The sequence below is a fragment of the Perissodus microlepis genome, chromosome 6 (assembly GCF_051167445.1).
Source record: "Perissodus microlepis isolate ML-2025 ecotype Zambia chromosome 6, ASM5116744v1, whole genome shotgun sequence".
In the NCBI taxonomy this organism is placed as follows: Eukaryota; Metazoa; Chordata; class Actinopteri; order Cichliformes; family Cichlidae; genus Perissodus; species Perissodus microlepis.
In genome coordinates, this window is record NC_140466.1 from 27727506 (window position 1) to 28012985 (window position 285480).

Here is a 285480-nt window from a genome sequence, read left to right on the forward strand (position 1 = left end):
CTGTAAAGCTGTCAAAACCTTATACACAAATGGCAATAGTTCTATTAAAATGATTAACGGCTCCACCCCGAGATTTGACCTGAAACGTGGTATTCGCCAAGGATGTCCTATTTCACCATATTTATTTTTACTTTGTACACAAATTCTTGCAACTAATATTTCAAACAGTGTTGTACAAGGAATCACCATAGCTGATAAGGAGCTCGTCATCAGCCAGTTAGCCGATGACACCACACTCTTCTTGAAGAATGCAAACCAAATCCCACCAGCCCTTACTGTGATTAGTGATTTCTCTGAGGCCTCTGGTTTATGCCTAAATCTAAAAAAGTGTGAGTTACTAGCAATTAAAGACTGCCCTGCAAATACTATCTGTAATATCTCTGTTAAACAAGAAGTCACATACTTGGGACTGTTAATATCCAAAGACCAAAAATCAAGATGCTCTTCAAACTTCACTCCAATTATACAGAAAACCCTAAAAAAGTTCAACCAGTGGCTGCAAAGGGACTTGTCTTTGAAAGGTAGAGTGTTAATTACTAAAGCTGAAGGGATATCCCGATTAACATATGCTGCTCTCTCCTTACATCTGGATAAGAAAATTAGTAAAGATATTGACCGTATGCTCTTTAATTTTATATGGAAAAACCGTACGCATTATATTAGAAAAACTGTTGTGATGAATAAGTACGAATCAGGTGGGCTTAACGTCCTAGACTTTTCTACTTTAAATAACACTTTCAAAATTAATTGGGCTAAACATTTTCTTAAAAACCCTACCTCTATCTGGAACTTTATACCATATTATATTTTCTCTCGTTTTGGTGGCTTTAATTTTATTTTAAATTGTAATTACAATGTTGAGAAACTCCCTGTAAAGCTTTCATCCTTCCATAAGCAGGTCCTCTTAGCGTGGACCCTCATTTATAAACACAACTTCTCACCTCACAAATACCTTATCTGGAACAACAGAGATATTTTATATAAAAATAAATCACTTTTCCTGGAAACTTGGATCCAAAATGGGATCCTATTGGTGGCTCAGCTGGTTAGTAAAGAGGGACAACTACTTACTTACGACGACTTTATTGCACTATATAATTTTCCAATCAGTGTTCAGGAATTCTCAATGGTGCTTGGTGCCATACCCTCAGGGACTTTAATGTTATATAAAAACACTGACAGCTCAATATCTACCTCAGTCACTCTCCCTGATCCAGCTGAGTCACCAATAGGAAAAATCTGCTTTTCACAGGAACTTGGTAACAGCAATAAGAGAATACGTAGTTTATTCCAAGAAGATATCGTCTCTCTCCCATATATAATATCTTATTGGAACCGATTTGTTCCAGATATCAAGTGGAAGACAGTCTGGATGGTCCCCCATAAATATTTGATTGTAAATAAGGTGAAAGAAGTCTCATTTAAAATTCTACATAAATGTTATCCAGCCAGTCACTACATGGTAAAATTTAAAAGGGACATAAATACTAATTGTACTTTCTGTGGGGATCATCCAGAAACTGTGTCACATCTTTTTTGGTACTGTTCTTTTACACAGAGATTCTGGAAGGAATTTAGCAGGTTTGTTATTGTCCATATTTTAAGGGAGTTTTCTTTACGATGGGAAAATGTTTTATTCTGTTTCTTTAAGTTCCCCAAGAAGTATGATAAATGTTTTTTTATGATAAATTTGTTAATACTTTTAGCTAAATTTTTTATCCATAAATGTAAGTTTACTAACAAAACACCATATTTCTGTCATTATTTTAAGGATGTGGAAATGTACATACAATCAATATCAGACTCCACTAACAAAAAGGCTCTCAAAACAATATATGTATGTGAATTTTTGCGTGTATTCTTATAATTGTTACCTTTTTCTTTTACCCTTGGCTTTTTGTGTTCATGTTCTGTTGTTTTGTATACTTCATCTGTTCGTATGTTGTATACTCACTGTTTGTTAAATAAAGTTTAAAAAAAAAAAGAAAAAAAAGTTAGGAGTGAGGGGAGGAAGACGGGACAATAAAGATGGCTGGATGCTGGGCACCTGGTATTTGTAGATGGATGGATTTTGTGTTTTAAATTGTAACTTTAACTGATTGTTAGTTGATGGCAATTATACATTAGTTCACTAAAGTTTTATTGATAATTAATATACATTTTGGTTATATTACATGTATTTCAATTAATTTTAAAGCAATGTCATTTAAAACAAAATAACCATTTCATATGTCTATGGAAACCTGTTTCAGTCACTAAAAAAAGTCACATTCTTACACTGTACAATTAATTTGTTAGAAATAATATTAAATAATGTAATATGGACTTGAAACTCTTTACCACTTTACCATCCATCCTCTTGAGAATCAGTTGTTTTTGTCTTTATTGTATAAAACTGTAAAGTATTGTTTTATACAATATATTCTATGCAGCAAGGAGATGTTTCAGAGATTTCTTTTACATTTTGTACCTCTAATTTTAAGATACCTAGCTTGACATTTTGCAAAAATAACCTTTTAATTTAGATTTACCTTTGCCTGGGAATTTTTTTTCAATTTATTCATTGTATTTGTTTCTGCAGTGGTGGAAAAATATCAGATCCTGATGACTTTAAGCAGTACCTTTATTTTGCTGATTCATCCCATTTCCTGTAAAACACAGTAGAGATGTTTTTGTGCTTCAGGTCTTCATAAATAACCAATGATGTCCTGCTACGAATGCTAGTGTTAAAGAGGAAAGGCAAGTGGTGACATTTTTGGGATGTTGTTGTAAAGTCTGAAGGAAACTGAAACATATTACACATACCTCACAGCAAGTTGTGATCTTAATATAGTAGTGACTGGAAGTTCCCATTTCAATGAGAGAAAAGCAGCGGCTTCACAAAGCTTGCTGCTCTATTTATAACCCATTCTTTAATTAAGAGCCTCGAGTGCACCTCCTCAGAGAAAAGTAGTAGGAAAAAAGAAAGTTGGTTCGTTAGTTCTTTTGATATGCCAAACATTTTAGTGACTTTTAGCGCACTCCTTTGGTTTTACAGATTGTGATCAAACTTGTTGTTTCGTTTAATTTAATCAGTAGACAAAACCAACCAATCCAGCTATAATGTTAAGCCTATTCGGCTCTCGCTTCCACAGTTATATATAAAAATTGGTCTGCTGAAATTTTCAATAGATTCTTGTCCATTCTTGACTCTTGACTTTTTTACCATGTGCAAAAGTTTTCTGTAGAGTATTGCCCAAGAGATGTAAATCTTGATGTCAGCTGGCCTGATGTTATCAGTCTCTTTGGCTTCTCCTTTCACACACAGCAGGCTGGTCTCTGCTGGTAATTTATTCATTAACTTAACTTTTGTTTGCTTAGTAACTAAATCATATTGAAGCTTTCTGATTAGAGGCTCCAGTCTGTTTGAGGCATTAGTTTGAATCCTTTGTTTGCAAATATTTTTTTTTTTAACTTTTAGTAAAAATATTTGAAATACTACTTAAATACTTCCATGTGGATCCTTGGACAGTAGACTCATTGAGGGCTAGCAGGAGGGGCTATGCGCTTACCTGCTGCTCTCTGGCAGGTAGCTCCATGCCCTCCTGGGTTTTAAATGCACCTTAGAACACACATGCATCAACACTACAATGAGCGGGTGGAGGGAGGTTTGGAGTCTTCTCTCACCCCCGTTCTCTGCGGCCTGCTGGAGCGGGGGGCTAGGAGGAGGAGTTGGCCGTCCGACTGGGGTCTGGAATGTGGGGCCTCCCTGCTGCTGCGGAGTCGGGGCGGTCTGCTTCTCCCCACCGCAGGGAAAAGGGTAACACCACCTGGGTCTGGGTGCAGTTCTCCCCGCCAGGGGCAAGGGTACCAAGACCCGGTTCGTAGAGTACGCTTGGGGAGTGTGATTGTGTGTACAGCGTCTCTTTATGTCTGTCTCCACGTTGGTTGAGTGTGGAGTAAGTGCATATGAGAGCATGAGGGTGGGAATGGATGTTTGTATCTGTGTGTGCCTGTTTGTCTGTGTCTATATGTCAGGTTGGGTATCAGACGCCACCTCTCTGGCGACATCTCAGGCCCTCCAAGGTTTGGAGGCCTATCTCCCCCCACCACTTCCCCTGCCGGTGGCGGGCTCCCTCAGACATCGGTGCGTTGGTGGTTCTTTGTGTCCGGGGATGGGCGTCCAGGTACACACCGGCTCACTCCTTGGCGGCTGCTTATCGGGGCCTGGAGCCTGGGGCTCGCTCGGGCCACTTCGGAGGTGGGGTGCCCCCGGCCTCTCGGCCTGGGGCTCGGTCACTCAGGCACAGCTAGCTGCCAGCGGAGCTCACGGGCGCGTCACTGCAACCCCCCCTGCCTTCTGCTCCGCGGCTGCTGAGTGACCCCTCATCTGGGACTCTCCTCAGCTCTTTCTGGGACAGTGGCGCGGCTGCCCCTCTGTTGGTCTTCCTTGGTCTCTTGTGTTCTGGGGGCCTCTGGATGTCTGGAGTTTTGATCTCCTCCATACCTGCTTCATGCCCTGGAGGACGGGGCAGTGGCCCCCCACACCCTCTAGCAGATCATTACATGAAGGAACCTTTTAAAAAAACAAGCGCGTCCATGCTCACAGGTGTACACACGGGTGATCACACACACAAACTACACCCTTTTTGGCTCCTACCTCAAAGCACACTGTGTGCTGTCGATATTACGTGCTGCACAATAATGTTTAATATTTAGTATTTACTGTCATATTCCCATATATCATTGTGATGTTGTTTATTCTATTACTCTTGTTTTCTTCTGCTTGTTTTCTTTTTTCTTTCTCAACAGGTGATCCAGGTGATCGATATATGCATTTTTTTTTTCTCTGCTTATTCTGTTGGTTTTTGTTTTTTGCCCTTCTCCCCCGTCCCTCTTCTCAGCTGTTTTTCTTTCCCTCTTTCTTTCTCCCCTTCTTTCCCCCAGTCAAGTCTGTCCTGTATTCAGAAAGTGAAAATAAAATAAACAATAAAAGGTGAATCAAATGGACCATTACGGCAAGGCTGGGATGTTCAATTTGGTAAAGTAAATCCGTTGGGCATCTTTCTTCGCCTTTAGACAATAATTCTGATGGCAAAAGAGCCAAACGGGACAGGCAAAAAAAAAAAAAAAAAAGACAGTAGACTCTGTGCACTGTAGTAGCGATAAATAGCTTGTGGAGCTGAAACAGTAGCCGAAGTAGTCAGTTGTGCTTTCAGGTAATTTCTTGTGTGAGCGTATTCATAACCTACCTTGAATTCTAGCCTGAATCCCGTTGCTGCCATGGTAACACCTGAGGTTTCTCAGATGTGTGTCTGTTTGTGCTGCCCTGCCATCAGATGTAACGGAGCTAATTCATGCATGTTCAGGCACAATAAGGCCCTGATATTACTCAGCACAGGAGAGGTCACTTCTTTTTGATAAACTGTTTTTGTTTATCAGTATTGTTCAAACCTTTGCTTCTGTGCTGGGTTGTGTTTGAATATTCTCTTAGTTTCTCTTGCAAATACAGATGCCAGAAACTCATTCATTCATTCATTCTCAGTTGCTTTCACGTGTTTTGTATTTTCTGTAAATGTTTCTATTTCCTCACGGACACCTCTCCCTTTCTGTCTCTCTCTCTGACTGACTATTACTACACACACACTCACAAAAACTGAGACAAATCTATTTTTTAAAAGTTCAGTTTTTGTTTGCTTTAATTTTTTCCTCCGAGTGTCAAATATACAGATTAGCTGGTTGCTTGAACTGAAACGACAAGTGAATTAACTGCACAACATTCTGCAACTATTTAAATAATCGATGGACCATTTTTAAAATTGTTCCAGTAAAAAACGACAAGGTCTCTCTGATTTCAACATCTCAAACAGCTTTATTTTCTTGCTTTGTTTCATCAGGAGATGCAATCATTAAGTTCTGCGGTGCCAGCTTGTGATCCATAACCTGATTTAAATGTGACACATCTTCCCTATTAGGGCATGTCTTTGGGCAGTGCTGCCAGCCTACAGCTCCTATTTTAAACCCTTCCCTGCATGCCCTGTTCTGACCACTTCAACTTTTCTTTCAACAGTGCATGTTGGAAATCCTCCACCATGTCAAAATGCTGACCCCTTAGCTTATATATAATTATGTGAAAGATGAAAAAGTTGCAGCTAGTTGCAGATTGAAGACTGGAAGCAACCAGTTTAGGTTGATTCCACCAGATATACTCTATTGGACGCTTCAGGTTTTACAGTAGAGCTTCGCACTGAAGTTCTCATCCCGGATTTCATTCTGAATTAGTGCAAGCCCCTGCAAATATCTTAAGAAATAACTATCATCCTAATCTGATGCACTGCCTTCATGCTTGGACACCGTGGGGAACTTTCACTCCAAACAGCAGTTTGGAGTGAAAGTTCCTTGCACTGGTGGAGCCTATTCAGCTTGTCATGGGGCAAGAGTTTGAGGAGACCATGAACAGGTTGCTAATCTGCCACAGGGGTAACACAGAGAGACTGACAAATCAGAATTTAACATGCACATCTTTGGACTGTTGGAGGAAACCTGAGCACTCAGAGTCACAGGGACAACATGCAAACTCCGCAGAGAAAGGCCCCAGCCAGTGGATTCAAACCCAGGACCTTTTTCTGTGCAAACCACTGAACCACATAATGCACCGCCCATTTAATTCCAGAGCTGCAGAAGGAGCAGACTTGAAGGGGAGATTGGCTAAATTTAAACCAGACATGGTTTCTGGTTTTAATGGTTGGAGTAACTGGACTTTCTGATTGCACCCCAAGTTATATCCTGGTGTTGGACTGTTGGACTGACTCTGGGAGATTGTAATGGCAGTTTTTCCACTATTTCTTGACATATGACTGACTGAAGAGTTCATAAAAAAAATATTTGGCAGGCTAAGCCCTGCACTTGTCTACAATGTCTTTCTTCTGCAAGCAAGAACATGAGAAAGCTTATTCTCCTCCCGCTAACGTTCAGCCTTACAGGGACTCTCTTCTTAGACAGGTGTGGTCCTCCTGTTGGAAGCGCAGTTTCCAGGCAGCATCTCTGTGTTGTTGTGAGCAGCTGCAGCTGTTAAATGATCCACAGCCATGTCTATCTTACTGTTTTTGAGAGGCGAGGTTAAAGCGTAGAGCATGAACTCTGAGCCCACTGACACTGGTTTTGGCAAACCTGCCATGGTGGTGACTTTAGATTCAGCGGAGATGGACGGCTCCCGGTCACGGCTGAGTGATGCTCGGAAGGAGTGCGGGTCCCCTGCACTGTGGTTGCTCCTGTAACTGTACCGGCGGCTGCGGTTCTGATAGTAACGGTTGCGGTAATACGATGAGCTTCGAGAGATGGGCGGCTTCATGAGCGAAGGCCGGCCTTTAGTGCGCAGCTGTCTGTGTTTTTCTATGAACACATGCACTGCCAGGACGCCCACCATCTCAGCCAGCACAAAGGACAGAGCTCCGAAATAAAAGGACCAGCCGTAGGAGTAGCTCTTCTTGTTGTCGCTCTGGCTGGGGTCACCTGAGTTGGCTGATATGTACACAATGATGCCAATGATGTTACTGAGACCTGCAGTAGTGTTCATAGAGATGAAGAGGGTCAGTCAGATGTTTATTTGTGGAGGAATTTTTGCAGTTGACTGACATGCTACACTCTATGGAGGACTAAAAGTGCAAAAATGTAAATTTAATTAGTTAAATAAAAAAAAATTAAAGACACCAGTTAAATGCACCAGAAATAACAATAATGGTTAACAAATGCTGAATGAATACAATAATTAATTAAATATGATACCAATTCTTGTTTCTATTTGATTTTCTTTTTTTTTTTGTATTTTTGTTACCTTTAAATGAATTTCCATTTATTTCCATTATTTTATTTTATTGTGTTTTTTTTTTTTTTAATTTGTTTTATTTCCTTTTGCTGTTAATATTACTTTTGATGAATTTAATGATAGAGAATTATTGAGTCGTTCAATCATTATTTATTTTTGGCCCTTTTGATCCTCCATACAAACAAGACAGTACAACCATTAAAACACCTGGAGAAAATAATTTTTTTTAAAAAAGATAAAATACCAGAAAGACTAACGTAGAAAAACATAATTAATAACAGTAAAAAAAAAAAAAAACAAGGGTATACATAAAATCTAACATCACTGACCAAAGCTTTTAATTCTGTGTTTCAGAATTATTAAGGGACTGAATGAAGAGTCACAATAATAATCATGCTGCTGAAACAACTCTGTGTGTCTGACCTGCAGAGACAAAGAGTATACCCGCAGTGAGAATGACATTATAGCGTGACTTGTAGAACTCGCTGGCAGCTACGCAGACACCCCCAAGAAATAATAACCCCACACTGAGGATGGGGAAGAGGCTGGAGGCTCGTACCGCTCCTGTGCAGAGGACAGGAGAACGAGGGTATTAAGACACCACGCAAATACCTCACACTGTCATCACAGCTGTTAAAAGTTCATGCAATTATTTGATACCCACGCAGTAAGTATTCAGCAGCGTCCTGCTCGTAGTCTGCATCGTCAGGAAAGTGATCGATGTCCTTGCAAACACCCCGAAATGTCCCTGAAAACAGAAAATCAGACAATTACTTCATTTTGTAACAAAAGTGGCTCAGCTTTGTCATTTTCCCCTGTCTCCCTCTTCTACTGTACTTGATGCAAATGTAAAATAAGCACAGGTATCTTCTCAGGTCGGTTTTTACTCATCCCGTCCACCTTCTAACCGTTTAACATGAATCAGTGCCCTCTTGTGGCCCTTTACTGTGTTTATATTGTGGTTGTGAGTTATGAGCATGCCCAAAGAGTCACTTTATGGCTTCACTTGTTCAGCCTATCAGATTTTAAACCTGGAAGACACAGTGTTGCAGTGGCTGTCCACACTCACTCATGTCATGTGATCACTTTTAGTTTTAGCTTGTCTCATTATGTATCATTACTGTGTGTTTTTCTGCTTTTGTGTTTCTTATTACCTGCAGATGGATCACAGATGTAAAGTCTTGCATTTCAGCATTGTTATATAACATTTTTAGACTGATGTACAGTAGATTTTTGTGTTAATGTCATCTTAATTTTAACAAATATTATTTTGCACAAAACCGTCTCCACAGAAAAAAAGAAGCGGGTATTTTTAATGACACTGCTGCCTCAGGAAAAGCACAAAGCTTAAAATGACCTGGGGTCTGAATTAGCTGCTGGTCCAAGCCTCTTCAGTGCTGTTCCTGAACACTGAGCGCCTCAAGTTGTGCTCATATTTATATCAAATCTTCTCTCTTATATTTCTACACTGGCTGTTTTCCCTGGATGTGGGTGTCATACGCTCAAGTGAAAAGACAAATATTCCACTATCGCTCAACGCTACTGTATATGGCCAAAGGAGCTTGCAAAGAAAAGCGTCTGGACTTCTTTAAGTTACTTGAAGACGTTTCACCTCTCATCCGAGAAGCTTCTTCAGTTCTAAGGTCAAATGGTGGAGAGTCCCAGATATAAACCTAGTGGGAGTATCCCCCCACAGAGGGACAAAAGGACCCCCTGATGATCCTCTAATCGCCTGAGCCAAGGTGTGAAACTGGGTGTGGGTCCCAATCAGCCAGAGTTTCGGGTGTGTTCATTGTGAAACCTGGCCCCACCTTATCATGCGAATTCCTGAGGTCAGATGGCCCAGGATGTGAGTGGGCGTTAAGGCGTCTGGGAAGGGATCTCAAAACTGGATTATAGATGGCAGAGAGTTGGTGTCGTAAACCCCCGCCTCTGTTCAAAGATGGTCGCTCACAGTGGACATAGATGGCTTCTTTCACTCCTCTTTCAAACCATCTGTCCTCTCTGTCCAAAATGTGAACATTGGCATCCTCGAAAGAGTGTCCTTTATCCTTAAGATGCAGATGGACTGCTGAGTCTTGTCCTGTGGAGGTGGCTCTTCTGTGTTGTGCCATGCGCTTGTGAAGTGGCTGTTTGGTCTCTCCAATGTAGAGGTCTGGGCATTCCTCGCTGCACTGTACAGCATACACCACATTGTTAAGTCTGTGTTTTGGCGTTTTGTCTTTCGGGTGAACCAGTTTTTGTCTGAGCGTGTTGCTGGGTCTGAAATGCACCGGGATGTCATGCTTGGAGAAAACTCTCCTGAGTTTTTCTGATACACCGGCTACATAGGGGATGACAATGTTGTTGCGTCTGTCCTTCTTATCCTCCCTCGCTGGTGTCTGGTCTTCTTTTCTGTGCCTCTTTGCTGACTTTAAGAACGCCCATTTAGGATAGCCGCACGTTTTGAGTGCTTCCTTTACATGTGTGTGTTCCTTCTTTTTTCCTTCAGGCTTAGAGGGAACATGTTCTGCCCGGTGGTGTAGGGTCCTAATTACTCCAAGTTTGTGTTCCAAAGGGTGATGGGAGTCAAAGAGGAGGTACTGGTCCGTGTGTGTGGGCTTCCGGTAAACTTCGATGTTGAGTTTGCCGTTCTCTTCAATGTGCACAGCGCAGTCCAGGAAAGGCAAACAGTTGTCCTTTGTGTCTTCCCTGGTGAACTTGATGTTTTTATCCACAGCGTTAATGTGCGCAGTGAAGGATTCCACTTCTTGTGTCTTGATTTTGACCCAGGTGTCGTCCACATATCTGTACCAGTGGCTGGGTACTCTTCCTTTGAAAGAGCCAAGAGCCTTCCTTTCCACTTCCTCCATGTAAAGGTTGGCTACAATAGGTGACACGGGGGAGCCCATGGCACAGCCATGTTTTTGTCTGTAAAAGCCTTCGTTGTATTTGAAATATGTAGTGGTGAGGCAGAGGTCTAACAGTGTGCAAATCTGATCGGGTGTGAAGTTGGTCCTGTCCTCCAAGGAGCTGTCTTCTTGTAGTCGTTTTCTGACAGTCTCCACTGCCTCCGTGGTGGGTATGCAAGTGAAGAGAGAGACTACATCAAAGGACACCATGGTTTCATCTGGGTCCAGGGTAAGTTTCTGGACCTTGTCAGTGAAGTCGGTGGAGTTCTTGATGTGGTGTGGGGTGTTCCCCACAAGGGGAGCAAGGATGGTAGCAAGGTGTTTAGCAATGTTATAAGTGGCTGAGTTTATGCTACTGACTATGGGTCTGAGTGGGACAGCTTCCTTGTGGATTTTAGGAAGTCCGTAGATGCAGGGTATGGCATCCCCTGGGTAAAGGCGGTGATATGTAAGGCGGTCAATAATTTTGTCCTTTTCAAAGTCTTGAAGGCAAGCTATAACTTTCTTTTTGTAGCTGCTTGTGGGGTCTCGCTTTAAGGCTTCGTAGGTATTATTGTCACTGAGGAGAGTAGTGATCTTTGTATGGTAATCTGTAGTGTTTAGGACCACGGTGCATCTTCCCTTATCAGCTGGTAAAACAGTGCTCCTTTGACTACGATGACCTGGATGACTGAGAACCTTCACAGACATACTGTATATGGCACAGAAAGATAATAACCCTCGTAAGTCGTGAAGGCTCTGATGCATCATAATGATGTCTGGAAATACAAACATCAGCCTTTGTAACCTTTGGCCGCGAGATGCCTTTTAGTATTTGCGCACACAGGATCATATTGACAAATGTGTCCCTGTGAGCCCGCCCTGATTGATCAGTATCGATGATGTGGCTCGGCCCCCATGGTTACCAAAACAAAACTCATTCATTAACAACAGATAAGCTGCGGCGAATAGGGCTGAGAGAAAAGATGTGAGGTGTAAAGTTATTCAAATTATTGTCACATTAGAAACAAGAGATCAGATCATCTGTCCCCATCTGGCTCAACAACAAATTTGTCTCTGAGCGCTTTTTTCGTGCATCACGATTATCTTCATCTATCTGCCTGTTTATGGCTTTTTTTACAATGCAGGCTAACTGACCAACACGCAGTCACACCAGACTGTTAAAGCACTGATGACCTCTGCATGCTCTGTTTCCTCTCCATTAAACCTTTTTTTTTTAGGTTGCCTTGGTTTTACGGGCGGCAGGGGCAGCAGCAGAGGGAGGGGATGCAAGGGAAGTGAGGAGGAAATCGAAAAGCCAAGCATTTTCTCTTCATTCAGAAACTTAGCAAAGCAAAACAGAACCAAGGATATAGGGTGAGAGAAGTATTGGTAGTGCTATTAAAGAGAAATGAATAATTAAAAATGTCATTTCTATCCATCATATAGCCAGGGCTAAACCTTCTCTATAGTCTTCTTTAAGGTGTGTCCTCATGACTCCAGCAAACAATCAAAATCTAATCACAGAAGCATCGAAGTGCAAATATGAGATGTCTGTAACAACAAGCCTTTTTCCTCTGAATGATTTCTGTGTTTAAGAGTTTAATGAAGCTATAAAAAGGAGAGATGGCCTCAGGTGTATTTTAAATGGCGTTTGTCTGCAAAGAGTCTTTAATGAAATCTTGGTGAAGTCTAGTCAAGATCAAATATTTAAAAAAGCCTGAAACAATATTTATCACGTATGAGGAAATCTAACATTTTTACTTTATTATTTACCAACTACCTACAAATTAAAATTTATGTACCAAACATTTGTTATATGTATAGTGGTATCATCTGCACAGTGCAAGTAAAAAATAGTTTTCACATATTAGTCACATATTTATAGTTACAATCACTATAACAGGGTATTTTTATGTCGGATTTCTACTTTTCGTGATACAGAATATAAATACTCCACTGAACTGTTGAGTGCAGAACATTTTCAGGTCTGTAATACTATTACTATGTTGTAATACTTTGTAATACTATTACTATGTAGCTGCTTTTGTATGATTTATCGATGTAGCAATTATCACCCAATAGAGAAACATGATGCACATCTTTGTTTATAAAATAACCCCTTTAGAGGCCTGCTTGTAAGAACCGACAGTGTTATTGCTATTTAATATTGAGTTGCCCATTTATATCCTATTTAATTGATTAGATTAACAAGTCATAGTCACATAAACACACCATAGTGCATATTTACTATGCTTAGATTGACCATTTTTGTTGTGTTTCACTCTGGGCTGTTTTATAAGCTTCTAATGTGAAACCACATGCAGGTGTAGTGTGACTCCCACCCTCCGTGCAGCAGGTCCTCCACAGACCGGAGTGGGTCAGGACCTCTTCGTTCTTGCGGACCGTCTCGTTGTCGCTCAGGGTCTTAGAGCGGCACACCCCTCGGGAGTACAGCCAATAGTCCGTTCCCACGGCGATGGTCATGAGGCTGAAGGCACAGAAAGCCCCTGCTGTGGTCAGAAGCATCATCACACCCCGGTTAAACACCCTCATGTCTCCTCCTCCCTCTGAGGACCGAGTCTGGCAGAGTTTAGAGGTTGTTCAAAACTTTCCCTCTGTGTCTGATCTTTGAGTTGATCCAGGAAGGAAACTCCGAGCACATCTTCTGCCGCCCCATTTTCCTCTAAACTATAAAACTTTGTTCACAAAGATGTTTCCATGTTAAAGGCACAGAAGCTTGATGTCATCTTGTTGGCTGTGCAGAACAAGTAAAGAAACGGCACTGAAAGTTGGAGGAAATGATAGAGGAAAGTAGTCTGGAGAAAATGGCATCAGCGGCACGTTTCTCGACTCGTTCTAGTTTGCTGTAGCCCAACTCTGCACGGCTCAGTCTGCAGAATGACCCCGCCTGTCTGATTGTATGTGTGTGTGCGTTTGTCCGTGTGTGTGTGTGTCCCTGTCACTAAGAATAGCACAGGCCTCATGCAAACCAGTTCATAGTCCACCAGGTCAGCACCATGGAGAGCAGCAAGAGAGCAGAAAGTAGTGCGCATTATTTTCTGGCAAAGACACAATAAAACCTTTAGCTCAGCCTAAAAACACTTCAATATAGAGCTGCAAAAAGGCAGCTTTACATTTTAAATTCAGTCTTAAAGTGGAGATAAGTGCCCGTGAACACTACAGCAGAGCTTCCATGTTTTGAAAAAATATAAAAAATAATCTGTAAATTTTGATTAATCTGACCAGAGACCGGTTTTCCACTTTGCCTCAGTGCATTTTAAGTGAGTGTCGGTTCAGAAAAGATGGAGACGTTTCTGGATCATGCTCACATGTGGCTTCTTCTTTGTATGATTGAGCTTTAAGCAGCATTAGTGGATTATAAAATGAACTGTGTTCACAGATGTCGCTTTCAGGAAGTGTTCCTGAGCCCATGCAGTGATTTTAATGTCATTCCTGTTTTGATTTCAGTGCTGCTTGAGGGCTCAAAGATCACAGGCATCCAATATCGATTTTCTGCCTTGTCTCCTGCACACAGCAAGATTTCCTCCAGATTCTCAGACTCTTTTGACGATATTATGCAATATAGATGATGAAATAAGTCTAAGTCTTCACAACCGTTCACTGAGGAACGTTCTGAAACTCTTTGCAGATTGAACCTCTACCCATCTTTAGATCTGAGAAACTCTTCCTCTCTACGATTTCCTTTTTATACCCAATTGTCTTACTGACCTGTTTCCAGTTAACCTAATTAACTGCAAAATATTTCCTTTTAGAACCATTTAGTTTTCCAGCCTTTTCTTCCCCAACTCCTCTGAGACATGTTGTTGCAATCAAAATTTTAACAGCAAATTTTCTCAATTCAAACATTTGATGTGTTTTCCATTTTATATTGTGACTAAAATATGAGATTTACGCAATGACGGGAGTCACCGCCTCCTTTCAAATTTAGGATCTAAATTCACCTCTTATATAAAGTCTTGGTCATTGTTACAGTCATGGTAAAAAGAAGAGCACAAACTGTCAGTTTTTAGATTTTACATATAAGGATATGAGAAGGAAAATAATTTAAATTTTTTTTTAATACAACCTCAAACAAACAAGAACACATGACATATTACACTGTGTAGTTATTTAACTAAAATTAAGCCATAATTTTAGAAGCACTCTGTGGGAAGAAAACTTATCAGCGTAAGGAGCGGCCAGGTGCTGCTATTCAAATGCACTTGATTAAACGATCATCAACAAGTGCGAACACTTCTACCAAAGCAGACGTTTGGCAGTCTGCTGCTCTGGAGCATCAGCAATGATGTTAGGGAAGCATCTGTGCCTGTCTAGCAATCTGGGAAGGGTCATAAGGAAGAGGTCAGCAAAGAAAAAGTTGGATAATTAGGGAGATGAAGAAGGAGTTCTGGGAGGCTAGGTGTACAGCAAAGAGAGAGGTGACAAAGGCAAAGGAAAAGGCTTGTAGTGAGTTGTGAGGCTGGACACTAAGAAAGGGAGAGGCAGAGAAAGGATGTGATAGAGATGGAAATGTACTAAGAAGTGAAGAGAGTGTGTTGAGAAGGTGGAAGGTGTGCATTGAGGGTTTCATGAATAAAGTAAAAGAGGAGGATAAATGTAGGATAGTGAAAAGTGCAGACAGAATGGAGAGTGTCAGGGGTGTATTCTGACAGAAGGATAAAGAGTAAAAGGGAAGTTCAGGTTGAGCTGTTTGGAGACAAAGTTAAAGAGGGAAGTTTGGACCCGTGAAGAGGTGGGATGGTCGATGTTTAAGAATCAGAGGAGGGTCATGATGTAATGAAGGAGGACGGACAGAGGATTGGTGTGACAGAGGACCCCTAAAGGGAACAACTGAAAGATGAAGCAGCCACATTTGGTGAAAACCAATCAGCACAAACATCTCATATCACCCGTCAAGCACGGTGGTGGAGGAATGAGGATTTGCAGCATCAGGACTCAGACACCTTTCTAGTTATTGAATCAACCGTGAACTCCTCTGCGTACTAAAGTATTCTAGACTCAAATGCGAGGCCATCTGTCTGATAGCTAAAGCTCGACTGAAATCAAAATCTGCAACAGGACAATGATCCAATGAAAATGAAAAAGTATACTTTCTTTGTGCCATGACTGTATGTATGCTGTATGTATAACCAATAATGCATAATCAGGTAGAACAGAACTCTCATGGGGCTTTTTCTTTGGCCAGGTTTACTCATTACATGTCCTTTAATATTAATATTGTCATCAGTATTCACTCCACAAGCATATCATACAAGCGATTAAAAGAATAAATGAGGATGTGACTATTTAAGGCTTTGCAAAGTGAGTGGCCATGTGTGTGAAGAAGCAAAAGCAATCAACCCCAACCAACGAGCTTCCTCGCTGTAAAATGTTTTGTTATGATCAATAACCGTTTCAGCTTCTCGACTAAACTGCACATTATTATATATATATGTCATTGGTGAACTTGCACAGGAGGCCTTTGAACACAGTGTTTCTGTTGAGAAGTTAAATGTGCACATTTAATAAGCGTTAATAATAGTTTCCAAGGAGCTGTAAGCAGAATCGGGCTGTAATCCTCTGCAGATTCATCAGTCCAAGCGACTTATTTCATGTTCTCACAGAGCCACTTGATACTTATTATCACTACAACTATAGAACTGCTCATTATAGCTGCTTTAATTTCAAGAATACAATACAGATTTAAAAATCTGTATCGCTTTCGAGAACAATCCCTCCTCTCCATCGCAGACATAATATGCATCTCGGTAAGAAATGAAGCACGATCACAAGATTGTCTTTGATATTTTTTGTGTAAAATGGAGTTAAAAGAGGCAAAAAAAAAGGAGAAAAACACAAGAGAGCCAGAGTTTCTGGAATGTTTTATGATAATTCATTTTAATGCATCTTTCTGCAGGTGTCTCTCACGCGCAGGTAAAGACAGCGCATGCAACACATGTACACTGTCCATTTACACAATCCCTTGGTTGCTTAATAAAAGTTGCCCACTTCCTCCTCCTCCTGCCTTTTTGCATAGTTAACACTTTACTCCCCCATCTTTTGCCCTCCCTCTGTCTTTCTCGTCTTATCACATTTCCTTAAAATGATATGAACGTTAACCAGGGGGGAGGGGGGGACGGAGATCAAAAGAAGATTTAAGGGAAGGAGGAGGAGGAGGAGGGGGGAAGAGAGAACGGGGGGGGGGGAGGAATAGTAGAGAAGTGCACGATAACATGAAAAACACTTCTAGCTCTACATCCCATTCCTATTCACACATACACACAAACACAGGTCATACAGCACCGTTACATCGATACGCTCATTTACAGACAGCCAGACAGTCTTTGCTCCGTGCTTTGTAAAGCAAACTGTGTAGCCACGCATATTCAAAACACTATTAAGAGATACAGCATTCAGAGTGGGAACTAAAACTTTGATTTTGGATATTTCAGAACTGACTCTGGACACCTGACGAGGTCCCCCCCCGTCGTCCGAGAGGTCGAAAGCAAGTCTTTAAACTACTGGACCAACAAACATGGCATGCATAGAGGAGCGGCACCACAAAGACTGTATAGGCCTACAGCACTAACCCACCGCATACGTACACAGTGCCATAGAGAAAGAGATTAAGCTAGAGAAAGACGTTTTTAAATATCTCTGCCGAAACAGGCATTTGGGGTGGGGGGTCTTTTTTTTTTCCTTTTTTAATTTTTCTTTTTGCATCAATTTGGAAGACGAAACGTGCTTAAGACTAAGTTCAGGACTAACTTAGACATGAGGTTATAAATCAGAGCTTTTTGAATTCAAAACCAACCTTCATCCAAACCGCAGCCTGCACAGACACACGTGTGTGTGAGCGAGCGTGCATGTACATATTGATCATTGTAGGCTCATGATGCAACTTCCACAGGCTGAAGAGAAGAAAATCAAGTAAACAGACACTCTTGTTGGTGATCAATAGAGCACGTACACACTATTAGCACATTCACTGTGACTCTTGATCACCGCTCTTCGTACTGACCGGCTCACTGTGAGGTACTGGGAATGCTAACCACCTGGAGTTTTCTGGAAACTGGCCACCAGCGGGCTTTGTTTCACACTGCTGTCTGTGTGTTTGTGGAGCTAATGTGACGGTTTATGATTTGCCCAGTTTAGATGCTGGTGTGGGTCGAGACTGAAGACGGCGCGGCTCTGAGTCCTGATCTGATGCTGGATGGGTCTTTAATGAAATGTGGCTGGGCTGTACAAGCTGGAGTAAAGTCCGGCCTCTAACCAGCCGGAAGTCATCAGACTTGTATGATGAATTCTGGGTTGGTGTAGGAGAAGCCTTGAAACTCGTTCTGGTCAAGGTTCATGATGAAGAGCTTGTCTGTTGGCGTCAGCTCCACCACCATCTTTGTAAACTCCTTGTCGAAGTTGCAGACATCTCTGCGTGTTTTCTGACACACACACGCACAAAAAAAAAACCAAACAAACAAAGAAGGAAGAAAGAGAATAAAGTTAGAGCGTATTTGTAAAAGAGGTTTTTTTAAAAAGGCGGTTCAGACAGAGGGTTGACAACAAGGAATTAGAACATCTATGTTAGAAAAAGCACAAAGATGAAGCGAGGAGGCAAATACTTGTGACACAAGCAAAGACACAGTTTGATCATTTGCAGAGGTGGGACAAAGTCAGTGTCTAGTGCCTGAAGTCTAGAAAGTCAAATTCAACGTCCAAAATCATGTGATGAATTCAAAATCAGTCCATAAAACACTAAAATATCCTGAAAACCTGCTTCAGTGAGCTGCAGTCTTGTGTTTTTGGCTTAAGGTTTATAGGCCTCAGCTCCACTTGCTACTCTTTTTCTGCAGTGTAAATGACCAATGATGGACTGATTATACACGTCCACAGTCATGACACTTTAACTGATTGATGCTCAATCATCCAGGTAAGTAAATCCTAAAGATTGATTCTGTTCATCTGGATGAGGATGTACACATCCTGGACAGGGAGGAATGCTGGTTTGAGCGCAGAGTCAAGAAAGCCATTTACACGGAAAGGGAAAGACCATCTCTGAATCGAGGGGGGGGGGGGCTAAGGGTACATCTTTTGCCATCTTAAAATGCTGAGATTGCAGCCATTCCACTCGCCTCTGTCAGTGGGCCCCAGGGTGGCTTGCCATCACCAGTGTGTGAATGGGTGGATGACTGAATGTGTAGAGCGCTTTGGGGTCCTTAGGGACTAGTAAAGCGCTATACAAATACAGGCCATTTACCATTCCCCAACTCTCTGTAAATGGTACTCATGGTCTTTGATCAATGGTCATGACAATTTGTGCATTAATGATCAAGGAACTGACCTCACAGCCCATTGTTCATTTATTGGGCTGGTTTCAGTTATTGTGCAAATGTACTGTTTATAAGGTTGGGGAAACCTGCAGTCAGCTGAGACTGAAGAAGTCACCTGGATGAGTGACTCCTGCTGAAAACGCTGCGTCCAGATGAACAGAATCAACCTTTTGGGATTTAACTGATTCAGTTTTTCATGCTTTCAAGTTTGACGTCAGCAGCATGTAAGAGCAAAGCTTTTAAATCCAAACTGATGATCTGAAGTCTGCAAAAACGCTTCGTAGAGCTGAGGGCAAATGAAGACTCTCGACCCCTTGAGTTTGTCTTAATAGGGAAACTCTGTGAAATGGTCATAATGTGATTATATTGTTCAGGTCAGCTTTAGTCTTTGGGTTGAGGTGATTATAAAGTCATTTCAGGTCAAAGGACTTAAAGTTAAAACAATAATCTAACATTCATATGAACACTCAAACTGATTTGGTATCCTGATATCCTCACTTTTTCTTACTGGTCTTTTAAGGTTTCCTGTCATCATCTGTTTCAGTGTCCATATGAGCATCTGGATATTTTTTTATGAATCAGTCGTGTGGGCTGCGTGTGCGGTTTTGATGTCAGAGTCCAGTGTAGTCCACACCTCTGATCACTAGTAAAAGGTGGCACCACCAAAACTGTTAGACTGAGCACGACAGATCAGATTCCAAATAGACTGAGAAAGCAAGTGGATACCAAACAAAACACACCCTGCGGACGAACCCAGAACAACTTCTGACAACTTCAACAGCACAGATGCAGAAAGACCCAAGACAAACTTCCAGAGCCAGAGAGAGACAGAGGAAATGTTCCAGTACAGAGCAGACGAGGATCGATAAAAGAGACCTGCTGAGGACCAAACCACAACCGAAAGGATTTCACACAGGGAGGTGAAGCAGTGAGCCCAAGACACACGAGTCACTCACACACACACACACACACACACACACACACACACACACAGAGTTTTAGTTTCCTACCTCCTCGTTTCATCACAGGGCTTCCAGCTGAAATGACTTTCCCCATCTCTACCACTGGTCCACGTGTACACCATTAGTGCACGAAGCAAGTGTATGTTTGTGGCTTCAGAGTGTTTCATTGATTCATTGATTAAAACTTGGTGTAAGGAGACTGAGTAACAATAATCACACAGTATATTTGGATTTATGTTTTTGATAACCCTAAGCTCTTCAAATTATAAATCAGACTGATGGTTTATGTGTCACAAGCTTTAAAGATGCTAATAAATCAGTTTAAACCTGTGACTGATTAAATTTTGTAGGTGCCACAGTTAAACCATTCAAGTTTTATACATTTTTATTAAATTTTTCATACGTCTACATGACAGCATTAGAATTATTTTGGCCGTGCGGTGGGTTCAATCTTCATAAAGCTGGTGCAGGTGTTTTCACAAAATAGTCGAGCATCCAGATGTAAGAAGACTCCATTCAAATACAGGAGTAGTAATTTCACTATTGACCAAGTATCACAGCAGAGTCATTTTAAATGATTTGATGCGTCAACAAATATAAAATGTGCAACTGCCCGGCAGTCCAACCTCAACTCAGACAACAGTAACAGCGATGTGACGCAAACGAAATACAGATACAGAAATTTCCTACACTGACCTTTTAAAGGGCTCACTAGTGTCCTGCTATGTCTCGACCACAGACAGCGTAAAACAAGGACGTAGCTTAAAACTGTGCCGTAAACCTGCGCTCTTTTTAACAGCCAGCAGGGGGCGATAGCTGGAATTTTAAAAAATGACTTCCGGTCCTCTATAAATTTAAGGGCAAAGCGCCGCCCGACTTTACCTCAGTAAACATTTTCCTGCTCCAGTTTATCTGCTCAGTCACTCCTTTCATGTCATACTGAATTAAAAAGATGATAATTTTTAAAAATCTTGGTACACAGTTCATTGTGATTGATTAGTCGTTAGCCAATGAGCATGAGCATAGTCTTTTTATTACAAAAATGCAGTTTCAATCATTATTTAGGCATCCAAATTCTTTTAGTTTTTGTCGACTAAATAAAAGATTATCACAGACTAAACCCAAAGTTGATTCATTCGACTAAATTATAAAGTGTAAATGTGTTTTTACCGGTGAGAGCTGCTCCACATGGTTTACAAAGCGTCTTATTTCCCTTAACATCAACTGTGAAATGTTTCCATATGTTTGCTCTTTCCTTCATCTCAAGCATTAAAATCTTTTCACGTTTTCATGAGAAACCAGAAGCATGGGAGATTACTTCTGATTGGATCACTTCCAAACTCATCCTGCCTTTCTACACAGCCCAATCAGTTTGGATCGGAACATTTTCATCTCGTTTTTATTCACTAACAAAAGTGTCAAAGGGGCATTTTGATCATAGCTTTTATTTAGTTATCTCGTTTGTCAGAAAAAAAGGTGTTTTATTGTTGTTGGTGGCAGAAGCTTTAAACTGGGGGCTTCATTAACTAGTGCGTATTATCACTGTAGCTACATCCATCCGTCTCTGGTCTTTGGGAAATCTTTAAAAATTGTGCTAAAGCTTTCATAACTATTGTGAATGAGGGCAGCCTAGCAGATATTAGCTGTTGCTATTCTGCACTGTATGTGTGTTAAATGACACTTTTCCCAAACCAAGTCTGAATTTATGTGATGAGTTAGGGGACTTTTCACAGACCACTGAGAATTTGTGGTCCCTCTGCTTGGATGGGGGTATCTGATGCACTGTGTTTGGGTGCAACAACATTAACAAAGCAGACACAGCAGAAGTAGTCTGGTAGGCATCAGTGAGTATATTATCAGTTTCCAGTCATACAGGACAATTACACAATCCACTGAAGCATCTCTCTCATCCAGAAACAATGTATCCAAATACAGTATCTCTCTGATATATAGAACTCAATATATATATATAATTTTCTCTGCACTCTCTCTTGTTATTTCAACATGTATTCCTCACCATTGCCATCATCACAATAAGTGCTTTTTCATCTGGAAGAATAGTTTTTCAAGAAGCATTTTTGTAAAACAAACCCTTTGATATCGCCTTCCTGTCTCTTTTTTTTTTCTTTTCTTTTTGATACGAGCTCAAAGAACATCATTTGACACACTGTTACTACCCTGCATCGTTACACAGTTACAAAAGTTTAATACAACTCAGACAGTTCTTTTGATATATGAAAATTATGGGATATTGTATTACTTGTGAACAGAAACTATAATGCATATAATTATACATGTACTGCAAAATGGCACAAAATGGCTGCCTTCATCACAGTTGTTGAGTTGTTTCACAGCCTTGTGAATTCTGGACTTTATTTTGGCACTTTTGGACATCCTGTTTCTGTAAGCTAACAGACTACCAACTTCATAAAACTCTAAACACCTTCATCATATGTGAAATTCTCCAAAGATGGTTGTGCACAAGCAAAGAGATATGATCTCTGTCATTAAAAACAGTGTAACTGTGGAGATTGTTTTCGGAAATTGATCATGAGAAGAGCTTTAAAAAAAAGAAAGAAAAAAAAAACCAAACAAACAATGAAATTAAAAAAAAAAAAAAAAAATCACTAAGTTGACGCAGATTTTAGACAAAAGTAAACATTCGGAAAAATGATTAGTAGTCAAACAATCATAGCAAAGCAATTGGTCAATTTTCACTTACACTGCATGAATTACCAACATGTGATCATAGTACACTCATCAATATCACCGATAGGTTGTCATAGTCAATATGCAATTACAAAGGAGGGCAACATAGAGACGGAGCAGGCTAAAGTCGGCCCTGAGGTCTGACTCCGACATCAGCCTGCCGGTGTGAGCAGCCGTGTGGCATTTAGGAGCGAGCAACATGTCTGTACTAAAGATAAAAATACAGCCAGTAGAGCTGCTACAAGAGCAGCAGTGTAACGTGACGCGCTAAACTACAATAAACTCAGAACAGTGTCGCTGCTGCAAACAAGATTAGCCGCCTACTGGCACCTTGACACTTGATTATTTTAGTCGCATTTCAGTGGAGCACCTGTCTGCATTTCATGTGTGAACATTATTTAGGAAATACAAGAAATACATCCGATTCAATTTTTTTCTGAAAGTCAGATGAGACGATAAATATCACCCATGTTTATGCAGAGGTGTTAGCCTGGTTTACTGTGAAAAATGGAAGCTGGGGGGGACGAGCTAGCCTGGTTCTCCTCACTAATGTGGCAACAATAACTACCATTAACTACACAAAAATCTTTATTTAATGTTTTAATCTTTGAAGCAAATGTAGCAACCTGCAAGGCAAAGGTTATTCAACTGAGAGGGTTAGCAGAGCTAGATTAATGAGCTAGTGGCTAACTGCTAACCAAGTCTTTCATTTTTTTTTCTTTGCGCAATGTGTATAAAAAAAACTGGCAGCTAGACTAATGTTTTACTGTTTGTAGCTAACAATCTTCAAAATATAAATTGTTACTCAATGTTTAGCACTGTTAACCGTTTGTGCTCGCTAGCAGTTTAACTGTGCAAATTCATGCTAATTTGCACAAAAAGTATGACAGACTGGAATATTTATTTTTAATATTAACATATTTACTAAAAAGATACCACCCTGCTTTGTAATATTTAAAAGTTGGTAATCAAGTTGTTTAGGAGTTATACTTTTAATGGGTCGCTGTTTGTGTGCTACCTATCAAACTTTACAGCAGTGCCAGAAGGTAAACCAACCAGTTTGCTCAAGGACAGCTAAATGCTACCTTTCAGTGTCATCATCTGTCATGTGGCTCTTTCCTTACATGCCACTGATGTCCTTTAAGCAACTTAGGGAGGTTTTATATCATGTAACACTATTTTACCAACCAGGATATCTGTGCTAGTGTGCTTGCTAGCTTCCCCATAAAGCGAGACAGTTGTACTGCTTTGTTTAAGAGTTTAAGCCACAACTCGCAGCTTTGTTGTGTTGCATATCTGTAAAACCACAGAGACATGTTAATCTGCTTTACTTCTGGTTACCTTATTGTTGAGATTAGAAAGAGCCAGGCTAGCTATTTCTAGGTGCTTCCAAACTTAATGCTAACTGCTGGTCAGCAACCCCTGGTAACCACCTGATGCTAAGGAAAAGCGTGTATTTTGTGACCAGCTGGTAAGAGGTTGCTGGCTGTTGCTAGGTGAAATTGGTCACAAAGAGGGCTGTGGGCTGAAAACCTCCATGCAGTTAGCTTATATGGAACACGCAGATTTGTCTGAAAAGACTCACAGTACTTGCAAAATGTTCGCCTTTAAAGTAAAAGTTGTGTCTTACTGCTGCAACCAAAATATTTTAAAAAGCACAACTTTTACTTTGAAAGCAAACGGTCTTTTTTTAAGTTTCACTAAAATTTGGAGAGTAACTATAGAAAATATTTGGCATCTTCCACGTAGAAATAGCATGCAGGTTTTGGGTGCAGCAACCTCTGTGCAACACTTTTTACCTAGCAACAGCCAGCAACCAGTCTCCAACCAGTCAGAGAACACACATTTTACGTTGCCAGGGGGTTGGGAAGTGTGTGACTGAGGCTTAATCCCTACCTAGCTACAACGCCACGTACATTAACACTAGAGTGATATTATTAGCTATCAAATTGTGATGAGTTAAAAGGAAAAGACACATTTCCCAAAATGTTGAGTGATTTCTTTCACCCTTCCAAATACAATATGAAATATGAAATTGTGATTTATTTATTTTTTTGTACAGTATGTGTGGTGCAAGAGATACTAATGCAGACCAGTAATATGCGGCATGGTCAGTGATCTGTGTAGGAGTACTCAGGGTTAACAAATGAGAAGCCTTGGAATTCTTGCTGGTCCAGGTTGACTATAACGTCCTGATCTGGGGGGGTCAGCTCTGGGGGATGGCGTGTGAAAAAGCGGTCAAAGTTCTCCGCATCACGCCCACACTGCCATGGAGAGGAGAGGAGAGAGATGGGGGGGATGCAGTGAGTTTGATGAAGGATGACAGGAAAAAAAGGACAACAAACAACAAAGAGAAAAAAGAGAAATACAACTAAAATATGGCATCAACCAATCAAATCATTCACAGCCGAAACTGTGGATTTCCATTGGTCCATACGTGAGCCAGGTGACATCTGCCTTCATCATTGGTGACTACACTCACAAAAAATAAATAAATCAGCTCTGCATTGGTGAGTGTAGTGACCAACGGCAGGTGATGGTTGGGTTTGAAAGATGAGCAAACTAATCCTGATAACTTACCTTAAAGGTTTGAGCAAACTGTGGCATTTTCTTCACTACTGTGCAAAGATTTCTAAGGCATTTAGTGAAGGCTGATAAAGTGAACAGCTGAAGTGAGTCAGCGTGTCATATACTCACAGCTTTCGGTTTGAAAGGCGGCTGGACTTCCTTATTCTCCAGTTTTTCCCAGTCTATGTAGCGGAAGAAGGCGTGCTCCTTGATGTCTCTCTCACCTTCTGGGCCGCAGCCCAGACGCTTAGCCGGGTGTTTGGTCATCAGCTAGAGATTACACACAGACATACAATGCAAGATGAGTCATATTCGTTTAGTCTTTTTAAAACGGACCCATAATCAATCTGTAACATGTATGCATTACATAAAGGCAGCATTTTTAAATTAAAACACAGCAATGCAGAGTCATTATGTCATGCAAAATATTATTAATGAGATGAAAAACAGTGATCTTTATTAATGTGTACTGTAACTATTTAACGCATTAGTAAACAAATAAAAAGATATCACAGATGAGGAGGTGTGGAGGGCAAATAAACAAGTACAATCATCGTTTGCTGCCACGAGCTGTTAAGAGGCAGTTCAGCCTCACTGCTGGAGGGTGCGCACTAACACGCAGCAGCCTTTATAATATGACGAACCCTCCAGTGCTCAGAGTGAAAAACAAGCAGAGGTTTCAGGGGCCACATTAGGAGTTACCCTGCATGTATGCGCATACAAGCATGTTTTCTTACCCCCTTGCAGATAGCAACTGCTTCTTTGGACATGGATTTAGGGTATGAGACGTGATGCTCCATGATGGACTGGAAAAGCTCATCTTCATCTTCACCATCGAAAGGCGGCTAGAGAGGCACAAATGCGGACCCTTTTTTTTAGTTGTTGTTTTGGTAAAAAAAATAATAATAACAATAATAATTTAAGAGGGTAAGCAGTAGATGAATACAAACCTGTCCAGCAAGCATTTCATAAAGCAGGACTCCAAAAGCCCACCAGTCCACAGACTTCCCATAAGGCTGATAGGCTATGATCTGCAAGAGAAAGAATAGGGTTGCAATCAATGTCTGAAAGATTAAAATAAACCAATCGACAACTAGACAGTGGCTAACCCGTAAAACACACCTCTGGAGCGATGTAGTCTGGCGTCCCACAAAAAGTCTTTGTGGTAACGCCATCAAGCATGTTTTCTTTACACATTCCAAAATCTGCAATCTTTATATGGCCCTCAGAGTCCAGCATCACATTGTCCAGCTTCAGATCCCTGCAAAAACATCCAAACGCACAGATGTTACTCACATCTGTAAACTAAAAGGGACCGGAAACTACACGCGAGTAGCCGAGCTGATTCAAAAACCATCTCACCGATACACAATGCCCTTGGAGTGAAGGAAGAACAGGCCGATGGCAATCTCAGCAGCATAGAACCTAAAACAGAGGCAAACATCCGTCTTTAACTGTAAGGTGCGTTTGGTGATGCTCTGATCTCTCCTATTGAAGCCCTTCAGAGAGGTTAAAGTGTGCCTCATGCATTTTCATTTTTTTAAGCACCACGAATGACAAAAACATCAACATTTGTAAGTATAACGCACAAAATGCATAAAAAGTTAATTTTATAACAGTTTTGGCTGCCACTTTAAGTAATGTATAACCTTTCTGAGCTGCAGAGCTTTTACTGCAAAGGAACTCGTCTCTCCTCATACACGGATCTGCGCAAGTGTTAAAACAGGAAGTACCTGTTAACCTGTCATCTGGTAAAGGTTTATCTTGACCTTAAGTTTGCACAGTCTTCAACAAAGATGCCAGCATTATGTGAAGACCAGCTGCTGAGTGCATGAATGTAAATACAGACAGTTAAGGATTATGTGACAACAGTGGCAGAAAAAGGTAGGTGCTGCTTCATCCCTGTAGCTACACCGGAGCTATGTTAGCAAAGCTTTGAGGTGGAATACACAGTTTAACTCGCCATCTGTTTAAACATTTCCTATTAAGGGCATGTTTTGATTGTGCTTGTGTAAACACCATGTGTGTAGATACAGGCTGAGAAATAGCTCTGTTAACTTGCATTATGTAATGTCATGCTAATTAGCCACGTGCACATGTTGCTTACGTTAATGAGCCAAGTGGAGCGGCGGTAGTTAGTCCCTAAGATTCCCTGAGCTGTTATGTTTATTGGGCACATATTACACTTTTCATTTTTTTTCCTCTTTCATGCAGTACGGGAAATAAAATGAAACTACCATAAAAATAAAGACTGTTCATTTCTTTTATAAGTGAACAAGGGGGGTCAAATTTCTTTTTTCTCCAGCTATATATGAAGATAAAATGGCAATTTTTTATCTCACTCAATGTAAGTCAAAAGCTCTTTTTTCAGACTAAACACTGAGTCAATGAGAACAGATATGTTTAATGAGGTCATCACAGGAACACAGCTGTTCAAACCTTCTGTTTGCAAGATGGAGCCAATCAAAGCGTGGCCGACTTAATGGAAGGAAGAGGAGAGCCAAAACTGCTCGTTTGAGACAGTGAATTAATTCAATTCAATTCAATTTTATTTATATAGCGCCAAATCACAACAAAAGTCGCCTCAAGGCGCTTCATAGATACAGAGAAAAACCCAACAATCATATGACCCCCTATGAGCAAGCACTTTGGCGACAGTGGGAAGGAAAAACTCCCTTTTAACAGGAAGAAACCTCCGGCAGAACCAGGCAATTAACTGACGAGCTGCACCGAGATCCAGTAATGTATAAAAAAGGATTATTTGGAATTGTGAATATGCAAAGTTATCTTAGTCCTGAAGTGCGATTTGGAGATCTGGAGTATTGTTGCATCACTTATAAGTAAGAAAGCAAGAACAGACGAGGAGAAGCAAAAACAAGATAATAATGGTGGCACATCAACTTTGATGTGAAACTAAACTTATTAGTTAAGGAAAGGCAATGTCTGGATGCCAAATTCTGTTTTGTTAATCACCACTGAGTTTCTTAAGTGGGAGATTGTTTAAGAGCATCGAAATGCTTGATTCTCTTCTAGACTCACTGTCTGTGTGTGTGTGTGTGTGTGTGTGTGTGTGTGTGTGTGTGTGTGTGTGTGTGTGTGTGTGTGTGTGTGCGCGCGCATGCATGCACTCACACAGCATGAGGCTCCTTAAACTTGCCGACCTGTTGGATATGGTACATAAGGTCTCCTCCATTAATATACTCCATTACAAAATACAATCGGTCCTAGGAGCAATAAAGAAGAAGCAGGAGACCAGAAGAGAGGAATAAATTATTCAGAATCACAGTTTACCGACAGGCTGATAATTACACAGTTCAAATTTACACAGTAAACAGACCAAAGCAAACAAGCCATTGAAAGCACTCTGATAACATTATAAAAGATAAGAAAGAAGCTGGTCTCGCTTCAAGCTGTCTCACCATGGTTTGGAAGCATGAGTGCAGCTGAGTGAGGAAAGGTGGTTTTCCTGACAGGGCGAGGACTCTCTTCTCCACCATGGTGCACTCCACGTCATCGTCTTGGATCACCACGTCTTTTTTCAGGATTTTGATGGCGTACAACTCATCTGTGCCTTTCCTCTCAGCCAGCATCACCTTTGAGGGAGTCAACCAAAGGAAATCAGTGAGTTTTAAAGAGATTTAATTCTGCCCACCGGCTGCCATGTTTACATCAGAAACATGACATTTCTACTGACGCGTGCCCCACCTTGCCGAAGCTGCCCTTGCCCAGAACCATGATGAAGTTGAAATCTGAGAGCTTGACGCGGTCCTGATTGCCGTTGCTGTCGTACTTGCACACCGAGGAGGAAGAAGAGGAGTCAGTGGGCTTCCCTGGACCCACTCTCGCTCTCTAGAGAGAGAATTAAAATGGAGAAGGGGGAAGAAGTAGTTTATTAGAGAACAAGAAATAGGCAAGAGCACAAATTAAACCAGTCGTCATTCTCGTCGATTTCTGTGAGTCTTACCTCAAGCCTTTGCCGTAGCTCCTCATTACCGTCCTCTCCATCTGGCTGGACGGGAACATTAAAGTATTCTCCTTCCTCCTGGGACAGCAGCTTAAACCTAAACCCCAGAATGAAAGCAGAGCATTGCCAGACAAAATCCAGGATTATCACCAGACTATGACAACAAAGCCTCCTAAACATTCACACCCCTGCACGTCCTGCCTGTACCATTTCTAGTTACACCTGTGTAATTTTCTCACCATCCATCTATCCCTTGTTTCTGTAGCTCTGAGATCCCAAAGGACAGTGATCCCATGAAGTCATTCCTGCTGGTCAAATCCCAGTCCCAGACCTCTACTGACAGACGGCGGTCCTTGTCAGTTTCTTTGAGGTTGCTAAAAGGAAAAAAATGGAGGACAGTCAAACGGGAGATAAAGCGTGTTCCTAATATAGCTAAAAATGAAAACCTGAGATCACAGTCCTCTCATCTCTCTCTGTACAAACTTAAAAACAATGCAGCAAATCACAGTTTTTCATACCTTTCCTACCCGAGAATAGCTCGAAAAACAACGAGCACAAACAGGAGGAGGAGAGAGGACTGGGTCACTTGCACGAGCTCCAGTTAGCTTTGCGCATATGCAACTCAAAACGAGGCCAAGTGAGTAACTTTAATCAAAAGGCAAGTTATGTTCAACAAAAAGGTGTCTCACAAAGTGAATGTCTCGTTCCACGTGGGGTTGAGGGAGCATTTGATGGTCTTTGTCTTCTGCTTGCTCTCACTCTTGGGATCGGGAATCAGCTTGAGCTTGACGTAGGGGTCTGACAGGCCATTGGGATCCATGGGCACCAGGTTCTTAGCCTCTTTGACTGTGGGGGGGGGGGGAGGTTGAGGACATAAATACAAATAAGTGCCAGAAGAAGATCCCAAGATAAAACACACTTTTAGACTGTCCGCAATTTGTCCTTTCCCAAAGTGTTAGCGCAACCCACCATGTCTAAAGCTTCAGCCTGCCCTAAATAACTCTGGCCACATTAGACAACACTTAACAACAGTTTAGTTTCTGTTCCATAATCAATCCACAGCCGTCTGAAAGGGAGCGCTGGCACGTGGCTGCATGTCCCAGTGGCAATGTGGGTCAATCGTTGGATCATTGATCAACTAATGGACTTTCCGGTTTTAGTCTTAGGCTGGCAGAGAGCTTTGAGAGGCACTCGTGTGTGTGGGAGCACTCACTGGTGACGGTGAGAGTGTCGTCAGTGATCTGCGCAGAGATGTGGATGCGTCCTCGCCTTTCCGTGTGATCCGTCCCGCACAGGCTCGGGACGTTGGCGACACATCGCTTGTGGATGTTCATCATACAGTCTAAACAGAGAGAGAGAGAGAGAGAGAGAGAGAGAGAGAGAGAGAGAGAGAGAGAGAGAGAGAGAGAGAGAGAGAGAGAGAGAGAGAGGAAAATTGTGCAGGTTGGTTATGAATCACAATCATCACAGTCTGTCTAACATGTGACAGTTTGTGCCCTAAACCCCCCCAAAGTAATTACCGGAAGGCTTTCAGTGCCTTATTGCCAGATTAAAAGAGATTTAGGGCTGCACCCTAACAGACACGGGGGGCTTAAAAAATTAATCAAAAAAACAAAGAGGTAAATTTGGAGACAGTTAGATAATAAGTAAAAACATGCTGGGTACTTAAAGTAATGAAAACTATTGAACTCTCAGATCCCGAACACCAGACCAAATATCACCCATACTCGTTAGGTTAGAGCAACCAGAGATGTGACCTCACCCACCCCCAAAGCCATCCTATAGTCCCTGACTTATGTAAATAAAAACAGATCAATCCATCAAATCCATAAACCCATACTTTATTCATAGTAGAACACAGAAAAGACATCAAACGTACCATTTTAAGAAAAATATACTGGCTCATCATGAATTTGACAGGAGCAACACTTCTCAATACAGGGGCATGTCTACCACTGCAGCAACAGCAAGTCTGCAAACATCTGAGATCTGAGGATGCTCCAAATCCTTTCAGTTGGTGAACTGGACTGCAGGGAGGCAAGTTCAGCACCTGGGCTCCTCTGCTATGGAGCCAATGATGTTGTAATAGCTGTAATATGAGGTTTAGCATTGTCTTGGTGAAATATGCAGGGCCTCACCTGTAGAAGATGTCATCTGATGTTGCCTTTCTAGTTGTGCAAGTTGCCAAATTCCATAAACAGTAATGCACTCCAATACAATTAGAGATGCAGGCTTTTTGAACTGAGCACTGATGACAAGCCGGATGGTCTACAGGATGTGGCGTCCATGTTTTCCAAAATAAATTTCAGACTTCGATTCGTCTGACCACACAACAGGTTTCCACTTTGCCTCAGTCCATTTTAAATGAACCTTGGCCCAGAGAAAATGCCTGAGGGCCGAAGAGCACCAACACTAAAGCCATGTGTTGTATATACAGGTTGGTCAGAACAGTTTAAAAATTTGTCTTCAGTAATAAAAGGCACAGCTAAACATTAAATCTGGACAGTGCGAGTAGAACACAGTTTAAGCAAAACTCATTATTTTACAGACTAGTAAGTGGGAAACAATTTGATCAACGCAAGAACACAGACAAGTCTAATAACCCTTGGTCATTTCTCGGTACGTCCACTAGATGGCAGACATTTCTGATGTACCACATTTTGCTCCACTCTGTTGAATCAGTGGGTGGTGTTGAGGTTCTGAAGGTGGAGAGTGAGAAGTTAATCTCTTGCTCTCTGTAGGTTTTCTTTTCCAGTAACAATAATGTTTCTGTGACCGTGGATTTCAATGTATTATCTCCAACAGGCACTAAACACACCCATGAGAACCATTAATCCATTAAAGACTGTAAACCTTGAAGACTACTTGTGCTTGTCTGCCAACACTTACAGAAATAAGTCTCATCTTCTGTATGATAATTATACATTTACAATTAATGAACAACTCGAGTGTTTCTATGGTTTAATAAATAACCAAACCCGCTTGTAAATTATGTCAAATAAGGTACTCTAGTATTTTCATGATGCAAAGTCAAAGCACAATGAGGAAACATCTGCCCACTAAATAATGCTGGCCTGAGTATAGCATTGAAGAGAGGTAACCTACTTCCTCTTCGTGCCAACACAAACGGTTTGTGACACAACTAAAGAAATCGAGGGGGGAAAATATTATGAGCAGCTTGATTATTGTGAAGTATGCATGCAAACTGCAGTCAGTGTTCTTTCAACTTTACTTTAGCTGGAGCTGGAGCAATATGTGTGTCATTAATGCTGTAAAGCATTAACGACAGAGTGAAGCTTCTGTAGTAGAAAAACTGATCAGGACAGGAAAAGAACTGATAAATGGGCTGATTTGGCTAAATCTGATATCAGATCAGATATAATCTAACAAACGTCAGTTTCAGCATAAACTTTTACTGTCAAATGAAAAGCTTCTAGGTGACAGAAATGTTGATCTTTGCCCGAGTATCCTGTGCTGCACTCTATGCTGCAACAGGATTAGTTTTTTTGCCCGTGCTCGTCTACATTGTGAAAACTGAACACACTGAATTTGCCATTTGCCATTTTTTTACCACAGAAGTGAAGAAATCTTAAAAACCTGAAACTTGTGGCCAATTCCTCAAGTCTTCCTCTTTCTTTCTTTTTTTTTTTTTTTTTACACCATCTCGTAAATGTGAGAAACAACCAGATTTCATTTTCTAAACGTAGTCTACTTCCATACAAGTATCTAATCACCCAATCACATGGCAGCAACTCAGTGCTTTTAGGCATGCAGACATGGTCTACACAGTCTGCTTAAGTTCAAGCCAAGAATGAGGAAGAAACAAAATTTAAATGTTTCTCAATGAGGCAAGGTTGTTGGTGCAAAACTGACTGGTGTGAGTATTTTAGAAACTGCTGATATGCTGGGATTTTCCCACATAGTCAAAAAAAAATGAGAAAAAATATCCAGTAAGCAGAAGTTGTCTGGGTGAAAATGCCTTGTTGAACTCAGAGAATGGCCAGACTGCTTTGAGCTGAGAGGAAGGAAACAGTTACTCAAATCCCCACTTGTTACATTCAAGGTATACAGAAGAGCATCTCTGCAGAAGAGCCTCACATTGAAGCAGATTGGCTGCAGCAGCAGAAGACCACACCAGTTAAGTACAGAAAACCACGGCTATAGCTAACACGGGTTCACCAAAATAAAACAGGAGAAAATCAGAAAATAAATGTTGCCTGGTCGGATGAGTCCTGATTTCTGCTGCGTTATTCAGATGCTTGGTAGATGAGCATCAATACTCTCATGTCATTATTGACCAGTATCTCTGAGAAATGTTTCCAGCACCTGTGCCACAAAGAATTAAGGCACCTATAAAGGGAAATGGGGGTCCATCTCAGTACTAGCAAGGTTTAAACCTGGTGAGCGTAAAATGCAAGCTTCTAAAGCACAAGGCTTCCTTTCTGAAACACAGGCAGATATTCGTGTACTTACGGTCACATTTCATTCCCTGGTGTATCAGCCCGTACAGGAGGGAGCCACAGTGGTCACAGAAGGTGGGGCTTGAGTAAGTGTGGACCCTAAACTTGTGTTTACTACGAGGATCCTGTAAAGAGGAGACAGAAGATGCTTGAGTACAATTATATTCAAGTAACTCAGACTGTTTCGGGTTGTTAAAACATTTAAAGCTGCAAGGTTAGGTGTTCTCAGTTGTCCTGTTAGTCGGCATTTAAAGCCTGGACTCAGCTAAATTACAAGAAAAGGGGTTCTCAATTTCCTCTAACAGGTTCTTAATCATAATGTGTTTAATTTGCAAACCAACATGGATGCAAAAATAAAGTATATGGACAGCAGAACATTTCAGTCAGTGACTGATGATGAATCATTTTAAACCATGCGATATATCACGGCGCAAAAAAAATCATATGATCTCCACTCCCCATGGCAGGGATTAGCCATAAGTAGATGACTTACAGTACTGATTTTCTCCAGAGTAAAGCCTTTAAATGTTTAAATATTTTACAGAAAAACAAAAAAACTAATGTGAGCATGAGAGACCAAGAGATAGAGATGGAAAACTGAGTGAATTTGGAGGATGCACAAAAATAGGTAACAACAGCACTGGTGATATAACAAAAACAAAGAGCGGAGTTTGAGATTAATAAACATCAGTGACATGAATTTAAAATTAATTCAAACCCACAAATGGTGTGTGCGTGCGTGCGTGCGTGAGTGAGTGAAAGAGAGTGAGATATTGGGTCATTAACCTGATGCAGCCAGCCAGCACATTCTCCTATACTGACGTGTCTGAATGTGATTTGTGGCTGACATGTCAGCAGGAGTAAGGCTAGGAGGTTAGGGCTGTGTGTGTGTGTGTGTGTGTGTGTGTGTGTGTGTGTGTGTGTGTGTGTGTGTTCAGGTTAAATATTTTTTAATGCATGAAGCTGTTCTGCTGTTGAATAATGGTTATTAATAAAATGAGCATGGTCAGCATTGGGTTTTGTTTTGCTATTGTGCTGTTTATTGAACACACACACACACACGCACGCACGCACGCACGCACGCACGCACGCACGCACGCACAAACACACACCTGTGCACGAACAGAGGTGTGTGTGTCTGACCTTTGCTTTCAGGTCTGACGAAAAATAAGGAGTAAAGGATCGAATAATCAAGCTGTGTAGATGTTTTATGCGTGCACAAGTGTGGGTGTTTACTTTCTTTATACTTACATCAGAGGCAGGTCCTTTGTCGGCCCCCGGACAGGAGAAGGTGACAAATTCATGACAGCGCTTATGGACCACAAAACAGCACACTGGGGAGAGGGAAAAAAGTGAAAATCAGCTCGGGCTTCTTTGCGGTGCCAAATAGGGCGACACAATAACAATACTGAGATAAATCAATATGTCAATTATGTGGCATTAGTCACTGCAAAAAAAGCTCCTCGTATTTCAGCAGTTCACATGCATTTCTTTCTTGCTTCCAACATCTATATTTAGTCTTTGCTTCAGTTTAGATGATTTTAAATTTAACCACAGCATGGTGGGAAGTCTAATAATCACGCCCAGTAACATTAAAGCTGCCACAGGAAACTTCCCATGTTAGAAGCTTCAAATGGCAGCAGGCAGTATAGCTGGTGATTTGACTGCTTGTTCCTGCTTGCTGCTTGAAATTATTCAGTGTAGCGACTGAAATAAACGGTTCATACTTGCATCCTTATATAGCACATGGCAGCTAGTAGGAAATAAATCCTGTTAGAGGGAAACTAGAAAGACAAAAAGTGCTTAAGATCTTCTGATCTTCACTCATTGCCGGGTAACGCAATAAAATAATTTGTGTCTTATTTAAAAATAATCATAGAACAAAATGTGATTTTTTGTAACAAAGCTGGTTATTTTCTCAGTCATTAAAATATCAGAAAGTACCCATCACAAACTTATAGTCAAACAAACAGTCCAACCCGACGACGTTTAGTTCACCATCTGAATCTTGTTGGCGGGAAAAGCAGAACTACTTTGTTACTGTACAGCATGCTTATTTAAATGAACACCCCAACATTATACTATTTAAGACTGTGGCTCAGTTGAACACCCTATTAGTCTTATATAGACCAAAAAAAGAGAGCTATCAATTAACATCCAGAAGCTGGTTGAGTTGGGAGCAAATGACGAGGAACACAGACAAAAATGTAATTTTAAACATCGGTTTACAAGAACAAATCTCTCCTTCAGTTTATGTTATAAAGTTATGGATAGGGATGTCACCAGAACTGGGACTGATGGTACCTTTAGATTTCAAAACACTGAAAGCATTTTAAAATTAAAGCTGGTGTAAGCACGGAGTAGGATTGTCCACAAAATCTGCACTAACTTATAATAGAAATTACCATCAGATTAAATATTCACTTGCAGCAGAATTGGTACCAACAGTACTGTCATCACCTCAGCCAGCTGACACACAAACGTCACACAGCCCCTCCCCTCACTAGCAGCTGAACTGCTGTTGAAGCATCTTCAGACATCCCGATCTGTGAGGTCAAGAAAGCTAAAGTATTAAACAGCTATTAATATTAACTGCTAGTATTAATAGCTGCATTAGCCGTCTGCTATCATTTTGTTACGGATAACACAATTATTTGTGTCCAAAGTGAGTTACATTTCTCTTAAAGTACCAGACTGAAGCAACAAAAAGTCTACCAGCAGCTAGACAGAAACGGTGGCAGCCTACCTTAATAAATCTATCTGATCAACAACGAAATATGGTGTCAAGTTACCAGAAGCACAGGAAATAAACAGGGCTGAAAGTCAATACATTTAATCCAACCAATATTGTTTTATCTTTATTTATCCTTTGTCATTCTTTCCATGTGTTATTGTATCCGTAAAATGGTATTGAGTTTGAAATTCTAGCATTGTGACGACCTTCTTGCTCCTCTTGGGGGTTGGAGTGGGATGGGAATTTTTGTTGGGTAGATTTGGAAGTGGAAGTGAGCAATTTTGAGGTATCTGCAGTTTATCTGAATATTTACTTTTCTGACCGCTTTTGACTTTAACACAAACATCTCTGCTTTCTACTACTTGGATTTTCAAAATAAGATCCTTCATTTATAACGTGTTTGTGGGAAGTTGTTTCATCCCACTGCACATCTTCCCTAAAGCAGGCCAATTTGAACCTAAAGGTAAGGAATAATAGCACAATGTGCTTATTGCTGATGTAAAAGAAGTCAAGTTGAGGAGGCAAAAAAAAAAACCAGAGTAAAGAAGCTAAAGTTAAAGGACGAGCTAGAAAAAAATATCCCTGAAAGAGCTGCTTTTCATTTTTATACTTTAAGTTCGTTTCAGCACCTGTGCTTTTTCACTTTTATTCAGTTAAAGAAGTTCAGTCAGTACTTAAAACTCTATCAATATCTTTTAAAATAACTATTAGTGTATCTACTCTAGAGAAAAATGTCTGCCAATTTACCAACTCTGCAGTGCTGGGAATATCTACATTCGCTCTTGACCTAGCTGCTCAAATTTGTTTCGTTTTGTTTTTTCAGTTTGAATTTAGTTTTTTGCTTATTAAAAAAACTATTCTCAAGTTAATTTTTGTGTTCTATATTTGGTATCCCTGTTGGTACAATATCGTCACAAATATGAGTGACAGCGAGTCAACACACGCTCATATCCATTCAGCTCAGCTCTATGTTGTTTTGTTGACTTCGTCATTTGCCAGCAGAAGCTAGCAGCAGTGCAAATGAAACAGAGGAGGCTAACAGCAGAGGGAGGTATTGCACGTTGCCACATCAGTAGCTATTGTTAGTGTACTAGTGCTCAAAGTCATTCTTAAGATTTCTCTCTGTTTTTGACGCTCACTCTCAAAATGTTCAGGGAGAGAAACACTACTAAAGAGAGAAGCTAGAAGGACGCTGGTTAGGTTAAACGCTTGTTGTTGGGAAGCTTTTATTATACTTATTTTAACATAACATGTCATCCTCCGCTCGATTCAATTTCATTTTATACGTCAACTTTACATACACGACGTGTTTTAGGAGGAAAAAGGAGAAAGAAAAACTTCTGTATCTGTATTTGAACGCAGCTATGACTTGAAATAAGCTAGTCCAAATAAAATGAAGAGTAACACTAGAATGCTTCAATTGCACACTAATACCAACAACTGGGTGTTCATATTTATCCATTCATCTCTAACATTTTTTTCATTTACAAAGAAAAGTTGTTTACATAAATCCTGATGTTGCCTTATGTATAAAAGAAAGATTCCCAGTCTCTTCCTCACAGTGGAGATTGCAGTTTGTTAATTATATATACTGTGGCAGATACCCACAGTTAAGGTATAGGTACTGGATTGCAACAGGGGAAAAAAAAACTATATTGGTGCATCCCTAACAGAAACCCGACACTGTAAGTCTCCCTGGGTCTCACAAATTTCCATCTCCATGAACCAACACTGGGTAAGCTAGCTGCATGTTGCCTCTTTTTCAACATTATGTGCAAATTTAGAACACAGTGTTTGTTTAAAAGCACAACAAACGTGCTGATAATTTGACTAAAAAAATAAAAGCAGATTCTACATTGTTATTTATAGTAATGATGAACACAAACCAATCGCCATCAACCAAAACTGAGGAGCAAGGCTTGGGGAGCAGATCGCTAATTCAAGTCCACTTTGAAGAAAGAAAAAAAAGAGAAGTCTTATCTTACATTTATCTAATTTACTTGATAGTTTCTGGGTTTTTAAGTTGTGCTAGGACAGAAATAGCAATTAACAGGTGTCAAGTGGCAAACCACACACACACACACACACACACACACAGGTACTGGGTGTAGGCCTGTGTGGACCAGAAGGTTTTCAATCTGTTTTTGAATGCCAGCACAGATCTAATTAATCTCAGGTCAGTAGGTTTTTTTAATCAACCACTGATTCAAAAAAGATTTAAGAAAAAAAAATTCAGTAGAGCCAAACTAAAGCTCACAAAAAGAAACATCCACGTTTTTGTCTCATTCTCAGACGCAAGTAAAGAGCAATCACTTTCCACGGATGAAATAAACAACCGACAGAGAGAGTGGAACAGTTTAGTCTCATCATCAGCACGGTATTTTAAACAAAAACAAAAAATCTTGCACCACTTCCACTTTGAAATGGCTCACAGTGTTATCTAAAAACTGAAATCGGGCATGACAATGGCTCTAACGATCATGAATATGAAAATATTACCTCACTGCAACAAGAGCCAGTTCCTAAAACAGACACACACACAGACACACAAATGCAGGGTGACATTACGCTGTGCTTTAATCTTAATTATTCACCTTCTCATTACATTTGAATGAGGCACAGCGGCAACTGGAGGCACTTTCCACAGGTTTCTAGCAGTTAAGCAACAGAGTGCTCAAGGCCGTGCGTCCGTTTCATTAGAGCAGGAGTGAGGCTGGGCCACATCAGTCCGATTTTAAATCAAACAGACACCACAGACACAACAGTAATAGGGATGGGATGAAGACGGCCCTTCTGTTGCCCTGCACAATGCAAATGAGACCACGAGAGGGGAAAAAATAGAAGGCGGCGAGACAGGATAGACAAAAAAAAAAAAGAAAAACGAGTGAAGAAGCGGAAGATGTGGGGCTGTACGTCTGTGTGGACCAATTTGAGTTTTAGATCTCTGGAGTGAGGACACTTTTTCGGAAACCTAGCCCACTCTGATCGAACAGCTGTTTGACAGTTTAGAGGTCGTTTCAGGGTCCATGTTAAAATTAGGTTTACCTCTGGGGTTTGATAGCCGGGGTTAGGCATTCGGCTGTGACAGTTGGGGTTAGAGTAAAGGGGTCGGGGAATGTGTTATGCCAACGAGGGTCCTCGCAACGATAGGAGCACAAATGTGTGCGTGTGGGCAGGAAGGGATGGGGGCACAGCTGGGTTTGAGGCAATGTGAGGGGGTGGAAATTCATTTGTGTGTTTGCAGCATGTCAGAAAGACAGAAACAGAGAACTGGAGCGGCAGAAAACAGCGAAGAATGCAGCTGCACTTTAGAGCCTTTTGTTCATAAATCTGCACTGTCACTCACACACATCTGTACGCACACACACACAAAGGTACACACTACTGAAAGACAGGCTTAGTGACCTGGCGAAGGGGTCTTTGCTCTGTTGCTTAGCAACCAGGCTGAGCCCTAGAGTCGAGTCTACACACGCCGCCCAATTTTATCTGACTGGCGGCATCGGCAGCGAACCAGAGCCGATCCAAAAAAGATTCCTGCGAAGGACTGCCAGTTTCTCATCAACAGGAGGAGCGCCGGGAAATTCCTCCATCTTGGATGATTACCAGTACACAAAGCACAGACGGGGACACTCATAATCATCCTTCAGGCCTTAACTTGCATGAATAAAATGAAGCATAAAGATAATGCTGTGCTCCTCGATGGCTCTCTAAAGACTCTGGCTGAAGCTGCGTCCAGAAATAAAGTTATGATCTACTTAATTTGTGGTTGGGAGTTGGAAATATTTGGATTTTTTGTTTGTGTGTGGGGCCATGACTTAACACCATTTCACCTGTTCCACTAATATCCGTCTACACATACTTCATTGATTAGAGTAGGATAAAATCATTCACCGGTGTATGTGAATGAGATTAACTGTGCTCCACCTGTTCCATTAGCACCACACAATTTTCATTATTGTGGGTTTAAGGCACCAACTTTTATGGAGTTTAATCCATGTATGAGACTGATGACGCCGATGACCTGTCCAGGGTGTATCCAGCCTAGGACTGGGCGATATGACCCAAAATTCATATCTCGATATTCTTTAGCTGGATGGCGATAAACGATATATATCTCGATATTTTTTAAAGCCATAAAGTAAGAACAAAAAGAGTTCTTAGTCAAAGCTGTGTCCCAAATCTCACACAGGCACTTTTATTAACATACAGCGTAGAAGTACAAGAAAAAATTACTCAGAAATAAATTATCAGCATTTATTAAATAATAATGATCCATAAATAAAATAAAACAATGTTGTTTTTGTGCATAACAAAAAGCTCACAATTGTGCAGTCAAAATGTAAACTAACAGACAAAAGACAGATTTCGCAGTTGCTCTGTTCCCAAGTCCTACTGCGTGACTGACAGCCTGGAGTTTGAAATCTGCTTCGTAACAGGTGCCATTTATGATCCTTATACACACACAGTACGGTAATATTACGTTGAGGCAGAGTACGTATTACTCCGCGAGGCTCCTTGGTAGCCATAATGCTCCAACAATCCATCAAGCAGTGCAGCTCCGTAGCTTACCAAAGTCGTACCAAAACATTTTTTGAAAGCGCTGAGCGCTGTGTACCACATAAAATCGGTTCGCGGTCAGTAAGCACAACCAGAATTCATACATAAGGCACACTGTCGATTTTTGGGAAAATGAAAGGATTTTAGGCATCAACGCAGTTAGCTCGTTAACGCATTGACGCCGTCCAGCCCCACGCACGGGGCGATCCGCGGTAACAGAGATTTGCCCCGTTAATGCAGTTATGGCATTAAAGTCACACTGACAGCACTAAAATAGTAATCTCCAAATGTTTTCTTTTTACCGACCAGCTCCTCTTTGATAGCTGCCGTGTCTATCTTGTCGTTGCCTAAGGTGAAGCGATGGGGGAGGGGGAGTTGTGTTCAGTGAAGGAGAGAGGCGAGGCAGAGTAACGCAGCGTAGAGACAAAAGTGGACGAAAGAGGCAAACTTGCGGCTCCACAAGTATAGTTATAAGGTAACGTAGACTAGAGCAGGGCGATATGACAAAAAATATTTATCACGATATAATTTGCGAAAATTTGCGATAATGATCTAACTGACGATATAATTGACACCAGACAAAATACTTTACAACTCCACAACTTTATTAGTGCAAAAAAAAAAAAAAAAATCAATGTATTTTCACTTAAACAAGTGAACAACAACAAAAGGCATTTCTAGCGGAAATTGGCCGACATATCCTCAGCATAACCATGTATAATATCCACAAAACTTGAAAAGAGGTTATACACACAATACGGTAATATTATGTTGAAGCACAGTACGTATCACTCCGCGAGGCTCCTCGGTAGCCGTAAAGCTCCAACAATCCATCAAACGGTGCGGCTTCGTAGCTTAGCAAAGTCGTACTAAAACATTTGACAGATTTTCGAGCGCCGTGTACCACATAAAATCGTGGTCAGTAAACACAACCAGAATTCAAACATAAGGCACACGGGATTATAAGGGTCACTGTCGATTTTCAGAAAAATCAAAGGATTGATTTTAAGTGTGCCGTATTTTCCAAAAAAACGGTAATAACGACGGCCCGCTAGCATGCGCTACCAAAAATAGTGCTTTGTTGTGTATCTGACGGACGAAAGCTAAACCAGTTCCACACCACTGAAGTTGCAGCATTTTTACAAACCAATTCTGGTTCATCAGTTTCATTTAACGATCCGCTTTCGCCCTTCTCATTCTTCGCCATGCTTTTTCTGCTTTTTTCCAAAACAAAAGGCACTGCACATGCGTGTTTTACCCATATTCTATCGCGATATTTCATTTTCTTATCGTTGCCCAACATTATACCGGTATTACCGTGAACGGTATGATATAGCCCAGCCCTAACGTGGACTATATCGATATAAACGATATTGTCACATCTCATATCTCATATAAAAATATATCGATATATTTAAAAACTCGATCTATCGCCCAGTCCTAATCCAGCCTCTTGATCACCATCAGCTGGGATAGGCTACACTCCTCCCCATCGCCCTGAAATGGATAAGCAGCTAAGAGCATGGGAGGATGGATGATTACATCACATGCCATCTTTCTGTTTCAGTTCAGTGTTATACATCACATTGTACCCCCGACTCTCGCACCATCTGTCCTGTCTACATAGGTGACCTTGCAGTAAAGGTCAAAATGCCAGTATGATTTGCATGTGTTGTTCTTTTCTAGCAGATAGTAGCAGTCATCAAAGTCACAGGTCCACTGGGTTCTAAGAAACTGAGAGCGACCCTGCACAGAGACACTCTGGTCCAAAAACTTCTTGGTTTAATCAGGTCGAGCAGTGTCTTGTTTTACAGCCGCAGCACTAAGGTCATCTCAGACATCGCAGGAACTGCAGGAGATAATGGCATATTTTGAGGTGAGAACGGAAAGGAAGAAAAACAATGAGGCGTTTCTTTTGTGGACAAGTTGAAGAAGTAAGAGGAAACTCAGTGCAAGCTGTTACGATGCTCTCCGTTAGGCCCTGCTCAGGTCGGACATATTTTGCATGAGAGTAAATACTCTGGTTTATTTGGGTCATTACCGAGTCTGTTTGCATCACCTTGGGATCAGCACAGGACTGTTTGTTTTCACAGCCACAGTATCACTAATGCAGCTTTCAATCAGCGGCTTAAGACTAGCAGGGCTGTGTCGTTTGTCCACAATAATACCGGTACACATTTTCACATTATAAAAATAAATACATAAGCTGTCATCTTTATAGTTCAAGTGTCATTTAATATTATGATATCACTGCTATAGCAACATTTATATTGTGTACAACAACAAGACAAGCCCAGACACTTCTGACAGCCAGACCCGCACCCGCCTCCGATGATCACTTTCCAGTAAAAGTGGCAACGAGTAACTTGTTTCACTACTTAAAGCAGGAAACAAAAAAGCACAATGAAGTACAACCAGGATACAGTGGAGGAGACACTAGCAGCTGGAGACATACAGCCCAAAAGTAAACAAATGGTTCAAATGAACTCGTTAAGACAACGCATGATGGGAAGAGCAAACAGTGGATGGAAATGCTTCAGGAAAAGGCTTCAGGAACAAGAGGGGAGGAGTGGGGGCAGAATGAGACAAGTTAGTTAAGGAAACTATGGTGCAGCTACAGAAGACTTGCAAGGTTAAGTTGGCTTAGTTCTTGCCAAACTGCTTTTACCTGCTTTGCTTTCACTAGTTTTCCCTGATTATGTAACACTTTTACTTAGAATTTCCACTACCTACCACTACCTGTGCTATCTTTGTGCTTTATGCTGTGTCACTGCTACTGCACTGTGCTGCTGCCGGCACCTTGTTTTAATAGATTTATACTCTGAATCAGGGAGTCTGTTATCAATTAATTAGTATTTTTTTGTGAATATAAGTCTTTCATTTTGAACGATTAAGACAATGGAGGATGTCGGTGAAGTTCAGAGGACCTCCTCACCTTCAACATTACTTTAAGCAGTTTAAAATAAATTTAAAACTGTTTAATAATTAGTAAAACAATTGTCTAGACTTAAATAAAACCCTTTACACTTAAATTTATTCCCAACTCAAATTTCAAAGGCAGAAAACATCACATATTCCTCATTAGTTTCTTTACATCCTAAACTCATCGCCTACCACTAAACACTGAACAATAATAATCTTCAAAGTGAAGTAAACTCTGTGAACTTTCTTTAGTCAAGCCATTTATAGAAATCAACTCTTCAATCAGTTTCAAAAGTTAACTGTGTTCCAGTCGCTGGCAGTGATTCAGCTACAGCCACGTACAGCAGCCCAAAACAAGGCGATGCCCATCAAACTCTGATAAGGAGACCAGTACCCGATATAATCTCCTTTTCAAAGTGCAGAGGTCAGCGGCGCGTGAAGTGACCAGATCAGTGAAAATCTTAAATGTTTTGCTCCAGTTACTTTTTGGTGGAGCAAACATCACTAACGCTGCATCTGCACACGGACCATACAAACACCCCACACAGTGCAGTTCATGGTGTGCATGTTTGAACGTGAATTGGGATTTAAGAGGAATTAAGAGACGTACTTCCGTGTCAGCCACATCATCACTTACATGCAGATTTGTTTACCTAAGCTACAAACAAATCAGGTCCTCCCGGAGTCTAGGAGGAGGTGATAATCGTGCTGAAGATGTTTTTCACGAGGAAAATAACTGCAGCACTTTCCTCTGTTTAGATATGCACACACAACAAGATGCATTTGTGCCAGCATATTGCAGCAGGGTTCAGCTCGAAACGGGTAACAGGGAGTAACCTGCAGCCTTCTGATGCACTGCATATAGTTTTTGTAAACGATGTACATCAGAAATGCCTGACCAAAAGCGTTTGGAAATTGGACATACTGTAACATAAATACAGAATAAATATACATTTTTAAATTACAGAAATAAATATTCATAGAAAATAATAGCGCAGGATATGTGCAAATTTAAGGTGCAGCAGGCAAATGCAATAAAAAAAAAAAAGAAGAATATATCTAAAAGCCTTCTGCAGTTCTTCCCTGCCATCAGAGGAGAACAAGCATGTGTACGTGCTTCAAATGCCTAAAAATATCAGTGTCAGCGCTGACATGTGGCTTCAAATCCTGCTCTCCCAGGAGGAAGTCCTCCACTGAGCCCATTGCGCCACTGTGTCTTACTTCCTACATTCACTTTTTCACAGTATACTGTTCACTTCATCTGGCCTGAGGGAACCTGCGACAGCCGCCAATCACTGACTAGATTCTCTTAAGCCTGAATATAGAGCCTGGAGGAAGTATGAAGGCTAGTCCTTTCACATCAGTTGTGTCACAATATGCTGAATGGATTACACTTGATATGACTTGTTTGGTTTATTTTCTTTTTTGGCAACAACCTTATTAGTTCCTGGGACCGACAAGATACAAGAACCTACTGATGTTCATGTCATTATTATTTCACAGACAAGTTTGAATGTATTAAATCAGAACGAGGACAGGCATCAACAACACTGCAGCCCTGTTGTCGGCACATACGTTACTGCATTCTTCAAAATCAGTCATGCAGACAAATACAAAAAATTTAAAGTGTGATTACTATAGCATTAACTTTGGTAGGGTTTTCCGGACGAGACCTCAAGGCTGACTTCCATGACAAAAGGGCATCACTTTAATGGGGAAGCTACCAGTAGACCTCACAGCAGGCCTGCTTTCATTAAGAGTTCAGTCACACAGCACTAGACTGCCTCGTAACCACAGGTCGGTATTCTACTACTTCCTGTAAACATGTCTGCCATGAGATTAATCTGAAAGTGGACTAATGTCACTGTCTACAGAGGATAAAGTATTAAAAATATTAATTTAAAAAGTATAAGTGTATAATTGGTTATTTATGACAAATTTCAAATTCAGCAAGTTGTGTTTATTTGAATTGGGGACAATTTTCCTCTGCTACATATACAGTTGTTAAGTGATGACATTTGAACCCTGCTTTTCGGGTCTAAACTGTTTTGTGTTTATTAAGGCCTTTGTGTTTTTAACATGTTTTAATGCTTTGTACCTTGTTCATTTTACTCTGAAAAAGCCCCTAAAGTCAGTGATAACTGTCAGCCTCTCTTGGTTGTTATTACCACTGTTCATTTTACAGCTACGTTTTAAAACCTTACATGTAACTACAGCCCAGCCCATGCAGCAGTATATGAATGACTAACCTCGTATTGGGGATGGATCATCTCAGCTGTTCTCCTGACTGATGTTTCGTCCATTTACAGCATCCTGCAATATGATTGCATTTGTCCCTAACCATTGGGAACCCTCATGTTAACTTTTATCGAGTGGAAAAAAGTTAGCATTCATCCTCCAGCTTCACTGTGTTTATACTGTGCTAACCATATATTATGCTAGCTCTGTCGCTAGCCACCATGTAGCACATCATTACATACCAGCTAGGCCAACTTTAGTAACCCTACAAACGTCACTACTGTTTAGTTTTCTGTCTTCATGTTGGAAGTGATAGCAGAGCTGTACGTTTTAATTTTTCAGCAATCACTCAGTCAGAACATGTGATATCATCTGGATGTTAAACTTAACTGTTACACCTGTAGAGGAGTCACACTGATCATTTTATTAAAGATGAAAGAATTTAGACAGTTTTTAACTCTCAGTGTGTTTGTTTGACTTTGGGACCTGCAGCGGAGTTTGGACCCGGAAACGGCCAATGACCTATGACTTAAAGACCGGATACTGTATCTACATGAGGAGTGCAACATGGTAGCCAGGCTGACTCATTGTTGTGATGAACAGCAACAGTTCAGCTAGCGTAAGTTAATGGCTTTGTTGTCTTTGTTCACACATAGATGCAGGAATTTTTTTGTAAATTTTCACCCTGCATTGGTGTTTTTAAGAGTCCTTTCCTCAATGGCCTAAAATGCTGTTTACATGTCAGCGAGGCCAAAACAAATAGACAGGCCCTTACTGTAAAGCCAGTCTTAACTACAGTTTCAGAAATAATCAGATTAAAGAAGACTTTCAACCAGAATGTCCCCAGCTTAGACGTCTTATATCAAGTCACTTAAACTAGAAGTTCAACGCAAACTACCAACACTTGATATTTGCTGTTTCCAGAGTCATACAAAAAAATGGCCAACTCAACATTTGAACAAAAGGCTACAAATAAAATGTCCTCAAATTGTTGTCAGGCATTCTTTTTATTTATTGATTTATTTACAAATCTCTCCACAAACTCTGAAATTATGTGGAATAACTCACAAGATTTTGGACCAATGACCTTTGGGTGTTATGCAGATGCTGTTTAAACAGAATTTGAATATTTTTTCCCTATTTATTCTACAAACTGTCAAAATGCACTTTGTTAAGTACACCTGTTCAACTGCTTATTAATGCCAACATCAGTTCCCAATCTTGTCAGAACAGGAAACTGAGGCTGCAACATGCCAAGACTCATTAAACTGTGTAATACATTGGAAAATAGCTGCCTGGTCTGATGAGGCTCAACTTTTGCTGCAACATTTAGATGGCAGGGTCAGAAGTTGGCATAAACATCACAAAGCAACAGATCCATGCTGCTCTGTAGCAACGGATAAGGCTGCTGAAGGAGGTGTAATTGTGGGGGGTGGGTACTTTTTGGCACACTTTGCCACATCATTTAAAATGCCACAGCCCACCCAAATATTGTTGCTGACCATGTCAATACCTTTATGAGCACAGTGTATCTTCTTATGGCTGCGTCCAGCAAGATAACACGTCATGTCACAAAGCTCTAATCATCTCAAACTGGTTTCTTGAACATGACAGTGAGCTCATGACGGCCTTCACAGTCAGCATGTAGCTGAATCAATAAGGAGAAGAATTAACACAGTTCTGAAGGAAAAAGCTGGGTCCAAGCTGGCACTCGGAAGGTGTACGTAATGAGGTGGCCATTGAGTGCAAGCCTGATTGTTTCTGGTAATGATTAGATTATTGGCTTAGCACTCAAACATCAACATGCAGGAAGGAAAGTTGCAAGTCTAAATAAATACCTTACATGGAAATTGCTTCAGGGCTGCATTTCAGAAGTAAAAGCACTTAAAGGGAACCAGCCTGTCACTTGAGAAAATTTGACTTGTCACAGCAGAAAAGAATAGGTATAAATAATGACACGAGTAATCATGTCATAGATCGTACCACTATCTGGCCCACCATCTCCTGCCAGGGCTTGCTGGGAATGCTTCGACAGAGCTGCAATTTTGCACACCACTGCCTGTGCTTTAAATACTGGGAGCCATTAAAATTGCGATTTAAAAGAGGCCTTTTATCATTAAACCAACTACTTCTTCTCCCTTCCCATCTCAGCAACTCATAAATCCCAGCCATAATTTATAACCACTTTGCGGCATTTTAAATTTGTCTAATGTGGTTTTCACTTGTGAAACGTTCCCTCAAATCATGGTACGTTAGCTGAACTGAAAACTGTCCTTAACACAGCCAGTCCAACCTCAGTTCAGACACCTGCATCTGACTGCAGCAGGAAACAACAACAGTAACTTCCTCTTTTTTTGCCCGCGGTGCACTCAGGTGTGCACACATATACAAACGAGGACCAGTAAAAGAAAAATGAAAAGCTGGGAAAAGAAAGAAAGAATAGAGATCTTTGAATACCTGCAGAACAGGAATCCAACACACCCACAACGGACATAAGATACCTATATCACATGTACGAAACATGCTGGACACCCCCCTCCGCCCACACTCACGTGCACATACAATCCACCCTGCACGTCAGAACAAGTCCTTACTACACGTATGAAATTCCTTCAAACCAAAACGACAACAGTGTGGTTGACTTGCTGTGTGTGTGTGTGTGTGTGTGTGTGTGTGTGTGTGTGTGTGTGTGTGTGTGTGTGTGTGTTTGTGCACCTCCCATTCGTAATAACCTAATCTACACCCTTCTTCTTTCTCTCTCAGGACTCTTAAAGCACCAGCATTCACTCTTAGCATCTAAACACTTTTCTCTCACCTCAGGTAAAACACAGCAGAGGAAAAAGCCCCTTTCTTTTACGCAACTTATATGTAGATTATCTGACTTAATGCCATAACATTCAAATATGATTAAAATGCCTATTTTTACTTTAAAGTGGGCCCCTTTTAAAGTTCCTTTATTCTCAACACTTTTATATATTTTAAGTTATTTAACCTATAAATTCAACGCAGCTACTAAAGGACGTAACAGTGGAAACAGCCACTGACAAAATGGTTACAAAGTCATGAATAAAAGTTCAGCCGATTATTTACAGAAGTTATAGGACCAATCCTCACAAAAAGCAGAAGCTTGTGGTGAGAAATCTTTACAAAAGTTTATTTAGAAATTTCTCCACCGGCTCTCACATCTGGTTAAATTCACAGAAAAAACTTGCAAACTTTTTTCCTTCTTTATGGAAGGAAATGATTTTAGCACCTTTAAATGTTTTCCTTTGCCCTCCATTCATTTTCTGAAGCCCCATTCACACATACCTTGACACCTGTGGATGATCCCACTTACCCACAACAATCAAAGGTTGCTAGGTAAAAATTGTGCATTCCGCAACGGGTTGGCAAGTGTTTCCTAGCAGCTGCTAGGTTTAACTGGCTGCAAAGAGGTCTACAGTACAGTGCACTTGCAATTACTTTGGTTGTTAGCAGGTTGCTATGGTCACCTTCAGTTAGCGTGGATAAAAGCGGTTTGTCGGGAAACACTCGACAACCGCTTGCCCAGAGGCAGTGGAACTGTGAAAAGTGCAACGCAAACTACAAACAGATAGTCACCTTCAAATGTAAAAGCTGCAGCTTTTACTTTGAAGGTGAATGGTCTCCAAACAACAAGAGGCCACGGCAATCTGCTGACGACCAAAGCAATCACGGGGAGGTTTTTAATGCAAATAATTTTATAGTCGGCCAGCAACTAGTCACCAACCAGTCGAGTAACACACATTTTCACCAGTGCCGGAGGTTCCTAAGAGATTTCCAGGCATGTTTAACTAAGCCCATAACAGCTTATCCAACTAAGAGTGGTGACAGTTTGCCAGTCTATCACAGGGCTAACACAGAGCAAAGGATAACCACACACTCTCACATCCACATCTACACGTATCAGTTACACCTCACAGCAGGTAGGTTCCTGGGTTCAAACCTCTGGGTCTGCTGTGATATTCTCAAAGTTTCCTTGTGCCTACAGGGGTTTCCTCCCACAGCCCAAAGACACGCACTTTAGATTAGGTTGTTCAGCGCAGTTACTTAAATATGAAGAAGGGTTGCAACTGATTACTGTATCAGTTATTTTACCCATGAATCATTCAGTTGGAAAAGATGAATTTGTTCAGTGAAATATCAAAGCATGACTGAGTGACTGACTGAGGGACTGGTGCGTCACAAAAACCAAACCATCAAAACACAGCGTAAAAACTTAATCACAACATTATTAATGGATAAACAACTTCAAGTAGCATTTCAGTTTCTAACAACCTGTGCACTGAAAATCTGAAGGACGACTCTCTCTTTTTGTCTTTATATGTGAACTGCAAACAAAGCTTTAGCTGCTGAACTCTACATCTGATTAATATAAAAGCAATACAAAGCTGTAGTACTGCACAGTTTCCAACAACGAAGCATCAACTGTGATTGCATCTGCACATCTTTCAGGCTATCGCATTAAAATCTAAACTTGTGCTCACTTCTCAAACTAATTTAACAACGGTAAGATATCATTTAACCAGTAAATAAGCAACACAGCACTTCCTGAGAATTCAAGATAATCGTTTGCTTGTTTCTAAAGCTGTCGAACTCTAGAAAGCATCAGCAAAGTGTATATGCAGGCCTACACATCTGAAACAAGAACAGGATGCCAACTAGGCGTTCAGTGTTCACTGGATACTCGAGGTGAATATTTGTTTGATCCACATTTAATTTACATACTCCATATTTATAGAAGTTTCAATGTGCGATACAAGCACAGGTCAACTTTTGACCGTACCTGTTCTTCTGCGTTGTAATTCATACCAACATTTCGATCTGTTCAGGTGATCACTTTTACCAAGAACCACCCTGAACAGGAAGAACAGGGTCCCCAAAGACCACACGGCGGGGCTGAAGATGTGCTGTGCTGCTGCTCTGCATGGCAGCGGACTTTCTGAGCACGAGTAAAATTAAAGGTGGGAGGGGCTGATACACAAGCTGCTCTTCAGCCTTTTTGAATGGCAGCAGTTGATTTGCCTAGATAAGGATCACGTGATTTTGACAGGATGTGTTTTTTCTGTGGTGTTTGAGCTTACTTTAACCTTTTCGGTTACCTTTAAGATCACTGTCATATCACACGGGCTAATTCATTCAGAAGCACTGTCTCATACTGCTGTGCTCCTCAGACACGTGCAGCATTATTTTTATTAGATTACAGCTGATTATACGCTGCACAGACACATTTGTCATGTTTGTGCACCGCAAGACACCTCAGGCATTTGAAAGCTGTCCTTCCTTCCCGTCATCTTTATCAAACAGCTCTTATGCTTGAGACGAATTCCTGAGACTAACGGTGCTCTGACATGATGTTTTTTCATCTCAATTATGCAGTGGTTACATCAAATTTAAAATTACTTTTTTTATAAATTAAGCTGGACTTGATTTTAGGTTCATGAATACCCTTCAGCTTTCATCCGAGACCCTTTTTCGATTCTGAAGGCCAGAACAAATCTAAAAAGAAGTCCAGCTGGCTTCAACTCAAGCGCTTAAAACTACTCTGACCTGGATCAATGAGAACCTGCAAAGTCAAATTTATTAAATGACTTATTTTTCTTTCACTCATAAATAAAGACGTCTCTGTATGTGTGTGTGTGTGTTTGTGTTAATGTGTCTGTTAGGGCTGGGCCATATCATACCGTTCACGGTAATACCGGTATAATGTTGGGCAACGACAAGAAAATGAAATATCGCAATAGAATATGGGTACAGAGCCTACGGAGCATTACGGCTACCGTAGGCAGGAGCCTCGTGGAGTAATACGTACGGTGCTTCAACATAATATTACCGTATTGCGTGTGTGTGTAACCTCTTTCTAAGTTTTGTGGATATTATACATGGTTATGCTGAGGATATGTCGGCCAATTTCCACTGGAAATGCCTTTTGGTTAAACTGTCAGCAAGGAATTTGCATTTGCACTGTTACATTTTTATATAACTTTAATGCAAAAAACAGCTGCTTGTTTAAGTGAAAATACATTGATGGGTTTTTTTTTGCACTAATAAAATTGTTGTAAAGTATTTTGTCTAGTGTCAATTATATCGTCAGTTATATCGTTATCGCAAATTTTCAAATCTGTATCGTGATAAATATTTTTGGTCATATCGCCCTGCTCTTCACCTCCCTCTAGAAATGGACTGGCTTTTTAAACCATCATGCACACACTCACACTCCAATGGATGCATCAGATGAAACTTTGGGGGTTCAGTACCTTAAATAGCATCCACAGAACCACCGACCTTTTAATTAGTGGATGCTCTACCTTCTGAGGCACAGCTACATCCAAACTTACAACACCTAGTCCTGTCCAAATATCAACCGAGCTCAAACCCCACTTAGCTTCCAAGATCAGACAGGAACCATTTGGTACTCATTGGTTGTATTTCTGAGGTCAGCGCATTGTCAAATTTGAGCTCATCTCAGTGAGAACGCGTCACGTTTTGGCTAAAATCTGATGAGCTGGGATGACCACATGAATGTTTACATTGTCATTTCTGTGAGTAGATTTATTGACGTAATGCATTCCCATTACCGGCCTAAACCTTATTCTAACCTCACCGCTAAACCAATCCTCTGACGAGGAGTTAGAAGGTGTAAACACACCTCTAAAACCTCCTCACTAGAATAGTCTAAATTAAATTCAAACAAAATAGTAATGCAATACTTGGCTATGGTTTATGTTTATTGTGCTCTTTCGGTTTCTTGGAGGGCGCCGGGTTAAGCGACGACAAATTCAGTCACTCTCTTGTTGTGTGGCAACCCACAAATGACACGCTCAGCGAGCGCATTCTTACATCTGTGCTCGTTTCAAAGAGCATCACTCTGTGCACGTCTTCATGTGAGGACATCTGACAGCTGCAGTTAGAGAAATAACCCGGACCTCATTCTTTGTAACCCAGCGGGGGTTTTCTCCTTTTATTTTTGAACACCAGTAAAAGCAGTTTGGTTTGACATTAGAGAAGCTGGACAGATGAACTGTGCTGATTTTTTGTTTACTTTTTTTAAGTGGTTTAAGTACATTTTATTTTACAGCCCAAGTAACAGCTGAGGAAAAAATAAATAACACTTACTCGAGTTATTGCTGTTAAATTTGGCATTAACTTACAGAGCACAGCTCTGGTCTGCATGCACACGAGTGCTGACTGGATAGTTTGTCTGACTGGTTAGCTACTTTTCATATCTTTGATGTTTACTTTCCTCTCAGTCAGAGGCATAAAAGGCTTTCTATATGATTAAGAGTGCTCTGTTTTCACTAAGCTGGTTGAAACTTGCAATAAAACCTTATCTGACAGCAGCTCTACCTGAGAAAGGCCGCAGACAGTCTGTGCTCTCCACATTTTGTGTGTCATCAACTCAAGCTAATTAACCGCACACCAGTCCGTAGTCCAGGCGCCCGTGTGCGCTCACTCACCCACATAAAGCGTTAATTTTTTTCTACCTCCAGTGCATTTCCTGTATCAGCAGCAGAGCAGTTGAGGAGGGGACTTCAACTTTTTCACTAGTAATGCTATTACACAAGAGCCTAATGTGGAAACTCTGGCTGCCTCGTCCTGAGCCGCACATGGATGATCATGACCGAGGCTAAATGACTTGAGGTGGATGTCTGAGAAGGATGGTGAAGAAGAGGAAGTGATACAGAGCGACAACAATCACCACAGCTGAGCAGCATGCATGTGATTGAGGGGTGTCACCGTGCTGCTGCAAGGGCCTGTTTGTGAAACTGCTTTGTGCAGAGGTCCATGTCTAGACACCCACCCACCCACCAGCACCTTGAGTAGCCACCCACCCGCAGCCACACATCACCATCCACCCCCACATGCACAGACACACGCCCACCACCATTTTACAGCTCCAATCAGATGTAAACAGCATGATAAATCTAACTTCCTGGTCTGTCTCCCTGCCATCTCTCCTCGGTCAAAACCAGACATCTCAGCTTTCAGTGCTCCGCCGACTCTTCTACTCTTACATCTCACACTGTCTCCTCAGCTCGAGCCTCTTCGGGGAGCTTTCCCACTCTCATTTATCACTGCTGGCAAGCACCTGCTTTGAGTTTGACACCTGCCTGCCAACACCAACCCGCCATCAGCAAAAGAGTCAACAGGTCACCGTTAACAGTGTGCAGACCTGAGGCCCCCGAATATAAGAAACAAACACACACACAGCAACACTCCTTCAGACAGTGAACATCCGTCCACACACCCACAGCCATATGCAGCAGAGGGATTTGTGAATGAGCCGCTGCTCTTACCTTGGCACTGGAATCCCTGCTTCCCAAAGCCCCTGTGGACAGAAAGACAGGGCTGTGAGATTTGGGGAATTCACAGGATATGCATTGGCAGTGACGCGCACGCGCACACACATATCCAATCACACATGATCTCGCGCGCGCGCGCACACACACATCAACGGGGCCCTGTGTCTTCAGCAGCATTCCTCCAGTGTCAGAGATGGGTGTCCGGGACGATGCGGTAAAAACACCGAGCAGCAGCAACTGCTCTGCGGCTGCCGACACGCCATCTCTCCCCGACAGGCCCGCGGTGTTGTCGCATTGTGGAGAATTGTGGAGGGGGGTGGGGGGTGTATGGCGCACCGCGGTGTTTTTCATGACAATGACAATGAAAGAAACACTGCGGTGTCAGTGTGGACGAAGGCCGATTGAGCCGCAGCAGCAAGTGAATCACCTGTGTCCTTTCCCCTCACACACACACACGCCCGCGCGCACACTCACCAGATGAAGTCCGTGCAGTGGCTGCAGAAGGTTGGCTGCTTGAAGAAGCGCGCGATGAACTTGTGGTTCTTCACCTCGTGCACATTCTTCTGACGGAGGGCTCCCTGACGGGCAAAGCCGCGCGCGCTCTCCGGCACCTCTCCTTCGCTGTTGGGGTCAGCCATCTTAACGAGGAAGCGGCGGCGGTCCGAGAGGAGGAACGAGGGGTGAGGAGAGGGGAGAGAGAGACGCGACGGAGGCGGCGGGGGAGGACGAGTCGCGGTACAGGTGCCGCCTCCTTCTCCTCTTCGCCCCGCTGGCCGCCGCGGTGTCGCTCGTGCTGCCGGTGTTTTTGTCGGTCTGCGTCCAGCTCGCGCTCAAGCTGTTGCAGCTGCTTCTTCCGGCGGGTCCCCGTGCCGCGCGCCTGCTTCCCTCTTCTCACCGATGTGCCGCTGCTTACAACTCTCTCTCCCTCTCTCTCTCTCTGTATTTGTGCGTTGACGTGTTGTTTGTGTGGCACACCTCTGAAGCGATCTCTCTCCGTCTATGGGACCACGAGCCCTGCGTTCTTTCACTGTGATGTGACTTCTGGAGACACACGCATCCAAACCAGTCTGAGACGCCAGTTAACGGAAACCAGTGATTGCCCACGAGCCCGTGAGTCAGAGGCCCCTGAAGCTCCGATTTCAGAGTGTCCCTCATTATTAGCCAATCTGGTGACCCCGTTTTCTAAAAAAAAAATCTACCTTTAGTGCTAGACTCTTATTTCAGTATAAACATATAGAGAGCATTAGCATTTCAAGTTGAACTCGTGCCTCTGTGTCTGAATGAAAACTTACATTTTAAAATATTTTATTGATTATATACCTCTGACTTATTCTGTAAAGCGTAATTAGATGTGTCTATTGTCATCAGTGTTTTCAGCATTATTAATGTAGCTTTTCAGAGTCAGTGTAGACTTTGATAATCAGCACCTATTTGTCAATATATATGTAGACCGAGAGTATGGATTCTGGAAGTGAAAAATGTGCTGTTCCTCTAATCATGTAAAGACTCCTACAGTGCAAAGTGGAAACCAGGCGGAGGTACAGTGCAGACAGGTAAGCCATACTGTTGTCTCTACAGACAGGCCCACAGTTTGCTTTCTTTTCCTTTTAGTCTTATCAGATACAGTAAAACGACTACATAGTCAGAAGCATGAACATTACAAATTGAGTACACAGGACTTTGTGCATTTCTGTGGACAAACTAAATCAGTAGCTTGTAGAACCACCCTTAGCCTTTACCGTGTTGCTTCAGATCACTGAGGATGTGCAGGAATTTGTTTATGCACAGCTCTATTTCAATCAGGTTGAGGTGTGGACTTTGACTGGACCGTTGCAACACCTTCATTCTTTTCTTTTTCAGCCATTCTGGCATAGATTTTGCTGTTCTGTTTTGGGTCATTGCCCTGTTCAGTGATCCAGTGTGGACCAAGCTTTAGCTGATAAACAGAGCTGTTGGTCTCACATTTGACTCTAGAGGAGTTCAAGGCCACCTTAATGACTTCAAGCTGCCCAGGTCCTGTGATTGCAAAACAAACCCAAATCATCACCACTCCTCCACCGTGCTCGACAGTTGGTATGATATCAGCCTGTGCTGATATGCCGTGTTTTGCTTTTATCAAACATGGCTTCATGCATTATGGTCAAGATCTCCACTTTAGTCTCATATGCTCAAAGGACATTGTTCCACAAGTGTTGTAGTTTGCTCAAGTACAAATTTCCAATCGTAAACCACGCTCCATGTTCTTTTTAGAGAGAAGAGGCTGTCTCCTGGCAACCCTTCCAAACAAGTCATACCTGTTTAGTGTAAATTTAAATGTGCTGTCATGAACTTCACCATTTAACACACTAACTGAGGCCTGAGTTTGAGATGTAGCTCTTCGTGCAACATTCAGTGAAACTGCAAAAAATCAATGTGAACTCTGAGATTGTTGCTTCTTGATAACACACACCCAAATGCTCTGGACCAGCAAACTTCCCAAATGTGTGCCTGTAGAGATGCTCACACTTCCAAATCAGATTTTTTTTTTTTCATAACTGTATTTTAGGTTATATGTATCTGGCAATCTTCTTTTAGAGGAAGCCAGTCAAAATTTATTTTTTAGACATTTTTAGTTTGTGTTTGTTTATTAACAAAACTGCTTTTATTGTCAATTTACATTTTTTTATATGGCTCTACTAATAATAACAATAATAACGATGTTATTAGAATTGCTATTGTTGTTAATTATAATTATTATTAATTACAATTCTTTTGATTATCAGGGAGGAAACATTGCAAACCATCGCATTTGTAAAACTACTGTTGATTGTTTCAGTATTTTTACATTCAAAATAGCTTAAAAGAATTAATCAGTTGTTATAATTGTCACATATTAGTTTTCTGTCAAGTGACTCACTGATTAATCAAATAATCATTTCAGTGTTAGAGTGCTCATTGGTTCCTCGAGAAATAAACACACTGACAAGTACAAAGCAGGTCAAGTATGTACAGTATGCATTTAATCTGATGTTTCAGCAGGTTGAACCAGCCGAGGCAAACACAGCCTGTTGCTCCAGGCATCTTTTTTTAAAACTGACAGGCTGTGGTAAAGTCTTGCTTAAGCTTCCTGTGCAGGCTACTGATATGAGGTTGGGATCACGAAGGAAGATAAATGTATTAATACACCCAAATCTCACAAGACTGCATTTTTTTTCTGTCCCTGGGAGTTTGCAAGTCAGTTATTTTTGTTAGAGAATTGTAATTGCTTGAATTGAACATCAGTTAAGACATGTCAGCTTAGCTCTACAATAATGTTGTCCTGTTATATTTTTAAAATGGCAGTAGGGAGGCGAGGTTTTTTCAGTGTAAAACCAGGAGAATTCAGAGCTGTATCGGGAGGATTGACCAAAAATGTTTTGTTTTTCCTCATTGTCTTGTTAAACACTAATTAAACCTTTTCAAACCTTTATTGGATCGGGCTTTCCGGTTATCTGACCAAATACAGAAGTGTCGCCTTCGTGTCCGAATGAGCACCTTAAACACGTTTACGGTAAAGCTACCACGGGTGGGGCCTTTGCAATATTTGAATATAACTTTCCACTTACAACACGTCAGGATGCATTCCATCAGATTAATAAAAACTAACACATGAAATTACAGCATGCAGACCTGCCTCTCGTAAATCTTGAGTCTCTAAAAGACTGTTAGGGAGAACAGCCTCACTGGGGTTAATCAAAAACTGACTGTTACACTGTGATCTCTGACACAGTTATGTATGTTAAACAGGCTTTTTTCTGCACACACAACGACCTGAATATGACAAAACATCATAGGAATAGTTGGTTGCTGGAGGTGCACACAGCAGTCTCCACCATTCATATTTTCCTTATAATATAATAATAATAATATAATAATAATAATGATAATAATAATAATAATAATTTTATCTATAGGCACCTTTCAGACCCTCAAGGTCACCTTACAATAACACAAGAACAATAGCAGCAATAAAATATAATAAACATGGCAAAATAAAATTTAGACATGAGGTAAAAAAAAATCAAAAACAAACTTTGACTTCTAATTTTACTTCTATTCAAGACATGAAATGTTACTAGAATACAATGTTTTGTGTTGAAGACAGAGCCTTTAATAAATCAGATTAATAACGCTCATCAGTAATGCTCATAATATTAGTAGTGATAACTGCATGCTAAAATGACCCAAAGTTATTTAGTTGCTTCCAGCTGATCATAGAAGTCTTTCTTCTGGGATTATTACATATCTACAGCACCAGAATCCATACACTAACATTTCCAAAGGGAGAGAGATGATCTTGCTTCAAATGTGGCTACTGCAACATAAATATTTAAAAATAACTAAAAAGAAACTAAGAAGAAACTGTCCTCAACACAAAAACAGGATCAATCAGGCTCTAACAGCCAGATAATGTTCTATACTTCACTCTGTGCAGCTGTTAGAGTGACAAAGGTTATCTGATCGGTTGATTAAAATGTACTAAAATGTGTATGGGTGTTCGTCTATATAACTACAAATGGCCGCTTCATTAGGTACATCTGTTCATCTGCTCATTAACACAAATATCTAGTCAGCCAATCACGTGGTAGCAAATGTGCTTTTAAGTATGTATACAAAGCAAAGATTACCTGCTTGAAGTACAAACTGAGCATCTGATTGGGGAACAAAGGGGATTTAAGTGACTTTGAATGTGGCGTGGTTGTTGGTGCCAGACAGGCTGGTCTGAATATTTCAGAAAGTGCTGATCTACTGAGTTTTTCAGCCCATAACCATCTCTAGGGTTTACAGATAATGGTCTGGAAAAGAGAAAATATCTTGTGAGCTGCAGCTCTCTGGGTGAAAATGCCTTGTGGCAGTCAGAGGTTCCAGACTGCTGAAAGGTGAGAGGAAGGCAACAGTAACTCTACCACTGTTACAGCCAAGGTATGCAATAGAGCACCTCTGAATGCACAACATGCCCATCCCTGAAGCAGATGGGCTATAGCAGCAGAAGGCCACACTGGGTCCCACTTTGCCCTCATCAGTCTTGATTTCTGCTGCAACACTGAGATGATATAAACAACACGAAAGCATGGATGCATCCTGCCTTGCATCAGTGTTTCAGGTGGTGTGAGGGATACTTAATTGGTACACTCAGTACCAGCTGAGCATTATTTAACACCACAGCCCATCTGAGTGTTGTTACTGACCATGTTGATGCCTTGATCATAGCATATCCTTTTTATACACCATGTCACAAAACTCATATCATCTCAAGGGAATTCAAGGGAATCTTCTTGAACATGACAATGAGTTCATTGTACTCCAAAGTCAGCCAACTGAGCATCTGAGGAGTGTTTCCAGCAACCGCTGAGGTAGGGGGGCCAACCCAGTGCTAGCATGTGTACCCAATAAAGTGGTGAATGAGTGTACATCTAAAAGACAGAAAGCTATTGCCGCAATGAGAAAATCAGCAATGTTGTATTGCTGAAAAGTGTTTTTATAGTGATTAAAGTAACACACTGAATTAATATTCTGTTATTTGCTACTCATTTGCACAATCCACATGTGATCCATAAAACAAGGTATACAAGTCTATTTAAAGTGTAGGCGGTGGGGTGTTTCCTTTGATTCCTGTTTATATTAAACACTGTTCCTTCAGTCTCTCTGGAATGGCAGCGTTATGTGTAGGAGGTTATGTGTGAATGACGGAAACCTCTGCCTTTTCTGAATATTTGAACCTGTCATGTTACAGGTTTCATGTGAGAAAATGGGCTAAAAGGTGTCAGTCTGTCACCTTCCCACAACTCAGAGCAGCCATTCCAGCAATCAGTTTTAGCTGCACTGATGGCTTTAATGATTGAATGAAAACAAGAGTCTCAGTTGGCATGACTAAGATGACTGTGCAAAACATTTTTAGCACACTAAAAAAACATCAAAAGATCAAGTCACACTTATCAGTGGCAGATAACCTCACTGGTTGCTTTTCACCTATATTTTCCCCGTCTGCATGTGATGCGTCTCGCTGTTAAAGAAAACTGAAAAACAGTAAAATGCTTTTTATTTCCCATGCCTTTTTTAAGGTCAACATAATCTAGAGATCTAATTTTAATTACATTTCACTTAAAAAAAATTTTTTTTTAAATGTTTGTGTATGGAAAATATGTGAGCGTTATGTTTCTAGAGAGAAGGCTGATGGGAAAAAAATCATAAAAGTAGGCAAGAACAAAGCTCGCTGACAAGTTACAGCAGTGTTTACCTTTAACTGCATCGTACACAAAAGATCACGCTAACCACTGATAAACAGTGAATTTAACAAGAATATGCTTGTGTAATAGTCAGAATATCTGGAAAAACAGGTAAACAGGTGTTGCTGGAGCTTGTGGACACTCTGAGGCAAATTTCTGTGTAGTTTAGATACTGGTGTTTATAATGAGTAAGTAAGTAAGTAAAATTTTATTTATATAGCACATTTCTAGATAAAATATCACAAAGTGCTTTACAAGGTATAAAACAAAAACAGTCAAAAGTTGACAAAATGCAATCCCATAATGAGTGTTTATGGGATTAAGCTTTCCACCATTAGTCTGTGGTGCAAATGTTCAATAAATTGCTTGAAAAAAAATCTAAGGGCTCATTTTTTCTAGGAAATACACAGGCAGTGTTGGAACTGCTGTCCTGTGCAAACTTGTTCAAGCTCTGAACTTGATCCAAATTTCACTCCCATTTTTCCTTTGAACACCACTTCTGCCAAAACAGAGGTAACAGAGCAGTCAGCAGTCCAGCACTGAACATGGTCGACGGTAGCAGAAGTACAAACAGAAACTGAGATGGACCTGGCGCGTTGCCTGTTTTCATGCCCGTGCACAAATAATTGAACTCTTTGGTGGGTGTGAGAGTCTGGGAAACTCAGCCAGGTACTAAAGTACTTTCACACCATTGTAAACTGAACAACTTGGCAGAAGTTCCTCTGCTTTTAAATGATTTTTAGTTTAAAGAACTCCGTAGTGCTGTTTATCTTCACTGATTTTGCTTTTGTGTTTGTTTTGATCATCCCTAAATCAATAAATTGTGTCAAATTAAAGCCTTGCTCTGTTTCAAAGGTTGATTCATTTCCTGCCAACTCTAGAAATGTTCCAGGACGTTTGTTCACTCTCTACGGAGTGCGAGGCAGATCTCACTGCACACTTTCACCATATCCACCTGTTCAAGTGCCCATTAATACAAATATCTAATCAGTCAATCACATGGGAGCAACTCTGTGCATTTAGAGATGTAGAGATAGTCAAGACAAACTGAGTATCGAGGTATGCAAAAGAGCACGTCAATGCACTCACTAGTTGAACTCAACTGATTTGATGGGCTACAGCAGCAGAGGACATTACTGGATGCTACAGCTTTCAGCTAAGAGCAGGAAACTGAGATTAAAGCCAGCATGAGGTCAGATTTAGGCATAAACACCATGAAAGCAATTATCCATCCGGTCTTGTATCAACACTTCATCCTGCTGGTGTTGGTGTAAGGATGTTGGTACACTTTGGGCCTCTTACCACCAACTGAGCATCATTTCAGCACCGCAGCATTGCTGTTAACGATGTCCACACCATGACCACACTGGACCAATCAGAGTTTACAGTAAGATAATGCACCATGTAACAAGGTCCAGATCATCTTAATCTGGTTTCTTGAAAGTGACAATGGGTTCACTGTACTCAAATGAGCTCCAGAGTTTCTCAGTTCAACAGAGCCCCTTTGGGGTGTGATGGAACAGGAGATTCACATCATAAAAGTGTAGTTTGACGCTGTCGTGTCTGTATATACCAAAATAAGTAAAGCCCACTTGTTTTGCCTGATATTCTCTGTTTTTTTTATCAGAATACGATTATTTGATCTCGGGTAAACTGCAGATTATAGTCTGTAACATATTAGTAAATAGAGAGATTTTACAGGAAAATAATAGGGTGGCATTCCCAGCATAAAGGTTCATTTAAAAATAAATAAAAATAATATTTTATAGCTTCATTGGCTGGGCATGTCTGCAGGACCACATAAATTGTAGTCTCCCGCCTTCTAGTGGCTCAGTCAAAGAAAAGCAAATTCCACCGTTTTTTGTTTGCGTAACTGTGGGCGAGCTCCTCCCACCAGGCCACAGGCTATTGGTTAATACTCTAAGCAAAACCACGTGGTTGGTCAGTGGGTGCTGTCAGTTAAACCTGTACGGAACAGTTTCCACACGCTCGATCATTGTGTAAGCGTCTCTCCCACCCTTGAACCTGCGGTAAGTATCACCTAGACGAAGCTCAGGCTGTAGTGAATGTGTGAAGAGGGAAAATAACTTTGTGTTTTCCTCAGTCATGCCGACGTCACCTGTTAAAACGAGGATCCCCCTCACCAGCTTTGGACACTTGGTAACAGAGGTGAAGGTAGGAAGGGGGCTTGATCCGGGGATTTCCAGGTGAAATGAAACGGTGCATGCGGTGGAGGGGGATTTAGCTGCTACAGAATGGATATGAAGGGGTTTAAAAGACAAACGGGAGGGGGGGGGGGGGGGGGGGTCTATAATAAACATTAAGGGAGGTCTTAATGTTTAGGTTATCATTTATGTGTTATAGTGTCAACAATAAGCAGCAATACCAGTTACCTTTGTCCTGCTTTGTCTTCTCTGATGGATCTGCCCAGTGAATGAAGCACATTTCCACAAGCATCACAACGTCTTTATTACCTTTGACTTTATTATGTAAGATTGTATTCAGCTGCTATTCTGTACAAGTGAAATTCAACTGAAAGAGGCAGGAAACAGACCAGCTATTAAAAGAATATACGGAGGGCAACAAAAAAGACGGATCCTTAAAACTTGGGCTAAAAACAGTCCGTGGAAACTAAAATCATCCAAAAATCCCAGTAAGACTTACATCATACATGCCTGTAACTGTACTACAGACAGATTAAACAATGAATGGGGTTGTGGGGAATTTCCTTAAAGATCAGAATCTGCACCAGGAGGACCCGGGGCCCCACTGCACAAGTGTTAGGTCTGAAATTCGTGTCTGAGGATTTCATCCTGGAACCTAAAAGCAGTCAGGGCACCGCCGGCTAACACGTGGAGGTCTTCTCAGACGCACTGCTAAAAAACGGTCATGCAGGAAGATGTTGCATAATTCAGCTGCATCTGCAGGCTCTTTCACATCTGTCGTATGTGCTCAGTGAGTAAAGAGAATGCGGCACCAGAGGTGCACCTGCCAGCTGTAAAACAAGTGCTAGGTGAGCTGCACAGAGCAGGTCCCACCGAGTCACAATGGCTTTTGCTTCCTGACTGGACTGATCGATATGCCTGAAGTGTTACTGTGTTGATGGGTCAGACTAGAGAGTTTGGGGTTTTTTTAGATTATAAAATAAAGACCTGTTTATTAGCCTCTTAAATGTCAATGTAAATTGTTTATTTATTTGTTTGGCGGCATTTATAATTTCTTAGTACCTTCTAGGTGCCAGCTCCTCTGATTAATATATTTTAAAAGACTTCTCCTTTAAGTAACAAGGTGCCATTTCCGGCATAGATGTTTATCTAAAAATAAAATATAAATAGACTAAAACATTAAAAATGCTTGCTTTTTTTGGCTCAGCATGTATGCAGGACGGGATATAAATGATAAACATATTATTTAGATGCTAAATAATCACTGTAAACTTATTTATTCCTTCATTCATTTGATCAATATTTGCAATCCTTTTGTTTGACCACTTGGGGGCAGCAGTCAATTTTATCTGAACACTTGTGGATCTGCTTTTTAGTCCTACACATATGCATGAAGTACTCTTTGTTACAAGGGAGCAGCCACCCGTATATTTTTATTATATACATGAAGTATACAAGTAAGAATAATATATGCCTTTAACTGTTGGTTTGTGCTGGTGAAAAGTGTCAGTGAGCTTGGGTTAAGGCAGGGATGTCCAACTCCAGGCCTCAAGGGCCGGTGTCCTGCAGGTTTTAGATATCATCCTGGGCCAGCACACCTGAATCAAATGATAAGTTCATTACCAGGCCTCTAGAGGACTTCAAGACATGTTGGCTGTATCCCAATTCAGGGTCTGCAGCCTTAAAGTACGCAGCCTCAACGATCCTCAAGGGCCGCGTACTTAAAGACCGCTAAGGCCGGAAGTGCGAGGCTTGTGAAATGGGACGGTCTAGCCTCCGTTGCGCTGCCCAGGTTGCCTAGCAACCATGATACTAAATCATACAGCTTTGTTTGACAGAAATGAAGGAGAAAAGCTTTTGTTCATTTGTTTCTTTGTTTCTCTGTAAGATTAAGCTCAACTATTGAACGGCGTATATTTTAAAGTAAAGGCTGTAAAACCAAGTTAGTACAAACGTCACTAATGTCACATAACTTTGCCGACATGTGGCCAACAGTAATGTTTTAATGTTCTTCGTTATTAAACATTTGCACATAAATAAGTGACATAATATTCAGTACTTACTTAAAGTTTACTCTTTGGGCGCCCCTCATCCGCCGTTTATTTCGGCAAAATTATCCACACCCACCGCTGCGCTATGCATTCTGGGATATATTGGGCCACGAAGTCTACACCGCCACGTCCTTAAAATTCAGGGAAATGAAGGACGCATTTGAGGGCCGCATTTCGAGCAGCCTTCGAATTGGGACAGCCTTCGTCGCGTCGCGGTGACGTAATCGGCCTTAAAATGCGGCCTTTAAGGCTGCAGACCCTGAATTGGGATACAGCCGTTGAGGAGGTAATTTAGCAATTTAAATCAGCTGTGTTGGATCAAGGACACATCTAAAACCTGCAGGACACCAGCCCTTGAAGCCTGGAGTTGGACACCCCGGGGTTAAGGCTTGCTTCTGCACTGGAGCTGTAATGTGCTCAGTGCTGCCCCCTGCGCTGGCAGTGCAGAAGACACCACTGTGAGGTGGCCGGGCTACTTTTAAACTGTGTAAAAGGGAACCACAGATTCCCGTTGTCATATGATGCGTTATTATTAGTAGTAGTAAAACATAAAATGCTGACTGTAAGCAGTTTCAAAGTTACTAAGCGATTGATTCAAGAGAAAATAAACAGAAGACAGGATGTTTTTCATTTCAGTCTCAGTGATATTGTAGTTCATTCCTTAATGAAAGCTACAATTTAAAAACTATATAGACAAAGTGTTTGAGTTAGTTTTTTGTTTTTTTTTAACTTGTTTGTATATAGATCTAGCTTTATATTCTTTCTTATTGTGTGCCATCTGTAATGTTTGACTCAAATACCCCACAGAACTGGACAGCATAGCGAGCTCCCATCCTCTGTCAAGCTGTCACCCTTAACCCACGAGGTTCAGGAACTGTCGGATATGATGTTTGTTTAATTGTCATGTAAATGTTAGGCAAGACTGTTACATTTTTTATTTTTCATTAATAGTAGTATTATACTTGTACATATCAACAGGAGTTTGACTTCAGTTTTCATACACGGCTCCTTCCAGCTGTAGAGCTGCTGCTGGTTTCAGCTGTTGTTGTTTCAGGCTCCGTTTGTCTGTTTGAAGGGGAAGGTGGATATAAGACTGCTGTTGTAACCACAAGAAGAAGAAAAACAAAACAAGCTCACCACTGATTTTCAAAAATTATTTCAGTTGCACTTTTTCAACTTTTATTGACGTGGTTTTACGTATAAGGTTTCAGGAGGAACAAGAGTTTCCTCTCTGCTACGTTAATAATATGAACCATAGCGGCAGGAGAAATCAGCAAGATGAAGAGGAGCATTGTGTCCCTCCTCGACCCTGGCTCACTTTATCTAATGTTCGTAATGGGAAGCTATTTCCCCCTTCACAAGAATTCTTTCATTTCCTCGTAGTTTACTGTAAACCTGATGTTCTAGATGAATGGTTCCCTTCATGGAAATCAGTGCATGTGACAAACGCGTAATTGTTGTCCCAAGTCTGGGTAATCAGACAGACAACAATAACCGTCCTGACATTTATCGACCACAGGATTAGTTTGGATGTAAACGACAATCACATAAAGCTCACAGGCTTAAAGTGCTAGTAAAGTATATCTATGTTTTTTGTTTTGTTTTTTTCCTCTCATGCTAGCTGAGTATGAAACACAAACCATGTGATAAAGTAAGCTTTGTTTTGTTTTGTGTGTGTATGTATATATATATACATACATACATACATACATACATACATACATACATACATACATACATACACACAACCACCTGAACCTGGCCCAACCTGAACATCATTTCCAAACCTGTAGGGCCTGAACAGTTCTATTTCGTTACACCAATTCAATGCAAAAACATTAAAAGCAGTAGTTATTAAATATCAAACCTTTGGAGTCAACAGACTCCAAAAAAGTGAAAGAATATAAGCAGCATATTTTATCGATCACTTTTATTCCTAAAATGATAAATTAGAATCCATATAAACAACTCTAAACAGCGAATGCTACGCTACAGTCAGACCGCTGTTAGCTATCCTAGCACAAAAAGAGGGAAACTGCTAGCTTGGCTCTGTAAAAAGCTAACAAATGTGAGAACCCGCATTTGTAAAACTCGCAAACTGCCATACCACATCTCATTTGCATTATGCATACGAAAAACCAAGGTGTGAAACCGACTAAGCTGTGGTTTTACAGCCGGTGGTGAGTGGACTTCAGCCAGGCAGCATTTTGTGCTAAAATATATATATATATATATATATATACACACACACACACACACACACACACACACACACACACACACACACACACACACACATCCAGGGGCATGTCTAAAACAGAGGCATGGGGTTGCACCAGCCCCACTGAAATATGAATAGTTTGCACTTTTGCTGTTAAATCTTAAAATCCCCAACACCACTGGATGGGGCCAGTAGGAGTACGTTTACTGAAGTACTTGTAAAAACACTTGTACTAGTACTATGCTGCTTTCCTTTTTTTCTTTTTTGTCTCTATTCTGAATGTGATTGTTGCACTTTGTACCAAACTATTTTAAAGCTTTCTTTACTTAATATTTTTGCAGATTACTTAAATTACAATTGATCAAAGTACAATATTTAAGCAATTAAAGTCTTCGACGGCTTTAACAATAAAGAGATATACACATCAAAAAATCAATAATTATATTCCAGTAACATCATGTATATTACTCAAGTGTCATTACATATGTGAATGATTATAACTTTTACTTAAGTAAAACGTCTAATTACTTTTTTACCCTCAAAAGTCAACAAAATTATGTTCAAATTGTTATTCAGGTCCGCTTTTCACATAATAACTCTGCATTAGGACTCAGGGCTGCATATGAGCTTGAACTTGCTCCCCTCCCCCATTTGCCATCCAATTTTTAAAATTCATTTAAACACCCCTGATATCCTCTTTGCTTCCTCTGCAAATGTCCAAACCATCTCAACCTTGCCTCTATAGTTATGTCTCCAAACCGCTCGACCTGAGCTGTCCCTCTGATATGCTCATTTATAAGGTCCAATGTCCATATAATGTCTATATAATGTTCATTCTTGTTGATCCCAGTGAAAATCTTATCTTTAGCTTGGCTTCCTGTTTTTTTGTGGGTGTTACCATCTCCAAACCATAGTTCACAGTAGATCTCACATCCCGTCTTGTAAACCTTCCTTTCCCTTTCTTGCTTTCCCTTTCACTCTTGCCATTGTTTTCAACCTGGTGTGTGAAACGAATGTTTTAACTTGACCCCACTTCTGCATCTATCTCGTCTTTATCAGCATGCCTCTTTCACCCTCTCCTTTTCATTTCTTATTTAGTGAACCTGAGCTCCTGTGTATTTGTGCCCACTAGCATACACCAACACGATTGGTCAAAAAAACTCAATAGGGAAAAAAAGGCATGTGACACATGCAGCAATCAAATATATTAACAATATAAACCATTTTAATAAAAGGAATCATCACAATACATTTCAAAAATCGGTTCAAAGGGTGTCCCACTTTAACTGAAATGAATGACCCATTTTATCTAATACATTACGGTAAACTGGGCCAGGAGGTAAAGAGATTTCTCTTCATTTTACAAAATTTTATCTTAGAGAGATCCTCATAACAAGGGTTGTGAATTTAGAGATGTCTCTTTGCTTGTTATTGATTTATTAACCTTATTAACAAGTGAGATTTCATATGTTCGTTCGCTTGTCATCTGACAGATTCAAAACGAGGTGTTCCCCTTAGCAACCTCAGACCAAATAAGATCAAATGCTAAATATCAGGTAGTGTTTTAGCACCAGTTTAAAATGCCTTGCAGTCAGTCACCAGCTGTTAACCTTTAAAGAGATGAGATGCTAAGATCCTAAAATAACCCACTTTACCTACAGGCCCAATTTTCACCCAGAGCAACCACCTTTTTTTCCCACTGCTCAGCAAACAAAAAAATAGCAGTTAAAAAAATGTAAAATTTGTAGACTTGACAAATGTTATTAGCTTGTTTATTAAGGGAAAACGCTTAGGATGTTGCTACAGAGTTTAATGCTAATGGCTGTGGAAGCTGAGCTAATGGCTGTGGAAGCTGAGCTTCATCAAATTCAGACGGTATGCTGGGTGTGATCTCAATTACTAGTAACAAGTGTGCAATCCCACTGTTGCTTTATCACGCTACTCACAGAAAAACGTGCCTCTACATGCAAAGGTATGCACGTTCCACGTCATCTATTTATAAAATAAATTGCTTAATTTCTTCATAAAGTTTTCATATCCTCCTGACCACCAGAAAAAAAAAAGTTGTCCAATCAAATTTTTTTTTTAAATCCCCCAATGTTTGTAAGGTAATTAGAAGACTGAAATCATTTTTTGGGAAAAAAAAGTTTAAATTTTTTAGATATCACATGTCCACTGCAGAGGACATTGGGAGGTCAAACATGTGAAAATGAACTTTGATGGCAAATATTTGCTTCAACTGTTCACCAAGGAGAAGTTTGAACTCAAGGAACTGTAGTGGTTTCTTCCCCCAAAACTGCAAGTCATTGCTATACTGAAGCCACGAGTTGGTGATTGCCAGATCAGAAAGTAGAGAACTGCACATACTGTCAATTTCTGAGTGCGAGAGACCATCCTGTAGAAACTCAACATTCGGCAACAAGGTCCACGTCACCTATATTGGTAGTGTACTCAGCAATGCCAGTGGCCTTGGCACATGGATAAACCTTTTGTTTTTCTTAGACCATCTTGTGCGTCTGTCCTGAGGTTGATTGCCATAGGCAGAGGATGCCATGACAACTGGCTTGTTGTCCAACCACTTAATGACAGCAAGTTCAGGTCTGAGTACCATCCCTGATGCTCCTCCTTCTTTCTTCTTCAAGAGCTTATTCCCTATGATCTTCTTCATCAGACAACTCAAGATCTGGGTTTCCCTCATCAAACTGCAATAAATTTCTTTCTGCTTCTAAAAAGGACTCCTTTTCCGGTCATTTAAAAAAACAGAACAAAATGGAGGAAATGACTACAAATGTCCACTACGGAGGACATTTTTTAAACACTTCAATACTATACTAAAGTGAAGTTAGAATTAAGCATACTATGTTTTAATGTGTTATTAAGAGACTTATTTAAAATGTGTTAACAACATTTATGGCTAAAAATTGCTCAATAAGAAGTTTTATGCACTTACTTTTCTTCTTCCCATAAAATGTGCTTGCAGCGATGGCCGCCATGTTCCTTAATGAAAAAACTAAAGTTCCCAAAGCTCCACCCCTTCACATTTGATATCATTGGAAAGCCCTAAATGTCCTCTGTAGATACCAAAAGGAGGCAATTCTGTAGTATGCAGTGCATTGGAGATATTCAGGTTTAGAAAGGTGCTCTACAGAGGACAAATTTGCATTGCTGGTAGTCAGGAGGATATTGCAGCATTTATTAGATTCCATGAAAAAACACAATAATAATTCCTTAATTAAAAAACGCAGAGTGCGCTTACTCAAGCTTTGTTATTGGTTTTTCCTTTTGTTTATTTTCCATAAGTCTGTTCATTATTTAATCTGGTGCTTTCACATTCGTTCTGACTGGGTTTGCATAATTCTGAGGGCATTCATCATGTGCTTCTATTGTATGTGTTTGTTTGCTAGCTTTTATTTTCTGTTTTCTTCATCTTTTATTTTATATCTTTCAATGCACGTTTTTTTTAAAACGTCTTGGAAATGTGTCAAAAAATATCACAGATCTGATCTCAGCGCTTCCTCTTACTGTTTCTGTGTGCTCTGTGTTTTAGAGACAGCTGTTTGGCATTGAGGCCCCTTCTTCTGTGGAACTGACGGGTTGGAGGAAATACTTTAATAGCTACACTCTGCAGGGTCGCAGAAATGTACTTAGCCAGCACACACTTTTATACACACGCACACATCTTTATAGAGATATTACACACAGGCGCGCCGCCGACTCAGAATCCCAAATGTTTCCTTCTCTTCTCTGCAGTGTGTCTTGGCTACTTATGGGATCTTTGCAGTAACGGCAGCTGCCTACTTGATGCTTAGACAGAAGAAAAAAGAAAACCAGACATCCACCTCCACGGCCTGAGAGGCTAACGTCTTGCAGTCATGCGTTTTCTCTGTGATGTGAGGGGTACTGCACCTTCAAGTCAGCTGCAAGTTACAGAGTGTTAATAAATGCTTTGTCCGTGCTTGTCTGATCATTATTCATTGATACAGGGCTCTAGAGTGCGACCAATTTGGTCGCAAATGCGACCAAATTTTTCAGTGGTGCGACAAAAAAAAATATTTGGTTGCACCTGTGCGACCAACTGTTCGGGTAGCGAAAAAAAATAAAATAAATCTGCAACCTTCCCTGTGGTCAACAACAGACACACATTTTGCCCCTATCGTGGACTAAACCAATCAGAGATAGTAAGGGGCGGGACCTCTCTGATTGGCCGTGGTCCAGTTGAAAGTGCAGGTGGAAGTGGGAGGTGAGTAGCTTGAATAAAGCGATATCAATTCATTAAATCCTGAATCGACTTTTAAATATAACTGTGTTTTGCCAGAAACGCCAGATTCTCAGATCAAAGCTCACAAAACCATTTCAACAACAACCAAACAGTAAATGAGAGCAGGTACACGGATTCCACACAAAGACGTAAACACGGAGCGGAACCGACGCATCAGAATCAACGTTGTCTTTCTCCGCTTTCTCACCCGACGGCCCGTAGACGGACACGCTGTCGGAGCTTAGCGATTCTGATGAGTCCGGTCCGCGCTGTGATTACGTCTTTTTGCGCTGATTCTGAGCTGCAGGTTTTGTCTCTCTCCAACCAAAATTCACCGAGCCAGCAGCAAAAGAAGCAGCAAACTGCGCTTCACATGTGATCAATGTCGTCATGAATTTTGCTGTTTTGCTTCCACAACAATTAAAATCACACTCCATGCACAGCTAGCTCTCTCTCTATCTCTCTCTGTACTTCAAGAACAGTTTCCCGTCTCCAATCTCTGTTTTCTGTATTATTCATTCGCTTATTACCCACCAGTCTACCGTTGTTTACAGCGCTGTCGGCTGCTGTCTTTTTCTTTTCTTTTTCTTTTTTTCACTTAAATGACCTCGGACAAGAAAGCCTATTTTTTCTGTTGTTCAATACTGAAGAAATTTAAACTTTATATGCAGAACATTGTAGAATATTTTTAAGGTTATCTGCTATAAAAAGCCAGACCAGGAAAATCTCCTTCATGTTTTTCTGTGTTTTATTCTCAGTTACTTTCACACAAAGGCATCTGCTGTGATGTTTACAATTCTGATGAAGTCAGTACTGATAAATGATCAGAATTATAATATTTCTGACTGTCTGAGGCTAAGTTGAATCGAATCGGGACTTTGAAAACCGGAATCGAATGGATTATAGAAATCAGTGATGATACCCAGCCCTAGTGAGCAGCCTAGGCACGACAGAAGTGGATGTAGCTGTAATAGGAAAAGAACTATTGCTAACTTTTCTGTTAAGTTAAGGCCTGATCCTTCTGAAATTCATAGCCAGTGCTCTGACACGGTGTCATCAATCTTTGAATGCTGAAAAAGCACAGTGTATCCAGAAAAACACATTATATTATATAAATTATTATAAAATTTGTGTGCGCCTAACTTTTGTGCCGGTACGCCTAACTTTAAAAAGTTAGGCGTACCGGTACGCCCATGGCAAAAAGTTAGTCTAGAGCCCTGTTGATATAATGAACAATCTGTCTGCTGCTGCAGAAACTGCAACAAAATCCGTAATTTTCTTATCCGTTTATTACCCTTAAAGCAGCATGTTTTTCTCTATAAGAAATATAAAATAAGAAGAATGGCTGCACATTTTTTACAGTTTGATTCATGAATGCATTCACGTTCATGACTTTGCTTGTAATCCTTTTTGAATTCTTGGCTGCAGGTTGATTGACGAGGTAGTCGGTTAACCTGCAGTCTATTGACATGCTTGACATGACATGGAAATAATTGCAGCCCTTTGACTATGCGATTAAGCATAGTTAAGCATTGTTATGCTAAGCTGACAGAACAAAAAGGAAACAAGATTCTTACCTGAGATCTTACACGCAGGCACCTGTGCTGCTTCTGCTGCTCCTGCTGCTGCATCACTGAGGTTTACACTTACTTTACACCACCGGGATTTGTAAAGCATGATGTCCACAGGTATGTGGGAGCCTTTCTTTCATTTTGTTATAAATATAAACTAAACTTGTATATAAACTGAAATATATCCACAAAAAACAATTTTTAAAGCAAACAGCGCTGTAGTAGTAAAACCATCAACCCATCCGTGATGCGGCTGTTTGTTTTATAATCGGTATTTGTGTATTTTTCATGCAGCTGTAACATTTTTAAATAAATATAGTTATTTGCATTCAAACCAATCTCAAATTCAGTGTGCGTACTCGCTACACACGCACGCACACACACACACACACAGGCTCTGCTGTGAGATCACATGATTTCAAGGAATCTGCGAGCTGAAGTGAAAGCGAAAGTGCGGTCGCGAACACCTGAATCAACGGTTTGAAGCGCGCATGCGCGTTTGAGCGAAAGAAGGAGCGCGTACGTTCTCTGAAAACGAAATCATCTTTTTTATCAAACGAGTTGCGACTTTCTGGGGGGCGAGAAGCCGACTGTAGCTCACTGCTGCAACACGTAAGTAGCCTTAATTATTCCTTTAGCTCACATTGTCGCTGAAGCTTGAGGCGGACCGCTGTTGAAGGAATCCAAGAAAGCTGAAAAAGAAAAGTGTCATTTTCTCATCAAGTGTGGGAACTTGTGACAAGCTTTTCCAATTTCTTTAAAACACATCAGCGTCACGGAGGTAGCTGAACTCCACCTTCAAAAATCCCCCCACCTTAAGTAAATCTGTTGTATAGCACAGAATTTTGCAGCTGAATCTGTGGAGGATGTTTGGCCACATTTGAACTTTTTCTAAACACTTTTGTAGCTCTTTGCAGTTTTAACTCGTCCTGCTGGTTTTACTGTTATTTCCGAGCTCCAGCACTCTCTGTGTGAAATGCCACAGTGTCTCTGATTTAAGGTGTGGGTCACAAATGCTCTCCTCTTGGGCTAAAGTAACGCTGTGTCATTGCCCTGCTCCACTGCTTAATATCTGTGGGTGTGTGAACCTATTAATTAAAACCTTAAAATCGTTGTCACTGGTTCTTTTAAATATATATATATATATATATATATATATATATAGACAAAACTGTTATGTTAGCTGATAAAATGCAGCTGTAAGCTCACTGCAAACACTGACATTAGAAAAAATGAAGTTATTATAACTCAGTGTAATATTTATAAACATTGACAATAAAAAAGGGAAAATAAAATTAATTTGAACTGTTAAAATATATACATTCTCTACTCACTGCTTGGTACACACTGTACTCCTTATAAAGTATTGATCAGCATCAAGTATTTGCATTTTATTCTTTATTGTAATGTAATTTTTTATTTGCTTATCTTAAATTTGAAACACAAAAATCTGTACAGGACAGTTAAAATGTTTTCATTGCTTTTGTTTTAAATGAAAAGCAGAAAATGTCCCCACTAATCTGCTTACCTCACACTTCAGAGGAAATTAAGTCTTTTTATACACCTTTTTAGTCTCGCTTGATTGAGAAAGTGAAAGCGTTCTTCTGTCATCAGTTGTGTTGTAGCCGCCCTTACTGGTGGTTTGTAACACACAAACATGTGGTTTACTGTCAGCCGCACACCCTTTAAGTCTGGATTGGGCGCCCATGCTGGGAGCGTGTGCCATGACAGTGTGCGTTACGCTATATAAAGCCAGGGACGTGTTTCAAACATCAGCTGTGCGCTCATCAGGAGGCATAAAACATGTACACCAGAAATGACAATGTGATTAATGCGATGTTAAGTGTTTGTGAAAAGCTGAGGATTAAAGTTACAATATAAACTCTCTGCAGCATGGCGTCTCAAAGTGGACTGAGCAACAGATGACCAGCCGGGAAGGAGTGAATGATGGAGGATCTGCCAGTGAAAAACGGAGTAACTGGTGCAACAGGTGGTCAAGAGGAGGATTGTTCTTTGTAGGATGGTCAGAGACAATTGCAATAAAGTGGTAGTACAAAGCCCAAAACAGAGCCACGCAGCCGAACCACAGAGCCCGAGTGAGCCCTCTGAAGAACACCGGGAACAGAGCCCAAACAGAGCGGAGTCGAGAGAGCGGCAGCTGGATTTACTGTACTGGGTCAAAAACAACTATGAGGAAGACGCTGAGCTCTGGGTTAGTGTTCGCGATCACTCACTGCTGATTTTACTCATGTTGTTTTTGGTGATAGATTGTTTAAATCTTAAAAGCACTCAGCAGGCAGAATACCACATTTTATGTCTTTATTGATTATTCGATCATTAACATGTGTGCACTAATGCATGGGCACAACTTTAATGTTGCAGCTTTTTAACTACTTTACACACTGCTGGGAACTGTCCTTAAATGTCCATCACAGCTCATTTGTCAATTATAGGTTTATATAGATCAAAACTAGTAGCTACTGTTATCAAACAGATACAGTGGAGGAAACAGCAGTTTCCCTCAAGGTGAGTAAAATTGAATGCATTTATAAAGATTTTCAGATGTACAGAACAAGTACTTGAGCGTGTACTTTCAGGCAATGTCGTGCAAAAGTATATTTTTAAATCAGTTTCTTTTTCATTTAAGTTTGGCTAAAAGCGAAACTAAATAATAATGCGATTGAAAAATTCAACGGTGTTTGTTTTACATTATCAAACAGTGTGATGGATACTAATATAATATGACAACATTTGTAAAAGTGAAACTACAAGTGACCCACAAACGTTTTTTTGTTTTTTTTTTAAACTGCTGTCAAAATAAAACCTGATAAATTTATTGAGGAAAATAAACCATATGGCTGGAGCGTGGCGGCAATAAACTCGGACACTCAGACCAGGTCGGTAAACAAAATGACACTCCCAGACAGAAAATCGTTGTTGTTACAAGGAAAGCGTTTGGAAGCCTGCCTGGCTTTATCATTGGACTTTGAACCTGAGCATGCCTCCCCCTCATGTGCCAAGGATTTACAGCACCATTATGGCGTTGGTAGTGGTCTTACAATGTTATCGCCCACAGAGTGCATCTTGTGTCAGAGCAAAACGTTACAAGTGGTGCTTATGGAAATTAACACGTGAAGTGAACTGATAAAGTTTCTAGTAAATGACCCAAGTATTGAGTTCACGCTGAGAAAATGAAAGAACCCTTTGTGGTATGGCGGTTTCAGCCATTTGGAAAGTTTCCTGCAACATTCCTTGCTGTACATTTTTTGTTTATTACATAAGACGCAGAGTCACAAGTTCACATGATGAGCAAGATTTTAAAATTCTTTGAAATGTTTTTTTTTCTCTAAGTGGCTGTATAGTTGCACCACAAACCTTACAAATCAGATTTTTGTAAGTTTCAGTTTCTTTCTGATACCTCATTTGTGACCGATGTGCAATAATTTGTTCTAAAAATACTTGACAGCCGTCATTTCAGTTTCATTTAAAGTAAACTATTATGCTTATTTTAACTTTCAATGGTTTATTTTATTAATGGACCATAGTGTTTTTTGCTTTATTCACAGTTAAGCCTTTCAGTTCATCACTGATCTGAAACAAGCTGCTGTAGCTCCTCCCCCTTTAAGGCCACCCCCTCTTTAAGCCAGCTTTCTTCTAATTGGCTGCTCCTCAAAAACAAAAGAGCAGTGGGTGGGTGGGGCTTGATGTCATCATGCAAAAGCAAGAATCAAACAAACTGTGGGAGCGAGTGTTTGTAGCGGCGTAAAGCCTGATCTTCTGGCTGGCGGGGAGCGCTTGTGCATACACTGACCTCATCGCTTAAAACTTTGCCTCACGTTTTTAAAGAAAAGCAACACAGGCAACAAAGCCGAGGACAAGAAAAAGCACAGCCTTCATTTGTGTTTAATCAGATTAGGAGCTGTTCGCTGTAGGCAGTGAAATCTCTGGTGTACCATCAGCAATAAAGAGCCTGCAGCCACCAGAGAACACTTTGATTTATGTGCGTTTTTCATCATATTGACTGGACACGTCTGATCTTCTCCGCTGTAGGAAGTGACTGGAGCTGATTCCGATGGCTTGCCCACACACCTCCGTCCGTTCACCAGCGAAGCAGAGTATAAACTAGTAAAAAGTACTTACCAGCAGCTTCTGCAGAGTGATTACTACTGGGGATCCCTGACCATGGAAGAAGCCCACGGAAAACTCAAAAATGCTCCTGCTGGAACTTTCCTCATCAGGTAGTCGGCGCTGTTTTGCTTTATTTCTCTCTTTAACTGTTGTGTTTTTTTTCCTGCTTTTTTTCCCTTCATCCCATTAAAGCTAAACCAATGCAGTCCATCTCATTTACCAAGCTCATGTGTAGTGACTGTACACCGCTGTGCTGTTGCAGGGACAGCGGGCAGCCGGATGTTTTCTTCACTCTGAGTTACCAAAGCGACGATGGCCCGACGAGTATTCGCATCCAGCTGAACAAGCTCCACTTCAATCTGTTTGGCAGCCAGAGGACTTTTCCTTCACTCTTTGCTCTGCTGACTTACTACACCAGCTCCTGCTGTAAACTGACGGTGCCCTTTCGCATTCACCGCCCAGAGGGCCTGAAACAGATGTGCAGGAGGGCCTTTGTAGGCGTGTTTGGAGCAGATAGGATAAGCACATTACCTGGTCTCAACAAGCAAGTGAGAAGCTACCTTTGGGCATACCCTCACCCTATATAGACCCATGTGCTCCAAGTTTCTGTGTCAGGATGTTGTGCTATCACAAGGATAAAGAATATTATTTCTTACTTTTTAAAGAAGTTATCCTTTGTATTATAAATGAGAGATAATAGAAGATCACTGCAGGTGACTGCTATGAATGATATTATTGGAGAGACAAGCGAGTAGAAGGACGTAACCATCAGAGGTAGAAATGGCTACATGAGGTAATTCAGGCGACCTGCGGCACAGATGGACAACCTGAAGGTTTCTGGTTGTTGAGAGGTTATTTGCACACCTTCTGAAAATGTATTGTTTTACAGATTTGACAAAGCACATGTTATCGTTGTTTTGGGGGGGGGATTTATATGCACTGTCAGAAGTCAACAATTATTTATATAACTAAAGTTTCTAGCAATTTTCCCTGTAAAGGCTGTACCACTGCCTGTATGGTGACATTTCAGTTTGTCATGCCTATGAAAATGTCATAACTGCTGCTGTTTAAAGCTGCACTAGCTGATATCTGAACTTATGAACGCATGAGCAAGCAGCCATGTCAAGAGCTCATGAACGTGAGGGTAAATCAACTGTAAAAATCCACTTGGAGTGATGGTTTCTGGCTCGTTCCTTCTCTTTCTTTTTTTGCGTTGCTTGTTTGGTAACATTAGGTTAATTATCTCAATATCTTGGTACAAGGGTTGATTTGCTCTGGATGATGGGGGGAAACAGAGGAACGGATTCCAACCGCTAAATTGATGTTTATAATTCACAGAATTTGCAGTTAATACGATTCAGATATCGGTTAACTTCGCCGCGGTTCTTTATGAGGTTGCAGATGTAATCTTCCCATTACAGAAGGAATCCTTTTTTTCTGTTATCTCACAAAAAGAGGATTCCTCCAGCTGTAGCTGACCTTAGATTCTGTAGTTTTGCTCTCACCTGTATTTAAAAAAAGCATCGACTTTGTGTTTTTTGTCTTTCTGTTGGGGTTTTGTGTTGGCCTTCTCCTGCCTGGCTGTCAAGGAGGTCGGCTACAGCAGCTAAACTAAGCAGCAGAGTTAACTGAATGTTTGTTTTCGTCACTTATAGGCCGTCTATGTAGATTCCACCATAATTCTTTTTTTTTTATGTAAAAGTATTGATTAATGCAGCTGATCAACACTTGAAATGATTCTAGTTACTGTCTTTGGTCTTCTGGTACAATATGCATGTAATATTGTCTTGTTCATATTGAATAAATATTTTTTTATACTAGATAAAATATATGTAAACCTAAGACTTGATTACTGCCCACTCAAAGACAGGAAGAGGAATACAAATCACTTCCTTTCTAGTAAGTATGTAAGCTTTGAAGATAAACATGACAAAAACCTAGAGAATTTTTCCAAAAAAGAGTAAACAAACACAAGTGTAAATATATTAGTTTTTAGCTGTTTTTTGGCTTTTATTTTGGGGGGATTTTAGCCATTGATGGTTTTGGTCCTGTCAGTTCACCAACAGCTACACTGTGCAGAGCATTACGAGACAGTAGTGTAAAAAAAATATATATTACACTTTGCTTGCTGTGCTCTGCTTAACTTTATGACAGTGGGACATGAGTCTGTTTTTAGTAGTTGTTAATAACAGGATACACATGTACTTCTCAAGATGCGATCACAAAATGCGATTGAGGTGCAGGTTTTGTGCACTTTTTATGCATTTTCAGAGGCTCATTATTAATCGGACAGCTGACCGACGAGCACTTTCTTTATGGCACATCAAACAGCTATGACCTTTAAAATATTTTAAAGTCAGGTGACTTTTGTCTTTTTATCTAAACAATAGATCAAAACAAACATAATTAGCAAGTGAAAGCAAAACTTAAAAAAAACAAGTAAAAAGAAAGCCTTACACGCCACTCTCCAGGCAAAAGTCTCGCCCCTACCTTACTTTATCTGTAAACTTGACCTTCTTTTTGCAGTTTTATTTATTTATTTTGCAGTTTTAAAGTGACACATATTTCAGAAACAATAGTTTCAGATTGTTAAAGGACCAATGCGTTGGTTTCAGTGGAAGCCTTGTTTGCATTCCTTTTCTGAAGTGTTTAGTATGAATCAGTCACAAAGATCACCTCTGTGAACATGACTAACTACATGTCTGTGTGATTTCATTTTAACCAAACTGACCCTGTGTGGGTGGGTGAATTAAGGCCCACGGTTTATTTGGGCTCTGTGCTGCGTTTAGCGGTGTTACTCCGGCCTGGTATAAAGCTGACGCTCAGCTGAAAAGCTTTTTGATCATTCGTTCAGATAAGCGGTGTGCACACAATGCAGTGCAAAAGTGTGCACATACGCACATTATAGATTTTTTGTGGCTTTCCGTCATCTGTTCCACTTCCTGTCCTAAATCTGACTGGCAGTGTCCCCTTTAGTCTAAATTAGCCCTGCACAAGGGACACACACACACACACACACATACACATATCCACACTTTCCTGATCCTCAAATTATCTTTGTCTCATTAACCTTAAACAGGCTGATGTGAAAAAAAAACACCACTGCTGTGACACACATAAACGCAAGGAGAGCTTATTTGTTGAACCCCTTCCAACAACAATGCAAAGGTAAAGAGCTTTTTATAAAAGGCTTGTTAAGCATTAACAGCTCATATCAGTAGCATTAAAATGGACATGCTCAAAGGCCTGTATAGATTTTAAAAGTGCTGTGAGTTACACCAGTGAGAAAATAGCCCCATCTGTCTTTATTGCTTATATATAGATACTGTATTGGAGATATGCCCATGTCTGTGGGCAGGCACATCATCAGCCTGGGCTTTCACAGCTGGAGCCTCGGGATCTTATTAATGAATAATATTAATCAATAATATGGTAAATACATAATCATCACATCAAAAATGTGATATTTGGATCATTGAATTGGCATGTGATGATTGCATTGCTTTTACAACCAGTACAGAAGAGGGAACAGGAGGAGTGGGCAGAGGAGATGAAGAGTGCAGCAGGTTGATGACACAGTAAAAGAGCAGGAAAGGTGATGAAGAGGTGAGCACAGAAAAGACCAGACAGAGGCAGCACGGTTTGGAAGGGCTCAATATGACACAACAGAAGCAGAAACAATGAGAAAAACTGAACTAACATTATCAATGTGTCAACATGCAGCCTTATACACAAGTGCTTTATCAGCATTGTGGTTTTACTACTGACGCTCAAAGTCAGCCTAAAGCAGGGATTACACTTTCTGATAGGGGTTAGATGGCTAGCGCGGGGCTCCACATGCCTTCCTGATTTACATTACAGTACAGCAGCCGTGAATCATAATGTGGTGTTCTTAAAGCAGATGTCAAAGAAGTATAGTGTCAATGAGTCCATGTCAGTGTCCACAAAGAAGTATAATCTAGGCTTAGCACCTCTGACTTTAACCATTAGCTCTGATATTTGATAATAATTTTACTTTATAATCTAACTTCAAAAATGTGTTACTGAGCGAAAATCCAAGAAGATTTCAGGGATGGGTCGAGGCACCACTGTTGTAAGGTCTTGGCAACACTCCTGTTTGTGACCCATAATGCTGGAAGAGACCACATCCCTCTTCTTGGTGTCCTACTTCCCCTGTCCTCAGTATTCAGGGGTGGGCTCATGTTTGAGCAGGACCTTCAGTTTGATCCCAGCTGCACACATGAAATCTCTGTATAAGGAAGACATTCTAAATATCTTAGTCATAGTTTCTGCTATTAGGTGTTTCCCAGGTCACATTTTACTGTGATCTCACACACACACACACACACACACACACACACACACACACACACACACACGCACACACACACACACACACACACACACACTAGAGTTGTAAATAGAGTCAAATAATGAAAGGAATTGTGTTAATGAATGAATGAAACCGTTTCCAAACTCCAGCACAGCTCGAGTGTGACTAGTTATTATTATTAAAAAACTGCTGGGTCTGGGTTAATCTATAGTGTCCCGTGTGGTCGCGCGATCCCGGTCATAGCTATGAGCACGCCTCTTGCACGCGACTGCGTGTTTATATGACCTTTCTGACCGGTGACCCTCAGGAGGGGACCTTATCGCTCAGGGGTTACAACAACTGGAGTGGCACGCGTGCGTGTGTAGTACTTGTTTATGTAATGCCATATGTAATTGTGACCGCTCGCGTGTGCGCGCGCGCGCTGGATCTGGCGCGAGCTGGTCCAGCACCGCGGCGGCGACAGCGGTCGCACGTTAAACATCAGCCACCCGTGCGTGTTATTCTGCGGACTGGGGACTCGTGAGATTTGAGCTGTGCGGGCTTGACCCGACAGACGGGAGGGCGCTCGAGCTCCACCGTTTTCACGCACGGCACGCACGTCGACCCGGTGAAATCGTCACGCTGATAGAATCTGTGGAATCTGTCGCGAGTGTTCCTGCGCGCGCGGTCGGAGAGCATCCCGACAGAGAGCGAGGTCCGGTCGGTCGGTCTGTAGTCGGTGTGGGTCCGCGGAAGGCTTTAGCGTGCAGGGGAGCTGCAGAGGGACTTGCGCTGGACTCCTTGGCCGAATCGGAGCATCCCATTCCCGGCAGCATCCATCCCTCCGCGCCTCAGCTCCAGCGGGAGGCCGGGAGCGGCGGCAGGATGTAGCAGCGGATTAACGGAGGAGAGAGGGGCGCTCAGAGGAAGAGAGCGGGACCGAGGCGGGACGGAGGGGACATGGGGAAGGACCAGGAGCTGCTCCAGGCCGTGAAGACCGAAGACCTGCTGACAGCTCAGCGGCTTCTACAGAGACCACGGCCAGGGAAAGCCAGTCAGTATCCATCCATCCTCCTGTCTCTGTGTCACACACACACTGCCCGTCATTATCAGGTCAGGACAGTGCAGGCTAAATCTGATGTGATGCCATTTAGCCTAAATGGTGCACTGTGCGTGTTTGTGTGATGGCGTGCGTTTCTCCTGCACGCATGTGTGTGTGTGTGTGTGTGTGTGTGTGTGTGCTATGACGTTGAGTTTGTGATAGTGATGACGTTGCACATGTGTGAGAACAGTCATCAGGATGTAATCTGAAATTAGGAGCGCTTGTCATCCCATTCCCCACAACTGATCTTTTCTGTGTGTATGTGTGTGCGTGTGCGCGTGTCTACGTGCGTGCGCGTGTCAGACAGAAAGGTGGAAAGTGGGTACGCACATAGGCCGTGCACCGCTCGCGGGACAGGGGGATTATTGGTGTGTGAAGACGCCAGATGTTAGTGGTAATAATGTGACGATCGTACACGTGCAGACATTTGCGTGCGCGCGCACAAATGTGACGCGCGGGTGCCTAACATGGAGTCAGCTGGGACTTGAGGTGATAATTAGATTTCAATTACAGCGCTGAAACATCTCTCCTCCTCTGCAGTTTCACCATAAGACCCCTCTAAGCGCCTCTGCTTCTCTTCCTTCTCTCACCTCATTTCCTCTGCTCTGGCTTCTTCTCGCCTCTCCTCTCCCCGTGTTTCATCTTGTCTTCTCTCATATCATCTCTTGCCTTCTACTCCTGCGCTTTCCCTGTCTCTACCCGACCCCTTCTCATCTACCGTCCCGTGTCATTTTCTTCCTTCACTCATATCCTTTCACGTCCTGTCTCCTTCCTGCTTATTCACCTCTTTTCCCCTTTTTTCATTTCCTCCTTCCTCCCTCACTCGTACCTCCTTTCCACTTCTTCTAACCGTGCCGCTCATGTTTCTGCCTCTGTCATCTCTCTCCTCTTCTGCCCCCCACCACACACACACACACAAGCAGCCACACACAGCCGGTGTTTCCTCCATGTTCCTCTCCTGCCCCGTCCTTTTCCTCTCTTCTCGTGCGTTGTTTGTCTCTGAACATTCCAGCAGTGCTGTGGAAAAGAAGAAAAAAATGCTTCTCCTCAAATACCAGAACAGATCAGGCCTGAGTGCTCAGTCCACTGCACACTGACAAAGAGAGAGAGGGGGGTTGTGGGTGAGGGAAATGAGGGTGAGGAGGAGGAGGGTTAGCATGTAAGCAAGTGAAATGTTGAGATATGTATGCAGAGAGGTCAAGAGACAGGACGTGTTGGAGGGAGGTTAAAGAGTGTGTGTGTGTGTGTGTGTGTGTGTGTGTGCAAATCCAGGTTTATGTTTGAATAATTAAACAGGATGCCAGGTTTCTCTGCTGGAGAATTGTTTCTTTCTCAAACACACACACTGACACACCCCAGACACACAGTTACAGGCAGGTACATACGCGCACACACACACACAAACACACACAGGGACACACTTGACACATCGGGTGTTAGTCATGTGCCTGACTGTGTTTGTATTATTAATAGTATGCTAATGAGGTTCAGAGCAGCACTGTGGCGGGTTAAAGGGAGGTTTTGCTGTGTTGGTTATTTGCTGTGTTGAAATGTCACACATTGACGCTGTGGATGAAAGGAACAGAAGCTTTCCTGGCATGCCCTCCTTCAGAGGCCAGAAAAACACAAATTTCTATCAGTCGTTATCAGTAGCTGTTTACACGCATGCACCGCAGCCCTGAACTTTTCCAGACTTTACCCAACTGAGGTGGCAGTGAGAGCTCCTATCTCCAGATCAGCTAGATCGAACTTTACAGCAGTCGCTGACCTGGCATGTGATGCCTCATTGTGCCAGGGCGAGCGCCGAACATTTTCTGCTGTGTGATACATGTGAGAAACTCTGGAAAATACCCAGAGGTGATATGAACAGGTAAAAAAGTGGTGTGACTAAAAAAAAGCCTTCCTTGGTCACGGTGGTCACTGTCTAACTTTTAGATTTCCAGTCATTAGTCAACATTTTGGGAGTTATCCGCTCTTCCGTGATGCCCCTGGAGTGCGTGGAGACGCTTGTGTTTGCTCCTTCAGCCAGCAGCAGAACATTTGGTGTGCTTTGCTGAGACACTTCAGAGTTAGAGGTAACAGAAGCAGCTCTAGTGAGTAAATAGAAATGAGGGACTGCGAGGCAGCTGCTTATTCTCTATTTGAGGGCGTGCCAAACGAAAGGCTAGGCGAGCTCTGTGCCAGTGTGTTACATACAGTAGTGACATAGATAAGAAACGGGACAAACAGCCGGACTGCTAACAAGTGTTTCTGTAGGAGACAGTAACTCCCACTGAAGACGGCTTTGTTACTTTTTAAACCTTTTATTTTCACAAAAAGCTCCGTAACTAACGGAACAAAAGGACACCCCAAAAAAGAGCATATTACGAACTTTGACTGGAAGAAGACCCAGAAAAAAAGCACCACTGTAAACATAAATGATTTAAAGTGATGTAGCAGAGACCTACCACCCTGTTGGACATTGTGCATTAGTTTTGCAACAGAGGATGAGAGAACTGCGACACAAGGCCGTAGAGATTCCTTTCATAAATTTCGTCTCAGTGTCAGAGCTCAACTGGAAATCACTTTCGCCACCTTTGGGGTGAATATTGGAAAATATTTTCACATAGAAGGGACACACAACGATAGACATGTAATACATGTACTTTATATAACATGCCTCATTCATCCATTCACACTCAAATGGATGCATCAGAGAGCAACGTGGGGTATCTTCCCTAAGAGACTGAAGGAGCCAGGGATCAAACCAACAACCTTCTGATTGATAGGTGACCTGCTCTGCCTCCTGAGCTACGGCTACCCCAATACAAGACCAACACATAGTGATGCAGTTAAAGTCAATTGGCATCACTGACATGCTGGTGACAGTCCATTTTTTTTAAATGGTAACGTCACACTTTGCTAATAGACTGTTAATAGGCTGCTGAGTAGCCTACAAACGTTACTACGAGGTATAAAGCAAGCTACGTTGCTACATGGGTTTCATTCTCCCTGGCATTTATATAACTGTCTCAAACCCAAACACATTTTGGTGTATGGAAACGTAACCGCTACCTCAAAAGACAGATGTTTATTTCAAGATAAAAACGCAAGATTTCTTATCAGGTAGTCGGGGCGGAGCCTTCGCGGCAGCTGCGCTAGTCCACGTGTAGCTTCTGCTGTGCTTGTGGGCTACTTTCTGCTTCTGCAGCACATTAGGATAGATAACACAGGAAGAGAGAACCACAACAGCAAACCATGGAGGTTCATATCGCAGTTCTGGTTTCAGTTCAGAGCTGTTAGACTGCTACCTGACACAGATACAGGACCCGTTAGACCTGCCAGTTTATTGGCTAATAAACCCACATTTAACCCATATTTAAGCTAAATGTGTGTCTGTATTGTAAAAAAAAAAATCAACTCGATCTTGCTGGGTTAAAGCTTTTTTTTTCATATAGCGTGTACTGATGACTAAGATTACTGTATTAAATTGAATAAACGATAACATTGGTGTGATTCTCATAAAAATTCTGTGAGGAAACCCAAAGTTTGTCTGCCCGTTTTTCCCCCTCTGAAGACACACATCTGTGAAAAACTGCTCATCAACTCGGACGAGTGGAAATGATGTATCTGTCGGTGAATATCCGCTGAGATTAATAAACATTTGGTCTCCCAGTCAGCATTTTCAGGTAAAACAGAGATGTATGTGGCGTCAACGCCAGTAAACTATAAGGTAAGATGTCATCTAATGGAGCGGTGTGCTGGGCTGATGGGTTTTCAATCATTCTGAGGCAAAGCTGGAGTTGTGTGGCACACAGGAATACCGAGCTGCAGCTGCACAGAGAATAGCAGACTCATTGTTGGTGGTTGTTGTAGCTGTAGATAATGAGAAAACTCGACAACACCACCTTGTCTTTTAAGCTTGTAGCCTTGCTGCAGTCACGGCACTCTCGGTTTTCTTGTTACAGATCAATCAAAAGTTTGTTCTGAATCTTTCGAGTCTGAATGAATCACTTCAGATGAAAGAGACGTTCAGTCTCACTTTAAAGGAGACGACATTAAAACTACTGCCTGCTCACACAAAGTGAGGCACAGTCCTAAACGATTTGGTAATGGTTTTATTATCTCTGGCTCAGCTGAAGTAAAGCTCTTTATCTTAGAGATATGAGAGCATTCTTATCATAACTGCATCTCTTTTATGTTGTAGCGATCCACTGAAATGGACTTTACTGATGATCAGGGAACACTGACCCTTTTTTCTCTCGTCTTTTTTGGCGTAGCTTATAGCACTTTGTAAGATCTGGCATTCCCAATTCATCAAGTGAACACCTGTAACAGATCTGCACTGAGAGCGCTTCTTTTTGTTTGCTTGTTGACTCGAGAATAACAGGTGTGATTACACATGAAACACCGTCTCCTCATCCTAGCTCTTAGCAAATGTGTGGACTGAAAAAAATGTCAAATATTGTAATCTCTGTCGGGCTATGTTCTTGGTACTCAGATCAAGCAGCCTTAGTTTGGCAGACTCTGGGAACTGTGATTGTTCAGTATTATACCATCAACAGGATTAATCCATTAAGTAATTATACTATCAGCAGTGGAAATTATCAACAGTCACAGCACATGTTCAGAGTCCGAATCATCTTTATTCGGCCAAGTTTGTGCACACGCATAAGGAATTTGATTCCGGTGCTCTCTGCATACAGAAAACAAAAAAAATTGAATTGGCTATTAAATAGGTAATATATAATTAGATGTATATACACAAGGAGAACATTGGGATTGGGATCATTTTGCTGGGATGGTTTGGATCCCAGTTCATGGGATGGTCACCGCAAACCTTGAGTAGTCATGAGGGGGACCAGTAAATATGAAAATTGTGTGAACTATGTTGTATAGTGAAACTAGAAGCTGAATGCTTTCAGAATGATGGCATTTTTTTTTTTACAATTTTTTTAAAATAAGTTTACAACACTACTATACATAATGTTCACCGTTATGTATAGTAGAACATTGTTCCAGAAGTCTTGTGGTTTGTTCAGATGCAACTTGGTAAACTTAAGCTGTGCAACCTTTCCAAAGAAGCCATACTTGTTCAGTCGTGAACTTTAACATTTAACACACTAACTGAGACCTGTAGAGTCTAAGCTACAGCTCTTATGTTTTTTACAGTTTCTCTGAGCATTGCAAGAATTTGCTGGGACGTCCAATCCTTGAAAGATTGTGGCATTGTGTTAACACACAACTCCAGACCAGCAAACCTCTGCTTTTATAGAGGTTCTCATACTTACTTTATGCATTTGATTAGCCGATACTGGCTGCTACTTACCCTCTTAATTCCAATGCAAAGGGAAAACTTATTAGAGGACTGCACAGAGTCTTTTTCGGATGACTGCATGTTCTGTGATAGGCTGGTGACCCATCCTAGGATGGGCTCGAGCCCTGTCCCATCCCTGAATTACAAAGGTGGAAGAGAATCGATGGATGGACGTATATATGCTTGTTGAAGTGTTCACTATCTTCCATCAGTATATACTTTTTTTTGTTAGCTTATTTAATACATTTTATTTAATTAAAGCACTTGTGTAGACTTTTCACTGCCACTTACCATGGGCCAGTTTATGACAGCATGATGCGTCATAATCCAGCACTAGAATGCTTGTTGTCTGTGTCTGTCATTTAGATGTTTTGAGGATAATTTTATACATTTTGAGGCTGGTAGCATATTGTGACCCTGACTCGAGTCACTTTTAACATATGTGTGCAACTGTCTGAAATCTGTGCTGGCATTTGTTTTAGGCTACGTGTTACGCTGAAAGTCTAAATGCATGATGACAGGAAAGGTCGGAGGTGATGGAAACAGGACTTCAGAACATCTCTGATAATGAGAACCCCTGAGAAACCCCTCCGTTTCACCTCTCCTGAGGTTTGTGAGTCTGCTGTGTTACATTCAAGGTTGCTTTTCAGTCCTGCTTGGTTATTTTGGCTCTCAGTTAACAATAAAGACTTTCAAAGTGAAAATGAATGAGCCACAGTTACAATTTTCAGGGAGATGTTTCACAATAATATCATAGTCTTGTCATTGTAATCCCTCCCAGATGACTGACAGTCTCTGAGAATGGCACGTTGAGGAGTTACCATGGTAACCCAGCGCTCAGTTGCGATGTTATGACAAAATAAATGATCGGAAAAATATGAACCCTGGTCCAAGGACTGTATCAGAGAAAGATTATGGCAGCACTCTCAAACAAGCAGTTCATGCGAGGGCAGGAAAAGCCTTTCGTTCAAAATTTAATTTAACAAATCAAGTCACTGATACAGTCAGGCAGCGGGTTAGCGCTGACATAAGTGAGTTTGAAGATGAAAGTCTGTTTTGAGAGCAGTTCTTAAAACAAAAGAGAGGCTTTTATATGTGCAGAGTGATACTCTGTCTCTGTCAGCTGAATTAGATTAAATACAAATCCTGGTTCTGAGTTTGAGAGGGAAGCGCCTCATGTGGGTGTTTCTGTGTTGTGAGATTCTGGTCTGTATCGGGGTTCATGTGGCTTTGTGGTAGTCTGATGGTGACACAGTTATCTGCACTCATTGATTCATCAGCTGGGGGGAAGGGATGCTTCTTATTTTTAATCCAAGAGAGATATGGAGGAACCAGCACTTCCATAAATACACACATAAACACACACACACATATGCATGCAGGAAAATGATGTCAGCTGCACTGTAAACAGAAATAACAGAACTACCAATCAGCACGCGCTCTTTAGCAAATTACAGGGAAAATTAGAGTGTGAGAGCAGGATGAAGGGATGAAGTGCAGATAGAGCTGCAGAGCGAAGGAAGAGCTTTTCCCCAGATTACAGCACAGCTACAGATTATGGCCCATGGATTATGAGGGTTTGACCAAACCAAAAAAAAAAAAAAGTGGAGGCAGAAAGACAAACAAGTTGTTTTTTCCTGTGTCCTTTCAGGCTGTTTGGTAGTGGGTTTGTGAACGGTTTCTTCCTGCTATCCGGTGCCTGCATCTCTCTAATGCTCACGTGTGTGTCACATTTACACAATGAAGCACATGCTCTACACCCAAACATGCTATAAATATACGCAGACACACTCATGTATGTATGACAGCCATAGTGTCACTCAAAAGATGCAAAGACTGATCCATTAATTAATAAGTCAGTGTAGAAAAAATGAATCAAGGTTCTTTTGGTGTTGTTTTTTTTCTAAGCACCTAATTAAATTTTATTTTATTGGGGGGTGGGGGGCTTTTAAACCATTAAAATGGAGGTCACCTTGTATTCTGATGAATTATGATGGGATATTTGAAACTACTAGTGCAGAGACTAATCAGAGTTTTTTTATAGACACAATTTATGGATGTCACCTAAACATGTCACATGCAGAGAATTATTAAGTTGCAGTTTAAAAACGGGACATCTATAAGGACACACTGAGTGTGTGTGTGAGTGGGTGGGTGATTGTGGCAGTTGAAAACATAGCTGTGCAGAGCCAACAGATTGTGGATTGCAGCTTTCCTGAGAACTGCTCATTCAAACTACCACAACGACTGAAGTAATGACAGAAAACACACACATATTTAAATATATATATATATATAAATTTGTAGAAGTTAGAAATTTTGGGCCATTATTCCTTTTGTTCAGACCACTTAATAATAAAAATGACGCTTTTAAAAGAGTAAATGAACAAAAAATACTTCGTCCCAGGAAGGTTTTATAAGTTATGGCCACATTGAGGCCTTGCCCTATTTTATTATTAGCCATAGCCGCTAGCTGCTACCGAAATGATAGCTTAACAGACGGCTAGTGTGGCTATCAGCTAATTGCTAATATTTAAACCGCTAACATTAACGTAGGGGCGTAATTTCCAGGGGGGTTAGGGGGGTTATGACCCCCCCCCCCCCTCCCCAATAATCAGACCCAAGTAATATACCACCCCCCCCCTCACCCCCAATAGAATTATGAATTATCTTGCATAAATAGGCTGTTGATTTTCTTTATTCATTTCAGGTATTACTAGCAAAATAGTTGCATGTTTACTCATCTGGGAATTTACCCAGAGTCATTTATTTATTTATTTAGACTGTTCAGCACAAAGTTACGCCGATGCTGCCAGGCTAACATTTATGATAACTGTTTATTATCAAAGTGCTGTTGAGAGCTTTACTGACCACGCAAAAGTCCTCACAAAGTGTTGTTCAGTGCCGTGTGCCTATCTGGCTGCAGCGCTGCTGTGTGAAGTGGTCTATGGTATAGAAACTGTTAGATAGAGACAGACTATCTAATATGAGCTTAATTTTTAGTAGTGTTATTACTGTTTTAGTGTTTGAGCATTTAGTTTTTTGCAACCCTAGCAGGTTATGCACTTTACTAGTTATCAGCTAGGCACCCGCTTATCTCCACTTCAGGTTCTTATGACAAACCATCATAAGGTCCTTTTGTTTTCACCTGCTCTGCTAAATATACTCATATATTTTTGCATATAGATCAAGTTTATGTGAGAGAACACATTAAAATCTGAGCTTTTGTTTTTTTTATGAGAGTCCTATAATTTCTTTACCTTCATTACATGGTCGATTCTCTTTAACACACTGAAGTTATACAGTAGGAGGATGTCTGGAAACTCACAGATGTGAACATGTTGCTTCAACTTTACCGGCTCTCAATTAATTATTGAATGAACAGGACAGAAGAATATATTTGTCCCTGGATTAAAGTTTAAATTTGAACTTTTTTTGAAATGCTTTTCTTACTCTTTGTTACCCTTTCAGAGCTTCTCGGAGCAGCAAAGCGGGTGAACGTCAACATCCAGGATGCAGATGGGTGAGGGATCACAGATGTTTCACATCACCTCCTGTTCCAGCTGTTTACGCTATCATTACACCTCTTTCTTTATCACTCCATTTTCATTCCACCTTTTATAATAACCTATTTCTTTCTTCATGGCCCTGAAAACACTCACAACACTATCAACACAACTGAATCCTGAGATCTTTTCTTGTTTTCTCAGATTTTGAGGTAGTTGTTACTCAGCCATCGAGCCGCTCATTAAAATTCAAAGATCTAATACATCTAAATTTGCTCTTTAGTTGTATGGGCCTCACATGTAAAGATCCTGCATAATAACATGTAAAAAAACACCTTCAGATTTTCCCCACTTGTTTTTACCATCCTGATTGTAGCATATGTGCCCCGTCTCCCTAACAGTTGGGTTAATCTGAAGGAAACTTAAAAGAAAAGACTTTTATTATAGATCCGCGTTTAGCAAAGACTGAAAATCTCCACAGGCTTGGCTGAAAATGAATTGAACGTGTACATGAACATTCATATACATAAAAAATGAGGAAAACCCAGAGATGCTCATCTTTTCCACACTCAGTCATAAATTGAAGACTGCTCTGATTCATTCGGGCTCCTTCATAAACCCCCATTTTGTCCGTGCTTAAACACAAGGCTTCCTGGTGACAGTCCATGATTATTTCCTCCTTTTCTATTTTTATACCTTACAATAGCTTCCAGTGGGTCAGTCTGGATCATGTGGTGGGCGACCTCTGGCCAGGAGATCTGTGCTGTAATTGAAATAATCATATGAATTAAATGAAACTGAAAAGCACTTTCTGTAAACTGATTTTGACTCACATCCAAACTAATGCAGAACCTGTGAGCTGGGGTCACAAATAGATCATTTTAAGAGCTCTGTTATAAAATGTCTCATATCTATATTAAACATGAGACAGTTATCATGAGAAAAATAAACACCAAAGCCCGATGCTTGTGGGCTGTAGCTGATCCATGTTGTGAACATCTAATTAACTGTGGCAAACAAATAGGAAGAAAAATCTTCAAATAATCAATAGGCTAGCAAGCCGTTATTACTGTTCACATTATCTCCTGTTTAAATCTGTCTTTAGCTCATAGGAGTGTAGCCAGCTGAAGACCTCAGATCTGAAGACTGTAATTATCACCTTAAAGCAAAGCCAACATTTCCCAGCTCCTAATTTGCTCAGAAATATTCCCTTATCAGCTCTGAATGTTCAACTATGGATTTTGGCTATATTTAGCTTCATGATTGGTTAAGCTTTTTGTGTGCACATGCTTGGTTTACGGCTGTGTTCCGTTTGACTCCATCAGATAACAAAGATCTTTTTATGATGTTGATTGGATTCAGATAATTGGACTCAGCTTCTTGTGTAATGACTGATGAGTCGTTGATTTGACTCCAGGGCCCGGCTCTTATGTTCACCACAGATCCATTAGACCCACACACAGATGCCCTGCGCGTACGCTCGACTCCGGGGGAGAGAGATTGCTTATTAATGGAAGTAGGTCATTTCCACCCGCCCTCCCCGCACACGCTCCCATCGTCACACAGAGCTGTGGGGCGGAGCAGCTGTACGCCGAAGATTACTTTAGCAAAGTTGTGCTCAGGTTTTACACTATGCATTTGAATGTGTGTATTTTTATACATAATCTGTGTCTGTGTGAAGGCTGTCGCCGCTGCATCATGCTGCTCTGAGTGGCAACAAGGAGATGATCTCTCTGCTGTTGGAGGCCCAGGCAGCAGTGGATATCAAAGACCATAAAGGTAAAAAAAAATGCACACAGGCTTTCACAGTGTCACTGGGATACGCTGTGCTGCTACAAAATAAGGCACAAAACACACACACAAGAACACACACGACTGTGCAGAAAAAGCCCAAAAACAAATACTTTCCGGCTTTCCCTGTGTGACAAATAATACCGGCTTATGTAATAAAAGGTGAGCTTGTTGGTTATGCAATTTTTTTCTGTGGCGTGCATTTATGAGGAGCGACAGATTTGTTTGCACAGTCAACAATAGAAAACAGAAGAAGGAAAGCTCCATGGCTGCAGGAGTGAGAGCCAAGTGGGAAGCAGAGCAGAGAATATCTCGATCCCACGTTGGCAGATTCAAGAAGAAGGAGGAGAAGAAGAAATCTCAGGGCAGATGGGAGTTATAATCCCTCCAGGATGTAGGCCTACTGTGTCTGCACTTTCAGTCATGCCCAGTGTGCCTCTAAATAGACTTGCCAGGCCTCTTTTGGTGAACCTACTGCTTTAATGGGTGTGATTTTGCAGAGGCACCAGGAAACAGCACATCTTCACCTTCTACGAGTAGGTGTTTGACTGTGTGCTTTATTAACAGAACATAGGAGGTGATTGTAGTCAGGGTAGTGGCCCAAAAAAATACTAATAATGTTTCTGAGATTTAAGATTTGTCCAACCAGATGGAACCAGCCAACTTTGTCTTAAAGAGAACTGTTTCCGGTGTTAGGAAAACATACTTCTGCAAGATGCCAGTTTAAGTTGCCTGACCTCAACATCCTGAGGGCCTTCGCTTTGGAGCTGTATATCCTCCAGACAAACATCACAAAAAGGAAATGTGGAAAGTGGCTATGTGTTCAGCCAGAATAATCACAGGAATGGTAGGGTATTTCCAAAGACAGAAAGTTGGAACATGTCCATCCCTTCATGCATCCATCCCTTTTCTTAAGTGCTTATCCGATTCAGGGTCACAGAGAGTGCTGGAGCGTATATACTATAGCTATTGGGCAAGAGGTGAGGTAAACTGTCTATCTGATATCGTGTTGATGTTGTTCCTGGAGCAACATAATAATGTTTGTCTGCGATCAACATTGCATTTGAATAATCACTTTATGATATCATAGCTTTGCGGCTTGGAAGACCCCTCACCAATGTCTGCTCTAGAGATGGACCGATCCGATATTACGTATCGGTGTCCGATACTGACGTAAATTCCTGGATCGGATATCGGAGAGAAATAAAAAATGTAATCCGATCCATTAAATATCAAAAAAGCACCTCACAAAACTTGCGACACGGCGTAACTCGGCTCATAACCGTAGCATGTCGGAGCAGCATGCTCACGTGATAGAGCGGCTGTGTGTATTTGTAGCCTCGCTACCAAACCGGCATTTCATCTCCGAGGAAGTGATCCCAGAGAGAAGTAAAGCAAGTGTGTAAGTTTATCTCTGAATGTTTGTAAAGCATTCCCGTGTTAAGCTTAACAACCGATATATGGAGGGACTGCCTCTCTCTCTCTCTCTCTTTCTCCTGCTGCTACTTCAATCATGAAACTGCTTAATGATCAGCCGATCGGCTTTTCTGTCGCGAGTCCGTCTCTCTTCTTTGTTTATCGCCCACTTTGCGCCAGAAAGAGGAAACCAGCGGCTGAACAACAGCAGCGCGTTTAAGCTTGATAATCTTTTGTTAGAATTTATTTAATATTACTTTCTAGACCAGGATCTTTTTCTACATAGCTGACAGCTGGTAACTGTGCAGGGGCGGATCTAGCAAAGTTTAGCGAGGGGGGCCGATAGGGCATGAACAGGGAAAAGGGGGCACAAAGACATACTTTTCTTTCTTATTCTCATTTAAAATGTCTAGCTTTTAATCAATAATTATCTGAATCTTACACCCAAAGTTTTAATCTGATGTAAAATGTATAGAAGTCCATTACTGTATATAGTAACTATTAAGTCTAATATACCCTAGTAAGCTATAGTACTTCATCATCTGTGCAGTCTGCAATTCTGTTGAAGAAAGATGTTGAATCTATTTAATTATTCTTGAAAAATAATTTATTTCTGTGCAATTTTTGTTGATTACGTCGATTAAGCATCATGAGGTGGAGGGTGGGAGTTTTAGAACCCTATTAGTTAGGTTGCTTACTCTTTAAAATACCCGAATAGGGAGGATGGAGTAGGTTTAACACTAGAATTACTGAGCCTTTTTTCCCTGGTGCAAGTCCCTACTACTAGATTTACTAGCCCTGCGCAAATTTGCGTAAATTCCCCTGACCCTAACACCTCTTGGCACCCCGCTGAGATTTTCACAGGCCTTCAGCTCCATTGTTCTCCTGCTTTTGTTGTACAAACACACCCTCCCCCAACCCCCAACCATGAGAGATTCAGGTCTTTCCTTACCTGCAAGGCTACTTTCCTTCCTTACCTGCACCGTACAATACACCATGGTAGTTTCTATGTGCAATATTTCTCATATGCAATATTAGTTCTTGTCAATCCTTGTCACTACATTGCATTCCTGTCCATAAACATATATATATATATATATATATATATATATATATATGTATATATATATATATATATATATATATATATATATATATATATATACATATAGATAGATATAGATATATAGATACGTTTGTTAGATTGATCAGTATTGAGGAACTATGAAATATTTTGGGTGCAGTGTATTTTTTGCATACAGGTATAACGGAATAGCTTTAGTGTTTTTTTGTTTTTTTTAACTTGAGTATGAACTTATACAAAAAGCAGCTAGATATTAAAAAAACAGTTTTATTGATTAAAAAACACACTATATCGGATTCATATCGGTATCGGCAGATATCCAAATTTATGATATCGGTATCGGTATCGGACATAAAAAAGTGGTATTGTGCCATCTCTAGTCTGCTCAGGAAAAAATCCAAATCCAGAAGGGTTGGTGGAAGTTAGAGTTACAGTTTGCTATGTGGTGTGATGGTTTATTCTGCAAAACTATGACATCACTGCAATATGATTGATCATTTCCAATGTTGAACCTGGACCAACATTAGTTTTGTTGGCATGAACAACACCAACACAACAATATCAGATCGTCCTGTTGATGAATTAAGGACTTTCCAACTGTGCTGCTCTCCAAGAGTAACTGCCTCCCATGGTTTTGAGACTGCACTGGAAGACACGGCAAACCTTCCGGCACAACTACTGATGTGCCATCTTGGAGGAGTTGAACTACCTGTGCCATCTGTGTAGGGTCCAGGTATCGCCTCGTGTTACCAGTAGATACACTGACACTAACAAATGCAAAACTAGTGAACAAAACAGTCAGAAAAGATGAGGATATCAGTGACCTCCACCTGTTAATCCATTCGTGTTTTGGGGGGATTGTCACATTGTTGCCCTTCGAGTGCACCTGTTGTTAATTTAATTAACACCAAAGCAGCTGAAACTGATTAGCAACCCCCTCTCTACTTAACTGACCACATCAATATACCAGATGCTTTATTGATGTGATGCTACAGTATACGCTGACTGAAAAATGTTATTTTAATTATCTTAAACAGTGTGTGATGTTTTCAGTGGGTGACATGTCTGGACTGCAGACCAGCCAGCTAAGAACCCAGAATCTGTTACTTTGGAGGTGCTCTGTTCCTGAAATAAGCAAGGCGTTTCCTGAGTAGTTTCATACCTTTTCCAAAACGTGCATATATTGTTCAGCAGTGGTGGTTCTCTCAGAAATTAAGACTTTAAAGAACATAACTAGTGCTGGCTTTTAAGCTGCGTGCATGGTCGCTCTTCTGTTTAGCGCAGAGGACACAGCGTCCATGATTTACAAAAAAATGTAACCTTTGGATTTGTTGAAGACCACACAGCGACAGAAGCATTTAAGAATCGTTCATTTTTTTCCCTTGAATACTCAGATTTTACCTTAACCGTGTGTTTCTGAGCCCATGCAGTCACAATCAGAATCTGTTATTAATGCATTGCTGCATGAGGCCCAAAGATCACAGCCATTTAAGATTGGCTTTTCAACCTTACCCCCTGAGTAAAGACATTCTTTAATATCGTTTAATGGTATTGTGTGCTGTGACCGATTCACTTCTTTTTTGGTGCATGTGATTAACCTAAAAAAATAAATAAATATGAGCCACATCCCTCCTACTTAATGTTTTTAGGTTAGTCTTATCAAAACATTATTAACGGTTAAAATGAGAAAACACTGCCGCCTTCCAAATACAACGCTATTAATAAAATACACACGATGCTCCACGTCAGTCACAGTTTCTCAACAAGACAGGATTCTACTCATTTCTTTTAGGACTTTTGAAAAAATAGCCTCTGAACTGATTCGTGTATTCGAGCATTTCCTCTGATTTCTCAGTGTTGCTCTTATTCCTGCGCAGTCCGCTCTTCTCGTGCCCAATCACACTTTCGAGAAGATCTTTGAGACCGTGTGATAGTAATTTGGCCTGAAATCTCTTCAGATAGCCAAGCTTTAGATTCTGTAACTCCTGCAGCTGCTGTGCCTCTTTATCCTGCCAGCACCTATCCTCTGACTCAGGCGTCTCCCATGCCAGCTGAGGCTGGAGGGGCCTTTTTATTCAGCTCAATGGTGTGGCTCATCTCTAGTGTCAAGACTGGAGGTCTTGGTTTGCTGCCATGAGAAACACGCTCACTGCTTCTCGAAGCCACTGCTGCAAAGTGGTATTTGATGTCTTCTGGTTAAAGGCAGCGATAATGAGTCCGAACTGATGTTTTGTACGGCAAAACTTGGCATCACCTTGTATGCTGTGCATGGCTCCGGGAGTCGCTGTGCAGTTCCCTCCGAGGGTTTCTTGGGGCCATAGAAAGAAAGGGGTTGGACTTCTCTTGCCCTTTGTGTTCAAAGTGTTTGTCTCAAACATCCCATGATGCCCTATTCGGGCTGTTACCTTGTGACTTTGTCCACCAATAGGTTTTTCAATTGCTTTGCTGGTTGTTTAGTGAATACACTCTCTGTCGAGTCTCATAGCATGCAGGCCCAACACGTTTTGTTAAAGAGAAACTGGAACCAATGTATTTTCCTTTAAATATAACATTTGTTTTAATTAGCTTCAATTAATTACTGTTGTAGTACATCTGGTTAATTTTCTTTCAATGCAATAATTGTTTAAGCTCTCCTAATATCTCAGACTAACAGGCCACACAGAGGGAATTAACCATGAGAACATTTGTTAACAAGTAAATTTAGTGATTTCTCTGTAAAATCAGCACCAGATAGATTTCTGTCTGCTTGGTATCTAATGCCAAACTAACCTAAACTAACAAAAAAATTGTATTTGCTTGCACTCATGTGTCTTTACATTCTCATTTTTTTGTACGTGCCTGTGTGCATGTGGTTGTGGGTTGTGTTGTGTGTCTGTTTTATTGTGCCGTCATGTTGGCTGTGTATGTTTGTGTCCTTGTTTGTGTGTGTTTTGTGTAGGAATGCGTCCCCTGCATTATGCTGCATGGCAGGGGAAGACTGAGCCTATGAAAATGCTGCTGAAGGCAGGCTCGTCAGTCAACGGACAGTCAGATGAAGGACAGATCCCGCTCCACCTGTCAGCTCAGCATGGACACTATGATGGGGTAACTGTTTGTGTGTGTGTGTGTGGTGTGTGTGTGTGTGTGCACTGTAGGTGCTTTACTGTGCACAGAGCCAGTGTTTGTGTTTTGTGAGATCTGTGTAGTTGTTATGTGGGCTTGATGCTGTGTGCCTGATACGTGGTTGTTGCAAGCTCAGCTTTAAATGTGTTGGTAACATTTGTTTGTTTGTGTGTGTCTGTGTGTTACAGTCGGAGATGTTGCTGCAGCACCAGTCCAACCCGTGCATCTCAGACACAGCTGGGAAAACTCCACTGGACCTCGCTTGCGAATTTGGACGTGTTGGAGTGAGTACAACAATACCCTATCAACAATATGTTTTACCTAAAAATGATAACTGATGAAGATGGATGTAACATCACCATCACCCATTGGTTTTGGACTCCACATTTTAAAGCTTCACATTAAATTTTTGCTGCCACCATCTTGTTTTTTCTTTAAGCCAGAAGTTATCTTGGCCACTAACCAGGTGACGTTAACTTGCCTGTTATTTTGGATGTGTGAAACCAACTGAAAACCAGTGATTGTGAGGGAAGAATGAGTATTGCCCAACTGGGTTTGACTGGGTTCGAGGTTGATAGCAGCTGCTGGGAAAATGATTTCTAAAGCCGCAGTTACTCAGGCCTAAAGACAATTTAGTGAGCCCCAATAGCTACCTCCTGTTGGTAGGAAAAAAGCATGTCTTCCCCAACTGGTGTACAAAAACCTATTTGTGATTGCTTTGGTTGCTAAAATGTTGTTGCGTTGGTAATTTGTGACGAATAAGTGACGAACTTGTCTATAAACACCAGCCAGCCGCTCTCCGAGCTGTAAAGAATCTGTGAAAATTGTCACACAGACCAAAAGCAGACACCTTTTAAAATGTTGGTTGTATTCCTCAGGCACAACTTTTACTGTTAAGGCAAGTCTTCCTCATTTACAGTTTGCGTTGCTTGTAGCTAGCAAGTATTTTCATACAAAAATGAAGAACTACAGGCAACTGTGGCAATCTGCTAGCAACCAAAGTAATCACAAAGAGGTATTTAGTTAATTCGCTATCAACCAGTGGATGTATCATGTCCAGTTTGGCGGACAATTCTTGAACAATGTCCTTTTGATGTCACATGAAAAACCAAAGTAAATGATTGCAACTGTTAGCATGCTAACATGCTAAACTGAGATCACATTAACTCACTTGCATGTTAAGATTTGCTTAGTAATATTAAATACTTAAGTACAGCTAAAGATAATGGGAATGCCATTAGCTTAGCTTGTAGCTTGTTAGCATTAGCATTAGTTTTTAGACATTAATCAAAGTATGAGACAAACTCAAATTTTGATCCAATGATGGGGTAAGAAGAAAAGTTAGGAATTATCAAAAGTACCTAATTTGCCATGTTTTGACTGAGAGACTCTATACCTAAATGTTTATTTTAGAGTTTCCTGGTAAAGATAAGCAATGGTGACAGCCATTTAATTTTAAAATTATAGGCAAAATGTTCACCTAAAAGGTTAATTATTCCAGAAACAGATTAATTATACAACAACACAGCCTAAAAATGTCTAAAATCCTTAAAATGAACAAGAACAATGGTCTTACTGAGACAGCCACATGTGGACACAAAGGTAATTCAAGGCACTAGCAGCCAAAGTGTGCACCTGTGTTGCAGCTAGTCCACAGAGAAACCAGATTTTAGTTTTAAATTCACTTTTACACAGAAGGAATTATAGAGTTAATATAAATTATGAAATGGCTTTACAAGTTACACTGTGTGTCTTTGTGTTTAGGTGGTCCAGCTCCTGCTCAGCAGTAACATGTGTGCAGCCATGCTGGAACCAAAACCCTCCGACCCCAACGGAGTGTCACCTTTGCATCTGGCTGCCAAGAACGGACACATCGAAGTGATACGGTCCAAATAACTACTCCTTTCTGTCTGCTCTGTGTTTGTTATACCTCCTTCATTAGACACTTAGTCATTCTGTCTCTCCACCGACTGATCTAATTTAACGTTAAAGGATAATGCCAGTTCATTTCAACCTGGCATATTTCCCATTAACAAGGCTAATGTGTTTCTATGGGTCATGCAGGGTTTCCACTATCCACCTTGATTGTAGAGATTTGTAGAATTGAGGTGTGAACAACATATATTAGAGAAACTGGGCCAAGTCCTCTGAAGCATCCCAACAACAATGAATTACATTAAACAGTTCTTTCAAGTCTTTATTTCTATTCATTATTTTTTCTATTTATTATTTTTTTAACAGGCAAAAACATTACATGCATAGGCCCTGTTCACATCACATAAAACTATTATTACTATACAAGTGAAAGATTACAGATATACAGCAAAACACAAGTTTAAAAAAAGAAAAGAAAAATATGGTGAATTCATGAATTGGGGTCTTTACTATAAAGTCAATTAAACATACCCAGGTTTCTTCTTCTATGTGGCTTCACTTACCCATGTATTGGCAATCAGGCTAGGCAGTCACCAAAGATCATTTTCAACTCGATAATTGAACCCAGGATTTACAAATCTAGCACATTCACATAAAGGATACAGTTTAGGCAGCATATGACACATCACAAACTTCAGCATCTTTTAAAAATGAAGAAAAATTACAGTATTTGAAAAATAAAAAGTGGTTTTATATATACAGCACAGAGATAACAGTGAGCCTTTACATGACACAAAAGCCTACCACTAAAGAATGGCCCACTTGAGCTTTCTTGCCAAAGTCCACTTCCTGTTTAACTTACATATATAGTCACATATTTTTCTATGCCTTAATAAATGACCAACTAGTCAAACAGTTACAGGAAAAAGTGATGCCTATGTCCAATAACTATGTAGTAGCAAAGGGTTGTACAAAAGGTGTGGCTGTTTTCCTACATGAGTGGATGCAGGCCTATGGTTTGAAGGGTAGGGGTAAAAATGGGTCAGAATGTTTTTTTTATGAGGTCAACAAGTACGAAGCTTAGGTGACGTGTATTAGGATATTATAGTATCACTACATCAAGGCTTCTTTTGATGTAGATTCTGCCTGCAAGACGTGAACCTTCAAAACTGAAAACAAAAACAGGTTTAAACCTGAAGTTGCCTAGAAAGGCCCCAGTCTTCCTTTGTAGCACAGGCCACTGTAACAGCCATTTCTCAAACCGTAATCTTCTGGCATTTCCCCTGATCCTTATCTGGGGCAAATAGCCCTAGCTGGGTTTTGAAAGACATTATTGGTCCCAGGTAAGAGAGTGTAAAGGTCTGATGCTATGTGGATTGGGCAGCAGTCTGGAACAGAGATCCGATCCAATTCCTGGTTGCTAAAACTGGTTCTTGGGTAATAGGACTACTGTCAGGCTCACCTACATGTATGACTCCGGTTCTGCAGCCAGTCTCCTGGGCAGGAGTTGGATGTTGTTCCCCTCTGGAGATGCTCTCAGTGAGAGACCCTGCATGTTTGGTGGATGACAGGATATCTGACTGTTGTTTGGACTTATACGTCAAATATTAGGCCCAGGTGCCTTTTAGTCTTTGAGTCTTCATTCTCTTACTGAGAAATTTTAACATTCACTGGGACATAAGCATATTAATAAGTGGGCTTTGCACCAAAACACCCTAGCCCACATGTCAACGGCCAATGTGACTTGGACATCTGACAAAGTCCCAGTACACCCAGGAAAGGACTTTACCAAACACTAGAACTTGGTGAAGGATCGTCAAATCCTACCTATGGCAGAATTTGGACACCATTCAGAAGGAGGCAGAGGACACCGAGTCTGACTTAATCATGCTCTGCACCTACACGGAGCTGCAGACGTAAGGTGGCTGCTGCCTGTCATTGGGGCCGTGTAGGAGATTTTCATTCAGACTCATGTCATCTGCAGTATTGGGGACATTGTAGCGCTCTGTTCTGATAAAGAGAGCTGGCTGGTTGGAGCGAGGTCTGGACATCTCTGTCTAGAATGCTGCTCCTGTGACCTGGACATATATAAACAGCAGAAAATAGACAGATGGATCAATAGATGGTTCTGGTGAACTGTGTTAGTGACAAGTTGCTGGCTGACCTAATCGTGAGCATTTTTGAACGTTTTCCTCCTCAATTGGCAGTATAGGACAGAACATGGCAACACCATCAGTTTCCTGAGCCCAACGCTATAGCAGGCCAGTGATTTTTTTCTCTCTATGCCTTTGCTTCAATCTTCAGTTTCTTGCCTTCACTACTACACAGTGAGCGTGTGTTTATGGCACAAAAGATTAACACATATTAGCTTTCTTGCCAAAGTCCACTTCCTCTTTAACCCCCTATAAACAAATCTTTTCCTGCAATTTGTTGAATAACCAACCAAACAAACACTTACAGGGTAAAATTCAACTGCCTATGTCAGTAACCGCGCAAAGGGTTGGCCTGTGCCAAAGGTGCTTTCCTTTTACATTGTGGGTTTTAGTTACACTATAAACATATTTTCTTTGTTTCATTCTTCCTGTGGAAGCCTGGCAACAGCTGTCAGTCAAACACAGAGACCCCATTCAGACTGGCAGCTCTTAACAAAAACACTATGAAAAATACATCTGAGGAAAAGACTGAAAAACTGGTTAATCCAAATGTCATTTTGGGGAATTTATTTCCACTTTTATTGAGTTGCATGAATGTAGATGCTTTTCTTTCATTTCTTACTTTAGAGCAGTCATAAAAAGTTATCTTGAAATATTTATTATTTTTCGCTGCAGGTTGCTGATTCAGGCTGGAATAGATATCAACAGACAGTCTGAGTCTGGCACAGCACTACATCAGGCTGCCCTCTGTGGGAAGACGGAGGTAGTACGCCTGCTGCTGGATGTAAGTCTAACTATCCGTTTAATGTGTTTACATAAGAAGCTGTTGTTAATGCTGACCTCCCTCCTATGAGCTGTGCAAATTCACACCCCAGCAATTGTCATTCATCTGACTGTGAGGAAACTGTGGGATATGTTATATTGTTATTGTTTATTACATAAAACAGTAGCAGGCTGACCAGCCTCCTGCCTGTCATCCAATATTCAAACCTGTTGTTCGGTTTTTAACCTTTTTTTTTGACCTTCAGATGAACATGGATGTAAATGCCTAACCCTGCCTTTGTAAAGGGCCCACTTTAAGCGTCCCCTCTCGTCCTGCTGCGCTTCACTTTTGATGTTAATGCTGAGGCAGCGCACACAACAAACATCCCTACTGTGGAATGTTCTTTGTGACACACAATTAGATTTTGCAGCTTTAATCATTTTCCTCCTCCGCGTCACTCCAGAGCGGCATCAGTGCAGGAGTGAGAAACACTCTGAGTCAGACTGCCCTGGATATCGTTAACCAGTTCACTACCACGCAGGCCAGCCGGGAGATCAAACAGTTACTGAGAGGTGAGGCCGCGAGTGCACGAGCTCGCACACCAACTCACAAATCCTTGTGTGACACATTTTTTAAACTCTCCCAGCTGGTGGCAACACCAAAAATCTGCTTTTGAAGCCATGCCCACTTTGTGAGTGCTAAAACTATTAGGAACCTGGTTTTTGTTATTAAATAACAACATACTGGAAAAATACATTTTTTAAATTAATTTATTGCTATTGACATTTAAAATAATGGCATAATGTCCATTCTTATTTTGGGATTTTCTTGTATTGATTAGACTGGCGATATTTATTTTGCTAATGATACTACCCACCAATATCACCTTCCCCTCCGTTCTCTTCTGTCTGCACTTTATACTCTTGTGTTGTAGATGCCTCAGCTGCAATGCAGGTGCGAGCACTAAAGGATTACTGCAACAACTATGACCTTACCAGCCTCAACATCAAAGCTGGCGACATCATCACGGTATAGCTTTATAATTAAGGTTACGCAATAAAAATATGTTTCAGCCTTTGCTGCATGTTTGCCAGTCATAATAATCTGTGTCGGTAATATAAATCTGTCTACACAATTTAATAGTTGGGTGTTACAATGTAAGCATCACTGAGCTGAAAAGAGGTTGTGCCACACAAACTGTTATTAAAAACAAATTATTATTTTTGCCAGAGCTATGGCGCTTCTTCGCTTCACTCATATAAGAAAACACAGACATGTATGTCAATTTATTATGTTATTACTTTATTCTTCTATATTTATTGATCTTTTTTGCAAGCTACGTTGTATATATGAAAAAGTAATCACTTACAGGCGCTGTTAGCGAACACTTATTTGCAGATGTGCATGAAAATACATTACGTAAAGCAGATGCAATGTTGGCTTTTGTTTTGAGGTCATCTACTACAGCGGTCCCCAACCTCTTTTGTGCCACGGACCGGTTTATGCCCGACATTATTTTCACGGACCGGCCTTTAAGGCGTCGCGGATAAATACAACAAAATAAAACTAGCACCGGTACCGAAAAAAAGAAGCTTTATTCATAACACACGTGAAAAGACCCAGGAAAACCGAGTTAACGATTAAAACGATAACAAAATAACGCTGAAAACCGATAAAAACCCTGAAAACCATACATTTCACACCTGAGCCTCAACTCTCGCGGCCCGGTACCAAACGACTCACGGATCGGTACCGGTCCGAGGCCCGGGGGTTGGGGACCGCTGATCTACTATATATAATATCTATAATTTAAAATTTTGAATTTTTTGAATTTTATAAAAAATAATTCACAAAAACTATATACATGTTAAGGCAGTTTATATAGTATGTTTTGTGTTTTTAACCAGTTTTGTAGCCAACTGGCTAAAAATGGCAACGCTAAAGCCAGCCTGCTAATGTAAAAAGAGTTGTGTAATGTATTATGATTGAGGAATTCAGGGTTTAGTAAGGTGGACACTTATTCCACTTTATCAAGGTGGACACTTGATAAAACACAGTTTATCTATGATATACATGGACATTTTTAAATTATATTTTGCAAAAATGCCTCAAACAACTAACTATGCTAATGCTAGCTAATGATAGCTAAATGACTAAATAGCATAGTGTGTTATTTCCCGCTCATTTTTTTAATTACTGTCTTTTTTAAATGGAAATTTAAACAGATATTTTCTGCTCATTTCAGCTGCTAAGTCTGAAAAAGTATAAGCAAAACAATGATAGAAGTATTTTTTATAAAGAATTAACAGCTAAATTTGCTACACTGCCATCTGAGCAGTAGCCACTATTGCCATAACTAGTTTGAAGTTAGCTGGTAGTGTGAGCTTCAGAGCTAAAGATTTAAACTTGATATAGGTATGGTTTTAGTTTGGCTTTGCAGTCTTTGTTATGGAAATGAAAAGTGGCTGTAATCTTTGTACGTGCACAGGTTTTAGAGCAGCACTCTGATGGCCGATGGAAAGGCTGTATTCATGACAACCGGACAGGAAATGACCGTGTGGGCTACTTCCCCTCCAACATGGTGGAAGTCATCAAGAGGGCAGGTGACCACCCACATCACAGCTGTGTGTGTGCATGGGTGGGTGGGTGGATGTGCGTGTGAGCTTAGCAGCTGTTTCGCAGCTATAGCTGGTCATTAGTTGTAGCTAGCCGTGGCATCATGGGCCTGTTTGGGGCAGCCCATCTGTTTTCCCCACCCTGCCAGTCTCATTGATTGCATCAATCAAACATAGTCCTCTATCCGCAGTCGGCCCTGAATCACCCCTCTATATTTCTGCTCCTTCTGTCACCCTCCCTAATTAATAAACAAGTCCGACCCTGCTAGATTGTAATGTTTTTGTTCATATTGTTTGTTTGCCTTATTGCTGTAGTGATATTATATTTTGTTTTATAATGATATATTCCCTGTGGATATATGGATGTATTATTTTCTCATGTTTTAAGTTTAATCAACTATTATTTTGTGCATTTTCTGATTTTTTCTGATTAGACTTTTGTTTTGTTTCAAGTTGACTGATCAGTTGTTGTTGTGTTGTTGTTGTTGTTGTTTTGCCCCTCCCTCCTCCTGGATTGTTGCCAGGTCACTCCCCCTCCCAGCAGTGCCACACCCTCCTCCTCCGCAGGCCCAACCCTTGCCCCATTGCCTCGGTCAACGGAAACTCATACCCCCCCTCCAAAGTCCTTCCCCTGCATCTGCCTCCCCCTCCTCCCCTTAACCCCAACACACAGTCCCTTCCTCGGTTCTCCTCATTTGGGTACGTTCCTGTCCCTATCTCTCCTCCTTCTCTGTGTACTCCTCCTCTGTCCACTGCTCCTCCTCCTCCTCCTCCTCCTCCTCTCTCCACTTCTCAGGAGCAGCAAAGTCAGACAGGTACATACTGTAGTGTCACTTTAAGTCACAGATAAGAATCCTTTCTCTGCTTTTTGTCAAGAACACATAAAAAGCCTGTTGTCTATCTGCTTGTGGCAACGCTTCATCAAAGAATCAGTTCAGCCAAATAAAAAAAATACTCAAAAAGGCCTAAAAAAACTGAAGCAGTCCTGTGAAAAACTAAGTACACCTCATGACTCACTTGCGTGCAGAACCATGTTTAGCAGCGATAACTTTAATAATTGTTTTCTGTGTCACTCTAGCGGCCTCGCAATCAAGGAAGAATCATTCATACCAACGGTACAGCACCATGTTTTTCTCCAAACATGGTGCTGTGCATTTTGACAAACATCTCCACCTTGATCTCGCCTTTTCAGAGGACATTTTTCCAGAAGTGTTCTGGTTTGTTCATATGAACCACGCTGAAAATACTTAGCAATTTGTGCATTTATGACTGGCTGTAATACTGGTAGCTTAGCTGTAGCATTTGTAGCTGAGGGCTTCAGCTTCCCGGTAACAAGGAAATGACGTCATTTATGTAGATTACTGATTGGCAGCGCTAACTTGAAATTTCGAGTTACTTTTCTCAAAATTTTGAGTTAATAAGTCAAAATTTAGAGAAAGATAACTCGACATTTCAAGTTATAGATACTTTTTTTTTTTTTTAGTATCAGAAACGGGCTTTCATAGCTGTGCTCGCTTCAGAAAGTAGAGACAAGCTTTCCAAAGAAGCCTTGTTCAGACTTTGTTTAGCTGTACTGTGATGAACTTTATATTTAACATGCTAACTGAGGCCTGTAGAGTCTGAGCTGTTGCTCTTCAGTTTCTCTGAACATTGCACAGTCTGACCTTGGGATGAATTTGCTGGGCACACCCAAGTGCTCCAGACCAGCAAACTGCTCTTTCGTGTTTGTGTGTTATTGATTTCATGCGAATGGACTGATTCTATATAGCAAGGAGTACTCAAAGCACTCTATACAACATGCCACATTCACTTTCATTCTAAGCTTTTTAGTGCTTCCTAATGAACATTCATAAACATTCATACTCCGACGGATGCATCGGAGAGCCACTTGGGGTTAGTATCTTGGTTAGTACTTGGCATGCAAACTGGAGGAGCCAGGGATCGAACCACTAACATTCCCATCAGTAGGTGACCTGCTCTACCTCCTGAGCTACAGTCACCTGTGGAAGCAGTAATGGTGTACTTACTTTTAAACAAGACTGCATATTGTCCCTTGAAGACTTTCTTTTTTACATAGCCATATGTGCTTGAGGCAGTTCTTCATTAAAGGATCAGTTCAATCAAATAATTATTTACAAAATACGGCTAACAAAATTAGTAATTCATCCACATATACATTTATCTAGCCCATGTGGGTCCTAACTGACTAAACCTTTGTTTTGTTTCTTTAAATTTGTTTTTTTTTTGACGACTACGGCCATGAAAGTAATGCCTCCTTTGTAGATTCCTTACAATTCGAGTGAAATGACCCTTTCATTTATCTTACTCGACATGCTGTGTGTGTTATAAATAACTTGAGAGGCCGTATTCGGCATTTTTAATTAGCATTACAGTGATTAAGTAGAAACACCACACGTCACTGGATGTGTCATTCACAACAGCTTCATGGTGTTTTGACCAAAAGGGTCTGTGGGTTTCTACAAGCCTCAGGACTCCCACTATGAGTAGCATGTTTATGCACGTGAGCTGAGTGAGTGTATCTCTGCGTGTGAGTCTGTGCCTTTTACGGTGTTTAATCACAAGCTCAACACATTTAATGTATGTAGGGAACAGCAGTACACATTATTATCACTCAGATATTGTTTCTGTTTCTGCATTTTTGCTAATACAACGTTTTAAGTTTAAAATACTAAGACCAAAGGAGTAACAGATGTGGGGTTCTGTGTGTGTCTCTGTGTGTGTGAGACAGGTTCACGAACTGCAGAGCTGAGTCCTCAGGGCTCTCCCACTTTGGGACAGCAGAGCAGCACCAGTGAGGACATCTGGGTGCTGCGCAAACCGCTGGCAGGTAAACTGAAAGCGTGCTTTTGTGGGGAAAAAAAGGAAATGATGTGTGTCAGACACGTTGCGTGTGTGTAATGCTGCGCTCTACAACGTGTGTTTATGTGTGGAGGTGGCGAGCGCAGCGGCAGCGTAGGCAGCCTCGGCAGTGTTCGGTCATCGAGCAGCTTGCAGGGCTCTGGAAACACGCATGTTTTGACCACTCCTGCACCCAGTCCCCACCCTGCGCCCACGCCAGGGGTCAACACCCACGGCCTTAATGCTCCCGGCCTGCATGCACAAGCAGAAGGAGTCAAGGTAAAAGACTCCTTGCATTCAGTTGTGTTTGCACACATTTCATGACGTTGCTGCTGTTTCCTCACAAAACAACACACACACACCGTTTCTGGGAAACAGCAAAACATTTCTAGGAAACAAACACAACTGTAGTTCATGTGATAACCACAGTTCTGTTTCCTGCTCAGTTTGTTCTTCCGTTGGCGACAGGTTGTTTTTTCCTAGCAGCACACGAGGTGCATTGTGTTTGTTTGGATACAGTGTAGCAGCTAAATTCAAGTTAAGCAACTCAACTTTGTCTTATTTATCGTGTTTTTGCACCTCACCTCCACAGTGAGCTGTTGTCATAGGTGTACCGCTGAAACACCTCCACAGTTTGTTTGTTTTCTGCAAGTGAGGGAGTAGAATATTTGTAGTTTGCATAATGTGATTCTATTAAATAGATCTTCTTAAGCATCCGAACATCCAGTCATCACTAAAGCATATGGCATGTAGCCATAACAAATACAATTAACTGCTATATTTAAGGTCCGCTGACTGAGTCACAATACAAACTGAACTAATATTCAAGAAAATATTCCACCTTAAAAGGTGGCTGATAAGCGTGTTAAGATCAAAGGCGGCAAAAACTTCCTTTCCTTTTGCTGATGAAACACCTGTGATGATGGACGTTAACCAAAACAATTGAAAACACAATTTTTGGTCTTTGTGAACCAGAGTTATTATAGTTTTGTGTTTTCAGTTAATTTTTATTTCTATTTCATTATGACTTTTTGTTTTTTTATTCGGTTTTACTTTCAGTTATTTTCCAGAGTAGATTTTCTTATTATAGTTTCGTTTTTAACTCCCTGCCAGGCAGGCGGGCGACGTGGACACCGAGGTTTGTGAATGCGATAACTCGAGAACGAAGCAACGTAGGAGCTTCAAATTGATACCATAGGAGTATCTACTAAAAATCTTAGACAGGTTTGATCTCAGTGACTTTGACCTCAAGTCAAGTTTTCCGAAAATCTCCTAAATGTTATAGCATATAAGTACAGCAAGGACTTAACGAGTATGAATTGTTTGGACGGGGTTGCCTGTTCTCTCTAAGAAGAACATGGCAGCACAGGTTAGGATTGCAAAGTTCGTCATCTGAACAAAGCACAAGACTTTTGGAACAATGCATTTTGGACAGATGAGACTAAAAATGACCAAACAGCCACTGAGTAATCATGAACTCCTCTTTATACCAAAGTCTTCTAGAATCAAATGTGAGACCATCTGTCTGACAGCTAATGCTGGGCTGATAGTGGGTCATTCAACGGGACAGTGATCCCAGGCACACAGGATACCTTAAAAAGAAAAAACACAAGGTGCAGTGGTCCAGTCAAAGTCTAGACTTCAGCCTCATTGAAATGCTGAGGTGGGACCTTAAGAGAGCTTTGCATAAATAAATGCTCACAAACCTCAAAGAAATGAAGCAACGCTATAAGAAGAGTGGGACATAATTCCTCCACAATGAAACGAGGGAGCGATAAAGTCCCACCGAAAGCGATTACTTCAAATTAATGCTGCTAAATGTGGTTGTGCAAGCCACTGAGTCATTGGGTGTTCTTGTTTTTCTACGGGACTGTATGACATTCACCCTTTGACAGCTCATTATTAATTCATGTGTTATTTTACCACACTGGAGAGTAAGTGAAGGGGAGAGAGAGAAAGGGACAAATCCAGGGAGCATGATGTGAGGGACAGGCAGATGGAGACGAAGCTCCAGGCACAGATGAACTATTAACATAGCGTCAGTCTAATATTTGATTGTAAATGCTAAATGCACTGGTTCTTGCCTCATTCACTCATTAGTACAAGAATTTTTTTAAGAAAGTGCTTTCTATCTAACTTGCACCCACATTCATACTGATGAACACATCAGAGAACGTGACACCAACTACCACCTGAGCTACAGCTAATCAGGATGCTCAGCTATAGAGTGCTACTTGCATGTCAGCCTGCCACTATAGCAGCAGCTTTAGCAAGCAGCACTGCACCACTATTTTTTAACTGCACAGTTAAAGGTAACCGGCCATGATTTTGAGTCTGATTTCAAGCTAGTTTCCCTTAAAGCTGCACTTAAATGTGTCGCCCACTGTATTAAATTACATCAACCGCATGTGGACAAGATCTAGGAAACTAATTCTTAGCATAAACATCTGTTGTGCTTTTCCTTTCTGTACATCCTGCTGTTCAGCACATACTAAATGATATTTTAACAGTCGGTATAAAATGTGTATTTCCTGTGTTTTTTAGTGTCTTGCATTTAAGAAATGTCTTGCTGGTATTTCTGCTGTACCAGAAAATTGTAGGACATACAGGAGGCAGAGTGCTGAGTACTGAGCTGAGTCACCAACCACCTCTGGGATTTGAACGATTATGCTTGAGTAAATGTTTCTCAATGTGAGCGTGTGTGTGTGCATATGAGCATATCTGTGTGTGTTTTTGTGTTTCAGCTCCTGGCCACTGTGCTGTCTCAGTCGGTAAAAGCCAAGGAGCATCTCTTGGAGCAGTCGCAGTCTGTGGAGCAGTCAGCAAGTAAGCACACACACTCATGCAAACACAGCGTAGCGCGATATCGGCGTCTGTATTCGAAGCATTCATTCGTGTCAGCTTTAATTTAAGTGTGCTGCTGAAGTGATTTAAGCACAGCTGACAAAGTTTGTCTCTGCCTGCTTGAAAGGAAACGCGTGCGATCAGTTAATTTGGAAAAAAAAAATGCTTTTGTCTGTAAGTGATGACAATTAAAAATGATCAAGGCAGTGTTCACAAGTACAACAAGCGCCTCGGGGCTTGTTTGGATTGCTTATGTGAATCACTTTTTATTCTTCAGCCTGGCCCTCTAAAGACCACATGTCTGTTCATATCAGACACAAGCAGCATTTCCAGTCTCGGTCCTTTTAGAAGAGTATTTCAAGTTATTCTTCATTTCTAAAAAGCTGCTATAAGCAGCCGGGGACATGGCTTCTTGGGATGTCATGGATTCTTTCTTGTTCTCCTGAGTCAGAGCTCTAGCTGTAGCCGCAGAGGTTTTCTTGCAATAAGCAGAATAAAAAAACTGCTCAAAGAAATTCAACAGATTACGTTAAACTACCAGCTTAAAACTATTAATTTACATATCTAACGTTTCTGTGAGCGTGAAATACATTTATTTTGCAGAGGAACCACTTAGTTTGTCAGTTTTGATCGATTAGTATTGCAAGAGTGTGAAGCTAAAATGTTACGCTCTTTATGTCTCATAGTGTAGTTATTTTGCGATACCGACACCGATACTGATGCTGATATTTGGTGATTTAAAAATGCAATGTCTTCTTTTCTTTTAGACACACAATCATAAACAGACGTCCCTGACATTTGTTATATTTATTTGTTTACACATTCTCGCTCTGCTTGGATCAGCTGCAGAGCGCCCTCTGGTGGACAAACTATAACTTTCGCTTTTAATTTTAATTTCTCAGCCGTGATTACTGCTGGTTAATGCCAGTAAATGGCCAGTATCGATCAATAATATTGATCCTTGTGTTTGAGTAAGTAGTTTTGGCTACCCAGTGATCATCTCTCTGATCAAAACTAGCTTCGATACAGCACTAAAAACTGAACCATAGACAGATGTTGATGTTGTCATGCAGATTAGAGATCTCATCAGACCATCTCTTACAAAGTGAGTAATACAGATTTTAAAGAAGGAATTAAATTCACTTGGCCATGGGGTTTTTTTAATCAGTAACGTCTGTCTTTTTATTGGAGCCTCATATTTTTACATAAAAGAATCAACATGCATAAAAAATGAGTTCTGCAAACTCCATGAAGCATGAAATAGTTGCCAGAAATGTGAAATTTGGGGGATTTTTTGCACATATGAAATTCGATTTGTATGCTTTTCACTTCTGCTACATCAGTATTTTTGTGGACTTCATTCCTCACAGTAGCACTGCATGTGTCGGATTCAATGCATTCAAATAACACTGATGATGTAGCGGACTTGTATGAAAGAAGATGGACTTACAGGCGTTACAGGGTTGATGTATTTGGGAAGTTTTAACTTCAGACTCGTTAATTTTACAGTCAAAACTTTAATGGTTGTTGTGGATTTGAACCAGCTTATAAACCTTATTTGTTACAAGCTGTTTGCAGGTCTGCATTACAGCAGGTGAGTGTTCACTTGGGGCTACGAAGACTAGCGTAGCATTGAAGCAAATGTTCTGTATTAATGTGCACGTACAGTTCGTGGTGTAGACGCTTTCACAGTGTCTCAAGACTCCCACTTAAATTTGGGCACTTTGTAGCTGTAGCTGTTTTACTAATCTCACTTTAAAAGAAGCCCATAAATTAGCATGTTTAATCCGCTGTCATTCTACTGGTTTAAGTGTTATGTGGGAAGTGTAGTGCTAAAACAGCGCTGCCGAGCCAGCCAAGTATGAAAGCTGTTAAGAAGGGCTCCATAGGCAGTGGGAATCTGGCATGGTTTCCTTTCTCCTGCGCTTCTCCCACATAAGAATCCTTTAGATCACCACATAATACCATTTCTTGGCTTTGCAACGTTTTGAAAAGCAAAAAATTAGGAGACAAGTTACTGTTTCAGATTTTTTTTAGGTTTCTTTGAAGTACAGTTAATTTCCTAGAACAGCTGTTTAGTGATGGTAGATTTCAAAGGACCACGATTTCACATGAAGCCGTTAATTTCTTAAACAACTCAATAGAAATAATAAATAGGCGGGTGTTTTGTAAACAGCTAGCTTTAAGGTGTAATTAACAGAAAAATGAAAATTGTTGAGAGTAATGTGATTTATTCTTTGTCCTTTCTCTTTGCCTTTCTTTATCACTTAAACCTTAAGGCTCTTCCAGCAGCACGGTTCACGAGCAGCGCTCGTTTGAACGGAAGGCCGAAGAGGATGATGGGAAAGTGAGTTGTATCTTTTTTTTCTTTTCTTTTTTTTTCGGTGGATTGATTCATTCCGGTGCTTCCATTTTTCCGTTTGCTTCTGGTTCTTCTCAAGTAGCAGAAAGAACGTCTGCAATGGTGGGGTTTCAGTGGGAAACACGGTGGTTGTGTTGCACCTGAAAAGATAGCACGCTGAGGCTGGGCATGCGAGTGTGTCACCATGGAGACAGGCAGAGTGACAGACACATCGAGGAGTCAGTTGCTGTCTTGCCTTCTGTCCCTCCCCCCTTTCCCTCTCCCCTTTCCCTCCCTCCCCTGCCCTCACACCGCACTGAGACACCCACATGCTGCTGGCAATGCTGCGTGTTCTGTGGAGCTCAGGGCTGATCTGCGTGCTGCGTCCTAGCGTTTCCTCACTGACTGACCTCACGCAGCGCTCTATAACATGTACACCGCTGAAAATATAACACATATTTACCAGTGATTTAAAGAAGATTATTTTGTTAGACCCCTAAAGGTTTATTTAACCCCAAATCCCCTGGAAGGGTGTAGTGTCACAACATCAGGTGCTTAGAGTTTTGAGATCTCTACCACGAAGACTTCCGTCATCGCTAAATACAAGGAAGGGGAATGAAGATATATTTATGTTGTGAACAGTTTGCCCAGCTCTAATTAACCAGCAGCAGAGCACGTAGTAATCCTTGTGGAGCTTTCTTTTTAGGGCCAGTCGATCTGTTTTGTTGTGTTTGTGAGTTTGTATAAATGCCCGAGGGCTAGAATCAGCAGGCAAAGACTCCAATCTGGCACACTGGAAAATGGAAATAGGTTATGAAAAGATTTATGTTATATAAACATATTATCGCCTTGAAACCAGTAATGTTGTATATAGTTTTCTGAAACTGAGGGCCCATTATTATAACTGGCTCATTGGTCTAGGGGTATGATTCTCGCTTCGGGTGCGAGAGGTCCCGGGTTCAACTCCCGGATGAGCCCTCATTTAATCCACCCACAAACCAGGTACTGGTGCCTAAGTCCAGATCAATAGGGAGGGCTATGTTAAACATTCAATTTTCATACTAGATGCAGGTCTGGTTTAACGATGGTCACTGAAGATGAAAAAAATGAAGGAAATCTCATAAAGATGCTTTTGGCAAAAGGCTAGAAGGGTGAGTAAAATTGAAGGCTTACAGGGAAGTAGTGAGACCCGCTGTGACGTATAATGTGGATAACAAAAAGACAGGTGCCAGACTTCAAGGTTTTTGACCAGAATGGAGGGGGTCAGCTCAGGTTGATCATCTTGGAGACAAAGATAGAGAGACAAGGCTGAGATAGTGGGTATGTTGGATGTCGAAGATGGAGCTGCCAGGCAGGAGGAAAGGAGAAGGAACACGGAGTAAGTTCATGGATGTAATGAAGAAGGACACAGAATGCTAAGGACAGGGTGAGATGATTCAGTGTGGCGACCCCTAAAGGGAACCACATATTTGTATGAGTATAATTTGCTTACTGAAGATATGCTTTTATGTATTTCTATTTGTTAATTGACCTGCCCAGGGACAGTGTTTTGCCCTGTAGTGCTCTGCAACAGTCATGTGACTGAAAAGTATGAATTGAGATGATGGTGGGATGTAGCTCAGTGGCAGAGATCTCAAAACGTAAGAGGCTAATTAACACTAGGAGCAAGCAGGCATCTTATATTTGCACTTACTTTGTAATCTGTTATCCAGAATGTGTCTTACTGTTTGTACAAACCCTAGAGGATAACCAAGAGCACTGTGTGGGAGTGGAAAAACTATTATTATTATTCCTGACAATCTTGAAGTCATTTCAGGCAGAGTTTGAATAATTGGAGGGATTATTCTTCTTATGTTTTATTCCCTTTTTAGTTAGAACAGCTCCCCTTCATGTGTTCCAGAGTAGGTTCCCTTTCCTTGCTGGCTAGGGCTCCATTTGGGAATTTCCTTAGATGTTTCTGTGCTGTCTTCTAGAACAGTCCTCTCTCCTGTGTTGTAGAGCGGGCTCTAGAAGAGGCCTGTGGACTCTTCTAGAAGCAGGCAGTAGCGCTCTGTGTTCTCTGTTCTAGAAGCAGGCAGTAGTGGCGTGGCTGGGTGAGTTTCAGCTGCAGTTCTACACCACCCACTTCCTCACCGCGGGATATGATCTAGACACCATTAGCCGCATGACCCCTGAGGTAAGGTCATGACCCCTGACCCCCTCACGTCCCGCCCCTTGTCTGTCAAGGCTCCGCCCAGCACAGCTATCAAAAATCAGCTCCCCACTGACCTGGATGATGTCATCATGACCCTCCTGTCTCTGTCACCTGACCCCCCCGGTGTGAGTCCTGAGCCTCAACCAGTCACTTCTCATGCTCCGTCTGCTTCATTTACATACCTGTGTTCACACATGGCCGCGTGTTCCAGTCTGTGCTGTAAACACTACTCTGTGTTTGTCCTTGAATGTGGTTTTTAATGTGATTGTGTGTGTGTATGTGTGTGCTGAAGCAAACACAGTGCTATGATGTAAACGTCCCCAAAGGACAGGCGACACTCATCAGAGATTATCCAAAGCCAAAATATTCCCGAAGGCATATCACGTGTGCAAATGTCCGAGTTGCCTGTAAAAACTGCTCACATTTGAATAGAAATGAAAATAAAAACACCTCCAGTAGAGGTGGTGAGTTCATGATGTGACTGAGTGTGCTTTGCGTTGAAGGATCTGACGGCAATTGGGGTCATGAAGCCCGGACATCGAAAGAAGTTAATATCAGAGATCAGCAAGCTGCCCTCCACAGACTGGCTGCCCGACCACAAGCCTGTAAGGATGTTAGCTGCTGCATACAATCTAGAATAAGGAGGTCGGACGAACACAAGAGCACAGACGCATCCAGCTCACGCAGCATCATAACTGTGCCTGTGTCTGTCTGTCTTTGTGTTTAATCAAGGCTAATCTGGCAGACTGGCTGTCTCACCTGGGCCTTAGTCAGTACTACCAGGTACTCGTGCAGAATGGTTATGAGAACATTGACTTTGTCTCGGACATCAGCCTTGAAGATCTGCGAGAAATTGGCATCACTAAGCTCGGTAAGATAAAACGTCATTATTAAGATTATAGGCAATATATTATAACTTAGCAACACAAGTTCTATAGAAAAGTGTGACCGTTCATTAGGAAGCCGGGTTCCTGTTAGTCGCTCTTAGTGTCTTTGTTCTGTGTTTGTTGTTTAGAAATTGCGTAGATATGAACAGACAGATGGATCAGTTGCTTTAAATTGGCTAAAATGTGTCGAAGCGCATTTCAAGCTGTTCTCTATAATCACGTGTAACCATTTGTGTGTGAGAGATACAAGAATTTAATGTGAACAAACGTATAAATGCATCACAGAGGGAACGTTGAGATTCAAATGAACCGATAAAGCGATAACAGACGATTATGCGCCCCATCATCTTCAGCCTGTTAAGTGTCTATTGTTTGCACCTGGTGAAGACGCTCTGTGTGACTCATTGTAACCAGCTGTCAAAACAAATGTAAAAATCGTCTCGGCACTGCTCTCGCTTAGAAAGCCAATCTGTAAATCGTATCTACCTCCTTTAAAAAATGTGACAGTCCCAAGAAGTAGCTCCACAAAATTTGTGTTTTTAGTGTGAAAAATGTGGTCAGTGAAGAAAGATAAAAACAGAGGTTGCTTCTGCTTGTCTCCAAAAATCCTTTATCAAATTATAATGGAAGTCTATTGAACAGTTAAATGCCACTCCTCTCACTCAAATGCCTACAGATCAAAAAGTCTATATCTGCTGGCTTTCAGGAAGACACTGTTGGAAAGAAGATGGATTTTCCTGTTTGAGCGCGCAGGCAGGTTGAAGAGAAATCCTACCAGATAGAATTTTTTTGCATCTTCCACTCTGTCGGTTAATTAGTCCAGTCTAGCCCCCCCCCCCCAATCACTCAAAGGGGGCATTTTTTTGATAGATTATTAAATAAATGGCACAATTGAGCCAGTTGATTTGGGGTTGTTGAATGCCATTTGTTTGATATCTCTAGAGTTTTCTTGACTGATTCAAATTTCCAGTTATTTTCTATAATTTTATGCCAGTAGAGATTTTTGCCAGTTTTCTTGCTGTAATCTATAACTTTCAGCATATACAAGCAAAAAAACAACTTTTCTACAATGCAAGATATTATTTTAATAATAAAATAAATTATTAAACAAAAGTTTGAGGGGTGGCTTGAGACTTTTACATATGACAAAACAAGATAACAGGACAACCTCTTCTCTGTAATTTGCCTCTTAACTGCAGTGATCCTTTGCTCATACCGAGGCTGCTGGCTTGTGGCTGGCTCTGAGCTCTGTGTGAGGTTGATTTAAATGTCTGAGCAAGTTGGATGTTACAAATGTTTTTGTGGTTTAGTTTGTCAAAAACCGTGAAGAGCTTCCGCACTAACGCCATGTTTGCGTGTGGCTGCCAGCGTGCACATGAGCCAGTCGTTTTAATGTTTAGACGTTTCAAACGGTGCAGGGCAGGATATGAACCAGAATTATACTACTGGAAGAATTTGGACATAACATAGAGTGGGAGCGCTGCTTAGCAACGGTCCCACCAATAACACAATAACTTTTGCAAGCCAAGCGATTAATTCATTTATGAAATTCCAATGCTGCAAGGACAATATGTATAATGCTTACCATGTATTAAAGAACAGTATCCTGAAATGCAGCGAATTCAAATTGCTGGATTGGCGGACAGAGGCGGTTTCTTGCAAGTTAAGTAGATTTTTTTTAAGGCGCAAAAGTATGACATCACAACAATGTCATTGGTCACTTGCAATGTTGAACCTGCAACAACATTTATTATGATGATGTGGGAACAACACGAGGATATCATATCGTACTTGGATAATACTGTTAAAAAACAAAACAAACCTATACATAGATGTAATTATTATTCAACTTTTTGGTGGGGAGAATTGTTCCAAAACCTATGGGTTCGTTTTAATCTGCATGACTAGCGCAGAATGAGGTTGCCATTAAAGATTTGCAGTTTTCAAGAAAACGTAAATTTGTATTTCATGGTGGCTTTTATGCAGAAATGCCACTCTCTCCTAGCTTTGCAGTGTAAATATAGCTTATTCTCTTCTCACAATCCTCTGTTTTGCCCCGCACTCCTGCCCCCCCTCAGGTCATCAGAAGAAGATAATGTTGGGAGTGAAGCGGCTGAAGGAGCTTCAGAGAGGAGAAAGTGGCTCCGAGCCTCCTCAGAGCCCCTCTACACCTCCATCCAGCCCAGGCGGCAGCACTACATCAGAGCTGCGGAAAGAGGCGAGGAAGCAGAGGGACGGGGTGCCCAGCCCTCGGGCCAAACCTCGCCCAGGTCTCGCACACACACAGACCCCTCCCCACACACCGACTCAAACCCCACCGCAAACGCCCCCGCACACTCGGACCCAGCAGGCTTCCCCCAGGGCTCGGCCGCGGCCATCCACCCAGCAGTCGACAGCAGACTCGGCAGTACCTCTGCTGAGGCTGCCCAACGTGGAGGAAGAGCGACGGAGAACTCACAGTCTAATTGGCTCGGAATCAGACTCTAGATATGCCACCGTGTGCCGCAGCAGCTCTTCACATACTGCTGCCGCTAATGATGTCACTGTTAACCGCAGCCAATCATCTGTTACCCTTCGCCCCCGTAGGAAAGGTCGGCCCCCAACACCTCCTAAACGGTCCTGTTCTTCCATTACCGGGGGTGACGGGGAGGGCGAGGGGCAGGTGGAGGGACTGCTCGGGCTGCCAACCTATCGAGAGCGGCGAGCTAGTGACTGCGGCAGCCTGGGAGCTGCTTTAAGGGCTCAGGAGTCAGCAGGCTTGGAGAGGTCAGACGGGGCTTCTGGGAGTGTTCGCAGCCTCGCGGCCATGCTGGAAACATCCATCGTGAGTGGAACCAAAACGCTGCCGAAGAATCTGGGAAGCAGCACCAACTACCTGCAGGTGGGTGACAGTGACTGTGAGAGTCAAATGTATGAGTTTTTTGGGCAACATGTCTAACAGTGATGTGATCTGCAGGTGAGTCCGCCGCTTCTTCGTCGCCAGGTAGGCGCAGGAGGTCTCGGATCTGAAGAAGATGATGTTTTAAATCGCCGCAGGACCATCAGTGGATCCGAAGGCCTCCCTGGAGATCAGTCTGACCAATTACCTCAGCAACCGGTCCCGCGACGCCCCGAGCCTCGGCCCCGCTCCACCGTGCTCACCTCAGCATCAGAGATCACAGACGGTACAGCGACGCTCCGGAGGAAGCCGCGTCCTGTGGCCGCGGACTCTGAAGCTCCTGCATCTGTGTCTACCACGGTTGTTACCACGACTACTGGCTCTGACACCATACGCAGGAGGCCACGCACGACTGAGCACACGGAGCATTTCATTCAAAGCAATAACCAATCAGATTCTCCTATCAGTCAAATAGATAGCTGCCGTAAAATTGAAAGCGAGCCGCAGCAGAACGGCGGCGTGATCCTGAGGCGGAGGCCGGTGTCTGAGGTCTCCGAGAGGACGGAGACCAACAAGGAGAGCTGTGAGTGGATGGAAGCTAGGAAGTCTCTGAAGCCACCAGTTTCACCCAAACCATCCACTGTCACCCTGAAGAAGCCTCAAGCTGACCCCCCGACTCCGACTCGTAGGGTCCCCATACCCGGGCCTGACACTGCTGAGCTGGCCCAGAGTCCCGGTGAGACACACACACAACACACGGTCACTGAATTTAACTTCTGTGTCAGAAAATCAAAATCCTATACTCAGGGCGTTTAAATATTTATTAATTTCTACATATTTATTAATTTCTGCCTTTATTTGATGGAGAAAGTGGAAACAGAGACAGAAAAGAAGAACACACAACTCCCCCCATAAAACCTTTGATGTTTTATGATGTTTTATTACAACATGCTGACATCAGCCTGTTATGGCGTCATCTTATGTTGATGACGTACGGTGTCGTATTGAAAAAACAAAAAGTGCATTGTATAGCTCCCTCAATGGCCTTTCATATTATATAATACTGGATATGGTTTCGTGAAACCTTTTGACCTTGGGCACTAACAATGAAAGTCAAGGTCAAATCACAAAAACAATCGCCTCAAGGAGCTTTATATTATATGTTAAAGACTCTACAATCCAACAGAAAAATCCCAACAATCAGACGACCCCCTATGAGCAAACATTTGGTGAGAGTAGGGAAGAAAAACGGATGGGACCATTTTTCTTCTCTTCTAAACTCAGACACATACAGCTCACTACCCACATGTTTAATAAAATATAGTTAATATTAATTAACTTGGCTTATAACACACATTGCATAGTTGAGTACAGCAAATATAAAAGGTCCTCTAATATTTTCTGTGTTACCTTAATTTAAATATCATTAACATCTGTTCATATTCATGACAAACATTGTTTTTAAATTAATGTCATTTAATCCAAAGACATGCTGCTTTATGTGTAACCTTGTACTCTGCATGAAATCAGTGATTAGTAAAAGAGTTAGAATTCATCACATGCGGTGGCTCCATAAGCGTTTACAGTTGTTATCCCTCGCTGTGTTCAGAAGTGCTCTTTTACACTCGAGTGGTTATTTGAGTTACTGTTGACTTCCTGTCAACTCAGAGCACTCTGGCCATTCTCCTTCCACCTGTGACATCAACAAAGCTTTTTCTCCTAGAGAACTGCAGCTGGCTAGATATTTCCCCTTAAACCATAGAGATGGTTGTGTGGGGAAAATCCCAGCAGCTTCTGAAGTCATCAGACCTGCCCGACAAGCACCAACAAACAAACATCCCACATCAAAAGCCACTTAAATCTTCTTTCTTTCTCTTTTCTGCTCAGTTTGAAGTTGAGCAGGTCGTGCTGAGCATTTCAGGACATGATTTGCTGCCACGGGTCAAAACCTCATTAAGTCATTCAGTATTAAAAACTGAAATGTTTCTGTTGCTCTGTAAATTCAAAACCAGGCAAGTAAACTATGCCAGGAAACAAAGGTGCTCAAAGACTAAAACATTTTTAAAAAATCAATAATCGATAACAGCAGTCTCTTTGTTTTGATTCTTCAGAGAAATAGATATCATCTATACGTGAGAAAAATGACCTCGTTCTTTGTGATTCTCTCTGAGCAGAGTCGAAGCGTGTCCCTCCCCCCGTGTCCCCGAAGCCGCGTGGGCCTCCGACAGCACCTAAACCTGGCAAAGCAATAGTAGCTTCAGCAACCATGAGCCCGAGCCCCGCCGCTACCAGCCCAGCTGCAGCCAGCCCCACCCCGGCCCCCAAACCCTCCTCTCCGCTCTCTGCCGCCCCTCTTCCAGCCCCCGACACCCCCTCCGCTCCCTGCCTCTCACCCGGGCTCCCTCTCACTTCCCCTTCTCCAGCCCAGAGTCCGTCCACTCCCTCACCGCACCCCGTCAAACCTCCACGCTCCTCGATCACCGGTCTCTCCATCGACCTGTTGGGCTTGCGGGAAGTGGAGGAGGAAGAGGATAGGAGGCGAGATGAAGAGGAAAGGAGGAGAGAGCGAGAGCACAGGAGGCACAAAGAACAGGAAGAGGAGAGAAGCAGAGCCGAGGACGGGGCTTTGAAGGAGCTGGAGAGGAAGTCCTCAAAGAGCGACAGGGTGGAGAGTCGAGCAGGGGAAGAAGAGCAGGAGGGAGAGGTTCAGCATCGGCTGGAGGAGACCAGCGCCTCTTTGGCTGCAGCTCTGGAGGCTGTGGAGCATCAGATCAAAGAGGAGGACACACAAAATGAGTGAGTACTAGAAGCAAATCTCATTTTCCCACTGAAAGGAGATTTATATTCATCGGGACTGCATGTTGGCACCCAACCTGATGACAAAGGGATTAGATCATAAATAACTTGACGCGGTGTAGAGCTGCAAATTGAGACAGCTTATTACAGGCTTCAGTGTAATGGAAGCGCTAGTGCTGTACAGAAAGGACTCCCGAGGCTTGTGTTGACATCAAGCTCAAGATTGTGAGAAATATACACACACTCCTGGTTTGAGTATAGACAGTACAAAACATGGATGTAGCCATTGATCTTAAGTGGGCCCAACCAGTGAAACTCCCTTTTCTGCCAGGTTAAAGATATTTAATCCCTGACATATCTTGATACAGGAAAAAGAAGTGAAACTTCAGCAGCTTTTTACATGATAAATGTGTAAAAAAACAGAAAATCTTCTGGTAAGTCATTGCTCAGATTGTCAAACCTTACATTTGACAGCCCTGATCTATGGGTTTGAAGTTTTGTTTGATCTCCTGTGAAAACCAAAACAGGAAGGGGATATATATTTTCCCCATTAGCTATCAGCAGCAGGGCTCTAGACTAACTTTTTGCCATGGGCGTACCGGTACGCCTAACTTTTTAAAGTTAGGCGTACCGGCACAAAAGTTAGGCACACACAAATTTTATAATAATTTATATAATATAATGTGTTTTTCTGGATACACTGTGCTTTTTCAGCATTCAAAGATTGATGACACCGTGTCAGAGCACTGGCTATGAATTTCAGAAGGATCAGGCCTTAACTTAACAGAAAAGTTAGCAATAGTTCTTTTCCTATTACAGCTACATCCACTTCTGTCGTGCCTGAGCTGCTCACTAGGGCTGGGTATCATCACTGATTTCTATAATCCATTCGATTCCGGTTTTCAAAGTCCCGATTCGATTCAACTTAGCCTCAGACAGTCAGAAATATTATAATTCTGATCATTTATCAGTACTGACTTCATCAGAATTGTAAACATCACAGCAGATGCCTTTGTGTGAAAGTAACTGAGAATAAAACACAGAAAAACATGAAGGAGATTTTCCTGGTCTGGCCTTTTATAGCAGATAACCTTAAAAATATTCTACAATGTTCTGCATATAAAGTTTAAATTTCTTCAGTATTGAACAACAGAAAAAATAGGCTTTCTTGTCCGAGGTCATTTAAGTGAAAAAAAGAAAAAGAAAAGAAAAAGAGCAGCCGACAGCGCTGTAAACAACGGTAGACTGGTGGGTAATAAGCGAATGAATAATACAGAAAACAGAGATTGGAGACGGGAAACTGTTCTTGAAGTACAGAGAGAGATAGAGAGAGAGCTAGCTGTGCATGAAGTGTGATTTTAATTGTCGTGGAAGCAAAACAGCAAAATTCATGACGACATTGATCACATGTGAAGCGCAGTTTGCTGCTTCTTTTGCTGCTGGCTCGGTGAATTTTGGTTGGAGAGAGACAAAACCTGCAGCTCAGAATCAGCGCAAAAAGACGTAAACACAGCGCGGACCGGACGCATCAGAATCGCTAAGCTCCGACAGCGTGTCCGTCTACGGGCCGTCGGGTGAGAAAGCGGAGAAAGACAAAGCTGATTCTGATGCGTCGGTTCCGCTCCGTGTTTACGTCTTTGTGTGGAATCCGTGTACCTGCTCTCATTTGCTGTTTGGTTGTTGTTGAAATGGTTTTGTGAGCTTTGATCTGAGAATCTGGCGTTTCTGGCAAAACACAGTTATATTTAAAAGTCGATTCAGGATTTAATGAATTGATATCGCTTTATTCAAGCTACTCACCTCCCACTTCCACCTGCACTTTCAACTGGACCACGGCCAATCAGAGAGGTCCCGCCCCTTACTATCTCTGATTGGTTTAGTCCACGATAGGGGCAAAATGTGTGTCTGTTGTTGACCACAGGGAAGGTTGCAGATTTATTTTTTTTTTGCTACCCGAACAGTTGGTCGCACAGGTGCAACCAAATATTTTTTTTTAGTCGCACCACTGAAAAATTTGGTCGCATTTCCGACCAAATTGGTCGCACTCTAGAGCCCTGAGCAGTTATTCCAGTGCAGCTGAAAAGGCAAAGAAGGAGAAGGATATAAAGCAGCACTTTTATTCTAATCCAATGAGTTGCTTTAAAACAGCGATCCAATTTTGTTTTTGTTTAATATCATCAAATTCCCCCTCAGTTGATCAACTCAGTGGAGTGGAGGAATTCAAAAATCTGGACCCAGCCAGGGTTTGCTTGTGCGTTTGGGTATGTTTGTCGCGCACGCAAACGGACAGTGAAATTGCATTTCCTGCGGCTGCTTCACAAACAAAGCCGTGCCGCGTTTTGATCGCAATGATTTAAATGCGAAGCAGCGGCCATGGTAAACATTCCCTTTGTTTTAAAAACAGCTCTGTGATTCACTGTAAGGAAAGTGAACAGCAAAGCAGTGAGGCTGTCAGGAAGAAGACCAAAAACAGTGCAGGGGATTACACGCTGCGAGTCCACTCAGGGAGGCGTCGTGAATCCAAGAACTGCCGACTGCACCACTATCAATAATGACAGGACAACAAAGCTAGAAGGTTGCTGTTAGATATAACCGGGCATCGAATAGCTAAGTAGCCAAATGGGTTTTGGAATTCATGGAGACAAACAATTAAAAGGAAAACAAACTTGCTAGGTGGAAAAAAATCAGATATTACCAGCTGAAACTATCCAAATGACTCCGCTGGCATCTTTAGCTGCTTCAACTAGAGGTGGGCGTAGTAGTATCGATCTGACACTGGTATTGGTATTGGATCAATACTATCAGGGTAAGATACTTTGCTTCTATCCTCTAAGTTAAGTATGTAGCTCAGTGAACTGTGTTAAATAAATTATTTTGGGGGAAATGAAAAATATTCCTCAGACATGCACTTTGAAAAATGTCTCAACCTTTTTGTGTTGACTGTCACGTCTGTTTTATTTATAGCCTATAGCTTATTTAAATCATTAAATTAGTGGTCAGCAAAGTGTGTTCAGAATTTGCAAACTGATGATGACTCACCTCATGAATCATGACACACTACTCTAAGTTAAAAGTATTATGTATAATTGAAAGCATTAGTGTTGACGCTGGTATCGGTAATACTGGCCCTGTATTCACAAGTGAATAAGCACAACACAGAACAAGCTTAAACACATGAACTTTGGACAGTTTTGGGAGAATTAGGTCAGGACTGTCTGACATGCAGCATGCAACAGGAAGTAATCTGCTTCACACACATTCACACCTCTGGATATATCTCCACGTGGTTTTATGTGAGGGCGCGTGCAAGAAGCAGCACTGGTAAATGCTGCAGACAGTTTGCACAACCACTTAATCCAACATCGCACGGAATTTATACTCAGGAGCTGGAATGTTAGCTGGTCTAAGTCCTTATATGTGGAAATGAGACCTTAACCCTGTATTTTGAAAGAAATGTGAAAAACTTTTGCTATGATTAATTTCTTTGTTCCCTGACTGCCAAAACTTTATCTTGAACTTAAAATTTGAACAAAACCAAACAAACAAAATTCACATATTCTTATTGCCTGGGGTTAGAGGTCATCACCGGTGACAACTTAGGTCACAGAAGGTCATTCAAAGTAGCTAATGTGCGATCAGTGTTAGATATTTGCATCCTCTCAAATCCCTCCACTTTCCATCTCTGATTCTTTGCTGTATGCCTCAGCACTAACCGAACCCTTCTTTTATTCTCGCCCAACTTCCAGCTCTCTCTCCGGAAAAAAAGCAACAGTCTCCATCTTGGACGACATTGGCAGCATGTTTGACGACTTGGCAGACCAACTGGATGCGATGCTGGACTGATCTGCTGCACGCATCTCATTTTCCTACAAGCCCTTTCCCTCGCCTCCCCCCTCATCATGCGTAGGTGTAAGAAAACTCTCCCAAGGCTCAGTGCCGGCGCGGAGAGTGTGTGTTCGAGCGTGCGCCCCCTCGTGCGTGCGTGAGCGCTTTCTCATGTAGCCTTGTACAGTACTGACGAGGGGAGGGGGGGGGGGGTCCTCTTTGTCTGGTGCAGTAGCTCTAGTACGCCTCCTGGTGCAAGGAGGCCGCTCCCACACAACCTCTGACCTCTGCAGCTCAGCATGTCGCCGCCGCCGCCTCCGCTGCCACCCGGCCTCAGATGGCTGTGTGAACCATGAGAAGCACAATCATTTTCCTCATCCTTTGATCTCTACAGACTTGGACCGACATGCTGACTCAGTCAGACAGGGAGACAGCAGATAAGCATATTGCTTGCGAAATAAGCACACTATCCGTCTGACAGGGAGATAGATAGATAGCTAGATACATAGATAGACGAGGTAGATACTGATGAGACGTCCGAGAAGATTTATAAAAGCACACGGGGAGAGAGGCGGGCCGCTTTCTGAGCCCGATTCGCTCCTGCAGCGTCAAAAGGATGCATTTTTCCAGTCAACTCGTAGCCTCTATTTCTCTTCTGTTCCAGTGGAGGATTATGGTTAGCCGGACTTCCTGACTCCCTGTGTGTCGTCTCTGTTCATGTTGTTGTTGTTGTTGCTGCCGTTGCCGTTGTCGTCGTCGTGTGTAGTCCCTGCTGATGCTCACGTCAGTGTCCTCCCTCTCGTACAGTAGTTGTTGTAATGATCAGAAAGATGATATAGATGTGTGTCCATGAGTTTTGAGACACTCGCACGCACACACACATGCACACACTTATTACATCTTGCTAGTCTTCAGCTTTGTTGGCGGTTAACTCCAGCTGCGGAGGTTTGCTTGAAAATAAATCTGCACACACACACACATACACACACCACACACATGAACATATATTATATATATATATAAATATTTACAAGCACACTCATGCGGTATATCCCTTTGTCCTGCTGCAGTGAACAGTGTTTATAAAAGATAAACCTATATTTCAATGCTTTATATAGTACATCCAGTATACATACATAGAGTTTATAGTATACCTGGGTATTTGAGCTGTTATGGCTCCCTCTAGTGTTGGTTAGTGAAACTGCCTCTAATTGGCCCACCTTGAATCTCGTCTCCCCCACTTTTTGTTTTTTTACAATCTCCCTCTGTGTCTGGTTTGTTAACTCTACATCTCTCTGTGCCTTCGTAGTGTTCTTCATATATTCAGTTTTTTGGTTTGTTTGGTTTTTGTTCCATACTTTGACATATTTATTGGGGGTTTTTTGGGTTCCTTACAAGCCCTTTTGTGTCTGTGGTGACTGAATAGCTTCTATATACGACCTCTAAAATTAGTCAGCTTGTCTACCCCATTTAAAACCAGCCCATGTAAGCCCCCCATAAGCTGTAATAAGTTGGCTCCGCTCCTCCTTGAATCCCTGGTTTTTAGTGGCCCACTCAGAGCCCCCCCCCACCCCTCAAACCCCCCCAGTGTTAGCCAGACAGTGGATCAACCAGTGTTCATCCCCCAATGAAGAGTCCACTTGTATTTTTATGCTCTTTGAAAACAAAGATGATATATTTGAGAGACAGATGGATCTATGTGAATACTATTAATAATAACAATAACGATAATGGCTGTAGGCATTGAGGTGAGCTTCTGGTCGAGTTCTGGATGTGTTGTGACGGCTGTTGTGCCATGTTGGTTGGGTTTAGGTTGTGTTTCTGCTGTGACGATGCATTCCTGTACAGCTGTGATGAGAATAAATGTAAAAAAAAAATTAAACCGGATGCTACTCTTTCGCAGTTGTTCTTTTGCATCTCGCCTTCCACAGCAGGCCTGATTACGCCCGAGTCACTTCACCTGCACACAATGGTAGAACATGTCAGTGGAAAATCCTCTGGTAATAATTTTGCTGCTTTTGGAATGCTCTCCAAAAGAATCAGAAACCTAAGTGAATCTATCTCCATTTTTAAGACCGAATGCATTGAATTTTCAGGAAAAATACTGTTATAAATTGCAGAACAAGATTTATTACCTACCCAAACCCGAGCGTACAGCGATAAAATATAACTGAACAGGTAATGTGTATTTTGGCTATTTCTACTCACTGACGTGTGACACAGAAATTTAAGCAATGTGGAAAAAAGAAAATGCCTTTGCCATATGTGGGGATTTCAGTGGGGACACAGGGGTTGATTACCCCCATTAGAAATGTTGGTGATTGTTTGCCAGCTAATATTAAGGAAATGTTGCCCTGGCCTTTGTTTTTCAATCAGACTCTATAACTTAAATGAGCTGTACAGTGCTTGAAATTACCGGAGATGTGTGTGACAGGTTTCGAATATGCAGAAACTGCAAAAAAAACAAAACAAAACAAAAAAAACCCACAACCTGCAGCAGAAGAAAACACCAGGATGAAGGAAATGAAGTGTCTAATGGAGGACTCATGGACCCATCCTGCATAATGTTCCTGACCAGTTTTGGTGAATTGCAGCCTCAGTTTCCTTTCCTTAGCTGATAGGAGTGACAACCGGTGAGGTCTTCTGCTGCTGCTGTCCATCTGCTTCCACGTTTGAGGTGTTGTGCATTCAGAGATGCTCTTCTGCATAGCATTCATTACACACTCTGACCTCTGACATCAAAAAGGTATTTTTACACAGAGATCTGCTGCTCACTGAATATTTTTTCTTTTTCAGAACATTTTCTGTAACCTCTAGAAATGGCTGTATGGGAAAATCCCAGTAGATGAGCAGTTACTGAAATATCTGCTGTCTGTCTGGCACCAACAGCCATGCTTTGTCACTTTAATCAGCTTTTTTCTCTGTTCCAATGCTCAGTTTGAACTTCAGCAGGTCATCTTAACCGTGTCTAAATGCCTAATGCACTGAGTTGCTGCACTGTGATTGATTAGATATCAGCATTAATAAGCAGTTAAACAGGTGCACCTAACAAAGTGAGTCTGCAGTCAACATTATATTATATACCCAGTCTTATTACTATATTGTTTCTATATTCTGCAGATCTAGCTATGCCAGTTAACTACAATTACATATGGTATATTGCAGATATTGCTGTTGACAGGTAAAACTACAAATAAGGTGACAGGCCAGTTTTTATAACCTTCAAATCGTGTAAAAACAAATTCCAGGCACATTCCTGTGCAGCACTGATTTTTCACTGCACCAAAGGAGGAGCCACACCTTTTGTTCACCCAATAAAAAGTCCAGTACATGATTAATAGTATTATTCTTAGTGAGATTTTACACTTTCAGACAGGTGTTTGTTGTTAACATGGCTTTCTACATGTGATATGTGCACACAGGTACAGGGGCCCAACTGATTAAAAGATGCTGATATGCAGGCTGGGTTTATCTGTGGTTGCACTTTTTGAGTTTATCCACATTGTCCTGTTATGTCATCATGCCTGCTGGGAGTTAAAGGTCTAAATATATATATATATATATATATATATATATATATATATATATATATATATATATATATTTTTTTTTTTTTTTTTTTTTTTTTTTTTTTTTACAAACTGTTAACTAGTGATACTTGAATTTTCTTAATTTCCTGCCTGAAATTCCTAATAAATTACCAAAAAAAGAAAAATGCCAGATGTAGCAAATGATTATAAAAAGTCAGAAGTTTCAATAAACACTCAATTTAAAAAAAAAAAAGAAAGAAAGAAAGAGAAAAAGAAAAAGAAAGACAGAAAAGGATTTTATGGCATAATGGTTCAGGCTTGAAAGGGTTCGTTGACCACGAGGAACTACAAGTCCCATGATGCCTTGGACCTTGCGCATCTGAAATATGCTGACAGCGTTAACTTTGTCTCTAATTACAGTTTACAATAACTCGTTGTTCTTATGCCCGCATATCAATGAAGACACAGTAAACAAAAACAGGGACAAAAAAATGACCCCCCCTAAGCAGAAACAATGAAACTAGCTCTGCAGCTAACAGTTAGCCCGGAAATGATAGGACACGGGGGGAGGGGCTTTAACCCTGAGAGGGTATGTGAGGGACTTCAGGCGGGCATGCAGGTCTTTTCCCTCTCAGCCCGAGCAGACGATGGACCTTTGAAGGCTTTATACTATAAACACACAACATGGAAGCAAAAAAGGCCGAAACGATCTGGTCTGCTTTGCTAAATACTTCAAAGGACGGCGGTTAAGAGTGAACGAGGTGAGTACTGGGTCTGCACGTGGAGGGAGTGCACAGCGACTTACATCGCAAGCACGTGCAACCATGTGGCGATAAAGTAGAACTTGTGCTCCGATTTTTAAAGTGCATTCACTGGATTAAGCAACACTTTAGTTAAATGTAGGACACATTTAGCTATTCTTTAAAATTACTTTAAGGGTCACGGTTTTCACGTTTTTGTGGAACTAGTTGTTGCTCAATTCTGCAACAAATATTGTAAGCAATTCTGCGCAAAGTAAAAGATTCTCTGATTCACTCATTAAACATTTAATTAATGCATTTTTTCTGATTATGAATGCTCAGCTGTGTGTTAGCCTGATACATGTCAGAGTGTATATAGAAGATGGACATAACATTGGCGCCTGAAAGTTATTAAATGCCTTAGAGCTGCACTTTTGCCTAATTGTCAGCAGGGGGTAAACGGCTTTCTAGACATCTATGCAAAAATGACATTACTGAGGTCAGAGGAAAGAGGCAAACATTTTCCTGAAGAGTTTGTTTCATTGCTAATAAACCTGATGAAGGAGGAAATGCTTTACAGTGGACCTGCTTAGGCCCCTTTATACTTGCTGCATTGGTTATGTGGTGCTCAAATGGTGATGTCGCCACAGCTCTGTAGCATTTATACCAACACCAAGGGTATGAGTACACACTGCAATGTTGCCACTGCTACACCATGGGTGTAGACATCAACACTGGAAGCAGAGAAGGGTTTTATTTCATTCTTAACAGTGACACGATCATACACTCAGATTTTCTACACAGCGGCGGTAGCTCTCATGTGAGGCTTAAAAAAAATTGAGATGTGCCAACCAGCTGATGCCAAAGTGTGGCATGTGACGACACTTTAGCAAATGAGGGCGAGTATAATGGGCCCGTGAGTCTCAGTCAGATGTGCTATTTACAAAGAATAGAATAGAATAATCCTTTAATTGTCCCACAAGGGGAAATTTGGGAGTGTCTGGTTTAAAAATAAATTATTATTATTAATATTATTAATAATAATGGTAATGCCAGAAATCTTTTGCTTGAGGTGTCATAAAGGCAAAGTGTCACTGACTGTGTCCTTTTATATACAGTTTATGCTACATGTTGCAGACAGTGAGTACCCTCAAAGTCTGAGCAACACTGCTGGACAAACTCATGACACAATTTCTGAATTACTACACAAATCGTCTCGGTTGTACACACTCGTAGCGGTTGGTTAAAGGGTTTTGGGGGGCGTTTGGATTTGTCTCTGTTAAAATAAAAAGCTCCTTCTGCCATGCGGCCTTCACAAATGTGCCTTTCAGCCTGTTTTACTACAACAAAGCCAGATTTGCACGTCATTTGAGGCTCCAGTAATCAATTTCCAAAGCGCATGAAGTGCCTTTTGCTCATGATTAAGATCATTGTGTTTGTGTCTTAATTGCTTTTCAGCCTTCACGGTGGGATTGGATGACAGTGCAGAGGCTGGAGAATGCACAGGGCTGTTTAGCTGGCTGAATGCAGTCGGAGAACAATGTGATCACCTGGAGATGAAAGCAGAGCAAGAAGAAAACAGCTGGTGAGCCTTTTTTCTTCTTCTCTTAACAAACGAACCGGTTCCAGCCTGTGACGACAAACTAAATAAAACTTTTCTGACACCTACTATGAGAGCTGAACTCCAGCTCCTGATTCTAGCTTTTCTCTGAGGCTCACTTATTTATGATAAATGTTTGTATGATGAATTGTCACGTTGCCTCCATCTTTAAAAACAACTACTGTGTTTTCCAGGTGAGAGGAAGGTGACTGGAATTTGCCACATGGTCCTGAGAAATAGGCTTTCATGCTGGTCTGAGATCAGGTGAGTCTGTATAAGATGCTGGTACTCGAACATTTTCAGCCTGTGATGACAAACTAAACAATCTTTTCTGACACCTACTATGAGAGCTGAGCTTCAGCTCCTGATTCGAGCTTTTCTCTGAGGCGCCTGGAGTAATCCTGTAATGCCATGTGCTGCTACGAATGTCTTTATGTGAATAATAACTGAGCTTCTCTTGTTTACAGCCCGACTCAGGATGGCAGATGGTGATCTAGTTTCTTTACGGTAAGTCTGTTTATATGCGATGCATGTGGGAGAGCCAGTGACGAGAAAAACTCAACACCTCGTGTATGAGAACTTCCAGCTCATGGCTTGTTTTGCTTTTCTCCTCCTGTCACTCACATGAATGTGTATTTGTCTTTCAGGTGTCGTATTCAGATGTCGTCACCAGATGGGGAAGCTGCTCACAGGACAAACCCAACAAAGATGATTTTATGGGACAGGAGGATGTTGTTTTATGAAGTTATTTAAAAATACTTTTTCAAATTTGCCAAATAAAAGTTAAACTCTCGTTTTCTGAATGGTCTGTGTGGTGGTGTCATTCTATTGAAATTCTGATGCCTGATTAAAGCCAAAAATGAAGATTTATGCCAAATTCATCCACCATGGGTGGAGTTTGTGAATTCAAGAATGAGATAAGAGATAAGATGAAACTTCATTAGGTGACGCAGGATTTAGAAATTGATACCACAGGTGCACCACCCTAAGAGTAAAGAACAAAGTGTGTACAGCTGCAGTCTAGTCATACTAACTAGACAGTCTTTGGATGTTTAAAATCACAGCTGTGCACTGCGAGGTACAGCAGGGTGACTGATTAAGAATCTGCTGTTCAATCCATGCAGATGTCAGTGTCCTGGGAAAAGATGAAGCATCCATCCGCATGATGAAGGTTAAAATAAGTTTAGTGGTCAAAACAATGGAAGCATAGAGAGGAGAACGTGTTTAGATTAGAGGTCAGGTGTTTTTTGATGGTCTGTACCAGAGCTGAGTAAAGAAAAAAATCAAAGTACTGTTCTGGTACTTTCTGTGGGGGCCTCGGAGGAGAAACAGACATAGCCTCCGGTCACATGAATAGAAAATGACCTCCCTGCGTGTTTTCCCTTCGGAGCGACTCATTTGCGTTTTCCCTGCCTGCGCTGAGGCTCATTGCGCGCTCGGATTTCCATACAGGTGCGTCTGCTCCGGCTCTCGTTTGACTGTCAAAGCAGGCGCTGGTGCTTTTTTTTTTTTTTTTTCTCTCCGCCCCCGCAAGCATCCAGCTTTACCGGGGAGGAGCGCAGAGGAGTGCCTTTACGCCGCGGAGAGCCGACACACACACGCATATACTCACACAGCCTCCTCCCCCCACCGACTCCGTACTCATCTACCGGTGAAACGCCACCGACTCCCGGCCCTGAACGGTCCTCGCCGCCGCTGAAGCCCGGTCTGCACCCGGCAGCGCACGCACTCGAACAGCGGTCCTCTCCCCGGTAGGCCTGACGGTAAGAGCGGCTTTGTCATTCACTCGCTGTCACCACACGTTCACGACGAGGTAAATTTATGTCCTTCCTTTATGAGAGGGAGGACAGAAGCTGCTGTAAAATGGGAGGAAGACCGTGATGGGGCTGTAGCATTGCCTGTAATTAAATGATAAAGGCCTTTTCATGGGCCAGTTGGCTGGTGGAGAAGCGCAGCAGGATGGATGCTGGTGGAGGAAACTGGCACCGGCAGCCGACCTACTTAGATCCATTAAAAAGATGAAGAGCAGGAGGAGGGAGACAGCTTCCAGTAGAAAGGGCTTAACCGATCCATGATTGAACTCTCTGGCTGTGTCTTGCTGCTGTAATGTGGCCTGGGGCAGGGTGGGGCAGGGCACAAGTAATACAAATAAGATAAGAACACGAGACCTGTTTTCTAACATTAAATATATTAAAATATCCCGAGGTGTCTTAAGAAAGAGACAAAACGCGTTTTACCCTGATTATTTACATTTAAATGGTGTAACTCGATCCTTTTTCTGGGAACAAGAGACAGAAAAATGGAAAACAGTTCATGACCTGCTCTTCTTTTAAGAAATTCGCTCTGTAACTGTTTTTCTTTGTGCTTTCCGTCTCCACTAAACGAATCAGTTTATTCCTGCTCAAGTATAAACATTTTACATGTCAATAGGATTCAAATACAATGGATAAACCTAACAAAATGAGGAAAGCACAATTTTAATGTGGCGTCATATTTTCCCACTAGCGCTGTCCCATACTGCAAATTTTGGTATGATCCAATACCAAGTAAATACAGGGCCAGCCGATACCATTACCGATACTTTTAACCAATAAAGGCAGCTCATGTAGGGGAGAGCAGTGTGGCATAATTTAAGAGTTGAATCATAGATTTGCCAAATTCTCGACAGGTTATAATGATCACCAAATCACTGATTTTAAACTTTCCACAATAATGTGTTAACACAACAATAACACAACTTTAAGCTTTTTATGTATTTTGAAGACCTGGAATGTAAACGTGCCCGTCTCTAAAGCAGTCACTGTTGCTGAAAGTTGCTCTAGGCTATAAATAAAATAGATGCGACAGTCAACACAAAGGTTGAGACATTTTTCATAGCGCATGTTTGAAGCATATATTTTCTTTAAAAAAAAAGAGAGAATAGAAACAAAATATCAAATCCTGTTGCGCTAGTATCAGTCTGATACCAATATCAGTGTTGGTATTGATACTATCAATATTTGGATCAATCCTCCCACCTCATTAATTAAGTCAAGCCCTTTTACTTATTTTACTTCTGATCATTTTACTGCGCAGTCTCTCTGAAACCTGCTTCTCCATTATGTACATGGACACTGCAGTATGCCTAATCCCACACAAACCATCCTTCTGGAGTCAGAGGTCAACAGCCAATAAAATTGTATTCATCCACAGCTGAAAATAGTCCACAACACGAGCGCAATTTACACCTGTTAGAGTAATGTTTGCAAAAAGTTGTTTATTTGTTTTTTTAAACGTGAGTTTTATTTTGAAAAATTAGAAAATAACACAACACTGGTTCTCTCTGTGCAGAGCTTATCCACGCAGTGAATTATGACTCAGAGCAGAAGTTACGTGAGGTGTGGTGAGGCGACAACAAAAATACTCCCGCTTCAAAAAGGAGCTGGAGCAGGATCAGTCGGCTGCTTTTACTTCTTTTAGCACTCTAAAATTGGCGCAGTTGCAAAACAAAAACAAGCTTTAATCATCTGTGTAGTAGAGCTGTGTTTTTTCAGTCTCTGATCGGTGTGTGTGTTTGTGTGTATACACAACAGTAGCATCATGGAGGAGTGGGACATCCCACAGATGAAGCGCGAAGTGGAAAGCCTTCAGTATCAGCTGGCAATCAACAGAGAGAAATCTTCCATCACTGTCACTGAGTGAGTCCACCTGCTGCACACACACACACACACATACACTCGTTCCCTCTCTGTTCAGTACAGCGTGCGACCCGTTGCTGACCGTACGACTCTCTCTTTCTTTTATCTTTTTTTGTAGGCTGGTGAAATGGATCGAGGGATGTGTTTGTGAAGATCCATTTTTGAATCCGGAGCTCATGAGAGCCAATCCCTGGGTGGAGAAGGGCAAGTGTGTGATCCTCTAGCGGTCACACACACACATACACACTCATATATATATAAATATATACGCACACGCACACGCACACACAATCACGGATGCATACAAACTGAAGGATGATGCACTGCACTAACTCACATGCTCGCTCACACACACGATCAGCGCTATCACCGCTTTTCTCTGAATGCTTTCTGTGGAGACGAGCGTATGTGTGAGTGTGCAGCACCGAGTAGCTTTCTAGAGGTTTGTTTTGATGAACAGCACCTTTTTATTGGCTCTTTACACTGTCAATCCAAATAAAGACTGTTTTGAATTTAACACGCATTGATTAAGATTCTTTCATATGATACAACAACAAGTACAGCTGAAAATGAGACAGTAGCGTGTGTGTGTGTGTGTGTGTGTGTGTGTGTGCATGCTACAGCAGATCTCTGATGTAAACATTTCGTCTGACAGCGTTGGACATGCCCTCATTAAACCGGAACCACACGTCACTGTTGCCCACTGCTGTCCCCATAGATAGATCTGCTCTCTTCTCACCTGCGGAGACACAAACAGGCTTTGAATGCACTCATTCGGGTCCAAGTATTTTCAGATTTGATTAAGCTGGTGGCTTTTTTCACAATGAATTAAAAAGTTCATACTTCAATTAATATAAATTTTCCAGTCCAAATTTCTTAAACCAAAGAGTTTTCTGTCATTTCAGCTCAAACCAATGACTTTTACATCAATAAATCCTACAACAGAGCTGATGCTGATCTGTTTAACTAGTTTAGCTCCAGTTTCACACTATGGGTGAATTCTTTTTTTTTTTTTGGATGGAGGACTTGAGGAGGTGGAAATAAGTTATGAACATCATCAGCCTTCAACTTCCAGTGGAAAATTTGCAGTTAGGCAGCAACACTGCGACACTGTTCATTTACAGTTTATTTTTAACTTGTTCTGTTAGCTCTACTTTTGGTCTCCTCCTTCTCCTGAGGAGCTAAATGCTAACTACTTGCTAACAGTGGTGTCTTCCAGTGAAAACAGCCGCCTGCTGCAGTGTAAAACCGACACGATGAGAGCAGTGAAGCTGAAGCCGCAAGTACAATAAAAATCTGATCCATCGGCGTAAATATCTGTGTATCTGTGGCTCAACATAAAGCTCTGTAAAGACGATGAAAGCTGCAGACTGATAATCATTTAATCCATACCATCCTTTCACTCTGACACTGTTGTCACATTATTGCATAATTCAACTATGCACCCATCTAAAGTACTGATGCATACCGTTGACGCCGCCAGATCCAAATTAGTGCTTCTCAGTCCTCTCCACAAACCGATCCAATCAAAATAAAAGTCTGGGAAGCATTACAGAGGATGTGGAGCTGTGCCCGTTTTAGTAAATAAATCCTGCTTTGACCTACAAATGGCCACAGGTCTGCGTTTCCACCCTGATTACACTGCTCATCAATGCCCCTGATGGTGTGGTTTCAGGAGGGTTAGTGCTTTTAATGGGACTTTTTGGTCATACGGTAAATAAGACATGCACAGAGACATGTTACGGGTCCTGAGCTAACGATGATGCACTTTTCCAGAACTGCAGGAGGTGTGGAGATTTAATGTATTCAAACAGCAGTCACAGTTGCCTCCACTGACTCAAAAGCACCAGTAGGCTCAGAAATTACCCTGAAGAGTTTTATTAGCATCCAAGGACTACAACTGGTCTCAGGAAAATGTAGTAAACTGATTTTAACGAATACTGGACATTATTATTAATGTACATTTTAGGAAATAAATATTAAGTATGTTTGTTCTATTGGCTGATGCATAAATATAAAGATCGCACAGTGCAAAGTAGTTTATTTGGCTAACAGAGATCTGATAATAAATGCAAGTGGTAACAGTGCTGGCAGTCCAGCAGCTCTGCCTGCAGACTGCAACAAAAACGCTTAATTACCAAAGTTACATAACACACATTAGTTGTTACCTCTGGTGCGCGTGGACCTGATGTGCTTGGAGGCATTAAGTATTAAAAAAATCAGAGCAGCCTGTGTTTTCCACATTTGAGATAAATGAAGTCAGGTACCTGTGGCTGAGGACGGCTGTGGTCTCTGTGGTTTAGGGGCAACAGCTCGACCAAAGAAATCCACCTCAGGCTGCAGGACGCAAACACAACAACAAAGTGATGAGAAGGATGAAGTTAAACAGGAAGTTTCAAACGCTTTGTCCTCAATAACGAGGTCAATATCAGTGAACAATCACACACACACTCTCTCTCTCATTAGCCTAATTTCCCAGTTGTCTCCATCGGGGACTGTGACCCAGTGGCTTCTTATTAGCCTCATTCCTGCCCTCTAGAGGGAACTATTATAACTCATCTAGGCTCAGTGCAGACAGGCTGCTCCACTCTGGCTCCACCAGCAGGCACCAGCTAACACCCACATGTGTGAGGAGCACAGTGACCACACCCTGAACACACAGTAGAGTCTATAACAGTAAACATGTTACCGGCAGTGGAAACTTGAGCTCTGTGTTTTTTTTCTTTTGTGCAGTGCTGCGAAAAACTAAGTATGACTCAGTGACTACAAGGTGCCCATTTCCTGTGGTTGTAAAACTGCCCCAAACCATCACCCCTCCACCACCGTGCTTAACAGCTGGTATGAGGTATTTGTGCCAATATATTGCGTTTGGTTTCAGCCAGAAATACGTTGTTCTTCTTAATAGACAACGTTTCACCATGAAAGTGTGCCAAATGTTAATCTGAGGAATTAAAGAATAATCCCAGCGGATTATTTCAGATTTTTTTTTTTATGACAACATCACCAAAACAATAGGCAAACATGTTGTGCACCTAATGTGGGGCAATCAGAAATTAGAGAAAATTTAAGATCAGTTTTGAACAAATAAACAAAGCCTGTATGTGGTTTACAAAGCTTTCTCCTACGGTAGTGCTTCTCCTCCCCCCCGGTGTCAGCTGGTATACACTCCCACCCACATGAACTGTATCAAAGGTTAACAGGGGGCACTTTCAAGTTAAAAAATAACAAATAAATTATTTAAATAAAAGAAAAAAATAAGTGTTTTTTCTGTTTTCAGGCCAAAAATAACAACTACAAATCAGACCATATTATCAAGCAGTGTTGGTCCAGAGCAGCAGTGATTTTCCAGCAGCTAACAGCGTGTCAAAGTGTTTGTGCGCCTCACCCTGCTCTCCACTGTGGTCTGCTTGACGATGTTCTCCAGCCTCTGCTGGTGGTTCCTGCTTGCTTTAGGACCGGCGCTCTTTTTGTCCTCCTCTTTCTGCGTCACACAGACACGGCGCATTACAAACATCACGTTAATTAGCACGCGCGGGGCCAGGTGCTACGTGTGCCCGAGTCTCACCGGTGCTGGGTTTCGCAGCAGCATCAGTTGCTCGGCCCTCCTCATCTTCTCCTGCTCCATCTCTCTGCTGATGGTTTGTTTGGCCTGGTACGTCAGCTGGCGGCGCGGAGGCAGGCCTGGAAACCTCACCACCTCCTCGACGCGCCTGGAAACCCGCAGTAAACACAAACAAACGAGACGCTCGTTGTTTACACGCAGTAAACACAAATGCACTTGTGATGCAACTGACACTCGGCTGAACCCTGTTAGATGACGAACAATAACAAAAAGCTTCCACTTCTGGTGCCGTGGTTGTTGTTTTGGTTTCCCCCCCCCCCAGAATAAAACCCAGAATCTCTCATTCTCTAAAACTTTAATCCTCTTACTGCTGATCTCTAACTCAATCCACACACAAACACTCTCACTCACAGCCCTGTGGACCAATAAATACAATAAAAGCAGTCACACGGTTCAGTTGGCTATTTATTGTGGAACAGCGTTATGTCAACCGTGTTATCATTAGCATCTACATCTGCAGATATCATCTTTAACATCTGAATCCACACAATTCAACAGCAGTTCTGTAACGAACAATAAAAATGAACAACACTGGTTAAACTTCATATTACTAAAATCTAGTCGCAGGTTACTTTTAAATTCATATTTAACCGTATTAGGACATATTAGGGATTTATAAGGACACACAGTCTTCTGCATGAAAGCAGACATCAGTTCTAGGGTTTATTTTAAATGACCTCTCCTCATCTTTCCCACTCGTCTTCCCTGCACATCTCCTCCTGCTCACAGCGTCCGACATGACCAATCACCAACTGCGGCCAAAAAGAGAGCAGTCCAATCAAATAATCTTGTCCTGCCTGAGCGCATCCGCTGTTTGTAATGTTAAACGTTTAGATCCACGGCTGTACTCTGTGCCTTTTATGCGTGAGGTATCAGAGAGTGGAGTTGTGGTGCGCTTGAGAGGGCAGGTACAGAAAGGTGTAGATCAGCAGCAGCAGCAGCAGAGCCAGCACTAGAGGCAGGCCCCAGTCGTTGGTGACCAGCACTTTGTCACAGCGAGCCTGTAGAAAGGAGCCGTCCTGGGCGTCCCGCTGCTCCTCCACACGGGCCGGCATGGCTGAGGTAACAAGCTGGTTATCCCATTCTAACTGCAGCAGGTGCCGGCATCCTCAGAATCACAAAAATGAGGGTGAACATTAAGTAAAAGTCTCTCAAGTTAAAAATGCTCTTTTTCTTCTTTTATCCTTTCATTCCTCGACCTTTCAAAAGGCCACCTCGTCACTTACTGCCTACTAACCTATCTAACTTAAACCCGCCCCTCCTTCCATCCTCTCCTCCATTCACCTGCATCCAACGGTGAGGCTTTACTGCTTGCTACCCTGCTTCAACCACGACCATCACACACACACACGCCCACCAGGTGTTAAGGGGATTAATCTCTTAAGCCTCCATGCAGAGAACCACAGTGTGGACAAGAGCAGTGACCTTCAACACCCCTCAAACACACATCAGCTCTGCATGAGTCCAGTGTACAGTGGAGTCCAGCCAAGTGTGCGTACGTGTGCGTGTACTCACGGCTCCAGCACGTAGGTGTACTGTCCCTCTGGAGTGCGGTCCTGCCTGTAAGAGAGATTGTATGCCAGCATGGTGTTGATCAGCTCACGCATCTGCTCCTTCTCTCTGCTGCTGAACAGCTGTGGATTCACCTGAAAGAAGAATAAGAAACTTTGATATCATGACCCACCCACATCTATCTAAGCAGACACAGAGGCTAAAACCTGGCATTTCAGGTCCTACATTTACAGTGCTTTTTGTCAAATTTAATGTTTGATGTGCAAAATTTAGGTTTATAAGATCTGCATCATAAAACCATAGATTTGTTAAAAAAAAAGGCACCATCATCATTGCATTCTGCACATTTTCCACAGTTTTGGAGTTTGGGCTGAACATACAGGCATGTACCAAGGTTACAATGTAAGCTTTTACATACGGGCCGTAGTTTGGGACAGATGATGTCGAGAAGCAAGGTGAGGATATCAAGGGTCAGGCTGAGCTGACTGATCCTCGCTCTGATGCTTGCTGGGGTGTCGGCCAACATGGTGGACAGAGCGTTCTTGCAGCTGAGGAGCCGGGAGGAGGCCTGGACGGGACACAATAGTGACTGATCAGCAATGATGCCTTAAAAAAACAAAACAAAAACGTGTTCTTCTCCTTTTATCACTTTTCCTTCGCACTGCTGCACAGGTGTGTGTAGGAGAGTCGTACCTCGTGCTGGCTGTGGGGATAGCTGATGCGGGGCACGTTTGTGTGGGCAAACAGGAAGTGAAATGTGATGGAAAGGAAGGGCAGGTATTTCATCAGAGAGAAGTTCTGCCCGTGCAGAATCACGTGGCTCAGCTTGTCTGAGAAGGCCAGCCAATCCAGCGCCTCGCACGCGCTCTGGAGGTTTGGGTCCCTCACACGCATGGACAGATAATTATCATACAGACCCTGAGGAAAAGAGATGTAACGCAACATTACACAGTGAACCATGAACTACTTTATATTCTGGAAACTTCCACACGAGTCAGTGCTCCTCCTCAGCTTTTCTGTACTGCTCATATTAAGCACGGTTAAAGTTTCAAACATTGAGGTCAGCGTGAGTTAAGAAATCCCTGTGAGCCAAAAACTCAGAAGCCCCACCCACCTGCTTTTCAAACCTTCTGTTTATGACAAGCAACCAATCAGAAGAGAGTCGGCTTAAAGGTGCAAGAGTTAAAGAAGCTCGTTTCAGACAATCGATGAGCTGAGGAGCGGCGTGAGGGCCCGATATAAGATAACAAGCAACTTGAAATGAGCAGAGCAGGTCCCATAGAGTTTCCTGTATTACCTGAGAAACCTTTTCATATTCTCCACTAGACGAAGCCAGATGCAAGATGTGCTGGAACCTGTGAGCTCCACTTCCCGAACCCGGTCCGTCCTCAAACCCCTCACCGACACGTTTCCTGAAAATAATGAATAGGTCGGAAGAAGTCCGGTTTTAGATCATTTATCAGTAATTTGCAACATATTGTCCTCTACACACCTCATACACCTGCTGTACCTTTTATTTGTGCCAAAGATTTAACATTATCTTATGACTGTTTACGATGGTCTGGCGGTCGCTTGTTTTTTAGGCAATTCAGTTTTATTTATATAACACCAGCCACCTCAAGGTGCTTTATATTGTAAGGTAGAGACCCTGCAATCAAATGACCGCCTGTGAATAAGCACTTGGCAAGAGTGGGAAGGAAAAACTCCCTTTTAGGAGGAAGAAACCTCTGGCAGAATCAGGCTCAGGGAGGGAAAAGAAAAGACACAGCGACTCGTTTCAAGGCTTCCTACGACTTTCACCTGCTTCAACTGAAGACTTTAAAGACATTTTAATACTAAGCTCAGTTCATATGCGCTATGATTATCTTCAAGGTTTATCTATTTATTTAGTGATATTTGCATAATTTTCACACCCATAGGTGTGAATTGTCGTCTCTCTCTCTGTGTTAGCCCTGTGACAGACTGCTGACCTGTCTCGGGGAACTCGCCGTACCGTTTTGTACGTGGTAACTGGAAGATTTCCTGCCACAGATGGAACAAGCCTTTGTTCTGGTCCTTCTGCCCCACAGAGACGCTCTGAATTGTCTTGCTGTCCAGCTGCTTGACGCCACGACTATGAAGGAACTGGACAGAAGCACAAACACATGTTTACACCAAATTCTTCACACTGGCTGTGCATCTGGTGGGCTTTCCTTCTCAGCCGCGCCACCCACCTGCAGCGTGTTGATGCAGGACCGGATGTCGTTGTCGGTCTTCTCGCACAGTGACATCAGGGTGCCCGTGTCTGCCTTCAGCCCCTGGCGGAGTGAAATCTGCAAACAGCGATTTCGTTTAAACAAGGATCAGCAGCGCGTGTCGAGATGTGTGCGTGCATCTGTGACTATGCTGACCTCTGCCAGTCTCTGTGCCAGGCGGGAAGGCTGAGTCTGTGGGAAAGCCAGGAGGAAAGCCTGCTGCCTGAGAGGCCGGAGAGCTGGGACATAACTTAAAAAGAAACAGACGACTTTAAAATGATAAAGAAGTAAAAATAAAGTAAAAACAAATAACAGGTATTCACAGTTCCCACTCTGCTGTTAATGCCACAGTTTCTCTTACAGGTCGTTACAGATGCAGATGATTGGTCGCAGTAGGATGGACTCCCTCTTCTTCTTCTTCTTCGCCGTCTCCGCGCCAGCCTCACCCCCGTGTCCGTCTTTCCTGTTCAGAACTGCCAGCAGTATGTTGATGGCAGCCTGCAGAGCACATAAGAGGGCAAAGCATTAAGAACGGCTGCGGTCATTTAGCTGCTCTTTACCAATTTAAAGCAGGAGTGTACCGCAGGTGCTCCGTCAATCTCATCGATAATGAGGCAGTTCGGCCTCTCATTGGCTCCCAAAACGGACTTCATCTGTGTCGCTGTGTCGATGCGTTTCTGGAACACCTCGGCGCTGCGATCGTCACTGCACAAACATCAACAACGCCAAGTGAGGTTGTGAAGGAGGATGACAGTAAACCTGCCATGAGCAATCCTATTTATCCACATTGTATATTCTGTATCTATATATGTGTATATGTGTATATATGGTGTATTTATGCTTATATCCTTACTCTCATTCCCCTTAATGTATCTGTAACATGCAACTTCTTTCGGTGCTTTGCTACTGGAAACTGAATTTCCCGGAGGAACCCACCCGAGGGATTAATAAAGTTTCATCTAATCTCTAATCTCCATGATTTACTGCCACTATCTGCTCACTTATTATTATTGTGCCTAACCTGGCATTGATTTCAACCACGTTGTACCCAGCATGCTTTGCAATGACATGAGCCAGGGTGGTCTTCCCCAAACCTGGAGGACCGGATAGCAATGCCACCTGGAGAGAGGCCAAAATAAATCACACCGTGTGTAAAAGCCAGGTAATCAAATGCAAACAGATGTGACAGATGTGCAGCTTTTAGACCTTAAATTTGGGTCGTTTGTACTGGTCCAGTTCGGCCTCCAGCAGCTCCTCGGTCACCTCAATCTTGCTCTTGAAGCGATTTTGATTCTGATTTCCTTGATTGGGTTTAAATGCGTTCTGATTGGCAGCCTGTCTGTTGGATCGGGCAGGGCGGGACTTCCTCTCTCTTCCAAACACCACGGTGTCCCACAGCTTCAGCCACTTGAGCAGACAGCGGTTGGTGAACTGAACGACACAAGACGCGCCACATCAACAAGCCGCCTCCACAAAGACTTTAGAATAAGCCTTCCTCCTTAAAGTCACACAGAAACACTGCACATCACTTACATCGTCGCTGAGCAGCTCTGTGTAGTGACGCGGTGAAAATCTGTCCACCCACAGCCGAGATGCTCGGCCCTCTGTGTCCTCTGGATCCTCGTTTTCTTCATCTTCTGGGTTTTCAGACTCAACTAACGCGTCGTTTACACTGCTGGAATGTGACATAAACACAAAAACGCAGTTAAAACTCCTGCTCGTGTATGTAAACTCAATCTTGATGTGTCTCACTGTGTCATAGTCTCCAGTGTCCTGAGCTTTTCCTAGTTTCAGTTTGTGTTTTGTACCTTTTTCCAGTTTCCTGAAAAAAAACATGTGCTTTACTTTTTCCCCTGCTTTTCTGAATTTTCTGTTTTGATGGTCCCTGCCCTCTGAAAATGACGTGGTTCTCTTGGCCTCATCAGGTGGTGACCTCCAGCTTGCATTAGGGTGGTTTGAAAATGAGTGTGAAGCGGCCGGGGCGAAAATCAGCACCTCCACGTCAGAAAGCTGGTGATTTAGTGCTGCCCTCACCTACAGACTTTGGGTAGTGACCAAAGGAATGAGATTGTGGATTTTAAAGGGGGAAATGAGCTTCTTCCAACAGGTGGCTAGATGCTCCCTTAGAGATGGGGTGAGGAGTTCAGTTGTACAGGTCAAAGCAGAGTGGTTACTCCTCCGCATCAAAAGGAGCCTGTTGATGTGGTTTGGGTATATCAGACTGTGAGAAGACCTCGGGCCAGAGCCAGGACAGGCTGGAGAAATTATGTCTCTTGGTTTCCCCCCAGGCGAGCTGGAAGAGGTGGCTGGGGAGACTGATACTCCCGTGCCCCGGATAAGCGGCAGATAATGGCTGGATGGATCACACAGCACTTATTCTGTGCACTTCAACCACTCCATCTACCTCATATCCCACGACCCATATAGAATCACAAACTACATAACGTGCTTGTGTTTGGACTGTGGGAGAAAGGCTGAGGAAACCCACTCAGGGACATCAGCTGGGATGTAAACCAAGAACTTGCTGTGAGGCGACACCGCTAACCACTCCACCACTCACGCCATCTTATCAGTCTCAGCTGTTGTGATGTTTTCTGTTTTTGTTGTTTTACAACCAGCCCAGTCTGTGTCCTCTTTTGAGCCCCACATGAGTGTGTTGATGTCTGTGAGTGAAACAGGAAGTGAGTTACCTGGCTAACAGCTCTGTAAGACGCTGCGATTCCTCCACAACCTGTTGGTGGCGCTGCAAGATTTCAAAGGAACACGAGACATTGATGTGACTTTACAATAATTGTATGTTCTGCTATTAATGTAAGGGCTACAGCGCCTACATTATATCACACATTTTCAAATGAATTGTATTTATAGGCTTTTGTCACACTGGAAATCTAAACGCTCTTATTCTTAGATCTTTCAAAATGAGACGAGCAGATGAAAAGTCCTTCTATTACGTGCTGTAGCTATGAGAGCTGTACATGTAGAAAAACTGCTAAGTAAGCTACTCTTCTATATCTCCCAGTCCTTCAACTTAGCCCCTGTTGTGCAGAATAAAAAAGTTAACGATGACAAAGTGAAGCAGAGCGTTAAAAAGCATGAAAGCTGTCCTCTGAAGCTGCGCTTTGTGTTCTTCATTCATGCTTCTTTGAGCTTTGAGGAAAACTGATGCTGCGACAACTGAATATGTGAAGATTATTTCTTGAGTTTCTTCATCTTCTTATTAGCATTTAGCCATTAGATTAACACAGAACACTAGCCAATCAGAGTTAGGGTCGGGACTTCGTGGTCTCTGTAAGTAGCGTGATGATGAGATTTCTTAATTTGCTTTTAAGTTTATACTTTAAGCACATCTAAGGTCATCTTTGAGGTCAATATTAATTCTATTAATAGATTTCAATATAAATCCACTTTTTTTTTTAAATGAACACAATTTTAGTGGATAAAAAATATTCTTGGTAGATGCACTTTTTAACACTGGGTGCAGGGAAGGAAATGAGTCACTCACCCTGTCTGCTTCTTGCTCTCTCAGCAGTCCTATCGGCACTGCCAGCAGCCCCAGTCCACCCTGGGAGTTTGGTACTATTCTGGAGTCTGCTGCCTGAAGAGACACATGGAAATGTAGAGAGAAATAGAAATATTAACCAAACTCTGGAAGCTGCAGCTGCTGCACATGCTGCCTGTGCGACATTTAGCCTCACGGATAAATAACCGGGGGGCGTTTAACCTTTGTCTCTGCGTTCTCTTTCTGTCGGAGGTAGACCCGATTCCCAGACGAGTCCGTCACGCTGATGTAGTCTCCCTCTAAAGGAGGTCGCTTCAGCACACGCAGGGATGCCGGCGCCGCTGTGGGAGGTCGCTGTGGAGTCAGTGGAATCTCAGCAAAGCCGCTGATATCCAGCACAGCAGGGGTAGAGCTGGAACACAAAACATGTTCAGAAGTCTCTTAGATTTACATTAAAGGCTGAAATCACATTTTTGTACAATTATGATTTTAAAATAACTGTATCGTGCAGGTTATTGTTATGCCCATCTCCACGTACAACAATCCCATCAAGGACAAAAACAGAAACTGCTTAAATATGATGGAAAAAAGACGACTGCATTCAGCACCAGCTACATCTGCTCCTCAGGCACCGCCGCTGTGCCCCCAGCAATACTCGCCACTTTGCTTCAAATGACTGTCATGTATTGTTTTTAAGTGCATCTTACTTGTGTGTGAGTTTCTGCATTAAAATTTATTTCCGCTAGAAATGTTTGGGATCTTTTTGCTCCGGTATCAATTGAAAGAGATGCAGATGAATGTTAATATAATACATGTCCAATATTGATCTCAATACAATAGTTCAATAAAATTGCCACAATATAACAAAGCAAATGAGCTCAATAAGTAAAAATCAAGGTAAAAATAAAACATAAATAAATAAAACACATTGAAGGTGTCTCTGAGTAAAACAGGTCAATAAATTTAATGATGCTAAACAAATCATTAAAAAAAAAACCTACCTGATGGCGTGAGAGGGCTCATAGTGCTCTGGAGAGGATGGCGGTGTGATGTCATCACTCAGTGAAGGGACTTTGCTCTCTTGAACTTGTGGTGCGTTGAACAGTCGCTTGACCACACCGACGTCCTGCTTCTGTCGCTTTGCCTTTGGAGCTGAAAGAGGCAGGCTTAGATTAAAGCTGCAAATTAGACAGGTGTAAAATACAGGTGCACCCCGAGGGTGAACTCACTGATGGGCTGATCGTCCAGCAGGTGCTCTATATCCGAGATGTCGTCTCCTGGACCCTGACTGTGGCGTTTCCCCGGCTTGCAAGTTTCCTCTACGATGTTAAAACACACATAAAATCATACATTAATTACTTCCTGGAGACTTAACCCTAACTTTATCTATCTTAACTTTATCACCACCATCCTCCTGAGCCTGACCAATTTGCTATCAGACCAGTATGGCTGTTTGCTGATCAGCTGACAAATGAAGAGGATGAAGAAGTGGGAGAAACACCCTTCAACCATGTTATAGGTGCTGAAGTTGCAAAGTCTGTCCTCAGAGGGCGCTCTGCAACTTCCCTGTTCCCAGCACGTTTATATAGCCACAACCAGCCAGCTGAGCAGTCCGTCTTTATTGGGTCACGGTGGTTGGAGACAGAGAGCACTCACATGTACAATTTAAAATGAACCAAACTGCATGTCTTTGGACTTTGTCAACCAGTTCTCGTGTTATCGCATTTCAGAATTTATTTTATATTCTACTCTGGTTTATAAACGTAACAATACATACAAATAATACAGTTTGACAAAGGGTTAGGTATTGTATATAGCTATAAATAAGTATGAATTAATGATATCAGAATCACAAACAACTGTACCACTGTGTGGTAAATGATTACTTTAAACTCTTCTCATTAATATGAGGAATTATTAGGGATAATAATGGAGCAGATTACATACAATTTCTGATGTGTGGAGCCTGTTTCATCAGAATAGACAAGGGACTAAACAAAGAATTTAGTTATAAGTCTTATTCAAATACCACATAGTATGTATAATCATGGAGTTCACACACCCTTTGAGGGAATAATAAACCAAATAGAGACAAAAGTCAGCATTTGCTTGGATGTATAGTCCTGAACAGAACAGCACCATCAGTGAGGTGTCAGAGGGGTCCGAATTAATTTTGCTGGATGATGATAACGTTAACTTCACTTGATTTATCTGGTGTTGCTAGTCCGGTTTCCTTTGCAGTTATCTACTGGTGTAGGAGCATCTGAAACTGTGACACCAAGAAACTGAATAGGCTGACTGGGAAGCCCAAGGCTGTGCTGGGGAGTCACTGGTCTGGTTGAAATGACCAAAATGCATAAGAAAAAGAGCATTCAGACCCCTTTTTTCCTTCATTTTTCATAGCAAAGCTTCAACAAGGTGATGGAAACATTCCTTAGAGATTTTGGTCCATATTGACATGAAAGCATCGCAGTTGCTGCAGATTTGTCAGCTGTAGATCGATGATGAGAATCTCGTGTTCCACCACAAGCTATTGGATTGCAGAGAGGCCATTCGAATGCAGAGAACTCGCTGTCGTGTTCAAGAAACCGGTTTGAGAGCATCTGTGCTTTTGTGGTAAGTTGTGTTATCTTGCCAGGAGCAGACATCAGATGATGTGCATACCATAGTCATAAAGGGATGGACATGGTCAGCAACAACACTCAGATTCGCTGTGGTGTTTAAATTATACTCAGAAGTATGCCAAGAAAATATACCACACTACATTTCACATTCACCAGCCTTAATCATGGATGGATCTATGTTTGTCTATGTTTATGAGTAAATTCTGGCCCTATAATTTGAACACAGCAACTGAAGTCACAGCAGAGAACATTTTTCCAGTCTTCTACTCTCCAGTTATGGTGAGCCCGTGTGAAGTGCAGTCTCATTTTCCCGTTATTAGTTCACAGAAGTGAAGTCTGCTGTAGCATATCTGCATCGAGGTTTGATGCAGATCTGCAGAGATTCTCTTCTGCATACCTTGTTGTAATAAGTTGTTATTTGTATTATTGTTATCTCCCTATCAGCTCAGTCTGCCACTTCTCCTCTGACCTCTGGCATCAAAAAGGCACAGAGAAAACTGCCACTGGGTATTTTGTCTTTTTTGGGCCATTCTCTGTAAACCCTAAATATGGCTGTGCAGGAAATCCCCAGTAGATCAGCAGTTTCTGGAATACATGACTGTGTTTACATGCCTAAATGCATTCAATTGATACGACGTGACTAGCTGGTTAGATATGTGTGTTCACATATCTACACATATACTGTATATTAATAACCTATTTTTTACTTTTATAAAGTCACAGCTACACATATCTAGATGTGTGCGTTCACATATCTACATATACGGGTGAGTGTATAATCACTGCCTCTAAATCTTATTTGCAAACTCTACTTTTTATTGCACCTGTACAGCTATCTCAAACTCTATTTTCATTATATTTATTATTTTTCTTTATCTTGTGCTATTATGTCGTAGCTTGAATGTATGCACTTCTATTTATTTTTATTCTACCCGGAGTCTGTTTTTGTTGCGTTTTGCTCTATCCGAACACACTGACACAGCTTTCAGAAAGATCCTGAAAGCCATTTAAACGCACCTCAAGAGCCGCACTGTTCAAAAGCAAAGCAGCCCTAAATTAAGTCTACTCCTAAACAAAAAGTCCACTTTTCTACGACGGTTTCCGAGAAGCAGCTCGGCGATTTAACAGTTGAATCACAAGCCAGCTACCCTTTTGGTGACTTGCGTGTTTTGGACTCACCCTCCATATCAGCCAGCACCTCCAGCTCGTCGGCAAACTGCTCCTCGAAGTCGTCGTGTACCTCGAACAGTTCATCGTATTCGTCCATTTTGCCTGGTCCGATAAAACCCGAGACACGGCGGCTAAATAATCAGGAAAAATATATTTCCCCCGATAGCTTCTTTCTCAGCTTCGACAGTAGCTTCGGCACAGTCGAGTTCCCGGCAAATTTTTTGTTGTGAATTATTACATCCGGGTAACTCCGTTGCCCTCACTCCTGATTGGCTATCGCAGTTCTTTCCTATTTCCTGTCATGCACTACTTGGCTAAATGATCTGAATAACTGAAAAAATGCAGACATTTCCCTGTAACAGTGCGACTAAATGTGTGCCAAGCTGCCTCCCTTAAAGCAGAATCGTTTCAATTTCTAATAGATAAACTGTGTTTCTGCTTGTTTGACCAGAGGGTGGCGCTGTCACTTCTCTTTAGTGACATAGCTCGGATGTGTTCATTTCCTGCCGGATTCAAATAATATTTTTTTGCGCATATACCTTTGAAGTTGCTTCTTTGACATTTTAATTTGGATTAATTTGGAAAGTTTTCTCTTGAGATAACATCAACTAACTCTGCACATATTTAGTTAAAATGCCGTCAAACTTGCAAGTATTCCAATAAAATCCACTAGTGCTGTCATCAAAGCCTATCTCCCAGCCCTAGAGAAGATTTTCTTTATTCATTACTATATTACTAATGTTGTTGACACAGACCTCTATGCACACCAGTTATTCTTATCGCTTTTACCAATACCACATATGATGTTGCATATGGTAATATTGTATATTAATAAGTTATTTTTTAATTTTATAAGGTCATATTTCCACTGTAAACAATGCACTGTACTGTTAAAACTCATGAAACACAAGTTCTAACATCCACATATGTGAATATTACAAATAATAGACCTTCTGATATCTTCTTATATATTTTTTTTCTATACGTTTTCTCAGTTTGCTGCTTTTTACCACCAAAAGCTTGAAACAAACTGCAAACAAATTTACATCAAGTGGAAACTTAATTAAGTGATATTTTCTTAAAACGTGACTGGTGGGCTTTCTGTTACCTGTTGCTGTGTGTTTTGCGAGTGTGAGAGTGGGGTTTTGTGTGGCTCTGTGTGAGAGAGAGATTAATGATGATGGTGTGCGTGACGTCAGGCCGTCTCCATCATCGCCATCTGCTCCTTATAGCGGACAAACACCGGCCAGCGGCTTGTGTGTGACACTGAGTTAATTTCACATCAGGGAGCACAAAAGCAAGACCGATAAACTCTCCCTGACACCCACTCTTGGACTTCTCCATCCTTTCATGCTGTCACCGATGAAAAATGTACAGGTGTGCTCAGAGGAAAGGCTTTTTCACTGTGAGGCCAGCAAAAGCAAACATGTCAGAAAGCATAGCTACAAACAAGTGTGTGAAACAGTAAAGGTCAGAACTCTTCATACAGCGCTGGCTGATGAAAGAAAGGTAGAGAAAAATAAACACTAAAATTGAAAAATACATGTATTTGAGAAAAAATAGAGCTTTTAAAAACTGCAGTCAGGTCCGTATGATTTTTGAAAATTAAACATATTTTCTCTAAACCACTTCAGTAGAGTTTATGTAGTTAATCAAAGATGTACAGACTAACACAATTTGACTGATAATTTGATTGTTTTTCTTTCTTGGATGAAGTCTCACCATAAACTGTTTCCTTCACTGAAATGCTCTGCAGTCCTTTACTGCAGCCGCCTTAAGCTGCTGCTCATTTGTGGTTTTCTCAGCATTCAGTTTTTGGTTTAATAACTGAGAAGTATTCTCTGTTTATATGACTCATAATTTATGGCCACTTATCATACCTCCAGATCTATTTTATTTCACACGCTCTTTGTCTTTCCACATCATTCATCATAATTTAGTTGTCTTCTGTGGTCTTTCGGGCGTTCTTGGTGCTGCAGAGCTGACCGCTGCATTCCTTCTTTTTGAAAATGAACCAGATAGTTGATTTGGTGACTTGTAAAGTTTTTGTCATCTATTTTTCTTTTGGTTCATTTTGGATTTTAAACCTAACGATGGCCTGCTTCACTTGCATCAACGTCTCTCTGCACCTCACATCAAGAATTCCAGTAAACAGCTACCAAATGCAAGTTCTGCTTTTTGTATCAACTCTTTCTATATACTTAATGTATCATGAATTAGCAAAAGAGCAGATTTCACCTGGCCATTAAGCTGTTTCTCAGTCAATTGTCCCATTAAGTTTCAGCCTCTGAAAATGGGGAGTGTGAATTAAAAACACCTGTAATTCCTAAACTTCAGGCACATCTCGATCGACTAATCTAAAATCCACTGTGGTGTACAGGGGCAAGATTATAAAATATGTGCTACTGTTCAGATATGAATGGCAAATGATTCTCATATAGTGCTTTTATACTCTACCTGAAAAGTCTACCTGAGCAATCAAAGCACTTTATACAACTTTCCTGGTTCGTACAAGCACTTTGTTGTCTACCTAAGGGTTTTCTCACACATTCATATTCTCATGTGCGATGACCTATTTCAGCATCTTGCTTTCGGATATTTGACGTGCAGACTCGACCTGCTCTACCTCCTGAGCTATAACCACCCGATGTCTGCATTTATGTACCCAGTATAAATAAATAAATGACAGCACAGTGGAGAGCAGACAGGAAGAGACAGAATGGCGAGGACATACAGCAGAGGGCTGCAGGTCAAAGTCAAATCCGGGCCGCTGCATTCAGCCTTTAGTGACATATGGTTTCCTGCTCACACTGTTAGCTAAACTGGTGCCACTTAAAATTTAAGCCTAAATACATTTTTACAATCTCATGACCTGCACAATGCGGCAAATCCTTTTTCCTTCATTTTATCCATTTGTTAAGATCTCATACTCAAAATAATTTATGTAAAAAGGAAAATACAAATTTTACACACATTAAAAAAATGTTTGTGTGAATGAGTTTTTACAGACTGTAGCACAGGCAGATTTTACAGCAGCAATTCTGCCATGAAGTAACAGGTAAGCATTAATTACTAATGGTCTGCCTAGAACTCTTGTATTTACTGTTCTAGGCAGACCAGCACACTGAGGGAAAAGACTATCACTCCCCCATCAATTTGTATTGATGAGAGGGGGGTAGCTAATCTTTTTAGACACACCAAAAGCAAGAGTCCTGGACCTGACAACATCTGTGGACAGGTACTGAGAACTTGTGCTGATCAGCTGAGTGGGATTTTTCACTATATCTTCTCACTTTCTTTAGAGCTACAGACAGTACCTAAGATTTGGAAACATGCTATTATTGTTCCTGTTGCTAAGGGCAGTTCTCCTAAGGTGCTGAATGATTTTAGGCCTGTGGCTCTGACTTCTTTAGTGATGAAGACATTTGAGAAGATAATTAAGAAGGAGATTTTAATGCAGGTTGAACACCACCTTGACCCCTTCCAGTTCGCCTATAGAGCAGGGAGAGGTGTGGAGGACGCTGTTGTCACACTCCTGCATCTCTTGTATAAGCATCTTGAGGCCCCTCACACCCATGCAAGATTATTATTTGCTGACTTTTCATCTGCATTTAATACAATTCAACCCCTCTTACTTGCTGACAGGCTTTACAATCATTTTAAGCTTGACACTAGTCTGGTCGGCTGGGTGACAGACTTTCTGATCAATAGGTCACAATGTGTGAGGGTGAATCATGTATTTTCTGATGTGCTCTCCTCCTCTACTGGATCACCCCAGGGTTGTTGCCTCTCTCCCCTTCTGTTCATTCTGTACACAAATGAGTGTCGCAGCAATTTCACGAACAGACACGTCCTGAAGTTTGCTGACGACACAGTGATCGTCAGTCTTCTAGTGGGGGATGAGTCAGGCCATGGACAGGGTGTAGATGATTTTGTGAATTGGTGTGATGAGTCCTTCCTTTCACTTAATGTGTCAAAAACTAAAGACATGATTATTGATTTTAGGAAGTCCTCTTATAGCTCATCACCCACTATCATTAAAACTGCCGATATTGGGATTGTTGAGAGTTCTAAATATCTAGGTGTGGTACTTGACCATAAACTGTGTTTTGAATCTCATGCTGATGCCACTACTAAAAAAGTTCAACAAAGACTGTTCTTTTTAAGGAAAATGAGATCTTTTAATGTCTCATCTGAGATGTTGTCCTTGTTTTATAGAAGTTTTATCGAATCTGTGATGTCTTTTTGTATTGCTGCGTGGTTTGGTAACCTGACGGTGAAGAATAAGAATCGGTTGGGACTTCTGGTAAAAACTGCTAGCAAAATTTCAGGGTGCTGGCAAGATGGACTTTTGGCCATTTAAAATAGAAATGTGCTTAGAAAGGCTCATTCTATTATTAATTGTGTGAACCATCCACTTCACAGTGAGTTTGAGTTGTTGCCTTCCGGCCGCCGTTTTAGAGTACCTCCAAGGAGGACTAAAAGACTCCAGGTCTCTTTTATCCCTACTGCGTCTTGTCTCCTTAATGGCAAATAATTGTCCTTGAACTTTCTATCATTATTATTGTTATTATTATTTTATTGTTCTGTTTATTTTTATCCTGCTGCTAAACTAATTTCCCCTTGTGGGACAATAAAGAAATTGAATTGAATTGAATTAATTAGGGGTCTGATATGAAAGCATCCAGGTGTGTGAACTATACTATAGACAGAATAAACTAAACTACTACTATTTCATCAGAATAGCTGCTGTAAGAAGGATACTCTATATTTATTATCCATTTGTGGCACTTTTCCAGCATTTCCAGCATCTTCTTTTGTAAAGAAAGGCCTCTATGGTGTATTATTTACTGTATCACCTCCTAAAGATATCAGGATGAAACCATAAACAGCTCAGACACGTTCTCACACACTTCCACTGACCCTGCTTAGCACTTCCCAGAACAGATTTTTGTGTGTTTAGACGCTAATGATTATAAACTTGTCATCGACAATGATTGACCATCTGTGTGTGTGTGTGTCACCGTGGACTCTGATTTACATCAGTACTTCCCTGCTCGCACACACTGTGCACTCCATTATCCCCTAGCAGAGTGTGTGTGTCAGCACTTCAGGTGCCACATTAAGGTGATGTGTTTAATCATCAGTTCAGCCACTGGTCTGCCCTCTTCACACGCAGATGTAACAGTGTGTCTCGAGATGTTTTGGTAGCAGACCAGTGAGCTCGCAGGCGAGGGCCAGGTGTGTGTGTTTGACGGCGTGAGTGCGTTGGATGGGAAGTGAGCATTTAAAGGCAAGGGTTTGCAGATTTTTAGGGTGGGTATCATCTTCTTCTCGAGTTTATGGTGTTTGCAAAGTTCCAGCGTCAGATGAGAATCTAAGTGCAGAGGCGGACAGGTGTGTGTGGCCGCAGGGAACCTTTCGACAGTGCAGCGAACGCTCAGGATGTCTAACTCCACCATCAGCTTCTACGCCCTGTCGCAGTCTTTCAGCTTCTCAGACATCATTGTCATTGCGACCTACTTTCTTCTCAACCTCGCTGTTGGCATCTGGGTAAGAATCGAGAGGGGTGAATGAATTTGTGCCGTTCTACTAATTCAGCTCGTTTTGGATGTTTGTGCAAACCAGTTTGTGTGTCAGTCCTCATGCAGGGTGAGCAGAAACACACTGAGTGGATATTTCTTGGCTGGGAGGGACATGGCCTGGTGGCCGGTGAGTCCATCTGACATTAACTGTGGAAATAAAGGGTGATCTAACAGTGAAGGCTCTGTGACCCTGCAATAAGTTGATAGTTTTCACAGATGGTAAAAGTGATAGATGTAGGCTACACTGACTTTCTGGGTAAATTTGTTCTGTGAATCAAGCATCAGTAAACAATTGTATGGTTCTTACAGGCACTTAAAAGGGTGGATTTTTTGTGTTGGGGGGTGGGGGGATAGAAAAATGTAGAAATCAATTCTCCTTGTTTTACTAAAATTCAGCCACCCCTTACAGCTAAAACTGTAAGGCCAAGCTGGGTTCTGAACTTAAGAGAGACTTGGTAGACTTATGCTCAACGGAAACTGTTTCCCATTAAGTAAATAACAATGTGATGATAAACACTGACGTTAACGAGGCTACATGAGAAATGAAAGAAGACAAATGCTACAGTTGCAGGTTTAAAAAAAGAAAAGTTTTGAACCCTCTGAGAAGATTTTCCATCATTTTGAGCAAAAGCATCAAGTCCACAAACTCTGCATGTAGGTCAGGTGTTTGCAGCACAGTATTTCTGCAGTATTTCAGTAAAACCTCCAGACCTTTTCTTCTGTCTTGCACAGATTGGATCGTCTCTCTTTGCCAGTTCAGAGGGCTCGGGTCTGTTCATCGGTCTGGCGGGGACGGGAGCTGCCGGAGGCATCGCTGTCACCGGCTTTGAATGGAATGTGAGAAACACAAAACCGCAGTCAGAGAAACATGCGTGCTCATCAAAACAATATGAGATGCTGTTTTGTTGTATCTGTTAATGGTGATTAAATGCATTGTGGCATGGAATGAAGCAGAACAAGCCTGCTAATCCTTCGACAACTTGTCTCTTTTGTGGTGTGCTGACTAGACAAAAGGAGGGGGGGCATATGACATTTGCAGCTAAATAAAAATAACATCACTTGCAATTACCTGCTTTACAACAGAAAGTTTACCTAATATGAATATGGCTTCTAGACCACAAAAGTTTGCCATTTCAATGTCTTCCTTTCTTCAGCTGTAACAGGCAGCTTACAGCAGGGGGCAGCAGCAGCATAGCTGTGCTATGTGGACGCAGAGCATGCGTCTTAAATAAAGAGACCTGTGAGCTGACTCTAGCGGATTTCTCATTAAACCCCTCTGTTTTCTATCTGACCCCTTCTCCCCAGGCCACCTATGTGTTGCTGGCTCTAGCCTGGGTATTTGTGCCTGTCTACATCTCCTCAGGGGTTGGTCGGCACACACAAACACACACATGCACACACACTCACACAGGTATCCATCTGCTTGTTGAGGCTGGTTCTGCAGGTACATTTTGGTGCCAGGAGGCTTTTCCCCAACAAGGATTCCCCCGCCTTGTAAATTCCCCAGCAGGGTGTTACTGCACAGCACTCACACACACACACATCTTAGTACTCATTTTATTGTTTGTTGGCACATATATTTAAAAAATAAAGTCATAAATACAGTTGTGAACATACTAAACTTCTTCATAGTCGGTATCTTGAATCCATCCAGAGTTTTCTTAAGGAAATAGGTCACTGGACATAACTCGCATTTTTTCCTCCCCTTTGGGCTATTTATCCAGCCACATCAGGGGTGTCAAACATAAGGTACAGGGACCAGAACTGGTCGAGAAAGATGGCCCACTGGACAGCTTTGGAAAATGTTATGGCGTGCATAGATTTTGACCTGTGAGCTGTGTTCTCATAAGTTTTACAGCTTTTCCTACTGATCCCACAACCTTCCACAGAAATGTCTGTTTCTGCAGTAGTTAAAAAAGACAGTAAAATAGACATTTTTATAATTACAGGGCAGTCTGGCCAATGAACTACCAGCACCTTTTCTGTAATTTGCACACTTATCACATAGTTTCACTGGTCAGACCCACTGCAGATCAAAGTGAGCTGTGTATGGTCAGTGGTATAAATAGACTTTGACCTTATTGATCTACCCGTCCTTCTTTTGTACAAGTCATTCAGGTCCCCCCCCCCCCCCCCGCACATCTTGTGATGCAATTTCACAGAAAAGGGAAGCTCGCAGCTGAGAGCAAACATCAGTAGTGTTTACTTTCTGTCACATGCACAAATGTTTTCTCCCAGACAGCTCACACTTTCTTCTACCGACTGATATTGCATTATCACTGAAAAATAATCAAAATGGCAATATGAGACTATCAGGCCACGAAGAAAAATATATACATTTTGTAGCTTTTGGGATAAATTGTCTCTTTAAGTATGCCTCCTCTGTGTAGCTGTGGCACGTTGAAGATGTTGAAATGTCTTGTGTCCAGATCGTGACCATGCCAGAGTATCTGGGACGTCGTTTTGGAGGAGAGAGGATCAGAACCTACCTGGCTGTCCTCTCGCTGATGTTGTCCGTCTTCACAAAGATTTCAGTACGACTATGTGGCACAAACACACCTACATACAACCCCATCTGATTGCACAAGTGTCTCAGATGTGAGATCATTTGTTTGCCAACGTCGCTGACTGGCATGTTTCTCTCACCAGACTGACCTGTACTCTGGAGCCTTGTTTGTTCAGGTGTGTCTCGGATGGAACCTGTACCTGTCTACCGTCCTCATGCTTGTGGTCACTGCGCTCTACACCATTGCAGGTAGATGTGAAAGTGCATTACAGTTCACGTTTTTTGCTCTTTTAAAGAATTTCAACAATTCTGATGAACGTTAATTCTAATATTTTATTATGCAAACAGAAATCCCAGAGACAAACATATTGCATATTTTGGAACGTAAGACTCGGCACATGTTTGTTTCTTTGCGCAAATAAAAAGCCATCTCTGCTTTTCAGGTGGTCTTGCTGCTGTCATTTACACAGACACCCTCCAGACGTTTATCATGCTCGTTGGTGCAATTATCCTAACAGTTACTGGTATGTGCTGTTTCATAAACACAAAGTATTGCAGGGCCAATTTGCAGAATCAATATCAATCAATAATCGTTCAACAGCAGCAATAAATGTGCATCCACAGCTTTCAATGAGATTGGTGGCTACAGCCAGCTGGCCGAGCGGTACAGCAGAGCGATACCCAGTAAAATTATTCCCAACAGTACCTGCCACCTGCCACGGCAGGACGCCATGCACCTGTTCAGAGACGCCGTCACCGGAGACCTTCCCTGGCCCGGGATGACTCTGGGGCTCACCATACTGGCCACATGGTACTGGTGTACCGACCAGGTAAGTCTGGAAGGACGAAATTCAAATACTCGAGGTGTGAGGATCGATCTATATACTGGTATCAGATTGATACTTTATTTGTATCTTCTGAGTACAGAATTTTTTTTTTTTTTTAAGAATTTTTTTTTTCACCTCAAACACGCATGAAAAATGTCCGAGCCTTTTTGTGTTGACTGACATTATTCAGGCAGGTGTTTTTGTTCCTCATAGATCCCTTGTGAGTTCCACAAAGAAGCATTTGTGAAATGCCATTGTCGTGTTTGCTGAGGAATTTTTTTTGTTGTCTTTTTAGTCTTGGCGGGGCTGTCAAAGACTTGTCATGAAGTCACTTCATGCTGTTTCCCAGTTGTGCTCAAAGATCTGCATTCTGAAGCACATTTCTTTTACAAACCTCAGTGTGTTTGGCTCTATTTATCCTTTCTAGCACGCTGACTATTCTCAAGATTGAGGCACTGAAAAGCATGTCTATACTAGGATGCTGCTGTCATGCTTCACTGTTCCTGCACTTCACCATAAGAAAAGCATTAGACAGGCGCTGAGCAGTGGAGACTGCAAGTTTTGTTTCAACACACTGCCATGACCTCCACGTTTTCGTTGAGTAACTAAATTATCAAGGTCTACACACATTGCAAAGGATGTTTTTGATGACAGTTTGTCTGCCATAGCACAGGGTCTGAATACTTATAATACTAAATAGTTTTTTAAAGAAATCTGAGAACGTGTTTATCTGGGTTATGGAGGACTTTGAAGCTGGACTATGTTTGGAGAGCCGCTCCAAGAAGCTGAACTCCATTCTGGTCAATATTAATTTGATCTCTTTATGAGCCACAACAGTCCCAGTTTCTTATGCGGCACTTTGGAAAAAAGTTAGGCAAACTAGACTCTGTTCCGCTAGTGTCACTGCATCCTCAAACATCTGCAAAAAGAATAAAGGATGGGCTCTGCCGTGTTGCCCAGATGCTGATTGCGAGCCAAACCTCAGCTCCAGGCTACAAAAATCCCTTCAGAAAGCAAGAAGCTACAATTATATTTTTCTGCAAACCAGGAAGCAAAAGCAAACATACCTAAAAATACCTCGGAGTGTTCATTCACAGTCATTTACCGTGGAATATTTCCTGATCAGCTGTCTGGGTTGTCAGGCACTGTATGCTTGAGATAATATCTTTAATTTTTAGTAATGATATGCTTCCTTCAAATATTAAGATGTTTGTACAATACAGTGGCATTTTTAAATGAACTAATGCTTTATGTGAGCTGGTTGAAACAAAACAATGGGACAAATTTAACTGTCTTTTTATTTACAACATTACAACTCCTGGTCCCATGTTTTTCACACATGTTCATACATCTGCAAAGGTAATCAGGGAAGTCTGCCAGTGATTTCAAAGCAACACCCTCTCACCATCAGCAACCAGTCCCCATGATGTCAACACTAGAGCCTAGAGCCTGCATGTCACAGATACACTGCACGGTGCGTGACATGGGTAGGCTGAAGAGAATCACAGCTGACCAAACACAGTACCATATCTTAAAAAAAACCCCAGATCACTCATAAATCAGTTGCAAGAGTGCATGCTATCTTGTTTTGCATGTTGTAAACACAAACACCTGATGTGTTATTATCAGAGTTTATTTCCGCACAAACACGTCAGCAAACTTTCTTTTTGGTCAGGCACTCATTTGAAACCACCCAGAGATATCTGAGTAAAGCAGATCTTGTAAGTTTTGCGTCGCAGTTTCCAAACAAAAAGAAAAAAAAACAAAAAAACAACACATCCCACAATGAAGCATTAATGTCCTCACGTTCCCCGACCGGCCCACAGATCTACCTGACAGGCTTATTATTCTGAGGTGCTTTCTTCTGCGGTGCTCCTCCTCGTGCTCTTAAGTGTTTAAAAGTGTTAATTTTTGAGAAAGAAACTCCAAGTAATCCCGTCTGGTTGGCTGGTGGCTGTGGTGACGTGTGGGCTGCCTTCTTGTAGCCAGGACTGTGTCGTCTCGGTGACCGCCCGGAGCGGGTCTCTACGCGCAGCTGGGCCGAGTCAGGCTGGAGCATTTGGCCCTGCCAGTAGCGGTAACCTCCTATCACTGGGCCAGCTGCTCGGGTGGGCCGATGATAACTTCCTGGTTTGGCGATAACTACTGTTGGTCCTCTCGCTCTTGCATCATGACCCGGAGATCTAGAGGTCTGAAACAACTAAGCAGAAAGAGCACAGAGAGGGGATTAAAACTCTAAATCCTCCATTATTCTCTAAGGAGTACCTCAGGGGTCAATTCTGGAGCCACTGCTATTCATTATCCATGTTTTTCTCTACTGTTAACAGGAAATGTTACTATTTATCATATTCATTTATATCTTATTACACCATATGTTACCTGATTATGTCTTTTGGAAATATTTTTAAGCGCCTTTCTGTGTGTGTAGGTTATCGTACAAAGGTCCCTATCTGCTAAGAACATGAGTCATGTGAAAGGAGCCTCCATCTTTGCCGCCTATCTAAAGATGTTGCCTTTTATCTTCATCGTCCTCCCTGGCATGATCAGTCGAGCTCTCTACCCCGGTGAGTGTACACGAGCGTGGGTGCTCAGTCGCTCATGCGCACAGACACGCAAATACCTTTTAAATTGGAGGGGAAAATATGTCATGTAAGCATGTACCGCAAGCAGGTAGGGACTTGCTTTTGGTACCACTGATGAGACACACCTATTTTGACGTGGGTTACATAAATGTGTGCTTTTCCAGTAAGTGCTGCATACTTTTGGACAGCAATCACAATTTGTGGGAATTTCAGCAGTGGTTTTGTCAGTGATGACTCATTACGCATTAAAAACATTTAAAAGATTAAGCATTGTGTCATCTAGGGCAGAAACTTCCCTAATGGATTAAGCTGTTTTGTCTTTTCTTTTTCTTTTTTTTTTTTAAATTGAATGATTACGCAACTCATCAATATAGCCTGACACTGACATCTTTGTAAAAGAAGATATTCAATATAGATTATGCAGTAAAACAGTGTGTTCTTGTTTTTAAAAAGCTTAAAGATGTCACTTAAACTCTTGGCAACACTTTATAGAAACACAAATACATTTACTTACTGTTAAAAAATGAAAAGATAATAATTCATGTTTATTGTAAAGTGGTAAATTATGTTTATAAGGCTTCATTTTAAATGGTAATAAATATTGAGAAGTGAAGCTATAAACATTATATGGATATCTGTCACAAAGCAGTTTGTATTGCTTGCTTTAAACCGTGCCTAAACAGGCGTGCGGGTTGGCAACAGTGTAAATCACAAGACCGGAGAGGAGAGAAGTGCACGTCCTGTTTCACTCACGGCTTAGTTTTGTTTTCATTGGCTGTTTGGTTTTCTTTTGGCACTAAGATCTACTTAAAAAATGAGATTTAAAAAAAATAAAAGTTTGAGTCAAAATACACTCCTCTCTGAAAGACTACACCACAGGGTAACTGAGGTTTTAAACTGTGACTTTGAGAGGTTCTTCCTGAGCTTTCATATGTGACGAATGTGAAGTGAGTCCAGCAACAACACCTTGTGTGTACATCTGACAAAATGTGACTTGACACTATGAAAATGAGTAATGAACCTTCTATTACAAACTCACTAAAGCTTCATACTACTTGGTAATCATGAACAAATAGAACTTTTTTTTATATACTGATGCATGGTTCGGGTGAAAGAGAGGGTCAAAAGGTCAGCGACTCGATCCCTGACTCCTCATGCTTGTATGCATTCTTGAGCAAGATAGTGAACCCCAAATGACCTCTAATGCATCCTTCTGTGTGTGTGTGTATGCATTGATAAAGTGCTGTATGGATGTGTGTGTATGATTTCCCATTTTTTGATTATTTTAGCACCACTCGAGCAGTAATACCGAGTGCTCACCTGTCCTATGTGCCTGTGTGGGGAGAGGTGCTCCTGTCTGCGCAGCTGCTGTGATTGGCGGATGAGAGCAGCACTGTCCTCTGATTGCTTGGGCTCTCGCAAGTCCAGCATGCTCTGTGAGAAGCGGGCCATCATGTTGAAACCGTCTCCTTGGCGTTGTCCTCGGCCGGACCCTGTTGTCACTCCATTGGTTAGCTGGTTATTGGGCTCTGGCTGCGTGCAATCGTAAAACTCCTCATCCGATGCTGTGGAGTTACTTGAGGGTTCGTCATTGACCACTTGGTCACAGTTGACCTTGGTGCTGTCTTGGCTGTCATTATCGTTGCTCCCAGAGTCCTGGTCATTGTCCTTTGACGTTAAGCGGCCACGTATCAGGGTCACCTCTTTCTGGGATCTCTTTTTCTTAAATGAGCCTTCTAGACTCTCCAGCTGGTCCATTTTTACCAGAGTGACCTGCGCTTCACCAGGTTTCTCTGAGGAGGCAGGTTCTATGAGCAGCTGCAGGGTGCGGCGTTTAGGAACAGGAGGTGCTACAGGTTGTGTCTGTGGAGGTTCTGCAGCATTTTCTGTTGGCTGTGAATCAGCAGTAACACTAGATGGTGAAGTGGAAGTCTGTGCAGCTGGTGTGTGTGCATCCTGTGCTGGGGGTGTGTTGGGCTGTTTAGGGGAATCAGTTTGGTCTGTGTTGGGAGCTGCGGGGGATGGGAGCTGTTTGTTAGTTGGACTCACAGGAGTCGAAGGCTTCAGGCTTGTATTTGCAGAGGGAGTGTCAGCTGATCCTGCAGCTTTTGCAGGATGTGAAGCAGGCTGCTCAGTCTGTGCTGGCTGTGAAAGTGGTGAGCTGAAGCGTATAGCCTGACTAACCTCAAACCTCTCCGACCTCTGCAAGTGAACCTGATTGGCCCGCTTATCATCCCTGATGTTGATGAAGCCAATCACGTCACTTGGTGGGTCTGGCTCAGGCCAGGTGGGCAGGTACGGAATCAGGTATGCTTTCTCCAGATTGGCTAATCCTGGATGTATGGGTGGCTCTTCAATAACGTCCTTCAGCCGTGCTTTCATCATCTTTAGCCCAGTGGGATTCTGGGAGTTTGAGTTCTTGTTGCTGGAGTTCTGGTCAGATGAAGTGGGACTTATGTGGGTCCCCGTGGTGACAAGAGCGTATTTGGGGTTGATGAGCTTCCTGGCAACAGAAGCCGGCACAGGTGCAGGAGCCGCCTGAGGGAGAGGGTCAGGTACCGGCTCGTCTGTCATAGGAACCTTGTTGAGTGACACGCCTCTGGACGTGAGGTAAAGCTCCCGAAACTGGAGGTCAAAGGTCTCCACTGCCTGTCCTGTGATCACAGTGATGAGGTTACGGTCCAAACGAGACGAGGACCAGGTAAAACTGGAAAAACACAGAAATGGAGAGAAGTCTCAGAAGGGACTTCAATGTTTTCTTTGCACATTTTTTTCCTACCAGTTCTATTCCGGTCCTGTTTATCACATCTAAACTCCTCCTTCCAAGTCACGGCTCCCACTGAGAAAACAGAAATCTGAGATTCTAATAGTTTAATCATTATAACCCGCTTTTGTACTCTGATGTAATGCACCACATTTTGGTCTTTGATCACATTGCATAAGTACTCCTCCTCAAATTCCTTCTCACAGATCCAGTCTCACCTTACACCGACATTTCAGTAAATAAGCAACTATAAATCACAGTAAACGTAAGGATAACACACCTAATTTTCAAAATTTGCTTTGGCCGCTAACAAAACCGTATTGTGACTGTTATGACATGTAACTGCTGGCTCCAAAGCAAAACAAGCAGAGCAATGGACGTTAATATACTTCCCTTACACTCCGTCAACATCTTTAGCCTGACACTGAGTCTGCATTTACTCTGTAATTTCAGCTGGGGAGGGGAATCAATTTTCCCCAACAAATCAGTCTGAATGAAACTATTTTAAGCCAACACTGATCCGCTTGTTTCTCAAAACACAATTCACTAGCCATGCCTCACAATGCATAACAACAAGCTGACAATAAAAAAACCATTCGATTCGTGTCACACTTCCGGAGGAATCAGGCACCTGGATCGAGTGGATTCAGAGGTCAGGACCCTGACAGGTGAGAAACCACGATAACCATCAATAATGAGAAAAGCTGGGGTACAGTGGCTTTAAGCAGTTTTCCACATTGATGCTACGCTTTTTGTGTTATGTTAGCAAACACAGAACAGCAATCACTCTCCGTGTAGCTCTGTTTAGCTCTTCACCTCAAATGGTGGTCAAAGGCTCCAGCATGTTCACCAGTTAGTTACTAGCTCCGTGTGTCTTGTATGGAATGCATGTGTATGACTGATTTATTAAGGCCATTTCCTGCAAGCAGCTGCATGCTGCAGCAGGAAGGACTGGGTAAGACTAAACCAGACCAGTAAACCTGCAGGTCAGAAAACCAAAACAGCGAGCTGAAAGGCTCTAAAGCCCTCCACAGAGGTCCACAGGAAATGCACGGATGCCTGTTTATTTTTGAGTGGAAAAAGTCATGCAATTAACGGCTAATTTAAAATATTTAATTGTGCAGATTTAGAGACACAAATGAACGCTGCTCACCTGTAGGAGCCAGAGATGGCTCTGTCTCCATCTACCAGAAGAAACTTCTGGCTCAGAGATCCACGCACCTTCTGTGCCGATCGCGTAAAGAACTCCACGCCTCCGCAACAGCGTACGCGCAGGTTCTGCACATGCACACATACATAAAGGGTTAGTGCTTGGTAACCAAAGCCTCTAGAGGGTTTAGTGCTGATGGATGGAAGGGTTTCAGTGAACAAAGGGCAAAATAGAGGAAACAAGAGAATGGAGAGGCAGAAAAGAATGGGTTTCCTTGTTACTCAAGAGCCGGTGCTCAGCTTTAATACCTCCATAGTCTCCCACTGGGTGCCTCTACAGGTTAGAGCATGGACTTTCTATCTACGTACGTGCATGCCTGTTTGACACACCCTGTGGTGTTTGTGTTCGGCTCTGTGATAAGGGTGTGGTTGACAGGCTGAGCGTTACCTCGTAAGTAAACGCTGTGTGTGAAATCTCACAGGGGACATTAACAACGGGAGTGATGGCGCTCACAATAACGGAAGAGATGTCAGATAAAAAAGAGACTGGCAATGCGGTAAATGCCGTGAGGAAGGAATAAGGAGAAGTGAAAGAAAAACATGTTACAGAAAGTAAAAAGTCTGTGTGGTTTTATTGCCTGCAGCATAGACAGGAATTTAACTGCCGTCGTTCTGGCCTCCAGTCCAAAAAAATCCCCCGTGAAACTCTTAAGTATTTTCTGTTACTGCCTAGACCAGTTCAACTCAACTTAAGAGAGCCAGAGAATAACAAAGAAAACCAAGCTATTGCAAACTAGCTGCAGCATGCACCTCACAAATACCCGCAGGCACAAACCTGGCAACCTACATCAATCATGGGCCGCCCAAAAATTTTCCTTTGTATAGTGACAATATAATTTCAAAAAGGTGTCTTTAATAACAGATGTTATTTCCAATCCTCCCCCTCCCCATTACTGTATACTTATTGGGCGTACCCTTCTTTATAACTAGCCCAGCAAAACAACATCCATCCGTGCATGCATGTGACTGGCAATACAAACCTTTAGGTGTCCACGGTGCATATCAGCTCTGCCACACATGGAAAGAAAGCAGGGCACCGCAGCCATGTCGATGATTATGTACACAGGAATCTTGCGTTTGTAGGCCGCATCCATCAGGTCTCGAAAGATATCCACATCTGTAAACACATCCATCACCACAGCTATCACCTAAAAAAAAAAAACAGCACACATACACATAGAGGAAAACCACAAATGTTAGTGTCAGTGCTTCCTGGTCTCTGAGGGTGGGTTCTATTTCAGCTGCTTTTATCAGCGATATTCAAACACCAAAGGAAGCTGGGAACACAAGAAATTTGAGCATAATATTCCTGTAGTTTAGAGCCTGTTAGGAACAGAGACTGTTTTTTGGCAGAGAGGTGATAAAATGTGGGTGGACAGTATGTGCTGCGCAACGCTGCAACAGTAGAGACAGACAGGCGGCTCTCTTTATGTGATCCACCTTAAAGATTACGTTTAAAACAGCAGCATTAGGTAGACTTTGGAAAATGATGATAAGTCTTGAAATTTTTCATGTTTTTTTGTATTACGTTTATTGTGAAAATACATGTGCACTGAAAACCAGCCTTTCACTTTGGCACGAAGTCTGATTCATTTAAGCCTCAATGTTTCTTTTGTCGCTCAGGTGCAAAGCTGGACTACTGCATGAACATGTTCCAGCATTTATGGATATGAGAGGAAGACTGCTGGCATGTGACAAATTCAGTGATGTCAGGGCATTTTTTCCCCACTCTTTTCTGTTCTCGTGTCAAGACAGGACTTGTTTTATTTAAACTATAATGAAGGGAAGCGGGTTTCTGAGACAGGTCTGTGGCAAATTATGAAATGAGGACAGAAAGGTGAACTGAACTTGGAACATGTCCAAAAAAGTCAGGCTAACATAGTGTGCTCTGCATCATAGGTGGCAACAGACAAATATTAATAACAAGATAAAACGATCATGCAAACAGCAACAGCCAACAAATAAATAGATTGATAGAACAGTTATTGTCATTAACAATTAATCTTAATTGCCAAAGTGTTTTTCAGATGAGTCACAACAGTAATTTCCTGTCAGACCACTAACTGATTACTTGCCTAATCATTTTAACGCCAAGCAAAATCATATTTATTAAGTGCACAAAGTGATTTTTCTTCTTTGCTTTAATGTGATGGTGAAGCATTGTTTTGAAACTTGCGGGTTTGTGGCAGTGAACTTCTTTATACATTCACTGACTGGAGAAATATTGAAAAAAATTATTCACTGTGGTGCATTCACTGACAACACAGAAAAAGCACTCCAGTTTTTGATGAGTTGTTAATGCGGTTTCCTGTTGCTGCGTTGACTCAGTGCTGTGGTGCGTTTCAGGTCCCTGTATTATGCTGTTCGTCATGAATTTGTACTCAGCTAAGATGTGTTTTGTCCCCCACATTTTGGCTACATGAATGGAGGAGCCAAATAAAAACACCTTGCGATAAAATCCAAGCATCAAATCGCGAATATTAACATAATTCAACATAAAGAGGTGAAAAGACAATAAGCTAACTGGTTAATTCTCGTCAGTGTGAAGCGTTTCTGTTTTGGTGGAGAACCTCTAAACTCCATCTTCTTCTCTGCCTACCTTCTGGGCTGACGCAATGCTCTTCCGCACCACTTCCTTGATGTGCGTGTGCCCCTCGGTTGGAGGCTGTGTGTGCACGGTCACGCGCGTGACCCCTCGGTATGAGATGGCCTCGGGCCAGCCTAGGTCCAGCTCTGCCACGGAGCCCTCAGACCGATCCGGCCAGTACTCGAGAGACACCTCACCGTCTCCGGTCTCTTCCCAGGGCCCCGGAGTTGTGTTTCCTGGCCCTGGCGTCCCGGGTTTCTGGAGATGCTCGTACCCGGGCCTGTATGCTTCCGCCGTGTGTACAATCCGCTCCAACTCCGGTTCCGAGAGGAACTCCCGGACGCCATGCTTGCTGATGTATTCCGTGAACGCGTCGCGGCCCTCGACGATGAGTGCCTCGAGGGCCAGCCGTTGGTCCTCGCTGTAGAAAAACTCTGGTTTGCTCTCGCTCACGCGCCAGTTGACGTGGTGATCGTCTAGACACTGGACCTGAGATAGCGCCATGACCCCCAGTAAACCCGCCGGTCAGTAAATAGTTAAACACTGAAACCACTCTGACCCACTTTCCACTCGTCCGTCCGGGGGTTCAAACATGGAATTAGTGCGATCTGTCATTACGGTCCATTCCGGGTCCGCGTGACCGGGGACAAACCAGACCAGTGGCAGATATTTTCATCTGAGGCAAATAAACCGCTATCAGTTCCTCAACCCGGGCAGGCTCCAGCTCAGCCCTGCTCTCGGGTTACAGCTATCTCTCTCTCAGGTGTGGTTGGAACAAAGCCCCCCTCCTCCACGCCCAGCGCCACGCCTTACACCTGACAGGAGCCGCAAAACTGAGCTCGGCTGCTCCTCTAGCCTCGGGGCCCGGCAGACACGGAGAGAGACGAGCAGCTGTCTGGGTGGATGAGTGCGTGTCTGACAGTGAGTCAGTCTAAAGCGGAACACTCACTCGACACAAAGAAAGAAGTCATTAGTCCTCCGGTAAAACTTTTAAACTGCGTGTGACTCAGTCTGACTGAGGCGCTGACGGCTCACTTTTTCTTTCTTTCTTTTTTTTTTGTTGTGTCGGAGCGCGAGCCTGAAGCCAGAGATGTACAGATGTTCAAAGAAAGGAAACTTCCCGGAAAGAACACAAAGCAGTCTTCGCTAACGTGGCGCTACCGAGCCTCTTCACTTTAAAGTGTCGCTGCAGTCACACGAAGTTCGTCCAGGTCCAGCAGACTGTGTGGCGGAGCCGCCGGCGAGTGTCTGACCCTGGAATTCGGCAACGGAAGCTCGGTGTCCGGGGGCAGAGAGGCGGAGTGTCCGGTAGTTGGTTAGGAAAGAGAGGCATTAAACTCCACCCTCCTGCCAGCACACAGGGGGAAATCTTGTTCTTCACCCCAAATTAGAACCCTTACGAAAGCCCGTGGAGCTAACCCAAGAGGCTATAACAAGTTATACAATATGTGATTTTATTATATATATATATATATATATATATATATATATATATAATAACGTGACTACTCTGTTTAAGCTTATACTTTCACTATTCATTCATTTAAATGAACCTAAAAGTGAATAGTTATTCTACAGTTATATCAGTGCAGGCTTTTTTCCCCGTTTCCTGTGATTGCTGCTTATTCACGGGTCTCTGAAAGGTAACGCTGAAAAACAATAGCTTTATCAGGGTTAATATATAATATTAGCCAGATAGAGAATCAAATAGGTCACCCTTTTTGCGCTTTTTAACATGTAGCAGACTTGTGAAAATGAAATGTGTCTCAGGTCTCCTGGATGTTTCAGCTGAGCTGTGGGTGGTGATTTGGGAAAAATTATTGAGTAGCTTTGATGAAAGACCAAGGAAGTTGGAGCGTGTGTAGCTATGTAGTGTGTGATTATGCATATACATGTTAAAGTTTGTGGCTTTAATATATTCCTTTCCTCATTCTCGTCTCACAAGGCTACACAACAAGTATCCAACATTTGGTCATGACGCCTCTGAGCCAACTCAGCTGTTTGTGCAAACACTTTTCCCACAGATAGTGTTTCCTAGTTCCTAGCTGCACAATGGATGGTAACTCAAAAAGGATTTTTTTTTTTTACTGAACAGGCAATACATTTGAACCCATCTAGCTCAGACTGACCCTTTGAAGTACCTGGAAAGAGTCATTCCAGGAAAACTCAATCAATGCCGTCCACCTGACCCAGAATCAGTTGTTTGTTAGATTTCTTTTAACAATAACAAATTGTCCATATTTAATAAAGCCATGCCAAGTGTAACCTTCTGTTTAACTTTGTAAGCGGCTCATAAATACAGGAGCTAGACACATGAAACTTTCACGGCTGAAAACTACGTTTAAATTCTGTTTTTAAAAATCTATTTTACATTGACCTCAAATGCCACAGTCTGAAGCCATGATCTAATTTTTCTATAAACAGGTTTGAGCGTGAACATCATGGGACGCAGTTTCAATAGAGAAACTCCACCAGTTTAACATCAGTGACATAAGTTGACAGAAACCTTATTTGTGCATGGATGTTGTATCTTTTTTCTGATAGTTCACTGGAGAAAACTTTTAAAAAGTCCAAGGGTCATATCAACACATGGAACAGAGTATTGGTTTTATTTACAGTTTGACCCCAGCCACATCTTCTACTCATGATTTCTCCTAAATAACTTTGTCATTTATTAAGTTAAATTGGTTTATGGCTATGAAATGAAGAAACAACATTCACATGCTCCATGTACAGGAGCTTGGACACATTACACTGATCAAACAGCTTTAGACCCAGATTTTGACAGTGCCCTGGATCACAGAGGGTCTCAGGATCGGTGCATGCCCTGAGTATGAGACAGCTGGATGGGCAATGCATCAACCACAAGAGTCACAGCAATTAGATGTGTCCGCTCTAAACTTCGGTAAGGTGAGTAAAGGGACATGCCATCTTATGTCACAAAGAAATTTGTCATCAGCTAAACAGGTAACAAAGCAGCAAATTGCAAAGCAAACCAGTGGTGTTCAGGGTGGTTAAAGAGGTAGAACAGTGGATATTAGCTGGCTACTCCAGTGTGACTGTGAATGATGGTTGAAGGTAGTTGGAACAGACACATTTGAATGCTTTCACATGGAACGACCCTGAATCTGCTCTTTAGTACCTTTCGTGGGACTTAAAGGGAACAAACTTGAATTCTGGATGAGAGGAAAAGTCAACTTCACCTTCCACTCCTGCATGCAAACAACTTTTGACTGCGCCTCCATGTTTCAGACTCTGTAGGCTGTGTGGATCCAGAGGAGTGTGTGCGAGTGTGTGGAGCTGAGGTTGGATGCTCCAACATTGCTTTCCCCAAACTGGTCATTGAACTCATGCCAAGCGGTGAGAATATGTTTTTTTTTCCAAGCAGCCACACAACACTTTTCAGGTGTTTTCACCTGCATCTGAGTGTCTGCGTATGCATTTTTGCAGGCCTTCGGGGACTTATGATAGCTGTGATGATGGCCGCTCTGATGTCTTCGCTGACGTCCATCTTCAACAGCAGCTCCACGCTCTTTACCATGGACATCTGGAAGAAGCACCGGCCACGAGCCTCTGAGAGGGAGCTGCTGCTGGTTGGCAGGTGTGGCACTCATGTGTGAATGAGCTGGAGGTTGATTCATAAAGAAAAGAGACGCGCTGACACAGTTTGCCTTTGCCCCAGGATTGTGACCGTGATTTTGGTGGTGGTGAGCGTGGTCTGGATCCCCATCCTCCAGTCAGCCAACAGCGGGCAGCTGTACGTTTACATCCAGTCGGTGACGAGCTACCTCGCTCCACCCGTCACTGCTGTTTTCACTCTGGCCATCTTCTGGAAGAGGACCAATGAGCAGGTAGCACACTGACAATCAATATAATAAAGTTACAGCTGCAACTCGAAATTACTATTTTTTCTTTCATTCGTGATTTTTCTGTGACATGATGAAAATAGCAAAAATCACAGAGGTTCAATTACATCATGATGTAGTTAAAAAAAAAAAAAGCTATTTTATTCCAAACACACTTACAACACAGAAAGAAAACACATCTGTAAGTTGTTGTTACACACTGAAGGAAGCTTAACCCTCCATCCTGGATACCTGCCCTCAGAACATTCTGGACTTTTGAGGTTTTCCCCTGTTTGTTCTGTTTGTCCTTTCACTTACACCGTAACGGCTACATAGTTTTATTAGCCTCAAATGGGATCAAGCTGTGTGCAGCTCACACACACACACACACACATGCGCACAGAGTGCTTGGTGTGGTGTCCCTTGTGTGTGAGCTCAAAGCTGTGTGTATCAGTAATTCACTTCATGAAGTGTATTGTTTATTGCTTCCTCTATAGGAGCCGGAGTTCTCACTTTAAACAATAAAAGTCATTGCTGATCTTTGATAACAGACTGTGAGCGACAGAGGCCTGCTGTGACTGTCACAATTAAAACCTGCAGAATGAAGTGCAGAGGAGATGAGAAGGAAAGCGATATTGGGTTAAATCTGATATCACACGTGTTCAAGCGTCGATCGCCAGCGAGTAAAGACCAGTCCTCTGGATATTCACGATCCCTGTTTTAATAGAGCACGTCCTGGGTGTGTCTGCTCTCGCTGCTGGCACGTTGTCCACAGACTGAAAGAAAGAAAGAGCATTTTCTCAGGTTTTTCTGAATGAACAGGATTTCCCTTCCCTCTTACTGTGAATACTACTTCCCCTCCAGCTCGGTTAAGCTGCACAGAATCTACTTTAGAGGATTTTTATTATTTTGTGTTTGCAGTGAAATCGCCTGGGGTTACAACATGAGCTGGCAATCACCAAGCAAACACACATTTGGTGATTTGCAGGTCAAAAGACATCTCTGTTACATAAAAGAAAATCTTATCCACGTCGGCTCACTTCGTTGGCCAAGGCTGAAATATCTCAATAGCTTCTTTAAGTTTTCCTCTGGCATCATAATCAGGCAAAACATGGATTAGAAGAGCACTTTAGGTTAGTCGCCAGCATTGATTTAGGCTCTTCAGTTTTGTTTGCTACTAACATTACACTACAGTGATAATAAATACTGTTGGCCATCAGTGCTACCCCTCAAACTAATAGCAGGTGCGCCAATTTGAAAATCCTAGGTGAAAATCCTTCTTGAAATATCCCATACGCCACCTTGTTCTCAAGTTATTGCATACACGAACTTGTGTGTCCACACCACCTGCCTGCCCACCCAACACTCCCAGCAGGGTGATGACCATTACAGATTGGCCTTTTTTTAGCCAAAGGGTAAAAATGTGGCAGAAAAAGTTTGTTAAATGACCTCAGTCTCTGAAACATTTAATCTGAAAAATGAGCCTATTAATAAACTGTAGAGATAAAAGTACTTGGCCACCTGAAGGAGCTGCTCAGACATGGAAACATGTCAGAGAAGGTTTGGTGCAGTTATTGAGCCAGCAGAGAGTTGGAGATCTTTTACACACTATGTTACTGCGGTTACTGCAGTTACTAAATGCTTCCACTTTGCCATAATACCACTTAAGATTGTGGAATATCTAGGAATTTCACAAAGTCATGAGTTGCAGTGTTGGCAACTATTACAGCACCATACATGAATCCTTAGACCAAACCAGTGTTTGTAAAGGCAGACTGCATGGCAAGGTGCTTGGTTTTATACATCTGTGGCAATGGGACTCAAAACACCTGAATTCAAGGATTAAGAGGCGTGTCCCAATACTTCTGTCCATATAATGTCTCACATGGTGTCTCTGTTTCTTTTATATGTTACCATTTCACTTTAGACCAGCGGTCCCCAACCCCCGGGCCTCGGACCGGTACCGGTCCGTGAGTCGTTTGGTACCGGGCCGCGAGAGTTGAGGCTCAGGTGTGAAATGTATAGTTTTCAGGGTTTTTATCGGTTTTCAGCGTTATTTTGTTATCGTTTTTATCGTTTACTCGGTTTTCCTGGGTCTTTTCACGTGTGTTATGAATAAATCGTCTTTTTTCGGTACCGGTACTAGTTTTATTTTGTTGTATTTATCCGCGACACCTTAAAGGCCGGTCCATGAAAATATTGTCGGGCATAAACCGGTCCGTGGCGCAAAAAAGGTTGGGGACCGCTGCTTTAGACCTATTAAAAAGTTGTTATGAAAGATGAACTGCATGGTTACACAAAAGCTGTGAGCTTTGTATGTTTGGATAAACACAATAAAAATATAAATGATATTGAATCACGGGGTCAAAGGACACACATTACAGCACGGGATGAGTCACACGCTGAGCAGCATGACACTGTAGATTGCAAACAATTGAAAGTGTTTGCACAGGAACACAATGTGTGTCGTGTTCAAAGCTGGGCAGTGAATTAAGCTCATTAAAATGTCAGCTAACCTTGTAATTACTAACATAATATCTGGATCCTAGTTAGTATCTGTGCATGTTACATTATAGGAACTGTACATGTGAGGTATGTCTAAAAAATAAGAACGGGTGGAATGAAAATAAAGGAAAAATAAGATCAGATATGTACTCTGTGTGTGGCTACAAGGCAGTTATTTTCAAACTGCACAGATCACATTCTTCACTGAAGGCTGAAGGAGTCGGAGAGTGATCTGTGCCTCTCTGCGTGTTTGTGTGTATTAACAGTAAGTGAGAAGTGAGTGATGTGACGATGACAAATTATATCTCTGGGAAAGTGATGACATTAGCTGAACGCACCCATGTGTGGTTCAAAGTTGCCTCAGGAATGAGACACATGCTTCCTGTCCAATTAAATTCAGCTACTCGGTTCAGAAAGGCATGTAATCCAATCTAGGTGTATTTGTGTGATTTTTAGGGCGCCTTCTGGGGTCTGATGGTGGGTTTGGTGGTCGGCGTGTGCAGGATGGTGCTGGAGTTTGCCTTCCCTCCTTCCAGATGTGGCATTGAGGATTCTGCACCTGCGGTGCTACGTGGTGTCCACTACCTCCACTTCGCCATTCTGCTCTGTGGGCTCACAGCAATTGTAGTTGCCGTTGTATCGCTGCTTACACCACCGCCCACTCACGAACAGGTGTGCACACATGGATACAATAAATAACACGACTATGGGGGAAGTAAGCTTATGCAAGTATGGTCTGTGTCTGGTGAGGAAAACACTCTGTCACTACAGAGAATTAGACAGACTCGCACTCATCTATAACATAGAGTCTGCACTGGGGTTGCTTTAGGAAGGGCGTCCGCTGTTATACTCAGCCAAAACAAACAGGCAGAGCATGCTGTGATGATCTCTCGTGAAAAGGGGGGAACTGAAAGCAGCTTTTTATCTCTAGCATCAGATAATCACGCTTATCTGCATGGTCCCTTGTTTACAGCTTGTGATAGCACGTTATACGCACTATAAATGCACATGCAATAAAGATCTTATACATTTTTGCAAAAAATAGCAAGTGGGGGTAACTTTTGAAATGTTAAAGTCAGGGTGTTGTCAGGGTCACCTCATGTCAAAATGGCAGTAGAGTTTTACCTGTTTGATAGTGAATAAATGAAACTTTCTTGGTTTTGCTTCTTCGATTTTTCCCAGGTGTGTAACCTGACCTGGTGGACAATAACTGAAGAGCCAAAAAGAGACATTCCTCTGCAAAAAGTGTCCTCCATCAGCCACCGTAGCTCCCAGGGTAAGTTTGTCAGCAGTCATGGGGAATAAAAACCAGCTATCATGTGAAAAACAGTCATTCTCAGACACACACACTGCTCTTGTTTTTGAGTAACTTACTGTGTCCGCTCTGTGTGTGTGTGTGTGTGTGTGTGTGTGTGTGTGTTGCAGACTCTGAACCAACACGGCGGGTGACGACATGTGGTCAGAGGGCAGGATTGTGTATCTCAGCAGTACGGCGATCAGAGGAGACTCCAGCTCCCAGAGTCCCCAGCATTCGAGAGAGCGTGTTGTGGTCGAGGTTCTGCTGTTTCAACGCTCTCCTGCTGGTCAGCATTAACATTTTTCTCTATGCATACTTTGCCTGAGGTGAGGTCAGATTTAACATCTGGCCTCAGCTGAACTGTAGTCCCTCCAACACGAGCTGGAAAGTGATCCCTCTAGATCCAAGAATGTGAAGAAACAAACAGGTTTTTGCTCAGATTTCACTCGAATCATTAAGACATCGACTCACAGTGTAAAGCCGGTAGATGCCGGTGGACAGCACAGCACACATATCTATTAAAACAGTTAAATTTAGATAATAATCATTATAACAATAATGGGCAAATGCCATGGAAATAAAACGTTGAAGTGTGTGGATTATAACAAACCAACATAAATAAAAGGACATCAAATATCACCTTTAATTTAAAGCTTCACAATATGCAGTGAGAGCACATCAGTGTGGTTCAGGCTCTGCCTGTGACATAATATTGTTGCCTAGAAACAACATGCTCAGTGTTGATTATTTAGTTATGTTTAGAGCTTTGTGTGAATGTTTGCACTAAATGTTCTTTTGATTTAAAATTTTATTTACATGATTTATGAATTTTAATCAGAACTTCTCACACATGACCTAAAGTTGTTATATTGAAGTCTTTACCAATGGAAGCGATGGAACAGTGAGTGTAGCTCCAAATGCATCCCAATGAGAAATAATGAGAAATTTCATGTTCATTTTATCAGTAGTAATATTTCCATGTGGTCCTGTAATCTTTTTTTCCAGGTGATATCAAAACTGAACTGAATGATGTGTGCATAAAAAGATAAAAAAACAGATGTTTGTGTCCAGACTCTTTATTCGGCTTCTGTGTAGTTTATGTACAATAAGCACTGGTGTGGTGGTGGGGGGTACAAGCAAAGATAAGATGGCTATACAAAGCAAACATGGAGTTAAATTTCACTTCATATTTTCAGTATAAGCCGTTCAGAATGACTCAGATTAAACGGCACAATTCAGCTTATGATGAAATTATCTGTAAGTTGTTATTAGTTTTAGTGATAAGTCTGTAAAATTACCCCACAAATATGAAGCACAGCCAAGCTTTGCTATGTAAATAACTTCCAGAGTTATTTAGGAAATAAGGATAATGGTGTCAGACACAGAAAGCGGCAAATCCTCAGATCTGTGAAGAGGGAACCAGAAGCATTGTTTGATATTTGTCTTTATTACTTAAAATGGCATACATAATTTTTTTAAAAAAGCAACAAAAACCTGAAAAGTGCTACACTGATTTTGCACTGAAGTCCTCCAGCCTGCCTACAAAAGGCCGTTGGTTCATTTCTTTATAACTAAATAGACGTGAATCCACTTACACTCGCAGGTATTAGGTAGAGTTTAACAGTCAAAGGGTAATCCGGAGCGTAAGGGTGTGTTTTTGTTGTGATTTTGTGTAAGTGTGTGTGTGACATCTCTTCCTATCCAACTGTATTAAGCCACAGACTGTATATAAAAGATTGAAACAGCCTTGGGGTGTGAAAAATGAAGCAGCCGGTGAGATGCATTAAACCTGGATTCTTTCTAATGGTCAGCAGCATTGCCGGGCAGCAGGCCTGTATGAGAAAATGACTGCAGTGCTCGTGGATGTATGACCTCAGGATCTGAACTGGTTCATGGTCTCAGTTGCCGTTTTCAGATCTTGCTGTCTACAGCGTGGTGTTCATTTGATAAATGATGGTCCCGTTTGTAGTAAAATAGGCGATATGATTTAGGGCGGGCAAACCTTGAGATTGACAAGTCGCTATCGTAGAGACAGGACCTATCATTTAAAGGTCATAGTGAAAAGATGACAGGAAATAGGTCTTTAATCAGTAATGAAATCTGCTCAGTCAGTCTCATTTGACTAATCGTTTCAGCGATTGGTCACTGGATAAGAAAGGTGAGTCACTGCAGGCTGACTGATAAGTGTCAGCAACGCAGCCCCGGTCCTGATATGGCGTCAGTGGTACAGCGGCTGCACGTATTCCGGTGGAAAGACCCCCACCCGGCCTCGGCAGCGACCCCTCCAGCTCAAGGAGCTCGAGCAGTCCAGCAGGTCGATGATGTCACCGCGTAGGAAGTGGAGGTGGGCGGTGTGAGGGGGGGTGTAGTCGCAGAGGGCGTGAGCCAGCCGAGGCTTCTGCACAAAGACGGAGCCAAAACGGGGAAGTCAGACAGACAGGTGCGTGTTTAACAGAAGCACGAGTCGTTTATGAGAAACAGAGACGCGTCGAGGTGGTGTGTCATACCTCCACAACTGGTTTCGGCAGGCGCGATGATGTATTTCCCTCCGGGTGAGAGGGGTTAGAGTAGAGGCGGCCTGAGGGGATGGACTCCTGAGAGGTGCTTTTGTAAGGGTTAGGATAGGGGTTACGTGCCAAGTACGACAACAGCTGAGGGGATGAGGGAGGATCTTTGAGGCAGACCACTTTCTCCACAGCAATGCTGTGAGTTCTGTAGAAATCCACCAACTGGTTGAGGGAACAGAACGACTCCTCCCAGATGCAGTACTGACCGCCGCCCTCCAGAACGCGGAAATGCTCCACCCTGTCGCCATAGCTGCAAGATAAGAGTGGTGAACAAGGAGAACGAGAGAGCTGATGAGAAGGAAGACAAGCATGTGCGTCCTCATTCTTTGTTCGGGAACTCCCTCAGTCACACCACCAACTAAAATCACATTCCATCATTTTCAAATGTCTTTGTGTGAGCAGACACATTAACCTGCACAGAGGGCACAGAAGCAACCGTGAAAGATGAGGCCATGAAATGACTAGGCAAGCTGTTATTAACACTATTTCACTATTTCATCAGGAAGATTCAAACATAGTCCCCATAATTTAGTCAAAAACAATTATTTTTCAAATGTTATTATTTGTATTTGTTTTATAACGTGTCCCGTCACAGTCACTGGGGTACTTTTATCTAGACTTAAAAGACGCACAACACTCGGATCTATTTCCTGCTGACTGCCCAATAAGAGTTTTGATGGACGTCATGCACTGGGTTAAACTTCAAGTGTGATTCAAACAGCACAGCAATGCAACCATGGCAACTTTCAAACCCAGGAAACCCTCGATTAAAATCATGGCTCAGCATAATTCCTACCATGTATAAACATATGACCTTTACACTTATAAATCTCCACATAAATGACAATAAAGATGATGATGAGTTTGTGTTGAAAGCATTAGTGATGATGATCACGATGATGATGAACATGAGGAGAAAGATAATGATTAATATTCCTGATACTGTTTCATAATGGTTCTTATCATGACTGTTGTTCATTAACTTGGATTTCTTTCTTCCCGCTTTCTCTTTCTCTCGAACTCTGTTTAAGAAAACTGGCGTACACACATGTAGCACCTCTTGTCACACACTACACGTCATAGTCATTCACCTTTCCCAGTATCTACCTGTCCTGATATCTTAACCAACCTCTCCCTCTCTTTCTATTTTTCTTTGGTCTGTGCTGCTTGGCTGTTTTTTCCTAATGTGTCCTGTTCTATTCTTAGTTTAGTATTAACAACAGAACTCGTTAAAGGAAAAGATGGATTAATCAAACAACAAAGACTTGTGTAAAATGGTTTTTAGCTGCTTATTTTTGCAGCTGGACATTAATATATAATGAAAAAAAATATAATACATATTTCAACCCTCCTTCTCTATCTTGCTGGGAAACACACTGTGTTTGCTCAGGTCGACTTCACGGATTACATAGAAGGGTAAGTACTTTATTTAGGGAATACATTTCCATCTCCACTATGAAACCTTATTACATTTGAACTGTACCTTTGACCAACACACTCTCACTTCACATAATCTCTTTTGTTGTGTTATCTGTTTTGTGGGGAGTAACTGCCTTTGTGACGTTTTAGATGTGTAATCATTGACAGACTGAGATATTTTTCAGTTTCAACCATGCACCTTATACTACGTATACTACTGCATTTCTGTTGTGTGTAACTTATTAGATGTCAGAAACCCCCCCCCCAACCCTAACCCTTACCCTAAACCTAACCATAACCTAATTGTAACCCTAACACTAAAACCACATTCTGAGCCTCAAAAATGCCTTTAAATGCCTTCACATTTGTGGTTGTGTGTCTTCACAAGTGACTGTTGGTTCTCACAAGTATAGTAGAATGCAGCTTTTGGTCCTCACAAAGATAGCTAGACAGGAACACACACACACACACACATGCAGATAACTAAGTCTTAATTAGGCCGAGACTATGCAATGGAAAACAATGGATTTACTGTTGATATGATCTTACACAGGCATAACTGATAAATTTAGGGACCTTTCAGCAAAATGTTTTGCTAAATGAAAAAAAAAGGTCATCTATTGTTTTTAGTTTTATGAGATGTTCCTGGAACTGTTTAATCAACAACAACAAATAGTTTCAAAAGTTTTTGCTATGAGGAGTTTTTCACTGACAAGAGCAAGAGGCCCATTTTGACATGATGTTGCACAGGTGTGATTTATATAATATTGATTATGGCACTTTTGTACATGGATAGTACAGTACCAAGATCCTGGTACAAAACACGATGGGACCGTCCATTCTCTTCCACTTAGCCAATTCAGGGTCGCAGTCGTGGCTGGAGCCTATCCCAGCGTTCGTGGGGCGAGAGGAAGGGTACGGCCTGGACAGGTTGCTAACACATATTGAGACAGGCAACCATTCACACATACAGCTGATTTAGAATCACCGATTAACCCGACGACTGTGGGAGGAAGCCACACCTGCAGAGAACCCACTCAGACACTGAGCATGCAAAATCCACACAGAAGGCCCTGGACTAGAGTTAAACCCAGGACCTGCTTGCTGTGAGGAAATGGTGCTAACCACCACACCGCTGTCCCACTCCCAAATATTATTATCATATTTATGAATAGTGTTTATGAGAAACATGCCCAAGCTGAAATGTTTTTGAACATGTGTCTCTGCAGTGCAGATAACGGATTTCCCCGTTAACAGCTCCATCTGCTGGGAATCCGAACTCTCACTCAGTGCGTGTTACAGAATGATAACAAGCCTACAGACAGTTCTGTAAGGGTCAGAGGTCAGGGGTGTCAAACATGCGGCAAAAGTTTTGGAAAATGTGGACATTTCAAAGTTAATAAATTCTGAACGTTCAACTGTATTTTTGTTTGTTTTAGCTTCTTTACTGTCAAAGACACAACCAATGGGCTGTTATCCACCAGACAGAGAAGTAACAGATAAACCATTAACTGCAAGAAAACTTCCTTTTTTTATTGTTAATATTAAGTTTAAAAACAGGAAAAATCCCTTCATAATCCCTGTTTACAAAATAAGTTTCTTTTTACAAATTAATAATGCTACACTCAATTCACAGATGATTTCTGTCACAGCAAATAAACGAAGTCCTTCGTTTCTTTATTTCCTTTACAGTCTGAGCCCAATGACCCTGCTGACAGTTTTTTTTTTTAATTTACTACAGCAGTATTTCTTTGTAATGATAAAAAGCAGAAGTATTGCAGAAGTATTGTTTCTGAAGACATTTCTGGCAATCAAACTGTAGTTTACCTTCTTTACATTGAAAATCTTTTAAATGAGTTACTGTGCGTTAGCTTTACCGCTCCAACCCGCTTAAGATGAAACTGAGCGTATGTGGCCCGTGATGTAAAACTCCTGGTTTGTTCTGGAATGTATTGTAATGTGTTTTCCATGATAATAAAAACAAGACTGGGCACAGACTACACAGCCATTCCTCCTGAATCTTTATCGCCCTCTGCTGATCGACTGTAGCATCACATTGTTTTGTTTCTGTACACCTCTCATCTCTCGTAAACCTCGCAGGTAGACAGATGTTACGCCTTAAAATGTTAACATGAGCACATTGTGTACGTGCCCGTCTGTGTCATGTGTCCATTACATAATGTACCTGTGTTTAATTAAAGACTGTCTGTTGTTACGCAATGGCCCGATTATTGAACACATTCAATTTACCCTTAGTGATTAAATGTGTCCCACGTCACTTTGGTGACCCAGATTGCACCGCCCCCTCCTCCTCCTCTCTGTACTCTGTCTGTGCTGCTGTGATATTTTTAGTTCAACCGGTTCTCATAAAGCAATTTAAATAGTCTGGCTCTCCTATGTGCCGACCCTGACACACGCTCAGAGACACGTGGACGCTTTAATGTGCTCATTTAGTCAGTGGGATGGAAAACAAACATCCAACAGCACACTTAATACCGCAGGGACACGCTGCAGGGATGTGTGCGTGGGGGACTGTGTGTGTTTCACGCGGCATGTGTGGTTTGAGTTCAGCCCCAGCTTTGAACAGTCGTTGATCATAAAGATGGAGTTTGATATAACAGGTGGATGAATGGGTTATTTTAGCAGGACAGCAGAGTGAGCCCATGAAAAATGAACATGGAAACAGACCATGCTTGAGTCAGATTTAAGCACATTCTTTCATCCCGACTGAAGCTGACATTCTTGTTTTTGTGTTTGTGTGTGTTTGTGGTGCATTCACTGACCTAACAGAGAGGGAAAACTCTCCCGGAGCTGATTCACTTTCCCTCACCAGGAACACTCCAGTGTCCTGCCAACGCAGACGCTGTTCAGCCTCAAGTCTTGACACCGGTCCTGCAAACCACCTACCAGAGCACACAACAGCACACACTTCTCTTGGCATTTAAAAGACAATTAAAGCAGTATTCAAATCAGTTATGTAAGTCAGTGTTTCCCCCATTTTAGGTCACAAAAGGAATAAAGCACAAATGATGACATCCTAAATTGTTGCTTTTTTATCTTTAGGCCTCTAAAACTCCTTAAAATGATACAATCCAATCACAAGAAAAGTCTGACTACACACTGAAGCCTGATAAGGGTTACTCATGCAGCACAAGTGGACAAAATAGTTCTTTTTACGGGTGTGGAAGGAGGGAAATGTAGTTCCCGGGCACGTAGCCACGCTTCCCCTGGATCTCTGCTGTCACCCAGCAAGAATCCTCCTCCATTTCTGTCACCTATAACACACATGCACACGCACAATTACTCTGCGTCGACATACAAAACAAAACATTTCTCAACGCATTAAAAGACCTACTTACCTTGATGATATCACCTTTGTGAAAACTGATCTCGTCTGCTTCTGACGCTGCGAAAGAGAAAAGAGCCACAGCCTCCATCCCAGACAGGAAGAATGCAGCGGAGGAGCCTCGACAACAGTTTCACTTCATGAATGGAGAGATACTACAGCTGAGTAGAGGACAGCACGGGGTGATGACATAATCACTGTGTGTGTGTGTCTGTGTGTGTGCGTAGTGGCTGATATTCTGCTCTTAAGTTAATGAGCAGAGTTTTTCTGCGTCCCTTTCTGCATACATGTGACAGAGATAGAGCGCGAACACGTGGAGATGGCGACCGCCTCTTTCCATTCCCAGCTTCTCTGCCTACACGCTTTAAACTCTGGGGCTTTATTAAAGCACGTCCACCAGGGAAACCAGCGACAGTGGGAGGCTCACACTTTGAAGCAATGGAAAAGGACCTGAAGTAGACTGCAATGCTAAAAGATCAGGACAGGAGGTAACAAAGTGGCTCAAGCTGATTTGGTTACACGTGCTTTTGACAGGGAAATGTGTGTTTTGAAACCTGAGCTTAAAGATTGCCTGTGTGCGTTTAAGCACAACAAAATAACATCTACACAGTCAGAGGATGCAGCGGAGGACGCCTTCACAGATTCCCTTAGTGACTGATAAAAAAACGTAATAAAATAACACGCTTTTTCACAAAATATGCATTTATTTAGAGGATTTTGATGTAAATAAACTTCAGTTGAGCTTTTACATCCCACTTATGTGAGTGGTCACTGTGACATCATTCAGTGGCAGGTTGGACATGGCAAAGAAAGTGTTTGGCAACTCTTTTGCTTCACATCAACTCTGGGATTGTCTATATTTAGCTCATATTCTCATTTAAAATGCTGCACTAACAGCAAACAAATGCTGACAATTTACTGCGACACATTGCTATAGCTATATGTTTTAAATGTGGCTGGGGTCCTTATAGGATGATGGGTCTTTCTTTTTTTTTAAATTAATTACATGAAATATGATCAAAAAGGTTTGTAAGTACAGGTGTAAAAATGCTGTCACTGTGCCTTTATGGTTCTCTCCTCCTGAGGGCTGGATCTCCTCCACTGCGAGCCTTCAACTTGAATTTTGTTGCGGAAGAGAGGACAAAGTCGCAGGGAGCCAAATCTGCCTTTTCAGTGAGCTGTGTGTAATTTGGAGTGAACGTTCTCCCTTTGACGCTTCAGGGTGCTACGGGAGAACTTGGCACTGAGGGGGTGATCCCCCGGGACAAATTCAGAAGTAGGTCAGAAAAATCAACAACCACTCTCCTGGTCTCACCCACAGCGCCACCTTTGGGACTTTAGACTACACTGAGTCTGAGTCATAGCTGAGATCCAGGGATGATCCTGGGCATCCAAGCTGGGAGCGATGCATTGCAGCGGCACTGTGAGTGGTGTAAAGGTGCAGGTGACAGTGGGCACATTTAAATCAGTGGAGTGGAGTCACAAAACTTTTTGATTACAACTCAACTGCTGCATTACAATTACCCAGGTGAAAGAAGTAAACAAGCAAACAAATAAAAAACCACAATTAGCGTGCTCCTCTTGGATTCAACGAATTTGAATATTGCAACAACATGAAGAGAAATGTAACTTGATTTAACGCACACACGCGTGTGTGTGCGTTAGTAGCAGTCCACTATGACCTCTTGCCCTGGTTGTGTGTTTGAATGAGAGTGAGAGGTGCTCGCAGTTAGTATGTCCTGCAGTAGTGAGAGGGGCGAGTTATGCACGTGGTCACTGCTTCTACTGAGGATCTCCAGCCTGTCGTCCAAACCCAGAGAGCCCAACGCTTCACACACGCTTACGTGCTCGCAGTGACTCACAGCGCTCGCTCCTTCCTCGCTGTGGTCTTCAGAGCTGGTGGCATTGAGTGCATTTAAATCTCTCTCAGCATTAGCCTCAGCCCTTACACCCAGTATCTTTCTGATCTCTTGTGCCCAACCTGCTCTGGGCAGCTCACAGGACACTCTGGCAACTGTCGCCGTGGCATCAGATACATCTGGGTCCCCTTGCGATGCTGGACAAACTGTCACTCTGAGTGTTATCAGCAGTCTACAGGCCTTTAAAGCTACAGGCCTATCGCAGTCAACCAGACCGCTCAGCAATGCAGAGATGACTCCCTGCTCAACCAGACTATTCAACACGTCGACTAAATCTGACTCCGCGTCCTGTGCGCGCATGTCTCCGTGTGTGTGAAGTGTGTAGGCTCGGTCAGGCATCACAGCGTACGCGTGTGGTTGGGCCGGACGTGCTTCCGAGCCCTTCGTGTAACTCCCGTGCCCCAAAAAGGCTTTGTCCAGCAGCAACTCCGCCAGCTCCAGCGTGTGAACTTTGACTTCCCAGTCCAGATCGGCACAGCCTCGTGAGAGGACGGAGCGTACAGACTGCATGAGGAGAGAGCAGGAGGGGGAGGCAGGCGACGATGGGGGCGTGTGTGACGTATGTGAAGAGAACCAGGCGATGAAGAACTTTACAACAGCCCTCCTGGCAAACCCTTCTGTGTCCTGGGAGAGAATCTCAAGCAGCCGGGTCACGATTTCAGTCTGGAGACAGACGGGACATCGAGTTAGCAAAACCGGACAAGTTCAAATCAAACTACAGATTAACTATTATCATTTAAATCTGATATCTGTTCTGAGGCCCACTATCTCTATCTTGAGTGTTCCTGTTATTCCACAGAACAAAACAAAAAGTGGAAAAATTCTTCCCTAATGCAATTGATGCTTTGAACAGAAGCTGGAGGCGTTTTCGGCTCAGGCTGTCTACTATTAGGAAGGTCCACAGTTCGACGCCCAGCTCATCTAATGTCACAGTGTCTTGAGGCACAATAATAAACGCCAAATCCCACTGCATCTCTGCTCTGTTGCCCTCTCAGAATAAGCCTTTTACTTCTACTAAACACAGCGTGTTATTGCCTTTGCCACAAAAATACCTCCTTCCAGCTGAACAGTTGACTCAAACAAGTGCAGGTTCACACAGAGCACATGTGGCAGGTGTGAAAGAGTCTGGACAGACCACGGCAAAAATTATATAATTATTGTGGATGCAAGATCATCTGTGAAAACAACGGGGCACCACTGGTGAACCTGCCAGTTCAGGTGTTTTCTTACTAATGCCTGTGCCAATCTGTGACCACAGGCTCCACTGAAGGATGCTGGGTCTTCTTCTGACAGCTTGGTGATAAAGCCTGCTGGAGGACATTTTGCAGGGCTCTTACTAAAAGGAACAGATACTGACAATGCCCTTGGGTGTTATCAGTATCTGTTCCAGTGGTGACAAGAACACCAACCAAGAAGCAAAACTAGAAAAAAAATCAGTTGGAGGGATGAGGAGAGAAGAATGATCTGTGGCCACACTGTGTGATCTGTGAGCGACGTCTTCTTGTTGCCTCTTCAGTGCACATGTTGTCACTTTTATTTGCACCAAAGCAGGTGAAATAAACCAGTTTGTTATACGAATACATGATACATATATAATATCGGTGTTAAGTTTCTAATATTTACTGTTCTTGAGTATTCACATGTGTCTTTATCCTCCTGTCACGCATGCACGTTCATGTACACATTCCTCGGTCCTATTTCGACAGGTTTGCCTTTACTTCTTCTCACCTGCTCCTGTGTGGGTGCTGCCCCCTCCTGCCAGCTGTGCATCACTGTCTGTGCCAGTGCTTTGATCGCGCTGGCTCTCACATAACTCTCTGGATCCTGCAGAGCCTCCCTGAGGAGAGGAGTGGTACAGCAGCAGCCACCCAGCAGGGCCTCAGAGGCATCGCACGCCTGCTCAGCTGGCGCCTGGCAGACACGCATCGCTCCCAGGTGCCCCAGAAACTCCATCGTTGAGTCTCTTACCTCCCAGCGCATGTCACACGCACGCTTCTTCACCACCTGGACGAGATCTAACAGACACAAACAATGTGATTTGTTGTGCAGATCTACTGCACAGGCTTTATGAGCTACAGGGAAGATGCTAACGCTGTGATTTACCGTGTCTGAGCTGGTCTGTTATAAAGGAGAAGTCTGTGCAAACACTCATCCACTTTACCAAGGCTTGGTAGGACTTATGTAGCACCTGAAAAACAAAGACACAGTGATCTTATCACGATGTTCAGTCCAAAAAACATTTTTGTTCCCCTCAACCTGCCTTTTAAAATCTTGAACCTTTCTCTATCTCATTAGTTTTTGTCCATTCACAAATAAAAAGCAGAAACTTGTGATATTTACATGACTCTATGACAATTACAGAAAATTGTGTAAAGAAGATTTTTGATGCTTGAAAGTGAGCAAAAGAAATTTAACTTTGACCTGTGTAAAAACAGGTTGAGATACTCAGGTTACTGACGCCATCTGGTGGATGGTTTGGGACTCTTAGTTCCAAATAATGAAAGAAGTGACAGTCCTTCAACATACAGTGATACTTTCAGACAACAGTGTGTTACGACCACAGTCTGGGGATAGTTATTCCCTGCTATAGCAGGCGACAGGACCTGGCTTCGTGCGCTATGGAAAAACTTGACTAACTCCAACTTTAACCACATCCATCACCTTTACAACGAACTAGAAATGAAACTCTAAGATAGATCTTACACAGGTCAGGATATTGACCCAACCCAGTGTAATGGGATGAGAGCCAGGGTGCATCCATATTAGAGCAAACACAGAGAAACAGACTCACGTTTTAATTCACACCTGCAGCCAGTTTAGGTGTGAATCAAAGCAGCTGTACAAATCTCTGATAGTTGTGATGATCTTACATCTGTGAACAAAATCACGCACAAACTTACAGTGGGATCAGAATCAGGATTGTCCAGATACTGTATCAGAAGTGTGAGCACGTCAGTCAGCTTGCCATTTGCTCCTGAAACACAAACAGACACATAAACATTCCTTTAACATTTGTTTTTCCCACATATGCCATATACTACTTTTGTTTTATAGAAGTTATCTTACAGAATTTTTAAAAACTCATCACTTTACTTTTAATACATGCACTGAAGGTCTTTATATCCTCCATAAGGAGAATGGTTGTTTTCAGTATTCGCTTTTAGTTCCATTCATGTAATATGGATTCTAACTCTAACGACAGCTTCACCTGGGCTGTTACTGACAGCTGTCAGAGCCTCTAGAGCACATTTCTGAACTTTCCCACTGCCAATGACATTCCTGAAAACTTCACTACAGCCAGCGGACGAGGAGGACGAGTCGCCGCTGCAGATCCTCAGTAACGACAGAATTCCAGACACGATTAAATCCGGAGCGCAGGGGAGGCAGTCAGGATCCTGAGGGAGAGAGGCAGATTATAAGCCTTTCCACGCGTTAGAAAAAAAACTAACACCTTATAACATGGCCTGCGACTAAGGGCGTGTTACTTCTATCATTCAGATTTTATCAGAAGTTGCAATGTAATTATGTTTACATACATCTACTTAATGGTAGGTACACAAGTGTACAGTACAGGAAAGAATTATTATTATACATGTTATCCCCTCATTCTAGTGTGCCTGCCTTTAATTGTGTGTATGTAAATATAATTACATTGTAATTACAAATAAAATACCCTAAAAAGTCTGTTTTATTACAGAGGAATTAAAAATTATAGTGTTAACCGAAAAAGATCCAATATTTACTTAGCCACTCTCTCCTGTCCTTACACTCACCATGTGTGCGATCTGAGGTGCGTTTGTTAGACACACACTGATCATGGAGATGCAGGAGGTTTTGCTCTTCAGCTGCTCAGTCATGGCAAACCGATGCATGTCTCCTACAGGCCCAGATCTCATGTTACTCCATAACATAAATGCAAGATAACACAGATTTTTCTCAAGAGTGTACGTCTTTGTGGGTCACCTGCAGTGTTTGTGCCTAGTCGGTTCTGGCCAGATATGATGTCGAGGGGTAGCAGCAGTAATCTCACAGACTGAGCTGTGTGGACACGGTCACTGCACATAAAACCAGAAGAAGAAGAAGAAGAAGAAAAGTTTGCAGACAGATACTAGACTGACAAATCCTCATGGCTTTTTAACAGAAAACCCAACCTCTACAGACTTTTGTGTACAGAGTTTGTGTTGGCTGAACAAGCTGTGCTTACTGATGGCCGCCGCGGAGAAAAGCAGCTGCAGCATGGACGAGGTCAGCAGGTTTCCTGACGTTCAACATGAAAGTTAAAAGACGGGTGATGCGTTGGTCTGGGACGCGGCTGCAGGAGCAAGCACAGCAAGAGTCTATAAACTAAACCAGAAAGAGGCTGAACAGCAGCACAGTCACTAATGTATACTTAAAAACAACCACTAAGTAAATGCTGTGAATGATGGCTGACCATTACACTGTCCTGTTGTATTGCATAGATCAACAGAACAAAGCCATTGATGCTATATCTATTAGCAGATTTGCATATTCAGCCAGGAAGCTCCACTGTCCTCACCATCCTCTTAAAGTCACTACTTAAAATCTAAATAATCTCTAGTAGAGACAAAAAAGGACAGACAACTCTACAAAGCTACACTCTACTGTGTTTTATGAGGGGTTTACCTGCATGCAGCTACAATGACATCCATCAGAGGCAGTGTGAGTTCACTACAGTCTGCTGCCACCATTTCCTCCAGAGAAGCTGTGACTGTCTGCAGCAGCTTGTCACGCAGAGGAGGCTTGGTCTGGCCCAGGAGCAGAGCCAGCAATCTGAGGGTCTGCTGACACTGATGAAGCTGTGTGCTTCCCTTGGGAACCCCCAGCGCCCTCTTGAGGTACTCTGAGATTGCATCGACAACAGCGGCGCAATCTTGGTTTATTTCCATGGGCTCGGCTGGGTTTTCTACAACTGCCTTGGACACGCTTGTGTTCTGCTCATCTTCCTTCTTATTGGTGCCATTACATCCTATAGATGAGACAGGCTGACAGAACAGCAGGACGTGGGCGAGCATTTGATTGGCAGCTGAGGCAACAAATAGGCTTGTGTCTGTCTGGAGTTGCAGAAGCGGCTCAATGAAATCTAAAAAAACCAAACAAAGATAATACATATATATGAGGATGCGTCAGAATTACAACAATATAATACCTATAGCACAGTGCCTCTCGCCCTATGGCAGCTGGGAAAGATCCAGCCCCCAGTGACCCTGAATTTAATATGCAGGAGCAAACAAATAAAAGGATGAACAGAAATAGCATATTATCCTTAACACTAATGATCCCCCTCTCATGAATTGATGCACAAAACTCACCTGCTTGTATAAAGAAGCTAAGACCATTTGGATGCTGCAGTGTGGTCCTTAAGCCCTGGATCCAGCCAATCCGTATGCAGGGATCCTCCCAGAGCCCTAACTCCTGCCAGTGCTGACAGCTAAAGACAAGATCCAGAACTAAGGACTCCTGCAAGAGAGAGAGGGAGGCACAATAATAGGGCAGATAAGCACTGGAATATTTTGTAACAGTTTACTAAATGCACCAGGTGTCAGAAGCTCTACCTTAAGAACTATGAAGTCATCCTCAGCAGCAGCCAATAAGCCGATGAGTCTGAGAGTGAAGGAGAGGACACCTGGGGCTGAAGCCGTGTCATGAATCACAGCAGATATGAACTCAAGCAGACACGGACAGGCCTCCAGCAGAGACTCCCCTTCAAAGAGTGAAAGAAAAGAAAAACAATGATACAGATTTACACAGGATCACTTTTTTATGTGCACCATAAAGAGAAATGATAAAGGTATAAAAGACATGAAAAAGGAACATTTTGAATTTAAATCTATCTTTATTAATGCAATATAACATATATATATAAGTATCTTTGAGTTTTGGGATCTTTTACTAAGTGTAAATGTTATCTGCAAACATCGGTGATATAATCTGAGTAATAATCACCTACAAATACAGTGATTTGCTCCATGGTATTAAGTTTAGATCAGTTCTCTGGAGAATGAGGGCTCTTTAAAACACACGTTTCAGCTTTTCATGTATTTTGAAGCTGTTTTTTTTCTCGGAGAACTGGAATGTAAATATGCTTGTCTCTGTCTCAGCTTGTGTCGTTTAAATATGCTATAAGCCATAAATCAAGCAGAAGTGACAGTCAACACAAAAAAGACAGTCATCGCATGTTTGTTTCATTTTCAAAATATCTGTTATTCAACCAAGGTCAGAGGGTTACATACTGAACTTAAAGAATAGAAATAAAGTATCGATTAGATGGTATCGATACTTTTAATAATATAATATTTGAATCGATCCTCCTATTAGAAAGATAGTGGGAGAGGAGGAAGAATGAAGACACTATCCTGTTAGGGTCAGTACTACTAACCAGCCTCGGTGAGCGCTGTGAACCAGTCCAGCAGTTTCTCCAGAATGGTGTCATCGGGCAGCGAGCTCCCTGAGGCCGCCAGCACCTCACAGACCCGGGGCAGCAGTGACACACACTCTCTGTCCATGGTGCTAAGGTGTGCGTGTTAATAACCGCAGTTGCTAGCTTAGGTCTTTACAACTAGGAGTTATATAAAGTCCACACATTCTCTAACCACTCATGTCAATGTAAATGTGACCTCTAGCTAAATTATGCAGTACAGACCACACTGAAGCAGCAACTTTAAACACACAAAGTCGTTGGTTTTTGTACTTTACTAAACGAACGTCTCGCGGGAAACAGTTTCGGATCTACCGGTGTGTCGTTTCCTTTTCCGTGCTTCTGGGCGGGTCTCACGCCGCTGCGCTCTTCGCTGATCTCTAAACATCACTGTGGGGGAAAATTACCACCAGAAGCTGTTGTACTTCCGGCCCCTATGCTTTACAGCTTTACTGCTTCTGCGCAGCCTTTCCACGCGCCTTTGAGGAGGTTCCGGTGTCGCGTTTCCGTCACGTCGTCCATTTTCACGGATCCGCACATGGTGCTTCACCGGCTGAGGATCGCCAGCCTTTTCGTTTTCGGGATTTTTGCTCCGCTGTAGACAAAAGTCCGTGTCGTAGTTCTGTTAAATGAAAGAAACGGTGGATATGGTGGACGACCCAGAGTATGAAGAGGAGGAGCCTTCCTTCAGCGACCCGGAGGACTACGTGGACGATGTCGACGACGACGGTAAGCAGTCACAGGAAAAACGCCGGCTTTCCGGCCTGCTGTTAGCAGTTAGCCAAGAGCTCAATGGTGGGGATGTTTTAGATGCTACAAAGTTAGCTAGCTAGCTTGCCTCTCTGCTCACCGGCACGTAGTAATAGTGAATAGTTAACAGTGAACATGAGCTGGATGCATAAGCGTAATTACCAGGAATACAACAGCGACACCACCCTTTTCTCCAAAAAACTCCAACATAACGTTATCACAGTGTACTTAACGCCCGTTACAGCCTCACCCAGACCCCACACTGGGGCCTGTGCGATGCGATCTGAAAAACCGAAACAGGATTTTAGCTAGTAAAGCCGTTAGGGCACATTATTTTCTCTGTGCTGTTTGCTTATATAAAGTAGTTTGAATGGGGCAGCTGGTTGTAGCTCAGTGGTAATCCTAACCCAGGTCTGAGGGGCGTTTGCTCAGTAGAGCTTTTCAATTGTGCAAGTTTTGCAGTTGTGGTAAAATGACTCATCAGATACACGTGTTTTGTCTGTAGTAGTCACAATATAATTATTTATGTATATAGAAACTTTGGGGTAAATTTACAACAAAATTAGTACCATTTGATATTAATATGCAAGCTTAAGTTAAACAAAGACACAAATGAAATAGCTTCTGTGAAGCTAAACACGCCAGCATAGCGGTTCTTTATCCTCATCAAAATGATGTATATTAAGCAGTGAGTGTAAAGGAGATGTACTATTGAATCAACTTTATTATGATGTGATTATATGTTGTCTACTTATAAATCATGAAGCTTAAACCTACACATCTCTAATGGAAATTTAAACAAAAGAATTGTGTCTGTTTCAACGATGCAGTCTTCCCTACCAGTAACTGAAGTGGTGGCTATAAAGTTTAGATTGGTTCTTGTATATGAAAAGAAGGTCGTCATTAAAATGAGATAAGAACCCCGACCCTCCTCCTTCACTTTTCAGAGCTTCTTGATGACATCCTGAGGGAAAAACCCCAGGAGGCAGACGGCATAGACTCGGTGGTGGTGGTGGACAACGTCCCTCAGGTGGGCCCGGAGCGTTTGGAAAAACTCAAGAACGTCATACACAAGATCTTCTCCAAGTTTGGCAAGATCACGACCGAGTTTTACCCAGATGCAGATGGCATGACCAAAGGGTAAGACCACAGATGTTTTCTTCTGTGTTCTTTTGTGCATCTGTTTTGATTCAAGGTGGATTTCCGGATTTGAAGCAGAGGGTTTTTGTTTTGTTTTTTAGTAATTGTTTTTTTCTCCTCGTTACAGTTACATCTTCCTGGAGTATGCTTCTCCTACTCAAGCCCTCGAAGCAGTCAAGAACGCAGATGGATACAAACTCGACAAGCAACACACGTTTAGGGTCAACCTCTTCACTGACTTTGACAAGTGAGTATGCAGTACCACCCAGTAAATGCATTGTCCAGGTATTGCTTGCCAGACTTGGAATACAAGTAAATAATCGCCCCTTTGTTTTTCTCAGATACATGAACATCAGCGATGAATGGGAAGCTCCAGCAAAGCAGCCTTTCAAAGACTTTGTAAGTGTTACCTTAACTTTTCAGTCATAATATAATGAATCTGTTTATAAGACTTAGAATTTGTTTGACAAAAATAGCTTCATGTCAGCACTTTCATTATTAAGTTGACCTTCATAAATCAACAGGACAGTCTCTATCCTGAAACCCTGCAAGCGACAATTACTTTGTCTGTGTTTTCAGGGGAATATGCGCCATTGGATCGAGGACCCAGATTGCCGTGACCAGTACAGTGTGATCTATGAAGCTGGAGAGAGGACTGCCATTTTCTCCAACGACGCTAAAGAGCCAATCACAGTTGAAGAGAGAGCGGTGAGTTTTTAATTACTCACACAGAGTTGGTGGGAAATGCAGGGCTTGTATCGAACATGATTGGTCAGTAGTCACTGGTTTGGAGAGTTCTGATGTTTTTCCTGCTTTGATGCAGCGCTGGACAGAGACGTACGTCCGATGGTCTCCTAAAGGTACCTACCTGGCTACGTTCCACCAGCGGGGAATCGCACTGTGGGGCGGCGAGAAGTTCAAACAGATTCAGAGGTTCAGTCATCAGGGTGTGTCCCTCATTGACTTCTCACCATGTGAAAGGTAATAAAAAGTCGATTTTTTTTTTAATCCAAAGAAGCACATTATAGTGCACAGAGTATCCCGTTCTAGTATTTATTTATTTCCTATAAATAAGGCAACGTCACCTAAATCCTGTGGGTTGTTGCACCATGACCTGGGGACAGCAAAGGATGATTAATGTGCAGATAAAGCACTCTAAAGAGGTGCTGAGTTGGCCTGTGAGCCACTGTCTGATTTTAATGTGTGGTTGTGTTGGCTTCCAGGTATGTGGTGACCTTCAGTCCACTGATGGACACCAAGGAAGACCCACAGGCCATCATCATCTGGGACATTCTGACCGGACAGAAGAAGAGAGGCTTCCACTGCGAGAGTTCTGCACATTGGCCTATTTTTAAGTCCGTATTATGCTTTCTCTCTTTTAAATCTAATTTAAGTCAAATTTGCTGCTCCTTGCAGAGTTTGGATGCGTCTTCTAATTTTACATGTTTGTTGTCAGATGGAGTCATGATGGGAAGTTCTTTGCAAGGATGACACCAGACACACTGAGTATCTATGAAACTCCGGTAAGTAGGCCTGGAAACAGTCTAGATGCGTTTAAATGAAATGTGCAAATGATATTAAAGGTTTGTTTTGTTTTCTTCTTGTAGTCTATGGGCTTACTGGACAAGAAGAGTCTCAAGATTACTGGGATAAAGTAAGAGTCCTTCATACTCTCATGCTTTAAAAAGCAACGGCATTTCGTATAGAGATATTAATGTTTGTGCATCTTCAGGGACTTCTCGTGGTCTCCTGGTGACAACATCATAGCATTCTGGGTACCCGAGGACAAAGACATCCCAGCCAGGGTGACTCTGATGCAGATGCCCTCCCGTCAGGAGATCCGCGTTCGCAATCTCTTCAATGTCGTCGACTGCAAACTGCACTGGCAGAGAAACGGGGATTATCTGTGTGTGAAAGTTGACAGGACTCCCAAAGGAACACAGGTACTCATAGAAAGAGGACAAACAGCTTATATGTCACAGATTTCTTTAAAAAAAAAAACAAGAAATGATAAGTTGACTTTTTTTGCCTTCTCAGGGTGTCGTTACCAACTTTGAAATCTTCCGCATGAGAGAGAAGCAGGTTCCTGTCGATGTGGTGGAGATGAAGGGTAAGACATGTATTTGTACAAACACAGAAATGAGCTGCAAGTAATTTTAATTTCCACAGAAAGGAAGTTAATCTGTTTCCCTTCGTGTTGTTTTCCTTCTAGAAAGCATCATAGCGTTTGCATGGGAGCCCAATGGCAGTAAGTTTGCTGTCCTCCACGGCGAGTCGCCAAGAATCAACGCCTCCTTCTATCATGTCAAAAACAACGGCAAGATCGAGCTCATAAGTGAGTAGAAGGACAGGCATGCAATGTTATAGCAGAGCGTTGTTGCTGCTAATGTGTCCACTAAACTGAATGTGACACTTTTCCTTTCACAGAGATGTTTGACAAGCAGCAGGCCAACAGTATCTTCTGGAGCCCCCAGGGACAGTTTATGGTGCTGGCTGGGCTCAGGAGGTAGGTTTTATCTGAGTGTGTGTGTGTGTGTGAGAGATGAATATAAGAAGCCACTGATGACAAACTAAACATTTTTTCTGACACCTCGTATGAGAGCTAAGCTCCTGATTCTAACGCTAATCTGAGGCTTGTTTCATTGGTATCTGTAGAGATGAGTGTCTTTGTACATGGATGTAACCGCTTTGCCTCTCCTTTGCAGTATGAACGGAGCTCTCGCCTTTGTAGACACGTCAGACTGCACCATGATGAACATAGCAGAGCATTACATGGCCTCTGACGTGGAGTGGGATCCAACGGGTCGCTACGTCGTCACCTCCGTCTCGTGGTGGAGCCACAAGGTGCGTAGCGCTCCACAGGCCTCGCCAGTCCTTTGCAGATGAGAGGAAATGCAATCTGGTCTTTTTCTGTCATCCATTCACTTCGTTTTTCTCCACCTTTACGTGCGTGCTAGGTGGACAATGCGTACTGGCTGTGGACGTTCCAGGGCCGACTCCTCCAGAAGAACAACAAGGATCGATTCTGTCAGCTGCTCTGGAGACCAAGACCTCCAACCCTGCTCAGCACAGAACAGATAAAGGTACAGTTTCTTCTCTATACTGTGTGTGTGTTGTTGAGTGTGTAGAGCCAGTGATGACAAACATAATTTTTCTGACACCTCGTATGAGAGCTGCACCGTGGCTCCTGATTCTAGCTCTAATCTGAGGCTCCCAGCTACACCACATTATACATGTGTCCACCATGTACTGCGATGATGCGTTTGTGAAGCCATCTGTCACGTTAACATGCTGTCATATACACTCATCTGTTCTCTTGCAGATGATCAAAAAGGATCTGAAGAAATACTCAAAGATCTTTGAGCAGAAGGATCGTCTGAGCCAGTCCAAGGCTTCTAAGGTTTGACCTGTTTATATTTATATTTTAACTTATCTTTGGGAGAGTTTGTTGGAAATGCTTTTCCCAATTTTTCATGTGCTGTCCCCCACCTCTTCCATCAGCATTGGATAGGCCCCTTTTTATTGTCCTGTTAATTTGCAAGTTAATCATCTCCTGTATCTCTTTAAAGAAATTTAAAGCGTTTTGCTAACTTTTATATTGACTCTATAGTATAATTCACAGAGGCTGCTAACACTTTACATGCTTTCATGGTAATACAAGCTGTGTGTTCACACTGAAATGTAAGCTTTGTGGGTTATGATGCTGAACTCTGCTCTGTGTGAGTAGGAGCTGGTGGACAAGCGCAGGGCAATGATGGAAGACTACCGACGGTACAGGGAGGAGGCGCTGAAGATTTATCAAGAACAGAAGAGCATTCGCCTCGAGCTCAGAGGAGGTGGGACCTCTCACTGTTATCTCACTCACTGTTAACTTGCCTTTGAGGCTTTTTCTTAAGAGTGCTGAAATTTTTGTGTCATGTAGGAGTGGATACAGATGAGCTGGACAGCAATGTGGACGACTGGGAGGAAGAGACCATTGAGTTTTTTATCAACGAAGAAATCATTCCCATTGGAGATCTGTAGTCCCCTACGCAGGTAACATACTGCACAGGTTGTTGTGGAGTCTTGTCAGCTATTTGTCTTGCAGCCTTTGATTTCACTGTGGAGATGTGTTCATATTTTAAACATCTGGCTATAAAACTTTACATTAGTCCACATAATGCGGCTGCATATAAATTAGGGGATGCGTGTTGTCTTCAGTTTTAATCTGAAGTGGCGAACAGAAAAATTGATGCCATTCCCGCATGCTCATACAGTCAGCAGCATCTTCATCACCCCCCCTTTTGCTCACAGTCTCATTCTGCATTTCCGCTCTTGTCTTCCCCTTCAGTCCATCCGTTTTTGTGTGGAAGGAGGAGAGAGGAGCTACGTCATTGATTGGAGAAGGACGACGACCACGCCGTGAATCTTGGGGCTTCATCTCGGGCCGCAACGTTCAACTCATCATCAAAGTGCGCCTTACGGATCAGCAGCTTCATCGAGAGACAAAAGAGAATACTTTGTATTGCCTATTTTCTCTTTGTCTCTCAGCATCATCTTCCCCATTTTTTTTCCTCTGTGGACTTTGATATTTAGCAAAACTGCCTCCTACTCTGTTCATTAGTTGGAGTCTCAGTGTCTAATCTCAAACTCCATCCTGTGTTGGACCTTCCTCAACCTCCCCTGGGGATTTATTTTTGAACTAGCCTCACCATGCTAGTCTGTTGTTACAGGGCAGCACAGAGTGCCATACCATTCAGGGGTGGAGGTGTTGTGAATAAACAAGTAGCCTTGTTAATAAATGTGCTGATGTGGCGCTATAGTGGCCTGTATCCTCCTCCTTTCAGACTAGGCTTTCACACAGGGAGGGGGCGCGCAGTGGGGAAACCTTTAAATAAACAAACAGAATACCACCTGACTCTGTCTCACGGTTTGGTTATTATTTGAGTGAGTCCATTGAAATATGGATTGGTCACGTGATCACATGTGATATCAGAAAGCTAACAGAAAATTAACCTGCATCAGTCTGGAGCAGTGTTTACACAGTAAATATGCTAAAACTGCTGCAGACTTGATAAAATAATTCAAAGATGTACATGGCCGTTGTCGTTCACTGATGTCTAATAAAATGTTACTGCGTACCCTGATCATACTAATTAGGGCATGTGGATTATTGATAATCTGGATTATTGGTAAAGATGCTAAGATTAAAATTGTAATTGTTGATTATATTTCTGTATCTGATTCTTTGCTGTTTCACCTTCTGATTCCTGAGGGGAGGGGGCGGGGTATAGGCCAGCTAAGTTCTTGTCATCAAATCACATCAGGATATAAAAGCTGTTCTTACTCACATGCAGCACCCTCCAGGAGACACATGTACAGCAGAAGTACTGTGGTTTAGATTGTGTTTCCTGAGTAATTAAGGCAGAACAGGGCATAATCGCCCACTAACTGAATATTCCACACAATTACACACGCTAATTTCACATCAGTGCAGGTTTTGTACTAGTGAGATGTCTAATTGACGTCCAAACCTGCTGCATTGGTCATTTAAACTGTTAATGCACCTCCAAGGAGTCTTTTCTAAAATAAATGATGTTTGGGTGTGCATGTGAAATCCACTGCAAGGAAAACACACCGATCCTGATCATGGACAGTGCTGGTTCTCAGCTGGAACAAGTTCCTTCAACTGGGCCAAATGTGACAGCTACAGATGTAGAAAAGTGTCAAGACAAAAGTACCAATCACCATCAACAGGTTTGCTCACATCTCTTCAGTATTAACAGCATCACAGTCACATGTACCTTTTCTCCATTAGACATGAGTTTGTTTACATCCAGTCAGGTGAGTGTTTACTGTGTTTTGTTTTGTCTTTAGCTCACCGCAGTTACGAATATAAAACAACTGCAAATCTTTGTTGTTTGTAGGGGGAAAAAGATCCATCTCATAAACAGATGACGTCAGCCTCAAGCGTGGCAGCTAAATGCAGAGCTGTGTTTGAGCCTAAACTCAGACATGTCATCTAGCTGCCACTGAATTTGCCTTTGAAAGCCATAAATTGCAGTGAAATTGTGCCCATTTCTGCTCAAATGATTTTAATATTCCCACATTTCGCTGTACTTAAAATATTTGTAAGCTAAGGTCACTTGCTCTTTTGTATCTGCTGTTTGAGTTTTGTGGCCTTGAAGTATTTGCATCGACCAAAATCATGGGTTTTCCTCTCTCTCTGTTCCTGTAGATACCTGGTCTGTCATTAAGGTGAAATTCTAGCCTTGGCTTTTTCCACAGATTTGAAAGCCATCCATACCTTCACCCCAAGGCCATATGATTTTCTTGCAAAAAGTAAAACAAAGTGGGCCATAATTTCTACAATAAAACATTAAATAGTCTAAATGTGCTCGTTAGGAAGGCCTTAAATACAGTAGTTTTGTTTTCTCATGTTCAACACTTGTGTCATTGTTATTGTGAAAAACCCTTTCAGACCTCAACATACAGCTGACGTCCTAGCACCATTTGGGTTCATTAGTCTTGCATGGCTAATTCCCAATAGGAGCGGGAGGCCACTGTTCAGCCACAATATAGACTCTATGCTGCACGGATCTCATTAACCTCCCAAATATCTGCACATACTTTTAAACACTTTCACTGTGGTGCTTTTCACTGTGAAATACTCTTATTATCAAAGACGTTATCTACCAGTTAACCATGTCACTAAATGTTCCACAAACCACCTGAAGAAATGTGGCTTAACCACAGTCATAAATCAGTTTTGTATCTGCAAATTAAACGCTTAAAGTGTGCATGTTTTAACTGGATAATTGTGGGTGAAATTTTGCACTCTTTCAAATAACTGAATAAAAAATACACGAATAAATAAAATTGCAGACAATGTGCTCTTTATTATGAAGGAGGTCCTGTTTAAACAAAAAAAAAAGAGAGAGAAATTTTACTGAGAAAAATCAAATTTTTTTAAAAAAATTTTGAAACTTTTTGACTGTACAGAAATTACCAGATTATTATAAAACAAGTTCAAATTCAGACTCACAGAAAAAAAATCATAGTTTAACATATGAAAGTTGGCTTTTTATTCAAACAACAAACAAAGTATAAGCTACTGTGTCTTCAAATAGAAGTCAAATTTAATGACATACTGAATAAAAACTTTGATACTAAGTCCCAAATATGGTTTCCTGAAATTAAAAAATGTTAAATTATAAGATAGAATGTCGACTTCCTGTCTCATAGTTCTTCTTATTTTATGAATGGTGAAGACTGTGTTATATGACATTTTTCTGTCTCTCAGCAGCTGCTCATCTGATCCACTGCAGACTTGGGACCTTATTATCAGCAATGTCAAATCTGAGGTCCTTTCAATGAACGCTTGTTACATTTTAGCTCAAAGTTGTTCTCTGTTAACCAGATGACACTCACTGACTTTAATGTATTCCAAAACATCTCATTACTAAGTTACACAACCAAGTGCCCAGTCTGAACCTTTAGCCTAACCTTGTTTAAACTTTAATCCTAAAACCAAGTCTCTGAGAAGCAATTTCAGATTAATAAATACATTTTTATTTTAGGCAAATAAAGATGGAGTAAATACCAAATGCACTTTTTAAATCACAATTTTATAGAAAAAAAGTCATACAAAGCTACCTGGCCCTGTGTGGAGAAGTAATTGCCATCTAAACCTAATTACTGGTTTTGCCATCTTTGGCAGCAAGAACTGCAATCAAGTGTTTGCAGTAGCTGACAATGAGTCTTTCACATCACCGTGGAGGAATTTAGGCCGACAGAACTGTTTTAATACAGCCACATAGGAGGGTTTTCCAGCATGAACGGCCTGATAATGGTCATTCTAGAACACCAAAATTGGATTCGAGTACAGACTAGACCACTCCAAAACCTTCACTTTGTTTTTCTGAGCCATTCAGCAGGAGGCTTGGTGTAGTGTGTTGGATCATTGCCCTCCTGTCTAACCCAAGGGTGCTTCAGCTTCAAAGCATGAGACATTCTCCTCCATGATTTTCTGGTAGAGAGCAGAATTCATGTTTCCGTCAATTACTTTTCCATGTCCTGAAGCAGCAATGCAGCCCCAGACCACCACCACCACCAACATGTTTAACTGTTGCAATGATGTTCTTTTTATGAAAGGCTGTGTTAGTTTCAGTGTTTGTCTCGTCAGTCCACAGAATATTTTCCCAAAAGTCCCAAAAGCTTTTGTGCCCCCCCCCCTTTTTTTCCAGCAGTGTTTTTTACCTTAATCTCTCCCATTGTTGCCATTAACTTTGTTTCTCAGCTACGTCCTTAGATTGTGGCATGAAGTGTTGCTTTTTGAGCTCTCTGAGCTCTACTTTACCTTGTCAGACAGGTTCTGTTTAAGTGGGATGTCTTGATTCAACAGGCCTTGCAATTATCAGGCGCGGGTGTGGCTAGTGAAACTGAAATTGGGGGTATGAGTTTGCTGAATGGCAATTACTTTTCACATACAGACCAGGCAGATTTATATAGGTTTATTTTTTCCCATAATAAAACTAGATAATGTATAAAATATAAATACTTAATTTAAAGCACTGTAGCGGAATAAAAAAACACCAAATCTTTATGCTTTTGAAATGTCATTTTCGTTATATCTGTTCTCTTTTCAAAACACTGACTTTATTATTGTCTGCATGTGAAGCACTTAGAGGATAAGAGTACACTGTAGCTACAAAAAGACGGATTATGCTCTCCCCGGGCTCTGGACCAACAGAGATTTATAATTATTTTAGTTTTTCCCTGGAAGTCCCAAGACCAGTGTGGGAAAAGAAAAATGTGTGTGTTGGGGGGGCGGGTTGGAACACGTGGAATAGTGCGTGGCTGGATTCTGAAAACAAAAATCTCTTTTCAAAATCTCGCGAGCCTTTCCTTATTATAGGGCCCATTCCGTCGTCGCTGCTGCTCTGTCTCGCCCTACCTCCCGCCCGCTTGGTCACATCACCGGGACAGCCGGACACAGCGAGAGAGACGGAGAGAGAGAGCGAGAGAAGCGGACTGACTATGGAGCTCCTCTGCAGGGTGATATGAAGGATTTAGGTCATGAGACGTTTTTTTTAAATTTATTTTTCCCTCACAGACAGATTAATGTTCAGACCGGCTTAAATTGCTGCCGTGATGCTCCCTGAGTGAGAGGCGTAAAAGAAACAAAAGGAGGCTTTCCTGCACCTCAGAGTGTGAGCGGATGAAAGTGTGGAGAGAAAGAGGTGCAGTCCTTCTGTGGTCGGCTGCTGCAGGGAAGGAGAAGCTGGAAGAGTCCCGTTTGCGTGAGAGAGAAGGGACTGGCCGGTGCGGCCGCAGAAAGGGCGCATTGTAACCTCTGTAGGTTACTCTGTAAACTGAGATTGTTTCCGTCCGACGGCCGGGAGGAGGTCACGGTGAGTCTGCTGCTAAACGAGGAAAATATTAACAGAGATAATAAAGCCTACTAAGCTGCTTTCAGTGAGAAATGGTTAAGATATTCTAAGGGAAGTAGGGCGAAGGGCCTGCAGCTTGTCACTGAACATTTGAAGTTTTCACCGGGATCTTTTCCGTTGATCTCTGCGCGTGCCTTTGCGCGCGCGTGCGCTTGTGTGTAGCGCGTGCGCTTGTGTGTAGCGCGTGGCAAGACTGAAGAGACTGTGTGGATGTTTGATTTTCCAGACAGGCTCGTCTTGTCTTCGCGGAGTTTAAATTTAAACCAATGAGAGGAAAAACACTGCGGAAAAAAACAACTTTCGCTGGAGGATGCTTCATGCCCTGTCTGAATTTTTTCTTCTGGTTTTAAAAGGCACCATATTTTTTCCATATTTTTTTTCACTATAGCAGATGTTTTTTATGGGACAAACAATCAGGGATGTGAACCCTTAAGCAGCCTCTGGTCTGTAGCTGCTCCATCAGCATAACCATTTGTTCACATCTCCCTGTGACAGCTGGGCGCCCCAGGGTGCAGCCTGAGGTTCCCACGGCCTCTGGTTGACATGGCACAGGTCAGGAACACAGCCTGGCCTATCATAAAGCCCAGAATCAAGTTAGTAAGATACTCTGGCAGCTGTTCTCTTTAAAATGGAAACAAATGCCATAGAGTACTGTGCACCACTGTGCACATCCACCCAGCCATTTTCTTCCCTTATCCAGTTTAGTGTCATCGGGTGAGGGTCGAGCTTCATCTGTTCACCACCACAGTGAATTTTAAGTCAAACAATCAGATAAATACACAATACATGCTTTGCAAATCAGTCAAAATCGATATTTTTCTCAGGAAAACCACCACAGGGGCACGTTTAGCACTGTGCTGCTTCACATTCCTCTTTTTAACAGTGCTCTGTAAGCATTTGAGAGCTGAGGAGTACTTTTGAAACCACCCTAACGTGATTTCCAGCACGTCTCTCTGAAATCTGCGTTAGTGGGGTCTTCGCACACTCCACATCTGCTCTATTATGACTAAAATCACAATTGCTAATGGACTTTTGTTACTGTGCTTCTTTGCTACTAATGGTGTGTGTAAATGGGATGGAAGCGGTGTAAAATGATTTTAATGGATTTTTTAAAAAGTGGGGTAATTATAAAAAAAAAAGTGAAGTATTTCAGTTTTTTTAAATCTGGTGGTTTCATTGCTTCAGTTTTTTTTATTTCTTACAAACTTGAACATTTTTAACCACAGTCTAAATGTGCCTAGTAAGGCTATAAATGAGAAGCCGAGGTTTAGTAATGTTTCCTGTTTTTTTTTTTTTTTCTTTCTTTTTTTTTTTAAAGTTGAATCTTTCAAACAGGAAGTCTGTCCTTCCGTAAGGCGGCCACAATGGAGCTGAGATAAATTCTTCCTCTTTTATTCACCAATTACGGCTCTTGCTGCACTATAAACATGGGAACATGGCGTGGTCTCCGAGTGGCTTTCATCATGGGATCTTTGTTTATGATCCTGCTTATCATTGTCTACTGGGATGATGTTGGGGGCTTTAGTCTCTACCCGCTGAAGGACCCCAAACACGAGGTGCTTCAGTCCGGATGCTGTGCCCCGACGACTATGAGCCCGCCTCAGATTACGCCCGCCAGCAGAGCCCACACGACTTCTTCCTCCATTGTTTCCACCACCGCTTCTAGTGCTTCATTTATCCCAAAGGAAGCGGCTCAGGAACATACGGAGGAAGGGAAGGGGAAGCAAAATCATGCACAGAGGAAGGAGGAAACAAGGGAGGATGTAGAGATGGAGATCTCTGCTTATGATAGGGAACAGGAGGCGCGAAAGAAGAGGATCAACGACGTGTGTTCAGGAAAGGAAGACGTGGAAGTCCCCGAAAGGACTCGGCCTTTTTCACAGATCCCCAACAGGGAACTGGATCACCTGATAGTGGACGATACACACCAGATTATCTACTGCTACGTTCCCAAGGTACTGCTGCCTCAGTGAGTGATCATGTGGGGTGTTGTGTGTATATGGGTGGCGAGTCAGTTCACTGTGTGGGGAAAGTAACAAGAGGAGAAGCAGATGTTTAAATCACACTGCTTCATTATTGTTCTTCTCCTTTATGGTCCCCGTTGTCTTCTAAATGGTTTCCCTTTTCTTCCCTCTTCTCTGCCTTGCTGCTGATCTCTGTTTAGGTGGCGTGCACCAACTGGAAGCGAGTGATGGTGGTTCTGTCTCAGTCTCTGATCTCAAGCTCCTCAGGGAAACCCTACACTGACCCAGAGGCTGTACCTGCTGACCTTGTACACAACTCCACGTTGCATCTAACATTTGCCAAGTATGACACACAAATATTGAACCTATAACACGGACAAATATTAGATCAGTTTTGGTGATGTGTTTGCACCATTATAATAACTCCTTTTGTAAATATTTAATTTGGTGAAATGAAAACTGGTTTATCAGGTTTTTAATGATGAGTAAAATCTCACATCTTGACCTCTGTATCTATTTTATGTGCTCTGTGCCCTTTTTTACCATGCACGGCGAATATTGTGATTTCGGTCTATTCTAATCCAAACTATAAATTGGTTTATTGCTTTGGCTTCATCCTAGCTTGCCATTTATACCACCACCAGCTCATTTCTCTAAAAAATATTATACGTATCAGTTTCAGCTTTATAATAACTATCCAAGTACTGTTGATGTGACAAATGTTCATTTAGTAGTGATCAGACTTGTGAAAAAGAAAAAGAAAGTACTTCTTTCAAATCTAAGATTTTACTTATCAGGAGTCAGGACATAAAATATATCTAGTCACTATCAGGCTCTAAAATTAGGGATCTCAAAACTGGATTATAGATGGCAGAGAGTTGGTGTCGTAAACCCCCGCCTCTGTTCAAAGATGGTCGCTCACAGTGGACATAGATGGCTTCTTTCACTCCTCTTTCAAACCATCTGTCCTCTCTGTCCAAAATGTGAACATTGGCATCCTCGAAAGAGTGTCCTTTATCCTTAAGATGCAGATGGACTGCTGAGTCTTGTCCTGTGGAGGTGGCTCTTCTGTGTTGTGCCATGCGCTTGTGAAGTGGCTGTTTGGTCTCTCCAATGTAGAGGTCTGGGCATTCCTCGCTGCACTGTACAGCATACACCACATTGTTAAGTCTGTGTTTTGGCGTTTTGTCTTTCGGGTGAACCAGTTTTTGTCTCTCTGCCATCTATAATCCAGTTTTGAGATCCCTTCCCAGACGCCTTAACGCCCACTCACATCCTGGGCCATCTGACCTCAGGAATTCGCATGATAAGGTGGGGCCAGGTTTCACAATGAACACACCCGAAACGCTGGCTGATTGGGACCCACACCCAGTTTCACACCTTGGCTCAGGCGATTAGAGGATCATCAGGGGGTCCTTTTGTCCCTCTGTGGGGGGATACTCCCACTAGGTTTATATCTGGGACTCTCCACCATTTGACCTTAGAACTGAAGAAGCTTCTCGGATGAGAGGTGAAACGTCTTCAAGTAACTTAAAGAAGTCCAGACGCTTTGCTTTGCAAGCTCCTTTGACAAGTGAGTGAAAACTACATTAACTAAATAAAAGAGAAATTAGCTGGATTCATAGCGTTAGAAGACTCAAAACTGTCCTAGAAATACTTTCTGCCAGCCACTCGCCCGATCATTGACATCAGAATTTCTTCTTTCAAGTTGTAGTAATGCAGCTGGATACCGGGCTGCTGTCTGCCACATTTTGCAGAAACTTGCTGTGATGAAAAGTTACATGCAGAAGAAATCACACCCACAGTTTCCTGGCTTTGCAGTGATGGGCTAATAGAGAGGGGCGGACAAGCACGCATGGAAAACATTCAGTCCTAACCTGAGCATCATTCATTGTATCATTCACAAGTTAGAACCTGTGGGTTGTGATGCTGTAAAAGATGTTACAGAGCCAAGTCATTTATTTATCAATAGCATCTCAAAAGTATGCTGCAGGTCGGAGTACATGAGCAGAGGTCCCCGTCCAGAGATAAGCAGACGCGAGTAAATGACGTGCTGAAGGAAAGCAGAAAGAGTTTGTCATCAAAGCACACTGTTGTCTGTTTGGGATGAAGGGATCTACTGTATTAAAGTTGTAATTGTAAATTTGCCAGCATTTTGTGCTGCTGTAATTTGGGCTTATTTCTTATTAATGTTGAAGTTAAATGCCACAGCTAGCCAAGTTTAAGTCTTTTGACCGGAAAATCAGACTGTTAATCCTCATAGTGGTTCTCATTTAAAAATATCTTACAATATTATTGTAAAAGCTGTGGATATATGTTTAAGTTCTGAACTTTTCGTTGTTTAATTACACAATTCATGAATGAGAGCGGTAATAAATATCCTAACAGGTTTTAGAGGATCTGGGACTATTTAATTATTTTCTTGGTTCGTCTTGGCTCAGCCCCGCTGTTGTTTTCACAAATCCCACTTTATGCACAGCTCTCTTAAAGTTCTGTCACAGCATTTCAGTCAGGTTGAAGTCTGGGCTTTGACTGGGCCTTTGCAATGCTTGGATTTTTTTCTTTTTCAACTATTCTGTTATAGATTCACTGCGGCGCGTGGGATCATTGACCTGTTGCATGATCCAATTTCAGATCCAATGTCAGACAATGTCCAGGTTGTGGTTTGTTCAGATGCAAACCTAAACTGTGCTGCCAGGTTCTTTTTAGTGAGAAGACACCTTTTCCTGGTTACCCTTCCAAACTTACAAGACATACTTGTTCAGTCTTTTGCTAAATGCGCTCTCATATTTACATATTTATACATTTAAAATTATATTTTCTTTCTAATTCTTGCTTCCTGAATTATATTTCAGAATCCACACTGCACAAACAAAGCTACTTCATTAGCATTCCTGAGCTGATCTGAGCCTGTTTCTTGTGATTTATTGCTATAATAGCAGAATGACCTTGGTGTCCTCAACAGTACCACTTTTTTCCTACTCTGAAATTAAGTTGCTCATTCTAATAATTTTTGCACTCTAATGGTCTCGGCCTTAATCCTACCTCCAGGGAAGAGTCAATGATTTGAGAATAATTGAGATATTGGCATTTACTTTTTAATTAGTGAGCACCAGAAAGAGGAACGGCAAATGCTAAACAGGTGATGCTTACTATAAATACATCACTGTAGCTCTTCAGAACACTCTGCCTGCTTAGTTTCTTGGGAAAAATGTCGATAAGTCATAAATAAAATTGTCTCCTTAAGCCACACAAGGAAATCAAGACCACCATAGTTTTAAATAACCAAGTCCTCATGCAAAATGTTCTGGAACAGGAAGGCTGCACAGCCAAGCAAAATATATACTCCAAGATGAATGTCTGCCAAACAACTTTCTGAAATGTGAACTGGACTGAATTGAAAGTATGTCAAGCATTAATAAAAAGAAAGATTCCCCAAAACCTGGAAGTAATTATATTCTCACTTTAAGTTATTTAAAAATGTGTTTCACAAACAAAATGTGTGAGTTGACGCTTGGAAGGCCGAGCGGAAAGGAGAGGCGGAGCTTGGTGCTGCAGCACAGGCAGACCGCTCTGTAGCCCATTGAAGTCGAACATGTGTTTTTTTCCTGTCTGCGTCATTACACAAGACATATCCCTTTCCCCTTTGGATGTGATCTGGCTTTGTTCTTCATTCATCTTGTGACTCAGCCACAAATTATCACTCACAGATGAGAATTCAGACATGCAGAGTTTGTGTATCCAAGTCATATCTAACTATCACAACTTGAAAAGGAGGTAACCCCAGAACAAGATCTTTAACAGTGCTTTTTATGTGTATTTCTAGATTTTGGCGCCGTTATGGTTCCCTGTCCCGCCACTTGATGGCACTGAAGCTCCAGCATTACACCAAGTTTCTGTTTGTACGCGATCCTTTTGTGCGTCTCATCTCTGCCTTCAGGAACAAGTTTGGAAGGTGTGTGTTTGCTGTTCAAGGAATGTGCTTCACTTTGCATTAAACAGTAGCCCATGTCATTGATGAATCACTGAAGTGTGCGTATTTGTGTGTGTTTTAAGGCCCAACCAGGACTTCTACAGGCAGTTTGGTTCAGTTATGCTGCGTCGTTATGGCAATGTGTCTGGGGATTTGCCAGAGACCGCGGCCGAGGCATTTAAGGCAGGAATCAAACCAACATTTCAGCAGTTTATCACATACTTGCTAGATCAAGAGACTGAGAAAGAGAGCATCTTCAACGAACACTGGCGGCAGGTGATTGCCTCACACAAACAGACGCATGCATTTTCACACGTGCAGGTTAAGGAAAGATTTGATTTAAGTGGGAGCTTCATCACTTTTAACTCTTTCTCCTTGCATCGTTCATTAAAATCATGGGGTGTATTTAACACATTTATTAGACCATCACCCACTGTAAGGCTTATTCCACAGCTTCCATAAATTAACAGTACTGGTAGTTACTTAAAAAACCTTCTTATAATAGGTAATCCACCCAATGATATTTTTAATACTAAAATATAATTATTGTGTCATCCAAAAAAAAAAAAAAACAGAGGAGAAAAAAACTGTAAAACACATGATTATTTTTTGATTAAGATGCCAAATCATTTATTTGAATTCCTGAACAGGAAAATCTGGTAGTGGTCGAATTTTATGCTTGATTAATTTCAGACTTCTTAGAGAAGTCCAGGTCGGCAGTTAAAATTTGAGTATAAAAATGAATTCAGCTTGTTATTTGACTACAAATAAAATAATTTCTTAGTTTTAAACTCGTTTTTGGCAGATTCCTAAAATATTTGTGTTTCTTTCTGCTGACAGACAAATGGCAAATGATCTGACATATTGGGTATTGTTACCTGGTCATTAACAGGCGAATTAGCATAGTGTTATTCACATTTTATCAATTTAACACTTTCAAGTTTCTGAGTTTTGATGATTTTAAACATTTCAAGTATGAATGTTTCATATTTAAGGGTTTACGTGGACTTGCTTCACATCCTCTTAAGGTGGACCACGCCTGTTACCAGTTTTAACTAATTTCTCTCCTATGTGTTATTTGTCTTTGTTTCTTTGTTTTCTAATGTTTTATGCGACCAGCTTAGGGACTAGCACTAGGATTGGCATATTCCAATCTTATATTTCTGGTATTCTGATATCCATTAAAAATTCATTGTCTCTATAGAAGGGAAGAAAGAAAGAACGAGTCTGCTTTGAAGAAGCTTTTTCAAGCTATTTTAACCTTTTTCCCCTATAATAGGTGATTTCTAGGCTTTACCTTGAGTTTTTTAGCGCAATACCTGCATCACAGTTATATCTCAGCCATAATAGATATTCAGAAAGAGAGATGAGATGAATCCAGGTGAGATATTCAGAATGAGGGGACAATAGCTAAAAAGAAAGGACAGTAGTTAGCTGGAGAGCTATGTTTTGAAATAGAGATCAAATAAAATATTACATAATTGGTATTATCAAAGCACCTCACAGTGAAGTGCTGCATGTCTGATGGAATACATAAATATAAAGTGAAGGAACATTGTGAAAACACATCAGATCTCAATGGGGAGAAATTCATGCTGGACATCTCTACTATTATGGACTATGTAATATGTTAGGAACCAAAGGATGTCACATTGTTGATGGAAATGAAAATTCAGCAACTCATAATGTTGTTTGAGTTGTTGTTATTTAACCCCCCTTGTGTTTGTATATATGCCTGTCAAAGTTGGGGCATTCTCCTAATGAGATGATGTCCATGGACCAGGGCATTGCTGAGCTCCTGGACAGTCTGAGGTGCAACTGGCAGCACTGGATGGAGTGAAACATAATGTCCCAGAGGTGTTCTGTTGGACTTAGGTCAGGTGAGCGTGGGGGTCAGTCAATGGTATCAGTTCCTTAATCGTCCAGGAACTGCCAGCATACTCTTGTCATATGAGGCTGGGGATTATCGTGCACCAGGAGGACTCCAGGACCCACTGCACCAATGTAGGCTGTGACAGTCGGTCCAAGGATTTCATCCTGATACCTAATGACAGTCACCGTGCTGTTAGCCTAGCATACAGAAGTTTGTGCATCCCTCCAATGCTATGCCTCTCCAAACCATCACTGACCCACCATTTACCACAGGCATGCTAAACTATGTTACAGGCTGCATAACGTTCTCCACGACTTCCCCGGACTCTTTCACATCTGTCACATGTGCTCAGGGTGAACCTGCTCTCATTTGTGAAAAGGGTAGGGTGCCAGTGGTGGACCTGACAATTCTGGTATTCTATGGCAAACGGCAGTCAGGCTCCACGGTGCCAGGTAGTGAGTACAGAGCTGACTAGACAGCCCAACATCGGCAGAGACATTCACACCAGTGGCCTGGCTCTGGCAGTGCTCATCTTGTTCCTCCTTGCATAAAGCAGAAGATACCACTCCCACTTATGGGTTAAGGACCTTCTACGGCCCTGTCCAACTGTCAGAGAGTAACTCCAGAAGGCAGGCGAGCTCCTCCATGACTTGATGCATGACTCTGATTAAATAGCGTTTCTTTATTTTTTTGTGTATTTTGGATGGATTAATGAGGAAGCCTGTGTATTCAAATCCATTTTAGCAATAAACACAAGAGTAGAGTTGTGTGTCTCCTTTTTCTTGAATGCCAGTATATGTGCACAAACAGTCAATTATTAGAGGCAGATAGACAAAGTCACAAACACACACAAACCAATACAGTTTTTAAATTATACTCCTGCTTTTGCTGTGTTTCAGGTCTACCGTCTGTGCCACCCATGCCAGGTGAAGTATGACTTTATTGGAAAGCTAGAAACCCTGGAAACAGATGCAGAGCACCTGTTGAAGCTTCTGAAGGTGGATCATCTGATACGGTTCCCCTCAGGGGCTCAAAACAAAACTGCAGCCAGCTGGGAAAGAGACTGGTTTGCACAGATTCCCATTTCAACACAGAGACAGTTGTACAAGCTGTATGAGCTGGACTTTGAGCTGTTTGGATACCCCAAACCTGACAGCGTGCTTCACCAGTAGACCATACCAAGCCAAAGGCCCGGACGCTGCACTGTGTGTAGCGCCTACACCTTCCCTGCCTGCGCACAACGAGGACATGCCTTTAAAAAACAATCTGTGAAGCTGTGTGTTTAATTTGTTTTATGCATACCTCAAAAGAAAAAAGTGCCTGTATTTTATTTTTGACATTATATCATATCCAAAGTGCACCAGCTTACAAGTTACTTTATGCCAATCTGTGTTTCCTCATGCAATGGCACTTTAAAGAGTATTTTTTGAATACTGTATTTTGGTAAGTCATGAGTGAAGGTCTTGGGCTGCATGTTAGCTCACATTTCTGAGGGGGAAGTATGCAGAAAAATAAAGAGTTTTTACATTACTGTGTGATCCTCTGTAGGTAATTTGTGTTTAAACTTTCTCAATTCAAAATTTGATTTTAATCTCTAATTACTTATCACTGGAAGTGCTACGAAGCTTGAGAAAACATCTATAAATCCTCTGTCTGCTTTGGTTCTGGAGGCATTTTGTCAAGTCTTCAGATCTCAGGTTGAGGAATAAGTGCTTTGCAAATTAGGAGGAACTGCCACTCATTTTTAAAAGATCCATTAAAGCCATTTAAAAAAAAAAAAAATTCTGTATGTGAGTTCTTCACGAAAGTGGAGTAATAAATCCCTGGTCTATTTACCTTTAAGTATACTATAGAGGCAGAAGTTTGAATAAAATAGAACACATTAGTCCATCCATACTGCACAAAAGTCTCGACACAAGCCACTTCACACTGATCTGAATCATTTGAGCATAAAGAATTCACCTAACTCAAGCGATGAACCTGTCTTGTGTGTTCTATTTTTGACTGGCATAAAATAGAACTTTTGTATCAACAAGGTGATACCATTTCCCCCCTTAAAGTTTGTGAAAGTTGAATTCAAAAGAAGAAAAACTATAAAGAGCAGATAAACCATATCTGAAAGTCGTGTATGTAAGAAATAAAAAAAACAAAAACAGTAAAGTCCTGACACAGGACCTGAGAAATCCCTTCAGCTGATCTATCTACAGTTCAGTGAAGCTTCAACAGGGGTGACCGACAAGAAGCCATTCTTCATAAAATAGATAGAAAGGCTGAGATATGCTCAATTACACAAGAACTGGACTGAAAACACAGAACACAGAAAAGTACAGTCTGATTTTGCTCCACCATTTAACCCTTGTGTTGTCCTTGTGTTGTCATCAAGAGTATGGGAATCCCGAGGACATTACGAGGGTTAATTCCAACTGGAAAGGATCTGATCAGCGTGACAGTGATCACAAACACACCTAACACAGCAGTAAAGCATGCCTGAATAAAAAAACACAGTGGAACACTATCAGTCATTGATTGACCTCCCTGAAGCCCGGACCACAACATTTCTGAAGAAATGTGGGATCATCTTACCAGAGGACAGAAGGTAGCCAACACCCAAAGAAGAGTTTTGAATGTCCTTCAAGAAGCCTAGAGAACTATTCCTGAAGATCACTTAAAGAAATTAAAAGAAAGCTGCCTAAGAGAGTTCAGGCTGTTTTGAAGAATACCAAATATTGACCTACAGGCTACACAGAATTATAACAACTGCCTTATATACTGTATTTCCATCTATTTTTTGGATGTTTCAAAAAAAATCACTGCATCTCTTTCCCATTTTCCAGTAATGAGACTAAAGATGGTTTAATGGTAATTTATGATTCAAAGCCAAACTGAAATTAGATACTTAAAAACAACAACAACAACAACAACAACGAAACAATGTCTTTTTATTAAGAGTTTTTCCTTTATACATATAAACAAAAAGAGAGGAAAAGGATTACAGATGATCAGCACATTCGGGGTAATTAGCCCGTACACTTAAGGTTGTGAGATAAAAAAGAAAAAAGAAAAGAAAAAGAAAAAAGTGAAATAAAGAAAAAGAGAGAAATGTAAACATAAGTATAATATTTCCCCAGATAACATAATCCCTGCAAAATAATCCCATTCATTCCCACCGAGGTCAGATACCTTTTTTAAAACTAAAAAAATAACACAGTATTTCCTTCCCTGTATTAAAGTGAAGTGCAAGTATAATTCGTTATATTACCTAACTAAACGGACTTTCCACCACTGATAGGTGTGTATAGGCTTTTTTTGGGCGGGGTGCTGAGAGAGAACAAAAAACATAATGCCTCCACTACTTTCGATTGCACAAAGACCCCCTCTTGTTGCGTTTACACCTGCCCTGTTGTCTTTTTCCACGTGTTCCAGCCATTTCCACAGTTCCTCCCCTTCTTCTCCAAATATCTCCTCTCATTGGTGTAGCTTCATGTCACTCAGCTGGGGTAGGGCTGTGAAAAGGGCCCGCCCACCTGTCCGCTTGACAGTTCGTTGCTGACGTCACCGAATCCGTCCCATCACGGAAATATGGAGTAGTGACAGGAGATGTTACGCTGCGTTTGTTATGGCTTTAAAGCGGAACTTCGAGCTTTGAATGTTCGTTTTTAGTGGCTGTCCGCATGGATTTAGCGATGTTAAACGCCCGTGGTTAACTTACGAACAGTGGCTGGCAGGCGCTGGAAATGGAAAGAGACTTCGACCTCTGTTTTTAGTTCAGTACCGTCAGTTGTTCGTTTATTAAGAGCCATGAAACAAAGTGTTTTAGGGGTCATGGGGGCTGTGGGGCGCCTGATCCTGTCTCTTCTCCTGCTGTCGTTGGAAGGCAAGCTGGTTCAGGTAAACTTTGAGTTGTGTGGCGCTTTCTGCTTCTGTTGTTGTGAACACTGTTTTTGTGTTTCTATTTATGCCTAACGGAGCTCCCAAATGGCATGTGTGTCTATTTCAGGCTCTAGCAAAGTTGCAGTGATATGATGGGACGTTTAACGTCTTTAGCTAGCTAGCTAGCTAGCTAGCTCACTCGTAGGAAGAAAGTAAATACTGTGTGTGTGTGTGTGTGTGTGTGTGTGTGAGAGAGAGAGAGAGAGAGAGAGAGAGGGGGGAAGAGAGAGAGTCAGCTTAGTTTGCCTGCTTCACTTGTACCTCTGCTTCAGGTTTACTCTCCTGCTAATGTATAAATATGGGAGAGGTGGACTCTCAGACACAGACGAAGGGAACTTATCTCGACTTAAATTGATTTAACTTTAATCTTAACATAAACTAAACTTAAAGGCAGTCAAGTCCCCACTTTTGTTAAACAACTGTATCTGCCCACAGCGTGAGTAATACAAATACACTTAGGTTAACATACACACCCCTCGGCATATGGTGTGGAGTTTTGGAGGGCAGGGCAAATAAGGATATCCTGCTAAATCAGGAACACCGTGCACTTATTGAGTAGAAACTCACTGCAGGCCATTACAATCAACCCCCCACCCCCCCAGTGGTGGGCCTGACACACACACACACACACACACACGCTATGCTGAAATCTTCGACACATGACACGACTGACCTCAATGTCAGACAGCTGTTCTAAAGTTTCAGTCTGTTTCTGTGTGTGTGTGTGTGTGTGTGTGTGTGTATGTGTGTGTTTGTGTTGTGTTTGTCTATCTAATTTCTTCTGGCGACCCTTCAGGTTGGTGGGGTCAGATCAGTCACTCTTCCAGAGTCCCTCCTGTTTGTCTCCACTCTGGACGGTAGTCTGCATGCTGTCTCCAAACAGACAGGAGACATCAAATGGACTTTAAGAGAAGGTCTGTACACAAAGAGTCAGTACTGTTTACTCTGTTGTATTTAATTATTTTTAAAAACATACATCATGAAGTTGCTCTTCTAATTCTTTCAGACCCTATTATTCAAGTTCCTGTCTACCTCACAGAGTAAGTAACGTAGAGACACACAGACATGGGGCCCTGAGTACCACTACTCAGAAATAAAAACTTAACTTTCCTTAAAGTGTCACTGCTTTGCTGTTTTGTGCTTTTAGACTTATCTCAGGAAGAGTGAGCCACAACCCTTATCATCTAAATGCATAAACAGTTTACATAACTATGGAAATTCTTCATCAAGTCTTGTGATTGCCTTTAAGCAAAGCATGGATCACACCAGAAAATCCTGTGTTAATAACAAACTCCAAACCTTAGTTTAAGACAAAGCTGATATAATTAAGTTTGAATCAAATATTGATAGGGCAGCACGGTGGTGTGATGGTGTCCTTTCTGTGTGGAGTTTGCATGTTCTCCCCGTGTCTGTGTGGGTTCCTCCCACAGTCCAAAGACATGCAGTTAGGGGGGTTAGGTTAACTGGTGATATTGCCCATTTCTATAAGGAAGTTGTGTTATTAGTTGTTGTATAGATATTATAGATGTTCTCTTTTTTTGATAGTGATTCATTTCTAAATTTGTGCACATTTCATTTAGACCAGGTTTCCTCCCAGACCCCAATGATGGCAGTTTATATGTACTCGGTGGAAAGCACAAGGAAGGTTTGATGGTAAGGATGCTTGTTTGTGTTATATTTCTTAAATATAATTTAAAAAAAGAACTTGTTTGATTTATTGTATTGATAAATCTGCAGAAACTGCCTTTTACCATCCCTGAGCTGGTACAGGCAGCTCCCTGCAGGAGCTCTGATGGGATACTCTATACAGGTCAGATTAACACGTTTTTTTATCACCATGTGTGAAACAGACTGTCATAAAAGGAGACGCTGACCTACATCGCTGCTGTTTGTTAATAATCTTCGCAGGTAAAAAGCAGGATGTGTGGTTTGTGGTGGATCCTGAAACCGGTGAAAAGCAAACCAGTTTAACAACCTCCACCTCCGACTCCATCTGTCCCAATAGTCCCCTGCTCTACATTGGACGCACAGGTATGTCTGCACAGGTGGCTGCACCCGCTCACGTGGCTGAGGGTTGAAGGTTGATGGGCGTCACTGTTTGTTTTTCCCAGAATATGTTGTTACCATGTTTGATACGAAGACACAGGAGCTGCGATGGAACGCCACGTACAACGATTACTCTGCTCCGCCTTACGACGAGAAGCAAGACTACAGTACGTCCCTGCACGCACAATCAGTTGCTGAGTGTGAATACAGTTGTTTTGCCAGGATTATTGTGACACACAAATGTAACTCATGATTATCCATTATTGTGTATTTTGATACAGACTCTAGGTTATTTTTTACATGTAAACAGCTGGTTAAAATGATCTCAGACACTTCCAACACTAACCTGTTGCCTCTGGTTTCCTTATAGAAATGGCCCATCTTGTTTCCAGTGGTGATGGTCTTGTTGTGACAGTTGACAGAGAGTCAGGTAGGGGGAGGTGTGTGGTTTTATCCCTTTGTGAATATTTTAGCATCTCATACGATTGATGTGTTCCTTAACAGTCATATTGAGGGTTGTAAGTCCCGTGTTGTTGTTGTTGTTGTTGTTGTTTTCCAGGTGATGTCCTTTGGAGTCAGAACTATGGGTCGCCAGTGATCGGCGTCTACCTGTACTCTGGAGACTCGCTGAGACACGCCCCCCACCTGTCCCTTGCAATGGAAACACTGCGTTTTCTCACTTTCTCGTCTGCTGGCAACCAGGCAGATGCACACTCCACTTTGAAGTGGAGCTATCAGTTTGTGAAGGAGCAAGCCACTGCACAGACTCAGCTTGTGTAAGAAGAATTGTGTTCACTGAAGAATAGAGGATTGTTTTGTTCAGTCTCTGAGTTCCTTATTGATTGTTATTCGTGATGATCTAACCAGGACTCGGAGAAAATGCAAAGCATGTGCTTCAAATGCAGATGATGACAGATGACAGGGACTCCTCATAACTGGAGTTAACATGCAGCACAGATACAAGATCTGCTGAGTGTTTCTCTCCATCAGAATACCACCAGATATATTATCACGTATTAAAACCCAGTTGCTACAGGCAAAAAGACGAGTTGAGGGGAAAAAAAAAAGATGCAATGAAAGTCTCCTAAAAAGCTGTGAAACCGGTTCCTGGTCTATCTTAACTCCTGAAACCAGAGGAGACCCTTATTTTCAAGTCTTCATTTCATCTTTATTGGATAGAGACAGACGGGAAAGAGCGTATGATGTTTTAAATTGCTACACAGTCATAACTCTCATTTGATGCACAGTTAGGTTCATGAATACTTGGACAATGACTGAATTAAAATAACTTTTATTTCCTTAAGGCCCACTCTCTATGTGGGAAAGCTGGACTCCCACCTCTATGCTTCGACTTCTCTTGTGCACCACGGAGTCTCATTAGTGGTGAGTTCAAATATATAATCAGTTTTAATATCCAAACATCAGCACCCACTTTCCTCTAATATCATCATCTGTAAACGCTAAACAGTGTACCCAGTCAGCTGATGATTGAGGTGATAATGGGGAAAGTCCACTCCTGACTCATCTGTGCTCTTTGTTGCCACGGCAGCCTCGGGGACTGACCCTGGCACGGATCGACGGTCCACTGACGGCGGAGGTGACGGTCAGAGAGAGAGGGGAGTGTGAGATCACACCATCCACCGATGTGCGCTATCCTCCGGGGAGCATAAACACTCAGAAAAACCACTGGCTGCTTATAGGTAAACGTGTTCAAACACACAGACAGCTTTCTTTATTAAAAATAAATAAGTTCTTCAGACACTAACCAACACAAATGACAACATTTGTATTAATGAAGTTATTGTCCAGAACTAGACAGAAATACAAACTGCTGGTTTGTATTTCTGTGTTTAAGAAAAAAAAAAAACAAAAATAAATAAATAAATAAAAAAAAAATAAATAAAAAAAAAATGCTGACCTGAACATAACAATGACACCTCCTTGCAGAGAAAATCGCAGTGAAGAAAAACGAGTAGTGAGCTGCAGGCTAACCTCACAGGCACAAACTCTGAAATAAAAGTGTTGACATAAATGACGTTTAAATCAATTAAAATAATAATAATAATGAAGCGTTAATCAAGTCACAGAACGTAACATGAATTTGTGTGTTAATTTGCTTCTGTATTTATTTACCTTTCTGCTAATTCACCTATCCTTTACTCAAATAATTTGCATACTGCTTCAGTATGCAAATGAGTGGGCTGCTATCCAAAGAGTGCAATGGGGTCAGTCTTATGCATATTGTTTGGCTCACAAATGTAATGGCTGCCTCCACTTGTTAGATCGCTGGAGACCTAATTAATCTAGCCGAAAACAACACTGTCAGTAAGGAATGATTAATGAGGAAAATAACTAATTCAGTACAAATGTAAACAAATACACACCCATGTCAAAATGGAGATATTTATTTAGTGTATCATTTTCTAAGTTAGTGCATATATAGTCTTGCTACATTAAATAATTATCTATTTAAGTATTTAAATATATTAAAAATTATATTCACATAAGCAGTGGAGCATTAAGATTAATATCCTTTTTCTTTATTTTTCACGGTAAGAGTTCTGGTGTAGGAGCAAAGTCTTTGATTTATGCATCAAACCAACCCCCCCCCCCCCCCAAAAAAAAAAAAAAAAAAACAAACAAACAAAAAAACAAAGAAAAACCCACAAAAAAACTTGTGCAGATGTAAATGTATTTGATCTGTGTGTTTTGCTGCTTCAGGTCACCACGAGCTCCCCCCAGTAGCCCACACAACCATGTTGAGAGATTTTCCCACCACCCTGCAGCATTCTGGTGAGGCGGTCATCCCCCCTCGATCTTCTGCCTCCCCGTTGTCCCCTGCCTCCCACTACCATCAGCGCTATGTGAGTCACAGCTTAAAAAAAAAAAAGGAGAAAAAAAAAAAAATAAATAAATATCCTCATCATCTAATTCCTCTTTTTTTTCTTCTTTCTTTCTTGTGTATCTCAGTTTCAAACATTAGCTGGCAGACATAGTGACGCTAAGGCTAACCAAGGAGGGGCTGATGGGAAGACACCAGGACAGGATCAGAGGTCAGCCACCGTGCTGCCTCTCTATGTGACTCAGGACCGTCTGACTCTGGCTGTCGTGACTCTGCTGCTGGGAGGATGGCTCGCCTTCATGTTCACATATCCCATCGTGAGTTTCTGCTCGTTTTATGCTTTTTTTTTTTTTTTTTTTTTTTTTTTTCAGAAGCTTTAATAAAAACTCTTTTCCTTTTTTTTTTTTTAAAGAATTAAATGAGGTGATCACTAATACTCCTTTCTAATCAATGATATGCAGCATCACCCATATATAAGCTTATGAGCATACCTTAGTATGAACATGTGAAATGGGAGTAAACCGCTGCTCATTAATAAACTCATTACATGTTTTAGAAAGAAAAGCAAACTACAAAGGCGAGAATTTGTGGTTTTGTCTGGGTGTCCGACAAAGGTGCTCTGATTTAATGGTGGCAGGTGGGATGCCCCTGTAAGTGTCATAAACAGTCATTTACCTTTTGACCTGTGATCGTCATTAAATCCAAAACAGTGTGATGGAAAATTCCTGCTGCTCCCAGTTTTCCTCCACCCACCTTGTTCCTCTACTTAAGTTAGAAAGCTGTGTTGCTATTCCAGCATGTCATTCATTGACCCTTAGAGAACAGAGATCATTGTTTCATCTTCAGCTGTTGTTTACTCATGTGGGCTTGGTAATGAATGGTGACAGTACAAGCGAGAGATGAAGAGCGTTTCCACTCTGTTTGAAAAACCGAGGGCTGTAATCCTTTTTAAAATGCAGCCTCTTTTGTGTCTGCGTCTCATTTTTTGGGCTGATGAAGCTCCCCTCAGCAGCACTTGGAATGGAAACAAATATGTTTTCTGGACGGGTTTCAGCCAGATACAGTAACTAAGCCTCAGGCTGTTATCATGTCACGCCACATATCATGAACAGGACATTCAGTTATTGCAGCAGGTTATTTGCTCAATGCCACTGCGTGATAGACACATCATATTTACAGCAAAGCTTATCCTCACAGCTTCAGTAGCACCTTCCTGCATATATATGCATTTCCTAAGTATTGTTTTTGCAGAGTTTAATAGGCTACTGAGTGTATGTGATTGATTAACAAAAAAAAAAAAAAAAAGTATATTCCCCACTTAATCTAATAAATCATAGTTTGAAACAGCGATTATGGAACAAACTGCAGATAAAGTGCACATTTATTGTCTTGTTTTTGTTTTTAAGCTTCTTTTAATTGACTTATGTGGAGTTTCCACACTACTGAGACTGAATCACAGTTGCCATGTTTTTGAGTGCGTGGACAGTTTACTAATCTTATATTTTCAGTACTGACCTTTTGAACTCAACCTTCTTGTTTGATGTGTTGTATATCGATATGCGTCTCTCCAGCGTGCAGCTCAGCAGTTGAAAGCTCAAAGACAGCTGGAGGAAGCCTTTGAGTCTCGTCTCCAGCGCATGCAGACCAACATGCAGACAAATACGCAGGCACAAACCTTGGTTTCTTCAGACCCACCTCCTTCTACTGATGCAAACATCTCAAGCGGTGTGTAACTTAAAAACCAAGTTCTCTATCGCTCTGTGCTTGTGAGTGCAGTGATGGTGATGAGAAATGAAGAATTAATAAAACCTGTCATTATTGAGGCCCAGATTAACCTGGGCTCAGTATAAGTTTTAATACCTGCAAGAGTCTTATTCAGACTGTATATCTACACCTAGACCCGTTGCCTGCATCTACAGAAGCTCCACCTAGTCCTCACAGTCACAGCAGCAGCAGCAGCAGCAGCAACACATCGCATGGAGATAAAAATGGCAAGAATGGACACAAACCCACAGCAGGTGAAATGCAGCATACTTGGCAAATTTGCCTCAAGATGCTTTTGGGTATAAAAACTCAACAGAAAGCATTACTGGGGGGGGGAAAAATCACTGTTGCTCCTTCACCTTAAAGATGAGCTACATTTAGTTTTCCTTTCTTTATTTTTATTTTTTCTATTTCTCAGAAGGAAACAGTGAGGAGGTGCACGTGGGTAAAATCTGCTTCAGTCCCTCTGAGGTGCTCGGACACGGCTCTGCAGGAACGTTTGTCTTCAGGTACGATATGTTTGTAAGCAGAAAACTGTATCAGTGGATTTTCATGATTTTAAGCAAAAGAGAAAACTTGTATCATATTTTTGTCAAGAATTCTTCTTAAGCATATAAAACGTAGCACGCTGTTTTCAGTGCCCATCACAAATAGCACTAATCCTCTGTATGTTTTCCTCATGATTACGATATTAATCATTATCCTTAATAAGGATGAGGACGACACCTCCTCTGTACCCAAAATGATGAGTTTTGACACTTCAGTGTATGTCAATAAAGACATGGTTTGATGACCATTAGGATAGTTTGCTTATTTTATTTTTCTGAGGGTAGCTGCTTAGGCAGAGACCATCCTCACTAACCTCTGATGCATCAATACAGAAACGCTCCAATCAGGAAACAAAGGTTTCAAGGGTTACTCCTGGTAGGCTGTGAACGGGTAAAGAGTTAAAAACTAGAGAGGGAAGAAATGGATTCTAATGGATGTTTATCTGATTGTGTTTTTTGACTTTACTAAGGTCTATACTATAGCTAGTGGTGTGACTGGATGTGAATAGGAACTCATTCAAAGCTAAGGTGACCACAGGTTGAAAAACCTGACTCATGTCTTTGAAAATATTACAAGCACCAAAATACAGAGCACACAGATGTCAGTATTTCTTACTCTTACTCTGTATAACAGCAAAACATCGAAATCCTGACACAAACTTTATCTTTTTGAACAACACACATGCACATAATCATGTTATGGGGATTTTAGGGGTAAATTTGACGACCGCCTCGTTGCCGTGAAGCGAATTCTGCCAGAGTGTTTCGAGGTGGCAGAGCGAGAGGTGCAGCTCCTGCGAGAGTCCGACACGCACCCCAACGTCATCCGATACTTCTGCACAGAGCGAGACCACCTCTTCACCTACATCGCCATCGAGTTGTGCACCGCAACTCTGCAACAGGTTGGCGCTACAGTGGACTGTCACTGAGATCTCCGCTTTGACTGTTAATTGAATTATCTCTAAGACATTTGTTTTGTCTGTATTCACTGAAGTATGTGGAAGATCCGTCCTCCTTTCCTGAGCTGAGTCCTATAACTCTGCTGGAACAGACCATGTGTGGCCTCTCACATCTCCACTCACTCAATATAGGTCTGAGACACACACACACACACACGTATATTTACATACACTATTACATACACTTACCTTTCCTCCATCCTTTATCCGTCTAGTCCATCGTGACCTGAAGCCTAGAAACATCCTGCTTTCTGGGCCGAGCGCACTGGGTCGGGTCCGAGCTCTCATCTCAGATTTTGGGCTCTGTAAGAAGATTCCCGACGGTCGGAGCAGCTTCTCTTTGCGTTCTGGAATACCAGGAACTGAAGGGTGGATAGCTCCTGAAGTGCTGCGAGACATCCCTGAAAATAAACCGGTAGGCTGCAAACATCTTTATAAAAACTGCTAAACTCTTCTCAATAATAAGCCAGGTTGGTCTTTAGAGTGAGAAGTACTTCATTGGCCTGTTGGTAAAGGTGTTTCTCGTCTCATCTTTCCAGACAGCAGCCGTGGACGTGTTTTCAGCAGGCTGTGTGTTTTACTATGTAATCAGCAGGGGGCAGCACCCCTTTGGCGATGCACTGAGAAGACAGGTCAACATCCTGTCAGGAGAGTATTCGCTCTCACACTTTATGGAGGATTTACATGGTGAGTGTCTTTCACTCGTGCCTCTCTCCTTAGTAGGTCCTATGATGTGAAAATGGAAAACCGTCCATGCTTTCATACGTGAGCACCATTTAGCCACCAGACTTCGAACCGGTGCATCAGTTCAAAGATGCTTTTGGCTGCAGTTTTTCCAGTTACCTGCGTGAACTTGATGCTTTGATTGGCCTCTTTTGTAAACTGTGCTCAGATCACATCACATGTTACTAACTGGAAAACATTTGTTTGCTGGTCTTATCAGATGATGTCATAGCACAGGATCTGATAGAGCAGATGATCAGTGCTGAGGTGGAGTCACGCCCCTCCACCGCCTGCGTGCTCAAACATCCGTTCTTCTGGAGCCCCGAGAAGCAGCTGCTATTTTTCCAGGTGTGTTGCCTCAGTTGCTCTGTGGTCACTCGTTTATAGCTGCATGTAGACATTGAAATCTAATAATAAAATGATTACTTTTATTATTTCTACTTTAAATGTTCTACTTTATTGATATTGAGATTTAGAGATGGGCTATGAAAAGATGTTGTGGTGAATTTCTTTTTGTTTGCTTTGTGTTTGCAGATTCTGTGTGCAGTGTTATTTATTTATTTGTTTTATGTCTATGTTTGTATAAAGGATGTGAGTGACCGCATAGAGAAGGAGCCTGCAGACAGTCCGATTGTAGTCAGATTAGAAACTGCAGGAAGATTAGTCGTCCGAACCAACTGGAGGATGCACATCTCCGTGCCTCTGCAGACAGGTTTGCACACACAGACACACCCTCGTAGCTCTGCATGCATGCTTAACATCTGTGCAGGACAATAAACCTGTAATGCTTTTTTTTCCTTTTTTTTTTTTTTCTCCCCCCTCCTCCTCCATGGGCGCCCCAGACTTGAGGCGGTTCAGGACCTATAAAGGAAACTCAGTGAGAGACCTGCTGAGAGCCATGAGGAATAAGGTCAGCCAGCATTACAATCATTAGATTCATGCAGAATTATCTTCAACCCACTTTGCTTTTGACTTTTTTTTTGTTTTTTGCATTTACATTACAGAAGCATCACTACCACGAGCTCCCACCAGAGGTGCAGGAGACTCTTGGTGAGCTGCCCGAAGGCTTCGTCGGGTACTTCACATCACGGTTTCCACGGTTACTGATGCACACACACGCTGCGCTGCAAATCTGTGCCCATGAAAGACTGTTTCACCCTTACTACCTACCCCCCAATGCCAAATAGCTTTCACAAGGCTTTGCACTCCACATTTCATGTGCAGGGCCAAGTAAAAGAAATCCCTGACTGTACCCTGTTATTGCTTTTGTAAAGCTTGTGCTGTTCTTCAGGGGAAGTTACAGCTGCTCTGAAAATATTTTTATAGAACTTGGGGTTGTTTTATAGATTAATTTTATTGTATTTTTTATTTCTTCCCTACTTAAAGAATGTATATATTTATATTAATAATAGGATATGTTTTTAAACTCGATCTCAGTCAAATTACTTTTTTTTTTTTTTTTTTCCTTTTTGGGCTTCACTAAACCTAAAAAACAACAGTGGTTATTAACTCTGTGAGCCAGCCTCGGTTTTTTCCAATGAGAGCTATGAGCATGTTAATGATACCAGATATCCAAACACGGACAGGTCTGATCCAGCACATTTCTGACCAAAGGAACCATCTATAACTGTAAACAAATGGATAAGAAATTTTAATACAGGCTAAATACAGCAGCCAAGGCCAGGAAGGTAATCTTAAGTAATAAGCCTGTTAATAAGGCTTGTTATTTACTGGCCCATCAAGTAAATTTGATCACAGTGACAGTGTTGCTTACATGGTGTGTAAGTGTATTTTTGCTTTGTTACAGCAAAAAAAAACCCAACAGAATTTAAAGTAAATTATTTGCAAATCTCTATAGCTATCTGAGAGCAAAACCTTTGGCTTCTCCTGATTGGAAGGAAAAGCCAAAGGTTGTAGGTGATTGTTTAAAAACTGTAGACACTCTTGTTACCTGTGCAACAGTGATCTTTCAGCATGATAAAGTATTTTTTTTTTTTTAAGAGAATTGACTGGTCAGAAGGTGCTGTGTTTATTTGTGTAGAAAATAACCTGCCCTTGAGCAAGTACATTGTGTAGCACAAGTTAAAATCAAAGGTGAAAACACAGTGATGGCCGCTTTTATTGAATTGAAACGAAATGAAGTAAAATTATGATAAGTTATATTAACTACTGAAAATAGCCTCTCTGACAGTGGGGATAGTTTTACAGGTTGACAGAATCATGTAGACTGATGCATAATAACTCTGAAATGATTAAAGAGTGTGCTGAAGAACTGCAGCAGATCTCGTCTTCATGTTGTCAGTGTAGAGGTTAATAACTGGGTGTACAAACGTTGTTGAAGCTGTAGGTAAAGCACACACCGCAGATACTGAGGTACACAGTTACACAAGGCTACACACTCATGTTTTTGCTGTGCTTTCTTTAACTGTTCTGGAGACAGTGCCGTACCTGCATAAGTGAAGGTAGTTATACAGCTCCACCCAGGCATGTTGCCCACTAAAGAGAATACAGTGAATATCACAGTCAGACATCACTGACACACTTCATATGTGGGTAAAGCTGTGAAAACTTGAAGTTTATTTCTGGTTTCTGGTAGAAGACTTGAGGCCACACATCTCGCACGGCCATCCCAGCAGGAGAAGAGGGGAGGCCCCAGATTGGGTGCTCACGGCCAAAGGGTGAGAGTCCCAGCAGACCCGAAGCAACGGGCAGTTGACCCTGGTAGAGGCTGGCAGCCTTGCCTCCCGATAAGAGGGAGGTCCAAGCCACCAAGACACCAGGGAATGGGTCAACAACCCCACACACACACACACACACACACACACACACACACACACACACACACACACACACACACACACACACACACACACACACACACACACACACACACATATGCGCACATACACACTCCGACCATTCGCTCATTCACTCACACCCACCCACTAATGACACACAGAGAGACATAAAGACACTTGCACACACATTGACCCCCTGGCTTTATGCCAGGTACACCCATTTTTGTCTTCACGTTGAAGAAAAATAAATTTGTTCAAATCTAAGTTATTAAATCCTAACAGGAGCACTTGCAGCATTAAACTATATACAGCACAGAGTGAGACATGGTGGAAAGCAAGACTTAAAGATGAAGAAGGTAAAGATTTTTTTTACACTTTGTTGAATAAGCAAAGACTCATTTCAGACATTTCCTTTTCTGATGTCAATTGTTTATCCTGGTGAGAAAATGTCATTCCTGTGCAGATGAATGTCCCAGAGAGGTACTTACCATTTGAAAATGTCAGTGGGTATAAAAAAAAAAAACAAAAAACTACTACACTGACTTTGCTTCATTTTTATGTATTATTTTTAGTATTTATTCAGAGTTTCACAGTAAAAACAGAATCATTGAATCACAGTAAAAATGCTGCATTGCCTATTTTACTCCAGCAGAGGGAGACATGTGCCAAGCCCAGCTCTGATCATGTAAATGACTTTTCTTGGTAAAGGCTAGAAGTAAAGAGGACGTCGCAGGCTTCTAAATTGCTGTCATGCATTAAACAGAATTGTGATTGTAGGGCGATCGTGGCTCAAGAGTTGGGTGTTCGTCTTGTAATCGGCCGGTTGCCGGTTCGAGCCCCGGCTCGGACAGTCTCGGTCGTTGTGGCCTTGGGCAAGACACTTCACCTACCCCCTACTGGTGATGGCCAGAGGGGCCGATGGCGCGATATGGCAGCCTCGCCTCTGTCGCTTGCCTTCACCAGTGGTATTGTAAAGTGCTTTGAGGGCTCCCGAAAAGCGCTATATAAATGCAATCCATTATTATTAAAGTTATTAAGTTACAGATTAAACCTGTGTACTTGTGTATATGCGGTCACCGTCCAAACATGTAAAACTGTTCTCTTGCGTTCGTCTTGGCCTGATTAACAATCTGCCCTCAAAAACACATCCTGTAGAGCAGATAAGATGTCAGACATCAGTTAATTCCACTGTCAGTGTGAACTTAAACAGAAGTGGTTTAATGATCTGAAAGCCTGGGGTGCAGCTATCTGTCATGACCAAATCATCAGCTAATGAACCACTCGTTCATACTTTATGCTCGTTTATCTCTGATTCAGTCGTTTGGTCAGTGTGTGTGTGTGTGTGTGTGTGTGTGTGTGTGTGTGTGTGGAGAAAAACAGAGGGAGTACCCGGCTCATTATTAAATATCAGAGTTCAGCTGTAGGTCCAATCAAAACAGCCTTAGGGAAACATCAGCTTAACCAAAGTCATGAGACCAAATTCACTGCGCTGCACACATGCAGCTGTATACACACTCGAACCCACGGTCACACACACTCGCACACAGATAACAGATAAATGTGCGTGATGGCTCTCAGGTCTGTGGATATTCGGGTAGGCAACAATTATGTTACGTTACAGAAAATTGCTGTAACAACAAACAGAGAAGTCCTCTTTTGATTTCTGTGAGGTGGTTTGTGGCTAAAAATGGTGTTTCTACATTGTTCTTTATTTACTTTGGTTGCTAGAGGCAAAATAATAAAAATGGCTACAATCACCTTTTACCCATTGCATTAAAAAGTTTTGCATTATTTCCTGCCATTTTGTGTTTATTTTGGTTTGTTTTTGGCAGAGAAATGAGTCGTTATTAGCAAGCTGCACATAAAGACTGGATGGCTGCAGTGCACCCATATAAATACCTATCTTAATTAGTGCTAACTATCATATAAATAATATACAAGTATATAGAATATTCACTGTCCAAAACTGAATTAGGCACCTTACTAATACCTTTCTAATGCTTAACAGTGTGACATTATTATAAAGTGCTACCCCAATTTTATATTTTCACTTTGAAATAAACTCCTCCTTGGGTTGAATTGAATTCAACTATAAGAATATCCTGCACAGGCCTGCTGGTGTTGACTATGGTGTAGAATTTAGCATTGATACTCTCTGTCTCTCTCTCTCTCACACACACACACACAGGCTACACATCAGACACAAACGTTGAAATGCAGTGCGAGGACGAAATGTCCTGTGCCTCTCAGCTTCTATAAACGAATGCTTCCTTATGTTTCAGAGACCACTGGGATATATTTTTCTGCTCCCTGCTTTTTCCTCTCATCTCCTTTGTACGACACCGCAGGAGGCTGGTTAGGTTTTCTCTGATGTGTGCTAGCCTGTGTGTGTGTGTGTGTGTGTGTGTGTGTGAGTTTGTGCTGTGGGGTGAAGAGGGGCAGACGATCGAAACAGCCTGAGCGATGTCGTTCTGAGTCTCTCCATTTTGGGATCAGGACAGGAAGTGGGCTCAACAGAGGAAACATGACCTCCTCCCCCTTCTCTTCTCTCCCTCCCTCTATCCTCTTACTTTTCCCTGTATTCCCTCTTCCTCCCTTTGTCCGTCCCTCCCCCCCTTAGTCTGCGCCTACCCATTCACAAGGTCACTTCAGTGTTCTTCTGGAGCCGGGAGCTCTCTTATGGCTGTCACATTCATTTCTGCGGCGTGCCTGAGCGGACCTTAAATTACACTCTGCTTACTTCCTGTGTAAATAAATCTATGTTAACCAGTGATTTCTAAAACAACACTAAAACTCTGGTCTAGTTGTTTCTGGGCTCCCTCCCTCTCTCCTGAGACTTGGAGTCTGTTATGCAGCAGAGCTCCTCTGATTAAAAGCCAAAGCAAAGGTCAGACTCTGCTGGGTAACAGAGATATTGCCCGACTTCAGCTTTACTCTCATGCCCAGTGGTCTGATAGCTCTGGCTGATGAGTTTCATGTTACATTATGTGGGATGAGGGCCTACGGTTAGCCTAGGTTGTAGATCAGTGTGACATTACTTATCAGGAGCTTCAACTCTCTGGCTTCGCAAGAGAGCTTCTCGTGTTCATAAATACTGATTAAACGGCCCCAGGACATTAGAAAAACATATTTGAATTTATTTCCCCCCGCGTTTCTCCTTCGGAGCTCAAAAACATTTCTTAAAAATCCTCACATCTATCTGCCCCCCCCACCCCTCCTCCCTCAACCCCTCTCCGCTAATCTTTCTACCACTCTTCACTTTCCAGCTCAGAGGGTCTCGACCTTTTGCTTTACCGCATACACACTCAAGCACACAAAAGACGGCCACACTGAGAAAATAAAGAAACAGCGTGTCAGCAAACGGCAGTGTATTTCACCACAGAGCACAGAGCCAAGGCACTGGAAAACAAAAAAACAAAGGCAGAAGACCTCCCTCTTTTCATCCCCCCCACCAACCCTCCCGACCTTCATCCTGTTCGCCTTTCAGCATCTGCATCTGTTTGTTTGTTTCATTGCCTTTTTCTTCCCCAGGCGTTTTCCTTTCTGCTCATTTTCTCTTGGACACATCCAGTGCAATGACGACAATTACAAAATTAAACAAAACGACAAAAAAAAAAAAAAAGTTAAGCGTGAGAGGAAAACAAGGTAGGTTAGCTAACAACACCAACAGAGCAGTTATAGTTACAGTGATACCGTTAGACAGAGTGCCGCTTGTATTTTAGGATGTGCACACAGTGTCAGTCACATACTTACAGTAATTAATGTACAGGATTTATCAACACAAACACAAATGACACAGTTTTAATACAGTATCAGAACGAGGCGAGAGTGGGAACGTTCCCGGTTTGACTCATTTGCCTTCGAGGCAATGCAGACTTATTACTCGGGGTGGGAAGAGCAGCCCGGCTGTGTCCGACTGCTGCATACCGAAATGCAAATCAGGGGTTTTCACTTAACCTCACTTGATTGGAGGGAAAAAAGTAGTTTTTAAAAATGTACAAAGTATGAGGGATGCTCCTGTGAGCAGTTTAACCACCATCAGAAATCAGTGCATAACGTTTGTTAAAACTGCAGATAAGCTACGTAACAGGACAGATTGTGACTGGTTGCATTCATAGTTAACCTGCTGGTTACTTGACTTATAATTTCACCTTTATCTGACACTGGAAAAACTTGCACTGAACAAAATATTTCTGCAGTTATCAGATTAACCCAATGCAGAAAAAAATCCAGTCATTACATTCAAATCAATCAAATCAAGACATCTTGATGGACTCAGTAATATAAACTCTCTTGTGGATTTTTCAGTTTTCGCTGTGCACCTCCTGCTGAACAAATATCTGACATTTCAGCTGCTAAATAGTCCACTATGTTCACAGGCTGGCTGCTATTTTTGTCCGGCTGCAGTTTAGCGTTTGGAAAGAAGTGCAGTGTGGTTGGGTTTTAGGACTTTTTTGGGATGGAAACAAGGCCATGAGTGGTGAGAGTGAACCAAACAAGTAATGCTGGAGACTCTAAAACTAAAACAATGAGCTCAAGGACACTATGAAACTTCATATAAAGCTGGAGGGAACTTTAGAGGAGCACGACCATACACATATTTGTATATATATGCATAGAAATTGTCTGAAGGTCAACAGGCACCAGAAATGCTCTGGTTTCCATTTGCAGTCAAGAACGTCTGACAGATGAACAAGAGGAACACATTTGCTGATGTGCAATTTGGAAAAAAACATCTGCCATCACCTGATTTTTAAAAAAAAAAACTGCATTCATAAACAATCGGCAATCAATGGAACAGGAAGTCTTAGATCAGCCTTACGCTGGACACACCCGAGGGTTTTCAGATGATGACCGATGATCTGTGAATTTGTTACCTTGACCCGTTCTTTCCCTTTCATATACGCAGCATTGACCAAAGCTTTTTTAAAATATTGGAACATCTTTAGTGAAATTGTTTTGATTCCAAAATTTAAGTATGTTGTATTTTTAAAAATTTAAATCCGAGTTTTTTTCTTCTTGTTTTCAATGCAGCGGACATTTAAATAAATGATCTCTAGCCGTCGCTTATCACTGAACTTGTATTTCTGACAGTAATCAAATATTTGGATTTGAAGGCAGCACTTCTTTCTGGCAGCTTCCTGTTTTCCCTACACGGCCAACTACTTTGTTCAGGATACTTTCTAGGAACTCATTAGGAAATCACAGACTAGCCAGTCACCAGAACGTGTTTAAACTCGCTTCCCTGTGATGATTTTTTTTGTTTCTTTTTTAAAAAAAGTCTGGTTTGTCATTGTCTCAGTGTTTTTGCTAGGAAGGCTTCCCACCCCGACTGCTACAAGTCCAAAATGGCTACAAGAAACACGGGGATAAGGTCATCTGCAGTTCAATCTCTTCATTTTCTGCTGTTCCCGGCACGTTTACAGGACAAAGGGAACAGGAACAAGCAGTGTAACCAGAAGCCAAAGCTTTTTTGTAGATTTTTTAAAATACTTTTTACTATATTTCTTTTTATACTGCCTCAGGTCAAGTCTAGGCTATTGTGGTGCATCTACTGGGATGCTATGGAAATCACAGAAGGGAGAGAAAAGCTCGGGAAAGGTGTATGGATTCATACGAAACCAGGAGCTGCGTGCACTTTTCAGAGCTTAGATGAGACTCTAATTTGACCGTCTACTTCTGAGGAGAAGAACAATGTGTCTATTGTGCCGAGAAGGAGTGGGATTAGAAGAATAAGACTTGTTATCTGCAGCTGTTGATCTCTCGAACAATGGCGGAAACAAGAGAATTAACACAAGACGAGGAAAGAAAAGACGGGGCAGGAGAGGACGAGCGGTGTAGCGCAGCTCGGTCTCACTCCTCTGCTGAAGTTCATTGACAGGAACACTTGTGCAACCTTTTCACATAACACAGCATATGACCAGTATGGACCCCAAACCCCCCTCCCTCTGTCAGGTGTACTTTAAGACAGTATTTTTCAGCTCCAAACCTCATGTTTTTCCTCCTCGTATTCTTTCTTTGCGCTTCTTTCCCCTCCCGCGGCGTGTTCACACAGCTCGAGCTACATTTCAACAGGCAGCAGTCTGACTGGGTTTAGTGACATGTTGTCATGAGTCTTATATACAGAAGAGAAAAACAACGTTCAGTGCTCATGTCATGTAGTTGGTGCTTTCCTCTACATTTTTTTACACATCTTGGAACCTGTGCAAGGAGAAGCCCACTGTCTTTTTTCTTTTTCTTTTTTTTTTTTTTTTACAGCATTCACACATTTATACAGGTTAAACATAGAGATTCCACAGGGGCCAAAACGTCCAGAGTTGCTTCAGGGCTCCACAGGTTCAGAGGTCACTAAGATCCACTCTGCGTGGGTCAAGTGATGGTTCCACAGGTCAGTGTTGCTTCAGATCAAAGGAGATCTTCTCAGAAGTCCTCCAGGCCTGGATTCACGGCTGGTTTCACAGTTAACAGTCAGAGAGGCCATCGTCTATGACGTGAAGGTCACTGCAGCATTATATCTTTGAGGTTTTCCTGCAGGATGGTGTCCTTCACGGCGTGGAAGACAAAGCGGATATTTTCTGTGTCTACCGCAGTGGTGAAGTGATGGAAAAGCGGTTTCCCTCGGTTTCTCCTCTTACGACTAAACAACTGCACCAGGAACGCCTGGAAGAAGCAGAGGAGGAAGAGTCTTTATGTGCGTGTGTTCACATGTACTATACTGACGTAAATACAAGATCAGACCGACTTTTATGACATAGCAGGAGGATTGGACTTTTTGGAGGAAGATATTTTTGTTGTGGAACTATTGTCACATATGTAGTGTTAGAGGGATGGATGTTCATGTTACACATGGCCTAAGCTTCAGATAATGAGGTCAATGTACAGTGGAGAAAAACACTATTTGATCCCCTGCTTAATTTATACATTTATTCACTTACAAAGATGTGAAGAGTCTCTAATTTTTATGGTAGTTTAATTTTAATAGAGCGATATTGCCCCAACAACAAAAAACACACACCCATTACATAAAAGTTATAAATTGATTTGCATGTCTCCCACAGATTGACTATGTTCCACTGTGGGACATAGATTACAATCAATAAATCAATCAGTCAGTTACAGATACTCCTGATATCAGCTTGTCCACTAGACACCGGTCCAGAGAATCAATTTCTCCCATTCCAACCTCTCCACCACCATGAGCCAACTGCTGAAGGACATCAGGGACAAAATTGCAGACATGCACAACTGTTGTAGTGATTGTAAAAGATCAGTCACCCTCACGATCGGGAGCTCCATGCAAGATCTGGCCTCACAGGGTGAGGTTGATCATGAGAAAGGTGGTGGATTGGGATAAATTGCTGTGGTCAAACTGAGCTCTTTGGCATCAACTTGACCCGCTGTGTTTGGAGGAGGAGAAATGTTGAGTATGACCCAAAGAACACCACCCTCACAGTCAAGCACGGAGGTGGAAACATTATGCTTTTGTTTTCTGGACGGGGCCACGTACTGCAACAGCCAGAACACTGAAGATGAGTCATGGATGGGCCATCCAGCATGACGATACCCCAAAACATACTGCCAGTGCAACAAAGGAGTGGCTAAAGAAGAAGCACAATCAGATCATGGGTGGCCTCGCCAGCCTCCAGACGCCAAACTTATAGAAAATCTGTGGCTGGAGCTAAAGCTTCGAGTTGCCAAGTGGCAGCCAAGAAACCTAATTTATAGACATTTCTGGGAGTTTCTGTAAAGATGAGTGAGAATCCCTTCAAACCTGTTGACCAGCTACAAGAAACATCTTACCATCTTGCCAAAAAGGGTTTCTCCATCAAGTACTAAGTGATGTTTTGCTGGCAGCTCAAATGCTTATTCCACTCAATGACATGCAAATCAATTTCAAACTTTTATGTAATGTGTTTTTTCTGGATTTCTGGTTGATGCACTGTCTCTGTCTATTAATATGAAACTTTCATAAGGACGAGACACTGTTCATTTCTCTGTGAGTGAGCAAACTTATAAATTCAGAAGATCAAGTGATTATTTCTCCCACTGTATGTGCAAGCACTGCTCTAAACACTGTTTAAATATTTCTACTCTTGATGCTGTAACGACAGCAGATATCCTTAATATGGTCAACTAAGGCTCTGGCTGCAAGCACAGAAGCCCCACCCACCTGCCGTTTAAACCTTCTGTTTGCATAGGAGAACCAATCTGAAGAAAGCAGCTAAGAAAGCTTGCTTCAAACAGTGGATAAACTGAGGGGCCTGATCTGAACAGTGAAAGATAAATAAATCATGCAAAATTAATCCAGTAGAGTCCAAGAATAAAAATCTAGAGCTACAGGGAGCATAATAAGTCTTTTCAGGAAGGTTTCTCAGTAACCAGATAGCATGGAGGTGGAAGCCCTGAAAACAGCTCTCAGTGCTAAGCAAATGTGTTTCAGTGACTCCTTTTCATCCTTCATGAAAGGAAAGGAGCTAATGCTGCTGCTCAGTTTGAAGCGATGCTCTATCTCACAGGCTGTGAGAAAAATACTGGTGTATTTCCTCTTTTATAACTAGTTAAAATGCTCACATGTTTTAAACCCTTAAAAATATGCTGAAAACTACTAATCTTATGCTTCTGCGCTAAAATCTGCTCGTCACAAAGCCGGCGTCTACAGGAGAAAGGAGCGAGGAGAAAGAGCGAGTCAGCTAAAAATTGTAAAGGTCAGCGGTTCAATACCTGACTGCGTTAATCTGCATTTTGAACCCCGAGTATGGATATTAGGTTTAAAGGCATACATGGGATGGATGAGATTTGTAGTAAGAAACCAGTACCAGTACTTAAAAACATTTAGAAAGCTGCACTGTAACACACAGGTTGCAGAGAAACCCAGGTAGTATTAGTAATGCGCTCATTTTGAGTGTTGCTGTATAATCCAGCTTTAAGGATTATCATTAATTATCTTGACTTCAGTCACGGATGCTAAAAGCCTCATTAAAAGCAAGAAGCAACCTGGATTATCTCTGCAGAAACGAGAGAAAATATGAGTTGGCAGAAAAACAAGCCTTTAATTAGCAGTATTAATGTTAACTGTATTTCTTTTTTAAAATAAAGCCTTGGTAATAAACTGATGTCTTTATAAATGCTCCTTTACATCTTTCATTGTTGCCCATAACAACCTACGTGTGTGATGACAGAAATTTCGGTCCTTATAAGCTTACATGGTAAACAGATAGAGCCTTTCTACTCTACTGAGCACTCAAAGCTCTTTATACAACTTGCCTCAGTTACCCATTCTCTCCCATTTATGCAAACCCTTCCTTATGTAAGTTCTTTTTATCTAACATTTACACAATTGGGATTACTATCTTGTCCGAGGATATTTGGCATGCAGACTTCCGATTAGCAGATGACCTGCTACAGCGACCACCCCATTATAGGCAGCTTCTTCTGGAATGCATGAAAGTTACCACTGTTGCACAGCTGCATTGAGAAAGATAATGGAGCACTTTAGGAAGACGCTCAAAATCTGCAACTGCATTCAGAGTTTTGTGAAACCTCGGGTTACCTGTACGTCCTCTAGCCTGCGAGGGTCTCCTCTGAACTCAGGAAAGTTCTTGCGAATGTCGGCCGTGCGAATCTTTTCCACCAGCAAGTCCGTCTTGTTGAGGAAGAGGATGATGGACACGTTCAGGAAGAGCTTGTTGTTGACGATGGTCTCGAAGATGTTCATACTCTCGACCAGACGGTTTGTCCTGCGGTCCTCCATCAAGACCTGGAATCACATTGGCTCAACATTATTCTTTGTCTAGTTATTTATTTTTTTCAGGTCTTATCTGCGTTGCCAATTAAGGGTTCAGTCGTCATCATATGACCGCTGACTTGAACTCGAGCCACGAATGTGGGAACAATGAAGTTTCCTCAGCGCACCACAAAGAGGGCTTTGTGTTTACCGCAAATGTTGTGTGTCTCTCTGATGTTTCTTGTGCATTTCGCAATCCCAATAGTCAAGAGACTCGTCTGACAAACGCTCCCACTGCATCAGCATTTCATAATTGGGCTGATAATATGTGGGGTTTTTTTTGTGTGCACGTACCTGGTCGTACTCCGACGACGAGGCCATGAAGAGTATCGAGGTTATCCCGTCGAAGCACTGAAACCACTTCTGCCTCTGGGACCGCTGCCCTCCAACATCCACCATCTTAAAGGGAATCTTTTTGATGACAAAGTCGTGCTCGACAATCCCTTTAGTCGCCTTCCTCGCAAACAAAATGTCTTGCTTGCTGGGAATATAGCTCTGAAAAAGGATATGAGAACATTGTCTTGCAAGGTAAAAAGTACAGAGTGTGCTTCAGATTTAGCTAGTCACTATGACTCACCAGTTGTCCAATACGATCCAAGTTATCCAGGAAGTATTTGACCGACTCACTCTGCAGAGAAGAAGGAAAGAATCCATTACAGCCGCGACACAGACCTGAGTCATCTTATACGCATTAAGCAAACTTAAAAGACTCAAAATAATCAAATTATGGCTCTTGATCACATTATCGGAACGATTTCATTTCTTGTATTTCTTCCTTCTTTAATTCTCATTTCCATGGAAGCTGTCGTATTGTGGTTATTAATTTAACAAGACATCAATCGTTGCAACAAAGGACAGAAACCATGTGAACGACCACAATCATATTAGTCCCATTACATCTGTGCAGCGCGCAGCTTGATCACATCTAGTTATCGTGTCACACAGAACCTGCCACGAGTCCGCAGCTCTTCAAAGCTCAAGATGACATTCAAGCTGCACTGATCCACATTTTCCAATCAACAAAGGATCAAACGGTGACTTTTAATTTGAAAAATCGCGGTTACAAACCCGCAGAGAATATAAACCTGAGGTGCGGCTCACCACAGGTTTTGGCTTCTTTCGGCTCATTGTGCTGGTGTGACAGCCCCGTGTTGTGGTCTAAAGATCAGCCATTTGAGAGTAGAGAAAAACAGTTTTCTATAGAGGCCCACAATCACACCCCCACAGTTTTAACGCTGTTCTGACATCGCGTTTATCGAGTTTGTGGCAGAAATGACTCGGATTTGCCCTGATGATCATTTTAGAGTAAACATTAGCATGCCAGATACATTTAACTAGACATATGTGAACGTGGGAAATAATAAGGTTGTCGTTATATTCCCATCATGACTTATCTGTGCATGCTTCATATCGTGACCCCTATGCAAATATGCGTTTAAAATATCTCTTTGTTTTCGACTTCGTCTCTGTAAAGCACTCTGAACGACCTTGTTTCTGAACACAGCTGTTTGATTTGACTGCACCAATTTTCCAGCTGGAGCAGAGAGCTATTTTCACATTTAATACACTTACAGTAAATAATCTGCCTAACGGCAAACAGCAGCCAGACAAAGTTAAACACAGAGATATTTCACTTTGCGTTGCAGGACACAATAAAAATAATCTGCTCCCTACCAGGTCTTAAAATTCCACAACATCCTGACAGATAGTTACACTTTGTTACTATATATTCATTAAAAAAGTGCGTGTGAAAAGCCAAGTACATCCTTACTCCTTATAATGGTAATTAGCAACCAGGTGCACTTGATTAACTGATCATCAGCAAGTGTAAACACAGCAATTAGGTGTTTGTTAGCACAACGCCAAGGAGGAAAGCCTTTACCGATGATCTTAAAGAAGTTAATTGTTTCAATGTGGGAAGGACTATAAAGCCATTTTAAAGTAACTTTAATTCGGTCCAAAAAAACCGAAAAGCCACATCTCAGGCTCTGGTCTCAGTTAGCATGTTAAATGTTAAAGTTCATGACAGTACAGAAAAACACTGAACAGGCATGGCTTGTTTGGAATGGCTGCAAGGAGAAAGACACTCTAAAACAACATGGCAGCGCATCTTTGCAAAACTGCATCTGAAGAACTCAGAGATCTGGAACGCTGTTCTTTAGACAGATGACAACAAGGCAGATGATGTTTAGAAATAATGCACAATGCCACTAAAGACAGTATATCAACGCAAACACCTCACGACAGCTGTCAGCACGGTGATGGAGGGGTGATGATTTGGGCTTGTTTTGCAGCCACATCACCTGGGCACTCACGTAGTCCCTGAGTGTATCATGACCTCCTCTGTGTACCAAAGTATTCTAGAGTCTAATGTGAGGCCATCTGTCTGACAAGATAAAGCTTTGTCTAAATTGGTTCATGCAATATGTCAATGAGCCCAAGCACAGCAGCAAATCAGAGGAGCTGAAAAAGAAAAGAATGAAGGTGCTGCAACGGACAAGTCAAAGTCCAGCCCTGTCTGACGCTGTATTTACATCATTTTAAGACTTGTGCTGGCTATGGTACACAGATGGTGTCCTTTCTTTTTACCATGACTGTATACAAACCAGAAATACTCGCACAAATGAGAGATTATAACAGACAACACACTGCACAAAAGGTAGGCTGTGGCGTCACAAGGCGACCCTGTGATGAATAAATCTGGTCTCACGTGGGCACGTATCAAAACACAACCTGACTTCCACATACAGCCGATTTACACGGAGAAGAGAAATGAAACCGAGGATAAGAAAATGTGATGAACGTGACTTAATTCACAGGAATAAGGAAACACATTAAGATGGCTCATGCGTCACGCTGTACAGTTTCACCATGTTCCAGTCTATAGAAAGAACATGATTCGAATCATTTCATATCCTCTGCAAACATCCACCGAATCAGTCATCAGGGAAGTACCTAAAAATTACCACAGTGTCTGCGCTGAACACACAAAACTTAATTTGGTGGAATATCCCAGTGTGCTATCAACTCTTTCACTTTAGATCACACAAAATTATCCAAGATCTTTGCCGACTCTTTCTGAATGCATATAGCACAGCTGAAGTTTTTGGATGTAGTTTTCCTGATACTTCAGACAGCGGTTGGTTCCTTTCATGTTTGCTAGCTTCGAAACTCAATTAGACAACTGCTGAAACTTGAGATGTGTAGTCCATTACTATGAGCACCATGTGTGCTTTTTTGTCACTGCTCCACCATCCACTGTTGTAGAGTAATGTGGTTTAAGCGCACACCGATGGATCGCACAGCTCACTCAGGTTTTAAGAGGCTGCTAATTGATTTTCATGCTGCTTGGAAATGAATGGAGACCAGCGGGTGCCTGCAGCAGAGGAAAAAGGTTTATTTGGTTTCTCTACAGCACGGGAGCTTGATCTTCAGAGTGTCGTGCTGTACTCATGTGCTGTAAATGGGCTGAAAGCAAGCAGGAATAATAGGTATATGCATTTCAAACTGGAATCAGGCTGATTCCCAACAAAAGTTTAAAAATGAACCTTTCTCTTCCTCCCTCAGGAAACAGCTGTGCGTGTGAAAACAAGAGAGGAGAGGGGGAGGGAGGGATTAGCGAGTCAGACAGAACTCAAAGTTTCAAAGTCAGTTTAGCACTTGCATCACACACACACACTACAATATAACATTATTCGTCTGTAATGCCGTGCTGACAGCAGCTTTTTCCAGATGTTTCGGTTTCTTTCAAACTGATCAACGAGCAACAGTTACAAAAAAACTCCAAAAAACAACTCTTACTCTTCATGTTGGCCCTGACATGCCCATAACAACCAGGAAACGTGACCTCTGTGTGGGTGAGATGTGAAGCGGTGACCCCGCTGCTGACCTACGGTGTCATTGGCAATAGGAAACACAAAGCCGGGGGGCTCTGATTGGTTCAGCCGGACACGAACGGCAGGGGAGGCTGGTTGGAGGGAAAAGCAGGGAGAGGGGAATTCCCAGAGATGAAGGGATACGCAGACACACCAGACAGACACAGACACGCACGTGAGTGTGCGCCCGCAGACGCAATGACACGCACGCACACACGCTCAAGCACAGATCGTTTCCACGGGCGCTTCAACTGCCATCAGCACAAATGAAAAAGTCTGATCATTCATGCGGTCGAAGCTTCAGACTGAATTTATTTTATTAGATCAAGGATGGATTTTAGTGCCTGGTAATGCAGAGCTGTAAATGAATAAAATATAGCTCTGGGCGTGCATGTGGGCGTGAGCACGTATGTGTGCGAGCGTGCATGTATGTGAGCCCGTGTGTGAGTGTGCATTTGTGTGTGTGTTGAGTAAGGCAGGAGGAATGTCTCCATTCATGGTGTGAATGGGCAGATTAGAGGCTTTATTCCAGCAAAGACCTGAATAAGCTCCTGTTCTGTGTGTGTGTGTGTGTGTGTGGGCACAGGTATATGTGTCACTGAGTGTGGGACTAAGTGCAGTGCTACTGTGGGTCAGTCCTTTCAATTCAAATAATAATAAATACTATTTTTTATTAACTAATGAATAATTTTAAAATTGAAAATGTCCACTGACCTTTCAAAAGTGTCATTTTATGACACCACATAAGTACATTTTTATTTATTTATTAACAAAGAATGAATCAACACTATTACACTTCATGCCCAAAAGCTTTGAATGACACACCATGAATCCAGTTCTTGAGGCAGGCAGACTGGCACAGTCATCGATGTGCTTGGTGAGTCAGGCGGAGAAGTTGTTGTGTGCCTCATGCAGCGATGATACGGGATTTTTAAGACCGATATTTAGTCCTTTAAAAATCAGATATTTTTTTTTTTTTTTTTTATTTCCTTTTAGAGTCACACAACATAAAAAGACCTCGCCTTCATTTATATGTCCATTTGTTCACACTCTCCCGACTCTGCTTAGTCTCTCTATTACTATTTTGTCTATTATTGTAGGGTCTTCACCGTACGTGTATAAGGTGCCTTAAGGCGACTCGTGTTATGATTTGATGCTAAATAAACACAGCTGAATTGAATAGATCAGCTGGTTGTTTGTTGCGAACTGCCCTCTAGTGGACAATCTATGCAACATCACCACTGGTATCACGATTGTAGGGTGTTTCTCCCCTGTCCTCGTTACTTTTTAATTGTCATTTTTCCAAAATTTAAATGTCAATACAGATTAATCAACAAGTAGCTAATACTGGCTAGTCGGGCTTTAACCTATTGATTAGCGTTGAAACTAATCAATAAATTAATAAAGCTGAGTGCCAAAAACTGCAGTTCCTTAAGTGGCCACTTGAGGCTGGCTCCAAAATGAGCTGTTCCCCAGAGACCAACGACACATCTGAAACAAGCAATTTTACAGGGGAGAATTTTTATGTACGTGACCTGTTAAACTGAATTACACCTTAAAGTTTTGTTATAGAGCACTGCCGCTGAACTAGACCTGTTGACTGTGTTCGTGGTATTGGCACTTTTAGTGCATGTTTAGACAAATAACATTACTCTAGGTTACTTAGCACTAATTAGGTTCGTCTGTGTTATGTATGCCTGCACAATCTGAGGATGTTTGCTGCTGTTAGCTAAAACTGTGCCTGCTGTCGACAGCAGTGAAAACTGCAGCTTCAAAACTGGAGTTGACCATCTTTTCTTTTCAGTCTATGCTTATTTCAGTATTGCACACAGCAAACAGCTACATTTAAAAAGTGCAAATTTTGCTTGTCAACCTGTGCATGATAAACATGCAGGCTGGGTGTGATAGAAGTCAAATGCAGCGTCATCAATTTTAAAAGGGTGAGAAGTAGGAATTCCTACTTTTCTAATACTGAGGGGGAAGCAGTTTCAGTTTGGATTTAAATTAAATCCAGAAAACTTTACAAAACCTCATCAATGTGACAAATCAATGAATCTAAACCAAGTGTTTCAGCTGTAATGCTCAATGTGATCTATATTTCTGAGCTGAGTTCAAGAAATCCATAGAAAAAAAGCATTATTTCAGTTCACTTTTCTCCAGATTTGTCTGGAATATAAACTGTTGCCGATACTCTTCAACACAGCTGTGCTCAGCTTCAGCTCAGGTTTCCTGTTCAGGGAGGGATTATGTTTGAAATCTATCAGTCTAAAACATGCACTCACTAGCTGATCCACCACTATCTTATTTGCAATCCCTGCTCTGGGGATATTTTATGTTTCTTCCTATCAAGGCAGGGATATGCATTATAGATAAAATGGGGTACCACAGACACACTATACACAATGTTAAACCTCAGCAAGGCCCAAGTCATCGATGAAGTGTGTGTGTGTACAGCGTCGCATGCATTTGTGCATTTATAGCCTCTTTACACCTTTGTGAGACTTCAAAGTCCCCTGAACGGTGCAAAGTCTAAACCTACGCTGACGACAGCAGCCACCACTTACTGTCACTCCTCGATCTACAGCCTTGTTTTCCTCGAGCAGGGGAGGTTCGATGTTTATGTCCTGTATCAAACTGCGTGTTATCTGGGTGTGGTGGGAAAACAGAAAAGCCTACAAGTAAACAAACTCCTTGCCTGTGCTTGCTTTGGGTTTGTTTTTCCCCTCACTATCTCCCCTTTTCCTTCGCTCCATTTTCACTGTGGGAGACTCCCCATCTCCACGCTCATCTCTTTCCACTCCCTTTCTCTCTTCCTCTCATCGGACTCTCCCCCGTCTGCTCGCGGCCCAGCTCGGGCCCAGTTGTGCCTGGGAAAAGCTGATTGCGGTGTCCCCGGAAAACCTCTCTAAGAGCGGCAAGAAAGTGGAGGCGGAGAGTATCTAACTCAGCACATTTACTCCACAGCAGACATTTTGGTTTCTTGCTGTCGAGAATAAGGCTGCTGTTGCTCCATGTTTTGTCCGAAAAGTGAACAGAAAAAGAAAACCAGCACTTTTTTGGTAGCGTTTAACTTCCTTTATTCTCGATTGGGCCCCAAGCACATGCACATAAATCATTTAAAAAAGAGATGACAAATATAAAGTTAAGTTTGACATCCCTGACTTAAACTATTTCACATCGTGGGCCACTTTGATGTTAGGTGGGTCGGGCCAGTGAAAATCCCCTTTCTTCCAGTGTCTAACCACACATTTAATCCCTGAGAAAACGTGTGCAGTTTAACAGTATGTCTGAGTTTTTCTACATGATAAAAAAAACGCTGCCGTAGTTAATCAAAGAAGTCTATCAGCACATCTATTCGGCTAAAATTCAGAGAAATAAATAAGTAAAATGACATAAAACCTTCTTTTAGCTCATCGAGGAGACTTTCTTGCAATTATAAAATGGAAAACTTTGTAAATTAGTGTGAAGCTGTAAAAATAATACATTTCTATAGCAGAAAGTAAAAGAAACAGGAGCTATTGTCATTTACTTGTTTTACTATTAATTTAATGAATTGTATTAATGGCCATAGGGGACTTCTTTCTGTATGAAGCTATATGACTTTTTTTGTCCTCCTTCACATTTTCCAAAGCCTTCCAGTGGGCCATACTTGAGTCTTTGGCGGGTTTATTTAGGCCCCTGCGCCTTATATTTCACACTCTTGGTCTAAGTAATCTCAAAAACAACTGGGCACTGTAGTACACGTTAGATATGTTGGGAACTAACTGCTTGAATTTGGTGCATTGGTAATAACTGCATGCAGCAGTGAATCAGGGATTGCCCAATATTAAATAGAAATACAGTGTTCATGGGCTCACTGGTTAAAATGTTTTAGCTCCACTAGCAGCATGGATGAGATCTGCAGTGTTGCTCAATTCCAATAGTGCAAACTAGATGATTTCAGACAGTGAATTGCTGGAGAGATGGAAGGAATCAAAGATCGGCACGGTAGCTCTGATATGCAGTTCACATTCATTCATGCTTTAATACCAGTAGCAATTGACAGCAAATAGTGTCATATTATGGGTCACAGCAGAATCATCCACTGACATTGAACATCTAGAAAGCCACAAATGCCTATTATTTTTATTTATTATTACTTTTTTTACCACAGCACTTCACTTTGCAAGGCTGGATGTACTTCATCACACCACACACGCTACAGATTGCCATGTATAATACCTGTAATACACGATTTTTACACTCCATTTATACTTTGCAGTAAGAAAATGCTGTGATTTTAGTCGCGAGTCTGCAGAAGCTTGTTATCAGAAGCGTCGGCTCTTTGAAGAAGCTCTGGAATGAGCTGACGGCTATTTTTGGTATCAGCTTGTAGCTCCTCACTAAACTCACAGCATTTCCTGTTTACCTGTGACCTCTGGAGTATGATGAGGGCCCTGTGAAGTGAAGCAATCTGATTTCATCAGGAAAGAAAAACACATTTTTTTCCCCTTTAAATTTACAATTTTAACCCCTTAACGCCTCGAGTATCATATTTCATACATTCAGTTTTTGTGAATTTCTTCTGCATCATCAGTGTGATTTTTTTTTCCACCCAAAAACCTAAATTAATGAATTTTTAAGTCATACATTGTAAAAAAAAAAAGCCAGATGTAGCAAATATGATACAAATTAAAACTCATATATTTTTTTACTACAAGCGTCGTTCACCCAGTCTCACACACATTCAGCCTCTGTTTCTATACCAAAACATTCACGCACACAGTCATCCTCCGATTGGGTGAAACTCTGGGTATTGAGCCACTAGACAACCCGCTGTACCTCCCGAGCCACAATAATGATGTCAGTGGGACAGAATTTAAACATGGAGGCTAAACTATTGTTTTACATCATAACCTACACTTAACTACACAAGCGTTCCCTTTGCACCTGCGGTACACATCTGCTAGAATTGCTTCAAATTCAGTCTGGACCAATGCAGAAAAAAAGGAGAGTTGTGCAGCGCGTTCGCTACACAGCCAGCAGGTGTTTAATGCATTGCTGTTTTTGGTTTCTTTACGGAATTTGCTGACAATCAGAAAAACACTGACTTTCACCAGCTTTACTCCACTTTAAAGCAAATCAAGAGCTGAACCGAAGCACTCAGTCCACTTAGTCCACACAGACTGTACATCATTCACAACACTGGAACAGCAGCGATTTAAATAGCTGTCTTGAGGTGACGAGCAGATTGCGCGTGTTTCAGAGTCAGTGTAGATTGATACGTTTGAAAAAGTCTGCTGATAGAGTGGCAGCAGGGCACGAGCATCAAAAACGCCTCTAAATGCGAGTCCTATGCGTGCTGGCCTTCAGAGAGAACGATGCCTGCAGGCCTGTGTGCGGCTGTAACACACTAACTTTATCACACAGCAACTCCAGATAAGACAAAGCGGTCTGACCCAGAGCTGTACATCTCAAACACGCACACACAGTTTGTTGAGTGTGAGACAGCGGAGACAGAGACGTAAGCACCTTCTATGTGACTCCAGCTTGTTTTGTCACCGATAAAAGCGTAACAAGGTAAAAGGTCGTCCTCACAGCCCCGAGCAGACAGTAAAGCTGCTGCGTCACTTTCAATAAAGTCCAAATAAAACTCGCTGTTACAGCCAATGCACGGAGCACAGACAGCGAGCCCAGCCGGTGATGCCGATGCCGTGAGACATTCCCTCTGTTGACAATATGGTTAGCGATCATTCATGACATTCTGCTGAACCATTGAGTGTCATTGACAAGCTGTCTGGCCCTTCACAGCATATCTGTAGACGTTTATTGGACAAATGGTTTCTCTAGCCGGTCTGTTTCTCACAAAATGTTCTTTAAAATATAGCAAGTGGCTGTTGAAAGGAGTCTATTTGTTTTTGTTCCTGCCAGACGGGAGAATAAAAGATGAACTTGGAAAAAAAAAGCAAAGGCTGCTCCGCCTAAAGACAGCAGAAAAAAATATCTGCCAGACGTGACTCATCTTAGGAAGTTTCATATGAAACTTTTGAGCGTTTTCATTTATTTTTAAAAGCTTATCTGGTTCACTGTTTTGTAAAATTACATAACGTAATGTTATGATGCCTTCTGATGATGATTTTGTGGATGTAAAACCTTAGCAAGAGAGACAAAGATGATGATAAAAATGTCCTCCATCACTTTAACTGTAATAACTTGCATATCTTCTATGCACTCGTGGTGACTGGTCGTTGCCTATAAAGAAAACATTTCTTGTGCAACCCACTGGTGTTGATCTGTGTGTGTTTAATGTTCTGCATGTTGTTAAAAGGGAGAAGAACTGCTCTGCTGTCTGTGAGGAGTTTCATGTTTGTGTTTGCTGGATGTAATTCAGGAGAAGAGACTCCACAGAGTGCACTTCAGTGGCTCCATTTACAGTCAAGAGGAAAATAATTACATCTTTGCAACGTCTCCAAAACAGAAAAAATGAAAGCGAGAGAGAGAGATAAGGAAGTTATGCAAAAAGACAATAAATACTTTGGCTTCACTCGGTGCAGTACTAAACAGTTAACTGCAGCTTCTTTTTCAGCTGGCAGGTATAAACATTTCTAATGTGATCCGGTTGCTCTCTCGGATGTTTTGAGCACATCAGTGACTATTAGATCAGAGAAAACAGGCTGAGGTAAATCAGTTACCATGCAAATATCTCCTGCTCTCCACAGCATGACTACAGAAGTGGAATACAAGGCTACAGTGCAAAGTTTTTTTCTTCTTCTTTGCAATATTACTCAGTCAGACCGCTAAGAGCAGAGGAAACGGAAACAGGACAAGAGCATGATTAGTAATGAGCAGCAGTTATTTTGTGTTTGCTGTAAATGTTGTTTGCCATCATATTGAAACTTAAAAATGCAATTCTAAATTTAAATGCGGACATGCAAATGAAGTCATCAGGTCAGCCAGTGACTATACCCAAATCAGAGAGTGAACTGAGAGGTGCTTTTTTTGCTGAATGGGAGATTTAACATTTAGTAAGGATTTTATTTAGAAATGTAGTCGTTTACAGATCCTGGGATTTGGTCAGGAAAATTTTTTTTTTTTAAATCTGCCAACTCAAACACGAGGAGCTACCTGTGGTTGCAACCCCTCCCAAGAAGGGGCAGACATACCAGATATATCAGGCTAATTACTCAGTGCAGCAGAAAGGCTCAGGAATGCTTCAAAGAACATGAAAAAGAGCCCCGGGAGTTGACCTTGACAACCAGCTTGACAATTTCGGAGATTCGATTCAGTTCAGTTCAATTTTATTTATATAGTGAGAAATCACAACAGCAATCGCATCAAGGTGCTTTATATTGAAAGGTAAAGACAATCAAATGAGCCTGTGAGCAAGCACATGGCGACAGTGGGGAGAAAAAACTCTTTCTTAACAGGAAGAAACCACAAGAAGGAGGGGCGGCCATGTGCCATGAATGGTTGGGGGTGAGGGGGACAATGGAGAGCCAGAAATTAATAATAACTAATGATTAAATGCAGAGTGCAGATAAAAAGGTGAGTGATAAAAACTATGTGTTTTATCAGAAAGGAAAGTTTTAGGCCTGATCTTAGTAGTAGAGAGGGTGTCCAAACTGTGAGCTGGTGACAGCTGAAGGCTATGCCTCCCATTCTACTTTTAATCCACGAACTACAAATCACACATGAGACGATAATGATCCCTGTCCCAATTATCCCAATGCAACTGAGCATCTACACAATGCAACAGGAAAAATCTGATCCAGGAAGGCCCCGGCAGCCAAAGGATCCACTGCTCACATCCCGCTGCTCAGGACCACAGAGGACGTGTCCATGCTCCAACAGGTCAGCTGCGTCAACAGTGTAAGGAAATCAACAATATTAGACCCGTGGCTTTGCGGTGGCTGATCGGTGTTTACAGTTTATGGAAAAGTTAAAGCCTGTTAATTAAATGCATTCTCACCCAAAAGAGCTGAAGATGATGAACTGGGCTAAAAAGCAAAAAGGGAAACTAATATATCTGAGCTGGACAATGTACTGCATTATTACGGCTTTATCGTTTTTGTATTTTATTGCATTGTTATGCAGTATATACACACACTACAAGTTTACAACAAGCTTTAGTAAAACAACAGCCCCTCTTTCCTGCATCCCACACACTTGCTCATTCTCTCTCTCGCGCTCTCTCTTAGCATCTCCCTTACTCTTACAAAATCAATATAAACAATGTGACAATATCAGCCTCAGAAGCCAGCGGCACCTTTAAGAAGAAAGGCACACCATTACAACAACGTTTTAAACATGTCTCCCACCGATTCTGGGGGTTACCGCGGCTTTAACCCGAATGATCATCTTCCCGAGTTGTCTACCAGGAAATTCGCGCTCGAGTTTTGCAGTTAAAAGCAATGATTTGTTTTGCCCTCAGTATAGCAAAATAACATGTACATCCTTCAGTTCTCAAACTGAGATCTGGACACAATGCCGTCTTGGACTCTGGAGGATTATTTACAAGCCAAGTTATCATAATTTCATTGTTCAGCTCACCAACCCCTTTTTGTCAAACCGCCAAGTACAATGCAAGAATGAACGTTCCCCGTATTGCGTTACATTTAAAACATGCGTCGGACACATTACTGTTACATTCTTTCGATATGAGAGAGGGTTACATCAGTTCACATACAACCAGTTACATCAAAGTAGCTCTTAAATTAGCGGTAGCTGTTTGTGTCAGAGCTGTTCCAGTTATTATTTTGAAATATCCTTTTCTTAATCTGACCCTCATGCATCAAGCTGCAATATTGAGGTTTCATTGAAGCCAGATGAAAGCCAAGAGAACACTAATGAAATCAAACCATTAGTGTTGCAATTCCTGGTAATATTTTGTTATGCATCGGAGTTCAGGAACTGAAGAGACCAAACTCCAGAGCTGTAGATATTCAAAGAAATGTTAACTTTGGATGTTAGATATCAAAGATACGTCCTCAAAAGTCCCTTAAGCTGCTTCTTTAACAGCAAGCTCAGACGTTATTTTACTTGACATTTTCTTTGGCCAAAGCTTAAAGCCAGTTTATCTGGTTTAAACAACAACAACAAAAAAACCCAGACTACACTGTGTCAGAGATTTCAGTATATTCATATATTTCTTTACATAATACCACATAAATCAAGTATTATAAGGTGGGAAGTGTACAGAAGAAACTAGAAAATAACACTAATGAAGAACTGGGCATTGTAGAGTGCCGTGGGAAAGTATCTGCCCACTTCCAGATTTCTTATTTTTTTCATATTAGTCACACTTCAATGTTTCAGATCATCAAACACATGTTCATTTTAGCCAAAGATAACCCGAGGAAATACAAAATGCTGTTTTTAAAACATGATTTCACTTACTAAGGGAAAAATCTATCCCAACCTATGTGAAAAAGTGATTGCCCCCTAAACTTAATAACTGGTTGCGCCACGCTTGGTAGCAAGAATTGCAAACAAGTGTTTATAATAACTGGAAATGACTTTCAAATCACTGTGGAGGAATTTTAATTTTGTTTGCATAATTGTTTTAATTCAGCAACATTCGAGGGTTTTCGAGCATGAACGGCCTGTTTAAGGCTCAGTTTGATATAAATCCAGACTTTGACGAGGCCACTCCAAAACCTTCATGTTGTTTTTTCTGAGCCATTCAGAGGTGGACTTGCTGGAGAGGTTTTAGATCATTGTCCTGCTGCATAACCCGAGGTCTCTTGAACTGATGTTCGGATATTCTTCTTCGGGATTTTCTGGTAAAGAGCAGAATTCGTGTTTCCATCACTTACAGCAAGTCGTCCTGAAGCAGCAAAGCAGCCCCATCACACTACCGCCACCATGTTTGACTGTAGCTATGATGATGTTTTTATGACATGCTGTGTTAGTTTTACAGCACATGTAACAGGACACAAAAGGTTCAGCTTTTGTCTCGTCAGTCCACAGAGTGTTTTCCCAATAGAATCGTGAACTCTGACCTTAACTGACTCATATGAAGCATGCAGTTCTTTAGACATCGTTATTGGCTCTTCTGTGACCTGATGGATGAGTCATCTATGCACTCTTACTTCAGTAGGCTAGTGACTCCTGGGAAGGTTCACCACTGCTCCAAATTTTCTCGCTGTAGTCACTGGAGTCCCAAAGCCTCAGATGTCAGTGATTTTACTTCACTTTGTCCGGCAGATTCTATTTAAGTGATTTTTTTTAAATTCAACGGGTCTGGCAGTTATCAGGCCTGGATGTCAATAATGAAACTCAACTTTCAAAAACTGTGGCTAATCACTGGGGTGGGGGAGGTTACTTTTTCACACAGGGCCAAGTAGGTTTGGGTCGCTACTTTCCTTTCATAAATGAAATCATCATTTAAAAGTCCTGCCAGTGCTACCTGTAACAGGGCAGCCCTTAGCGGCTGGAAACACAGTGAGATGGACCAAGGCAAGTGTAGTGGAACAAAAAGTACTTATTTGCTATACAGCTCTCCTTACAATAATTCACTCGTCGAGCTTCTTCACAGCACAATCAACCCTCTAATGACAACCGGCAGCCTTAAATATGTTCAGCTGTCACAGACTAAACCATTCTTCCACTCTCAGGTAAATTCTTAAATCCCAACCTTCCACCACAGCATACAATATATCAATTAGAATAAATAAATACATATCACATTTTCATATTAATAAATATTTCACACTTTAATTTTACACCAAACCCAATATTATAAAAGAACCCAAGCACGAAAAGATTCACCACACTCTCTTTACCAATGGTCTTTCCCGGAAAGGTGAGTAATCATATCTTACAGACACTTTTTTGCACCACTTTTATTCCTAGATTTCCCACACACACATTTGCATTAGTTTTCCTTACTGGTAAACCTTAATCTCAATCTCAATCACCATTCTTCTCTCCTCACAGACAACCACCACATTCCTTGATGAGGAGCAGCAGTGCTGGATCTGAAACAAGGCTACCAACTGATTTTAAAATTCCCAATAAATAGTCAATAAATAATTAAACTTATTGTGTGCAAATGTTTTACTGTGCAAATCCATGCTTAAAGTGCAATGCTAAAAAAGTGCTTGATAAGGTGATTTTAATAAAGTTGAAGGTGTGCTCTAAAGTGCTATACAGATAATATAATGTAAATAAATGTAGTAAGGAGTCCTCTTCCTTACACTACCCCTTATCCAGTAGACACACCTATGGTATCAATTTCAAAATCCTACATTGTCTTGTTTTCAAGCTATCACACGCACAAGATTTTCAGAAAGCTTACTCTGACCTTACTCTAACCTTGAGGTCAGAAGAAAAGATTTTTAGTAGATGCACCTATAATATCAATTTGAAGCTCCTACGTCGCCTTGTTGAAGAGTTATTGCTCCTAACTTAGGTGCCGACGCTGCCCGCCTGCATTTTGTATTTGCTCAGGTCATCTTTGTCTAATATTAAAATTTACTTGATGATCTGAAACATATAAGTGTGACAACAATTAACGAATCTGGAAGGGGACAAATACTTTTTACAGCACTGTAAGTATCACTGACATAAACACGAGCATCTTCAGTTCACACTTATAGGCCTCTGATATGTGTAAAGGTTGGAAGCTTCAGCCTTAGACTGCTGAACGAGTAGGTTAAAACATTTTGAACCTTTGCTCTTCTTTTTCTATTGACTGGGTTTACAAAAGACAACACTTTTTGAGTGAAATGCCCTTTTAAATGGTTACAAAGAGTTTGCGTCTATATACATTTTTTTTCTTTAAGTCTACAAAATCCCAAAGAGGGGTATCTGCACCACATGGGAGATTTCTGCAGCAGCAAAAAGGATCAGGGAAATATTTTGCAATGGTTCAGCTAATCTAAAAAACATCCACATATTTGTGTAAAGGAGGGGAAAAGAGTACAAGTAGGATAACAGTTTGTTTCGCTGGTGATTTGCTTTGGTTTAACTATAGCAAACACAATAGCAGCTACATCGGTGCATGCCCTGGCATCATATGTTGCAACTGAAAACACATGAAAAAGCACTCGAGCAGAAAAGTCAAACTAAATTGCTCAGATGATAATAATGCTGTTAAAAAAGCTGAATATTTGAAACAACGCTTTGATTTAAGTGCTTATTTTCTGCAGCACCGGCACACGAGTACCTTGCCCTCCCTTCTTGCTTTGCACCCTCTCACCACCTCAGAGTACTGCAGCTTGCTGCCATGAAAAGCACAGACTGACTTTACTGCATCTTGCAGAGTTTCTATAGCAATAATCGCTTTCATATAATTACAAGGGTTAAACATCATCCAGTTAAAATTACCACTTTTGGATGTCTCAGGTGGTTAGTGATGAAAGTTCGTAGGGGCGTGGGAGGATATTAAAAGGACTGAGAATAATGTCTTTCTAATCTACTCACCAGCTGGAACTCGGAGCGTCTCGTGTAGGCCTCCTGTATGCCGGCGTCCGCCCAGAGCGCGCTCAGCGCCATCACGTACAGCTGGAACTCACTGGGCTCGACCCCCGAAGCGCCTACGCGGCCCTCCCACGACATCACCAGCATGCCCTGCTTCTCATTTTCACAGCTCTGCCAGCTGATACCCAGCTTGTCGCGGGCATCCACCAGCACACGCATGCCCTGCAGACACACACAAGAAGACCGCCTGTCTTAATGTCGCAGATATTTTTCTTACCACACAGATGGGAGGAAAAAAATGAGTCTAGCATTCCTCATAAACACGGAGTAACTTTAACGCTGAAACTCATGCATTTAAGTCACACTCTAAACGCATGCATGTGTGGCTGCTGGTGGTTTTTTGAGGAGAACCATGTGGGATCTGTGTGGGAGGTCTCTTCCTGAGACTGAATATTCCTCCTTCAGTTCTACTTTTTTCTATTTCTGCCATCTATTCTCTTGAACAGCTACTCCAGATGTCAGATTGAGGTGGGCTGTAACTTTCTGGAAGTGATGATGCAGCATTTACGCCCGCTTCACACAGCAACTATAAATATATAGTTCTTTTCTCTCTCTCTCTCTCTCTCCAGCCAATTCCTGTGAACAACTGCGAGCATCACCAAAAATGTAAGTTAGCTATAAAAACCTTTGATTTTTGAATCAGTGAGCTCGCGCCGATCCATTACACCCTCACCGGCTCTTAATAACTCACTGCAAATGTGAGGCGTATTTCACAGCATCTCCAAGTCCAGAGCGGCTGAATTATTAAAGAGTTGTTGCTCATCTGTTCTATGGATCGTTACAATGACTCTGCTGTGAATAATTTAAGAGTGTCTCAGGGGTCAAAGTACGTGTGCTCTGTGTGTGTCTGTCGGTGACTCATGACCCATCTGAATCTTTTGCAATAGTCAAATTTATTTGTATTGCTTAATCTCACAATGAAGAGGCTTTTACACACCCACAACATCAACATCTCCTGACCCAGCTCAGCGTCGTCTTTACAAATAACATGTGAAAACCAGGAAGTCAAAGAGAGAGAGCCCCCACCACCCACGCTTTTGAACATGGCTATAACAAAAAAAAAGGCAAATGCAAAGAGTGAAAAGAAGGTTTGACTAATGTATCTACAATGTATGTCTATTTCATGTGCGCGTGTGTGTGCAGTCTGACTTGGCTGCCCTCTATGACTCAGTGTTGTGGAGTGATTTCAAGTCTGAGCCTGTTCAGACTTTTTGTTCAGAAATGCTGTTTTTGTTTTTAGGAATGAGTGAAATGGATGTGAACCTAAACAAGTGAGGAAATCCCACAGTGGTGCTTAAAACAAAGACACACACAAACACACATGCTGCATTAATGTGACGAACATGCAGACCCACTACCAGCGTGGACGCAGCGAACTTCCCAAAGCAGAACGACCGTGTGAGCTTTGAGTGAGTCACATCGACTCATGACACGAGCCTTATCAATTTACTAATCTGCCTCATTTGTATCATAATCCTCCATATTCCTGTCTGCATCTCTTCCTGAGTGCCCGCATGTTTACTCCACTGTCTGCTTCCATGCCGATCAGCCTGTCACTGTCTGCCTGTAACAAGTCAGTTATGTGCGGCTCAGTTTCAAAGCCTCTGAAGAATTCAGATGACTGACGTTGTCTTTGCTTTGGCCGATCTAAGAGGTCAGAACCAGAGGATTGCACACATTCTCTAACGAGAACTAGCTTGTGCGTTATCCGGACGTTCAGATGACGTCAGCTTGTGTGCATTTCTGGTCTGCCGCTCATGGGTTACTGTGAATCTCAGCTAGAAAAAGGGGAACAAAGCTAGCGCTAAACACTGGAAGTCAGGTTTGCTTACTGTTATGAGTCTGAACATGTTGGTAATTACACAGAAATGACAGACAGATGGCTGGCACTGCTGCCTCACAGCGAGGAGGCCCCAGGTTCAAATCCACCAGCTGGGACCTCTGTGGAGTTATCTCCCTGTGCTTGTGTTGGTTCTCCCTGGGTTAGGTTAATTTGCAATTCTAAATTGGCTGTAGGTGTAATTACGAGTGTGAATGGTTCCAACCACTACCTTCCCCCCACTGACCAGAAACTGGATAAGTGGAAGGAAAGGTGGATGGATGGACAGGTGTTGCATGGATGTTGTAACTCCTGTTGTAAACTGATTCAGAGTAATTCTAGTTTATCACTGATTATCTGGTTATAAACATTTGAACATATGCATGCACAAAGGCCATAAACAACATTCGCTTTACTTCCCAGGAAGTGCAGGTTGCATACTTCCCACAACTATGACCCAGTTTTTGACCGGACAACTTCCTTATGTGACTGACATAGGATGCTTCCACACATGCACTGGCACCCCTGAACTTTTCGAGGCTATACCTTAAAGAGATGAAAATAAGCTCCTAGACTGCTTCCTGCATAAATTAAATTTATGCAGGAAGCAGTCTAGCGAATTCACAGCGAGGGAGTGGTCGTACTTTGCTGCGGGCCCTGCACGCGCTGCTCAGGCAGCCTGAAGCAAACAGATAGTCAGACTGAATGTGAAGCAGACTCCGAGTGTACAATATCCTTACTTCATTCACCTGACATCCACGTGTAAAAACAGCTACATAGAGTAGACGGAGGAAATACCAATAAGACAAGAAAAGGAAAAAAACAGCTCAGAAGATTTTTTTTTTTTACATAGGATATATGGGGATTTAGTATTTGAATCTTCTGCTTCCTGTTAACTCCAACCAAACTTCACCTCCTCCCCAGCCGTAGAGGGCAACGCCACAGGACGCACAAATTTAAATGAGTAACAGACTTTGATTGAAAAGCTCATTTTATGTGTTACTGGCCCTCAGTATCTGACCACACGGGGCGAAAAAAACATTAAAATCTGATGTCTGAGCTGATGGGCTTCTCACAGTCATGGCGTGGTCAGCAGCGTTAGTAGCAGTTGCCTCCGGCAGATGGCTGGAGCTGGCAGGGTTCAGTTTCATTTATAAATGATGTATTAAAAAGCGGCTCATTTTCCTGCGTTAATGCAGTCCACCCCGTGAACTGCACTGACCTCCTCCTCCTCTAAAGCGACGCCTGCCTTCTGAGCCCACAGAGCCCCAGTGAACGATGGGACTGCAAGTGACATCAACACCAGCCACAAAACACAACACATGAGCGGGCAGCCGGTGCCAAAATATCTGCTGTGTACCGAATGAGCCAAAAAAGAAGAAAAAAAGAGAGAAAAAAAAGCAGGCGAATACTTCAAAGAAATTCAAGAAAGGCAATGAGAGATAAAAGCTACCAGAGATAAGAGAAGGGAGCAGCCATCACATGCTCAGTTTAGAAAAATTTGCTTTTTTTATTGCTGGTATTTATCTTCTATTGTGATAAAGAAATGCACCTCAAAAGTCAAAAATGACTCAGTGATCATTTACTTGCTAGTTAAGGCTAACTTAGATCAGAGGTTTTTTTTGTTTGTTTGGTTCACCTCTGACAATGGTTAAACCACAGATTTATCCACCGCTTGACAAGATAATCACTCAGACCGCATCTGAACTCCACCTCTCCGCTGTTTATTTCTGCAGGCCTAATTGTGCAGCACACCTGTACATTCTCTTTCAGCTTTATCCGCCCTTCTTTCCTTCCTTTCCCACTTTGCTCTCTCACTCTTCATCGATAGGTTCCCATAAGACAGGGGGTTCCCCACTACACCTGGTAGGTGACACTGATCTTCCACCAACAACCGCATCTAGCACACGATTGGCTGTTATTCCTTTGTGATGTGGGAAATCCAAACAGCGGCGTCCAAACTCAAAGAAGGCACATCATGTAGGATGCACGCAGGAGCACGACCGGGAATGTGCTGCATTCCTTTTTAACATTCACGGAACTGTCAGTGTGACGTCAGTGAGGTGTCTGATCACGGTGCACGCCATGTTATTCACACTACATTGATTTGGAGGCCAAAAAACCAATGCGATCTTCATCCGATATTCAAACGGATCAGCAGATTTGGCCTCGTGACTTTTTTGTCTTCTTCAAAATGAAATTTAGGTCAGAGATATACTGCTTTGACACTTTTGGAAAGGATCTAGTGTTGGGATGATGGCCATTTACAGCATTTGCTTTTTATTTTTTTAAGTGCGGTTAAGCTGGGATTGCTTCAAAATGTCCTCGTTTTCCAACACCAAATTATCCAGATATGATTTTAACACTCATTAATTCAACCACTGATGATAAATTTGTTATTATTGCTATTGTATCATCTACATAGATGCTCAAAGGCCTGTTTCCAGCAGCCATCAGTCCTTCAGTGGCACATTGTGTCGCCCAGTGAACGTTTATCACGTTACAGGGCTGATTGATCATCGGGAAAACCTTTTTCCAATTATGTTAGCACAGCTTGTGCTGATTAAAGAAGCCATAAACGTCAAGTATGCGGAGCATCACCCAATTTGCCTGCATGAACCTCCAATAAACTCCAGATTTTACAACCACGTGTGCTACTCTCTTCAGCAAACAGCACTGAATCTGCAACTGAGCAAGAGTGCATCACTTCTCAACTAGAAGCTTTTTTTTTCTTGCAGTGGTGAGGTCACTCCAGGATCGTGGCCTTCTGTGCAGATTTGCAAAGAAAAAGCCACATCCAAAAAGACGGGGGAAAGAGCAGACACTGAACAGAGGAATAAAACAGAAACGATTAATCATTAATGAAAATAACTTCCACTTACAACCCTAATACTAACATTCGCTCTTTATATACTTTACATGACGAATGACTGCAGCGCTGGTGAGGGAATCACAGATGTTTTAAGCGGGGTAATAGCTGGTAGTTTTGGCCTGGCCTATCAGCTCCTACACATCGCGCATTGTGTGTGTTTTCCGGAGTTTGGCTGCTGGTAAAGTATGTGGTGTGTGGGAAGATTGTGTTCTTGATCTGGCCCGAGACAGGACGGTCACTGTATACTTGTGTTTGGGGGAGGGTACTGAATACTGTCTTGTCTGTGCAGAAGTGCAGGCTCTTATCATCCTCGTCTGGGCTGTGTGGCACTCAGGACGGATGTGCTCATCCCTCAGGAATAGTCTGGTATTGTTAGCTGGTGAAGGAGGCCCAGCCATGACAGCAAACAAAGGGACAGGACGCACACACACACATAGACTCACTTCAGGATAAAAATATGCACTATGTCAACAGACCTCTGTGTGTGTTTAAATAAGTGTGTGAACCTTAGTCGCTAATGGCCCAGGCCTGCAGATATAAATTGTTCCCATCATCTTGATTTTCCTCAGAAAAGGTTTTGCCTGTCTTAAAAAATAAAAATCAATCAGATTTATTATAAAAGCTAAGACATAAGCAACTAATTCAAAAATCTGAATAGTTAGAGCCACAGTGACCTAAAGTGTCAATTACTTGTGAAAACTTTCAAAATGCCTCCTCACTGTTGTCCTTCTCATATATAAAACACGATTTGGATGTTTAACAAACACGGCAAACATTAGCTATGTGGAGGATGAAGGCCCCCTCGAGCCACGTCTTTACCTTCAGTATATTCTCATAGATTGTGTCCCGGAAATCCAGAAGTGCCTTCTGATCAAACTCCTGCCCGTTAATGATGCGCATCTGTTTGAGGAATGTGGACTTTCCGCTCTCCCCGGCCCCGAGCAGGAGGATCTTCACCAGCCGCCGAATGGCTCTCCTCTCCCGGGCGATCATCGCGTCTATCTCCCGACTCCTGCGCCTCGCCTCCCGCTCTTGCGCCGCGTCTCTCTCCCGGCTCCTCTCCTTGCTGCCGCCGGGGTCCCGGCTGGCCTCGGCCGGGAGCAGACAGCGGCTCAGGGTGCGGACCACTCCCGACATGGCGAGTCGTGGGAAAAGTTTACCGAAACTCCAGTGGGAAAATGTTCATTATAGGATTTTGATCCCCCACCCCCGGGATGGAAATGGTGCGACTACAAAGTTCACGGGTAAACACGATAAACACGCGTAAAAAAATAAAGTCTACATTTAGTTTGAGAAGCCGTTATCTAGTCTTCAACCGGCAGACAGCCCGTGTCCATCTTGGTTAGACCTCGCCATCCACAGAAATCACTCTGGACACAGAAACAAAGCCAGAAAGCAACAAAAGAAAGTTTAAACGCTCAAATGTTAGAGGCCCGAAAACAAAAACAGAAAGTTGACCTGGAGTCCGTGTGTTCATCCAAAGCACAACAACTGTAACAACGCTGAGGCTGTGGTATCTGACTCCGTGGGACAGCTATCCAAACTATCCAAACACAGCCAGCGGTTTGTGAACTTGGAAGCTCCTGCTGGCGGCGCTGGGACGGCCAGACTGCTGAGGTTTACTGATAATTCCCGACAGGGGGCGCTAGCAGACGGAAGGAAATACATATAGAAGGAAAACAGAAACATTTAGCGCTGCTGGTGATGTTTTCTCCTGCTGTTCGTGTGTGTGTGTGCGCGTCATCACTGGAAAATGTGGTCCTGCTCGGTTTGAGCACTTTTACAGCTCTGTTTGTGGATGGTTTATTGTCAGCGTCACACAGACTTTACATGTGGTCACAAAGGTTTACAGGCCAAGGTCAAAGATACCTGTGGCCCATTAGCACTGAGTAAAGTGGGGCACCCAAGGGGCTATTGGCTCTGCACTTTACACCCCTGTTGCACACCCTGTTTAATTTTTTAAGTGTGTATGAAGTAGGAGGTACAAAAGTCCAATTTACCTTTGTGGCATAGCTGATGATGTTTGTGAGCGTGGGTCTGCAGGCATTAGTTTAGCAAAAAATATGAGACAGAGGCAGTTTGAGTACTAGATCAGGGGTGTCAAACATAAGGCATGGGGGCCAGAATCAGCCCACCAAAGGCTCCAATCTGGCCTGCTGGGGGACTTTGACAAATTTGAGCATAAATTTTGGACATTTATCTGTGTTTTCATCATTTTTGCAGCTTTTCTCCTGAAGTCCTCAGCAGTGGAAATTCATACGACACTGAAGTAAATAAGTAACAGGTAAAGAGTTAAATGACAGAAAGTTAATGTTTTTTCAGTGGCAGACAGTCTGGGCAATCGGATACCAGAACCCTCTCTGTCTTTTTACATGTTTGTTTTTCAGAATTTAAGCTGAAGAGTCGTGCTGACAGATGTCTTTCGTTTACTGCTGAAGCATTTCTGTATCATGTAGAAAAACTGCACTTCTTTTTCTTTAATCAAAATATCTCTAGGATTAAATGTGTAGTTAAATTTCTTTACGCTGACAAACAGGTGAGTTTCACTGGTCCAGCCCACTTAAGATCAAAGTGGGTTGTAAGTGGCTCACGATGTAAAATAACATTGCAACACTGCAAGCTACCTTCACAAAAAGGACACTGAATGCTGCACTAAGTATTGAGTACTCATGTTAACATGTAATGAGGTATTAATGATTACTGAATACTCTTGAGTTGGAGTGTTGCCAAGGAATACTGTGGCTTGTGTGATCGCACACACCAAGATGATCTGTAGTTTTATACAGCTACACATTTTCTCTTTTCAAATGTTCGCTCCCAAATCCTGAAAGAAAGTCTCACTGGCTAATCAAAATGTTTAAAATGATTGAAAAAAAATCACAATAAAAGTATAAAGTTCTTGCTGCATCCACATTTTAAATGAAACCATTAAGTTTAGTGCATTAGTTTGAAGTAGTCTCCTGATATTTCTGAGCTGATGCAGCTTAGATCCATCTTGAGATACTCAAACCATTTTCTTTAGTTGAATTAGTCCAATCAGATTTCTGATTCGTGGTCTGTAATTTGTCAGTTATAGCTCAGACCAGAAATTGGTCTTTACTGACAAAGATTTTTATCCATATTGCTGCAGTGCATCATAAAGCTTATCCTTTTAGCTTTTCCATTTCCAATAATTTATTTTATTTTACTTTCATGTCTTTATGAAGCTCGCAGTTTTTACAATTTTGATCTAAATATTTTCCCAAGAGCCTCAAAATCTGACCACGTGTTTAGTGATCAGTGGAATTTCAAACAAACACAGCAAGCAGACAAACTTGCATTTTTCTACACTGTGTGTAATTGAGTTGGACACATTCCAGGTGCTGGATATTACCAATTTAACTTCTTACTATATGTGTAAACCAGGCCATCCCTCTATTTTCTTTACTTCTTATTCTGTTTAGGGTTACAGGATGAGAGGTGTGTGGCATACCCCAGCTGTCATGGCGTGAGAGTGGGATACACCCAGGACAGGTTGCCAGTCCACCAAAGGACTCGTTCATGCTCACATTTGCATGTACAGCTAATTGAGAATCACTAATTAACCTAACATGCATGACAAGGTGCTGGCCAGACAGTGGATTCAAACTCAAGACCTGCAGCACCAGACCCTGATGCCCCTAAACAGATTAACAGATTTTGCCTCATTTAAACACATTAAACCACAAGATTTGAGTAGCAGCCAAGAGTTAGGGTCCCCTGTTCCCTTTTGCTCTCAGAGACACGGGGAGAACATGCAGACTGCACAGAACATCTCCTGTGGATTACCAGATTTTTATTTTGGTAGAAATCTGCAGTGTGGTGCAAAAAAGGTTGTGGGTTCAGATCCACACTGGGACTTTTCTGTGTGGACCTGTGTGGGTACTCTGGCTTCCTTCCATAGCTCAAAGAGTGCTTGTTAGACTTATTGGTGATTCTGAATTGGCCGAAGGTGTGAGTGTGAATGGTTATCTGCCTGCAACAGACTGACAAGCTCTCCAGGGTGTACCCACGACATCTGGAATATGCACCAGCCCACCATGACCCTGAATTGGATGAGTGGATGAAAATGGGTGGAAATTAAAATACATCTGCAAGCCTGACTACACTGGAAAACTGAAAAAAGAGGAGGTATGCAATTTGGACTGTGACACTATGTTGTTATATAACAATTTAAATGAAAATATTGTTGTGATATGTCAAATCACAGTTAAAGTACCATTATATGTTGAAAAATCAAACAAGACATGTAAATACAACACAAACTAGTTTAAATGTTAAACTAATTAGCCTACAGCTTAACCTGTGCAAACTGATGTAGTCCAAATCTGTGTCATTTACTGGGAGAGAGTGAAGTAATGAAGAATGAAGTCGGCATGCAGAAAAGACTGGGGCTACAAAGTGTAGTTTAATAAAAGTAGTTACAGAGTAGTTACAAGACAGCCTGCCTTTGTCTTCAGCACACTTCCTCGGGCTGCATGCCTTCTCCTCATTCACTCTCTCCACTCTTTCACTTCTTCTCCGTTGAGCAAGCCAAAGCGCAGCATCCATGCCTGGACCAGCCAGGCCAAGCCTCTCACTCAGCCAAACCAACAGGAGACCCTCTGCTCCACAGTGTCCCTGCCAGCTTGTCTGAGTCTAATCATCCACGGGATCCAGGTTGTTTCAGGGCTAGTTTCCCTACAAGAATAATCTCTCTCACACACACGCCAGTTGGGTCTGCGGACCTCCAGCATCATTGGAGACGTCTTTCTGCCCACCAACTGTCCGCCGTTACCAAGACGGTGATGTGAGTCAAAAGGAAGTGGACTCAGCCGAAACTAGCCAGCTGGACGAAGCAGCAAACGCGGAGGTGGGGGTGGACTGCAAGGAGGAGTGAGGTCCAACAGAGAGAGTCCATTTGGACGAGCTGATAGCGTTCGCAGCCACAGTTTAAATTTGATTTCATTTGTGTTGTTTTAATTTGGACTGGCATCTCCTCATCCAAATCTTCCTGGGACACAGTATCATGGTTTTACAGCCCATAAAGCATCATACATTCCCTCCTATGAAACATTTTACTTGGCTGACTTCAAAGCAAATCCATCTTTATTTATATAGTTTGTAAAGATTTAAGGAAATCCAAAAATGTGCTCAGTCTTTACTCATTTCAGATGCCTTCAAAGGACACGAATGCTGAAACTCAGTTAGATGTTGAAATAGACACAGACAGCCGTTTGCTGACATAACTGAGTGATTATTACAAATTGAATATTACACTTAAAATTGTAAAAATGTGATGAAATTGAGGTTGTGCAGCAGGCAAAAGCATTGTTAGTTCAACACACTGATATCAGTATAGAAGACATTGGTTCACATTGCAGTTTTGTCAAGTCAAGTCAAGTTAGTTTACCATATTTGCATTTAAAATTATATTACAGTTTATGAGGACATTGCAGGACAATCTGGTCGTTAAGTCTGACGTCACTAGCCGTGTCTGGGCCTAAACTCCGCTGCAGATCCATATATCAAACGATCACTATGGCATTACTGAGAGTTGAAAAACTGTCTAAAGTCTTTCATCTTTAATAAAATGATCAGCGTTCTGCTCTACCAGGTGTAACAATTGAGTTTAACATCAAGGCATCCATGAAAACGGAATTTATGACATTTAACGGATTATAAGTTAGCAGGAAGTTAGCTCGCTAGCTTCTATCTAAATACAATATAGCATGTCCTGACTGCGGGGTTTTGGAAACAAATTAAAACGTACAGCTCTGTTATCACTTCCAACATAAATGAAGACAGAAAACTAAACAGCAGTAACGTTTGTAGGGTTACTGAAGTTTGGCTAGCTGGTATATAATGATGTGCTACGTGACCACTAGCGACACAGCTATGTTAGCATAATATAAACAAGCTAACTTTTTTTCCACTCGATAAAAGTTAACGTGAGTGTTCTCGGTGGTCAGGAACAAATGTAATCGCATGGCAGGATGCTGTAAAAGGACCAAACTTCAGCCAGGAGAACAACTGAGATAATCCATCCACAATACGAGGTTAGTCATTCATATACTGCTGCATGGGCTGGGCTGTAGTTACATCCTAAGGTTTTAACTGAGCTTAAATAAATGATTAGCGGTAATAAAAGCCGAGGGAGGTCAACAGTGATCACTGACTGTTTTAGGAGCTTTTTGAGATTAAATAGAAGAAAATACAAAATATTAAACATGTTAACAACACAAAAGCCATATTAAACGCAGACTACTTTAGGCCCGGAAGTAGGATTCGTCACGTCATCACTTAACGACCGGATACATTTTAACTTGCAGTTCCTCAAGTGGCCACTTGAAGCAGACTCTAAAAGGGAGTTTAGCCTCATTGACTCCTATGTTAAAATGTGCAGGTTTAAAGCATTAAAAAGCACATTTGTTCTCTATGGAAAGTTTACCCTCTCATCACAACAAATTACTTAATAACTCATCTACCTGGATGATTTAGTTAGGTCTGTGGCCATGTAATCAGATGGATGGAGCAAATTTGAGTCTGCTAAGCCTGTGCTGTGCGTGTGCAGCTGGAGCCTTTTGGAATTTCTTTTTAAATAAATTTCATACAAGGAAAGCTCCCCGGTTCAGTTTTGGGAGGAGAAATAAATCCCATTAGGGTTGCATCAGGACGGGTAGCCGGACTTCTAAATACAGTTCAAAACCAAAAGGTGATGACATCCATGTTTATGCTCTCTATATCTGTGACACACAAACCTCTGATTAAATGGGATTAATGGGATGGAAATCACATGATTTTTGGATTTTATAAAGGGAGATTTCTACATGCTAACCTAACTCAAGGGCATTCATATGATTCATACTTTCTGAAAGCATGAGAAGGAGAATTATCTGAAATATCTTGCCAGTGGATTTTTAGTTTTAAAAAAAGGAATAAAGGGAAACCAAGAATTTGCCAAATGATTAATGGCAGAAACAATTAGAATTTTCAAAGCCAGTGCATGAAAATTATTAAGCTGAAAGTGAATCTAATTTGCTCATCCATTATCCTGCTTTTAAGTGTGACCAAATGAGCCCATGTTGTAGTAACAGCCTCGCACAGAAAAGCAAAAGTGAAGCACAAAAAGGTTGTTTTTGAGTTTGCAAATAGAAAAGTTCTATTTACTTGACATCCTCTATGATCCACTATGCAAACACGTCTAGTGGTTTGTTTTTATGATCCATGCTTCTCTTTTACATGCTGCTTGGGCTTCATTACAGTGTCTAATGGTATTTCTTTTTTAGTCTTTTGGCCCATGAACCTGGAATCAAGGCTATCTTAATAACCCAAATCTATATCATCTTACATTTTTATCTCCATATTTCCTCGTATCAAATGTCATAGGCTGTCTACTTGTCTGCCTTTGTTGCAACTTCAAAAGAAGACAGCACTTAATACTGCACTGATTGCAATCTACTTTTGAGGGGATAAAAATGGGCTTTGTGCCTTTGATTTGAGATAGAAGCTGTTTGAAAATGTAAGGAGCACTTTTTCACGTGGAAATGTCCTGTTGCAGTTCTAACTTCCTCTGGACAGAGGGCACTGTTAGATCAGATTTTAAAAACAATATTTTTTAAAAAATCCAGTCATTCCTCACTTCAAAATCCCCCTTTTATCCCTCAATTTAAACAGTAGAGGAAGGAAGAGGGGCCAAAAAAAAATGCATGGTCAGCAAACAAGGTATCAGAGGCTGTGTGGGTAACGTGTGGTCTTTATTCACTCAGCTGTTGGGTTTGGAGTTGTGGAAGACGTCACTGTGCACACATGGACACGTGTTAATAGAAGTTATTCTATTAAAATGTCTCCCTAATTTAAAGCGCATCTGCAGCAGAGTACTGACCTAGAGCTGTGTGTGTCTACACATTTTATTTGTGTGTATGAGAAAAAGAGCGAGAGAGAAAGATGTCAGCGCAAGATTAAAATTCATACAGATAGCAACACACTCTTCTCATGTAATTAGCCTAAAAGCCTTTTCATCAGGTTTGGCACAACGCTCACTCTCTCACACACACACACGCGCGCACACACCAACACATACTAATGGACACCAGAGTCTGCTCATACCCACTGATATTCCACATTCACCTCTTAACACCACCGCAAATGGCATGTGTGTGATGGCACCGCTGCCTTGTGTGTGTGTTTTGTGTTTTACGAGTTATTTATATGCTAATGAATCTGGAAGGGCACGTTGAGTGGTGTGTGTGTGTTTGGTGTGTGCGTGGAGGAGAAGAAGGAGGAGGAAGGAGTTGCTACAGCTGAAGAACAGGGGAGGTAGGAGGAGAGGTAGAGGAGAACCTTGAAGACGTATGTTGCTTTTTGGTTGTAAGACATAACAACACGACTGCAGCTCCATCCTGAACTATGTTTACTCCCCACATCCTGTTCCCTGTTATTCCCACTTTACTCTGATGAAATATTGTTATTCAGGTACACTGTCTGGATGCCTGTCTGACTTGAGGTAGTTTGGCACAAAACACACTTTTTGTACCTGACTGCAATGCCAAATGTAGCTGTAAGCAGTGATTGACGGGCCCACAGGGCAACAGGCTTCTCTTCTTCCCTCTCTAATGGCAGAGCTGTGCTCGCTCCTCGATGTCAGCGAGAGGAGGCACAGTGGGTTGAGTGGCAGTGTACGGCGTTTTGCAACTTCTAGAGCTGGCGCATTACACCCGCTTACACACCTAATTTTGCATACGTTTGACATTTTTGGTGTATTTTTTCCCCCCCTTATCATTCACAAAACCATGTTAGTATCTGAGATCTGGGATTAGAGTGACAACAGTGCAACAAGGTTCTGCTGGGCAGTAACACAAGCCGTCCAAAGACCTCACAGCCAGCAATTTATCCACATGAATCTTTTAGTTGCCATGCTCCAAGTACTTCTAATTTATGACATTCTTCATGCAGCCACCAGATGTCCTCAGATTCCTCTGCTGCCCAGTTCATAGATTGTATATAAAATATGGATACAGCCACATGACCCTTTCTTTGATCATTATGACCCTAAAACCTGCTTTATCTTCCATTTTACTCCAACTGGAACCATAAGTTTTCAAATGAATTTCATGTTTTATTCAGTAACACTACTTATTGAATATAAATGTAATTGCTCCTTAAACCCATTGGGAGTTGGGACCATAAAAATTAATGAAAGTGTTTAGTGAGATGATGAATAAAGCAAGCAGTGGAGTCATATCTTATAGAGTTCTTTACAATTGGACTTGTTTTTGCAACCAGAGGAGTCGCCCCTACTGGGTATTTGAGAAAATGCAGCTTTAAGGAAATTTGCATATATATTCAGTCATAATTCAATGACTGGATTATTGTATCACCTCGATTGATTTTTTATTTTCAGTCATTCTGTTGTAAATTTGCTGCCCTGTTTGGGATCATTTTCCTGTTGCATGACCCAATTTTAGCCAAGCTTTAACTGTCAGACAGATGGCCTTACTTTTGACTCTAGAATATTTTTGTATACAGTGTGTTCATGGTCCAGTCAATGACTGTCACAGCTCATCACAGCTGCTTTCCCGTGCTTGACAGTTGGTTTTAAGTGTTTGTGCTGTTATGCTGTGTTAAGTTTTCACCAGGTGCCATCTTTCCAAACCACTTGTTCCAGAAGTCCTGTCATTTGTTCAGATGCAACTTTGCAAAGCTAGCATGTGTTGACAATCCTGTGATAGACTGGTAACCTGTCCAAAGGATATCCTACCTTTAGCCCCATGACAGCTGTGATAGGGTAACCCTAAATTGGATAAGTTAAGAAAATAAATGGATCAATGAAAGTCAAAGAAAAATGACAGATGGTAAAACTATTGGGAAAGATAGAGGACGTAAATAATTCAGCTTTCTTAATGGTCAGACTTAAGAAATCCAACCAGAGATTTTAGCGAGTAATAGAAGGCTAATGTTACACTGCCAGAATCCTTTTTTTTTTTTTAGCTCATTTCCATCCATTCATCCATTTTCCTCAGCCACCTCCTTCAGGGAGTACACTGAGGTGTTCCCAAGCCATCTAAGCAACATCTTTGGTTGGACATGCCTTAAACACTTCATCTAGAAAGTGTGGGAACGAATCACAGTCAGACATCCAACCCTCCTCAGCTGGCTCCTTTTGAGATGGACCCTTTCCTGAATGACCGAGCTCCTCACCCTTTCTCTAAGAAAAAGCCTCGAAACTCTTTGGATGAAGCTCATTTCTATTAGCAGCTTTTGGTCATAGGTGAGGGTGAGACCACAGATTGACCAGAAAGTCAAGAGACTCACTTTCATACTCAGCTCTCCCTTTACCATATCAGACTTCTGTTATGGAACAGCTGTGTGCAGGCAGGAAAAGGACCCAAAGTGCAGACTCTCAAAAAACAGCTTTAATGCTGAACTCAAAGTAACAAACTTCCAAAGTACAAACATTAACGCAGGCAGGAAAACCCAAAACACACATTATAAGTGAGGGTAGATAAGAGGAGATCACGACACTGACAAACTGAAACACGGGGCTTAAATACATAGAGGGAGCAATCAGGGAATGGGCAACAGGAGGGAGACACAGCTGGGGCAAATCAGGCCTAACGAGACAGGGGGAAGCAAAACCAGACACATTAACATGAGACATGGACTTTCAAAGTAAAACAGGAAACATAACACAGACTCACAGGCAAGCACTATAACAAAGGGAACAGAGACGTGGGACCAGGGCAGACACAGACACTGACTGGACGTGGGGATACTGCAGACAGGGGAGACAGCAACTATGGAACACAGACAGAAAACCAGAACACTAAAACTCTAACCAAACCCCACCCAGAGAACCTAAACTAAGAATAATCCTAAAACCCATAAAGCAAAGCTAGAATATAATGAAATAACAAAATCAAAGAACCAAAAACACAAAACACTGGGTCGACGACCCAGGGACCCTAACAACTTGCACACCATCAGCATTACAGCACACTCTGTACTCAATACACTCTCATATCATCTGTAAGCAAGACCCTGAAATACTTGGTCTCCTCCGTGGCCTCAAATTAAAAGATGCTAATTCTCATCCAAGCTGCATCATTCTCAGCAGCAAATCCCCTCAATGCAAGTTGGAGACCATTGTTCAATGAAGCAAACAGAACCACATCATCTGCAAAAAAGCAAAGACAAGATCCTGGGATTGTCAAAGTGCCACCCACCACCAATGTTCCCTCTAAGCTGCGCGCGTGCGCAATTGCGCACTGCTGGCACGGTCTCTGCGCACAGAAAATCTGCGTTAAGCACAGAAAAAAAATCTAACCTGAATTGAAATTAAAATTAAAACTTTAACAATTCTGTTTTGCAGTGTTAGTCAGTGAGTGACTGGCTGCTCCCGTATGGGATTAGAACGATGCCACTTTATCCCATAGTCCAGGCAATGATGCGATTCACATTCGTATATACGCAGCTAATCAACGTCGTTGACAGGCTATGACAGCGTCCTTATGCGCCAACACCGGTGTTTTAGCTAGCAAAGCGGCGATGTGGAGTGAAGCCACGTTAATGACAACGTGTACAACCATTGGAGCGTGGAAGATAATCGTTGGTCAAACAAGAGAACCTGCGCCACCTACAGCAGCGTACTGGTTGCGCGGCAGACCACCACCGCTGGTCGCCCGCTAAGGACAACAAGAAGAAGACAACCATTGGAGATGTGAGCAGGACAGACGGAACAATTGAGGGAAAAAGTGTGGACTTTATACCAGTTTTTAAATTATGTTGATAGGCCACGAAAACCAGAGTTATGATAAAAATATATGCAATGTTTGGTTTTCTTCCTGAATACTATCGTTGTTTATATTTACTGCGGGAAGAAACAGTAAAAACGGCGTTTTATAAGGAAAACGCTCGAAAGCACTCTCCTCCTGTGAGCAAAAACAATACCAAACCCCCCCACCCTTTCCTATTGGTGGAAAAATGTACCATGTTGACCAATTAAAAGATGGCATTTAGTTGTTTAGGAAGGGGGAAGTTTTAGGAGTGATGGCGGTGTTTTGAGATGTGAGAGATTTGGTTTAGCGCAAATCTTGTGTAGTTAGTGTGTAGTGTAGTCTATAGTTTTGTTGTGTGTGTGTCAGAACAATGAGGCGACTGCTGAGTGTTACAGGAGTGATACATCTCCTGTTGTCAGGCCTGCAGGTATCAGGCTGTTGTTCTCCTTTATCTTACAGTGGACAATAATTATTTTTTGGAGTGGCACAAATAATTTGTGTGGCATCAAATTTGATGCAGAACAGCTGATTGTTCTGTAAATAGTTTGAAATGCTTGTTTAAAAAACGCCTTGGCAGCATTTTTAGGTAAACAGCTGCAAAAAACTTTGTTGTTTGCAAAACTCAGTTACTTTTTTGAAGAAGTAACTATATAATTAATTCCCCAACGTTGGTCATTATATACTGTATTTCGCAGACAGAGAGTTACAGGACAGACCACAGACTCATAATACAAGTCAGAGCTTTATATAAAAAAAAAAAAAAAAAAGTTGTTTTCAAAATTGGAGTTCAAGTTATTTTTACTTCCAATGGTGTTAACATACTACACAGGTCATGAACAAGATTTATTTAAATTTCCATTGTAAGTGGGCTAAAGCAGTTAATTAAAAGTAGTCTAACATAAATGTAAATGCTGTAATTTGATTATTTTAATAAACCATGTAACTTGGATGGATTAGATGCCGGCGTGACCACAGTGCACACGTCTAATGTCGCTCACAGTGGTCCAAGGGATCGCTCAGGGAGTTTGTGTGTTCGCTCAGACACAGGAAAAATTAGAGGGAACATTGTCCACCACCCTTTGATTGCACATAGAAATTTATTCACAAATTTAATTTATGAATAAATATCACAAAATTTTATTATAAGAGCTCAAAACAACCCCCTGACATGCTATCATAACCATACAGAAAGCCACAGGAAACCCTGTGTATGCTGAGTTTTGACTCATTAAAATGCTATAATGGAGTACAATAATATGTATTTCAAAGTCAAATGACCTCTTTAGACAACAAACCCTTTTTGACATTTAAGTCACAAAAACATATTCAGCTTATAAAATAATCATTATTTACTTTAGAAAAAGTGTTTCTAGTAATACAAAGCTTTTTTAGGCAGTTACTACAGAGGCTGACCCCTATATATATATACTTGTTGCTAATAATCCAATCTTTTCCAAGCTGCCAGCAGGTGCCGGCCCATTTATTGTTCACACAGGAGCCACGGCTCTGGCTGACTCTTTGCATTAATACCAGGTATCTGAAAACTTCGACACTTGCCAGCTCTTCAATGTCTGCAAGCCAGAGTATTTCCATTTTCCACCCGAGGCATTAAGGTAGCAGTCTCATTCAGACTGAACTTGCCTTGATTGAATTGATAGACTGGAGTAAACTCAGTGGGACTAAAGCGCCTCCTTTTTGTTGCTGCTTTATTGCCTTGTCATCTGGGCAAGAGTGAGCGAGGCTGAGTAGAGTTAACACTTCCTAATTTTCTCCTTCAAAGAAGTGGGACAAGAGCCATCAAAGCCATGCATTCGCCATCTTGTCTCTAGCTGAATTGGTGGACTTTCAGCTTCGAAAAACGAAAGATAAATTGTGTGAAAATGAATTCTGCAGTAATTCTCATGTCATTTAATTAGTAAATCTTCTGAATCACAATCTTTGAAGGATTCATATTTGATAGATTTTGTACAAAGTGGAGTTTATTTCATCATCCACATAGCCGCTTCATCCTGATCCATTCAGTGTGTCTGCGGAGCCTCCAATATTAAATTGGTTTATTAAGGGTCTCATACAAGATAGTCTTTCAAGGAAAAGGTTGTACTTTAGGTAATTTTGCTCTTTTCTATTTTCTTCTTCAGACCGAGGCATTTTTCACTTTTCAAGTTATGTAGAAGGCTTTATTATGTACAGAGCAGATTGAAGATTTTCCTGAATGGTGAGCATCTCTGCAGCAGTCAGACTTAAATCACAAGCTTTTTTTATTTAAATAAATCTTTTTATTTTTTAAAGTTTCTTCAGGATAGCACATGTGCAATGTTTGATTGACATTTCCCTCACAGTCGTATAGACTTTCTTGCATATGATAGAAATTGTTCCCTATAGTTTATCGAACCAAATAATGTGTTTTAGCATGAGTCTCTTCATTGATGACATAAAGTCACTGACTTCACACTCTTTACCATACATGTGTTACTTTGAATTACAGGTGTTCTAAGATACACTTCATTAAATCATTAAAACTTGGTCATCGAAACAAGATAAAGAAAATAAACCTTCAGTGCTAACCTGCAGGCCTGCTTACATGACAGCTAACCTAACAAAATGAGAGACGATCAGAAAGGAACCCTCTCAGGCATACATAATTTAGTGGTGGAAAAAAACATAAACTGTTAAGAAGAATGTAAACTACCCTGGGCTTTAGCTAGCCTCGGGTTAGCTGTTTATGGTATTTGATGCATTTCAATCAGCTGTTAATATTTTCAGAAGCATTGTGAAAGAGATTAGAAGGGCAGGAAAATAGCATACCATCACCTCCCAATTTCACCTGTAGACCCGAAGTGCATCTGAAAATATTCTGCAACACTAAATCCACACAATCCAAAGGGTTTATTGAACAAGGGCTGGTACAATATTCAGTTGCTCTTTGGACACGGGGGAAGGAGGGGGTATCTGTATTTCAAATTTAGCTCGTTCATCCCAAAATGTGATGAGAATGAAGAAAAGTATTGCACCATAGCAACTACAAAGAACAAAATTTGCCATTTTAGAGAGACAGAAAAAGTAGTAATAGGTCACTTTATCTGCGGAGGAAGGGAATCCCTTCTGTCTGGTAGCATCTCTCAAAAAATGAGCAAAATTTTGCCTGGTGCAAACACCATATCCCTGCAGCCCAGGGTCAGCGGCTGCTACAGACAGGTTGGTATATTTCTGTTCCCTTGGGAGTAAACCAGCTGTCACAGATGTTATCCAGGATGTGGGAAGAGGCAGAGAAAAGTCTTCTCACAGCGACTAAAACCTAAGAGGCACTGCTGTACAGAAACTCTGTGATGCGGGAAGAAATGGGAGATCATGCCAGTGTCTGGACAGAGGTGAAACATTTCATATAAACAGAGGCTACAGCATGAATTGTAATTTATTCAGGCCCACCGCAGTGAAAAAATAATTCTGTTTCCAGTGGCAGAAAGTTATAGCTTGAAGTAAGGCTCTGTCACATGCTGAAAACATGATACCGATTAAGTCATATACAACATGAATGACAAACTCAGGTGGTCCAGTTGTGTGGTGCTGCTCCCATTCCTCAAGAAAGTTCCAGCATATCCTTACTGATCCGAACTGGCTGATACAATTACGCTATTACGTTATGACAAATAAAACTGAAAACTGAAACTGAGATACCGATACATGAAGGTCATCAGTTAGTGTAATTTACCTGGGCCTTTCAGGTGATGCCTCCACCTTACATCAACCTTCTCTGGTGCTGACGTCTTGGTTAGTTTAGGTTTAATACGCTATCTTTTATTTTACTAAACCTCTTTTGTGGACTCTCTCTTTGTTTCCTACTTTGAGACAGTTTCTTACAAAGAGAGGGCTCATTTGGGATATTTAAACCCATTGGTAGATTTTCATGGATAACTTAGCTTGTGGTTTGCTAAATGCTTAGCTGCAGTTCTTAAATGTTTTTTATTAAGTACTTGAGGTATTTGTCATTGAGGCAACCATTTATAAAGATGGTGGTCTTTGAATTGTTTAATTTCTTTTGTTGACTTTTTGTTGATGTTGGACGAGAGTAGCATTAGTCCCCATGTAGCTTCGCCTTCAAAGGTATCTTTATTCAGATTTCAGTTTGGATAAACTATGCATGCTACATTTTGGAGTTGCTTTCCAGCGGTGTGGTCCCAATCCAGCTGTGGAACCATTTGTTCAGTAATTTACTAATGCTGTTAATTATGACTGTGAGGAAAATGACAGTTTTATTTTCATGTGGTGGCATCAGAGCAGCTCTCTCCTGACACATACACACACTTTTCTCAGTTAGTATTCACCTGAGGCCGTGAGGAGTACAAATATCAGGATTTTGTGTAATGGATGTATTTGTGACACTGCTGGGTAGCCTGTGTGTTTGATTAGTTCTCTCACTATGCTATTCTACACTAAGATCATCACCGTTTCACTAAAACACTGCTGGCTACACACACACACACACACACACACGTATGACTGAACAGCTGTGTGTATATGTGTGCTCAGTATGTGTGTTGACTTTGAGCTTTCACTATCTGAAATGGCATCATTGCTGTCTTACCCTTTATTACTGTGTGTATGTGCGTGAATGTGAATGTCTGTGTGTGTGTGTAATGAGGAAAACTGCCATTTGGGAAAACCAATTACCACAGGTAAATAACAGAACCCCTCGCTCTAAGATTTGCCCAAACAATGAATTTATAAAGAGGAAAAACCTCCTGTCACACATGCACACACACACACACACACACAGATATGTTTCTATCACTTCTGAGGAACTTACCTTGACTTATTTTCATTTCCTTCAGGCTTACCACAACCATAACTACAACTACAACTCCTCTAAATCTAGCCTTTACCCTGACCTAAATCTAAACCATAATCTGACTTGAATTTAACCTTAAACTAGGTTTTTGCTCTAAAATGTAATAATTTACTTTATGGGGACAGTTTGTCCCTAAAAGAGGAGGCAGGACCACATAATTTCCATAATACAAGTACACACACACACACACACACACACACACACACACACACACACACACACACACACACACACACTCTATATACATGCATATTATGCAGTTGAGAGCATTTCAATGCCTCTTTGATTTTCCCCTTAGCAGTCTTAAATTTAAACTTGTAATACAAACCTGAGGGTCTCATGCATTGATCTTTAAAATCTCCTGTTTACTCTGCGAAGATCAGCAAGATTTTTGTCTCCTTACATTTCCTCACAGGTCCTCGCAAGCTCATATAAACCCCAACACATGCACACATACACACATCCCCCCCTGAGAGTATGTAATTATGAGTTTGGCCTGGAATGGTTTGATAGCTAATAAAAGTGAGATTTCTGGGGAAAATAAGGACGAGAAAATTAAAGTGTTGGAGTGTACAGATCCTAATTAAAATAACGCAATGTTTATAGTGCGCAGGACATACACAGAGGAGGAGGAGGAAGAGGGGAGGGGAGGGTCAGCAGAGGATGAAGAAGTATTGGCATTAGAGCTTGAAGGGAGAGGGGAGGGACACAGTGGGTGAGGCGGGAGGGTTATCATATTTTCACAGGAATGTCCTCATTTAAAATGTTCATTAGGCGCTCGCTCACTTTATATTTGTTCTCAGCTACTCGATCACTCCACAGCCGCCTCTGGTCCTTGGCTGTGTGGAGCGATATGCTCCCCGTCGTATACATGTCTGTGTGTGTGTGTGAAGCAGTGTGAATGAAGCTTGTGTTTCCAAGTGTACGCGCATGCTGCCCCCTGATTATCCTTTGACTTTATTAATTACAAGGCTTTGTCATTCATCCAGGTTCTGTCAGCCGACACGTACTAACCTTGCTCCTCTCTTATGCCATCTTTTTCTTTAGTTTCATTAGGTTTCTGTCTCCACTCCTCCTCCTTCTCTGTCAGCCTTATGAAGTAAACACTGACATTTTAAGAGAATAAGAACAGATAATTTGTTCTTCTTCACAGTCGCTCTCTTGAAGCTGTCACTCTCTGCCTGTTGATGTGTCTATCTTTTCGTTTCTGCAAACAGGCCCTTCTGGCGATAATTGTTTGACACACACATAGCTAGAGATCTTAATCTGGCTAATCCTGGATTACAACTCAGATATCGGATGCTCTATGTGAGCACGTGTGTCTGATATTTAGATCAGTGTAAATCCTTTTGCAGCGTATGTTGCTGTGCATGTATTTTCTCTTTTCCTTTACCTTACTATCAAATACAAAAGAAAAGGCCAGACAAATGAAACAGCACCTGCAGTTATTGTTCAAGCCTCTGGTCATTGTTTAAATAATGGCTGATTTTTTCAGAGGTAAAGTGGAAGCGCTGCCATTTTTTAACCTCCTAGAGTGGAAGTCAGGAAGGATGGTTGGGTATAAAGTCGAGACACACCGATCACAATTTTCTTGGCCAATTTTAACTTCTCATTTTATTTTATTTTTTTGCTGATTACAATTTTCTCTCCAAGAACAATAACTGACAGCATGTATTAGCAAAAATGAACTTTTCTTCATTTTTGATACACAAAATATTATTTCTGTAATAAAGAAATTATTAAGCTTCGCAATTTCCCCCAAACTTTGGTAAGTCACACATTCTCTCTCCGAAAGAGTAAAAATAAAGCGTTCTGCTACTGGAATGAGATTAACAAAAATAATGAAATGAAATTTTCTATACATATTTCCCAGTATGCTAATAAATTCACCAGATAACAGGACACTGACAATTTTCTCTTCTTCACTCATTTCTATAATTTTCCTCATGTTTACTTTGATTCGTTGCTCATACCGAGGCTGTTAGCCACTTTGCCTTTGTTAGCTTGTATCCATGTTTAGTTTGGTGAAGGAGATTTAAATGTCTGATTAGGTTTGAATGTTTCCATGCTGAGCCTCCTGTGGTTTGCTTTGGCGAATTTTACGTCTTCACTCATAGCGAGGAGCTTCCACGCTAACAATGTTTTAGCAGGTGGCTGTGACAGCTTGCCTGCGCTGCTATGTAGGTGTGTGCATACATGATATAGACCAGCTTTTAACTGACCGGCCAGGTCACCTGTGTAATTGCTGGAGGCTGACTGGACGATCAGAGCACGTCTAGTGTACAGAGGTTTTCAACAACATAAAGGAGTAAAAGTGTTGCCTTTATTCTGTATTATCACTAACATCTTAAACATCAACATGCATCTCCAACCTGCTGTGACTAAAGTGGTTATTTCTAGTATTTCCCACAAGACCTTCTTTCTTCCATTTAACTAGATACATATATTTATATACAGTACAAACACTGACAGTACTTTAAAATGTAAAAAAGATTAAATTTTTTTTTTATCAGACCTTAACAAGAATTCCTAACTATGCATTAAACAGACATTAATCGATTGAAAACAAGTACCAGAATGTAACCCACACAATGGAAAGCTGCTTCAGAATTAAATATTCAGGTATTGCAATAATAATAATGCTATAGATGTTCATCAGTCATTGCATTCAAAGTATGACATCATATTTAAGAATCAAGACAAGTTTGTCTTATAAAATTACTAATGAAGGATTATCAAAAGTGTTCAATGTCAGATGAAGCCAAAAAGTTGTTTTCTGGGAACCTGGCATAAAATAACTACAAGATGAATATTGACAATTATTTTAATCCCTTCACGGCCATCTGGAGAAGCAGGCATCAGCTGTGGTTCTTCTCTTGTTCGCGACACAGTAAAGATCCAGCACCCATATTTCCAAGATAAGTCCAGTACTGTCTCATTTCTCTGTGGTCTCCTTTTCTCTCATCTCTTAGCCCTCCAAATGCTGAGCAGACGGCCACCTCTCTAAGCCAGGTTCTGCTGGGGGGTTCTTTCATTTTGTTGTTTTTATTAACCATTATTTTTAATGAGGAAGCGAAACTCCTGAGATTAAGAAGAATCTCTTTTATGAGACTGTCCTGGACTGACAGTATAGAAGTTTCCCTTTCCTCCCACTGTAGCCAAGTGTGTGTTCATAAGGGATCATTTTTGCTTTCTATCTCTTCTCGTGTCTTGTGACTGACTGACTAATTTCATAATAATAATTAAAAAGAAACAAAAAAACCCCACAAAACATTTGAGTGTCGTTGTGCTTACAAGCTTGGTCCTCAAAACAGGAGATTACAAAGATGCACTGCAAGCCATTGTACAGTTTGGGTCACTGACTTTCAGCGCACAACATCCTCAAAACATTTCAATTTGTTTTGCAGTTCTCATGCTTTAAAGCTGCACAAGCTGACAAATGACCTCTTATTAGTTCAAAAGGATATATTTGACTTGCACAGGCCCACAGTTCCAAGTTCTTCTCATTCGTTCCACTGCAGTTGCTGCAGAGCGCCAAGCTATTGTTAACAGACTGATTAGCACAAGTTTGGCTGTGACAATAACTTACTGGTGATTACCGGTAATTACCAAACTGTTCATCACCAAACTGTAGTATAGTGCAACTTTGATTATAATTGTAAAAATGTGTTATTAGAATCCAGCTGAGCGGAGCAGAGTGATCTTTTTGGAAGAGGGTCTGGACCCCCAGGACCTCCATAACACTGCAGCTGCTGCAGCTCATTTTAGGAATTACTTATTAAATCTATCATTATAATTAGAGTTTTTCTGTAACAAGGCTTGATTTCTTTTGACTATTGTGACATCTTGAGACAAAAGTTCATCACGAAAGTAAGTTTCAAAGATTGTGTTGAAAGACAAGAAAAAGTATAAAACACAATAGTATCAATGTGAAACTGTATCCACTTTTGTTTCGGTGACTAAAGCATAAACCTTTCTTTCGATGTATTGTATGTTTCCTAGTCAACATGTGAGCTTGGAGAGAAAACATCTCATCATTTTGTTTGTGGACAGAAATGAAGACATTGAAATGTGTTTCCCCGATGATTGATATGTGAGCGGTGATAAACAATGAAGCTGACTTTTCACCAGAAGAAGTGTGCTGCGTTATTTCCCAATGACATTTTACAAAAATACCAGATTTTATGTAAATTTTACTTTTGCTTCCACCGTGTCCATTAGCGTAAAGAAAAGTGGCAAACTAATGTGGCATCTTGCTGTTCTTCTGCATGTGTATGCCTTTGTGTGTTTTACTCTCTAAGTACACTATGTTATGTGGCGTTATATTTGTATGAATTCAGCGCGACAGGATTTGTTTTCATTAAGAGCTCTGACATTTTCATTTTTAAGAGAGCTTGAAAAAAAATCTGTTTCCTCCTGCAAATTCTTCATCCCTGACAGCCTAATATCCAACTTTAATAACAATGCAAGAGCGCTCTTTGTGTGCATTGTAGGGGCTTTCAGTGCGTGTCTGCATGTTTGTGTGGAACTGTGTGCCACGTATAAACACATATATGACCTGTTTCCCCTGTCTGCTCTGCAAAGGCTTCAGCTTTCCTGCATGACCGAACACACACAATGCAACTGTTTGGGTAACCTGCAGTAACCAAAACACACCCAGTCCCTGACCCAGATGTCTATTATTTGTGTGTGTTGCCTACTAGACTACGCACACATAAACAGACAAATCCATGCATGAATACCTGAGAGATATCAGGGCTGAAAATGTTTGAGACCTGAAAGGCACACGGAATAATTGTTAATGCGTTCAGTGATTTAGAAAATATAGAAGTGAATAACTGCATCGGGCACTTTTGACCCTGGACCTGAAATCGATGTGTAAAGTAACTAAAAGTGTTTTGCTGGAAATACAAAGATGCACTTGAGGATCATCAGGTTGATCTTGAACTCAATTTACTTCCTGATAATCACAAAGCAGCGTGAGGTTCAGGCTGGTCTTTAAAGATAATCTTCTGAGATAAACGTAGCTCTCCAGACATAAATGCGGGCTAGCTTTGAAATCTTGCTGCAAAAGAGGAAGTCGAACTTTTTCATATGCATTGAATCCTTGGCTCATATCTGTATGTATAACACATCATTGAGGTTAAGTGGGAAAGACTGTTGACTGTCGTTTTTCCACAAGGGACATGGAGCGTGTGCTTTGCAGTGACTTGCCAACAAATGTAAACAGCGGATAAGATGAAGAAAAATGCCATGGATGGATATACACACACACGCACACGGCTGGCTTTTTATTTAACAATTAGACCTATTTCAAAGCTATAATTACAGAATCAAGTCATGTAGCTAACAGTTTTTACTTATCTGCCTTCACACACATCTGACCTTGGCTGACATCAAAAGGGTTTAATGTGATGTCAGCTAAACCTTCGCAGCTGTAACGACTACAACTATTTTGGGAAAACTTTCCACAAGGTTTGAGAGGGTCTTCATGGGAATTTTTGACAATTCTTCTAGAAGTGCATTTGTGAGGTCAGACACTGATGTTGGATTTGAAGGCCTGACTTGCAGTCTCCGCTCTAATTCACCCCAAAGGTGTTCTACTCTGTGCAGGCCAGTTGAGTTCTTCTTCACCAAACTTGCTCATCAACGTCTTTATGGACCTTGCTTTGTGTGCTGGTGCTCAGTCATGTTGGAACAGGAAGGGGCCATCCCCAACTGTTCTCACAAAGTTGGGAACATGTCTTGGTATGCTGAAGTAATAAGAGCTGGTTTCACTAGGACTAGAAACCCAACTCCTGAAAAACAACTCCACACCATAATCCACCCTTCCCGCCTAACTTTACACACGGCACAAAGCAGTCAGACATGTACCGTTGTCCTGGAAACTGCAAAGCTTGTCCAGTGGATTGACAGACGGAGAAGTGCGATTCGTCTCTCCAGGGAATATCTCCACTGCTCTAGAGCCCAGTGGTGGCGTGCTTTACAAAACTGCATCTGACGTTTTGCATGATGCTTTCTGATGTAATACTTGGATGCAGCTGCTGGCCATGGAAACCCATTCCATGAAGCTCTCTAAACTTTCTTCTTGAGCTGATCACAGGGCCACATGAAGTTTGGGGCTCTGTAGTGATTGACTCTGCAGAAAGCTGGTGACCTCCACGCACTACGTGCCTCAGCGTCTGCTGACCCCGCTCTGTGATTTTACGTGGTCTACCATTTCATGGCTGAGTTGTTCCCACTTTGTTCTAATACCACTAACAGTTGACAGTGGAATATTTAGTACCAAGGAAATTTCATGACTGGACTTTCCACATTGGTGGCATCCTATCACAGCACCACGCTGGAATTCACTGAGCTCCTGAGGACAAAATGCTTTACATAATAACCATAATAAAATTCAAACGTAATAAAATGACAACAATTTTTAAAATTGAGCCATTCACGACAGGCAGCAGGTCAGTATATTTAGGCATGTAGACATGGTTGAGATTGTCAGCAGAAGTTCAAAATGAAAATTCAGTATAAGTGTTTTACAATTAGATATGGCACAGTTGTTGGTGCCAGACAGGCTGGCCCCATGCAACCATCTATAGGGTTAACAGAGAATGAAGAGTCTTTATTTCTGCTGCAACATTTGAATGACTGGATCAGAATTTACTGCATGAAAGCATGGCTCATCTGTTACCATCTTGTGATGGCTTCTTTGAGTGGCATGTAATCTGAGATTGGTTTCTTGAACATGGCAGTGAGCTCTCTGTACTCAAATAGTCTCCAAGCACCAACTTTGGGATGTGGTGGAACAGGAGATTGACATCAGGTATGTGCAGCTGACAAAATAACTGTGTGATGCTGTCGTGTCAATAAACCAAAATCTCTCAGGAATGTTTCCAGGAAATTGTTGAAGTGTATTTTATGACTTTTATCCATATATTTATATATGGAAGTTGTCATTGTTTAAATAACATATTGTTTTATTTTAACACAGAAACAAATTCATGAGCAGCCATCTGGTGTGAGTGCTTCGAGGTGAGGAAAGAGAAACAACAACGAGGGACAAAAGGGACAGAGGACGGAGAGAAAAAGGGCCTGAAACAAGTCATCGTTTCCCAATTTTATCTTTGCTGTAGTACTATTTTTAGTGTTTTTTAAAATATATTTATCAGTTTTTAGTTATCTTTAAGACAATCAATCAGTTTTTGTGGTACTTAAGCAGCAACAGCACAGTTTTTAAGAGTATTCAGAAGAAGCTGTTTTTCTTTCTACTTTTTCTTCGTGGTGCGAAAGTCTTCCAATTTCTCTTTAGTATTGCTAATTGGTTCAACTAGCCAATTAGCAATATTATGAATAGAATTTCAGAAGAGGATTCCTCATGGGCCTGAACCTCGATCATTAATCAAGTTTCAAAAGGGAGACGTGAACCTCAGATATCGGGAGCGTTTTATCCTTGGCCTGAACTTGATGTGGAGCCTTGTAGGATCACATCATTGTAATTTTCTGGATTTGTTGGTTCTTCCTGCAGCAATATTTAAGTCATCTTGAACCTTTGCCAGTCTTTGAGCAGCAGGTGCCATATGATCTGGCTTTTTTGGGATCTGAGGGTAAAAGATCGTGTTGTTTTTTGCAATCAGCAATTGTAGTGAGCAGAATATCGTGTGGGTATACTTCCCCTTGGGGGTAATCTACAAATTACTAAAAGTCTTTCTAGATTTCTAGCCTTACCAGTTTCAGAAGCGACTCATCTTCATCATCAGAATCCTCCAAAACTTCAAAACCTTGAAAGACAAACAAAACATTTAAACTCCATTACAAACAGACTTTCTGGTGTGAGGTGCATGGTCTGCATGTGTCTTCGTTATAAAGACGAGCGGACCAAAATTCCTCCACAACAACATGAGAAACTGATGAAGTCATACAGAAAATTATTACTTCAACTTAGTGCTGATCATGGGGTGTATTTCAGTTTTTGCACACTGCTACTTATAAACGAATGACAACGCTGTGTAATATGTTATGTTTTCTTGTTCACCTCAGGTTGTATTGATCTAATTTTAAGAACTGATAAAGACTGGGTGATTTTTATGTTACATCCTTAAACTGATAAATGCTTTTTTTCCCACACAGCTGTAAACGCAGGACACACTGGATGGATTTTCTATCATGAGAGACAAACAAGAAAACTGAGAATTGTGAGGACTTCAATATAAAACAAAAGGAAGGTCCCCCGTCGCTGGTTTGAAAGTTAAAAAAGCCATGACTGTGTTTGTAAAAGACCTTGCCTTAACATTCTTGAGTAACTTTAATAATAATATGGACAATGGGCAAGATAACCACAGCTGGGCAGTGGTGCATTTTATTGCTGACAAGTTGAAGTTTTCCATTTTTCGCCACTGTCAGCAAACTTGAATGTCTTTCATGAATAAGTGATCTAATCACAGGACCAATAATGTTACCCATTCATCATGAGTATTTTGGGGGTTTAATCTTGTCGATGGAAACTGAATCAGTGGTTCGTGGACAGAACTGCATCAGAGGAATCACAAAGGCGTACAGTCTGACATTATCCAGACAGTTTGCAACAATTTCAGTTACTTACAGCGTTATCGGTCCCAGAACAGTTTACCCCACTTGCCTATAAAATGGAGCATAAAAAACATTAGTGTATAGTGTTTAGTCAGGAAAGTTGCCCCAGTGCAAAGAAGATGCAGAAGCTCTTATTGGATAAATTTATTTTTGGCATCAACCCTGCTGCCGCCAGATTTAAAGGGAATGAGCTCTTTAGCTGTGACACAGGTCATGGTGAGGTTGCAGAAGGGGAAAGCTGAATGATCGTAAACTGTAATGACAGTAACAGGACAGTTTCAGTGATTCATTCACAGGATTTCCTATGAAATAACCCGATGACAGGTCTTTTTGGAAAGGAACGCAGGATGATGAGAAGTTCAATTGTTTTTCAAGTTTCAATCACACATTCAGAAATCAAGTTAGATTAAAGGAGAGGAGCGGAGCAGGTCTGACTGTCAGTTCACCCTGCACACATTCAGCTGGCTGCGACTCACTGTCTGTCAGTACGTCCGCTCCTGTTTTTCCCTGTTTGTGTTTTAATTAGTTAATTAGTGCTGGGACATTGTGGTGACTGTTGTCGGGCAGCTTCCGGCTTTATGTGTAAACACCACCCCAAGGATTCCTCCGAACACACACACAAATGCACGCACACAAAGAGGCGAATGCGCACTCGTACACATATGCATGGAATTAACATTTAGAAAGAAAAATATCAACAAAACCAGGACAAGGGAGCATGGTACTAAGCCAAAGTCTTCAAAAACAACTTCTGACAGAATTCTTGATGAGTCTGAATAAAACAGCATGAAAATGAGAGGGTGAAAGCAGAAAAAAAAGACATGAAAACATCATTCTCTCCCTCTGTGCGTGTGCGCACAAGCACGCACACGCATCAGTGCTGGCTTTCATGTTCACGACTGTGTCAACAGTAACTAGCAAAGAGATTATTCTTTCAATTTTCTGTGATCAGCCACTTAATTATTGAAGCTGTATGTTTGTATCTGTATGTGTGGACGTCTCTTTGTGGGTTTGTCTCTTCACTAAAGAAGCTCTTGATATTTAGTCTTTTTGGAGTGAACAGCTTTGCTTTTATGATTAATTACGTGCCCCTGTGTGTGTTCTTCAGCTATGCGTTGCTGAAATGGTTAGCAATTTGAGGTATGAAAGATGCATTAAACTGTTAATAATTAAAAAAACAACAACAACGATAAAAACAGCTTGCATGCAATAAAACAGAACCTTGGCAGAGTTAAACAGTACAAGAAGATGAATAAAAATGACAGAAATATAACGAGTAATGAAATTACTGAGGGATTTAAGCCTTGAAAACACAAGCTGCACCAGACATGAGCACTGGGAGAAGCCACGCGGGACTAAATTCTGAGAATTAATGAGGATCAAAAGTGTCATGTTTAAAAGAAGAAAAAAACATATACATGATTCTGAATATATAGAAATACGTGTAATTACATATTAACGTGTAATTAATATACACTAAGAGAGCACAGTGGAAAGAGTGTGTGTAAGCGGTGGGAACTCAAAGGTTTTACGTCTGACCCTGTTCCATATGTATTTCTGTGGAGGAGAATATTTAAAACCTGATTTTCTCGACTGTGCGAGTGTTTAGAAAACTGTGCAGCTTTTGAAAATCACCCATAAAACTAACCACAGCCAAACACTGATAACCTGCTTCTGAGTGCTTCAGCCTACAGCAGATTGATGTTGTTGCCTCTAGTTTGGATGGAAGACTCTGACTTGTCTGCAATAACTTGCTAAGCGGAAATGGAGAGTTTACCTTCAAAGTAAAAGATGTGCCCTTTCAAAAGTCCTGGTTTCAGGGACAACCTGCCGGTGGTCAAAGCCAGCACAAGGCAGTTTCTGGTGTAGCACCCACTTTGCAACAGCCACACTCCACCAACTACTTACCAGCCACTGAGAGAAAACACATTTTTTCCAGATTTCTGTGGGAAATCTACATCCTAACTTGACCCTATAACACCACCTTTCACACCATTCAAGTCATTGCAGGATGCATGTAGTTGCATTTCTCAGGTTACATACAAGGTTACAGCGTAGGGTTAAAAGTAGTTTCTGATTACATCGTAAGTCATGACGCAAATTTGAAGAAGTATAAAATACGCATTAGTGTCTCAGTTCTTTAGTGAGCTCAAGCCTGGGGGCAGTTTTCCCAGATGCGGGCCTCGCATCGATCACTGACAGGCACAAGGACACACTTTGAAAGGCAGCTCCTTCATTTTCATAAAACAGCATAATCCCAAAAGAAATGTAAATAGAAAATACAGAGATAGATATAAATGCTTGTGGAAAATGCAATTATAAGTAACCATATTTACATTATTAAATGGTGCTAATAATTGAATAGTAGAGAACAAAAACAGGGGAATTAGTTAATTAACTGAAAT

At 41.8% G+C, this 285480-nt stretch overlaps 15 protein-coding genes and 5 non-coding genes across 26 annotated transcripts; 13 read left to right on the plus strand and 7 right to left on the minus strand.

Annotated features, from left to right (window-relative positions):
• Nucleotides 1–5831: 5831 nt before the first annotated feature.
• On the minus strand, nt 5832–13782 carry cacng3a (calcium channel, voltage-dependent, gamma subunit 3a). The gene is made up of 4 exons (XM_084931804.1): nt 13020–13782; nt 8469–8552; nt 8228–8368; nt 5832–7539 (listed from the first exon to the last, which is right to left on the minus strand). Exons 1-4 carry the CDS (start codon nt 13228–13230, stop codon nt 6974–6976), a joined length of 1002 nt encoding a protein of 333 aa, XP_084787930.1. The 5' UTR covers nt 13231–13782; the 3' UTR covers nt 5832–6973.
• Nucleotides 13783–16542: 2760 nt separating this feature from the next.
• LOC146385827 (protein kinase C beta type-like) lies at nt 16543–55540 on the minus strand. Of its 2 annotated transcripts, none has more exons than XM_084931801.1 (17): nt 54914–55539; nt 54434–54465; nt 34919–35001; nt 33681–33792; nt 30421–30549; nt 29897–30053; nt 29447–29581; nt 29208–29304; nt 28949–29092; nt 28663–28836; nt 28376–28467; nt 26606–26668; nt 26366–26504; nt 26194–26274; nt 25981–26088; nt 25373–25513; nt 16543–18116 (listed from the first exon to the last, which is right to left on the minus strand). In XM_084931801.1, the coding sequence occupies exons 1-17, from the start codon at nt 55075–55077 to the stop codon at nt 17964–17966; spliced, it is 2004 nt and encodes a 667-aa protein (XP_084787927.1). In that variant the 5' UTR covers nt 55078–55539; the 3' UTR covers nt 16543–17963. The 2 variants fall into 2 exon arrangements, with proteins under 2 accessions (XP_084787927.1, XP_084787929.1); XM_084931803.1 differs by lacking the exon at nt 16543–18116 and adding an exon at nt 21797–24939 and having other exon boundaries at nt 54914–55540.
• A 7084-nt stretch (nt 55541–62624) lies between these two features.
• Nucleotides 62625–71076, plus strand: LOC146385828 (ATP synthase F(0) complex subunit k, mitochondrial-like). The gene is made up of 4 exons (XM_084931807.1): nt 62625–62714; nt 62789–62859; nt 70669–70761; nt 70872–71076. Exons 2-4 carry the CDS (start codon nt 62791–62793, stop codon nt 70971–70973), a joined length of 264 nt encoding a protein of 87 aa, XP_084787933.1. The 5' UTR covers nt 62625–62714; nt 62789–62790; the 3' UTR covers nt 70974–71076.
• Nucleotides 71077–71199: 123 nt separating this feature from the next.
• socs1b (suppressor of cytokine signaling 1b) lies at nt 71200–78915 on the plus strand. 2 transcript variants are annotated; one of them, XM_084931805.1, is made up of 4 exons: nt 71200–73562; nt 74843–75162; nt 77001–77188; nt 77341–78915. In XM_084931805.1, exons 2-4 carry the CDS (start codon nt 74971–74973, stop codon nt 77663–77665), a joined length of 705 nt encoding a protein of 234 aa, XP_084787931.1. In that variant the 5' UTR covers nt 71200–73562; nt 74843–74970; the 3' UTR covers nt 77666–78915. The 2 variants fall into 2 exon arrangements, with proteins under 2 accessions (XP_084787931.1, XP_084787932.1); XM_084931806.1 differs by having other exon boundaries at nt 71200–73067.
• Nucleotides 78916–81817: 2902 nt separating this feature from the next.
• Nucleotides 81818–128612, plus strand: LOC146385830 (uncharacterized). 4 transcript variants are annotated; one of them, XM_084931808.1, is made up of 22 exons: nt 81818–82444; nt 91260–91311; nt 92976–93073; nt 98524–98669; nt 98876–98971; nt 100452–100573; nt 103391–103499; nt 103942–104050; nt 104413–104507; nt 105967–106081; nt 106618–106908; nt 108843–108941; nt 109047–109231; nt 111697–111778; nt 114076–114143; nt 116206–116313; nt 116835–116936; nt 117064–117202; nt 119297–120099; nt 120175–120832; nt 122271–122892; nt 126639–128612. In XM_084931808.1, exons 1-22 carry the CDS (start codon nt 82351–82353, stop codon nt 126733–126735), a joined length of 4290 nt encoding a protein of 1429 aa, XP_084787934.1. In that variant the 5' UTR covers nt 81818–82350; the 3' UTR covers nt 126736–128612. The 4 variants fall into 4 exon arrangements, with proteins under 4 accessions (XP_084787934.1, XP_084787935.1, XP_084787936.1 ...); XM_084931809.1 differs by having other exon boundaries at nt 116209–116313; XM_084931810.1 differs by lacking the exon at nt 116206–116313.
• trnap-cgg (transfer RNA proline (anticodon CGG)) lies at nt 115044–115115 on the plus strand. The gene has a single exon. It is a non-coding gene; the product is annotated as a tRNA-Pro (tRNA).
• Nucleotides 128613–132614: 4002 nt separating the features above from the next.
• LOC146385832 (small nucleolar RNA SNORD60) lies at nt 132615–132704 on the plus strand. The gene has a single exon (XR_014800596.1). It is a non-coding gene; the product is annotated as a small nucleolar RNA SNORD60 (small nucleolar RNA).
• Nucleotides 132705–132888: 184 nt separating this feature from the next.
• Nucleotides 132889–132977, plus strand: LOC146385833 (small nucleolar RNA SNORD60). The gene has a single exon (XR_014800597.1). It is a non-coding gene; the product is annotated as a small nucleolar RNA SNORD60 (small nucleolar RNA).
• Nucleotides 132978–134017: 1040 nt separating this feature from the next.
• Nucleotides 134018–136781, plus strand: LOC146385834 (guanine nucleotide-binding protein G(I)/G(S)/G(O) subunit gamma-13-like). Its single transcript, XM_084931818.1, has 3 exons — nt 134018–134350; nt 136160–136264; nt 136383–136781. The coding sequence occupies exons 2-3, from the start codon at nt 136167–136169 to the stop codon at nt 136486–136488; spliced, it is 204 nt and encodes a 67-aa protein (XP_084787944.1). The 5' UTR covers nt 134018–134350; nt 136160–136166; the 3' UTR covers nt 136489–136781.
• Nucleotides 136782–136874: 93 nt separating this feature from the next.
• On the minus strand, nt 136875–151177 carry chtf18 (CTF18, chromosome transmission fidelity factor 18 homolog (S. cerevisiae)). The gene is made up of 22 exons (XM_084931812.1): nt 150935–151177; nt 148361–148450; nt 148133–148283; nt 147354–147543; nt 147135–147227; nt 146323–146375; nt 145166–145307; nt 144839–145063; nt 144654–144751; nt 144214–144337; nt 143994–144130; nt 143789–143882; nt 143612–143710; nt 143392–143522; nt 142696–142810; nt 142092–142316; nt 141817–141966; nt 141402–141532; nt 139830–139974; nt 139650–139745; nt 138532–138601; nt 136875–137003 (listed from the first exon to the last, which is right to left on the minus strand). The coding sequence occupies exons 1-22, from the start codon at nt 151020–151022 to the stop codon at nt 136882–136884; spliced, it is 2769 nt and encodes a 922-aa protein (XP_084787938.1). The 5' UTR covers nt 151023–151177; the 3' UTR covers nt 136875–136881.
• A 5177-nt stretch (nt 151178–156354) lies between these two features.
• Nucleotides 156355–177631, plus strand: slc5a10 (solute carrier family 5 member 10). The gene is made up of 15 exons (XM_084931819.1): nt 156355–156478; nt 156566–156637; nt 157243–157347; nt 157816–157875; nt 158940–159044; nt 159160–159265; nt 159460–159540; nt 159641–159846; nt 162272–162407; nt 172238–172345; nt 172436–172586; nt 172668–172836; nt 175792–176007; nt 176518–176611; nt 176761–177631. The coding sequence occupies exons 1-15, from the start codon at nt 156371–156373 to the stop codon at nt 176955–176957; spliced, it is 1914 nt and encodes a 637-aa protein (XP_084787945.1). The 5' UTR covers nt 156355–156370; the 3' UTR covers nt 176958–177631.
• Nucleotides 161124–170276, minus strand: sack1gb (scaffolding CK1 anchoring protein Gb). Its single transcript, XM_084931815.1, has 5 exons — nt 168998–170276; nt 167379–167546; nt 166343–166467; nt 163746–165132; nt 161124–162043 (listed from the first exon to the last, which is right to left on the minus strand). Exons 1-5 carry the CDS (start codon nt 169487–169489, stop codon nt 161672–161674), a joined length of 2544 nt encoding a protein of 847 aa, XP_084787941.1. The 5' UTR covers nt 169490–170276; the 3' UTR covers nt 161124–161671.
• Nucleotides 177632–177692: 61 nt separating the features above from the next.
• On the minus strand, nt 177693–184246 carry LOC146385838 (GRB2-related adapter protein-like). The gene is made up of 5 exons (XM_084931817.1): nt 183978–184246; nt 183796–183893; nt 183402–183521; nt 179140–179449; nt 177693–179030 (listed from the first exon to the last, which is right to left on the minus strand). The coding sequence occupies exons 1-5, from the start codon at nt 184053–184055 to the stop codon at nt 178851–178853; spliced, it is 786 nt and encodes a 261-aa protein (XP_084787943.1). The 5' UTR covers nt 184056–184246; the 3' UTR covers nt 177693–178850.
• Nucleotides 184247–184613: 367 nt separating this feature from the next.
• On the minus strand, nt 184614–192761 carry brat1 (BRCA1-associated ATM activator 1). Its single transcript, XM_084931813.1, has 12 exons — nt 192281–192761; nt 191457–191605; nt 191214–191361; nt 190528–190984; nt 190088–190195; nt 189847–189938; nt 189657–189760; nt 189092–189278; nt 188784–188857; nt 187987–188071; nt 187612–187898; nt 184614–186546 (listed from the first exon to the last, which is right to left on the minus strand). The coding sequence occupies exons 1-12, from the start codon at nt 192405–192407 to the stop codon at nt 185626–185628; spliced, it is 2739 nt and encodes a 912-aa protein (XP_084787939.1). The 5' UTR covers nt 192408–192761; the 3' UTR covers nt 184614–185625.
• Nucleotides 192762–192835: 74 nt separating this feature from the next.
• Nucleotides 192836–199106, plus strand: eif3ba (eukaryotic translation initiation factor 3, subunit Ba). The gene is made up of 19 exons (XM_084931816.1): nt 192836–193048; nt 194017–194209; nt 194337–194456; nt 194551–194608; nt 194789–194917; nt 195033–195190; nt 195433–195564; nt 195666–195732; nt 195817–195863; nt 195942–196152; nt 196247–196319; nt 196422–196544; nt 196637–196715; nt 196915–197053; nt 197167–197292; nt 197532–197609; nt 197937–198045; nt 198132–198244; nt 198540–199106. The coding sequence occupies exons 1-18, from the start codon at nt 192949–192951 to the stop codon at nt 198230–198232; spliced, it is 2043 nt and encodes a 680-aa protein (XP_084787942.1). The 5' UTR covers nt 192836–192948; the 3' UTR covers nt 198233–198244; nt 198540–199106.
• LOC146385841 (small nucleolar RNA SNORD60) lies at nt 196764–196845 on the plus strand. The gene has a single exon (XR_014800595.1). It is a non-coding gene; the product is annotated as a small nucleolar RNA SNORD60 (small nucleolar RNA).
• LOC146385842 (small nucleolar RNA SNORD60) lies at nt 197338–197422 on the plus strand. Its single transcript, XR_014800594.1, has one exon. It is a non-coding gene; the product is annotated as a small nucleolar RNA SNORD60 (small nucleolar RNA).
• Nucleotides 199107–203112: 4006 nt separating the features above from the next.
• Nucleotides 203113–212988, plus strand: LOC146385843 (carbohydrate sulfotransferase 12-like). Its single transcript, XM_084931820.1, has 6 exons — nt 203113–203601; nt 204959–205595; nt 205805–205947; nt 209431–209559; nt 209661–209853; nt 212350–212988. The coding sequence occupies exons 2-6, from the start codon at nt 205068–205070 to the stop codon at nt 212620–212622; spliced, it is 1266 nt and encodes a 421-aa protein (XP_084787946.1). The 5' UTR covers nt 203113–203601; nt 204959–205067; the 3' UTR covers nt 212623–212988.
• A 2019-nt stretch (nt 212989–215007) lies between these two features.
• ern2 (endoplasmic reticulum to nucleus signaling 2) lies at nt 215008–226537 on the plus strand. 2 transcript variants are annotated; one of them, XM_084931821.1, is made up of 24 exons: nt 215008–215338; nt 216177–216294; nt 216387–216420; nt 216961–217033; nt 217118–217190; nt 217289–217411; nt 217492–217593; nt 217797–217856; nt 217986–218202; nt 218731–218809; nt 218976–219126; nt 220148–220290; nt 220397–220585; nt 221840–221993; nt 222167–222286; nt 222451–222541; nt 223293–223482; nt 223575–223671; nt 223755–223954; nt 224079–224226; nt 224483–224610; nt 224851–224974; nt 225105–225172; nt 225267–226537. In XM_084931821.1, exons 1-24 carry the CDS (start codon nt 215249–215251, stop codon nt 225447–225449), a joined length of 2955 nt encoding a protein of 984 aa, XP_084787947.1. In that variant the 5' UTR covers nt 215008–215248; the 3' UTR covers nt 225450–226537. The 2 variants fall into 2 exon arrangements, with proteins under 2 accessions (XP_084787947.1, XP_084787948.1); XM_084931822.1 differs by lacking the exon at nt 215008–215338 and having other exon boundaries at nt 216228–216294; nt 216966–217033.
• A 3876-nt stretch (nt 226538–230413) lies between these two features.
• gna12a (guanine nucleotide binding protein (G protein) alpha 12a) lies at nt 230414–259485 on the minus strand. Its single transcript, XM_084931823.1, has 6 exons — nt 258692–259485; nt 253125–253343; nt 237422–237472; nt 237139–237339; nt 236611–236817; nt 230414–233720 (listed from the first exon to the last, which is right to left on the minus strand). The coding sequence occupies exons 1-6, from the start codon at nt 259007–259009 to the stop codon at nt 233559–233561; spliced, it is 1158 nt and encodes a 385-aa protein (XP_084787949.1). The 5' UTR covers nt 259010–259485; the 3' UTR covers nt 230414–233558.
• Between the last annotated feature and the right edge of the window lie 25995 nt (nt 259486–285480).

Excerpts from the sequence above, each read along its gene's own strand:
- chtf18 (XM_084931812.1), bottom strand. The coding sequence starts at position 151,022 with ATGGACGAATACGATGAACTGTTCGAGGTACACGACGACTTCGAGGAG. Across the intron at positions 143,523-143,611 it reads CCTGCATCAACACGCTGCAG|TTCCTTCATAGTCGTGGCGT; the intron begins GTGGGTGGCGCG and ends GCTTCTGTCCAG. Across the intron at positions 142,811-143,391 it reads CAGTTACCACGTACAAAACG|GAAACGTGTCGGTGAGGGGT; the intron begins GTACGGCGAGTT and ends CATTATTTTCAG.
- brat1 (XM_084931813.1), bottom strand. The coding sequence starts at position 192,407 with ATGGACAGAGAGTGTGTGTCACTGCTGCCCCGGGTCTGTGAGGTGCTG. Across the intron at positions 191,606-192,280 it reads CACAGCGCTCACCGAGGCTG|GGGAGTCTCTGCTGGAGGCC; the intron begins GTTAGTAGTACT and ends CACTCTTTGAAG. Across the intron at positions 189,761-189,846 it reads ACTAGGCACAAACACTGCAG|GAGACATGCATCGGTTTGCC; the intron begins GTGACCCACAAA and ends CTGGGCCTGTAG.
- LOC146385828 (XM_084931807.1), top strand. The coding sequence starts at position 62,791 with ATGCCGACGTCACCTGTTAAAACGAGGATCCCCCTCACCAGCTTTGGA. Across the intron at positions 62,860-70,668 it reads ACTTGGTAACAGAGGTGAAG|AGACAGCTGTTTGGCATTGA; the intron begins GTAGGAAGGGGG and ends TCTGTGTTTTAG. Across the intron at positions 70,762-70,871 it reads CTCTGCAGGGTCGCAGAAAT|TGTGTCTTGGCTACTTATGG; the intron begins GTACTTAGCCAG and ends TCTTCTCTGCAG.
- eif3ba (XM_084931816.1), top strand. The coding sequence starts at position 192,949 with ATGAAAGAAACGGTGGATATGGTGGACGACCCAGAGTATGAAGAGGAG. Across the intron at positions 193,049-194,016 it reads GGACGATGTCGACGACGACG|AGCTTCTTGATGACATCCTG; the intron begins GTAAGCAGTCAC and ends TTCACTTTTCAG. Across the intron at positions 195,733-195,816 it reads TGAGTATCTATGAAACTCCG|TCTATGGGCTTACTGGACAA; the intron begins GTAAGTAGGCCT and ends TTCTTCTTGTAG.
- LOC146385838 (XM_084931817.1), bottom strand. The coding sequence starts at position 184,055 with ATGGAGGCTGTGGCTCTTTTCTCTTTCGCAGCGTCAGAAGCAGACGAG. Across the intron at positions 183,894-183,977 it reads ACAAAGGTGATATCATCAAG|GTGACAGAAATGGAGGAGGA; the intron begins GTAAGTAGGTCT and ends TGTGTGTTATAG. Across the intron at positions 183,522-183,795 it reads ATTTCCCTCCTTCCACACCC|GTGGTTTGCAGGACCGGTGT; the intron begins GTAAAAAGAACT and ends GTGCTCTGGTAG.
- LOC146385834 (XM_084931818.1), top strand. The coding sequence starts at position 136,167 with ATGGAGGAGTGGGACATCCCACAGATGAAGCGCGAAGTGGAAAGCCTT. Across the intron at positions 136,265-136,382 it reads TCTTCCATCACTGTCACTGA|GCTGGTGAAATGGATCGAGG; the intron begins GTGAGTCCACCT and ends CTTTTTTTGTAG.
- LOC146385827 (XM_084931801.1), bottom strand. The coding sequence starts at position 55,077 with ATGGCTGACCCCAACAGCGAAGGAGAGGTGCCGGAGAGCGCGCGCGGC. Across the intron at positions 29,093-29,207 it reads AGCTACGGCAAAGGCTTGAG|AGAGCGAGAGTGGGTCCAGG; the intron begins GTAAGACTCACA and ends TTCTCTCTCTAG. Across the intron at positions 26,275-26,365 it reads CAGACTACATCGCTCCAGAG|ATCATAGCCTATCAGCCTTA; the intron begins GTGTGTTTTACG and ends TTTCTCTTGCAG.
- slc5a10 (XM_084931819.1), top strand. The coding sequence starts at position 156,371 with ATGTCTAACTCCACCATCAGCTTCTACGCCCTGTCGCAGTCTTTCAGC. Across the intron at positions 157,876-158,939 it reads CTGTCTACATCTCCTCAGGG|ATCGTGACCATGCCAGAGTA; the intron begins GTTGGTCGGCAC and ends TCTTGTGTCCAG. Across the intron at positions 172,837-175,791 it reads GGAAGAGGACCAATGAGCAG|GGCGCCTTCTGGGGTCTGAT; the intron begins GTAGCACACTGA and ends TGTGATTTTTAG.
- LOC146385843 (XM_084931820.1), top strand. The coding sequence starts at position 205,068 with ATGGGAACATGGCGTGGTCTCCGAGTGGCTTTCATCATGGGATCTTTG. Across the intron at positions 205,948-209,430 it reads TTGCATCTAACATTTGCCAA|ATTTTGGCGCCGTTATGGTT; the intron begins GTATGACACACA and ends GTGTATTTCTAG. Across the intron at positions 209,560-209,660 it reads TTCAGGAACAAGTTTGGAAG|GCCCAACCAGGACTTCTACA; the intron begins GTGTGTGTTTGC and ends GTGTGTTTTAAG.
- sack1gb (XM_084931815.1), bottom strand. The coding sequence starts at position 169,489 with ATGGCGCTATCTCAGGTCCAGTGTCTAGACGATCACCACGTCAACTGG. Across the intron at positions 165,133-166,342 it reads GCCATCTCTGGCTCCTACAG|TTTTACCTGGTCCTCGTCTC; the intron begins GTGAGCAGCGTT and ends GTGTTTTTCCAG. Across the intron at positions 162,044-163,745 it reads CACACAGGCACATAGGACAG|TTGTTTCAGACCTCTAGATC; the intron begins GTGAGCACTCGG and ends CTTTCTGCTTAG.
- gna12a (XM_084931823.1), bottom strand. The coding sequence starts at position 259,009 with ATGTCGGGAGTGGTCCGCACCCTGAGCCGCTGTCTGCTCCCGGCCGAG. Across the intron at positions 237,473-253,124 it reads GACGCTCCGAGTTCCAGCTG|AGTGAGTCGGTCAAATACTT; the intron begins GTGAGTAGATTA and ends TCTTCTCTGCAG. Across the intron at positions 233,721-236,610 it reads GCAGGCTAGAGGACGTACAG|GCGTTCCTGGTGCAGTTGTT; the intron begins GTAACCCGAGGT and ends TGCTTCTTCCAG.
- socs1b (XM_084931805.1), top strand. The coding sequence starts at position 74,971 with ATGGTCAGAGACAATTGCAATAAAGTGGTAGTACAAAGCCCAAAACAG. Across the intron at positions 75,163-77,000 it reads AGGAAGACGCTGAGCTCTGG|GAAGTGACTGGAGCTGATTC; the intron begins GTTAGTGTTCGC and ends TCTCCGCTGTAG. Across the intron at positions 77,189-77,340 it reads GCTGGAACTTTCCTCATCAG|GGACAGCGGGCAGCCGGATG; the intron begins GTAGTCGGCGCT and ends GTGCTGTTGCAG.
- cacng3a (XM_084931804.1), bottom strand. The coding sequence starts at position 13,230 with ATGAGGGTGTTTAACCGGGGTGTGATGATGCTTCTGACCACAGCAGGG. Across the intron at positions 8,553-13,019 it reads GAGGACCTGCTGCACGGAGG|GGACATTTCGGGGTGTTTGC; the intron begins GTGGGAGTCACA and ends TTCTGTTTTCAG. Across the intron at positions 7,540-8,227 it reads TATACTCTTTGTCTCTGCAG|GTCTCAGTAACATCATTGGC; the intron begins GTCAGACACACA and ends ACACTACTGCAG.
- ern2 (XM_084931821.1), top strand. The coding sequence starts at position 215,249 with ATGAAACAAAGTGTTTTAGGGGTCATGGGGGCTGTGGGGCGCCTGATC. Across the intron at positions 224,975-225,104 it reads CTCCGTGCCTCTGCAGACAG|ACTTGAGGCGGTTCAGGACC; the intron begins GTTTGCACACAC and ends TGGGCGCCCCAG. Across the intron at positions 225,173-225,266 it reads TGAGAGCCATGAGGAATAAG|AAGCATCACTACCACGAGCT; the intron begins GTCAGCCAGCAT and ends TTTACATTACAG.
- LOC146385830 (XM_084931808.1), top strand. The coding sequence starts at position 82,351 with ATGGGGAAGGACCAGGAGCTGCTCCAGGCCGTGAAGACCGAAGACCTG. Across the intron at positions 116,937-117,063 it reads GGCTGCCCGACCACAAGCCT|GCTAATCTGGCAGACTGGCT; the intron begins GTAAGGATGTTA and ends TGTTTAATCAAG. Across the intron at positions 120,833-122,270 it reads TGAGCTGGCCCAGAGTCCCG|AGTCGAAGCGTGTCCCTCCC; the intron begins GTGAGACACACA and ends CTCTCTGAGCAG.